The sequence below is a fragment of the Elgaria multicarinata genome, chromosome 7 (genome assembly GCF_023053635.1).
Source record: "Elgaria multicarinata webbii isolate HBS135686 ecotype San Diego chromosome 7, rElgMul1.1.pri, whole genome shotgun sequence".
Taxonomy (NCBI): domain Eukaryota; kingdom Metazoa; phylum Chordata; class Lepidosauria; order Squamata; family Anguidae; genus Elgaria; species Elgaria multicarinata.
This window is the reverse complement of record NC_086177.1, coordinates 13,339,575-13,607,151: the sequence shown is the minus strand read 5'-3', so window position 1 is coordinate 13,607,151 and position 267,577 is coordinate 13,339,575. Positions and strand designations below refer to the sequence as shown.

The following is a 267,577-nucleotide window of genomic DNA, read 5'->3' as shown; positions in this document are numbered from 1 at the left end:
CAAGTGGTGGACCACAGACGTGGATGGCCAGGGAGATACCTGGAGGCTATAACACAGGGCACAAAAGTTCCTGCTCACATATATTGATTTGACATAATTTTGGCTATCACTTGCAGGTATGAAATCCTCTGAAGTGTTCCAGAACTCACCTGTACACAAAGAATTTTTGCTTCAGTGAAGGGGGAAATTCCATGCAAAGAAAGGGATCATGTATACATATGTTTCTTCCATTGAACAAATGTGTAAACCCATTTCCACAGGAGCAACATTTTATGTCTCAAAATATACCAACAAGTTTTCAAAGTAATCTACAACCATGAGGACTAGAAACTTGCTTATACACACACATAGGGTTCTGTAACAGTTGCCAGACTGTGAATTATATTATACACATTCTAGTGGCACTGCTACAGTATATATTTTAAAGAAATTAAATTGTTCATTGATTAAAAGTTTTAAAAAGTAGTTCCCTAGTTCCTACAATATTTGCCCCCAAATACAAATAACTACCATTTTCCTTTAGCAGAACCATACATATATTGAGATTTCATCACAGAACTCAGTACTTTGTATAGAATTAAACATTCTGAAAATCTCAGAAGTACCCCCCCCCCATTTTAAAGCAAGTTTCTAGTCCTCAGGGCAGCAAGAAAAGTATGAAAACACATGGGCAATGAAGTATGAATAAACATTTATCAGAGTACACAATGCAGCTTTTCTTTGCAAATTTTGACTTCCCCCTTACACATAGAATGCACAGAGACCTGCCCATAGGTCACCATATTCATAGTAAGATAATTGGTAAAACAGTCATTTTGTTCTAAAGGGAACTGCATCATTAAACATTTCCAACATTTTAAAACAGCAGCAATAAGAAACCAAGTGCCAAGGCTTTTTCTTAACAAACTTTAATAATCTTCGAAGACCAGGTTGCCTGGGATTAAAACACAAAATTACAAGGTACTGCATTACTGCAAAATCCTACAAGAAGAAGCGCAGCATTGCTAGCAATATCCCAGTGGTAAGACTGCTTGGATCTTCTTTTTTTGTTATGTTAAACAAAGACTGTTGATAACAGTTTTTTGTGTGTGCAACTAAATGTATTTGCAGTATTTGGGGATAAAATATGTTCTTGCACATAAAAGTACACCATTATAAATATTGAAATGTATAATATTTGTCTGTCTAAAATAATTGGGCAAGAAAGGTTCAAAATTAAGATCTGGATACAGTGAATTAGAAGCAAGTCTTTTTGGCCATCTTCTAATTACTATGCATCTTTATTGGGAACTACTTCAAAAATAAATCTCAAGAGTATCAACACAGTCCAAAATTCCCCAAATGAGGTAATGCTGCAAAATACCAAAAGTGGCCCTCATGTTAGACAGCCCAGTCACATTTCTACTATATACTAGCACTGGGCATGAGTGTAGATTGTCCGAAATCTAGACTCTGGATTCCCTCCCACCCCTGCCCCAAGACATGGAACCAAAACAGTTCTCAACGTTTTCCTGCTTTTTCTTTCGAGCACAAAGACACATCCTGAAGACAGCAGACAAACTCCTTGGTATTCTATTCAATACACATAATTAACTACACATGATATTCAGGGGCACAGTCCTGAGTGGCCACACAACTGCATAGCATTAATAAACTTAAAATGATTTCTCACTGTTTTTGAATAGAATATTGCATGTCTTAAGCACACAAGTGAACTGTACTTAAAGCTTTAGTGTTGTTCCATTTGTGTATCTCAGAATTACTGACATTAAAATGCATTACTACCTGCAGGAAATAATTATACTTATAAAAACACCAGAAATTGGTAAACTTGATTTGGGGTTCTGGTTTGGTGTTGTCATTGCAAAGATTAACTGACTTTTAATTAGGTGGAGTTTTTTTGGTTTTCTTTTCCTGCTTTTAATACTATATAGGTTCTGTTTTCCACAATTCATTAAAAAAAGCTCTAGCATTACTGCCATGCAGAATTAATGCTGATCATTTCTAAAATTACAGGTGTTCATTTTAATGTGAAATGATATGTTGTCCATAGTACAATTTGCAACTTTGGTTGTACGAAACTTTCAGGCCATTCAGAAAAAAAGGTCTTTCATAGCATGTTCCATTCCTAATGTTCTCTTTGCTCTTGAATAAACATCAAATAACCATCTCCACTGTTCTCTAGAGTAAATAAATCCCTGTAAGCATTTCAACTGTATAGCTTCATAAATGTAAAAAAAGAGGAAATATTGGCTTATGCATTGGAAACACATTCTTCCACAAACCTCTCAATTAGCTGATTTAAGTATTCCTGCCACTTAGCTCTAATGAACTTTGATTTAAGTGCTTGGAAATTCATTAAAATTCTGTCTTCCAGTGCCAAGGAATTAATGCCTCACAGCCAAACAGGCAGTGCCAAAATCATCTGAAGGAGAAAAAAAATGTCTTGATCTACCAGTTACTGTACAATGTTACAAACTTAGACACATGGAAAAAATACTCAGGCAACGAAAAATGTACAGCTTTGATGTTATACAAAATAATACAAAAAAGCTAATGAAGCTTGCGTGTTCTTGTCACAGCCACTTCACTGCTGACTGTAACGGTCATTTCATTTTTAATATTCTTTATGAGCCCCCAGTTTTGCAACAACAACAAAAATAAATTTTGGAAATAGCCACAGCCATCATAAAAATGCAGTTGATTTTTTTTAAAAAAATACACGTCTTGCCTCTTGCAGTATTGCTTTGTGGCACATATGTCAACAGAACAGCAGTCCAAAATAAAGTGACAACTAGATTTAATAAATTAATATTCTTTAAGATGTACAATGAACATTCGTTTTAATCCAAGGTTTTAGGGTATGGGTATTGCTATTTACACATTTACAGATCTCAGCACTGATAACTTCAGAAAATGCAGATAAAAAGGTGCACAGCCTTGCCTGCTATCTGAATGCCATGAGAAGGAAGCCAAAATTAAGAGATAAAAACCCAGCTGAGAGGACTGTTGGGAAAGACACCCAAAGAATGAAGACCAGTCTATGAAAAAGGACACAAAGGCAAGGGAAGATCAAGTAATTCCATGTGACCATTTCTATTCTTGTGAAGACTGAGGTGGCGGAGGTGATGTCCCTTGTTTCCCAGCTTTTCGTTCATAATTCACAAGTCGTTGCCCAACAAGGTACCTAGGATTTTAAAGTTTTTAAAAAATATACGTTCAGTCCATCATTTCTATAGTTTATTACATTTCAGTCTTTTTATGAAATGAGTAGTTTGAATGAGGAAGGTTTCCACAAAGGCGTTTATTTTAAAGACTTCAACGGAGCTCCATTTACTTACAGCTATTAAGGTCCAAATAGATACTATATAGGAAAAAATTAAAAGCTCCCTCTATAAAATGAATGGTCATTCAAAGTATAGTCAGTAGTAGGCATTTATTTTTATAATGTCTTGTTGGTCCCCTTTCCAAATTCCAAATGTAGGGGACTCAAATTTGGCTATACCAGTGCAAGCAGACCTCTTCACAAAATGTCAGGGTGCTGTTGCACCATGTCCTGCCTTGTTGGTCCCTGGCCGATGGCTGGTTGGCCACTGTGTGAGAAGAGTGCTGGACTAGACGGACCCTTGGTCTGATCCAGCATCAGGGCTCTTCTTGTGTTCTTATCTGATTTCACTAACGTTTTAAAGAAAAGCTTCCATTGTTTTCAAGGACAGTATGAAGACAGACATTCCCATCCTTATACAGTGAGACCACAGTAAATCTAACTCTGTATTCTATTACCCATTGGTTAGTTCCAAATGCTTTGGGAAAAGCTTATGGTATCACTGAGCACTGACAACAGTGCTCTAAATAATATCTATCACTTCATAGGGTCTAAACTTTCTAAAAGTTTAAGACACGATTATAGCTATCCCAACAGAGATTAATCTTGATATGGTAGATACTCACTTGTCATTTTTTATGTGTTCATAAAGGCGCTTGAACTGACGAACCTGGAAGGATAAGATTCCCATCAAAACCACCACCATGAGTAGAAAAGGATAAATTCGACGCTGTACCAGGTTTTGCATTTCAGGAGTGACACCTGGGGGGGAAAGTAAAACTGTGAGCAAACAAAAAGTTTGGAACAAGTGTTTGCACTTCAAATACTGAACTGGCATAGTGTATTTTTTTTATTAAGCTACACTCTTCTCCATAATGAATTACCAACATGAAAATGCACTACTGAGCATAGTATAAAAGGAAAAACAATTTATCTACACTTGTAATAATTATACTAATAAATTCCTGTAAAAATGAAGATAATTTACTCGGTGTTTCTCCTTCTTTATGCAGTTTAAGTATTTCAGAAAGACAATGAAATTCTTGCAGGCAGGAAACAACTGGTAGATGAGTGTAACAGTATATTCACATCAAATCAAAACTACAAGAGAATTGGAGCAACCAACATGCCAAAACTAGCAACTTCATACTTTAATTTGTAGCTTTCTAGCTTTCTCTACCTCTCAGCCAGTGATGTTTACATTTCAGTGGTGGTCCCTTTGCTAAGTACCTTCATAGCTGCTGGTTGATCAGAACAGGAATTGTTTTTCCCCTGATACCCCATTTGGTTGCTGAGCTCCAGGGTTTTCTCCTTCCTCATGCCATATATGAGGTTTCACTAGTCCTGTCTGTATTGTACTGCAATGATGTTACTTCTCACTATCTAGCAGCAGGCAGGGACCATATTCAAATAGGGGGAAGGGTCAGCTTCCTGTATGGGGGGGGCACCCCGACTTGCAGGTCGGAATGCCAACTGCACCCCCACCAATGCAATTAATAGTAGTGGGCAGGGGAAGCAGTTCATGCTGTCCATTGATAACAGCCATTCATGGAAGCTGAAACCAATAAAGTTGTGGGCTAATCAAACTCAGTCCCATGTTGGGTCTAACTCTTTCACCCTTCCTATACTTGTCCCCTATGCAGGCTTGATCAAATCTTTCAAGGGAAGATCAGAACAAGGAAATATCTTTCTGTGCTCTAGATGAGCCCTTACTTCCAACAAGTTACTGCCATCTACAGACCAAAGTAAGTAACACAGTTGTTTTCTGGGAAAAACAGCTTTTCTATAAGAGGAAGCAATTCACTGCTGTAAGGGCTTCTACATGGCTTTCCTACTAATAAAGCTTTAGGTAACAAAGCATTAATTTCCAGTATGTCATGTCAGCCAATTATGCAGCTACACTGCAAATACCTGCCAAAGTCCCCAAACTAGTCACTATATTTTAGTTGCCCACAATCAACATTACTTCCGAATCATTCATATGAACAGAACTGAAATGGGTAACCTCAAATGTAAATCGTCTCCAGTCTGTCACGCAATCTCGAATGCTGCAGCCATGTTTGTGGACTCTTAGGTTTCTTAGCTACACACGTAAGATTGCAATCCTAAACATACTAGGAGGTAAGCTGCACTGAATACAACAGGACTTACTTCTGAGTAGGATTGCAATGTAAGGCATTACTAGACTTTGAAGGAGTAACTATTTTGCAATATTTTTTCATTGGGTTGGATCTAGATATGTGCTCGCAGAAGAGTTGGAACAGTGGTCAAATTCCACAAACCATTGCACAAGTGGTAGCAAAACATGCACAGATTGAAATCTGGCCTTGAAGTAAGGGGGCATGTATTATTGGATAAAGCATGTTGTGTGGTATGTTGCACAATGTTGTGCAAGAACCTAGTGTTCTCTGAATCCAGTATGCTGGATCAGGATCCAAGCATTCGCAGAATGACATTGAATAATAGGGGGAACGGTTTTGCATGTATGCAACATGCCTTTTGTTTGTAAAGGACGGAAACTGGATCCAATCACTGTATAAAATTGTAGGCTTTTAAAAAATAACTCCAAATCTTATTATGTGTTGCTTACATAGTTTCTCTTATGCAAATTTGCACATTTAATCAGTTGGTAATCTTTTATCCATGGCCTCCAAACCTAGCACATATTCCGAAGGCTAGAAATTTGAAAATAAAAGTTGTGAATCTAAATTTCACCTAAAGCTCATCACCTGCTCAAGAGAGCTTCAAGGTTTGCTTCTGGGTCACAGCCTATGTTGATTCTACAAGATATAATACGATGTTCCCACTCAACTAGTAAATGAAATACTTTTTTAACCTTTGGGAAAGATACAAAATTTGGTAAATAAAGTGGAACTCTATGCTTAGGCAGAGACCTGAAGATATGCTTGGCAGAACACTCAATTTGAATTGTGCCAAGGGAACATTTGGCATTCTAGCAAGAGATAGATGATCCGTATTTCCACTGTTCATTTTAATCAAGCCTGGGGCCCCAGGTGATATTTGCATGCCCATCTGTACTTACCTAGTAGAGGTACAACACCAGAAGCTATGATGTAAGGTACACAAAGAGAAAGCAACAAAACCGAGATAACAGGTGCTGCAAGCTTCCGTATTATAAAGTGTAAGTCAATGTTTCGAATTCCATTTGCATAAACCTGAAGGAACAAGACAAAAGTCAAGATGCATAAAGGAAGATTGTCCAGCACATGCTGTCAAACATTTATACAGCCCAAGAACATCTTCATGATTGGAAAGAAATATCAGCTTTATCCTGAAGTTACCATTAGATGAATCACTTAATATTTCACTGAGTGAAATAAGAAACCTTCTAAATAAGTGTTTCAGTATATAAATCAACCAATCTAAGGCTGTGGTAATCAGGATTCATGTTCATATGCTAATGAATCAGGACTCATGTTCATATTGCCTTTGCACAAATCTACGGTGCGACCACGCTTAGAATACTGTGTACAGTTCTACTCTCACTTAAACAAAGATATTGTAGAGCTGGAAAGTGCAGAAAAGGGCAACTAAAATGACCAAGGGACTGGAGCATCTCCCCTTTGAGAGAAGGTTACAACAGCTGGGATCGTTTAGCATGGAAAATAGGAGGGTAAGGGGAAACACGACAGAGGTGTATAAAATTATGCATAGTATAGAGAATGTGGATAGAGAGACATTTTTCTCCCTCTCTCATAGTACTAGAACCCAGGGTCATCCCATGAACCTGATTTGTGAGAGATTCAGGACAGATAAAAGGAAGGGCAACCAGGATGATCAGGGGTCTGGAAACAAAGCCCTAAGAAGAGAGACTGAAAAAACTGGGCATGTTTATCCTAGAGAAGAGAAGATTGAGGGGAGACATGATAGCACTCTTCAAATACTTAAAAGGTTGTCACACACAGGAGGGCCAGGATCTCTTCTCGATCCTCCCAGAGTGCAGGACACGGAATAATGGTCTCAAGTTACAGGGAGTCAGATTCCGGCTGGATATCAGGAAAAACGTCCTGACTGTTAGAGCAGTACGACAATGGAACCAGTTACCTAGGGAGGTTGTGGGCTCTCCCACACTAGAGGCCTTCAAGAGGCAGCTGGACAACCATCTGTCAGGGATGCTTTCAGGTGGATTCCTGCATTGAGCAGGGGGTTGGACTCAATGGCCTTATAGGCCCCTTCCAACTCTACTATTCTATGATTCATACAGCGCATAGTTAAACTATGGAAACCGCGACCACAAGATGTGGTGATGGCTACCAATTTGGATGGCTTTAAAAGAGGGTTAGATAAATGCCTGGAGAAGGCTATCAATGGCTATTAGTCCTGATGGCTATGTGCTACCACCAGTATCAGAGGCAATAAGCCTATGTACACCAGTTGCAGGGGAACAGGGGTGGGAGGGTGCTGTTGCACCCATGTCCTGCTTGTGCATCCTGGTTGACAGATAGTTGCCACTGTTGTTGTTGTTTTTTAAGGATGTTTTTAACAATGTATATTATGTTTTAATTCAGTTTTATGTATTTTATCGTTTACTGTTGTTCCTCGCCTCGATCAGAATGGAGAGGCGGTTAAGAATTATTATTATTATTATTATTATTAATAATAATAATAATAATAATAGAATGCTGGAGTAGATGGACTGTAGGTCTGATCCAGCATGGCTCTTATGTTCTTATGAGAACACAGATTTGCTGCATCTAGAGATGGAGTACTAAAAGTGCAAGATTTGTTGTATACGTTTAGACCCTGCCCCCATGGGTGCCATGCATGCGACTGCCATTTGCATTATTTCCCCCTATGCGAGAGGATTGGTGTATCATCCAAACCTGATACGTGGCAGGGGAGGGGGGACTGTACCCACCCCACAACCTACAATATGCAGTAGAGGTTGTAGGGTGGGTACAACACCCTCACCCTCCCCTCTGAGTTTGGACAACATGCCAGCCCATAATGTAGCACGGGGAATAGTGTAAATGGCAGTCGCCCTCACAAGCCTATTTGTTGCTAATAATTTCTGCCGACATTGTAACAATCCCCTGAAGGTGGCCTAAAAAATGCATTTTGGATGCTCACCCGCCTCGCACCCCCGTAAGTGTGGGGTTAGCAGCCACAATGGTTGCTTCCCTCACTGTGAAAGTCTGAATTCGCCCTTAAAGTTAATTTAGCTATTGATCTATGAAATCCTGGTTTCAAAAAGAGACAACTTAAGGTAGTAGGCCCATTTTAATTTGTCCTGCTTTGATATTTGATATGTTCTAATATATTATTATTCCAAAGTCGTTGTCTTTGTTCTAATATTTATACTATACTTGTTCTTAGCCAAAAGGTCGGAAAACCTACCTATATACCACTTAAAAGTGGTAGAAACATTTTGCACAGGTCAAAGTAAAAAAAAATAATCTGGACTCTTCTAAATTTAAGCTTATATCATTATGCACCAGTTGCTAGCAATGTCAACCTGAGTAAACAATGTGATAAATTTGGTATAGCACAATTTGGTATAGCAAAAATTTTTTTAAATTCTTGGAAATCCCTACTATTCCTATGAAGAGAAAGGTCGAGACACTGGGTTGGATCAAAACTAAGTTATTCACACTTACAGTGCAATCCTGTACGTGTCTACTCAGAAGCAAGTCTCATTGAATTCAATGAGACTTGCTCCCAGGTAAGTGGGTATAGGACTGCAGCTCTAAGCCTGACTGAAAATAATTGGATTTAAGTTTGTAATAACAAACTTTAGATATTAACTTCAGTGGGACCTAATTTAGTCTGGATCCAAGTTATTCTTTTCCCTGTTATCTATTTGCTCAATATGTAATAAGTATAACTTGCTTTCTCCCCACACTGGGGGTCCAGGCTAAGTAGTATGTTGCAAAAACAACATATGAGATCAAAATCAATGTTTCTGCAGCAGAGAAAAACACGTGGGGTGCCCCAGGCCACAGAGAGATAGACTGAAAGTTGCGTGTGATCTGTGGGTTGTCCACCTGTGGAATTTACAATTAAGTGGTATATTTTGTCTGTTTACCACACATCAAAGAAACCAAGCTAGCTAAGACTCACCTGTTCAATAACTGTTTTCAGCCACCACTGAGGACCCATTAGAGTTATGGCAGCAATTATTTTGGCATGCAGAACACCAAGAGCCCAATCCTAATTCAAAACAAAAACAATTATTATTTATATAGCACTTTGCAGAGAACAAGAAGACAACTCCCTACCTAGAAGGTTTGCAGACTAATTTGACACAGAGGAAGGGGAGCAAATTGGAGGCACAAGTAAACAAGAATGTGCATTATTTTAATTATTTCAATGCTTTTCTGATCCTTGAATGAAAGAAAGGCACTTCTCAAAATACCCAGATATATTAAAAATCATTTACAAAAATTGGAAACCATCTAACACTGAAGTTGCTAAAGTATGAAGTAAAATCAAATTGCTCTCAAATAAAGTGCTGGATTTTAAGGACAAGTCTCATTTGTTTCAACGTACAGCCTACACAAACACATTTTATTTATTACATTTTATCTTCCTCCAAGGATCTCAGGGCAGCATAGACCTCAGTACTCCCTGAGCCCATTTTATCCCAATAACCACTCTGTGAGGTAGGCTAGGCTGTACTGTGTACCGTTCTGGTCACCGCATCTCAGAAAGGATATTAAGTTGGAAAAGGTGCAGAAGAAGGTAACCAAAATTATCAAGGGGCTGAAGCAACTCCTCTACAAGGAAAGGTTACAACAGCTGAGACTGTTTAGCTTTGAAAAAATGGTAAGGGGAGACATGATAGAGGTCTGCAAAATTATGCATAGTGTGTAGAAAGTAGACAGGGAGACATTTTTCTCCCCCTCTCATAATACTAGAAGGGTCATCCCTTAAAGCCATCTGGTGAAAGATTCAGGGCAGAGAGCCAATGTAGTGTAGTGGCTAGAGTGTTGGACTGGGAGTTCTAGTCCCCATTCAGCCATGGAAGCTCACTGGGTGACTTTGGGCCAGTCATACACTCTCAGCCCAACCTACCTCACAGGGTTGTTGTTGTGAGGATAAAATGGAGAGAGGATTATGTATACGGCCTTGGATGATGATGATGATGATAGGGGATTAGACAAATTTATGGATGTTAGGGATATCAATGGATACTAGTCATGATGGCTATATGCTATTTCCGGTATCAGAGGCAGTATGTCTACGTACGCTAGTTGCAGGGGGAAACAAGCGGGTTGATGCTTCTACCTTTGTGTCCTACTTATGAACTTCCCACAGGCCGCTGCTTGGCCTCTTTCTTAAAAGAACGTTGGTCTAATCCAGCATGGCTCTGTTTTTGTTCTTATGAGAAATAATGACTGGCTCAAAGGTCACCCAGTGAGCTTTAACCTGGATATCTCTGACCCAAGTCCTACACATCAACATAGCATGTGCATCAGCAATTCTCAATATTCCTATTCCTGTAGCTGCAGTAGCTGCCTGCCTTTAAGTGGGCATCACAAACTATTTTATTTAAGTGAGACCTTTTCGAACCTTGATATTACAATATATACCACTGGGTTTTTTTGCTTGATTTTGATTTTTTAGGTTGAATGTTTCTCTTATTTTGCATAGCACTGATCTTATGTATGCTGTCTTGTGTGCTTTTTGTGAGAAAGCAAGGTGTAAATAGCCTTACATTATTATAGTTGTATTCAATTCCAGCAATGCCCATAACACTAGGACCACATTGATTAGATGAATACACTGCATAATACAGCCAGTACTGCAGGACATAGAAGCCCAAATGTAACAACCACATTTGCAAAAAAAGAGTGCACTGCTAACCTGCCATGGGTAGAATAATGGTGTCTGATCCAAGGGAACTCTCAAAGGAGCAACAATAACCAACTCAAACAAAAGTCCAAGCAAGAGTGGAACTACACCAGCCAGCAATATGGCAACTATTAATGTCTTCATTATCTAAAGGAAAAAGAAGAGCATTTATTGACAATGCTTTAATAAACTTTTTTAAAAAGTTTGTGTCTGTACTTAGCATTAAAATTAAGGGGAGCGCAAAGAGATATAAAAAAGATTATTGAAGTAATAATAAATAGAAGCAGACTTAGAAAGAACCCAATGGATTACCTACACCAATAATTTCCAAGGTGGAGCTTTTTGGCAGAATACAGTGGCCAGTTCAAAGGGAGCAAATGAGAGCAGAGCACTCAAGCAATGGAAGTGTCCTCCTTTCTTGGCACTTTTTGGTTCAGGCTAAATTTGAATCAGAGTTCAATAGAGTTTATACCTGGAATCTGTTTCGAATGCCTGAACTCCACTCCAGAATGTGCAAAAATATAAAAAGGATGGATGTGCTTCTTAATATTTGCTGAATGAGGTTCAACACTAAGGAATGTCTGCCGAGCTCAACATTTCTGGATTACACTTCAAGAAGCAGGGTTGAGACCTAAAATCTCTCGTTCTAGAAATTAAATGCCGGTCCTGGTCTTTCCTTTCTCTCCATTCTTTCATGCCCAATTCTTCCTTGCCAAAATATTTGAAGACTTCCAGGCTAAGGTTGCTCTTTTCATTACTGTACCAAATTTTATTTGTTGCTTTCTTCTTTCCAGAGGAAACATTTGTCACAGTTGAAGCCAGACAAGTGTTTTTTCGCCACCTATTAAGTGTTTCCCAAAAGTTGCTTAATTTCCCCAACAACTTACCATGAGGGACCATTCCTTAACTTTCTGAAAAATCACTTGGCGGCCTTGGGGCATCCATGCAACAAGAACCGTCACGGCCCGAATAGTAAGCCAGCAAACATAGAGCCCACAAGCAGCTGTGTAGAGTTCATGGATTTTGGCGGTCCCTGTCCAAAAGGACATCAGCCAACGGCCAGCAAATACTAAAAGCAGAAAGACTTATGAATATTTAATGAAACGCACACTGTCATACAATCATAAAACAACGCAGCCAGGATCCAAAGGACCGTGAAACACATTCCATAAGCAAAGCGGCTTCAGTCTGTCCCTCGCCTTCAAGAGCAGTTGCATATGGAACTTCTGAAACTGATGACAGTTTCAAAATCAATTTATAATATGACAGAGAAATCAGTTGTTCTAAGAAAGAAAGGCAAAAATCCCACTGCATTATTGCAAGCTCTTTGTGTGGACTTAGTGAGATCCCAAATAATAATTCAAACACATTTAATTTTTTTATATATCAATATTAACTACTTAAACTGCATTACAAAGACAACCGAGTCAACTGATATTTGCAAAGCATTTGCTTCACTTTGTACTAGCTTCTCAGATGCTACCAAATGTACTGCCTGGGTCAAAAGCACTGCGAGCTGTGAGATCACACAAAGACAGTAAGAAATATTTAAACTATTTTGCCCCAAACACATAGTGCTTGATTTGTTTTTCTTTGTATGCGGTAAAGATATATGAAACAATGGTTAGTTTTTGCTTAGGCCAGGGAGATCTGGGTTCAAATTCCTGCTTAGTCATAAAGCTTTCGGGCTAGTCACCGAGTCTCAGCCTAATCTGCTTCACAGGGTTGTTGTGAAAACAATGGGCGGAGGGTGGGGGAAAGCTATGTATGACACCATAAGCTCTTTGAAGGATAGGATAAAAATACAAGAGATCTAAAGTAGTTCAGCAATTTTCATTATCAAAGATCCAGGCAATGCTTATTCCTTCTGTGAGCTAAAACAGATTATTTTTCTTTACAATCTCCAGTGATGTTCATACAAACATGGTTGAAATGATGTTACGGTTAAATGAGTAATATTTCTTCCCTTCTGCCTGAATACTAAGAAACATGAGAGAGGTCACTAGTGTAATCTGATTACGAAAATTGCATGTTCCAGCTACTCAGAGCCAATATTATTAGTTAATATAAAATAAGCATGAAGATGAAGAATAGAGGCTTCATATTACTCTACTTTTGTCAGAGTTACAACACACCGTTTCAGAATTCTCTAATTTAGGGATAGAAAATGTCAATGGGCCAATTCGAAGTAAAACGATCATACTATTTTAGTTGCCAATCTAGAGGCACAGGACAGATGAAATAGTATGCTCAGAGATTGTTGTTCAAATGTATTCCAAGACTAAGGCTATATTCATGCAGCCCAATCCTATACATATTTACGTGGACGTCCCACTGAGCTAAATGGGGCCATTAGTCCCAAGAAAGTATACGTAGGACTGCAATTTTAAATAACTAGCTGATCCAATAATAATTCATATTTTGAGCCTGCATGGTGCAGAAAACACTTTTTAAAGAGTTGCTAAAAATACTGAGGCATCAACATGGTTTTTTAGTAAGCTGGATACCATAACTCACAAAGTTAATATGAATGTGTAAGATGCCCAAATAAATTGATCTAGACAATGATTTATGAAAAGAGACTAGCATGTTCAAAATCAATAGAATAGATGCTGATTTTTTTCATTGCATCTTCCTATATTATTTTTGCCATTCAAGCAATTTAAAATTAAAATAAATTAAGAGTGTTTTAATGAGAAGCAGCTTGCTATTGTGAAATACATACCTGGTAATGTAAGGCAGATAAGACTTGCAATCAGCAGTGTTATACACATGAAAATGATCAACAGAAATATCTGAAATACACAGAAATATATTTGATTAATATATTTACAAAGAACAAAACATTAAATTATGATATCTTGAAACAACCTAGGAAACCATTTTATTTCAATTATAGCTCAGTCCTATGGATGTCTAGTTGAAAGTAAATCCTACTGTGTACACTGGAACTTACTCCCAGGTACATGTGTATAGTAAGCGTAAGAAACTTGTGCCCTCCAGATGTTTTTCACTATAATTTCCATCAGCCCCAGCCAGCATGAACAACAACCAGAGGTTATGGAAGTTTTAATCCAAACAGGTTGCCTACTCCTGGTGCATAGAACTGCAGTCAGCAATCTTAAGTCACTGAAGTCACTAAAAACATTTTATGATAACACAATATGCTCTTGTGTCTGAAGAGGTATAGTCAATATTTCTAGTCTTAAATATTTTGGGGTTTTTTACTCGAAAACATGGCTACTGCAATCTGAGTACTCAGTTCTTAGAGTAAAAAAAAACTGTGTAGTTTTTAAAGAATCAAGTGAGCTTTCTATCAAGAGGAGACCAATTTGTAAGCCCCCTCATACATGTGCACACGCACACACACAATTATTATTATTATTATTATTATTTATTTATTTATTTATTTATTTATATAGCACCATCAATGTACATGGATCAGTACAGAATTTGGATATGACTCCCAGTTTCTACTGTATGAGGCTCCGGCTGGGGTGTTTATTCAATAAACTTGGTATGAGTCTTCCCTGTGTGGACATAACTTGACCAAATGGAGGGAGTTGGATGAGCACAGGGGAGGAAACACAGACTATCTATTCCCCACAATAACCAGCTGTAGTGCTTACTTCTGTGTTTGTGTGCATGTGCCAAGAGATGGGGTGACAGAAAGAGCTTCATCGAGCATAATGGGGATCCTTCTGTATCTGGGTGTAGCACCTACACAGTGAAGGATCACAACCAATACCTACATGTACATATTTTCTTCTTTAACTAAAGGAAAGCCTACTTCCATAATACATTTTCTGAGATACATTTTCTGACCATAAGCAGTCACAATCTTTTTTTAAAAAATACACCCTTTATATCATTGGCCATTTATATTATGCCAATATACTCCAGACTAGTGAGAAGGAATTCAAGATGAAGACAAAGAAAAATGGAAGGGGGTTATCGAACATTCATAAAAATACTGCGTTTGGAATTATTTCCTGCAGATACTGGAAATAAGCAGAGAATGAACAAACAAGATGCTAAAGAATTATGCTATGTAGGGAAGAACCTGCTCAGCAGCGGCAAAGAAATCAGCTGCATTATGGCATGTGATTAAAGGGACATTTAAGACTACCTACCCTGAGTGGAAATTTTAAAGGTCTGCGATAAGGCTGAAAACCAACAGGTCCTCCTTGTTGTAGTATGGCTTGGTGGGCTGCATGAAGTCCTTCTCCCACGACTGGAATAGCATTATTATTATTGCGAGCAGGCTGGTTATTAGGCTGTTGGTTTGCATTGTTTTCATTTTCTTCCTGGTCTCCAAGTAAGTAAGAATGCAAATCCCTGAAATAAGATTTAAGAAACTGTTTACCACTTCTGTTTCTGTGTATTAAAAATATATCTGTATTACAGTTTAATGAATATACAGTCATGATGATGACAAGGGCAATAATAAGTAATAAAATATGGAATAGTCAATGACACCCTTTCAATCTATTTGGCATTCACACCAGTTTCTAACATGATTATATGGTTTTGACAGCAAAGATCTCATATGTACTTACTGAAACATCCAAAACAAAAACAACAATCCTACTTCTGGAATGGAGGTGAAACCCACATGTGGCAAGGAATATGATTGAAGAAAGCAACCCAAGCACAGGCTACTGGGGAAGGCAGGATCATCATGATTCACACTAAAATCTCCCTAGTCAAGCTGAAATTTCCCAAGGTGATTTTTAAAAATCATGAGGAATTTTTCTTTCTTTTTTTAAAGAAACTGGTATGCAGAGCCTAAATATTTCTGCTGACGTGTCAATCTGCAGCTTCAGCATAACATGTTAATACACTAGTGGAGCTATTAGTACTTACAACAAATCTTAGAATCAGTCTCTTAAAGTTTTAAAGTGTGTGTGTGTGTGTGTGTGTGTGTGTGTGTGGTAGAAAGACTAACAACAGAATATTTAAATATATTTTTAAAGCTAAATGTTTTGGCTTGTGCCCTCGTCAGGAGCTGCACTGTTACATAAGTATCAGGAGTAGCAGTTTGGAATACCTGGAGATGACAGATCCTTAGGAGAAAAAAAACCAGAGTTATAATTGCTGTAACGCTTATGAATTGTCCTCCAGGTTAAGGCCATTTGGACTAAAAGTTCTCAGTCTATAGATCCTGATTTTTTTCTTTTTGTCAAGTATATCAGGGTCTTTTGTTTGTTCTATTGTTTGTTCTGAGAGATTATGCGCAGGACAGTTTAGATGTCTTGTATCAAGCTGCTCCAGTTTTTCGTAAGAATAGCAGATCTGTGGTTATGGAATCTTGTTCTTAGATCCACTGTAATTTTCCCTACATGTTTGCATATGACATCAATTATTTTACATTCAGTTAAATAAACCACATTTGTAGAAGTGCATGTTAATGATTGTCTAATGAAATATGTTTTGTTGGTAATTGTGCTCTTGAAAGAAATGGTTTCTTGAAAGTAACCACGAGTAATGCACCATGTTGATTTACAATGATATGATCCTGGGTTGCAAATTTCTTGTTTAAGTGCAGCTTTAACTAACAATTTACACAGATTGGGTGATTTTCTGAATGTGATCCATGGTGGAGAACTAATGGCTTCCGTTAAATGAGCATAACAGGGTATAATAGAGTAACTATCTAACTGGGTCCAGCCCCAGCTGAGAGCCCTCTCCCTCCTGCTACCAACTGTCTCTGCAGAGGCCACCAGTGAGGGAGGAAGCAGCAGCCAGGCACCTCTCCACCATGCCTGGGTCCAGCTCCAGCTCAGAGCCCCCTCCCTCCTGCTACCAACTGTAACTGCTGAACTTTGCAACTAAGATTATAGTGCCTGAATTTGCTTTCCTTTCCCCTCTCCTCCTCCTCCCTCCCAATCCCCTTTCCTTTTGTGTCATGTCTTTTAGATTGTAAGCCTGTGGGCAGGGACTGTCAAGAAATACTTTTGTAAGCCGCCGTGAGAGCCTTTTTTGGCTGAGTGGCGGCATAGAAATCCTTAAATAAATAAATAAATAAAATAAAATAAATTATCTTTGATTATTTTGTGGTAGTTAGGGGCAGCAGGATGGTAGTCCATAACAAATGGAATGTGGTTTTCTTTCAAAGGGTTAGCCTTTGCTTCATAAAGTAGGGTATCTCTAGATATTACTGATGCTTGGTTGATGTTGTAGTCAACAATATGAATATATGTATGTGTGTGTGTGTGTGTATAATGAAAACCATTTCAATAGTAATTGTAGAATAATAGCATCCTTATTTTCCATTAAATTGAAGAGAGGGCATCTTTATTTATGTGTTAATTACATTTACATCTTTCCATTTTGGTAGCCTTTAGTGGGCCAAACCCTTGTGTATAGGAATTGCTCATCATTTCTATCCTCAGGGACTGCACAAACTAGCTAAAAGCCTCAGTTGAATCCAAAGACTCAGAATTCTTCAAGTTTTTCTTTAATAAAACTTGTTAAGAAAAATGTGGATGTTGATACTGATGGGTTTCTGAAAAAAAGTGGATTATATTTGTTGCATTTCAGAATGCTAAATTTCTAGATGCTATACAGCTATTTATATTTTTCTATTTATTTATTTATTTTATTGTGAACTGCTGCATTTAATAAGCGACCAATGAATTCATATTTATAATTAACTTTTTTAAAAAAACAACACTTGCATATTGACTGCCTCCCCCAAAATGGGGGAGGGTGGGGAGGAGAGGTTACTGCCTCAAGGTGTAATGAAGTTCCTTGGAAGCAAGCTATAATTAGGAGCCATTAGTGGGGAGGCTCTGTTCTGAGTGCCCATCAAATGCACTTCCCATTGGACCATCGCAGTGAGTAGAAACCATTGTGGCTGCTGCACCCACACACACGACTGTCATTTGCGTTATTCCCTGGGTTGCAGTGTGGGTTGATGTGTTGTCTGAACTCAGCATGCGGAGAGGCTTCATACCCACTCTACAACCCATGACGTGCAGCACACGTCCAAATGCACCCAATGCATCCAGAGGATGGTCTGTTGCAAAAACCTCAACAGCCGGGTGAGATCATGGGAGGCAACTAAGATATGCTGAGCCCAAGCTGTTCAGGGCTTTAGTATAGAATATCACCTGACCATAACCAAATCAAAACTATTCATTTCTTTTAAATTAAAAAAAATATTTTTGCTCTTGCATAATCATAAAACAGATGAAGTTCTAGTACAGTTATAGTTACACTGTTATACTTCACACATACTGGTACTTTCAACATATGTCATTGTTAAATAGCTCTGAATATTGCTATAAATATTTAATTCTGTTTAACACTCTATTTAGATCTGGCCAATAAAACACACTTAAACAGACAAGTAATTTGAGGGGTACTGGTTCTTTCTACTTACAGTAAGTACCCAGCAGTAACAGTCCATGCTCGTACAAGACCCTTCAACCACTGCCTCGTGTGTCCTTGTTCAAGCAAAGCTGGCAATACCACCTGAAGCAAAAGTAGCTCCAAGGAAAGTTCACTCACAGGAGCATCACTGTGGGAATAAAAGCAAGGCCAGATATAGTAAACAACTACCCCAAATACACTGGTGTGGTGTAGAACCATCAGGACTTTTTGTATACTTTGCTAACTAGTGGCTACATAATTCTGTGGCTGCCAAATGAAATAGCTAATTGTTGGAGAAATTGGTGTTTCAAATTTGTAATTTTGCATTGCTGCTGTTTTTATCTGGTTGAGCTTTTATACTGTATTTTATATTATGGTTTTATATTGTTGTTTTATACTTTGAATGTTTTTAATTTTTGTGAACCGCCCAGAGAGCTCCGGCTATTGGGAAGTATAGAAATGAAATGAAATAAATAAATAAATAATAAAATTTGAAAAAATTAAGACTACCATTGCCATCAGAAGGACGCAAAATATAGGTAGACCTTTAAAATGTACAATAATCCCACAAATGATAAATTCAACTTTCACAAATGTAAAAACGCATTCGGTTTTTAAGCTTTTTATGAAAATGCAGTAATCTGATTCAGATGTAATGCTAAACTATGAGACGAGTTCTCTCCCCTTGCGTAGCTACGAGGACATCAGAAGTATTAATTCTGTTTTCAACTAACTGTGGTTTATCATTACCTCCAAGCCTATGGTTAATCTTACATATTATTTAGGGAAACAAACCAGAATTTTAAACCATAGTTTGAAGTTAGTTTAAACCATAGTTTGAAACATAGATAAACCTTAACTAAGACTACGTTTTTTGGTCTGGATAGAACTGTAAAACATGGTTTTAAATGCAGAAGCAAAAGTTTCTAATATCCTCCTTGGTAGGAGGAGGAGGAAGAGCTCATGAGCCCAAGGCTGATTAATGTAATTCCAAATTATAGCTTAGCACAAGATCAAAACAAGGCCACTGCAGTTCACAAATGTACAGCCAGCAGTTTATTTCAAGTAAGTCTACAAAATACATTTGTAGTAAAAAAAAATAGCAAGTTATGGAAGAAAAAGTATTTCAGAAAGTAATTCATCTTACCTGTAAAGCATGACATTATATGGAAGAAAATGAGGCAGCAGATATTTAATAATTCGTATAGGAAGCCAAAGCATGAGCAAGACAATTGACCCGAAGACAATCTGCAACAAGAAAGATACTCTGTAACAGCTTTCCTACATATAGTCTTAAGGTTTTTCTGCTTTTGTTTTTTTATGATCGTTACGATAGTTTGGAAGAGCATGAACACACCATGAGCTCTCTCCTTCCTTCTTGTGCATGGCTTCCATTCCAGTTGACCACTAATCAGAGTTTGACATGACATCCAAATCAGAAAATTCTTGGTTAGCACTTATACTCCAATCAGAATCCAAACGCTAATTCCAGCACTGATGTATGATTCTAGTCAGAAGGACAAGCACTAGCCAGAGCTTATGGATTCAAATGACATAGCAAACCATAGCTAGCGCTAGACAGGAATCAAAAGGAAGTGGGTGTGAGCAGTCCTGCAGCTCATTTCCAGTCCTCCCACGGCTTTGAGAATCATCTATTTATTTATTTATTTATAAATAAATAAATAAAATAAATAAATCTAAATGGAGACACTGTTCAATTAATTATTTTCTTTTTTCAGTTGGCACAAGTAGTCTCCTTGCGTATGTAACTCTTTGGGAGTCAGCAAAACAGAATTTAGCCATAAGAACTCTGATACTGAAGGCACATTTTGGTGCTTTCTTGATCAAAGCCAATGATGCAGCAGAACTCTGATTTTCTTGGTCACAGCGTAGGGCAGGAGAGGGCAATTTGTGGCTTTCTAGACTTTTTGGTCTACAGCTCTCATCAGTCATAGCCAGCATAGCCAATGCCAAAGGATCCTGCAAGTTGTAGGCCAAAACTTGCCTACAAGGGCCACAAGTCGTGGCCTTTGGTATAGGGAGAGTGCTAACAAAAAATGTAAAAGAGAGAAATAGGCAGCCAGATGTAATATATGAAATGTCACAGTTAAGTACCTGAAGATGTGGATTAACTAAGGGGAAATCTGATCTAAAATTATGAAAAATCTGAAAATGAAATAAAATGTTTATTATTTAAGACTGAATAATCACTTCAGCTTGGAATATACAAGCTCTAAAGTTGAGACAGATGACAAAATGAAAGCAGTTGCATTTTAAACCTTCATAGGTTTGAACCTATCTGCTAAACAAAATATTTGTTAGAAAAGGCTCATTTGGGGCAGTATGCTGCCAATTTGAAGGCACAATTTGGCTTCTTCTTTTTTTTCCCCCAAGAACCAAATTATCCTGGACTATATCTGCTTAGAAAACAATGTTTTGTTTTAATGAGAAGACTATTTATTCTGTATAATTGTATGTTCGTCAGTAATTCAAGTGACCATAGGCTAAGAACTTTTCCCCAGAAAAAATAACCTACACACTAAATAACATTTACATTATTATTTTCCTGCTCTATGGGCGACTTTTCCTCAGCCTTAAAGTCTTTCATGATAGCAGAATATGGATAACTAGGCTAGCTGTTGCTAAATCCTCACCATTCAGAATCTTATTGATATAACTGAGATGCAAAGGGTTGTTTGTCTGTGGAAAGCTGTGTTACACAGAAGAGATCTGTGCTCCCAACAAATTTCCACAGAATGCCAGAAAAATGGTTTTGCAATGTGGTTTAAGCTGCACATGGATGTGAAGGACCCAATATCTTTGCATGCAAGGCAACACGTTTAGATACTCTTATTCTATAGTACCTTGGGAGTAGTTACGGTTTGTTATTTCACAAGGTCAGTTTTTGCACAGACAAACATTTACATCAAGAGAAACTGAATATAAAATAGTTTGTTGCAATAAATATATCCACTTCTAAAATGGAAACTGAAATATGCTTTTACCACTGATAAAATAAACCTCCTGAGATGCCTATAAATAGGCAAGTGAATCATTTCTTGAACTGGATTGAAGTCTGGATCATTTAAATTCCTCAGAAACCAAAGGACGCCAGGTCTCAGGACCTGAAAAGGAAAATAAACTCTTAAAAGGAAAGTGTAAACAGGTTGAGATTTGAATGATAAACATTCTGAAATTAATTTTTCAAACCTTTTAGTAATTCAGAAACCTAAAGTTTTTCCCATTGATTTTCACTATGGCCTACAGGCAAGCTTGACCCAAGACATTTTGCTACCTGCTGCAAAGATGACACCCCCTCTCTCTATTTCATGCACAGGAGCCAACCAGACTGGCAGCTGAATCAAGTGAGCTCTTTTGTGTACTGACTAAAGTTAAATTGTCAGGGGGAGAATTACTTACCAGATGGAATTTAGACAATTTACTGAAAACCTGGGGCGTGGGGGGGGGGGGGGGAGAGAAGAAAAAAGGGGAGTGCAGAAGGAAGTGTTGAACTGTGTCCAGTAGGATTAAAACCTGACAGGGGCTGGATAAAGGGGACTGAAGCCATTATATTTGGGGAAGTGGGGAGCATCTGATTACAGGGTGTTACAACAGTGGAGCAGACATGTGAGTAAGGTATGTGTACCACTGATCACAGCCACTTAGGATCAGTGGGAAGATTGGGAATGTGCTGTAGGTTCATGTTCCCTCCTTTGCACCATTCCATGAATTCTCCCCTCTTCCATGGCTTGCTGAATATATTCCACTCCAGTCAGCCAATGGTACACAAACGGCAGGATGCAGAGGTTTTGTACATGCAGAAATACACGGAAGGCTCACATCCAGCTCCCAGGAGCAAGAAACATGCCCCACAGCCCACTGCACCATGGTACAGCAAGACATAGTTTCCTTCAGCTGCCCATCCGGCAGCCAGCTCTTTGTTGTCTGTCCTTGCATACAATTTAGACCATCTTGAAACACATACAGAATTCATCCGCTCTGCTGGGACACAAACTTCATTCGGCTCCTCTTCTCCCATTCCAACTAGTCATTATAAGAACTACTGTAACTTTTAAGAAACGGTCCCTAAGGTTCCTTGTTTTCCTCTTCCTTCTTCATCCCCTTTTCCTTCTCTGTCATGTCTTTTTAGACTAGAAGCCTGCTGGCAAGGACTTTTTATTTTCATCTTATGTAAGCTGTTCTGGGAACCTTTTTGTCTGAACAGCAGAATAAAAATACTTTAAATAGATAAATCTGCAAGTCAGCAGCCCATTGGTTCTGATTCCCTGATATGCTGCAGCATGATAAGCATATATTTTTAAAGCCAGCACAACCTACAATTCAGTATTTTATTCCACCCCTAACCATTATTCGCGGAAATTATGCAGCAAACACCTCAAAAGTAATTTTCAAATTAAAGTAATGTATTTCCAAAGGCTAATAGACATAGATTAATGCAAAAAATAAAAAATGAGAAAAACGTTAACTATTCAACACCCACAGTCTTTCTGTGTGTTTTCAGCAAACCCTACTCTAGTCAGTGCTTACCTCTCTCAGCAAGAGTATGAAGGATGCAAAGTAGAAGACATAGACCATTCCCACTAGCCAGTGAAGGAACATTGTAGTGCCAGGGGCAGACTGAAAGCTCAACTCTCTGTCCTTCAAAGTAGCATCAAACATTTCCTATGAAAAAGGTAACACGGGAAAAAGACACTTTTTTTTCCATTTTTGCATCTAGTACAATTGCATCAGCTTTTACATTTACAAATCAATGAAACTTAGTAATGATGGGAAAAACCCTGAGCTCCTTCCAAAGTTCTTATGTAATAAAGACACCCAGTGCTCTGTAAAATGATTTTCTAGGCAAGGTTTATATATTTTAAAATGAATTGCCTTTGTTATAAGGGCATTAAGAAAGAATCCTCCACCTTAACTGCTTAGAGATAATCAGGTTTCCAATCCTTTCTTAAAGGTTTTTATAGGCCTTAGGGTACAATCCTATGCATATTTAAGGTCTTAGGGTGAAATCCCATGCATGTTTACAAAAAGAAAAATCCTACAACTCCAGCAATCCCCAGCCAGCCATGGATTTTTTTCCTGCCTAAACATGCATAGGATTGTACCATTAGGCTGGATTCACACAACATGCTAACCCAACCCAGTGTGCATTGTAGTTGAACCATGGGTTATCATGTTGTCTGAACACAGCATGTTTTCCACAGGGTTGCTCGTTAACCATGCAGTGCAGCGTGTCTTGTTAACCACCCTGAACAACCCAACAAGAAGTCATGGCTTCTCAAGGTGGCTTGTTTGAGAAAAATAACGAGCCACCCTGTGGAAAACGTGCTGTGTTCAGACAACACGATAACCCACCCAGCAGAAAATGCACTGCATTCAGGCAACACATAAACCAACCTTGCAGAAAATGCACTGCATTCAGACAACATAATAAACCATAGAGGGTTGGCGCGCTGCAGGAACCGCAGCGTTAATATCATAATAGTCAGAACATACTTCTGCAGAGGGATGCATTATTGTTTCCATTTTAACGCTATAAACTGCATAAGCACCTATCCTCTTTGTTGTTCCTTTAGAACAGGGGTGGGCAATGCCGTGTGTGTGTGTGTGTGTGTGTGTGTGTGTGCGCCCAACCCCACTGACAAAATTGCTGCCAAATTTGCTGTGAGGATAAGAAACAAGGATTTTGCTTGGGTGTCCTGTTTCCTTGGGAAATCATTCATTTTTGCTGCTGCCACTGCAAATTCAGCAGCAGCGGGGGGCTATAAAAACGGTTGGGGAGGCGGTGCTGCATATGGTCCGAAAGCCATGTGTTGCCCACTCCTGCTTTAGAATGTAGTATAAAACAGCTATCTTCCAATAAAAACTAATCTTACCAGAGAACATATGTCTAGCCACCAGCCACAGATGAGAGGGAAAACACCTATTTCTACCACCACTAGCAACGACACCTGCAGAGGGGATAAGACAAAGGTGTTGTTTTAAATGTAGAGCAACTATTGAATACTGATTGATTTTCGTAAATGTACTTGCTTTTAAAGACTAGCATACCTTGACAACTATATAGCACACTCCAAGCAAGCGACGTGATCTCTGAAATTTTACGAGTGAAGCCAAGCCCTATATAATATAGTCAAGGAAATACAAATATGCCTTACTGAAATATTGTTTCGTGGCAATAGGATAGAAGTTCATAGGAAAGAATATTGGGCAAAAGGAAGTTCTTAAATAGGAAACCAGTAGAAAGGAAAGTATTTGTTTAACACTGTGTACTTTTGCCTGTGTGATGCTTCTTAAAGGGGATAGGACATTTGGGGGCATTTAAATACTCTGCATTTTCTGGTGAAGCTACATTTACTCAAGCTTTAAATCAAATCAACTTGTCAAATCAGGCATTTAGTTGCAAGCTAAATGAGAAACCCTCACAAATAGATTCTAGAAGGATAGGTAGAGAGAAAGGACTCTGTTTTTAAAGCACAGCAGGATATGGTCCAATCGCAGGCCTAGAAACTGATTTTGTTAAATAAATAGATTAGTGTATAAGTATAGACTCATAACCTTATCACATAAGTGTTTATTTGAAAGTCAACCCCATTGAGTTAAAATAAGTGCACACGGAATTGCAGCATTAGAACACTGTTTCTTCTCAGCAGGAAGCTAATTTTCACGTATCCAGTGATACAGATTAAAGCACATTTTAACAGATATTCCTTATAAAGGCATATGGCCAGTGCAAATATAACGCTGAGGATCCCTTCATTACCATTAAGAAATCAGAAATGGACCACAGGAATGCACATTTCCTTCACCCAGATGTTCCTCTCCCTGCAGCAAGTCTTCTCCCATCCTTAATTATTACATCGGCTCAGTTCAGACAACGCGTTTCTAAAGGGTGGTTTTAGAACTCCACAGTGGAGTTTTTACACCACCATTGAGAAATGTGTTGTCTGGTGGGAAAACTCCACACAACGGTGGAGTGTTTTCGGAAAGCACTCCATGCAGAAATATCCACACTGTGCAGAGGAGAGTTCCTGCGCAACCATTGTGTTGCGTGCTGCATGTTGGGCTCAGTGGAGTTTTCCGTTGTGTTGAGTTGACTTTTCCCACTGGCTACAGAGTTCTCTGGAAAGAGTGGCAAAAAGAGGGAGTGCCACTCTAGGAGATCTGCCGGGATAGGTTTTTTTTTTTACAGTAATGGCTGATGGAATACCATCAGGAGAACCAGGGTAGGAGAGAGGTCAGAGGAACTGTCCATCAAATGTCACAATGGATTTTACTCAACTCCACAGTAGCCCACAATCACTCAACAGTGGAGTTAGAACATGTTGTGTGGGGAGTATCCCCTATAAACTCAGCCGCTGAGTAGAACTTTCACACTGTGTTGCCTGAACTGAGCCATCAACACAAACATTACCCATGCTTAAAGCTAATAAGAGTTCCTTCTCAACTAATATTTGAAACTAGGATTTGAAGCTGGTGTAAAAGCTTCCTTAAGTGTGCATGCTTGTAACGGCGGTTAGCCCTCATGCCATTGTGACAATTGCAATTAAGGCAAACTGGGGAAGAACAGAATGAATTTGTGCTTCAATAAGAAGAAGCTGGATGGAGCAATCCTGCAGGCTCGTCCTAACATCTTAAGGGCATCTAAGAGATTCCCAATGATGTATCTCTACCATGTACACTCAAGTTTTCCTCAAAAGGGATAAAGGAAGAAAATTGCTGCTAACTCTTAGCAAATGAACTTGTAGTGACCATCCATAAATCAATCACAAAACACATGAGCAAATGGGCATTTATGAAAGGATACATGACAAACAATTAATGAGACTGCCAGCAGAACATAGCCAACTATTGTTGTGATTAGGCCTTCGAAGTGAGATGCTTGAACCTGTAAAAACAGAAAACATAGACTATATACTCCTTGGGGCACAATCTGTCTTTGTTGCTTATAAAGCTGTGCAAAGTACCATGTATATTGATGGTACTATATAAAACAATATTAGAATGTATTATTACATTTTTATTTCATTCCTAAATAGTCTGAGTACATTTTAAGACAACTTATGACTGCCAAATGTATTGCTATTTGCAAAATGTCTTCATTATTAGTCACAGACCATCCAAATAATTCATGAACTTGCTTAGCTAAATACTGCATGCATATTAAACTATCATGGATCAATCACAAATTTAAACAGATATCTATGAAGGATAAACACAGTCCATACATACACAGACAGTGCAATCCTAATCCCCGGAGGGAGCTTGCTGGTGGAGCTGCCCCTTCACTGGTAGAGAGGAACATCTTCAGCAAGGGTAAAGTCAGGCTGCTTACCTGTAACTGAAGTTCTTCGAGTAGTCATCTATGCATTCACACATATGGGCTCCGCGCCTGCGCAGAGCTCATATCAGGTACTTCCAAAGCTAAAGGAAACCTTTTTGGTGGGAACCCTTCCCCTCTGCTACTGCACAAGTGCCAACTGTTCCCGCCCAATCCTCAGTTCCAAAGGAGACCAACATTGTGGCCCCTTTAATCACTGGATAATTTCCCACTATGTAAACAATAAACTATACACCCTAGCGGGGATGGAGGGTGGGTTGTGTGAATGCATACATGACCACTGAACTTCAGTTACAGGTAAGCAACCTGACTTTCTTCATCGTGGTCTCTATGCATCACACAAAACCGCTGCCTCTAATGCTTTCCCCCACAAAACCGCTCATAGCTGATCTGCTCTATATTTGTGTGCTTGCTTAGTGAAGGACATGTAGTGATGGCAAGTTTAAATTTTGTGTCCTTCACTGAGACAAATAAGGCAGAGCGAATGTCTGTCTGTAGGAGGGAGTTTACCTCCACATTTAACACATTTTCTGGATGGTATCTCAACGTCCATACACCCTTAGGGCGAATAACTCGACGCGATCTTCACAACAATAAAACAAAAATAACAAAAAGGAATAAAGGCTTTCCTCAAAAACAGAATACACTAGTAGAAGTCCCTTCATACGATGCTGCCACAATAGCAGTCGAAGAAGAACTGAAGATTGGGCGGGAACTGTTGGCACTAGTGCAATAGCAAGGGGGAAGGGCTCCTGCCAAAAAGGTTTCTTTTAGCTTTGGAAGTACCTAATACAAGCTCTGCACAGGGCCAATATGTGTGATGCATAGAGACCACGATGAAGAACTCTATCTACCCTGGAGGTACCTTTGCACCCATAGATGGAAATCAACTTCCACTGACAGTAGCACGCATAAAATTTTGAAACATGGTGTTCAACCCATTGCATCTAAAACCCTGTTGATTCTCCAAAGGGGCCACAGAATCAGGCCTCTCAGCTGTGTCAGCCCAGAGCTGGTGCAGCAAAATTCCCCTCATTGCTTGCAATGGAGGGAGATGCTTAAAAACTTTGCTCCGCCTGGAAAAAACAGAAAGAAAACTCCACATCACTTAATGCCCCGGTCTTGTTTGAGGTGGCAGAGCAGAGGATGAGGCAGGACACCTGTCTCATCACTTGCGTGCCCACTTAGGTTTGCTCTGTAGGTCATCGTTACAAAAATCTAGAATAATGTTTGAGATAAAAAGGATAAAACCAGTAATTTCAAAAATCAATCATGGTTTAAAAGGTAAGATTCAAGCATGAAAGATTCAATAGTCCATGGCGGGGGTCCATACATTTTAGCTTGGCTCTTCCTTTCAAGGAGCGGTGGTTTCTCTCCCTTCCTGCTGAGCTTTTGTGGGAAGTAGCAGTGGCAGCAGCAGAAAAGCACTACTGGTGCTTTCTTCAAAAGCTCTGTTGTTGGAGAAACTGAGTGGTCAGTCTCTCCCTCACATGCTGGGCTTTTGCAGGAAGAGATGGGGACAGCAAAAATCATTCATCTTTTCCTTCCCCAAGTTCTCAGTGGAGTTTCTGCTGATAATTTATGTAAAAGCCCAATGCATATGAGAAAAAACACCCCTCCTTTACTCCACAGAGAAGTTGGGGAGGCGGTGAGAAAGGAGAGCGATTCCTCTTTCACAAGTAAGGCTTCTGATAGAAGCACAGGAGCACTTGCCAGATGGGGAAGGAGCCCTCACTACTGACAAGCAGGCAAGCGAATTTACAATATTACTAGAACAGTATTCAAATTTTCATTCTGAACCCACAAAATGCAAATACTTACGTATTCTTCAAAGCCCAGCCCAACAATAGAGAAGTGTCCAATATGATAGGGACAAAATGCTGGGGAAAAAGAGAAAAAGTAACAGAAATGGCTCATTTTTCAACAGCTTCGAAATGGGTAGAAATGTTTCTGTGTTTACCTAGTTCAGCCTGCTATACGAATACTGGCCACGTGCACAGGCCACACTTGTGCAATATTCAAGAACAGGAACGACCGACAGTTAGCCTCAGACTATGCTCTCCCACCCTCCCCTCCTTCTTCAACACAGCTGGGAAGATGGGATCAGATGTTTTTGCTTTCCCTTTATATATTTATTTATTACATTTATATACCGCCCCACAGCCGAAGCTCTCTGGGCGGTTCACAAAAGCTAAAAACAGTAAACATTAAAAGTATACAAAATTTAAAAACCATCAGAGACATAAAAACAACAGTATAAAAACAGCAGCATCCATTTAAAACAACAGTTCTGGGGTCCATTAAAAAACAATTGTTCAATGCTGTTAAATGCCTGGGAGAAGAGAAAAGTCTTGACCTAGCGCCTGAAAGCTAACAATGTTAGCGCCAAGCAAGCCTCATCGGGGAGATCATTCCACAGTCGGGGTCCACCACCGAAAAGGCCCTCTCCCTTGTTGACATCCTCCGAGCTTCCCTCGGAGTAGGCACTCAGAGGAGGACCTTAGATGTTGAGTGCAGTGTACAGGTAGGTTCATGTCGGGAGAGGCGTTCCATCAGGTATTGCGGTCCCAAGCCACGTAGGGCTTTATAGGATAAACCAGCACCTTGAATTGGGCTTGGAAACGTATAGGCAGCCAATGCAAGCAGGCCAGAATCGGTGTTAAATGCTCAGACCTCCCTGTTCCAGCTATCAATCTGGCCACCGCATTTTGCACAAGCTGCGAAATGTTTATCATTAAAAAACAAAAAACAAAGGTAGCCATGTTGATCATTAAAAAAAATCCAAAATCTATATTAATGTAATGCCTTTATTAAGCCAAACAAACAAAAACAAAGTTGTACAAGCTTTTGAGAGCTCCTTCTCTCTTTATCAGACAAGATATGACAAAAACAGGTGAGGGGGAGGAAGAATTGGGTGGAGAAGAAATAAGTTGATAGTGTAGTATCCCCATGTCCAGAGTACCAAGAAGAAGTGAGGTAGGAAGGATATGTAGATATTCAAATTAAGCTCTGCAAGTCATGTGACAGTATCATGCAGCTCTAGGTCCAACACTGGTGACTAAACTTCTAGTCTGATTTCTGGGACGTGCAAATGAACTGTGGCAACTACTTGACCAGCAAATCTTAAAACTCATCGAATTTGAACCCATATGTATAGTGATTATCCTGAAATAACTGAAAATATAGCTACTTACCAAAGACAAGTATGAATAGTGTGTTTAATGACACCACCCAGAATACATGTTCCTGAGGAGGAAAGGGAGAAAGAAATCAGAAATGGCAACATAACTGATAAGCAATCTGAATTCTTTTTATATTCTGTTCTCATCAATGCCCCTCTTATTTTTTGTCTAATGTGCCCTGAGATCTTAATGATATAGGGCGGGATACAAATGTTTTAAATAATATATAAATAAATAAATTAAACATGGGCAAACAAGGAAGCTGCACTTTCGCACCAGCATGCCTCATAACAGGGCAAAGGCTAGTTCAAGCTGTTACATAGTCTCAATATAAAGAGAAAATAAAAATAAAGAATGCCTAGCATACTGACATAGAAGTGTGCAATGTATGCAGCTGATGTAGGGGTTGTTCATATGTCACATTGGCATTCAATGGCAAATCTTAAGCTATAATTAATTAACCCAAGATTTGAGGGCACGTGCACGATGCACGAGCCACTTCCAATTTTCAGAAACGACTATGAATGGGGGCATTTGTAGGTTGTCAGCGTAATATCTGAACCCAAGCACTTTGGCTTGTTTGTGGGTTAAACAACCCAAAGTGTTCAGGCTCGGAAGTCATGCTAACAACCTACAAATGCCCCGCTCATCGGTTGTTTCTGGAAACTGGAAGTGGCTCACACACGGTGCTTGTCTCTGCAAACTGTGGGTTAAATAATTTGCCACCGAATAAAGAATGTGCCACAAATGCTGTACAAACCAGGTCATAGTAAGAAAATGTGTGGAAAATTTTCAGGTTTAACATATTTGGATACTACTTGCTAGATCAAAAAGACAAAGAGAATGTGCAAGACATACTTCAGTTACAAATAATTATTTTAATACAATACAAATCCACTTACTAAAAAAACTAAGGATCCATCAAGCCCAAGCATCTAGAAACAAGAGATAATTTTGATTACTGACTTAAAAATCATGTGCATCCACAGAAAGTTCAAGCAAAACAAGATGAGGACAACAGTTGCAGATAAAAACAACCAAGAAATGCTAAACAGCAGTTGTGTGCTCTTTAGCATTTGTCAGTTGTTTTTGCTGTTTTTCCAGAGTCTAAAAACTGCTGTTTCTCACCATTTTAACAATACACAGAGTAGGATCCAGAGAAGCACAAACTGAGGTCTCCAAGCACAACAGGTTTTCCTGCCTTCTCCCACTGCACCCTCGCTCCCACCCCCAAAACTGTTCTTGAGGGGCAGAGTACACACCAGAAGAGCACGAGATGGGGCATGGAGTTTGCAGTGGGTGGGAGAATTGCCATTCCACTCATGCAAGGCGCCTTTGAATCCAACCCAGTATCTTTCCTTCTACAGAATCACATATCACACTCAATTAATAATGCTTTTGAGATCTGAAAGAAACATGAGGACCACTGTCCAGAGGCAACTGCATACCGAGAAACATCTATACCAAATGCTCTAGATGCAGAAAATGCCACACCAATGCTACTACTGGTGGACCAGCAAAACTCCTTAATTAACATTCCTATACAGGGCACACGCAAAAAGAGAGGAAAAAATGGTAAAAACAGATACCAATTTATCAATATAAAGGCAGCTGAGATAATGACTGAATATAAATAAATGATCTTATGCTCACTTCTAATGGATTGTTTATCCATTTATAAATCTATAGTGTTTGCCTGACACATATGATTCCCAGTGTTGTGTGGGGTAAAACCATGTGAAAGCAGCTCTCATGACACAATGGTAATATGTGAAATGAGCCAAATACACAACCAACGTCACAAGATCTTCTATAGGGCTAAGTGAGGAAAACTATACAAAGCAGAAAACATGCACAACTCAAATAACAACTGCTTCAGTGTCTGCCATTGACTCTACCTATGAAAGAAAAAGCGCAGGTTCCCTGCCAATAAAACACAGAGGAAGGAGTGCCATCCCATAGCACTGCTGGAGGGTATAATGACTGGGATACAGCAATCATTGGCTTAGGTGGATCTTAATATTTGGAGGAGCCCATGAAGATATATCTAGGGGAACAGTCCTAATGGAGAGATCCGAACATGTTTATGTAATTCTCCCCTTATCCCTTACTTATTACCTGGCTATCTATGCTATTTATCCAAGATAGTAATATTTTATATTAAGGTTTTATGCTGTCGTTTTATACTTTGAATGGCTTTAAATTTTGTGAACCGCCCGGAGAGCTCCGGCTGTTGGGTGGTATAGAAACGTAATAAATAAATAAATAAATAAATAAATAAATATAAAATAAGTACTTCAAGGAGGTATAAGAAGCTTTACTGGAACTCTGGGAATAATCCAATGGTGCTCATCTCTTTCTCTTTGGCTCAGTTCGGACAACATTTTTCTCAACAGTGGTTTTAGAACCATTGTTGAGAAATGTGTTGTCTGCAGGGAAAACGCCATCCCAATGTGTGTGGTGTTTTGGATGTGTGTGGATATTCAGGGGGGATATTCAGGATATCCCCCCTGAATATCCACACTGTGCAGAGGAGAGTTCCTGCACAACCATTGTGTCCTGTGTTGTCTGGAAGGCTCGGTGGAATTTCTTGCTGCATTGAGTGGAGTTTCCCCACTGGCTACAGAGTTCCTTGGCTAGAGCAGCCAAAGGAGAAAGTGCTCTCTAGGACAGCACTTTCTAGGAGAGCTGCCAGGAGAGCTGCCAGGATCTCTGGGAGAGCTGCCAGGATTTTTTCATAGCAATGGCTGATGGGTTAGCATCGGGAGGCCTGGGGGAAGAGAGAGGGCGGCTGTGTTGAGTTTTACTCTACTTCACAGGAGCCCACATTCACTCAATGGTGGAGTTGGAACATGTTGTGTGGGGAGTACCTCCTAAAAACTCCACCATTGAGTGGAGTTTTCACACTGCATAGAGAAAAGTGTTGTGTAAACTGAGCCTCTGGCTTTTAAGACTCTAAGTGGGAATTCTGCAAGCAGCTGCCAGCAACTAGGAGGAGTTCCTATCTCTTCAGATCAGTCTTGCCCAACCTGGTACCCTCCAGTTGATGGGAGCTGGATTATAATTCCACCATCCCCAGCCAGCATGGTAACTGTCAGGCAGGCTTTGTTGCCAGGCAAGACCATGGAAGTGAAGGGACAAGATGAATAGATGAAGAATCAGTTGCATTAATACAAAATTAATCATTATCCTTTAAGATCCATCAGTGTGATGTATGTTGCTATGAGAATCTCCATACAGCTGCCAAACAATTAGCAGTTTATTAAGGCAGCCCCCAAATGTAGAACAAGTTTAAGGGAGAACCAGGTTCAAAAAAATTAACATATATAAGAACTATGTTATTTCTGTGTTTTCTGCAACACAATAGTAAATGCATGCTAAATGGTAGAAGCAGCAGATCACACATTCCTAAGTAAATGGACAAAGTGAAGGGGGCAGAGAGACTGAATCTGAATTAGTTGAAGGTCAAGAGCAGCTTTTATAGATGCCCAACGAAATATTTCACAACTCCAGGGTTAAAATGAAGTTGCCATTCACTGGAAAAAAGAAAATACTCTTTTCTACAATAATGCAAGCAACCTTGACAGTGATTTTGCCACATTCTTCAAAGACTTCTATGTGCTTTGAGGGAAATGTATTAACCAGCAATATAAGAACACAGTTGCCTAGTTACACAAGACAATTTTACTCTGGCAAATCAAATCATAACCCCTCTGAAAACCTCAACATTTCCCCATTTTGTAAGTTTCTACTTCTCATGGCTATGGGGAAGGGGACACTTTAAAATGGATACATAGTGTGCATCCAGATTCTCACTTTCCAAACACCAAATGTTACTCTGCTGAACATGGTTGCAATACTCAGGGTAACGAAGACTGCACATTCAATTAGCCATAGGGTCTCCTGATTTAGACATCATCTTCTCTGCAGTGTGAGGGGAACAAAGGAAGAAGCATGTAACGCCAAGGACTGCTTCCAGTCTCATCACGTGTAGAAGTCTGTAAATGTTCCAACATGCTCCTCATTAACATAAACTTTTCCAAGTTTCTGTTAACGAGAGCAGTGAACAGACTTGAAGCTCAAAACAGAGTTAAACTTAAGGGGGGAACCAATGCATTACATAAAACACAACAACCCTGTTCAGATGACACGCTAAGCCATGGTGGTTAAGTATCATGAGCTAAACATTATGGCTTAGCATGTCGTGTGAACCATGACTTGAGTGTGCCATGTGAACCATTCCTAACCATAGTGGCTACATAACATGGTTTAAGTATGCTCACTAACTGTTTGCTGCAAAAGGGTTAGCAGTCTAACCATGGCTTAGTGTGTTGTCTGAACAGGCCCAACTAGTGACAGACCAATGCCTTTTTAAGCAGCATCAGGAAGATGTAACTGGGATCAGAGAAACAGCAAGGGGGAGAAGGCACTTAACCTTGATCCAAATTGTCACTTTTTCCACACTGTGTGTTTGCCTTTACAATTATCCCCTTTTCACCAATCCCAATCTCCCACTCCTGAAAGTGCTTTTCCTGTTAAAATGGGGTTATTGGGCTAGCAGTATAGGTGTTTTGGATGTAACGTGTAGTTTAGCCAATGTGAAGAGAAGGATGCAACATGAAGTGGAGGATGAGGTCAAAGTATGGAAAACCAACTTCAATTGCCAGATCTGCAAGACTAAGAGCAAGCAGTCTTTAAAATATACAGGCCTTACTCACTCTCTCCCATGTAAGCTCTTCTGCTGCTCGATCCCATTCCAAAGCATTCCAGTTCATGTCATCTAAATAGATAATTATAATTTTAAGATTGCTAGAGGCAAAGCTCTACCTGGATATCAACACTGCATAACTAAACGCACATCTTATTGCCATTTTAAGATGTAAAGTGTCCTAGTAATAAAATAAAAACTCATGTTTTCAGTGTTCAGACAGAAGGATACCAGGATTATTTCTTGTAGTAGAATCAAATGTTAGGTTTAATCAACCACTCTGAAAACCTGAAGCATCTCTGTTCCTACATTTCCCTTATTACAATCCGTTGCTTTTTTTATCCGCTTGCATAAAAATATAAGGCCACCTAAAGCTTTCATTTTACTTATGTGTGACAGTCAGTATTTAATATTGCTTAGGAAACTGAATTCTGTTTCCATGAAGTAAGATCTGAAATCAAATAGACCAAAATAGAAAGCTAGTACTCTAGAATGTGGCATTAATATAGTTGCCAAAAAGTAACTAAAAGTATACCTTGTGCTCCATTGTTTGCATCTGCTGCATCTTCTACCACTACATCTTCTTCATCTTCATTTTCTTCCTCTTCTTCATCTGGTTGTTCTTCTTGGATTTCTGGATTTTCACCAACTACTGCATTCTCAGCAGGCTGGTCCACAGGCTGGTCAAGTGCGGCATTTTCAGCTCCACCATTTCCTACACCCTGAACCTGCACAGAGAAAAAAATCAACACAACTTCAATAGAATTAAAGAGTTCTGTTATATTTTGGTGAGTGCCTCTAATGTTAGAAATTATCAATAGCACCTTTCAGCTGGACACCCTTTGAAAATTAAAAAATCCTTTTGTTTTTATTACAGGTTACATAAAAACATACAAAGAAATAATTTAATGCATGCAAGAATGACAAATCTCTCAACAATCAATGTCATGTTCATGAAAATTATGTCACATATTTTGTAAAACTAACATAGTTTTGAGTGAGTTTTAGGGCTCCCCTGCCATGGAGGGGAAAATCCAACGGGGCACTTCTGGATCTGCTGATTCTCTCGTGTCCTGCTGTTTCTGTTGTGCAAACGGTGGGCCCCGCTAATTCGAGGGAGACCTACCACTTATGCAACAGAGGTTTAACCACTTCCCAGAAGAAGCCCTGAAACAAGCAGAAACACTTGTTTCTGGTTGCCCAGGAAGTGCTAAATCTTCCTTCTGCAAGCAATGGGTCCTGCTTGCGGATGGGAATTGGTGGGTTCCTGCTTGCTGGTGGGAATCGTTGGGAGACATAGCAATGTAGAGACCGAGAATTCGAGAAGAGAAGAGAGAGGATCATGCAAGATGCATTGTCCCAGAGGAAGATTCTTATTAAAACACACTATCACATATTCTTCCATTCAGGAATAAAACTTATTTGACACCATCTGCTCAATAACTCCATCTACAGCTTAGACTTTCTGACATACACAAGGTATCGAATACAGCCAATAAACTCCATTTATCAGGGCTTTCTTTCCAGGCAATCACCTGGTGACTTCCCTGGGGAACACAATAACACAACAACCAGAATAAACTCAATTTTCAAGTACTTAAGGATGCAAGATTACAGTCTCTTCAATCTGAAAGACTAAACAAATCAACCCTCAGACATAGAAATTATTCCATGTTTTCAAGTGCGGTGATGATCACTAAAATGGCAGCAAAACATATGTATGTTTGATTTAGATTAGTTTTCACATGCCACTATCCACAAGTCTCAAATCTTGAGGAACTAACAAGGAGACTGAAGGCATATTCTCTTTTGCTCTCATATCCCTATCATATAAACAACATTAGAGAAATGTAAAAGAACTTGTAACATTAAAGGTGCAATCCTATGCATGCTTTGACAAGAAAGTCTACAGCTCCCAGCATGCCTCAGCCTAACATGTTGGTAGCCCATGCTGGGCGTTGTAGAACTTTTCTCTGTCTAAACATACTAGTTCCTCTTGAAAGTATACTATTGAAGGTTTTGGTATCACAGCAGATGTGTCAATTTCTCAAGCACTAAGACATTACTCAACCGTGGTTTAGCATTACAAGAATGAATTACACCAAGCCCCGGCCTCATGCATCCCCGCTGCCCTGCAGCATGAGTTGTGCTAAGAAGCTTTTGCTTCCATTTTAGATAAACTGCTGCTTCTTATGACATCCAAACCCTAAACTATGTTTAATCCAAACAATGATTACTTGAAACAAGCCAACTTCATAAACCACGGTTTTATACTGTCTAGTTTTATCCATAAAGATTAGTCATGATTTGTCCAGGTTTGGATATCAGAATAATCTGTGGTTAATCTAAAATGGTAGCAAAATCTTCTGATGTCCTCCTCACAGCTGCACTGGAGGGTTGTTACATATGAATCCTGCATTATGGTTTAACAATGGGTTGTTAACCACAAACAGCCCAGACTTCACAACCCAACAACAAACTATGGGTTCTCTTCCTGCGTTATTAGGCTGAGAGTCAGTGGATGGGTTCGCACAGTCACAGAGGAAAAATAAGCCAGGATGGCATATGTGGGTTGAGAGCTACCTAATTAGCACAAGCCATGATTTTCAGGGTGGTTTGTAAACCATCCCAGGCACCCACCCTCACTGGGTTCGAACATCACAACAACCCATGCCTGGCGAGGTTAATTATACTAATTAGGCAGCTCGCAAACAGCTCGCGGGGGGGGGGGAATAGACCACCATGGCTTAATTTCCCTCTGTGATCATATAAACATAGTCAGTGACTGGCCCAAAGTCTCCCAGTAAGCTTCATGGCCATGTGGGGACTAGAACCTGGATCTCCCCAGTCCAACACTCTAAACACTACACTACAGTGCTCTCAGAACATAACCATTCTAAGACATTTGATAACGACAAAGAAAAAAAACATTCATGTTGAAAAGTAGCTGATATGCATAGCAATTCTCCGCATTACACCATACCATGTATGTGAAGTATTTGCAGGAAGAATGCCTTATGCAACAGCCTATATACATGAATCAAACATGTTTTACTGACTGTTCCAGATGTTTGGAGGGGGGGGGGAAGAGATAGAGAAAGCTAATTTGCAATAGCTAAGAATTCAAGTTGAGAATTACAACTGATAAACTGAAGGACGTATTACCTCATTTTGTTGCCCGACACCATTAATAGCTTGCTGCTGATTTTGTTCCAGCCACTGTGGTGCTCCTCCATGGACAATTTGTTCACGTAACCATACGAGGCTGATAAATGCACAGAGTGTGCATGTCACCACAAAACAACCTCGCAAACAGTCTGCCAGTAAATTCTCTCTATTAAAGAGATAATCAACACATTATTTACAACGGTTATCACTAATGCTACCAGCACATTGCAGCATTACTCTTGACTCACTGTGCAATCAGCCAGTCACTTCGGTAGAGCCCACAAGGAGACCTGTTTTTAAACAGAGGAAAAAGGCAAACATCTCCTTGTTCCTCTCCTTGTAAAATATCCAACAATGGAAGCCTTTAGCTATTTCAGTTTATACTAGATGGATTTTATACCTAAGAATTTTAAGATGTTGGGATTATTTTAATATTGTACTGGTTTTATATACTCTTTTAACCTGTTTTATGTATTATAGTGTATTTAATGTTGTTCCCCGCCTCAATCCAGAGGGAGAAGCGGGTAAGAAATAAATATATCATCATCATCATCATCTGTTCCATCTATTGTGCTTATTACAAGCTGCTCCCCAGGCACATCAAACTAATTATTGTCAAGTTTTTCTGCTGTGCATTCATTCATCCAATGCTATTAATTGATCCTTTACCATGTTGATGCAGCAGTTAAAATAAGGGAGTTAATCATTCAATTTTTAAAAAATATATTATTTATCTCTTGGAGTTTCTGAGTTTAAGGAGAAAGTGCACAAGTAAGATATTCAAGATCTGTGAGATATCAGAGGAATTAGCAACGGTAATCATTACAGACCCCAATACCTTCCCTGTATTGCTGTATGCCTGTACTGTAAAAAAACTTCCCTAATAACATTTCATATTTTTACATGAAGTTTTATACTACATCTTATTTTATTTTTAAATTATAACAACTGGAGTCTGAGTCCAATATAATATTTATATATAATTAAAAATTAATAGTCAACTTTTCTTCCATAGACTCTCGAAGTGGCTTAAAACAAAACATAAAAACCATAATTGAAATACAATTAAAATTTTATCATTGTCAGGTTAACAAAGCGTGCTTTTCAAGCATAAGGGTGTAAATAGATTCTTGTCAAGTAGGATGGAGCTGAACAACTTTGCTCTATTTGCCAGGAACTGACCATCTCTTCTGCAAGGCAAATTGGGCTTAAATTTTACATGCATACACTTCTCTTTTAACAATACAAGTGAGATACCACACAGATATTAAAAACACCTAGACTTCTGAGTAAACTTCACTTAAATCAATTAGATTTATTTTCAAGCAATGTGTTTAGCATAAGAATAACAATCTTATAAAGGACTGATACACAAATAATTTGTGTACACTGGAAACCAGAAAATGTTTCATTTGCAATTTTGCACTGTTTAAATTACCCAATAATATAGGCTGAAACACTATTCCCTAGTTATTTTGTTCAACCATTAAGAACTCTGTTCACTTATAAAACTGGACTATAAAGAAGAATAAGTCATTTTGGTCTATTAAATTGTTTGCCTAAAAAAGTGTGGCAGCAGTCAATGTAGGAGAAAGGCAGTAAGCTGCTTAGAAGCACAGTATGGAAAAAATTGTATTAGTTAGCCAATACTTACGTTGACAGCATATCTAATGGCAGCGTCAGTAATGAGCTCACAGAGCCAGTAAACAAGCACTTGTAGATACGGCCTAAAGAGTAAAGAATGACAATAAGGTCAACAACTTCTGCCAATTAATCAATCAATCTTTATTGTTTGTTAGCCAAGCAGGCCGATCGCAAACAAAAAAAATAGTAGCAAAATAACATATTAACATAATAACATAATAGCATGTCCATACACCATCTCACCGCAATCAGAATAATACAAGATAATAATATAAAACTGATAGTAGGCTCAATCGCAGTACCAGTACTGGCCCGCATGTAATCTCAGATTAGTAAAATTTGATCCTATATGGCAAACAAAAGCTTCCGTACCTCCAGCAGCCGCTGTACAAATTTGGCAGTCCTGAACGACAGTGACCAGAGCCTAACAATAATATCTGAGTTACATTTTTAGGTGACATGTGGTTGAACCCGGGAATCAGGGGCTCAAGGTATTGCTTCCTCAGCTCGACATACACTGGACACTCAGCTAGAAACTGTGTCACACTTCTGCCAATTAAAGCAGAGTTCTAGAAGGGAATGTATGTGCATTCCGATATTTATTTTAAGCAGGATTACCAATGTAACAACAAATCTGGGGAGATAGTAGAGTTCAAAGTGAAGTGTTCCTACAGTCCAATCCTCATCCCTAGAACCAGGATATTTATACCTGTGCCATGTTTCAACTGGTACTTTTAGACAGTTACAGGAAAATGCACCAGATGCTCCGAACTACATCCTCTCGTGCAAGCACTGAGTCATTACTGACTCTTGGAGGGACGCCAGCTTTCGCGGACGTTTTCTTGGCAGGCCTTATAGCGGGGTGGTTTGCCGTTGCCTTCCCCGACCGTTATTACCTTTCCCCCAACTAATTGGGTACTCATTTTACAGACCTCGGGAGGATGGAAGGCTGAGTCAACCCGAGCCGGCTGCCTGAAACCAGCTTCCGCTGGGATCGAACTCAGGCTGTGGGGAGAGTTTCAGCTGCAGAAACTGCTGCTTTACCGCTCTGCGCCACACGAGTCTCCCGAACTACATCATGAGGTTATTAATCACTGAATAAAATATCTTTGTGCAATTTCAGAGAGGTGGGATCACATTAAATCAAATTACCTAACCATTTTTATTATCATCCAACAGAGACAACAAAGTTGTCCCAGATGTTTCTTGTGCAGAACAGGCACATAGGCAAATAAAAGATGCAGGCAAGCAGTCTACAACAAAGGAAAATAATATAGGATAAAAGGCATGCATAAGCCAGGTAATAACCCTCACCAACATTTTACCAATTAAAACCTAATGTCAGACTGTAACCAATATTTAGCAAGTAGAGGAAATCCCGCTTTTGCCATTTTATAGAATCATAGAATAGCAGAGTTGGACGGGGCTATAAAGCCCCCCAGGGAGCTTCAGCTATTGGGCGGTATAAAATGCAATAAATAAATAAATACTCCTGCTCAAAGCAGGAATCCACCTTAAAGCATAAATGACAGGTGGCTGTCCAGCTGCATCTTGAATGCATCTAGTGTGGGAGAGCCCACGACGTTCCTAGGTAATGGGTTGCTCAAATAGGGTTGTCATCCTCTCACAGTGAGTATCATTCTTATCTCTCTGCCACTATCTACAACTCCATCATGATTAAAACAGGAGAAAATCAAACTTGCTATATACTCCTGCACTGCCTCAACAGCTAGCATAACAGGTTCAGGTGTGGCATTGTTCTTGTGCAAGTGCCAGCAATGCTTACCGTATCCCTAGACTCACTTTGGAAGAATTGTGCACTCAAGTTTGATAGCTGCTTTTTCTGCAATGAGTGTCTTATCTTTCTGATAACCCCTGCCTGAGAGCCCACCAACTTGTAGTGCCCCAGCCATACGTACAGAAGATGAGGTACTTACATGCCGTAAGAGGTACAACTCCCAACCATGCAAAGGCCACAAGCGTATAGTGAAACCAGTATCGTATTGCTGTGCCAATACTTGTAACCAGTCCAGCAAATATATCTTGGATTGGAAGCCGTGAAGGCATATCTGGGGAATAAACTAGGAAAAGGAAGAGCACATACAAGTAAAAGGAATAGAAATTGTATTAATATATAAGTATGTAAAAATAAATTGTAACAATTTATGTGGGAAATCACTAAGAGGGTTGCTTTTGTTTTGTGAAATTAATGCTAAATCTTAGACTGGCCCCCTTCATATGTATGGCAAAAAATCTTGTGTTAATTAACCTAAGATTTGCCACGGCATATGCCGCTGCCGTTTTAAATATGCAACCTCTGATCGAAGATTATTCCATTACATGCGAATGCACACACTATGGGTTAATCCACAGTTAATCTACAATTAGCCCACAGTGTCTGGGTTTGCATGTTATGGAATACAAGGTTTGCACATCATGGCCCAATCAGAGGTTGCATATTCAAAGCAAAGCAGCACACAACCTTGGTAAATTGTGGGTTAATTAACCAAAGATTTGCCGCCATTACATGCAAACTGGGTCACTCAGATCTCTGGTCCATCTAGATCAGTACTGTGTACATTGACTGGCAATAGCTCTCCAAGAGTCTTTCTCAGCCATACCTGGAGATGCAGGATTGAATCAGGGACCTTCTGCATACAAAACAGGTGATCTGCCACTAAGCTATCATTCTTCCCAATCATTCCCTGGCTAAAACTGGGAGAGAGTAGGATGGTTCCCTACCCAGACAGACAGTGTTACTGTTTTGCATGGGTGTCCTCAGAGTTTGGAGAGCGGGCCTGTTCGGAGAAAGCGACCACACAAAATGCGTACAGGGTCACTTTACACAAGCAACCACAAAGAGAACAGCCAACAGTCTCCAAGATCAGTATATGCACTTCACAATACCTGTTCTATTCACAGGCATCAGAAATGGCAGGGAACAAAGTAGGTAATTCCTGACACAGGACAAGGGCCTGTTCAGTTCTCTCCTACTGCAAAGCCCTACAGGTAGCATGGGAAATGACTGAAAAAGAACAGAACACAGAAATTCCTCCCAAATGGCATGACAGTTGGGGCAGGAACAATATTCAGCCCCTTCCTCTTGTCCACCTCACATTCCTACCCGTGTCAGCCTCTACTGTTGTTTTCACTGTATATGAACCGCTGCTCCTTGAGTTGTTACCAGAAAATTGAAAAATGAATGTCATAGCTGAGTGTTTACTTTTCAAATCTTTATAAACAAAACTTTTTAAATTTTATTTTTCTGCAAATCTGAGTGTATCCTTTATAATGCAGCCACAAGCACCTCTCCAGAACCTTGGTAAATCCTGTTATGTCAGTGCTGCATGGGTTCTGGGTGGAAGGGGAAGAGGCTATGCTAGTATACAGATGAATAATAGAAGAACGTTTACTGAAACATTTACCCACACCTGAAATTGGTATAGAAGTGTATTTCACTACCTTCATCAAAAGGTATTTTACATATATTAAACAGAACAATCTATACATAGGAAACATCCAAACGTTGTCATGTACAAGCATAACATCTACAACAGCAGATGGGCTTTCCATATAAAATTCAACTTGTTCTTTATATTCTTCCTGTCTTTTCAGTTGCTTTCAGTTTCTTTTCCTTCCAGTATTTTCCTTCCAGTATTTCTAATCACTTTTATGCGGAACATTCTAATATTTCTCCAAGGTTTTGTGCTCTGATGTATGTGAAGGTCAGACATCATAGTTTAAAACCCCCAAATTATGCAGTTTACCTGATTTCCAACAAGGCAGTATTCTTTTTACGGGGTTCCATTGAGTGGTTGAAAATGGGCATACAGCATGAGAAGCTACCTCATACAAATGGCTTAAACAGATTGCAGCACCTATCAAATTTTATTTTCTGGAGGCAAACATGGTCTTAGCGAGCCTACCAATCCAACTAAAGACTCTCTGTACACTTAAAAAACAAAAACTACTTCATGTAAACGTAATATAAATCCATACTATATACTTACTTGGTGTGAAAGCGAATCTGTGTTTACATAATTCACAGTATTCTTTTCTGCTGTGTTTGAGCCACTGAACTAAGCTGCAATAAAAATGTATGATAAATGTATAATGTCATAAATTAAGTAAATACAGCAAAATAATTAGTAAGTTGTACTTTTAAAAAGAAAAAACATTAGTAATTCAATTATTTAGGGAGAGAAAAAGGAGGTAATGATTTTACTGAAAGACTTTGGTTCTACTGACAGCATGTTTGAAGAACAAATGCTTATAGATCATGAACACTGTTCTCCAGAAACCCTGGGAAGCGCTGCTGAGCGATTGTTATAAAAAAGATTCTAAAATGTCAATTAGGGCAGAAAGGTGACACATGCATTCTTTAAAAAAACAGCTCTTCCCCGCTCTTCCCTGGAAACCTATCCTTGAAGGTCAAAGGACCATCTAGTGAAGCATTCCATAAAACGCAAGGGCCACAAAGAGAAAATTGTCATGCATACAAATCTCTTTGGATCATTGCCAAAATACAGTTATATTAATCATAATAAAAGCAGCAAACATTTAAAAAACAATATTAATGCACAAACATCAACTTTTAAAGAAAAAACCCCTGTAGGTAATTAATATTTAGCAATTATATAGGTCTAAGAATTTTTCAGCCATCTTGGATAATCCCATTGGCGATAATGGGATTAGACTAGTATAAGCAGTTTTTATTCCCCCCCCCCCCGTTACATCTGGTGACTTCCTTGATACTTATGCACATGCCTATGTGAAGCCTCATTAAAATATTCAAACTTTCAATCACTGTTTTTTTCTTGTTTTGTTTATGTACTAAAACCTGGAGCAAAGTTCAGTAAAAGCGGCTAATGAGCAAGAGTTATCTAGAAGATAATGAACCATTGTTTCTCTGCACATTTGCTAAAATGTTCATAAGAATGCCAAGTAACATGTACACTTTCAGAACAGGTATGGATATATTTGGAGAAAAAAAGCTTACCATTCTTGATGAATGAATTTAATACTGCCAGTGCATACGCATGGATGATAGAGAGGCTTCTCGGGAGTTCCTTCAGACCGACATACCCTGCATATGTCTGTTGAACAGAGTTAAAAGAATAAAAATAGAGTTAACAAAATAAAAGTAAATATAACATAAAGAATGGTCATGATGAGATGATTCTGAAGCCTCCTTGTGAATCAAAGTTTGCTAAGCTGTAGAAGCAAGATCGTCTTCAGTTTTTATCCCTTAAATCTGCCATTTGTGAGCTGTTCATTTCAAAATTATGGATTGCTGAAAGACTATTTTAAAGAAGCCCTAAAAATGTGTTTTGGCATATGTCCTTCAACAGTCAATTGCTAGCACATCCTTTCGATGCAGGATGTTATAATGTCATAAAACTGCCGATAGTAGCCAGGCTGTAGCGTCACCTATAATAAACCATGACATCCAACCTCAACTTTCTTCTGCAGCACATTTCCACCCCCAACTTTTATTGACCAACTCAATGGTAAAAGAAGATTCATTCCATATTTTTTTCTGTAATTTGAAAACTATTACAACAATTCATAATGCATGGGGCTTTGGATAAACCAAACACTTATACAGGAAGAATATTTAAATAATCCCAACCGGTAACCTCTTCAAGGCACAAAAGTTCCAATGTATATACACCAACTTCCCTCTTCATTTCAATGGATCGCTCCCTCCATTGGAATAAATGAGATGACTGCACATATTGAATGCCTGCATGTGTCTGGATCAAGTGGTTTTGTTTATTACAAAATAATAACATCCAAAGTGGAGAGTAAAGTACTTTTTCTGTGGTGAAATGTGCAGGCACAAAATGATAGAATGACTAGAGCAAATGTGAGTCTCTTGTATTTCCATTCCCCCTGCATTTTGTAGCATGCTATGCAAACCTTACTAAGGAGTAATTTACAACAGTAGTACCAATCTCTGCAGCATTTAAAAATAAAGCATATTGGAGGGGAAGGACTGCAAAAGAGGCTCAAACAAAACTGCCTATAATAGCCAGGCTGCAGCGTCACCTATAATAAACCATGACATCCAACCTCAACTTTCTTCTGCAGCACATCCCTCCCATTCATATGACATAATTATACCATCATGATATGCTGATAAGCAATAGTCAGGCCCCCATGGTGAATGTAATAGACCTTCCGAGACTACTTCCAGGAGAAATTGGCAGAAACCACATTTTTCAAGGTTTGAGATATGATTTATGAAAGACAATGCTTTAAAATGCTATTTCACAAAATCCATTTCTGTACATGAACCAACAGGCAAAGTCCCAGGGCTATGGTCTGAGGAATATCATGCTGAAGCTAAAGCTGGTCTAGGTTTGGTCAATGTCTGGATGGGAGACAACTTGGAGACCCCATCTACATCACCTTTTCCATGGTGTAAGAAAGATGGGATATAAATTTACTGAATAAATAAAAAGTTGTGTTTTCCTTTGTTTATAAGGGAGGCAGATGCCAGTTCAGCTTTCATTATGTAGCTTTCAGAGTGTATTCTAAGGTGCCTGTATTTACATGCACTAGTGGACAGAAAGAGTTTTACAAAATAAAAAGCTGCAATTTAGTACTTTTGCAGGTTAGTCAGGCTAAGACTACAATTTTATTTTGGAAACAAGTTTTACATGATATCAGGAAGCTTCAAGACTTAGGATAGGAAAGGAACCTCTCATGCAAGCACTTGAGTCATTACTGACTCCTAGAGAGACGCCTGCTTTCGCTGACGTTTTCTTGGCAGATTGTGTAGCGGGGTGGTTTTCCATTAACATAACCACTCTGTAATTAAAATTTTAAACACAAATTGGTAATCTTTTGGATTGCCCTTCATGGGTAACGGTCAGCACACAGCTAGTTCTACTTTCTGAATATACTACAGCTACATTTAGAGTAAGACTTCTAGCTCTGGTTTACATGTCTCTCTCTACCTGATTATATACCATTTTAATTCTCCATCCTAGGTCATATCAAATGTTCAGGGTTCCAGACTTAATCACATTCTAATTAAAACACAAACGAATTGGGAACCAGGTAAATAAAAGAAGCCACATGTGCTTACCCAGAGGTAAGTCAATCACACATACATGCCTAGCTGTACCACGAAGAGAAATGTCACTCATCCCTAGTTGAGAGGAACATCCAAGGATAATAAAAAGTAAGATAATAAATAAAAAACCCAGCCTCTTCACCCTAAAAAGTAAGGTAAGCCCCTGCCCTCTACTCTGAAGATTAACACCACAGGCTTTTGTGTTGTACCAGATATATATGGCATATGCACAGGTATTTGCAAGACAAGAAAGGTGGGGTGGGAATCTCATCACAGCAGGACTATAGATAGGTTGTGCCACAAAGGCCCCGGGGATACATGCTGGGAGCAGTGTAAGTTAGTGAGCAATTAAGCAAACACCATGGCTTGTTTTCAACCTGGTTTGTCATAATGTGCAAATACGCTCAGAGAAGCAAAAGAAGAGATGTTAACAGCATGCATCTTAAAGTATATAATTGACATTTTGCTATAACCAGTCTTTGATACGTTTTTTCATTGATGAATAATAAAAAAAGGTACTAGCATATTGTACCCTACAGAGCAAGCACTTGTATCAACAAGTTGTATGGTTCAGCTAAGTTCATAAAGCAACTCATAGTCTCCAAAACTCAGTAACAATTAGGTCTGGAAGCTAGCACCATAGATAATCAATATTTGACTAATTTTTTTTTAATATTATACAGAATTCTAAGTGCTCAAAGCAGGTCAGAATTTCTCAGTAATCTTAATTTATGTGCAAGGCATGCTAGGTCTAATCCAATGCTGTAAATGGGGACCAGAGACTGAGAGAAAATTGATTTGCCACCTGGTGAGTCATGGCGGAATGAACATTTGAACCGGAACATCTGGCTCACAGTTTGCCCTCTGAGATATCAAGGGCTTTTCTACATGAGGCATTTATCATGCACTCATCATTCTCTACTCATGGTTGTTTACTGGTTCTTTAAATAATGTTGTAAGCCTCCAGTTTCACTTCTGTGTCTAAAGAGCACTTTCTGCTAGTACTTTCAGAGCAGGGAAAGTGTGGTATTTAACTGCAAACCCAAAAGAAAACACTTTTTAAACTTGTGGTATTCGTGAAATTCCAGTATACCACAGTGCCACCTATTTATTACATTTCCATACTGCCCAATATCTGGAGCTCTCTGGACAGTTCACAACAATTAAAACCATAAAAGGTTTTGCAGTGGAAAAGCAGGAAAGGAACTCTCCCCATGTGGTGCTTGGATCTCAATTCTGTGACAAAAACAAAAGTAGATAAAGCAGATTAACAGCCTCATATAGAAAAGTTCCAACACTACATTAACTCCACAAAGTCAGGGTTCCTATATATGACAGTTCTTTTTTTAAAGCAAATAAAATTCTCCTTCTTGGAAAATCCTCAGGAAATGTCTGATGTTCTGTAGGCCTCTGCAGTGCACAAGAGCCAATAAATTAGGGTGTGTTTTGATGCCTTGTGTGGCGCAGAGTGGTAAAGCAGCAGTTTCTGCAGCTGAAACTCTCCCCACAGCTTAAGTTCGATCCCAATGGAAGCTGGTTTCAGGCAGCCGGCTTGGGTCGACTCAGCCTTCCATCCTCCCGAGGTCGGTAAAATGAGTACCCAGTTAGCTGGGGGAAAGGTAATAACGGCCGGGGAAGGCAACAGCAAACCACCCGCTATAAGGCCTGCCAAGAAAACATCAGCGAAAGTTGGCATCCCTCCAAGAGTCAGTAATGACTCAGTGCTTGCACGAGAGGTTCCTTTCCTTTCCTTTCGTTCACCTAAACTTCACACATTTAAAAAAAGAAGGAGGGGGGGGACACAACAATGATGGAAGGATTACGTGCTCTCTCTGGAGCTAAACTTTAACAGCTCTCCAAATGCTAAGGCCGCATCGAGCCTGTTTTCTGAAGATGCTTAAGCTTAGGAACGATACTGCAGAAAAACTACTGCCCTCTATTCATCTGCAGGTATAAAGGAGCAGCTGAAGTAAAGCGGAATTCTATCCTTATACAAAAATGGACAGCTCTAAGATTCTACTGACTAATACGAATGTCATTAGAAAAGCAGAAAACAAGGCTGTGGTTCTAGAAGGCCATATCTGTGGGATGCCAAATATCCTGTGATGAGCCCCCTCATATAAAGATGATGGAGTTGAAGGGATGAACCTAGTTTCCCAGAAAATAGGGTTTAATGAGTAGCAAACATTTCTTGAACACAACTCCAGTATCCATTTTCAGGGTTACAGTCACACAAAACACCATGCCATGATTTAGCATCACAAGCCACAGGGAACCTTGGACATGTGCACTCCCGCTCTCCTCCTCTTCAAGCATGGCCACAAGGGGATTAGAAACTGATAATAAAACAAATCTGATAGACTCGTATTAGTATGGGTGTCACTGGATAGACGTAAAAGTCCAAAAAGGAAAACTTGCAGAAGACTTTGAATTCGGGTCTCAGCTATCATCCTAGTAGACATAAGAGGTTTTCAAAAAGTGAACTCTCAATTATGACATGGATACTCTACAGGACTTTGTGTACTGCAATACAACTATAAAACAATGTTTTATTTGTACTACAGCTCTATGACAAACAGCAGTGACAAGAATGAAATTACCTTCAGGAAAAAGATAAAACCAGGGAATGGGGAGAGAAGAGCCCCACTGTCCTTGCCTTAGGTGGCAAAAAAATTGAGAAACTGGGTTTCCTGTCACTTAAAAATGTCTCAGAATATGTTGCAAAATATAAAATAGCTGTGCTATTAAGAGGGTTGGCCTATTTGCTGGAATCACATTTTCTGGATAACAAGGGGATTCCACTGCGCACGGTCACCCTCCATCACCCTCTCATGAAGCCCCCTGGTAATCTCCAGGCCAGGGTTGGGGCTTGAGGGTAACTGATGGTGCCCATGGGGAAGCCAAGCCTCCACAGGCCAGATAGACACCTTATGTCTGCTGGAGATTACCCTCCCCTCATTTAAACCAATGCAATTTATATCACTGAAAAGGGGCTAATTTTAAATCAGATTTAAATCAAGTTTCTTATATGTACTTCATGTATTTCCTAAACAATGGTGCATACCAGGTGGTTAATATAATCAATAAAGCATACTGATTTAAATTAGAGCATTTACACAATCCAGGAGGGTATACTTTATATAACATTTGTATAAAATAAACCAATTCTTGTGACTGGCAGCAGCCATAGCAGGTTTTTTTCACAGCAAAGTTTGAGAATAAATACATGAATCTACACACTGAACAAAATTGCTTTTCCTTCTTCTCTGTGTTGCTTTCTGTTTCACTCCTGCTACTTGTTATTGCACAGCGTCCTGGCCACACCACAATCCCAACACAGAAACACAATGCAACTAATGGTCCAAAGCTTTTCCTTCTTTGCAGCTCATGTTCCTTTGCATGTTTAGAGAAACCTAAAGATCCAGAATTTTCCAGAAGCAAGGGTTGATAGGTAGATATTGGGCAGAACAGTTAATTTTCATAAAATGAAATGTTCTTGTCTATAGCAGGGTTGAGCAACTTCATTTGGTTTAAGGGCCACATATGGTTTTGGCCTGGCAGCCAAGGCAGATGTATGGTGGGCTGGTGAGGGTTTGATTTTGATGGGAAACAGGCCATGCGAGGAGACTTGTCTATACATACCTGTTTCCCAGCAGAACCTGCTCACAGCAGCAGCTTCCAAAGTAAGGCAATGGCTACACTGGTCAGGGATTTGACAACACCACTGGGCAAACCATGGCAGGCTGCAGGTAAGGACTTACCTACATATGACCCACAGCCTCAATGTTGCCTACCCCAAGGTATATAGAAAGTACATATTCAAAACTAAAGGACCAAGCAAATTGCAGAACTCAGATACATAAAGAGCATAAATCACCCAGGTGAGCACAATGGATGATACCTTATACTATAGCATCTTCTGAAACCAGAGGCTGGATCACAATGCTTCTGATGACTTGCCAGCCCCTGGTCTCTCCAGTATCAAGCCCATCATTATATTGTTGTATTTTAAGATTTTGAATTTTGTAAACCATCCAGAGAGTTTGGCTACTCGGCAGTATAGAAATATAATTTTAAAATAGTATATATTATAGCATATTTATAATGACAAAAGTGCTATGTGACAGCACATAGTGAAACTACAGAGCTATCACAAGATGTGGTGGCAGCCACTAAATTAGCCATCTTTCAAGGGTGGTTAGAGAAATTGATGGAGGATAAGGCTATCAATGGCAGCTAGACAAGATAGCTATATGCTACTCCCAGAATTAGAAGCAGCATGCCTCTGAAAATCAGTTGCTGAGAAATAATGCTGGGACAGGGCTATTGCCCTCACACCCTGCTTATGGGCTTATTCAGAGGCATGATGTTGGCCGCTGTATGAAACAGGAAGCTGGATTACATAGGCCTCTGATCTAACCAAGCAAGGCTCTTCTTATGTTCTTAATTGCTTGACCTTATTTTTTCTCTCGAAGTTCTTTATTTGCATACAAAACAACCTTAATGTCCCAGTTCACACATAATCCTAAACCATGGTTTAGGATGACATCCATGAGTCTCTTGCTCCCTTCTCTCCTCTTCCAGAATGGCCAGGAAAATATGTGGGAAGCATCCATTTCTGCTTTCAACTAACCACAGTTGATTGTTATGACCAAACCAGAAACTGTGGTTAGTGGTAACTATGGTTTATTGAAACAAGCCATTATTTAAAGATGATGATTTGTTTCAACATCCCATAGTTTTTACACTCACCAGAGTTTATTCAGCTTCAAATATAACAAACCAGTTAATTGAAAACAAAAGCAAATGTTCACAATATTCTCCACAACACCCTAGTCTTTAGTCAGATGAAAGTCTGAGATGTGTGATTGGGAACAACACATCATTATGGCTTTTGAGAAAGTTTTAACCAGAATACATCTAAATATGAACAATTACATCTCTGTTAGTCTGATATTAAATGTGAACAATTGGGGAGGGAGTCCTAGACAATATATGGTAAGATTTGTGAAAAGATTATTGGGGAGCATTCAGTGCTGCCCATTCTCTAGATCAAAAACAGGCAACCTGATGCCCTCCAGATATTTTGCACTACAACTCCCATCAGTCTCAACCATCACGGCCAATGGTCAGGAATCATGAGCATTGTAGTCCAAAATATCTGGAGGGGGTCAGGCTGTGTATCCCTGTTGCAGCAACTGAAATGTTAGAGTGAGGGCATCAGGTTGTTTAATCCTAAACAACCTCGAGTGCTGGTTTGCACATCATGCCAACAACCCAGGAACAAGGCAACCCTGGATTGTTTAGCAAAGCAGAAGTGGGAGGGCAGGCAGAAGCCTGCATGCTCACTCACTCGCACTCACAAACCACCCAGTATTGTTTGATCATGCAAACTGTTTCACTGAGTTCAGTGGCTCTTGCAGCCTTAATGTATTTACTTAAAATATATTTATCCCAATTTTAAACACATGTCCAAAGTGACTTACAAAAAGAATAGTAAAACTCATCCCTTATTCCTTATGCACCATGCCTTAAATTTAATTATAAACCTGAAGGCAGGAACTGTCATGCTGATGATGAGGTGCAAAATAGAGTTCTACAAAATCCACACAGAGGTGCAATGGGACAGAGCAATGATCCCACTGCAATATCTTCTCGAAACAATCTATCAGGTATCTAACCTGGTATCTGAAATACCAGAGTGCAGACAATCTATCAAAAATTTTAGAACATGTCAAGTGGAAAATAGTTTCGTAGAAGTAAAGGGATATGAGAAAGTAATAATAAGACGAAAACCATTTATGGTAAGACCATCTCATATAGATATATATTCTGTTTCCTGCCAAGCTGGCTGAACTATCAATGATTTACACAGAAGGGCAAAAAAGAAGAAAGGCAAGCAGCACATGTTTCACCAGCTATGGCCACTATATCTTCTGCATCGTTGGGAGTGGGGGGACATATATTCTGACCTCTTATCTCCCATTATGAAGTCATAAGAAAATCTACCAATGGCCTACTGCTGCAGCACAAAGTAATTACCTTCAACCCTGTTCCTTACCATTCTGCTGTTTTGAGTTGATTCTCCAGAGGTCATAAAAAGGTATGGTTGTTTCTAATATTGTATGTGTATGGCGTACCCATGGGAGTCAATGTGGTAAAGTGGGAACTGGAAAGAGAGCTGGACTTGGCCAAATCCTATTCCATCAGCTGAGACCCCCCCACACACACTCCAGCTACCAACTACCATCACTGAGGCCATCAGAGGGAGAGGAAGCAGCAGCCTTCCATTGTGCTTAAATCCAGCTCTACAACTTGCTGAAATTTGCTACTAAGAATCTAGTACTTGAGTTTGCTTTTTTCCTCCTCCCTTCCAAACCCTTTCCCTTTTGTATTGTGTCTTTTAGATTGTAAGCCTGCAGGCAATGACTGTTTTGTTTCTGACCTTCATAAGCTGCTCTGGAAACGTCTTCAGCTGAAGAGTGGGATAAAAAGACTTTAAATAAATTAATAAACCTTAATTACAGATTCACTGGATGGTGAGTGTCAATATAACTTGTTCAGTCTTGGTTTCCAGCAGCTTTTAGTATCTCCACATGGCATCTTAAAAATCTTAAAAACTAATAGATTTATCGTGGCTCCTACCTATGAAAGCTCATGCCGCAATAGGTATGCTTAAACTTTGAAATATCCAGGACTTTGTGTTTCTGCTTCAAAAAGACACTCACAGACCCTACTCTTTTGGAAGCTATGCCAACAGCTTCTGTAGGGCAAGTTGTTACAAACCCTCCTCCATTCAGCAGATAGGGGCAAAAACCAGGACATCCTATCTCCTCTTCCAACTGCATCTGCCTTTTACTGTAGCCTCACCCCTCTGAAAGGTTACATAAGAGACACACCGACTGGGGGAGGGAGCATACATCTGGCTCGTTCACCCCACCCCAATCCCAAGGGCCAAGCCTAATGCAACCCTACAGGGCAGACCTTTTCCTACCTACCAAGGAGCAGTCTCTCTCTCCAACCAACGCCCCCCCTTCACACACACACACACACACACACACACACACTCTCACACACATACCCTTTCCCTGCAAAACGAGACAATCCCCATCCGTGTTCGGTTCTTAAACTCTGAACCGCGAACTCACTCACTCCTACCGGAGCTACAACACGATCCTAAATACGTTACCATGTTTTGAAACGAGAGAAGCCCCCCTCCCCATGTTTCGAGCCAGCAACCCCGGCAACCACAACATGCCACCATATGGATCCCAACACACACCTCCATGTTTGCTTTAACGTTTGAACCAGCCAACTTGAGCAGCCACAACAAACATGGATACACCCACAAAGCCCCCAAACCCTTTTTTTCCTCCCCACCTCACGAACATACAACAACGCCTAGTCTTCCTGGCACCCATTATAGTATAGAACGAAGCCCCCCCCCCAACATCTGGAGGCGCCCAGACAGGCCGAGGAGGAGGAAAGGCAGGTGCGCCGTGAGAGCTGCACAAACATGGCCTAGGAAGGTGAGTGCGTTTCACCTCCCGCCCCCTCCCCCCGTTCTCCCCCCTCCCCCCCCTTCCCGAGAGCGCGAGTGGGCTTCAGGCCGTTACCTTCCTCGGCGGTCTCCATCTTGTCCGGGTGACGCAGGCCAGCCGCGCAGGCGGGTGAGGTGTGATGCGACCGAGCGAGAGTGGGACGGCTTGGCGACGGAGAGCGCACGATAGAGAGGAGGCAGAAAGCTGCCGCACGGAGCGGACCCAACTGGCTTCGCTACCTTAGGCCCGTGGCGGCCTTGCCGCGGGCTCCCCCTGGAGGTTTTGGCGCGTCACTGCTTCAACCGCCGCCGCCTCGCTAGCAAATGTCATAGAGAGAATGCTGAGCTCAGGCTCCTGAGACGGTACAATTGAGTCAGGCGACAAGAAAGCAATAAGACACAAGTGGCACGCAGACACACATTACAGAGCAACAACTACATGCATCCTTATGTGTACATGCCATTACAATGTACACAAGATGCATCACGCCTAATACAATATGCCTCAGGCTTGATGCATAGGATGTATATTTTGCATGCAGCATACATAGTGGTGCACGTTTGTGGGGTGAAGTATACACAAGCATGGATGATTTTGTCACACTGCTGTATACACACATTAGTTTGCCATCGTTTGTAATTTCCACACACCATTCACATTTATTTTATTATATTTATATACCACCCCATAGCCGAAGCTCTCTGGGCAGCTTACAGAAGTTAAAAACTGAACATTAAAAATACAAGTATACAAAATTTAAAACCATCAAGAACATAAAAACAACAATGTCCTTTTAAAAACAACTATTCTGAGGTCAACAACTCAGCGTATGTTGTTAACTACCTGGGAAAAGAGAAAAAAACTGTTTATGTTTAACTGCTAAATAACTGTTTAACTGTTAATATTTAGAAAGTTTTGATCATACCATCTGGCAAGAGGGAAATAGTTGTGTGTCCATCCAAATATATTTCAGTTTCAAAAATATGTGTGTCTTTGGGAAAATGACTTCTCTAGGCAGCAAAAAGAAACAGCAGATATGCTTTCCAAAAATCATGTACTAAGGATGTTTTGTAGAAATATTTTCTGATTCTGTATTTTATCATTTACTTGTTTACTTGAAGGTTTTATGTCCTGCCTACTAACTGAAGTTATGCAGTGAGCTCACAATATATTTAACATGCAACAGAATAAAACAAGCGTTGCTAGGGAGTGGCAAAGAGGCATACAAGTTTTCCATATACAGATGTTCCAGCTGCCACTCTGCTTCAGAAACTCCAGAGGAAGTGGCTGCGTCAGTACTCAGATATTAGTCCCTTACATAGCTAAGTGTCCTCACCAGTGCCAACTCCTGCAGTTTTGACTCCTGGTGGCAACTGAAAAGGCATGGGCGGAAGCACAAAGTTGTTTACACACATACATCCTCATGTCCTCAGATGTCCCAACCGCCAGTCTGCTTCTGAATGTTTAAGATGCCACAAGATTTGCTGTGGTTGAGGTAATATGGCTACCCTCTGGGAATTATTATGCTTGGTGACAATAAGCCCCTTCATACCATAATTGCCTTGCTGCAGTGACAGTAAAAATAGTTGGGCTATTTGTAATTTGCTAAATTAAAGGGTGGCCAGTGATACAGCTAGGATTGGCACTCAGGGCCAAAGTAGAGGGCTCCCAAAAGACTACCTAGAACAAGGGTAGGTAACTTGGGTCCCTCCAAATGCTTTGGCCTATAACTCCCATCATCCCTAGCTAGCATAGGCAATGGTGAGGGATGATGGCAATTGTAGGCCAAAACATCTGGACTTAGAGAATGGCAGGTGATGGGGACAGTGACTAACAAGTCCAGTGTCCGCGCACGGGTCAGCATGAGTATGTCGGGGCCCAGTGGAGGCTAATGCTGGCCACTGCAACATCCTTTCTTCTTTTTAAATTTTTTAAAAAATATTCTTATTTTTAAAAACATTTCATACTCTAGAGCAGTGGTTCCCAAAATGGGCAGTATCACCCCTTGGGGTGAGTGGGATTGCATAGGGAGGCATCGTGGAGGAACCCGAAAGGGCAGGTTCCTTGGTTCGCTGAGTGGCGGTCAAAGACTCTCAAGACACAATTTCTCTCATCTTGGAAAAGTTTTATTATGAGCAGCCTGCAGTGCTGCAAGGTGGCAAACCCTAGAGGATCAGAAGGACTGCCCACTAGTTGCAGGCAAAGCTAAGATACTTATAGGGTAACATCTTCAGAAGCAACAACAGAACTTCCTCATATAATAAACCAATCATAATACAGTTTTGCAATACAGTAACCAATGATAGACAAGGCATTTATGCATGTGCAGAGTGCAGATAATTCTAAGACTAGAAAAACAATACATAGATGGGTATTGCAATCCTGGAACATCTGTTCCTTTGCGGTTACTACTCTTCCTGTCCTCGCTGGGAGGTTCACACTCTGACTAATGTGTCAACACTTCTTGTTGGTTGAGCCAGTGTTGCTCAATATATTTTCAGCTACAGTTTGGATCAAATTGCTATAGAACTTAATTTCTAATAGAAAGGGCTTACATCAAAACAGGGTGGGCACAGATAAAACAGCCCATTCACACATTTCCTCGACAGCATTATGAGGCAAGGGGGCGGCAGGGAGGCGCTCGAGGTGGTCTTTTCCGAGAAGTGCCTCTCCAGAAGGTCTTAAAACCCAGGGACATTTTTATGGGAAAAGGTAGTTTGGTCCCAAGCCATACAGGGGAAGAATCCACACATGTATTAATACCGTTTAAGAAGAGTCCTTTTAACGGTGAATTTAAATGTTTCAAAAGCACCAAAACACTAATGAAGAGACATACCCTGCTTGGTGTGCCCTGCCACACTGGCTGCAAAACAGAGGCATTTGCTCTCTTTTCTGTCCCTCCCTCAGCAAGCCTGTGGCGTGTGCTTCCCATTTAAAGGGGCCAACTGAGCTACAAAATGACATTGAGCTGAAGCCGAAGTTTAAGAAATCGAACCTGGAGTTTTGGTTACAGAAGGAAATTTCTGATTGCTATCCTGCACTATGGAGAGTGGTTCAGAAGCTCCTGGTTGCATTTCCAACATCATATTTGGTGGAATGTGGTTTTAGTGTGGTCTGCCTACTTCTCTCCAAGCAAAGAAATCGACTCCAGATTACTAAACGTGGTGATTTAAGACTCATGTTAAGTGACTTTAAACCAGACATTGGGAAACTGGTATCACTTCATCAAGCCCATCCATCACATTAAGAATTTACAGAATAGTGAGGTACTCTACTCTAGTTACTAAATGTGATATCTAATATTCTTGCTAAATGACTATCAGACGTTGAAAAGATGACATCACTGGATCAAGTTCATCAATTATGTTTAATTAAATAAACTAAAAAAATGAAATTGGATTTTGAAAAAATATTCAATTAATTGTTACTTTTTTGAATTTTATTGTTATCTTCCTTAGTGGGTCGTTGAAAACCACTATTCTGAATAATGATTTTTATAGTGTAGGGTAGAGGGCACTGGGCATGAGTTTATGGAACCAAGGGGGCGGTTACCTGAAAAAGTTTGGGAACCACTGCTCTAGAGGCAGCTACTTGGGCATGCACATGGTTACAGATGTGTGTGACATTCCTGTCCAGGTTCTACCCTTCTCCAGTTTCTACCTCAGAAACTGAAAAGCAAACGCTTCAGGAATGCCTGCTTTCACTTGGATCAGCTGTCCTCACTGTCACCCTTCCTCTGGGTTCGAGAGACATCCAATATGCCTTATTGATTTCTTCAACCCACTACAAAAGGAGTAACAAGGAAATAGATTTAATAATGGCGTAATAAGTCAGTCAACATGTGGAAGTTTGTATTTTTTTAAAAAAAACAAAGATTTATTTTAAATACAAAGATATATATATATATATATATATATATATAATTAATATTAATCAATGCTTGGTCCTAAATTCTCTACCTTCTAAAATCCTATACACAAACTCCAATAACTAAATGTTGCTTCTTCAATACCTAAACCCTAACCATCTGACTATAAGATCTCCCTTTATATAACCTTAGGGTGTCTCTAAAGGAGAGATTTATAGCACACTCATAACTGGCCATCCACAGAGGTTTGCAGGTTGATTTCATGACATTGTCCCACAGGTTCTCCCCCTTATTTATTTATTTATTTATTTATATAGCACCATCAATGTACATGGTGCTGTACAGAGTAAAACAATAAATAGCAAGACCCTGCCGCATAGGCTTACATTCTAATAAAAAGATAGTTGTGCTAGGTTTAAATCGATGTGATTCTTAAAAAAAACACCTTCTTTCTGTTGGTTTGTGGTAGTAGTTCCCCGTGTGTTACTAAGAAGTTAAGGCCCACACCCCCTCAATTCAAACTTGTCTGCCATTTAAAGGAGCCCCAGGAAACAGGATCTTCCACTTTGTCGCTCCTCTCCTCCCAAGTAATGCAGCCCATATTAATCATGCCAAAGAACAAGGGAGCACAACAGTCCCAGGTAAATAACGTGTGGCTCTTAGAATCCTCTCTCTCACACAAGTCCCTTCCGCCTTTCACTCACTCTTTAGCTAGGGTGACCATATGAAAAGGAGGACAGGGCTCCTGTATCTTTAACAGTTGCATAAAAAAGGGAATTTCAGCAGGTGTCATTTGTATATATGGAGAACCTGATGAAATTTCATCTTCATCACCACAGTTAAAGGTGCAGGTGCTATACTAGAGTGACCAGATTATTATTATTATTATTATTATTATTATTATTATTAATAATAATAATAATAATAATAATAATTTATTTATATAGCACCATCCGTGTACATGGTGCTGTACAGAGTAAAACAATAAAATAGCAAAACCCTGCCGCATAGGCTTACATTCTAATAAAACCATAATAAAACAATAAGAAGGGGAAGAGAATCCACGAAACAGGCACAGGGTAGAGTAAAACTAACAGTATAAAAGTCAGATCAAAATCAAGTTTTAAAAGCTTTAGAAAAAAGAAAAGTTTTTAGCTGAGCTTTAAAAACTGCAATTGAACTTGTAGTTCGCAAATGTTCTGGAAGAGCATTCCAGGCGTACGGGGCAGCGGAAGAAAATGGACAAAGCCGAGCAAGGGAAGTAGAGGCCCTTCGCAGGTAAGAAACATGACATCAGAGGAGCGAAGAGCACGAGTGGGGCAATAGTGTGAGATGAGAGAGGAAAGATAGGAAGGAGCTAGGCTGTGAAAAGCTTTGTACAGAGAAGTTTATATTGGATTCTGAGGTGAATTGGAAGCCAATGAAGAGATTTCAGAAGTGGAGTAACATGGTCAGAGCGGCAAGCCAAGAAGATGATCTTAGCAGCAGAGTGGTGAACAGAAACCAACGAACTGATGTGAGAAGAAGGAAGTCCAGTGAGAAGAAGGTTGCAGTAGTCCAACAGAAAAATAACCAATGCATGAACAAGAGTCTTGGCAGAAGAGACAGACAAAAATGATTGAATCCTGGCAATATTTTACAGGAAAAAATGACAGGATTTAAAAGAGGGCAGGGCACCAGCAGCTTTAACTATTGTGATGAAGAGGAAATTTCACCAGGTTCCCCATATATACAAATGGCACCTGCTGAAATTCCCTTTTCAATGCAACTGTTAAAGATACAGGAGTCCTGTCCTCCTTTTCATATGGTCACCCTAGCTTTATCACACCACCGTTATACTGTGCAATCACTGTGAATTGCGTGCAAAGGATTCCGAAGTTTTCCATCTTATAATCTGCTTTTATTGTGAAGTACTCTGAAGTTTCCCAGTTTATAATCTGTTTTGACTGTGAAGTACTCCCATGCATCCTGCTTTAATTGTGCTTCAAAGGCAAAAGACTCGACCTATTTTGGTACTACTACTTTTGGAGCGAATCATTTGTAGTTTTCCAAGCGGCCACTGGGGGCGCAGGAGCAGGATTTGATAGGTTTAAAGAAAAATTAAACAGATGCTTACATCTGCGTAAGTTTTAACGATAAAGACATCAAAATTGGCACAGTAATAGATATTAAGGAGAGCTTTAAGCATACCAAATTTGAATCAGATTGGGTCATCCGTTGATTTTTAATGATTTTTTACATTTCCCCCCTTAAATCCATTTCCTGGTATGCAAAGGATCTTAGGAGCGCTGCCGCCCAGGGTGTGATTTAGCTAACAACAACAACGACAGCTAAATGCTGTAGGGGATAATTCAAGGAAAACACATACGTTGGATGAAGCTATTTGTGTGTGTGTTTTAACCCCAGGCAGTCTGAGTAGACTGCATCTGAGTTAATGAAGGGTGGATGGGGTTAGACTGCTTAACTCTTCCCCCCTAATTATCTTTTCAGTTCAAAATTGCTCTTCCCAAATGCTTTTCACCCACTGGGGAAAAGGTACTGAGAAATCATTAGTAAAAAAGCCATTTGGGCAGGCTGATTTGATCTAAAAGAGATCCAGACTGGATTAAACAGCCTCTTTCCATGCTCCTTTTTTCACCCGCACCTGAAGACTTGCCAAAGGTGCTATGGGTTGAAATATTATTATAGAACCACATATTACAGAACACGTGGTTTGTAGTAATATCTGCACACTATACTAGTGGGATGGTGCTTTTGCTCATGTCCTATCCTTGGGTTTCCCTCAGGCTTCTGATTGTCCACAGTACGGACAGTAGCTGGTCTGGATACACCAGATTCAGCCTGGCTCTTTTTAGGTTGTTGTTATTTATTTATTTAAACATTTAGGGCAGTATCCAACAGGGCGCAACTGGTAACAAGTTATGTTGTGTTAGAATACACTACTCTTAGCACAATGTCAATAGTGTTAGCTGGTGTAGTGATTCCACCGGAATTGGGTTGTAATATGGTGTGTTGCTTCTTGAAGGCATTCTCAATTCCAAGCATTGTTGATTCTGCTACGAAATAAAAATCAGTAAATAAAACTACCATTTCCCCCACACTACTTAAATCATTACACTCAACATTGGTTATTTAAATGTTTATTTTTTCATTTCTATTTCTATTTATTTATTACATTGCATTTTTATCCCACCTTTTTTGCTCCAAGGAACCCAAGGTGGTGTACATAATCCTCCTCCTCTCCATCTTTATCCTCACGGTGAGGTACATTGGGCTGAGAGTCTGTGACTGGCCCAAAGTCACCCAGTGGGTTTTCATGGCTGAGTGGGGACTAGAACCCAGATCTCCCAACTCCCAGTCCAACACCTTAGCCACTACACCACACTGGCTCTCACAAGCACTTTTAGTCCATATTTACAGGCTAGTTTAACTAGAATTCTGCAGCCAAAGAACTGGCTGGCTAATTCAAATAAATCTATTACATTCAGTGTTTCATCTACTGCACTTTTTATCCCAGGAGTGTCTTGATGACATCATTTTGCTGCTCATTCAGGGACATCTCCACAGCAGGAGGGAGCGCAGGCTTTCTGGGCAGCACAGGCAGCCATTCACCTGATCAAGCCTGGCCCGCCCCCTGCCAGCCTCCCTATATATCCCCTTGATCTACCCTGGGTCTTGATCTGTTCCCTCAATGCTCCCAGGCTCAATCCGAAGCGAGGTCACCACTGACATAACAAAGAAGGTGGTGACCTTGGAGTAAAGGAAAAAGTCACGGTAAATCGGTGACTTTTTAAAAGCGCAGTTCCAAGGGGAAAACCCATGGTGGCTGTGAGTTGGTGACTGCATCGTATAAACAACACAGCACCATTGAGCAGCCACCATGGGGTATACAGGGCGTACAGACAAGCCCACCGTTTCGCTTGCCACGTCATAGTGTTATAATGACAGTAGAAGGTGTACATAGCAAAATTCTCCCTTCAATGCAATTCTTAAAGGCTCTTGATTTGGCAGTCATATGCCTCCTTTTTGCTTCCTAACCCTCAATCTTCAAGTCTTTTCCTCAATTCATGGTCTTTTCCCTTTTTCTTTCCCTCATATTCCTATATTCCTTTGTCCCTTTCCTTTACACAACTTGCCTCTGGACTTTTTGTCTCTTGAGTCTCCTACATTATAGAACCTTCTCCCATTCCACAGCTCTTTCTTCCACAAGGCCCATGTCAGGTTTTAATCATTGCCAAACTAACAACTACCCCTTGTCATGGAAGATGAACTGCGAACACGTTTTTTCTGACACTGCTTTGTTCCATAGATAATTGTATGGTTTGTGAATGTTGCATTACATCACACCTGTTCAGCCAATTTATATTTGGACACTTCACTTCCAAGTGTGCAATACAATATTGATTTTAAAACTTTGGAAGATCCCAAAAAGATACTGAGTAACTACCAGGCATCATTAAGTAGTAATTATAATTGCACTCTGTGCCTTTAATTAAAGTTACAATAGTTGACTACACTCATTCTCTAATATTCCCAAATGGACCTTCTTTCTGTAAAAAAGAGATGACTAAACACATCTTTGATCACAATTAATTAGGTTTTTAATATGCAAGTTAAGAAATGCATTAAAAAGAAATGTGTGAACCATATTTCACCCAGACAAAAGGACATTGTAACAAGATTTTATTATTTAAGTTTTATCTTTAATGCTGCAGAATTACACACAATTCTTTATATATTACTATCACTGGACATGATACTTTTCAGAGCTTTACATAGCAAAAGTCAAGTCTGTTCCTGGAGGAGCTTATAAGCTAAATGTAGACAATAGGAGAAAAACCTAGACAAAAAGATAGTCAACACTGTTCAGTATTGCCAAACCTTTAAACCAGGAAAAAAAGGCATTCCACTTAACACTTTTACTCTATTCTTTATTTAGCGTTGGCTATAGGATAGGCATCAATCAAGACAGAATGTAGATGGAAACGCCACTGGCAGAGCTGTTTTGTCAGTGAATATATGTCAACAGAATGTTTCACTACAGTGTGGATATACTCTTACAAATTATTAGTTGATTAACAAGCTGAGTGTTTGTCCTGGTTCGGAGCTAAAGCACGGCGTATCTGGAGCTTGGGCAAATTTCACTATAGCCTACCCAGCCTAGAGAAGTTGAGAGAGCAAACCACCTAAAAACAAGTAATATTCTTAGCTAGACCTACCTGTTAGCACACAACAGAGGAGGGAAGATCTCGCGATGTGTTTATCACAAGATCCCTCTTCTGTTTACATGTGACGCACAATGACCTCAGAAGGAGAGGCGTTGGGCCCGCCATTTTTTATTATTATTAAAGGGCCAGCAGCGCTCGTGCGCAAAAGGTAAGTAATTTTTTTAAAATTTAAATTATTTTCCCCACTCCCCCCCCCACCCTACCCCTGATGGGCACAGCGCTCCTGAGGAGCGCTGCGCCCCATATGTGGTTCCCAGCTCCTCGCAAGGAATCGTGAGGAGCCAGGTCAACCTGCGGCGCCCAGCCACATGTTCCGCTGTCTTGGGCTCAGCCCGAGACTGCAGAAAAACTGGGGCTAAAGGGGAGGTTGAGATCCCGGAACAAGGGAGGGATCATCCCTCTCTGATCCCGGGATCCTCTGTGCATCATGTGGATGCACAGGGACGATCCTGGGGATCACTCCAGTATTTCGCCCCATCTAGCTATTTATTTATTTATTTATTTATTTTATTACATTTATATACTGCCCCCCAGCCGAAGCTCTCTGGGCGGTTTAAGGCTATGGCCTTAAACACACCAGCTCAGCGTGCATTAAGTTTTATAGGTGTTTCTACATGAGGAAATGAATCCCTCTGTTGCATCAGACCAAAGGCACATTTAGGCCAGTATTCTGTTCCCATAGTGACCAACTAGATGCATTGGGAAGCTCAGAAGCAGGGTACAAGTTCAATAGCACCGTTTGCCTCATGTTCCCAAGAGGCTGTATTGATAGGCATAGTGCCTCTGATACAGGATGGAGGTAATGTACAGCCATCATGAATATTAGCCATCAATAGCTTTATCCTCCATGAATTTGTCTAATCCCCTTTTAAAACCATCCAATTTGGTAGTCATTACTACATCTTGTGGTAGTGAATTCTGAAGAAGTAGGTTTTTTTAATCTGTCCTGAATTTCCCACCATTCAGCTTCATTGGATAACCGTGGATTCTAGTATTATGAGAGTATTATCCACTTCCTCCACGCTATGCATAATTGTAGTCACTTCTTTCAGGTCCACTTTTACTTGCCTTTCTAAGCTAGAAACTCCAAATATTGTAACCATTCCTCATTAGGGAGTTGCTCCAGCTGTTTTCTACACTTCTCCCAGTTCTACAATATCCATTTGGAAGAGTGGTGATCAGAACTGTAAACAATATTTCAAGTGTGGCCACACTATAGATCTGTGTAAAGGCATTATGATATTGGCAGTTTTATTTTTGATTCCTTTTGTTATGATCTGTGGAATCTGACTTTTTCACAGCAGCTGCACACTGAATCAGCTTTTTATTGATCTATACACTATAATCCCAAGTTCCTTTTCCTAGTCAGTTACTGATAGCTCAGACACCATGCAGGGGAGGCAGGCACTATATTTAGAGCTTTATCACACCAGTGTTATACTGTGCAATCACTGCGAATTGCGTGCAAAGGACTCCGAAGTTTTCAAGCTTATAATCTGCTTTTATTGTGAAGTACTCCCATACAGCCTGCTTTAATTGTGCTATAAAGGGAAAAGAATTGAGGTATTTTGCTACTACCGTGTCTCCCCGAAAATAAGACAGTGTCTTATATTAATTTTTGCTCCCAAAGATGCGCTAGGTCTTATTTTCAGGGGATGTCTTATTTTTCCATGAAGAAGAATACGGTACACATTTATTGTTGAACAAAAAAAAAAAGGTCTTATTTTCGGGGGGGATGCCTTATATTACAGTGAGAGGCAAAACTGGAAGTAGGTCTTATTTTGGGGGGATGTCTTACTTTCGGGGAAACAGGGTACTACTTTTGGAGCGAATCATTTGTTGTTTTCCGAGCGGCCACTGGGGGCACAGGAGCAGGATTTGATACTCCTAAACTTCAAATTAAACAAATGCTTACATCTGCGTAAGTTTTAAAGATAAAGACATCAAAATTGGCACAGTAATAGATATTAGGGAGAGCTTTAAGCATACCAAATTTGAATCGGATTGGGTCATCCATTGATTTTTTTAATGTTTTTTTTTACATTTCCCCCCTTAAACCCTTTGCAAAGGATCTTAGGAGCGCTGCCGCCTGGGGTGTGATTTAGCAACAACGCCAGCTTAGCATTGTAGGGGATAATTTGAGGGAAACGGGTACGTGGGATGAAGCTATTAGCTGGACTAGCACGCTGGGAAACAAAAGTAAACCAGCCAGCACATAGGACCAGGCAGGGGGGCAGGGTTGGGAGGTGTAGAACGAGAGTGGGGTGGATCAAGAGGGGAGGCATTGTGCAGCACGCAAGCAAGCAGCTGCTTCTTGGTCCTACCAGCTGCTTGCATGGCTGGCCAGCTGGCCCACCATGCAGGTGGCCAGCAGGACCAAAAAGTGGTAGACCCTTTTGAGGGGGAGAGTGCTGCTGTTCCCATATGCCACCTGCTGCACCAGCTTCCTACTACTTCACGATAGGCTGCCCCTGCAGGGCAAGGAGCAGCAGCAAAGGTGATCTTTCTCTCCCTGTCCTCCCACCCCACATTTTTCTCAAGTCATGTAGCTGGGGTGTTTCAGAGGGGGCTTATTTGCCCATGTAGCTGGGGTGTTTCAGAGGGGAAGGCAAGGAGGCTGGCAGAGGCTTAGGATAGCTTGTATCCTGGCCTCTCCAGCCTCCTCTCCCTGCCCACCAAAACACCTCCCTTTTCTCTTCTCTGAGGTCAGGTTCCTGACCATGGAGGCTAGCCTAGGGTGACCATATGACCGGATTTGCCAGAATAACCCAGAATAACCAGTATAACCCAAGGGGACTTCACCCCTCCTCTTCTCTGGCTTTAAACTCCAATCATGCTTATTCAGTATATCCCTCTCTGTGTCCTTGATTTCTTATTCCTCACACTGCCCATCTCCTCCCCTTTACAGGGAAAGGCACTTTTATGGATCACAAAACACACAGCCTGACCTGACACACACAGTTCACTTATGTTTGGCTGTTCCGTGTTTTGCAGTTGCGAAACTCTAAAAGAACATACCATTTTTTGTTTAATTGCCTGCTTTATACTATAATTAACATAATTTTTGGTTTGCTGAAAGGCAATTTTAAGTGGTTTGCTGAAAGGCAATTTTATTAGCTTTATCAGCCTAAGCTAATAAAAAGTGCTCTTTGCCACTGAGTTCACCTGTGCCTCAAGTGATAGTTCTGGATCCAAGAGCACCCCTAGACTACGGACCCGATCTATGCCACATGCAGGACCCACTTCAGTTGTATCGTGTGTGTGTAGGTAGGTAGGTAGGCAGTGTGTGTCCCTTCTACAGATATCAACATATGATAATGAAGTTCACGTTCTCTTTAAGCTTTTAAAAAAATTCTTTTATTAGAAAAAAATAAACTTTAAAAAGTATCATTTTGCATTACAGAGAAAAAGAATACAAATACCAATACAAGGCCAGAACAAATTTCTATCAAGTATCTACAGTCAGGGGGAGACCAGATAAACGAGAATTGAATAGTCCTGCTGAACCATTAATAAAATTGATAAAAGGAGACCAAATATTTACAAAGGGGTTGTTATTGAGTTGGTAACAAGTTGGTGATCTATTCTGTACCATTTAAGAGCTTTGGCTATTGGGTGGTATAAAAATGCAATAAATAAATGTGGTTTTTTTTAGCATTCCCAGTTATTGTGTTTTCTCTAAGAAAGCTAATCTTAAAGGGCAGACATGCATTATGGAAACTTTATGTATATGCTACCTATTTTTGAGAATGAGGTTCAGTTGATTTTTAACAAGTATGTGGTACTCACTTTTGTAATGTGAAGTACATATCTAGCCACCCAGAAGGAGTCTTTGAATGGAATGGAGTGGGCTGAACAGGGTCTAAAGCCCAACTTTAAGAAAGGGCATCTCTGAGGCAAGTGAGTATTTTACTTGTGAAAAGAAAATGATGAATTTATTATTTTTTCTGCATCCATGAAAAAACTTGGTGCAAAACTGAGTAAAGGAAAAGTCAGAAAGGAAGCAAGCCAACACATCTTGTAGGTCAAATGCTTCTTGTGCTGATAACAGCTTGCCTATTAAATGGGGGGGGGGGTGTATATTCATATGAAAATTCATAAATGTTATTAAGTACTGTATTTCTTCAATTCTAAGACACACTTTTCCCCCCATATAAACATCTCTAAAAATGGGGTGCATCTTAGAATCATGGGTGTGGTTATTATTTCTTAGAATCAAAGCTTTTTTTCTGTTGTGGTACTGAAATTAGTGTGCTTCTTACAATCGATGGCATCTTAGAATCGAAGAAATACGGTAATTAGAAATTAGGTGTTGGCTTTCATAGTGGCTATAAGGAACAAACATGTAATAACTGCATCCATACAAATGGATGCTGAAAAGGTAGTTCTTGGCAATTGCTTTGATGCCAACAAAGATAAAATTTGGCATGAAAAGCAGCCAGTCTGATGGATGCTGAGAAGCTTGGCATGTCGGCCAAATAATGTGTGATAGGCCCTCTGGTATTCACTCACATCTGGCAAATACGGAGCCCATAAAAATCCTATAGAAGATCTGATCCTTTTCATATTTTGCTTTAAGATTTACTGGAAGAAAAACATAGACCATGATTTTGAAATGGGGCCACTTTATATAAATTGGTGTTTACAATAGTTAGTTATATAACATTTTTCTGCTATACAGGTCCCAAAGCAGTGTATAACAAAAATAAAATAAGCACAAGAACCAAAACAGTAAAAACTGTCATGATCGCAGGATCTGACTCCTCATTTTCCAGGGTTCTGGAGGAAAAATTTGAATGAGAGATGAAATTGCTCTTGGAGTGAGACCAAGGCCGTAGCTAGACCTAAGGTTTATCCCTGGATCGTCCAGGGGTCAAACCTGTTCATCTAGGTGACACACAGGGGATCCAGTGATCAGGCAGGGGCGAACCCTGGATGATCCCAGGATAAACCTTAGGTCTAGCTGTGGCCCAAGATATTTTTACTAACTTAGAAGCACCAGTGCAAGAGGACGTGATTGTACCAACACTTTTCCAAGCTGAGAAGGTCATTTTGCCGTCCTTTGACTCCAGAAGCCCATGCAGAACCACAGTCTCCCCCACCCCCCTGGTGGAATTGATGACTGTTAGCTGTTCCCCTTTAACTGATGAGGCTCCTCTTGCCAAAGGTGGAACTAGCTACTCAGATTGAGCTGCAGCTCCAATTGAGGCTCAGTTTGGAGTTACCTTGTGCTGAAGTAAAAATTATTTATTTATTCTATTTGTTGCATTTATATCCCACCTTTTTTCCTCCAAGGAACCCAAGGCGGCATACATAATCCTCCTCCTCTCAATTTTTATCCTCACAACAACAACCCTGTGAGGTAGGTTGGGCTGAGAGTGTGTGACTGGCCCAAAGTCACCCAGTGGGTTTCCATGGTCAAGTGGGGACTAGAACCCGGATCTCCCGACTCCCAGTCCATCACTGGCTCTCTGAACATTTGAGCTCTGCTCTTATGAAATTTGCCACTTGAGCACCACATGGAGCTGTCCAGCATCCTGTATGAATTCTAAATGCTCACCTTGCCAGTAGGCTTTGCCCTAGTTTGCCTTGCCTTGCCTTGCTCTTCTTTGCTTCATCCAACCGTTTGCCTGGAACCCCTGCTTCAGCCAAAACACTCATACTGCAGAGGCCATTGCTTGGAACCAGAAACAATGGCCTGGTTCAGACAACATGTTTAAACCATGCTGCTTAACCACAAAATGGTTAATGGAATACATAATGCATTCCCTTAACCATTTTGTGGTTAAGCAGCATGGTTTAACGTGTTGACTGGACCAGGCCATTAACAACCAAATGATAAATAAGTAAAATTAGCTGGAGATACTTAAAATACTCCTCTTCCAAAACAAATGAAAAATATAGATCCCTCAGAAGGGAGTTCTCTAGGAAGGAAGATTAAAATTGGCTGTGCTGTTAGGGGATGATATTGAAAGCTTAAACATGAGATCACCCGATTCTGGATGTATATCTGTTGCAGCACAGCATCATTTCAGGCTACTGTGAGGGAGAGAATCAAATGTTTTAATTCTCCCCCACTAAAAAACAACAACCCACCATATATAATAATAGTATATCAGAGAGAAGGCACTCATAAAGTGATACAATCCAGTAGCATGATATATCAGTAGTTGATTGTGCAGCTTGATTCTAAGACTGGAGCTACAATGCAGGGAAGCTGGAGCACAGAGGTGAAGGTCTCTTTCATGCTCCAGCCGCCCTGCATCGAATTCTCAGTCAGGTTTGGAGACTCGTGACTATCTTCATAGGATTGTGCCATTAACGAATGAGTAAATAAATAGAATACACAGAGCAGTGTTGATCTAGATCTGTATGCGTATTATCAAATATCTATGTATGCACATGCACACACATACCTTCCCAAACAGCAGCAGAATAACAACATAATGCCCAATTTATTAGGATAGGCTGCTCACATCATGGGGCTTATCTTCTTTGCTTAAACAAAAACAAATCAAAGCTGTCTGTGGTAAAAGTGAAAATTGCTCATTGTGTTCCTCTTTGCATCTAGTCTGGAAATTATTTCCCCTCTCTGTAAAAGGCAAAGCCAAAAAACAAAACTTGAGGAACAAGTGACACCTGCCTCTCTGAATCATGTCTCCTCCCCTTTCCTGTATTTCTAGATCAGGCATTTAATTTTAAGGCAGCTTCTTCCTCGTTACAACTTTATATCTCCCTGAACATCAAGAGCAGTGGAGCTGGAAACTGAGCAACAAACTATAAAGAGATCATTGCTGCTTTTAACATCAGTTGACATCTTGCAAGTTTCTGCCTTCACCAAAGGAGTCTTCCTTGGATTCAGGTAATCCAATCCAGGTATGTACAGGTAGGGCAGACATGCCTCCCAAACTTTCCCGAGGGAGAGAAGTGGTAGTGCTATTTGAAAGAAGGAGATCCAAGCACTGGCAGATGTTGCAGCTGAAGCTGCTGTAGTGTAGTGGTCTCAGCTTCAAATCCCAGTATTGCCACAAATTCATTAGGTGGCCTTAGGTGGCCTTCAGCCCCCATCTCATCTGCAATATCTAGATAATGGTGACCTATTTTACAGCGATTTACAAGGTGATATAGCATGTGAAGTCCTTTGAACTCTCAGAAGTGCTATATAAATGTTAAGTAAGATAAGAGTCTTGCAGCACCTTAAAAAACTAACTAACCTGTTATGGTAGAAGTTTTTGTGGACTGTGGTCCACTTCATCAGATGGAAGAAGTGTTATCCTGACATATAAGGATATAAACCGTGTGTGTGTGTGTGTGTGTGTGTGTGTGTGTGTGTGTGTGTGTGTTGAGTGAGGAATGGAAAACAGTGAGGTCAGAGGGAAATGAAATGCAGAAAGTACAGACAGTGATGATTAGCTTCAGCTTGTGTAACTGATGTCAGCATAAATGTTTTGTGAAGGATGGAGAATGTCATTTTACATTACCACCAGACCTGACTCCACATTTGAGTCATAGCAGATTTGCTGCAATGTAAGCAAGAAATCTGCAAAAATCAAAAGAAGAACAGAGACACTATGTAGTACTGGTATACATGAAAGAAACTGCCAATATAGTGTTGTGGCTAGAAAGGTTTGGTTGTAGGGTGACCATATGAAAAGGAGGACAGGGCTCCTGTATTACAAAGGGGAAATTCAGCAGGTGTCATTTGTATGCATGCAGCACCTGTGAAATTTAGCTGTGGGGATGAATTCTTCATCCCCACAGCTAAAGCTGCAGGAGCCCTGCCCTCTTTGTATCTGGTCACTCTAGCCTAAACTCTCGCTCTAGAGTTGTCTTAAGTCTTATTTCAAATAATAGTACTAACACAGTTAGTATTATTATTTATTTATTATTATTATTTATTGCATTTTTATACTGCCCAATAGCCGAAGTTCCCTGGGTGGTTCACAAAAACTAAAACCATATAAAACAAACAGTATAAAAACATGATATAAAATACACATTAAAAACTGATTAAAAACATACCATACATGATTAAAACATCTTTAAAACATCCTTAAAACATCCTAAAAGCATTCTAAAATTATTACTTATAATAATAATAATATTACTTATTATTACTTATTATTATGATTACTAATAATCCAACATGGTTGCTGCACTGATGCAATTGATATAGCACTAACATGAGTGCCTGTTAGAGCAATGCACTAGAGTTCGCTTATGCTAGCACTACGTCAATTGCATAAGCTCAACAGCCCTATTGGATACTGTCCCATGTTTTTAACGGCTGCGCTGTATTTCAGAATATCACAACATGAAGAATGTTACAAATATTACGGTATTGCAAAAGAACAACCTGCCCAGCAGAATGAACATCTAAATTCTATAACCTCCTTAATTTTAGAAGATTATGAATTCTATATTTCCTCCCCAGCGTCAGTCCAATATTTGGGTTTCTTTCTACAAACAGTTGATCTTTCAAATAAGTTATTTTTATTGTGTTGACTTATTGCTATGTAAATACCAGAGAATGTGAGGCATAAAGTAGGTGATTACTTTGAATGGACAAAAATCTAGTGGTGAATGAGGTTCCAACTTGAAGATGATATATGTAAAATTCAAATGTTTGCATCTTCTTTGTTCAACAAAAACTACTCTAACATAAAACATTGTACTTGTCCTGGGTCTAGTTCATCCCCCAAACAAAACCAGGATAGGTATAATCATTTTATATTAGAGAAAAAGAAAAGCTGCCGTATGAAATAAAAAAACAATGGATAGAGTTAAGAGGTAATCAGAAGCATGTTTTTGCAGTAGTTGGTAGTGGTGGATGCTTTCATTCTTATATGATGGCATGGTCTGCATGCTTACCAGCTTTATGTATGACATAAAATGAGGGATTCTCCAAGCTGTTTTGGACTACAACTCCCAGGATTCCTGACCATTAGTCATGCTGGCTATAGCTGAAGGGAGTTGGAAACCGCATTCCCCCAAAACCCCACACTTTCATGCCTACGGGGTTGCACCAGATAATCCCCACGCCAAGGAGCAAGCGCGGGGTATAATTTATGGCTGCACAAAAACCAAGGTGCTAACCTTAACTAAAAAAAGAAAATTAAAAGAAAAGAAGTTAAGGATATGATTATGAATTAAAATTCAATACAAATGAAGTTAAATTATTAATACTTCCAAAGAGCGCTCTAATACATTTACAGATAAAGTAATAAACTAAAACTGGTGCTCATTTGACTCTGGCCGTATGCATTTCGACTTCTGTCTTCGTCAGTGGCCCAATCACTAAAAGTATACAGAAAGACATTTGTAAGGGCCTTAGATAGAGGCAAAGGGATTTCATCTTGTTTTCTTTTCTTGTTTAAATAACATAAAGGTTTTTTTGGACCTACCTAAGCTGTAGAGTACTCAGAACTATTTTTTTCAAAAAGGGGCTGACTTAGGTGTTTCCAAAATTAGGGATTTTTAATTTATTTATTTATATTTATTTATTTATTTATTACATTTTTATACCGACCAATAGCAAGGAGTGCTGACATCTGCCCACTTCCCGTCTCTCCCTGAGACTAGGGTGAGAAGGAGGAGGCAGCGGCACAAGTTGTGAGGGAGACAATGTTTTTTAAAAGAAGGTGGCAGCAGAGGCAGGTCGGGGGGGGGGGAAATAATTCAGGAGGAGGAGGCAGTGGCAGCTGGTGGTGGGGAGAGAAAATAATTTAGAAGGAGGAGGCAACTTGGGGAAAGAAAATACTCTTCTCCTAGGCAAGGCAGTGCGGGGCATAGCCATTCTACTCACCAGCCCAGCCCAGCCCTCCGGAGCAGCTCCTGAGTGAGGACAGACTGACAAAAGAGCCGGGCTGCCCTGGCTCTGGCTGGAAAAGTCGGGGTGAGCCTCGATTTTTCAGCTGCACATTTTGGGCCCTTTGCTTTGAATTTGTGTCTGCATCATCTAACTGAAACCACACAGATTTGAAGCCACCCTAGAAAGGCTAAAATAAATAAACTGGAAATCTAGGGATGACAAGCTCTACCAGACTGATTTTGCTCATTGTTTAAAAAACTGAAGCCTGTGCAGCGCAGATGTGCAGAAAATTTTGAAAGTTCTAAAAAATTCAAAGCTTGAACTTTAATAGCAATTAATTTCCTCTGCGCCAAACAAGGGAGGGCAGCCCAACTGCTAGCTTTAATAGCCAAACAGTATGTTTACACGACTTGGCCAGGAGCCTGTAGCAGTCGAGGAACTACAGCTCTCATGTTGCTCTGCAGGGAGAAAAACACAAAGGTGGGGACAGAGGGAGAGCCTTGGGCTTTGTGAACAGAGCCCATTCTCAAAGCGGCCATATTGTTTGCAGAGAGGCTGGTGGAGGCAAACGCTCTGTGGAGGTGTAGGAAGAGGAAAAGATGCAGACCTAGGAAAAGTTGGGTTTTAAAATGTAGGGGAAGAAGGAAGAAGATGGGCTTGAGGCCTGAGGAGAAGAAGCGAATGTTGTTCAGTAGTGTTGAAGGAAATTAGGCTCAACGCAGCTTCTGGAGGACTGACAGAGGGCCTTGCTAGACGACGGGTTAGCCCAGTGCAAGCTCCGGGCCCACCCCTGTGCGTCCAGATGACGCACAGAAGATCCCGGGCTCAGGCAGGGGTAACCCTCTCTTGGCCCGGGATAACCAGCACCGCTTGTGGCCCGGTATTTCCTGTGGTCTCGGGCTGAGCCTGATACCGTGGGCATGTAGATGGGTCTGCCAATTCTCCCAGCTACCGCAATTACTCACGAGTAGCCAGGAAAAGCGGCGGATGGGGCGCAGCACTCCACAGGAGCACTGGGCCCATCGGGGCAGGGGGAGAGATTGCGGGGAGGGAAGTGGGGATGAGAATTTCGGCCATGGGGGGGAAATCGGGGGCGGGGGAGTGGGGAACCCTTTTAAAAAAAACACTTACTGTTGCTGCCCAGCCCTTTAAGTCTACAACAAAATGGTGGATGCGACAGGGCTTTCCTGTAGCCTGCCACATCTCATGTGTGGATAGGAGTGACAGCCCGCGCTACCCCTCCACATGCCCAGATTTTCAGGTAGGTCTAGCAAGGCCTAGAGTCAAAGAACAGTATGATTATACTAGTAAGGCAAGAACAATGTTAATTCAAAGGAGAGCTACAAAGATAAACAATGGTTCTAAAATATGGAGCTGACGGAGAATGATGACGGAGAAAGGTATGCTTAGCCTAAGGAATAGAAAATTCACAAAGAACAGATTAAGGCTACAATCCTGTATACACTTACCTGGGAGTAAGTCTAAACAAAATGAGACATGCTTAAATTTGTACTGTAAAAGGATATAGGAAGGAAGATGGTGAATTATTGTTTTCTGGGTCCACTGAGGAGAGAAACAAGAAATTAGGTCAAACAGAGAATTTCTTAATGCTTGAGTGCTATATTGGCCCCTTTCAGACAACACACTAAACCATGCTGCTTAACCACAAAATGGTTAATGGAACACATTAACTTTAATGACCATTTTGTGGTTAAGCAGCATGGTTTAGCGTGTTGTCTGAACAGGCCATAGAAATGTTAAGTTTCACTGCTGACCTTTTCTTAAAGGTTTTTTTTTAAAAAAAAAATCCTGGTTTTCTTCTACCGGGAACTTAAAACAGCTAGCTGCCGAGAGATACAGAGGAAAGATGCAGCATAGGGTTTAACCAGTGGAACAACCCATGTGATGAGTTATGGAGGGGCCTGAGAGAAGACAGAGTGCAGTGGAATTGGGCTTACAGGAGCTGTGCTTTGAGTTGGGAGTTAGACTGGCCACAATTTTTATTATTCTGAAATACCGTATATGGGTTGGATTCAGGACCTGCCTTTTGTCAAGAGAAGGACCCCACTCATAGAAAGTGCATACACCCCATTTTGGAGGGGGGATCTCCTCTCCATCACTGCAGGACCCACTGACCCATTTTCAGGGGCCTTAAGGAGCTGTTATGCGGGAAAGCAGGTAGAGAAGTCTGCTTCCACCAGCCCAGTTGCATGTGTATAAATATGGGTCCAACCCATGGTCTGTAACACATGGTACTGGAGAAGGCCTTTTCTGGTTACTTTCTACATTCACCCTGCTTTAACCACCCCTGACCCCAATTTCTGCACGTTCATATGACCTCCTGACTTGCACACATACAGAAGATCAGATGAACATCCAGAAGTGCGCTTACATGCGAGTAAATCCTGTTGAACCCAATTGGGCTTCTGAGTAGACATGTATATGGGATTGCCTTGCTCGTGCTGCCCCTCCCTCCCTCTCTCTCTCTCTCTCTCTCTCTCTCTCTCTCTCTCTCTCTCTCTCTCACACACACACACACTGTTCGACCAGCCGCTGCCTCCCCTCCCACTCCCTGGTCTCTCCATGGTAACAGCAGAGCAGCAGCGTTGCGGGTGAATGCGAGGAGTTTCCCGGACGAGCAAGACAATCCTATATACAGGATGGTCGAACAGCGTGTGTGTGTGTGTGTGTGTGTGTGTGTGTGTGTGTGTGTGTGTGTGTGTGAGAGAGAGAGAGAGAGAGAGAGAGAGAGAGAGAGAGAGAGAGAGAGAGAGCATAAGCAAGGCAATCCTATATACATGTCTACTCAGAAGCCCAATTGGGTTCAACAGGATTTACTCGCGTGTAAGCGCGCTCAGTATTTGAATCCCGAGCTGATCAACAGCAGCTGGGAATCTCCCCGTTGAGAACTGAGGAGAATAGAAAAGGCGTCTTTTCCTGCCTCTCAAAGCCAGGGTCTACATGTGGAGCTTCAGGGCGCTTGTCTGCGTCTGGAGTGCGCCTTCGAATCCACGTGTAGATTTCCTCTATTTCTATAAAAGCCTCTCCAGACAGTTTAAAGCAAAATAAATGGTCGCTTGTTATCCATTTGCCTTGAACAGCCTGTACATCTTCTTTAGGGATTGTAATTCTGTTGTGGAAATAACACTGCGTAACTTTCAACAACAATATTGTAATTTCACTGTGGAATGTTATTGTGTGACATGACACCAATTGGATGTGACACATGATGTGGATGACGATGAGGGACTCCTCCCCAATGCCCCACAACAGCATCTCGCCGTTGTGTTACTTTAGTGTGTAGTTTTCTTACAGGATTAGCCTTCCCCAACCTGGTGCCTTCCAGATGTTTTGAACATCAACTCCCATCAGCCCCAACCAACTTGGCTAATCATCAGGAATGCTGGGAGTTTTAGTCCAAATCTTATGGAGGGCACCAGTTTGGGGAAGACTGCATGTGACAGCACATCAGATGCATAGAACCAGCAGAAGCAGGTGGGATGTGACCCTACAGCTCCTCTGTATATTATATTTACTCAATTTTTGCCAATTCATTTACTTACTTAAAACATTTATACCCACCACACTTCTCTACAATGTGTGAAGCAGCTTACAATGAAAACTAGTACAAAACAATGCAGCAACTAACCATAAACAGTGCATGAAAAGGCTTTCTTGCAGTCCTTGCCTCTCTTCAGTGCAAACACGTGCTTTGTTGCCTCATACTACGGATCGGAATTTTTGTATCACCTCCAAGATAGTCCCCGCCCCAATATATTCTTGGTACACCAACATTTCCACTAAGATCCCTTTCATCAAGCGTGCTGCCTGGAGGCAGTTGAATGATATCAGTGCACCAGACAATTATGATGGTTTAATCTTTAGGTTAGTAGCACTCCTCTGATTTTGAAACCGATCCACATTTCTGTGTCAAACTGCAAGGCTTTTTTAGTCATTACCACTTTGATGCACCCCGCCCTTTGGCCATCCACTCCAGATACGATAACAACAGCATTCTGCTTTGAATGTTGATTATTAATTACAGCTTGTTTCTGGTATTCATTTTGTCTGTTTCTGGTTTGCATATTTCTGCTTCAAGGATGCTGAACAGACTTTTCTCCATTTTCATAATCATTACCATTACTATTATAACTGTCACTACAACTACTACTAACCCCTGTTTAAATCAACACAGTACCATCAATGTGATATCATACATTTTATGTTGTAAATAGACAGTCTGTTTCCAGTAACCTCTCCCATTCTCACTTTGGAATTTTTGCAAAACAATTATTACATGGTTACATTTAGACATTTCATTATGTAATTTGAAAGGAACAGGTTCCTCTCAATTGTCGTTTCTTCCTGATGCCTTTCAAAATTGGCAGACCCACTGTTTAGCTTTGTATAGTCTTGCTCCTGGCTCAGTATTCCAGAGGTTCTTTACAGATGTCTTTGGGCCTTGCTAGACCTACCTGATAATCCGGTGGGGAGTAGGGGCGACGCCGCGCTACAGCTAGTGCAGGCCATTGCCCTTTTCCACATGTAACATGCAACGGGGTAAGGGAAAGCCCCGTCGCATCCTCCATTTTGTTTTTGCTTTAAAGGGCCATGTGCGCAGGAGTGCACCGACGGAACGGTAAGTCTGTTTTTTTAAAAAACTAAAGGGTTCCACGCTGCCCCTGCCCCTGATTTCCCCCCACAATGTCTGATGCCCCCCTGCCCGCTCACTCGCCCATCCTCCCCCCGCTCGCCATGTCCGCCCCCCGCTCGCTCGCCCATCCCTGCTCACCATGCCCACCCCCTGCCTGCTCGCCAATCCCCGCTCGCCATGCCCTGGCCCCGCTCGCCATGTCCACCCCCTGCCCGCTCGCCCGTCCCCGCTCGCCATGCCCTGGCCCCATTCTTCTTCCCCCCCGTCCACCATGCCCGTCCCCCGTCTGCCATGCCCTGGCCCCGTTCTTCTATCCCCCGTCTGCCATGCCCTTCCCCGGTCCGCCATGCCCTGGCCCCATTCTTCTTCCCCCCGTCTGCCATGTCTGATGCCCCCCCTGCCCACTCGCCATGCCTACCCGATCACCTGCCTGCCATGTCCGATGCTCCCTCCGTGCCCCCCCATCCGTGATCTCCCCACTCTGGCTCCGCTCTTCCCCCCATCTCTCCTGCTGGGTCCGCTCTTTCCCCCGGCCCCCATCTCCTCACCCGTGATTTCCACCCCTCAGCCCGATGAGCATAGCGCTCCTATGGAGTGCTGTGCCCAGTGCGTGGCGTCTCCCGGCTACTCGCATGTAAGTGAGCAGCCGGGAAAAGCCACGGAAGTAGCTACACCTTCCGCAGCCCCGGCCTCAGCCCGGGGCTGCAGAAAAGCCGGGCCATAAGCAGATCCAGTCAAGGAAGGACTTAGCCCAGCCTGACCCCGGGATCCCCTGTGCGTCATCTGGATGCACAGCAGGGAGTCCGGGCCTCACACCGGGCTAACTCCTCGTCTAGCAACGGCCTTTGTCTCTCTGGTTTGAACCTCTTTCTGTTTTCTGAGCAGTCTTCTCTTTCCCTGTCTTGTCTTATAAGATAGTACTCTGGAACACTAAACCACAAAAGTGTCAGGAGACAGACAATAGTTTATTAGAGCAATTAAAGAGTCAGAGAGGTTCTATTGCCAATAGTGTAGTGCCACTATTGTCTCTGGAAAACAGGTCTAGCAGGTTTTTGTAGTGTTTCAAAAAGCCACTCAACCTGAGCCAAGGGTGGAATACAAAGGGATGCCGCCATCAATTTTCTTTAAAAACCAAACCACACTTGTTTCTTTCCAGCCACTGCTGCTTCCTGGTTAGTCTAGGACAGATACTGGGTTTGGGGAGAATTGTAACAGAATGATTTGAAAGTGTTTCCCACTCAGAAATGATAGCTGAATCGCATATCCAAAATCTGACAAAAGTGTAGCATGGGAACACCCTCAAATTTGCATTTCAAAATGGCAGCCATGTGCTCATTTGCAGTTATGTATCATAAGCAAGGCACAGCTGATACCCAATGGAGTTCACTGTTTAGAGTAAGTTATGGAAAGCTATAGACTTTTTATTCTTGAAAAATCATGAGGTAGCACTGAAGGTGTGCAGAAAAAGTATAGTTGCATGTTTCATCATACAGTTACTATTGAATGCTATAAATGTTGGTTATTTTATGCCATTATATTTTAATATTGTTGAATCTCTCATATAAGTGTTCATATTTTTGAGTCATCCTATATCTTCTATAATAATAAAAGAGGATGTCTGTCTGTCCATCCATCAGCACTATAGTGTCATAACTGTGAAACCTAGACACCTAAAACTGGGCATATATATTGAGGACACCCTCTAAGGGTGTACATCTCAGAATTATTTTGTTTATAAAAAATGTAATTGGTTTAAATATGCCCATGTGATTGAAGCCTGCAGTAACATCTTGAGCCACTAAGGGCAGACTTCCCTAACCAGCACACACAGCATTGCAATCCATACAGTACAGTTTGAAGCCAGGGAAGATTGATTAGTAGTCAGAGAGACTCCATCACACCTACTTTTTTATCCAGTTTTCATCCGCCATTTCCCCCTCAATTTCCTTAGCGAGTTGAGTGCTGGGCACTTTCACATCTGTGAGTTGTTGTGCTCGTTCAGCTCATGTATCTTTTCACCTGGAGCGCTACTATTGGAGTGCTGGTGAAATCTCCTGTCCCACCCTTTGGGAAAGGTTTACAAGGGGGAAGGAGTGAAAGTTTGTTTTCCTCATTTCAAAGGTTGGGCAGTTTCTTTTGTAAAGGTGGTCAGGTCCCCTCCTTTGCTCCATGGTAACCAAAATGGTTACATTTGCATAAGTTTTAAAGATAAAGAGATCAAACTTGGCATGGTGATAGCTCTTAAGGAGGGCTTTAGCCAGTCCAATTTTGAATCAAATTGGTTCATCCCTTGATTTTTTTAGGAGTTTCTTAATTTCCCCCCTTAAACCCTTTTCCTGAATAATTCATCAGTGTGAAGGATTGATTTTCCTTTCCTATGAGCTGTGCATCTCCAAGTTTATGAAACAGAGATCGGCTGGTTCCCTCACTCAAGAGTAAATCCCATTGATTTCAACTGCATTTACATCCAAGTCATACTAAAATCCCATGCATGCTTACCTTTGAGTAAAGGTGAACCCCATTTTAGTAAGTCTCTCACTGTTCAATGGGGTTTACTCAAAGGTAAGTACGCATCTGTTGCTTGGTGTGGTATTTTTTACAATAGCTTGTGTGGTGTGTTTTTTAAAAAATATTATTAATTGCATTTTGTTTCCATTTCAGTTTTTTAAAATGACTAGTAAAGATTTGCCTTTTCAATATGACGTCGGAACCAGAAGCAATTATGTGTGCAAGGGCCAGGACGTTCAAGTCAAGAACATCAATGCTTACATTTGCCAACCCCCTTACAACACAAACAAAGCTGTGATTGTGGTTCATGACATATACGGATGGCAGTTCCCAGATACCAGATATGTTGCTGATATAATTGCATCTAATGGATATATGTAAGCTATTATTATTATTATTATTATTATTATTATTATTATTATTATTCCAAGTATTTACTGTATTTCTTCGGTTCTAAGACACCATCGATTGTAAGACGCACACTAATTTCAGTACCACCAACAGAAAAAAAGCTTTGATTCTAAGAAATAATAAACGCACCTCGATTCTAAGATGCACCCCCTTTTTAGAGATGTTTATATGGGGGGGAAGTGTGTCTTTGAATCAAAGAAATACGGTATATCCCTCTTTTGGGGGCCAAGTCCTTATAAAGCAAAATGAATGAAACAATAATATATTAGCCAGTTCATGTAAGTGTGTACTAGATGCAACAAACCAATGTATGAGGAAACTGCAGTAGATCACACAGGGCTTGTCTAGACGAGGCTGTTAATCTGCTGGTTTTGGTGCAGAATTGAGATCCGAGCACTAAATAAAGTGTTTCCTTTCCTGCATTTCTGCTGCATAACCTCTAGGTGGCACTGTGGTATAGCAGAATAGAACAAACAACATTTTCTTTCTGCCATCAGAAATAATACCCCATTTTCCCTGCTCTACCCCCGCCCCCAAATGTACTGTTTACAAACTGAAGTGAAACTGAAGGTCACAATATTGTCTAAAAGACTCATAAACAACTGTGAGAAAGGAATGATGAGCGCATAGTAGGTGTCTCATGTAGAAAAGCTCACAGCCACCAATTCTTTTAAGGAAATGCAGCAGTAAAAAGAAAAAAAATTAAAGGCCTTCTTAATGCCTACACTGAAGGAACTAAGCTAACGTTAACCCGTTCTTTTTACTCTCTTCAGGTTCTCTACTCAATACGTTTGATCTGGCATGTGTCGGTTTTCATACAGAAAGAATATATGTGAACTTTTTGTCTGAATGCCTTATTCAAGGCCACTGAACTGTATATCAAAATGTATATTGGGGAAGATAATATATCTGAAATCCTGAGGTGTATAGTGTTGTTTTTCTAAAGTCTTTAGCAGGTCTGAAAATGAAATTGCTTCACAAATAAAGAATCTGATGGCATCAACAGGACTTTCCATAAGCAATGCTGCACAGCCCTGTCCCTTGCCCATCAAAGCGTAGAGCAACACTGGTCATTTGCTGGGACCTTGACTAGCAAAAGTCCCATTTCCTCAGCCACAACAAAGGGCATGCAAGAAATTCATAGACACTGTGACAGAATGCTCAGTGTGTAAGCTCCATCTCTTCTGGGTGAAAGAACGGAGGGTGCTTTTGCCTAGTGACCACAAAATTCTGCAACCTACACTATTCCCCATCAGGGAACTAATCTGAGGCCTTAGCTAGACCTAAGGTTTATCCTGGGATCGTCCCGGGGTCGTCCCTGCCTGCTCCCGGGATCCCCTGTGTGTCATTTACATGAACAGGGATGACCCCGGGACGATCCCGGGATAAACCTTAGGTCTAGCTAAGGCCTGTGATGGACAGACCTTGTAAGTAACATCTTACTGTTGTTCTGTACAGAACCATCTGCCCAGACTTTTTTCTGGGAAAAGAACCTTGGAAACCTACTGATAAATGGAAGGATTTTAGAGACTGGTTAAACCACCGAGATCCCATGAAAGTGGACAGGTAAAGCTAATATTTATTTCAAAAGTATTAATAACTGATAAGTATTAAATGAGGAAAGCATGCTGTTAATTAAGTAATACTACAAGGAAATACTTAATGGAGTTTGGGTGGTAGTGATTCATGTTATTTATGTATTTATTTACAATACTTATATACTGTTCCCCATCCAAAAGATTTTGGAGTGGTGAACAACAAACGGAATAAAAGAATAAAAACATCGTATTAAAATTGCATTTTTAAAAGAACCATTACGCTTTTTAAAAAAATTACATTACAGTTCATGCAGTACAGAGGTGTATAATGTCAGGCCTAGGGCCAAATCCAGCCCTGGGGAATGCTGGGAGTTGTAGGATCTTTAATTGTCTAAACATGCCTAAGACAGTGCCCCAAAAGTGCTTCACATGAAGAAGTATAGAATCTCATCTGCAATTCCGCATGTATTTTATAGCAGAAGACCAATGAGTGAGTGTCACTAAAAGCCCTCTCAGGATCTCTTTTTGGCCTTCCGGGAGTCCCTAGAAGGCCATGCCCCCTTCCACTGCCCCCCTTCCCCCCCCAGATCGTTTGCTGCTTTTACACTGTTTTTTCCCATTCTGAAAGGCTGAAATGCTTCTCCTAAGCAGGGCCGGCACTACCATTAGGCTAACTAGGCAGCCGCCTAGGGTGCAGACCTCAGAGGTGCGCACTACTACCCTTTAAGGGTCACAGTTTTATACAAATTAGCTGTTTTAAGAAGAAACATAATAAAAGGAAAATATAATAGTTCAGAAACTCTTCTTGAACAACTGAATTGAAGTTGGGAATTTTGGCAGGGGGGTGGGTGGTGCAAGTAGCCCACCTTGCCTAGGGTGCAAAATAATCTGGCACTGGCCCTGCTCCTAAGGCTTAGTTCCTCACAGTAAGGGCTGTGGTCCTGCACCCCTGCCTTTGGCCCAAACCCCTTTTTTTTCCAGTCCCATGCATCACTGGAACGCAGTGCCTGAGAACTTCTCCAAACCAGAATTTGGCCCTCAGGCTGTAAGAGGTTCTGCACCCCTGATGTAATCCTCAGTATATTTAATCGGAGATCAATCCCACTGAGATCAATGGAATTTACAGCCTAATAAGTCTGCATAGGATTTCAGCCATATGTGAGCTGATGAGAATATACCCCTCTTCTCAGCATTGCAGATAAAGGACCAAGGTTTTCATGGCCTTGGGGATTTTTTATTTATTTTTTTGTCTATAGGGGATTCAGCAAAGCATCATTCATGTTCTAAAAGAGGCCTGCACAACTGGTGACCCATTAAGCCAAACACAGCCCAACAGCCATCTATGTTAGTTCATCAGGGGCTTGATAGAGCTCCTGGCTTTGTTGCCGGCCTGAGATTGCATAAACAGCAGGTTGTAAAGTACTTGGCAGGCTACAATACATGGTGACTGAGTGGATGTTCTGTCCATTCTAGTGGGGTTAAAATAGTCAGATGGGTGGAGGAGACAGAATGCATCTGAGCCCACTATCTTAACGGTGTATTTGCTTTAATCAAATGTTAAGTTTGTGCTAAAACACATTTTTATTTAAACCCTATGTGTATCTTTTCTTGTGAGAGCAGTGCTTATTGGGTCCGGTTGGTGAAGGGATGAGAACGAATTAGACACACAGGCGTGACTGGATAATAAATTGGCCACAACTTTATTGACTCACTTGAATAGGCTTGGCGGCAGCATAGGGCGTGGAGCCTGTAATCGGCCAGCCCGCCTGCTGACCAATTCCCCTTCCTGGCCCACATGCCAGGGGCACTGGTGGTAGATTGTAGGGCCAGGGACACACCACGGCATGGACTGCTAGTGTGAAAACCTTTCTACCACCCCGGGGCACATCACAGCGTGGACCGCTAATGTGAACCCCTTTCCACCTCTCCAGACGTGGCCAGCTTGCAGCCCCCATGTTGGTCTGGTCTTGGTGCCATGTCCCCGAGATCCCTCATGGGAATCTTCACTGTGGGGGAGCAGGGAAGCCAATCCCACTCCCCCTCACCAATAGATCGATAATCAAATGTTAAGTTTGTGCTAAAACACATTTTTATTTAAACCCTATGTATTCACAGGTTCCCCATATATATACAAATGACACCTGCTGAAATTCCCTTTCCAATACAACTGTTAAAGATACAGGAGCCCTGTCCTCCTTTTCATATAGTCACCCTATTGTAGATGCCTTGTAAAAAGTGAATAGCAATTTAAGAGTAAATCTAGGGTGACCATATGAAAAGGAGGGCAGGGCTCCTGTATCTTTAACAGTTGCATAGAAAAGGAAATTTCAGCAAGTGTCATTTGTATATATGGGGAACCTGATGAAATTTCCTCTTCATCACCACAGTTAAAGCTGCAGGAGCCCTGCCCTCTTTTAAATCTGGTTACTCTAGTATAGCTCCTGCACCTTTAACTGTTGTGATGAAGAGGGAATTTCACCAGGTTCTCCATATGTACAAATGACACCTGCTGAAATTTCCTTTCCTATGCAACTGTTAAAGATACAAGAGCCCTGTCCTCCTTTTCATATGGTTACCCTAGTAAACCAAGATCACAAGTTACAGGCTTCGTCTAAAATATTAAAATAACCATGATGACTTAACAGGTTTCAGCTCTCATTACAACATGATCAATTCCTATAATTCTTCCATGCTCATTTGTTCCTATATGTGTGCAGAATGGAGGATTTTATTTATTTATTTATTTTTATTTATTACATTTTTATACCGCCCAATAGCCGAAGCTCTATGGGTAGTTCACAAAAATTAAAACCATAATAAAACAACCAACAGGTTAAAAACACAAATACAAAATACCATATAAAAAGCACAACCAGGATAAAACCACGCAGCAAAACTGATATAAGATTAAAATACAGAGTTAGAACTGTAAAATTTAAATTTAAGTTAAAATTAAGTGTTAAAATACTGAGAAAATAAAAAGGTCTTCAGCTAGCGACGAAAAGAGTACAGTGTAGGCGCCAGGCGGACGTCTCTGGGGAGCTCATTCCACAGCCGGGGTGCCAAAGCGGAGAAGCCTCACTTCCTTTGGCAGGGACTCACGGAGAGCTCCGTTACTCTTCTGTGTTTCTATAAACTCAGAAATGGGGTTCCAATACTTTGTTGATTGCCACTCTTTTTGTTTATTTATGAGGAACCCCTGACATTTACAAGAGCATGTGCATACATTTAAAACCAGTTTTTGAGGACATGAGTTTAAACAGTCTGAAATGGTCCTCTGATAAACCACATTTAATAAATGCAGCCCCTGAGTGCGACAATGTTTTATAAGAACATGCTTTTTTTTTTTAATCAGAAGGGGAATGTACAGGAGCAAGTTTTTATGACATTGCAATATTTGCATAGATGTCTGAGTATCCTTTTGTTTATGTCTTAGGACAGCTGATATTTTTGTGACGTATCTAAAGGAGCAGTTCAATGCAAGGAAGATTGGTATCGTTGGGTTTTCCTGGGGTGGAATGGCTGTACATCACTTGATGCTGACAAATCCTGAATTAAAGGCTGGGGTATCCTTCTACGGTAGTGAAGAATGCTTGTTAATTGGCACAGGCTCATATGCTTTTGGATATCTAAGCACTTTCTAGTTTAACTCCACATAAGGATGAATTGCAAATTTCAATGTGATTATCCAGTTCTACTTCTACACTGCTATTGCTGGGAATACATACAACCTTGTGTGCAACATGCTTTAGGGCACAGTCCTATGAATGTTTAGACAGAAAAAAAATCCCACAACTCCCAGAATTCCCCAACCAGCTGTACTGGTGACTTTTCTTCTGTCTCAACAAGCCTAGGATTGTACCCATAGGGATTTTTTGGCACAAGGTTGTGTTTGGTGAAGTTAATTTTAAACAGAGAATATAGTATTTCCCTGACATCACATCTCACGTCTGCTGATGTTGCATAAATCACTACTTGTAGCACAGCAAGTTGAGCTGTTCCATAGTACTGAATCATTCAAGTCTCAAATGTTTTTTTTGTTTTCATTTGTATGTTGTTAAAACCGAAATACTTTTATATCGAACATACAACATAACAGAAGAGACATGCTGCTGAAGTAAATAGAAGACATTGTTCTCTGAGTTTGCAGTTCACCTTGAATAACATATCACTTGATGTAAGGTCTTTGTTCAAATATGTTTCAGGAATCATCAGGGACTCTAATCGTAGGTATGATTTGCTGAATCCGACCTTTTTTATTTTTGGTGGAAATGATCACACAATTTCTCTTGATCAGGTAAGCAATTGTGTTCAGATTCTAACTTCCTTGATGACTGATATGCCTGCAATACATATATGGGAGAGAGAATACAGTACAAGGATCACACCGAATCCCTACTTTCATGTAGTACCTCCATTCAAACTTTTCCACTCCATGCAGCAAAGTTGGGTAATGAATGGGCAGGGCCTAGCATGGACAGTGATGTTCAAAGTGGGGCTTGCATACGCAGACCTATCCCACTTCTCCAGAATGTGTAAATAGGGCAATAGTAAGCTAGTCTATACCATCCTAACAAGTGATTAGAGGAATTTTAACAAGCATCAGGTACAGATATAGAGACTATGTAATAAGATAGTATCCATTGGAGTATCCATGGGTATGGAACTACCACCCATAAGTTGTACACTTAAAATATTTGTTAAAATATTCAGACTGTGTTCTCAGAATACTGTTTCGAGAGATGTGTTTTTAAACTTGGTTTGTTTTTTTTGTTTTTAAAAAAGAGATAGAGTCAGAGCCCCATGGGAGCCATGGAATGGCATTGTCCTTCAAACCTCCTCTCTTAATTCTATATCTTTAAGTAAAGGCTGCAACTGGTGAGGGATAGATAGATAGATAGAAAAGAGGTACTTTTCTTATTTTCTTATTTATTTATTTTTATATTTATAAATAAATTTATATTATATTATATTATAAATTTATATAAAATATATATAAAATAAATTTATATAAAATAAATTATAAATAAATTATAAATAAATAAATAAATAAATTTCTTATTTAATATTATCACCACAGATGAGAAAAGAGGATGGCTGCATTTGTGTGGTTAAAGCAGTAGGGCAGAGGCTACCATGCCAACAGTGGGGACATCTACACGGGCGCTTTACCCCAGGGTAGCTTCGGAGTGGTGGCACAGCAGGTGATGTACTTGAGGCAGCCACCACTCCGAAGCGATCCAGGGGCAAAGCCCCAAAGCTCTGCGCTAAAAAAGTCGGGGACTTACCCTGACTTTTTAACTCGGACCCAGGCTCCGCGCCTCTGTGGAGGCTTTTAAAGAATAAATAAATAAAGGGGGAAGGGGGCAGATGAAGGGGAGAGGAATGGGGCAGCCAGAGTGAGCTCAGAGGTAGGAGAGCCGGCTGCTCTGTTCCTCCTACCTCTGAGCTCGCTCTGGTTGCCCCGTTCCTCCCCCCCCCGTCCCTGTCCCCATTTTTAAAAAATTTTAATCTTTAGATGCGAAGGATCACATCTCCTCTCCTTTCCCCCCAGTTAGCTGTAAATGCGATCCTTCACATTTACAGCTAAACAAACAAACAAACAAAAACTTTTCCCATTAAAAAAACCCCACTTACCAGAGAGGAGGGGGCGCAGATGCTCTGAGGTGCCTTGGGTGGGTGGGAACGCAGGCGGCTGTAAACCCACAACTGTGCTCTTTCCCATATAGACACTGGGAAGGAGTGTCAATGCAGCTGCACCCTGGCTCGCTCCGCCGGGCGCAGCAATACCGCTGTCGTATAGACGAGGGCAGTGTTACAAGAGGATTCCTTTTTAATTTACACTCTGACATGAAGGAATCTGTTGTTGTTTGCAATGAACCTAGCCCTGGATTTCAACAAATCCAGGTTGCTCGTGACTAAATAATTAGGAAGTTAAATTTTAACTTCCTGTAAATAACCTATGAATTTGTTTTATATTAAAGGTTGCTTTACTGGAAGAAAAACTGAGGGAATACTGTAAAGTACCCTATAAAGTTAAAGTCTATCCCAAACAAGTTCATGGTTTTGCTCAGTATAAGCCTGAGGACATGAAGCCTGAAGATGCGCCCTACATTGAAGAAGCACGAATGGATATGATTGACTGGCTGAACAGATACATTATGTTTTGAAGCAACTTAATAGCACTTTATCCACCGCCTCCCAAATGCACCATTCTCTCCCCCCCCCCTAAAATAGTTATGGATAGCAGTGTTATCAGACAGACTTTGAAGAAGAGAAATTACATTTGAGAGAACTTGCAATAATAAATACTAAGATATTTGTATATAGTAGTCCTCAAATAAAAATGTAATTATCTTTGAATGTCAAGTATTCACTATTGAAAATATTTTCTGACACAGTGTATCTTATAACAAAGTTGATCTTTTAAGGGTTGCTGTTCTCCCCATTTTATGTGCCACATTATCTTTCCCTGAATATGTTAAAATATTCAGAATCTTAACAGTCATTATATACCATCAGAATTTAGGATCTTAGTTACGTTAGCTAATTTTGTCTTTAAACATTTCCAGGGCTCTAGCATGCCCCGAAGACATACTCTTTGGCCCGGAAACACTGTCCCCTTAATTCCAGATAAGGTGAATTGCTGTGGCTACTCCTTGGGAGTGGAGAAAATTAATTTTTTTAGCATTGAAGCTAAATAATAATACAGCGATTCAAAGGTGGATCCTGGCTCAAATTAAATCCTCTTCAGTTCTCAAGCAATAAAAAGATCAGTATTGAAGATTAAGAAGACACACGCAGAGAGAGAGAGATCAAATGGCACCCATATGTCAAATTTGTTAATAATGCTATTATCAAGATATAGTGCAGACTGTAATTTTAGCATACATCTGCTACAACTTTTTCAGGATGATACAGACAACCTTCCCCCCCAGCGAGAGAACTGCTCTGCATAGAGAGATTTCTCAGATAAGCCTTCATCCCACCTACCTGTTTCCCTCGAATTATCCTCTACAGCGAAACGCTGTTGTTGTTGTTGCTAGCTAATCACACCCTGGGCGGCAGCGCTCCTAAGATCCTTTGCATACCAGGAAAAGGGTTTAAGGGGGGGAATGTAAAAAAAAATCATTAAAAAACCAACGAATGACCCAATCCGATTCAAATTTGGTATGCTTAAAGCTCTCCTTAATATCTATTACTGTGCCAATTTTGATGTCTTTATCTTTAAAACGTACACAGATGTAAGCATTAGTTTAATTTGAAGCTTAAGAGTATCAAATCCTGCTCCTGCGCCCCGAGTGGCCGCTCGGAAAACAACAAATGATTCGCTCCAAAACTAGTAGCAAAATAGGGCGGGTCTTTTGGCTTTATAGCACAATTAAAGCAGGATGTATGGGAGTACTTCACAGTCAAAACAGATTATAAACTGGAAAACTTCAGAGTACTTCACAATAAAAGCAGATTATAAACTGGAAAACTTCGGAGTCCTTTGCACGCAATTCGCAGTGATTGCACAGTATAACACTGGTGTGATAAAGCTCATAGTTGAACTGGCTTGCCATCTTCCATCTCCATGAGAGCAATAACCTACCTACCTCTGTTGATAGTGTTCATGATAAGAAATTTTAAAATTGCACAGACCTATATAGAAGAGATGGAGGAGATTGCCTTGCCTTGAGGTAGGATTGTCTACTTGAAAAAAAGAATCTAATGAAATAAGGTTGGTGAACACACTAACAATTATGAACTTTCCAGAAAACAAAAGATAATTTCAGGTTTCCAAAGAGGTGGAGAAAGAGGTTAAACTTTTGAGAGGTCCATTTGTAACCATGGAAGAGAATGAGACTGGCTCCATCATAACAAAAGAAAGCTTTAGGCCATAGCTAGACCTAAGGTTTATCCCTGGATTGTCCAGGGGTCAAACCTGTTCATCTAAGTGTCACACAGGGCATCCAGCGCTCAGGCAGGGATGAACCCGGGATGATCCTGGGATAAACCTTAGGTCTAGCTACGGCCCTAGAAAGCTTCTCCTATGTATAACATTTCCTATTGAAGTGGCACCTCCCTGTATACTGTCTCCTTTCGGGATTTGAATGGGGAAAACAGCAAAACATCTTCACTTTTTATGTGTATTCCCAGACATTTTGATTGGTGAGCCTGCCATGGTTCCACACTTACCCCTTTTCAGGCAGGTGTACAAGTTTCCAAAACTCAGGAGAAAACATTCTTCCCATTTCCAGCAGAAACTAGATGTACAGACTGGAGATTCGTTGGTCTTTGCAGCAATCATAAAAGGACACTTTATACACAGAGCAGTATTTTACATTTTTAATAAATTGATTGGTATGAGTCAGTGCAGACAATGAACCACACATACCATTAATTACTTAATGACATTGTATGACATCCATTAATAACACAATACTCTCTGGAAAGCTTATATTAAATGTATAAAAACAATTTAAATACAAAATAAAATCATAATATCAAAAACATCATAAATATAAGCATCAGAGCCTCCGTTGTTACTGAAGCTCTTGTTGGGTCTGGTCAGGCAAATCGACCTATGATCTTTGTCTATAAATACTTATTATTGGTGAGTAAATATGATATAGAGCAGCCTTCCTCAACCTGGGGCACTCCAGATGTGTTGGACTACAACTCCCAGAATGCCCCAGTCAGTGCTGGCTGGGGCATTCTGGAAGATGCAGTCCAACACATCTGGAGCGCCCCAGGTTGAGGAAGGCGAGGGTCATAAGCAGGAATGGAATAGGGAACTGGATTGTCCCATTTTTCCTAATCAATGGATTGCTGTACTGCTATCTGTATCTGAAGCATTTATGGAGTTTAGGTTGCATCTTATATAGCAAAGCTTTTTGTTTCATATCTATTTGATGCTGCAACATCTCTTTAATAAAGATTTGTCTGTCAGCTAAATAATGGAGCTGTAACGTGGGAGAAGTCTACTAGGGCCCTGCCTTGATGGTGCCATGTTGCTGTGGCTTCCCCGTTAAACCCCGCAGTTGATGGGTAATCCCAAAGGCTAGAGGTAGCTCAGGCTTTCCAGTAGCCGTTTGACTCACCCTGCCCTCCGCCTGGCTTCTTCTGACCAATCAGGGGTCACCATCTGCCTTAGAATGCCCCTGCCTCGACGCCAGAGCAAGATCACACAGCGGAAGGGCTGTGGTGACCTCACTTCAGTAAGTGCCTGACTTTTGAAATATGTAGCTTCCCAGGAAAACCCCACAGTGGATGCTAATCAGCGGCTGCATCATATAATCGATGCAGCACCGATTTGCATCCACCGCGGTGCTTAGAAGATGTATAAACAGCCCCCAGATCTGATGACTATATACTACTGCCAGTATCAGAGTACTGTTGCATTCATGTCCTACTTGCAGTTTTTTTGTGGGCATCTGGTTGGCTACTGTGTAAACAGAATGCTGGACTAGATGGACTCTTGGTCTGATCCAGCATGGCTCTTCTTATGTTCTAATGCTTCTTTTAAGCATATGATTTGGCAATGCCCACTGGTTCTCCCTTTTGGGGAGGAGGTCATTATATGAAAAAATTGTGTATCAGAACACTCCTTAATATTTACTGATGTACAAGCTCTTTTAAAATCATCTACCTGCTTCTGGGAAGTTAACACATGGTTAATGGATTTTGACATTATACTACAAGTTTGATACGACTGTTAGATCAATGTTCTTTTCACCCAAGGACGAGATCCAAACAGCCCTTAAGCACGACTCCACCATTCCAACGACAGAGGGTTCAAAAGCGCTTTATTGATTAATAATCAAGGCCTGGTCTCTTCAAAGGGAGCAATCAGACAAAAGACATAGGGAATATGGTACAGTATTAAAGCTTTCAAGGGGCAGGGCCCATTAGCAGCATTAACCAATCAGAACATAACACTGAGGATAGCTAATTATGCTAAACAGTCCTGTAAACAATACCTTTGGCCTGACAGTAAGTTACAGAGAGTTAACTTCGACACAGACAGCTGGAGCCAGAGCTCTTGTTTATATTAGAAATCAAGGATGCAAGGATGCACACAAGGAGACATTCTCATACAGGGCATTATGACATTTTGCTTGGTGTGCAATGGAGATTTTACAGTTTCCTGTTAAAAATGGAGGTGGTTCTGCTAACACGACAACGTTGGAAGAATAAACACTAGTCTCCTATAACACAATGGATTGAAAACCTTTCAACACTTTCAACATTTGAATGGATGATGTATAGATGCTACCTGTGAATAAAAGCTTATTGGAAATATTTGGTCAGCTTTTGTTGAAGTTTGTAGAAACACACACACACGCACATTTCAAATGTATGCATTGGAGTTGATATATTCAAATTTGTCTAGCTACATTTCTTTCATTTCTTTTGAAAATCTATATAAATAAAAATGTAAATGTTCGTTCGAAACAGACGTTATATCTCCGAAAGTTCTTCACCGATTGCTTTGAAATTTTGACACAACATTGCATTCGAATACGCGAGCGTTGTTATGTAACTATGTTCTATATGGGGACAAAAGTTTGTCTTAAAATCGAAGAATAGGCCTCCTCAAAACCAGTCCTGCTGATCATTGTGACATCGCCAACCAGTAGGCCAATCCACTGCTTCTGCCTCCTCTCCAATTTGCATGTTCTCTCCTATTTGCTCTTATAGGTCATTGCGACATCGCCAACCAGTAGGAATGTGTTGCGCTGCTGGGAAAATTGAACTGCCTCAACTTGGAGAACCACCAGAGCCATTACAAACTTTGCTTGCCGGATATACCGCAGAATCAAAGCATTTCCTATCTAACATCAGGAAATACAACTCATGCTTCCAAATGACGTCGTTTGGCGCAGAAATCATCACAGCTCCATTTATGCCAACTTTCAAAGTCAAAGGACAAATTTATCATAAAGCCAGCTCCTTCCTTCAAAATCGGCGTGCCAATTATCATGTTGCGAAATATCAACCAGCCAAAACTTTGCAACGGCACGCAGCTTGCAGTAAAAAAATTACTGAGCAACGTCATAGACGCAACAATCTTGACAGGACCTTTCAAAGGTGAAGATGTCCTCATTCCTTGCATTCCTATGATTCCAACAGATATGCCATTTCAATTTAAGAGATTGCAATTCCCAATTCGATTGGGGTTTGCAATCACCATCAACAAAGCTCAGGGCCAATCTTTAGAATTGTGCGGTTTAGATCTAGACACAGATTGCTTCTCACATGGACAATTATATGTTGCGTGTTCTAGAGTCGGCAAACCAGACAATCTCTATATCTACACAGACAATGGAACAACTAAAAATATTGTATATCCACAAGCATTGTGAAATTAAACATATTAGAAACATCCGCTTTGTCTTTTCTTTCTTTTCAATTTAACCAGACTGAGCCACAGCAACGCATGGCAGGGTACAGCTAGTGTATAATAAAAATATAATTAAAAATTTATTTATTTATTTATTTATTTATTACATTTTTATACTGCCTAATAGCCGGAGCTCTCTGGGTGGTTCACAAAATAAATATAACATCCAAAAAAAAAATAACTGACAGTGGCCGCAGAGTTAAAATACAGATTTAAAACTGAGAGGCCCAAACCTCATAAGTTATTTAAAGGCCTGAGTGAACAAAAGACTTAACCTGGCTCCAACAAGATCACAAGGATTGCACCAGGTGAACCACTCTAGGAAAGCTGTTAGATGCCACTACCAAAAAGACCCTCTCCCTAGTGGTCCTAGAGAATTAAAATCAATATGCCTTCCCCTCCAATTTTGAATAGCACACTAAAATCAATAAATTATATATTATATAACATCTCTACAGTTCTCCAAATAATCTCAGCAAACCTCTTCCTCAATTTTTGAGTAGCCACTATCTCGATGGCTGTTCTGTCTGTAACCCATTTATCTTGGCTATACAATAAAAATACAGACCAAAATACAAAACAAAACTCATCCTTAGTTCAGAATATAAATAGACTTAAAATAAGCAGGGAAACAATTTTCTACAGAGGAGTCACAAATGCAAAAAGTTCTAGTAGACTTTGATGGTAGCAACCCTCCAAACCTTGGGAGGCCATTAGTTGTTGATTTAGTATTGCCACTCTTAATATTTCAATACGTGAATGTAAAATGAAAATTGCCTTTCAGCGAACCAAAAATTATGTTAATTATAGTATAAAGCAGGCAATTAAACAAAAAAAGGTATGTTCTTTTAGAGTTTCGCAACTGCAAAACACGGAACAGCCAAACATAAGTGAACTGTGTGTGTCAGGTCAGGCTGTGTGTTTTGTGATCCATAAAGGTGCCTCTCCCTGTAAAGGGGAGGAGATGGGCAGTGTGAGGAATAAGAAATCAAGGACACAGAGAGGGATATACTGAATAAGCATGATTGGAGTTTAAAGCCAGAGAAGACGAGGGGTGGAGTCCCCTTGGGTTATACTGGTTATTCTTTAGCGATATTTCATAATAAGCTAACGCTTCCCACCCGCAGCTCCACTCCGCCCCACCCCATTTCTCAAGAGAGCTGCAGCCAGTGCAGTGAGCATTGCCAAGGCAGCTGTTTGAAAGAAGGGGAAGAAGCCCTCCTTGGCAGCCAAGCGAATTCCCCTCTTTTTAATATCCTTTGGAGTAGTGCAAAGGCAGTTTCATCTTTCTGACCACCCGTAGGAAAGGAAGACTCTTCATTCCAGGTATGTAGAAAGATAGTGTGAAATGCCGAACTATTCTCCACAGGAAGATGAGTGGAAGATAAGAGATGCAAGGAAAGTCTGTGGTAGAACAATAGCTGGCTGGCTGATCCCCAAGCTGCAGCGAAATATATTTTTTGCTAAAGGAACAACCAGTGTTTTGCTGCCACAACCTGTGACCAGGAGATTCGACTTTAGGAGTGCAGTGGTGCAAAGATATGTATGTCAGGTATATGCTGAACACTGCATTGCTGTGGTCAACGCTGATTGTGCAGCTGGGACATTGTGTCACAATATTTAAAATCCAGTGGCTTTGAACTTATGATGAGGCAATAATTTTTCCCTTGGTGACAGTAAGAGCTTACTCAGAAGTTCTCCTCCATGTTTAGTGTAGTGTAATGGTGAGAGTGTTGGACCTGGACTCAGGAGATCTGGGTTCCAGTCCTCACTCAACCATGAAGCTTGCTAGGTAACTTTGGGGCAGTCACTGGCAGGATCTACACTACTGCTTTAAAATGGTTTATAACAGTAGTGACAACTGTTGGGGGCCCAGGGCATACTCCATATACAGTTTTCAAACTGTTTTCAAAGTGTCATATCCTACTTGGTGTAGATCTAGCCACTGACTCTGAGGGCATGTCTACAGAAAGGGTTTGCCCTCGGGGTGGCTTTGCAGTAGTGGCACGTCATCTACATTGCAAAGCCATCCGAGGGCAAACCCTGGAAACTCCACTCCAAAAAAGATGGGCACTTACCCCAACTTTTTTGGCAGAGAAGGCTTGTCACAGCCGATGGTGCCTCCTGATTAGTCACCATGGGCAGGATAGGGAAGGGGGTGACCCCACACCTCTGTAAAAGTAAAAAATAAATAAAACTAATATGGGGAGAGGAACGGGGCCATTCCTACCCCCTTTTTAGTATCTGTATCTGTGTGGGGGAAATGCCATGTATTTTTATTTATTTGTTACATGTTGTATGCCAAGGAATGAAAATTATATTGCTTTATCATCAGCAATCTCAAGGACATTATGTAACAGGCCTTTTGTTACTAATTAATTAAAGCTTCCCATAGTTGTGCTAACAAATAGCAAATGTAAATATGGGGGGAGGAACGGGCAGTCAGAGGGAGGAGAGGTGGTTCGCCCAGAGTCCTTCCCCTTGCATCCTCCTCTGGCTGCCTCATTTCCCCCCCCCCCATTTTTTAAAAAAGTGTATCTGCACAGCTGTGCAGATACAAACAATAAAATAAAAAGGGGGAGGAACCGCCCCGTTCTTCTCCTCCCCCCCCCCTGGTTTTTTTTGTGTTTTTTCCCCCTTTACAGACGAGCAAGTTTTCACTTGCATTCCTTCCTGTGCAGATGCTGGGAAGGAACACAAGCATAGGAGTTTGGCGCCTCGTGGCACCAAAGCGCCGCCATCAAGACAAGGGCTCAGACTAAGGGCTTTGCTAGACCTGCCGGCTTACGCCGGCAGGGAGGCGGGGCCGAGGCGCGCTAACGTTAGCGCGCCTCCCCCAGGCTTCCACATGTCGGATGCGCAGGGACGTCACATCCCTGCGGCGTCCGCCATTTTTTTTGTTTGTTTAAAGGGGCCGGGTGCGGCCCGAAGACTCCGGAGACGGTAAGTGGTGTTTTTACTGTTTTTTAAAAAAATGGGGGGGGGGGGCGAAGGATGGCAGGGTGGGTGGCAAGGGGGGAGGGGGGTGAGAATGCCAGGCATTGCCCGGGCAAGCGCCGCTCGCCTGCTTGCTCGGGCGGTGGCGGCGCGATCTCACCCCCCTCACCCTTTGCCACCCCCCCTGCCATCCTTCGCCCTCCCCTCTCTTCCCCCCCCCCGGGGCGATGGGCACAGCGCTCTTATGAGTGCTGTGCCAGGCAGGTCCACGGCTTATGAGTGCTGTGCCACGGCAGGTCCTGAGGCCGGAGCTGGGGGAAAGGCGCGCCATAAGCGAATTCGCTTATGGCGCATTGGAGGAGGCCTCAGCGCGGCCTGCCTCCGGATTCCCCTGTGCGTCATCTGGACGCACAGCAGGGAAACCAGGTCAGAGTCTAGGAAGGCCCTAAGTCTCAGACTGGGTGCTGGAGCTGTCCCCTCTTGCCGTGCCTTATGGCCACATGTTGGATATAATATTAACTGGGGCTTTTTGGCATAGCATCCAGCATATGCAATCTTTCCCTTCACAGAATCTCACTTCCTCGCTGTGTGTAAACGCTACCCAATTTTAAGATAGATGTAGATAGGGGTTCAGCTAAGATATCTAAACATTTAGACACGAATATAATGCTCAATGGCTCCTCCTCATTGAAAGTCTATAGCTGTAACTTTTGAAGCTAAAGAGAGTTGTGAACATTACAGGGAAACCCCAAACATGTTGTTTTATTACTGTTAACTGTGTGGGAAAACGCCATGTATGCCAAGGAATGGAAATTATATTGCTTTATCATCAACAATCTCAAGGACATTATGTAACAGGCCTTTTGTTACTAATTAACTAAAACCTCCCATAGTTGTGCTAACCAATGGCAAATGTAAATATTAGATTACTAATAGACACAGTTGATTCTGCGCTGTGCCTGTCTTATTTTAATATGACAGGCTGCAATGCTATGTGTGAGAAATAAAGAGATATGTTACTTTTTCAATAAAGTTAATGCCAATATATATTCAATAAAGCTAATGCCAATATATATTCAATAAAGCTAATGCCAAAATGTATATTATGATTTTGTTAGAGTGTGGGCCAATGGGGCAGGGTCTTGCTACTGAGAATATATGGTTGAAAATAGCTTCAGCCTGGAAACACTGATCTTCGCTGAGGCATAATTAATGGACAGGGAAGGGCCCAAACAGGTGCAAAGCGCCGTTAGACTATTCAGTTGAAGTAAAAGAGAATAATACGGAACTTGTGGTTAGACTAGTGGTCAGAAGAAGTGACAAAACTGAAACATACATCTGTTGTTTTTGAACTTATGACTTTTGTGGTTACCTGATGGGTGGAGGGATGATCAAGAGCAATAAAGTGGGTAGGCCCAGATAAATCAAACCTATATTTGGGCATAAGTAAATAGAGATGGGTGGAATATTAAATGAAATGAAAAAGCAAGTAATCAAAGGCGGGACAAAGCTGCGTGCCGGGATAGGCTGTAACCCCACAAGTCTCTGACCAATCACGAGACGGGGAGGGACCTCTTCGGCCGGGTGTAGGGTATAAGATGTCTTGACATGTGCTTAGAGGGTGTGCCTACTTTGCTGGACACCCAGACTTGCAATTCTGTATCAATAAAGGTAACAGAGTGCTTTCACCATTGTCCTTGAATCTTTATTTCAAATCGCATTTCTAACACTATGCACATTTACTTGGGAGTAAGCCACCATTATAATCAGGCATTTCTGAATCAACATGCTTAAGATTGCACTGTCTTTTTATTTTACACACAGTCCGTTGGAACAATCCTAAATTGCTCCTCCATTCATATTTCTCCAACTCTCCCGCCATCCATAGGCCCTAGTACCATATTCCACACCATTTCCAAGGGTCCCCCAACCTGCAGGAGCAAATTTTCAGGGATGTGTATGCAGGGGAAAGAGAGATGCAAGAAAGTTGTGTTCCATTCACATGCCACTGTGATTTCTTTAAGAAGAGGGTTTTGTCGTAACAGTTAAAATCATAGGGTTGGTTGCAGACTGACTCTTACTTAGAATAGATCCAATGAAATTATACTTCATGCAGTCATGACTAACTTAAGTCCCATTGATGCGCCTCTGAACTTGACAAAAATCTGGGCCCAACCCATAGTGCTGAAAATATTATCCTGTCATTTCTGGTAGCCTTACCATGGTTTTTTTTTTTTTTTTTTTTGGCATCTACGAGTGAACTCTTGAGGTTCTACCTCTGAATCTACAGGCCACAGAGCAAACATGCACACACCGAGAGACGTACAGCATGATCCAAGGGCAGCTGCAGCTATTACCCTGGATCCAGATTACTTCCAGCAAGCTTTATCTGTATTAACCTTTGTGTATCTTATTTTAAATGTTACAGATGGCTGATGCAGTGAATCCATGCCCATGCGACATTGGAGACAAGTTTGAATATGAAGGGCTTGGGCATGAGATTTCTGTGGAGCACATCAAAGCCTACATAAGCATGCCCTCCTTCAGCAGTGACAAAGCGGTGATAGTGATTCATGACATACATGGATGGCAGATACCAAATATCAGATTCATAACTGATCTGCTTGCATCCAATGGATACATGTAAGGAATTGTCCTTAGTATTCTCAGTCTTACCTTGTCGAACTGGCCTCTCCTATATTGTGTTAACCTAATCTATTTGTTTAAGAATACGTTGTATGGCTAAGGTCATACACATAACTCAAAACACTAAGCGCTCCACAAAGAACTGCAAGAGCAATAAATGACTTGGAAATATCCCCATAGCATAACTCTACAAGACCGCTAAGTTTGGGGGCTCCTTGCTCACTTGCCCCTGAACCTGCAGACAAAACTAGACAAAATGGTACATGCTCCCTTACAATTAATGGAAATTAGCGCTAAGCTTTCGCCGTTGTTGTTGTTTTTGCTACCGGGAGACAGCGATCCTTTGCATACCAGGAAGTGAGTTTAAGGTGGGAAATGTAAAAAAAAATCATAAAAAATCAACGGATGACCCAATTTAATTCAAATTTGGTATGCTTAAAGCTCTCCCTAATATCTATTACTGTGCCAGTTTTGGTGTCTTTATCTTTAAAACTTATGCAGATGTAAGCATTTCTTTAAAATCCTGCTCCTGAGCCCCAGCGGCGGCTTGGAAGATACGCACAAAAAGTAGGGGCTAAATACAGCGAATCTTTTTGCTTTATTGCACAATTAGGGCAGGATGCATGGGAGTACTTCACAATCAAAGCAGATTATAAGGTGGAAAACTTCTGAGTCCTTTGCATGCAATTCTCAGTGATTGCACAGTATAACACTGGTGTGATAAAGCTCTCAGTCCAGTCTTGGCTCCAACTGGAATCACCACCACCCCACTACTCAGAGGGGAAAGGGGCTTTGGGGAGAGGCCTCAGCAAAGCCCTCTCAGCCCGAATGGGGAGGCCTGGTGGGCTGAATCCAGTCCATGAACTGGAGTTTCCCCATCACTGTCCTAGAGTCACCCAACAAGGAACATTTGAACTGCATGGAACTGGCCCCACTTTGTGGGGATGTGCGGAAAGATAAACTAGCAGTAAAATTAACGAGAAGACTTTATGTGCAACACTGCAAAGGGTTTAAAAAATTAAATCCCACCCCCAGTTCATCCTTGCCAAGTATTCTTCTGCCCATCATCTTGCTCCAATTCTTGGATTTGCTTCAGCAGAATATTTTTAGTGTTTCTCTAAATCCTCGAGGGCTAGATGGTAGGAAAAGAAATTGAAGTCCAGGGCTTAAGCATTTACTGCCAGGAGGAAAGTGGGGAAATCTGCCAGACCTTATCCCCTGTCTCAGACAGCCTGGTAATTGAGGGAATCATCCCCTTCCCGCACTCACACGCACTTTAGACTATACGCTGGTTACTTCCTTTCAGTTTAATCAGTAACGGGCGGAGTTAAGGCTTGTTCAGAGCTCCAGCCAGCCTGCAAATGGAACTTGGCAATGCAGTTTGCAGTTTGGAGTTTGGGGTGGGGGTTTAGGAGGAAGGAAATAATATTTATTTATTTATTTATTTATTTATTTATAATATTTAATAATATATTAAAATCTTTAAGTGGTTTACATATAAGTATTTAAAAAATCACATTTAAAATACACTACCGGTATTAAAAACAATTTCAACTACAATAACATGAAAGCAATACAAGGAACAGTGAGTTAGAATAGCATATGATTAATTAGAATTAATTAATTGTAAGCCAGAGAAAACCTGGGTAAACAAGTGAATTTTCAAGGGGCGTTTAAAACACACAGTTTCCGCCTCCCAAATTGCACGAGGGAAGGTGTTTCAGCAGGTGGACACCTCTTTACCGTTTGGTTTCCTCTCTCCTGCAGAATGATAGTCTTTTAAGCTCATGGCACAGAATCAGCAAGCCTAATTCCCACGTCCAGGATACAAAATAAGCCCGAGGGTGACTCCACTATTGCCATTTTCTTCACTTTTCTAGTAGATACCCTTAACATTTGCTAAGTCAGCCTTCCCCAACCTGGTACCCTCCAAATGTTTTGGACTGCAACTCCCAGCATTTCTGACCATTGACCATGGTGGTTGGGGCTGAAGGGAGTTTAAGTCCAAAACGTCTGGAGGGCACCAGGTTGGAAAAGCCGCCATACGTTTTGGCATTTCACAGATATTTATCAGGTCATTTGGGGGATTTAAATTGTTTCCTTTCATTTTCAGATGAATGTTGGAAGCGATGACCTTAATCTTGGGTGGCCACACTTCACTTCCAAAGTGATAGGCAAAAAATCACCCAAGTTTGGTACTGAAGATGGCAATGATTTACATTTTTCATGTCACTTTTCTTCTGCTAATTTTTAGCCATGATAAAGTAAAATGTATTAAGTAACCAGTAACCAGCTGTTATTGATTTTCAAATATATATTCCATAAGCCAATAGGCTTGATTCAGAGATATATGCAAAAGGCCATTGAGTGGAACTGAGTGCATGCTAGTTTATTGAGGATGTGGATTCACATCCAGAGATGGGTAGCTGTTCATAGCTGACACAATCTGCCACCTGATCTATACTGAATCATTGGAACATCTTGCACTGTTTTACACAACAAGAAATTGTCCCCTGTTATGCTCATGCCGTGATGTCCAGCATGCAAATGGAACAGCTGCACTCCAAATGCCTAAGCATTTATGAAAATCAATAACTGGACAAAGGCAAATGTTTTAAACTAGTGCCAGGTAATGTTGCTACTGATTTTAGCATATTGAAAATGGCTCTTTCTCCCCAATATGTACTAAAAGAAATGTTCTTGATATTTGTCCAATTTAAAAACTAATCATTTAAAGCAAATGTTTCCTGTTTCTCTTAAAGAATTTTGATGAAAATGTGGTGCCGGTGAGTGGGTGGGCAAGGGGAGGGGGGAAACTTCTGTAGTAGGCTAATATTAAGTGATTTCAAAGAAGCTATTTTAATAAGTGAACTTACATGTATTTTTTATACAGAGCAATTTGCCCAGACTTTTTTAAATCGCAAGAGCCTTGGAAACCATCTAACTCCGAGTCTATGTTCAAGGATTGGCTAAAATCACGAGATCCCAATAATATCAACAAGTAAGAGTTTACTCTTCCTACTGTGGATATTCGAGGCTGATGGGAAGACTATTCAGTTGAATCTGAACTTTTATTTATTTATTTATTTATTTATTTATTTATTTATTTATTGCATTTCTATACTGCCCAATAGCTGAAGCTCTCTGGGCAGTTCACAAAAATTAGCTTCCAGAGAGGTTTGCAAATGTAGGTCTTGATCAACTCTGGACATTTCCCTGTCGGGAAGGTACAGATAGATTATAGCTTTCTCATTTGTTGTATGGGCAGCCTAATGGCACTTGCCATCATAATTATTGCACAGCAAGCCAAGTCTTACACTGACTGCAACCATTCAGGCAGCATCCAGTAGAAGAAAAATGGAACAGAACTAAGGAGCTGAGCTTTACCTGATTTAGAATAGCATGTAACATTCCCTCACTAAAGCTTTTTGAGAAAGGGACAGTCTCTGTGGCCTTGAAAGAAGCTGTGGTGAGAAAGCCCCTGAAAAAACATCCTGTTTAGATCCCACTAATTTAAATACCTTTCAGTAGGACTCCCCCATTACTTTTTTGAGCAAGTGCATGAGTTTGAGTTGGGCCCAGTTCTAAGCTTTCCTGGATGACACCAAGTATCTAAATCTTCATCAAGGATTCTGACCTATTTTGGGGGATGAGACAGCCTTGGTCATCCTGATGGATAAACCACTCTGGAAGGTGGGTGGGAGGAGTACAACACTGTTCTTTCTCCTGGACCTCTCAATATCAATATTGTTCAATATTACTCAGCATGATATCCTCCTGGACCATCCCCTCTTAAGGCTCATTGTTGCTGTGTTTTTGGATTCAGTAGTAGTCGTAAATGTTCAGGTGAAAGCAGTAGCCGGGGTACCTTTTACCAGTTTAGGCTGATATGCACACCATACCCTCTCCTAAGAGATAAAAATGGGATTAGGCCACCATCACTCATACCTCGGAAACATCCAGATTGGTACAAAACAGGGCAGCAAGATTGTTAACGGGGACTGGCCAATAAGACCACATTATGCCAGTACTTTTCCAGTTCCACTGGTTGCCTGTCCAGGTCCAGGCCAGATTCAGAGTGCTAGTATTAACATGCAAAGCCCTAAATGGCTTGGAGCCAGGTTATCTGAAGGAACACCTCCTCCCATATGTACCTGCCTGGACCCTAAGATCATCTTTAGGGGTTCTTCTCCGTGAGCCCCTGCCAAAGGAAGTGTGGCGGGTAGCTACCAGGAGGAGGGCCTTTTCTGCTGTGGCACCCCGCTGTGGAATGAGCTCCCTAGAGGTTTGCTTGGCACCTTTCTTTGACACCACATGAAGACCTTTTTATTTTCCCACTATTTTATCACTTTACCATCTTAGTCTTTTAACTTTGCTTTTTTAAATCTGTATTTCAAATCTCTGCATTGCTGCTCGGTTTTATTCTGGTTGTATTTTTATATTGTGTTTTTTTTAAAAAATTATGTTTTAAGTTTTATATTGTACTTTATGGTTTTAAATTTCATGAACCACCCAGAGAGCTTTGGCTGTTGGGTGGTATAGAAAATAAATAAATAAATACTTGTCAGCAGCCCAGAGCAGTGGCAGCAAGAGTGTTAATTGATGCACAGAGTATGTTTGTCTAATTTTACTTGTGTGTTACTTGATTTCTCAGCCTAATTCAAGTTGCTGCTTCTGGCAAATGTCCTTGTGCCAAGATATCTTAGGAACTCCCTTCTCCCATTTGAACCTAGCTGTTCACTTGGCAATTTTGGGAGATTCTGCCCTGTCTTCCCCTGCCATCTGATATGTGGTGAGCATTTTCAGTGGGTACTGAATTATAGAATAGGGTGACCATATGAAAAGGGGGACAAGGCTCCTGTATCTTTAACTGTTGTGATGAAGAGGGAATTTCACCAGGTTCCCCATATATATAAATGACACCTGCTGAAATTCCCTTTTCAATACAACTGTTAAAGATACAGGAGCCCTGTCCTCCTTTTCATATGGTCACCCTATTATAGAATCCACCCTCCCGAGGAATACATAAGCCACAGCTAGACCTAAGGTTTATCCTGGGATTATCCAGGGTTTGCCCCTGCCTGAGCACTGGATCTCTTGTGTTTCACCTAGATGAAGAGGTTTGACCCCTGGACAATCCAGGGATAAACCTTAGGTCTAGCTATGGCCATACTTGCCTGGCTTCCTAATGGCAAGTCAAGATCTTGCTAATATGTGTATCAATATATGTGGAACTATGTAGAAGAATTGAGGTAGCGGGCAGAAACAATAACTGAATGACACAGATCAGTGAGAAGAAGGCTAGAGCGAACAGCTACCCAGAAGTGACTGGTAATACTAAATACTAAAGCCAAGCAGAAGGGACACGGAGAGTGAGGAGTTAGAAGCATGCTTGTTAAATAAAGAAGGGTGTTGTAGTTTTTAACATAACTCCTGCCTGATTCTTAAGTGGGTTGCAATGACCACTTGAAACATAATTGCAGCAATTTAGAAGTAGAACCCAGCTAAAGCAGCTCAGAAGAAAAAAACGGCACAGAGAACTTTTCACATCATGGAGCAACTCCCAGCATCGTTAGATTTCACTGCAACTAGCCTGGCCCAGACCTGGAAGCATTGGAGAGAAGATCTTGAACAGTTTCTAGATCTTGCTTTGGAGGGAGAGGAAGAAAAAGGTTAAAGCTGTTATGCTGCCTTATAGGAGAGAAGGGGCGAGAAGTACTATGCAAGTCTCTTGGTCTGGGTACTAGGCACTCCTGGAGGAGTTATTGAAGGTGCTAGATGGATACTGTATACCCAAACAAAATGAAACAGTGGAATTCGGAAGCAGGGTGCTGAAGAGGAATTGGCTGCTTGTGTTGCAGTATTAAAGACTCTAGCAGTAACCTGCAAGTTTAGGGTGATTTTTGTTGTTGTTTATTTGTTCAGTCGCTTCCGACTCTTCGTGACTTCATGGACCAGCCCACGCCAGAGCTTTCTGTCGGCTGTCGCCACCCCTAGCTCCCCCAAGGTCAAGTCTGTCACCTCCAGAATATCATCCATCCATCTTGCCCTTGGTCGGCCCCTCTTCCTTTTGCCTTTCACTTTCCCTAGCATCAGCCTCTTCTCCAGGGTATCCTGTCTTCTCATTATGTGGCCAAAGTACTTCAGTTTTGCCTTTAATGCCATTCCCTCAAGTGAGCAGTCTGGCTTTATTTCTTGGAGTATGGACTGGTTTGATCTTCTTGCAGTCCAAGGCACTCTCAGAATTTTCCTCCAACACCACAGTTCAAAAGCATCTATCTTCCTTCGCTCAGCTTTCCTTATGGTCCAGCTCTCGCAGCCATAGGTTACTACGGGAAATACCATTGCTTTAACTATGAGGACTTTTGTTGTCAGTGTGGTATCTCTGCTCTTAACTATTTTATCAAGATTTGTCATTGCTCTCCTCCCAAGAAGTAAACGTCTTCTGATTTCCTGGCTGCAGTCAGCGTCTGCAGTAATCTTTGCGCCCAGGAATACAAAGTCTGTCACTGCCTCCACGTTTTCTCCCTCTATTTGCCAGTTATCAATCAAGCTGGTTGCCATAATCTTGGTTTTTTTGAGGTTTAACTGCAACCCAGCTTTTGCACTTTCTTCTTTCACCTTTGTCATAAGGCTCCTCAGCTCCTCCTCGCTTTCAGCCATCAAAGTGGTGTCATCTGCATATCTGAGATTGTTAATGTTTCTTCCTGCAATTTTAACTCCAGCCTTGGATTCGTCAAGCCCAGCACGTCGCATGATGTGTTCTGCATACAAGTTGAATAGGTAGGGTGAGAGTATACAACCCTGCCATACTCCTTTCCCAATCTTAAACCAGTCCATTGTTCCGTGGTCTGTTCTTACCGTTGCTACTTGTTCGTTATACAGATTCCTCAGGAGGCAGACAAGATGACTTGGTATCCCCATACCACCAAGAACTTGCCACAGTTTGTTATGATCCACACAGTCAAAGGCTTTAGAATAGTCAATAAAACAGAAATAGATGTTTTTCTGGAACTCCCTGGCTTTCTCCATTATCCAGCGGATATTGGCAATTTGGTCTCTAGTTCCTCTGCCTTTTCTAAACCCAGCTTGTACATCTGGCAATTCTCGCTCCATGAATTGCTGGAGTCTACCTTGCAGGATTTTGAGCATTACCTTGCTGGCATGTGAAATAAGTGCCACTGTACGATAGTTTGAACATTCTTTAGTGTTTCCCTTTTTTGGTATGGGGATATAAGTTGATTTTTTCCAGTCTGATGGCCATTCTTGTGTTTTCCAAATTTGCTGGCATATTGCATGCATCACCTTGACAGCATCATCTTGCAGTATTTTAAACAGTTCAGCTGGGATACCGTCATCTCCTGCTGCCTTGTTATTAGCAATGCTTCTTAAGGCCCATTCAACCTCACTCTTCAGGATGTCTGGCTCTAACTCACTGACCACACCATCTGAGCTAGCCCCGATATTATGATCCTTCCTATACAGATCTTCCGTATATTCTTGCCACCTTTTCTTGATCTCTTCTGTTTCTGTTAGGTCCTTGCCATCTTTGTTTTTGATCATACCCATTTTTGCCTGGAATTTACCTCCGATGTTTCTAATTTTCTGGAAGAGGTCTCTTGTCCTTCCTATTCTATTGTCTTCTTCCACTTCCGCACATTGCTTGTTTAAAAATAATTCCTTATCTCTTCTGGCTAACCTCTGGAATTTTGCATTTAATTGGGCATATCTCCCCCTATCACTGTTGCCTTTTGCTTTCCTTCTTTCTTGGGCTACTTCCAGTGTCTCAGCAGACAGCCATCTTGCCTTCTTGATTTTCTTTTTCTTTGGGATGTTTTTTGTTGCCACCTCTTGGACAATGTTGCGAACTTCTGTCCATAGTTCTTCCGGGACCCTAACTACTAAATCTAGACCCTTAAATCTATTCTTCACTTCCACTGCATATTCATTAGGAATATTAGTGAGCTCATATCTAACTGATCTGTGGGTCTTCCCTATTCTCTTTAGTTTGATTCTAAATTTTGCAATAAGAAGTTCGTGATCTGAACTACAGTCAGCTCCAGGTCTTGTTTTTACTGTCTATATAGATGTCTGCCACCTTTGGCTGCAAAGGATGTAGTCAATCTGATTTCGGTGTCGGCCATCTGGTGAAGTCCAAGTATAAAGCCGTCTTTTTGGTTGTTGGAAGAGAGTGTTTGTTATGCACAGTGAGTTGTCCTGGCAGAATTCTATCAGCCTATGTCCTGCTTCATTTTGTTCACCTAGACCATGCTTACCTGTAATTCCAGATGTCATTTGACTGCCCACCTTAGCGTTCCAGTCTCCTGTAACGAAAATAGCATCTCTTTTTGGTGTATTATCCAGTAGGTGCTGCAGATCTTCATAGAACTGATCTACTTCTGCTTCTTCAGCATCTGTGGTTGGGGCATATATTTGGATCACTGTGATGTTAAATGGCTTACTCTGAATTCGAATTGAGATCATTCTATCATTTTTTGGATTGTATCCAAGCACTGCTTTAGCCACTTTATTATTAATTATGAAGGCTACTCCATTTCTTCTGTGATCCTCTTGTCCACAGTAGTTGATCTGGTGGTGATCTGATGTGAAGTGGCCCATTCCAGTCCATTTCAGTTCACTGATACCCAATATATCTATATTTAATCTTGACATCTCACCAATAACCACACCCAATTTGCCCTGGCTCATAGATCTTACATTCCAGGTTCCTATGGTGTGTTGACCTTTAGAACATCGGATTCGTCGTTCACCACCAGCACCGTCGGCCGCTAGCCGTCCTTTTGGCTTTGAGCTAGCTGCGTCATCACATCTGGGGCTAGTTGAACTTATCCTCTGTTCCTCCCCAGTAGCATTTTGACCATCTTCCAACCTGGGGGTCCCATCTTCCGATGGTATACCGACATATCTCTGGTTGTACTGATCCATTTAGTTTTCATGGCAAGAATACTGGGGTGGGTTGCCATTACCTTCCCCAGGGATCATATTTAGTTTGACCTCTCTACCATGACCTTCCCATCTTGGGTGTCCCTTCACGGTTTAGCTCATGGCATCCTTGAGGTGCTCAAGCTCCAGCACTACAACAAGGTAACGATCTCCTTTGCTGGATGATTACAGACTCTGTAATAATTGCATGTGGGACAAGAGATCAGCATCTTCAGGAGTGACACTGTCAAGAAGCAGATTTAACATCCAACTACTGCCTAGAAATTGGCAGAGCAGCAGAATTTTCTAAAGAGAGGATCAGAATATTAGCAGGCACATGCTGTCTGACAGTCAGGGCACCACTGTATGCCGATTGTGCAGTTTAGTGAAGAGGCATCCAGAATGCAATGACTATATTGTTGGAAACATGAAAAGAGGAAGACAAAATGCCCAGCCTATGAACATTGTCTTTGCATCCTTTTTCAGCGCAGTTGTTTTATTGGTGCTGTTGTGTTTGTATTGTTTTATTACACTTTTATATGGCTTGTTTTTATATTAATTTTCCTTGCAGGTCCTTTCTGGATGGAAATGCAGAATAAATAAATGCAAAAAAGATGTGCCAGCATGATGTAGTGGTTAAAATGTTGGACTAGGACCAGGGAGACTCGGGTTCAAATCCCCATTCAGGAGTTACATAACCACCTCTCACCTCCTAAAGTTGTCTCCAACTATATCCTATCCATTGTGGGCTATTTACCTGTACTTTCTTTAATGAAGAAAGTGATGCCTTGACTGTCAGACAGCATGTGCCTGCTAATATTAGAAAATTCTGCTGCTCTGTCAATTTCTAGACAGTAGTTGGATGTTAAATCTGCTTCCTGCTCACAAAGATGCTGATGTGCCTGGCAAGTTTGCCACTAACTATTAAGGAATTTCCAGTACTCACTCTGGGTCATTCTTCTGCCTATACACCCAATCTTATAGCATTATACTCATTTATGGGTTCCTCTTCTCTGGATTAGAAGTTTTCTTGATAATTTCTTCACTCACATTTTTGTGTCTTAGGGAAACTGATGTTGTCTTGACATATCTGAAGCAACAATGTAATGCAACGAAGATAAGTGCCATTGGATTTTGTTGGGGTGGAGCTGCTGTACATCATCTGATGTTGACATATCCTGAATTTAAGGCAGGCGTGTCCCTCTGTGGTATGTATCAGATACAATGGGATCTATGCAAATTTTTTTCCTCTGTGTGCATTACAGAGAAGAATTATGGACGGAAGGTGATACTTCTAGCCCAGGACATGTTTTTGTGTATATCAGAATGCAGCCATTGAGGTTTAGACACCCCCGTGGACCAGCTGTCACCCTTCAGGTGTAGAGGATGATAAAAGCAATGAGGGGGTGGAGCTAATGCACTCCCCTTCTGCACGGGTTTATTGTCATTGGGTTTTTGAATACCTGAATAGAGTTTCCCTTTCCTGAATGGAAAGGCCTTTTCCTCTGACAACCAACAATGGAGGTTGTGATGGGAAAGAAGAGAGGGGAAGCAAACAGTGCATAGCTGCAACACTTCTTGGGAGAGGTGGGTCATCGCCCCCTTCTCTCATAATGTCAGACTGTCTCTGCAGTGTATACAAGAGAGTACGGATTAGATTTTGGGCTTGACATGAAGTAATAAAGTATCAGTGTAAGCTGCTTTTTTGCAACTCATATGATGTGCCCCCATGACCCATCTCTTGATTAAGACCCACAGGTTGAAGATGTTTGGTCTAGATGACTTTTGTTGGTCTGATACACAGGGCTCTTTTTATACCCTTACAGTCATATTTGGAAAACCCTCCCTCATGTAGTTTGGGAGGCAGAAAATGTGGCCTCATTCAAACGCCTCCCAAAGGCACACTTGTTCACCCAGACTTTTCCTGGGCCTTTAAATTAATTAACATGTTCATTCCATTTTACTGCTCTTTTATTGTTGTTGGAAGTGTCTTAATGCTATATTTTAATACCGTGTCTTAATATTGTATTTTAATGTTGTGAACCGCTGAGAGATTCTATTAAATTCAGCGGTATATAAATGTTATATATAAATAAATAATAAAATAAATGAATATTTAGTGGGATATTTGAAAGCCTTTTCCCTTTTGAATAGCAGACTTCCATGCCAGATCACAGATTGCTTTTGAAAGTCCCCCAGTGTCAAAAAAAAGTTAGTCATCAAGCATAGAGGGCTATGATTTGAAAGGAAAAGATCTAAAAGCTCATGTGAGTTTGCAGAGGTGGTTTCATGGTTATTTAGATTCTAGACTCCATCTCTAAAGTTAGTGAAGTACTGTGTAGTCGAATGCTAGGAGATGGTTACACAATCAGATTGACTGCTTCTGGTATATCTCATGAGGGATCGCCTGGGTATTGGGTGGTACAACATATATAAATCAGTGGTTAATGTCTGACTTTGCTTAAGCCCCAATAATGGATGACTGAGTTGATAACCAGGTCAAAATATTTTATCCTGATGTGGGATTTTCTTGTGAGCCAAACTGGCCAGCATCAAGATGTCTTTCAAAGTTTTTTACTGTTCAAGTCCTTTTTGTCTCTATGGGATTTACTTGAAGCAGAAAATTGGCACACTTCTGTATAACATCCCTGCTTTTGAACCTTTGGCACAATAAAAAGGTGTAATCAGATTTTTGGGTTGCCCATATATATATATAATGTTACTCACTCAGTAGAAGTGATTCTAATGTCCATTTTTTGTCAAATGTATTCTAGGAGTTATCATCCTTATGGAGGACAATTACAACCTGATGAACCCCACATTTTTCATTTTTGGAGAAAATGATATAATCATTCCTCTTTGCCAAGTAAGGTGTTGCTGTTGTTGTTGTTTAAAAACTCAGAAGTTACGGGTTGTCTAAATTTCTTATCAAGGATTCCCCTTCCCCCCAGTTGGGTAAATTTAGCCTGGCAGATTCCCTACATTATGGAGATTAGCTGAGTGGTGACTGACCTCAGAGATGGCCATACATTAGGGATGGGCAACCATTTTGGGCCTGAGCACCGAATTCAAGTTTTGGAAGGATCCTGGGGAGTCATATTCCAAAATTAGGTAGGGCTAAAAGCAAAGGAGTGGGAGCTATTCAGTGGGAAAGACAAAGGGTGGAGTCATTAGAAAAGAATTACAATCTACTTTTTTTACAGTACCAGTAGAATTCTGCTGAGTGTAACCTGAACCTCCAATTCCCCTTCCAATCTACCATTGTTGAAATATAGCCTAATGTGATGGTGGTGGTCTCTTCTCCTTTACAAGCATTGGAATATAGTGTTGGATTGGTGAGACTGCCACTCATAACTTTCTCTCCAAGTTGTCATCTGTTCATCTGGAACAAAGTTGGCTCTTGGCAAGGGTTAAATTGGAGGAGAGCTGCTTAACTACTGTTCTGAAGGGTCTTGCCTATCTTCTCACGCCCTCCCTAAGAAATGTGCTAACTGAGTCTGCGGTACATACATAGAAAGCAGATGTGTGTAGTAGGAAGTGAGTCTATGTTAGAAATGGAGCTAAAAAAGGAAACGAAGAGCTGACGTTCTCTGCAGAAAATAGTATGACACGATGGGCTTCCCTAAACATTTGGTGGTGATCCTGAATATCTTGGGAGGGTTTGTGCTGTGAACCCTCATCTTTTGCTCAGCTTTAATACATGTGCAATCCAATGTCACAGAAACACCATATGTCTGCAGTGACCCCCTTGTAAGGAAATTAAATTCTGTGTAAGCACTGGAACCCCTGAAATGTCTCACCATTCAGAAATGGGGTGCATGTGTGTAACAGAATTAGTGAATCACATCCCATGTAATGCAAAAGCAGTGTTTTGGACATGGAAAATTGGTTATACACGTGGGAATTGGCTCACAATTCTCTCCTCTTTTGGATGCAGCTGATGATCCTATCATAAATTCAAAGGTTGTAAGGTTTGCCTATGTTCAGACCATTTTTCAGATTATTTTTAACTACGTCCTTTTCCTCAGTAGTGGAACTGGAATTAGACCTCATTTCATACCTGGTTTTGTCTGTCTTCGGTTTGGGTAATTAACCCTACAAGCATCAGCTTAATGAGACTGAAGCGCTGGTGTGTAACTGTAAGAAAAGCAGGTAGCATTTGTGACCAATGTTTGTTGAGGCAAGATAAACCAAGCCTGACAATCCTATTGCAAGTCTTCAAAATAGATAATGAATCACAACATATTTTTTGCTAGTTTCAGTTTTAAGCAATACAAAAATAATAAAAACAGAAATAGTGGCTTGTTGTGCTTATGGGCTAAGCAGACTTGGGCTGCAGCCTCTTCTTGACAGGGATAGTTTGGGCACAGTGGTATAGGTGTTAGTAACCTCAAGACTGGATTACTGCAATATGCTCTATGTGGGGCTGCCCTTGAGGTTAGTCTAGAAGCTGAAGCTAATGTAGAAAGCAGCAGCTCAACTGTTGTCGGGAAGGTGGCCTTTTTCACCATGTAACATCTCTTCTGAGGGAATTACACTGGCTGCCTGTTTGTTACCAGGCCAGGTTTAAGGTTTTTTTATTGGCGTATAAAGCCCTAAACAACTTAGGACCAGGATATTTGAGAGAGTACCTTCTGCCTTACCAACCTGTCTGTAAGATAATTGGATGGGGCACTCCTCGTCGTCCCATGTAGGGATTCTAACCATGGTTTGCTATGGTGCGTGTTCGGCACATGCCACCACCATTTTGAATACGTAACTTCTGATCAGCCCAGTTGGAGGTTGCTCCATGATATATAAACTCAGACACTATGGGGCTTTATAAAGTTGTTTATAATTGTTTTTAGATATCTGTTTCTGTGTATGTTGTATGTTTATGGGTTTTAAATTTTGTGTGTTGGTTTTAATTGTTTTAATCTTATGCAAACCGCCCAGAGAGCTTCGGCTATGGGGCAGTATAGAAATGTAATAAATAATAATAATAAAGACAGCCCTTTGGTTTGTTGGGAACGTGCAGGTGAGCTGTAGTGTGCTCATCTCTTCTGCTTTGGCTCATAACCCACAATCAGCTCCTTCGTGGGTTGTGCAACGTGACATGCAAACCCAGACTGCTGGGTGTTGTTTTTGCATGGAGGGGGCAAACAACCTAGCAGTTTACCCATGGTTTGTTGTTGGATTAACTGCTAGGTTGTTTAGCAGTTGTTTAGCGGGCAGGGTTCAGATGTCATGCTGCACAACTGCCAAAGGAGTGGATTGTAGTTGCACAAAAAGCGGGAGGAGAAAGGTGTGCTGCAGGCAGTATACCTGGTCATGCACTACAAGTGATCAGTTTTTAAACTGATGGGTTGTCATTATATGCAAACCAGATCTGTGGGTTAAACAACACAACCTTAACCTAATTACAGGTTAACTTTGGTGGTTTATTATGGTGTCCAGGTTCACACATCATGAAGCAACCTCCAGTCAGTCCAATCAGAGGTTGTACATTCAGAATAAGCCCAGCAGGTTAGGGATTAATTCATCATGGGTTCACCTAGCATCCTAGGTTTCTAGCCCTCATAGCTGATGCAAAACTGGCATGTGACTCTTGTCAAAGAAATCATGGAAAAGATGCTCCCTTCCTCAGTTCTAGATATTATAAAGCATCAATCATGTGAAAAACTGTAGTGATGTTTGATTATTGTGGACAAGTAGAAATAGGAAAAATGGAATTATGATGTAGGAAGGATTGATTCTCCATACTGCAGTGCAATAAAGATAAGCCTTGAAGCATTTGAGCTGGAAATAGTATAGGAAACCTACAGACTGATGGACATAAGATTTCATGGCCTCTGGTAACAGAATCTGTGTATGACTGACAAAAACTCTAGCAGCCACAAAATATTAAATTCAGTCTAGTAACGAGAAGGTGTTTGGTCTTACAGGTTACTGAGCTGGAACAGAAGCTGAAACAGCAATGCAAAGCTGATTTTGAAGTAAAAATTTATCCTGGACAAACCCATGGTTTTGTGCATCGCAAAAGAGAAGATACTAACCCTAAAGACAAACCTTACATTGAAGAAGCAAGAAAGGATATGCTGAATTGGCTGAGTCGATATATGTAACCATCTATATAATCTATCAAAATGCCAGTACACCATGGAGACATTAACACTAAGGAGAGCCAGTGTGATGTAGTGGCTAAAGTGTTGGACTGGGAGTCGAGAGATCCAGATTCTAGGCTCCACTCGGCCAGTCACAGACTCTCAGCCCAACCTACCTCATAGGGTTGTTGTTGTGAGGATAAAATGAAGAGGAGGAAGATTACTTACTCTGCCTTGGGTTCCTTGGATGAAAAAGGTGGGATATAAATGCAATAAATAAATAAAACTTTTCAAATTGTAACGCTGAGCATATTTCACACCACACTGATATAAGCCATTTTCCCATTCCACGTGCCTAGACACATACAACACACCCTCTCACAGAAATCACTTAGCCATAGAGATCTAGTAGCTATGGATAACAACCTCCTCCACTGGACTACAAGATAGGCTAAAGAGGTTTGTATTAATACCTTAGAATCTCAGAATAGTAGAGTTGGAAGGGGCCTATAAGGCCATCCAGTCCAGCCCCCTGCTCAATGCAGGAATCCACCCTACAGCATCCCTGACAGATGGTTGTCAGGGCTCAATGAGCTTCATCACACCAGCCTTATAGTCTATGTCACAGCGAATTGCATGGAGAGGACTCCGATGACACCGACCATGTCCTGCTATGATTGCGGTTGTTCCCCCCTCCCTCTTAGCGACGTATTTTGGCGCGCGGAAAGTCTGGTTTTTCTGATAATGCGAAAGTACCCTGCTCAAACTTCAGCATGTATTTTCATCCATTCGAAGTTCTGTGGGTGTGTTTTAAAGGGGCAGTATGGCTGAGTAAAGTGTATTCAACAGGCGGTATGGCTGACAAAAGAGAGGGGTGTGCCTTTTCTCCAGTGGGTGTTTTGAAATCCCAGTTCAAATCCTTTCTTCCCGATGCTTCCTCTGGGTGGGCATTTTCACCTTAAAAGAAATGTGGAAAATGCACCCTCGCCAGCAGCACCCTCATTTTTAAAGATAAGATATCAAAATTTGCACACTGATAGGTCTTAAGGGGGGCTTTCAGCATGCCAAATTTGAATCCAATTGGATCATCTGTTGATTTTTAATGGTTTTTTAAATGGAAATTAAATGCTTACATCTGCATGAGTTTTAAAGATAAAGAGATCCAAATTGGCACAGTGGTAGCTCTTAAGGAGGGCTTCAAGCATACCAAATTTGAATCCAATTGGGTCATCCGTTGATTTTTTATTTGGAACTTATAGTTCACTAGTGCGAAGGAATGTGGGTGCACTCTTCCATTCCTTTGATAGTAACAGGTTCTCTTCCATCTCTTTGCTCTGCATTTTCTCACCCTATAACTTGGCTACACTGGAGCATGACCAAAATTGCCTGGCTTCATACTAATTTATACGAGATAGAATAGTCTGGCAGTTAAAGAACTGACTAACCTGGTGTGTGGGTGGTTGCCAGATTGTGAGATCTGGAACTCATCTTTGTAGTGGTGAAGAATCACGCACCCCCAGATGAAAAATGATGGGATGGGAAAAGAAAGTTCAAAGCTGCCAGCAGATGCACACACATGCCAATCCGCCGGGAAGCTTTCACAGTTTTCACGCCAAAGAAGAAACCCACTTTTCTAGTGATTGGAACCAGATGCTCCTCCTTTATGGGGGGGGGGTTATTGCAAAAGAGCATTTTCTCCTGCACGCTGCAACAGCTGGAATCCACATCTGCCTTCCTTTGGCAACAGCCAGCAGCCTAGGTAAGCAGAAGAGGCTGGGTGCACCGATTGGAGCGCGACAGGCTAGATCCCCTGCTTGGTTTCTGAGAAATTGCAACGAGCCAGCCGGGATCGGGAAGGCTTTGGGCAAACAGAGGCATTTAGCCAGAAGCGCTGCTTCTTCTCTGAGCTTTATCATTGGTAGTGATCAATGCCCATACACATGCAGTTCATGGAAGGGAGAGGGAGGTTTTCCGAAAGGATGAATGAAGGGGGAGTTGTCCAACTTCCAACAACCGATAAACTGTAGTGGGAGGTACAAAGGAGATCAATGGGTGGAGGCGACAGCGTGTGAGAGTGAACCTCAGCGGGAGAACAGCAACTCGCTACAGGACAGGCGTAAAGAAGCTTGGGACTTACAAGCATACAAGTGTAAGTTTGCAAGCTTTCATACGCTATGGAAACGAAGTGGGATAATTCGAGGGGAAACCAGGACAAATGTGTAGGTGTGATGAAGCTTTTAGTATACCATCATTACTGAACATGGGGCGCATCTATTAAAGCATCAGCCTAAGCTTCTAATTTCATGAGATAGCCTTAACGTTGGACTTAAACAGGTAGGTTTTTTTAATTCTTAAGTGTGTGCACACGTGCACGTATGTGTGTTCCACATATAGCTTATGGAAAAACAGTAGTTCAATATTCTTTCACATTCTTCGTCATGAACAACATCACGAGAAATGACATAAGTGTCTCCATAGCAATTTTCATATCTTCAGTTTAGAGAGAGCTCGATGCACACAGAGCAATGAGTAATCTGAGCAGGTTTGAATGTATGTAGCTATTATTAAGCCTCAGTCCTGAAATGCCATCTGTTTGCATATATGCAAACAATGAACAATTGTCTTGTTCATAAGTGCAGAAGAGGACAGTTTGCAAAAACTGTTCTAAGACCTAAAGGGACTTCTTCATTAGGCTACCAAAAAAGAAATGAAAATTAAAAACTCAATCAGAAGTGAAGAATAAAGGAGAATGGTATTATTTTTTACCAAACAACTGAGAGTTCAGCTCCTTATAAAAGCAAAGTCAATAAAGGGAAATACCACTTTGACCTGTTTTGATGTTCCAGGGGTCTCCTACAACAAGGCCCTAGAAATCACTAGATAAGATACACAGCCTGTTCACTGAGTTCAAACTTCCTCTAATATCCCCCCAAATAACCTCCTGCCACCACCTGCTAATTTATAGACAGTAGGATTTTTCTTTTGATAAATTTGGCGGTGTACTTCAAGCCAGCAAGGGGGGATGAATAATAATAATAATAATAATAATAATAATAATAATAATAATAATAATAATTTTATTTGTTACCTGCCTCTCCCTCTGGATCGAGTCGGGGTACAACACAAATGCAAACATCATATAGCTAATTAAAACATTCAAAACTAATACATTATTAAAAGTAGCACATTATTAAAAGGCAATTTTAAAATTCAACTGGGTAGGCCTGCCGGAAGAGATGCAGAATCCACCTAGACCAGAATGCCTTTAAATCAGTAAACATATATTTATTTATAAAAAATAGCCTCCAGAACAAGTAGTTATTTGATCACGAGAATAGTTCTATCTGATAACCTAATCCAACCATCGTTGACTCCCCTTTGCAACAGCTATCTTAACTACCAGCCTTTTACCTATGCCTTCTGTTTGTATGTATCTGATCCCAATAATTCCTCTGCCTTCCAGTTCCTGTCTTTTAAATTGCATGAGTCAGACACCATGCTGGTTATTTTCCAGCCAGTTGGCAACCGTAGCAATAGATGATAAAGAGTCCAGAACACACATCTTGTGAAATAGGCTAAAGAAAATGTGTAACTTAGAGAATATTAAAGGACACCAGGAAAGGGATGCTGATGGTTGAAAGATCAGGGACAAATGTCCTAATTCAGACCTGGATCACAGGTATTAATTAAATTAAAAGTTCTGCTTGTTTCTCAGATCAGCAAAGAAGATGCAGAGCTCCATCATACCAGCAATTTCTCACACACTCGCCATGCCTGGTATGCGGTTTTGCAGCATGACGTTGTTCCTTTTCTGCACTCATTTCACCTCTTCCCCTCCATTTTTCATTTCTTTTTGGAGCAGGAAAGTCTGGGTTTTTTCCTCCATGTGAAATAAATGTGCTCCTCCCTCCTGTGTATTGCTGTCCTTGTGTTCTATCAGACCATCCCGTTCTTTGTTGGGTGTGTGTATGTCTAAGGGTGGTCTCGCTAACAAAAGAGGAGGGTGGGGCATTTCTCTGCTCAACCATGAAGGGGGAGGGACATTTTCACCTTAAAAGAAATGCAGAAAATGCACCCCTGCGCCTCCTTAGAACTGCGAAGCTTCGCAGTTAAAGGCTTGGTTTTTTTTTTTAGAAATGGAACAAGCACCAGTGCCCCTGGTACCCAAGCTGCAGTGCATGTTTGCTCCTACTCCCCTGTAACTCTTTGCCAAGCCACGCAGCAACAACAGTCTCAGCCCATGCACTCCCTCCTGCTTCCTACAAACAGCCTCCCTTCCTTCTCTCCCCAGAGTTTGTTTAATATAATCTTAGGGGAAAGTATAGTGTGTTGTTTTACTGTAATTGCCAGGCTTCAGGCTGCTGTACTATTGTATTTGCGCAGAAATAAAAAATTATTTTTAAAAAAATAAAAAAAAATAACTGCAGAGGAAAGGAGAACGTAGGGGGCAAAGCGGGAGATTTCACTGGCATAGTAGCGCTCCAGCTGGGAAGATTCATGAGCTGAAAGAGCGCAACAATGCACACACGTGAAAGTGCCCAGCGCTGAACTCGCTAAGGAAACGGAAGGGGAAACCACGGATGAAAACCGGATAAAAGAAGTAGGTGTGATGGAGCTCTAATATCACCTAATGTGCTGTGGCTTCTCAGTGCAAGGACAACTCTTTGACCCAGTTTGCATGTAATGGCAAATTAATTGATCTAACCCACAATTTTCCTAACCTGATCAAAGGTTATATCGTGATGTGCAGACTCAGACACTAGGGGTTAACCCTACGATTCGTTCTCATATCAAGAACTTTTTAACTGTAAGAACAATTTAGCAATAGGACGAGCCACTCACAGTGGTGTAATGGAAATTTGTGAAGTGCAAGTGTTCATCACGACAGTCCCCATAGCCATGCCCTCAAGGCAAGTCCAAAACCCAGTATCAATAAACTTGGTCTAGCAGTTTTCACTTCCACTAGGAGCTAGAGATAGGCAAACTTGCACAGGCCATCCTCGCACCCCACTCACTGATCCCTTGCCAACCACCTGCCTGTTTGCCTTGCAGTGTGAGTCACTGTGAGGCCAGCACCTGGCCACCCATCCCCTCAATGAGCTGCCATTCTTCCACAAAATGGTGGCTCAAGCTTTTCCGTAAATGAAATGTTGTATAAATGGCATCTGTAAAGGGACCATCTATGCAACTTTATATTTAATTAATTAATAATTTTACCACTTCTATTCTGCCCTTTAGCCAAAAAAGACTCTCAAAGTGGCTTACAAAAATATTTCTTAAGATAGTCCTTGCCCACAGGCTTACAATTTTTTTAAAAAAACATGACACAAAAGGAAAGGGGATTGGGAGGGAGGAGGGGGGGGGAAGCCAGCAAATTCAGGCACTAGATTCTTAGTTGCGAAGTTCAGCAGCTGCTCCCTCTCCCTCTAATAACCTCATACAGATCCAAGCATGATGGAGAGGTGCCTGGCTGCTGCTTCCTTTCCCTCTGATGGCCTCATCAGCAACAGTTGGTAGTGGGAGGGGAGAACCATTTTTGGTGGTAATGTTGTGTGGATGGCCCCTTTACGGCTGCCATTTATGCAACATTAAATTTATGGAGCTGTCATTTCTACGCTTAGTGGTGGCTTGGTGAGGAAATGGGCAGCCACTGAGCACTTGCAGACCATGCCACACTCAACTAGCAAGGGACCAGTAAGTGTAGTGGCTCATCAAGAGGGGTTTGGGAGGCCAAGTGCAGGGGTGGGTGGGTGGAATCCACCAACTTGTGCCCCTTCTCAGGCTCTCAAGACATCCCTACCAGGAGCAAATCTTTTGTCAAGCTAATGAGTCTTAATTGCCCGTTCAAGAACAAGGTACCCAAAATACTTTGCATTACACATGGAAAAATATATTATTGCTTGGAAAATGTGTTTTTCTCCAGCTACATTGAGGGATGCAGCTAAACTCTGGTGGAGCAAAGAATTCTGAGGGGGGTGGCAGAAGATGTCAACATCTCTGCTAATCAAAACGTACCAGAGCTGCATAGAATCATAGAATAACAGAGTTGGAAGGGGCCTACAAGGCCATCAAGTCCAAACCCCTGCTCAATGCAGGAATCCACCCTAAAGCATCCCTGACAGATGGTTGTCCAGCTGCCTCTTGAATGACTCTAGTGTGGGAGAGCCCACAACCTCCCTAGGTAACTGATTCCATTGTCGTACTGCTCTAACAGTACTCATCCCTGTGGGTGCTGGCTCCTCTACACTGTTGGCCACCCAAGAAGATTAGAGTGTCTTCTTCTGTAAGCTAGGACTCCTAATACATGGCACTGGCCATCACCGATGGTTTATATAACCCACCCTTCTCCAATCCGGGGCACTCCAGATGTGTTGGACTACAACTTCCACCATCCCCAGCTGGCATGGTTGATGGCCAGTAATGCTGAGAGCTGTAGTCTAACATGTCAAGAGGGCACCAGGATAGGGAAGGTGGATATAAGCTTTTAACAAGCCCTGTTAAAAGTAAGTAGACTTTGGCAGAATTCACTCATAATCTTAGGGGAAAAAATGCCAATTCTGCTTTACCTCTTCCTAATCTCACTCATTCCTCGTTTCCCTTTAGCACCTGCTTACATGAGTGAAAAACTAGCCTCTACTCTCTCAATACCCTTTGCCACCTGGCTACCTACTTACTCCCTTGTAGCAGGGGCTCTTACCTCATAATATGTAGTTTGATCATAATGGAAGACAGGGATATAAACAATGCCTTGAAGCCAAGGAGCCTCATTGTTAGCTGAGCGGCTGTGAGAGGCAGAGGCTGCCACTGAGTATCTTGCTGTCAATTGCTTGAACAATATTTTCTTGGACTTTAGGGTCAGAAAATCTCTTGGATTTTGAGAGGAATTTTCACCTATCACCATTACGGAGCAGGGAGCAGTGTCTGTGGCTGTCACAGAAATTCAGTATCAGGTAAGCAGCAATAGTGTGGAATTCTGGGATGAGTGTGGCTAGATACATTTGACATGAGGGAAGAAAATATTAGGGAAGCTCGTGGAGACTTGAGGAACGTGCGTCCAAAGGCAGTTGGGTAGAAAGAGTTTCACTGGCTGCCAGTTTTCAGGTTCACTTGAAAGTTCTAGTTCTAACCTCTAAAATTCTGGGGTTTCAGATCAGGGCATCTCATGTAAAACATAGCATGAGATGGTTGCACTAACAGATAAACATGACCGCTAAGAAGGGGAGGAGAAAATCCAAAATATCCCAAAGCAAAAGACTTCAAAAGGATCCAAATGTGTTTTCACAAAAAGCTTTTTTGTCACAGAAATTATTTAAACAACTATATCACAAACTATTTCACCTGATGTACATTTCACTGCTTCCTAAAGTTATATTTATAAAAGCTATTGCTCCCCCTTTTTCCTATTAAAGAAAGTTGTACCCTTTCAACAGTTTCTATTACAGCTGAAGTACCTCTGTAGTACTAGAATATGAGGTTTTTAAAAAAGATTTTCACCAATTATATATATTTTAACACAATGATTTGTAATATATTTTTCCTTTATAAGCCTTTAAGTTGTTCCCTCTGAAGCAGGGAAAGCATTAGGACCCTTTAATTAAAATTTCATTAAAACATGGGGGTTTTGGCTAAATTTTGAATGTCTTCACTCGTCTTTCTTGTTAGGTTGTGAGTAGTAGCAAAGTTCTATCTCCCCAGGACCTAGCTCATTCACTCAGAAGCTTGGGGAGTTTGTTTCAGAAAGCTTATGAAGATATATGAGGAAAATATGTAGGACTGAATGTTATTTTCTGGAATTGTATTGTTCAGTAAATACAACTGAACAATACAATTCCAGAAAATAACAGGGCCAGCTAAATTGAGGAAAGGTGGGATAAAAATTAAAGTAAATATATAGAAGAGGTGGGATAGAAAGATGCTGAATAAATTCACATATAAAAGATAGGTGTTGGCATCATATCCATAGAAACAAATGCATCAACAAAGGAAATGACCAACCCAGCTCAAAAGCGTTGGTCATTCAATTGTTATGACCTCATCAAGAGGAATCAGGGGCTGATATCCTGCAAATCAGTATGAACTTACTACACATGGTTTCCCTAGTAGTGGTCCCACATTTGGAACTGCATGAACAGAAGCAGCTATAGGAAAAGCCAGGTTTTAAAATGTGGGGGAACAGGGAAGGAGGTAGGCTTGAGGCCTGAGGGAAAGTAAACAACGTTCACTTCTTCCCCTCCGTCCTCAAGCCAACCTCCTTCCCTGTTCCCCCACATTTTGAAACCCACCTTTTCCTACAGCGGCTTCTGTTCCTCTGCTGCCAGTTCTGAATAACTGATCTTCCTCTCCACACAGGGCATCATTTACCAAGCATTTATTTCTGGGCTGCAAATCATGCTCTTCCAGATTGTAAAACATTTCAGCAACTTGACAGGTGTTGACTTCCTCATAACTGTCACAGAAATAGAAAGAAGATTACAAAAGAAATCCATACTGGTAAGAAATTAGATTTTAAAGTCTGGGGATGACTAGTAAAGAAAGCTACCGAGTTCTATTATTTATCACTAGTGTAAAGCCCATGTTGCCATGGGTGCAAGTAGTCTGAAAGCTCCATCACACCTACACATTTTCCTTTGAATAATCCCACTTTGTTCCATAGTGTATGAAAGCTTGCAAACTTACACCTTTGCGCTTGTACATCCAAACATCTTTATACCTCTCCTGTAGTGCTTGCTGTTATCCTGCTGAAGTTCACTCTCACACCTTGTTTTCGCCATCGCCTACCCATTGATCTCCTTTGTACCTCCCCCTACAGTTTATTGGTTGTTGGAAGTTGGACAACTCCCCCTCCATTCATCCTTGTCCTGTCCTCTCCTCTCCTTTCTTTCCCCCCACTCCCGAGTTGGGTATCGTTCTGCCCCATTACAAGGATTTTCATCTCCTCTCCCTGTTTCTGTATCATTGTGCCTCAGATGAATGACTTTCCTCCCCTGCTTCCCCCACATTTGTATATTGCCTCTCCTGCCATCTCCCACGCCCCAGTTTCTGAACAATCTTCATGAACTTAAAGTTTCACAGCTTTGCATGATCAAAGGAATGGAAGAGTGCTCCTGTGTTCCTACACTCCTACGATCCTTCACACTGGGGGACTATAAGCTCCAAAGTGTTTGAGGGAGGAAATTTTAAAAGCTCATAAAAAATCAATGAATGACCCAATTTGATTTAAATTTGGCATGCTGAATGCCCTCCTTAAGAGCTATCACTGTGCCAGTTTTGATTTCTTTATCTTTAAAACATATGCAGATGTAAGCATTTGTTTAATTTCCATTTTAAAAATCCCTTAAAATCAAGAGATGATCCAATCTCATTCAAATTTGGCATGCTGAAAGCCCTCTTTAAGAGCTATCACTGTGCCAATTTTGAACTCTTTATCTTTAAAAATGAAGGCACTACTGGCAAGGAGGGTTCATTTTCCACATTTCTTTTAAGGTGAAAATGCCTACTTAGGAGTAAGAACATAGAATTCAATGGGACCTCTTCTTGCTCCAGAGGGACTGCTTATAACCACATGCAAATTTAATCCATAGATTAATTCATCATCACTTTATTACGATCCATAGATCCATCAAGGACAAAACTCAGACATAAAACATAAAACAAATTAAAACTATTATCAGCTTTCATCTAATACACAAAGAGCTCTGATCTTGGCTGCCTCTATAAGAAATTTAGCAACAGCCAAAGTCACTTTTGGGGACTTGTTTTCCAGCAGGAACTTAATATAGAATTTATCTGAACTTCTGGGCAGTTTACACAGCAATGGGGTAATTATAGAACAACGAGCCTGATTATAGAAGCTACAAGGCAGAAAAATATGCTCCATCGTCTCCACTTCCATATTACATAGATGAATTGATTAATCAACTAAAATTCCTATCAGCTGCCACTGGAGGTTGCATAGTGTTCCCCTTGTCATGCACTTCCAATCGCATGAAAGACCACAGGTGCATGGGCATGCTTATTCACAGTTGCATCCTGCTCATTTCAATGGGCGAACTCGCCTCTGCCTTTGGATACTGAGCTGAGGGAAGGCAGGAAGGAAGGGATGGCTTGCTTCGTGGGAGGGGGAGCCCAGCTATGATCCTGTGTGTGCTTACTTGGGAGTAAGCCACATCAGAGCCTTGGATTGAGGGCAACTTGCACCCCCCCTTTTATTGAAAAGGAGAGAGGGAAGGGGGAGGGGAGAGAAGTTACACAGCCAGCCCAGGCCAGCTGAACCCCTTGGTGGGAAAACCAGCCCAGAGAGCAAGTCATGAAGCAAAGGTCAACAGGAAGAAAGGATTTGAATTGGAATTAAAAACACCCGCTGGAGAAAAGGCACACCCCTCTCTTTCGTCATCAATACCACCCCTTGAAAACATGCCCACAGAACATTGGATTGAAAACGATGGATGAAAATACATGTCGAGGGTAGCGCGTTGTCCTTTTAATTTACCGGAAGAACTAGACTTTCCCCGCACCAAGCAACAGCGCTAACCGGGGGAAGGGGGGAAGTGAGGGCAGGGCAGGGCAGGACAGGACAGGACAGGACATGGATGATGTCATCTGAGTCCTTTGCACACAACCCACATTGACAGTGGGCTATATCACTGGTGTGATGGAGCTCTCAGCAGGGTTATCTTACAGAAGGATACCATGGTCAGTGGGTATCAGAAGCCACAAAGAGATTGATGAAGAGGAGCAAAGTTGAACTCCTGTCCCTCTCTTGATAACAGCCATCCAACAGAGCGACTAGGACTGATTCAGTCCTCAAACTAGCTTGAACTCAGACTGGAACAAGTCTAGATAATTGGTTTCATCCAAAAATGCTTGCAGTTGCCCTACCACAACCCTCTCAATCACCTTCCCTAAAAATGGGGGTATTCATGACTCCTTGGGTCCAGCTTGGGTTTCTTCAGGAGCACACTAGTATCTCCCTCAAGATACCACTCCTTCACATAAGAATACATTAACCACACTCTTAACCCATCTGTCCACGTTGTCAGGTATTAGTATATTAGCGGGTTCATATGGGGAAAGGCAGTCTATAGACATACAAATCCAACTTCAGTGCAATAGACCAGACCAGATGGCCTTCATGTTCCATTTCAGCCCTATAATTTGTTCTATCCTTCACACACATGGGGAGTAGACACAGTGTAGTGGCTAAGAATATGAGCTGTGAAACCTTAGGTTCAAATCATACCTCACCCATGTGTAAGTATAGAATAGCTGCCCACTCTCAGTCTCCTCCACTCCCATATCTGCAATATGGGGACAATACTACTGATCTCTCTTCCATGGCTTTTGTCAGGATTATTGGAATGCAGTATTTGTAGGTTTCAATGCACAAAAATATTTTAAATTATTTTGCAACAGCACAAGTTTAAACCAGTCTGGTCTCTGTGATATGCTCCACACTACAAATGAAAGCAAGTTCTCAATTAGTCCTTTATCCATTATTGGAATTATTTTGCTAACTGACCTATTAAAACAATAGATTCTGAAATGTCAAGAGGTACCTACTGTGATATTCTTCTATCTGCTTCCTCTCTTGGAATTGCCAAGACAGCCTCAAAAGATCTGAGCAGTTTGCTCCTTTTGGTTGCTCAACCACGGTTGTACATAGTGTGATCCATATTGTTTTTTTTTAATTATTGATGCAACATCTAAATGCAGCCTTTTTGCTTGGATATAACTTTTTTCTTCTTCTTGAAACAGGGAGCCTTGGTTTTTGCTATTTCATTGATCCTGCAGCTGCTCTTCAGATGCTTTGGGGCAAAATATCTCACAGCAAGAGCTACCCATGTAAAAGTAAAAATGCTAAGGCAACAAAAAAGGAAGTCCATTCTGGTAAGAGGCTTGCTGATCAAGCGCAACTTCAATAAAATCAATACAATAAGCTGTTATTTGCCAGATTCATAAGAGCCACATAGAACCTCCAAAAATGTTAATCAATTAATATTATTAATTGGGTATCACCCATTGTGGCGTTACCCACATTTCTATTCCCTTAGGTATGTCTGCATGAGTATGTCTAGAGAGTACGGAATGTTGGACTGAGTGGGTGTGGCTGGTGATGCTGTGGAAAGGGGGGAGAAGTGTATATATATGGGGGAGCTGAGTGGTCTGAGGTGTTCGGTTGGTGATTGGGTTTGGAGGGTAGATGTGTTTAGCTGTGTGATTTCTTGTCAGGAGTTGTGTGAGGAGTGAGTGAAAATAAGATCATAAGGACTAAGGATTGTTATGATTAGATTTGTTACTACCAGTATTCTTAAGAATAGGCAGGATTTGAACAAAATTTGAAGGAACTAAGAACTGTAAACAACAATAAACATTTTCTTTATTTTGCTACCATAAAACCACGCGTCAGTTTAGCTGTGTCTCCTGCTCTTTTGTTTCTTAAATAAACACTTTACATTAAACCTTCAGCCTGCTATATTCACAGAAAAGCCTTTTCCAAATCTCCTTACCTTTTCCCTCTGCTATAAGGGAAAGATTATACTTTTCTTTTTACCCCTTCCTCAGGTATTTAAGTGGTGGTGCTTCGCCTGAGGGAGGTGTGCGCGTCAAAGCCTTGTGTGTGAAGTAGTGGTGTTGCATCCATGATCATTATTTCATATCACCCTTAATTCCAAAACATACACAGAGCTCTTCCATCATCAGAAAGACATAGAATCATAGAAGAGTAGAGTTGGAAGAGCCAATAAAGCCATGGAGTTTTAATATTATGGTCAATTACTTGTAGAATAATTGCCTTCCTAAAAGAGGGCAGAAAGAGCATTGCATGTATGGGACTTTGAAGATTATATCATACCTATGGGGAACAATCCATTAATTTAAATGGACTAAATAAGTTTAAATTAATTATTTCTAAGTTGCCTTGTGGCTCATGATGGTGTATAAGATGGAGAACTTTGTTTCTTAAAACTGCTATCAATTCCAATAGTGTATGCTAACAGAGAATAGCTTCTGAAACACATTTGTCCAATGTGTTTCTCCATTTTATCCCATCACTGTTGTCTCAAATCAATAAAAAATAGTATTGAGATTCTCAATGATATTTTTAAAATTGATTTCAACAACTGTTTCTGTAAGGTTTTACGTTCATCCAAACATCTGATGACTTTCTCTCTGTCATTTATTTCACCCAGCAGGAAGCCTTTCAAAAAATCATCAGATTCACAACTTATGTGGTTGTTTCCTGGGTTACCTGCTTGCTTAAGGAAGCTTGTTTAATCAGAGGATTCATATGGCGTGTTGAAGAGAGAAAAGAATGGAACCCGAGATCTTTCTGGGTAAGATTCCTGTAATAACTGTGTTGAAGGAGAATTCAGAGCCAGTAAGCAAAATGAGGGGGAATGAGGAGTAGCCAACATTATACTACTGATTACCTCAGAATTGCCATATGAAACTGCTGATTAATTTGTTGACCCCAATTCAATTGTGTCCATGTGCATGAGCTAATGCTGCATGCATATAGTCCTTAGCTCTAAGAAAGTGCATGAATAATTTTTAAAATTATATTTCCTAAAGCTTTTTTTACCAAGTTTGGTTTTAGACGGCATGGATCCAATCAATATTTTTTTAGATTTCCTGAGTTCAGGTTTTCTTGTTTTGTGATTTTATTACAGTGTGTTATATGCTTTGTATCCATTATTGGAGAATATAAATATTTTGAGCAAGCAAGTATTTAAAAAAATGCCAAGGGATTAGCATAACTCAGGAAATACTACCAATATGTACTCTAAATAAGTTTGAAATTGTGTTTATTGTAAGAAGTGGCACAAAGTGATATAACTTATATTTTCAGTACTTTGGAGGTGAAGGTCAAATTATACTTTTCAGGTACAATAACTGTGTTTTCTGTATTAAATAGAGAACCCTCCTCTCCCTGTATTTAATCTTCATGCGCCCTATTTTCTCGATTCTGGATCTTTGGAACATGATAGTAGGCAGGAAAAACGAACCCAGAAAAGAAGCAATGGAACAGCAGGAGAAGAACATGCCAAATGGTAAACTTTCAGTGCTTAATTGGGCTAAAAAAATCAAAATGGAAACCCATTTGGGAGTCAGGAGAGACACTTAGGTTGGGTCAGGTCTGACTGCAGCTCAAACCAAAAGGAACTGGAGGGTGTGGTCACCTTTGCTTGGCAGAGTAGTGGAAGTTTAAGAACTATTGGAGGGGAAGAGTTGCAAGGCTTGTAGGCAGTGTCACATCAGGTAAAAATGGCAGGAGAAATAGCATAAGGGCATAAGAGCCATGCTGGAACAGACCAAGGGTCCATCTAGTCCAGCACTCTGTTCACACAGTGGCCAATTAGTTGTCGACCAGGAACCCACAAGCAGTGCACAGGTGCAACAGCACCTTCCCACCCGTGTTCTCCAGCAATTGGTGTGCGTAGGCTTACTGCCTCTGATACTGGAAGAGAATCTGGGAAACTTCCTGGTGAGAATAATTTGGCTACTGAGGATAGCCTTGGGCTAAAGCTTTCTCTCATTAAGAGATAGTGCTGGGTGAGAGTACTGTAAATATATGCTTTCATGTATGAAGTCTGACCAATCTGGCCCTGCATTACTGGGGGTAGAAAGGCAGACTGGGCTGGAACTGATATCCTGTGCAGTTTGATTTGTGCCTTCTTGATACATTACACCTCTACATGCTTTTGGATCCGGATACCTTCCAAACACCACCTCTTGTACATACACCAGTAGGCTTCACATTCTTCTGGTATGTCTCATCTTCGCACCAAAATAAAAATTTAAGAACTTTTGTTAACTGTGGACTAAAAATATATCAGGACTGCAAAGGTTTACTCCACTGCCTCCATTGCATCTTCACATAGGCTCCAGTAGGGCTTTTCCGGGTGGTATAGGGACTATTAACATCTACCCCAATAAATGTGATGCTACACCCCTCAGAGCCCTGCTGTGACAATTATACAAGGCATTTTGAGGACAAAATTGCTCATCTTCTTAATGCTGCTGTTGTGACATGTCCAATCGAGGTGTTCAGTGCATCATCTTATCAAGTTTTGTGGGATCAGTTTCAGCCTCTGCGGTCAGGAGATGTGGACAAGATCTTGTAGCAGCTCATCCCACCACATGTCTTCTCAATCCTTGACCATCATGGCTTCTTTGAGCTAGCCGAGGGGGTTTGACTGGGTGGGTCCAGTGAATGGCAAATACTGCCTTAAGGAGGCAGTGGTATGGCTCTCTTACCATCTCACAGTAGATTTTGATACCATTAATTATGGTATCCTCCTGGATTGCCCCTGTGGACTGGGGGTTGGGGGCAGTTTTGTGGTGGGTTCCACTCCTAAGGGCAAGCTCCAGAAAACTGTTGGGAGATTGTATGGCAGTCTTGCTGTGCGGTGCCTCAAGGTACCACCTTCATCCCCAATGCTATTTAATATCTATATGAAGTTGCTGGATGTGACCATTAGACTTAGAGGATTTGGGGCAAGGTGCCACTTACAAAGTCCTTTACAACTCAGGACCAGGTTTCCTCAATGAATGTCACTCCGAATACCAGCCTCCCAGGTCATTATGATATTCAGGAGTGGCTGTTTTTGTCCATACCTCACCCTCCAGATTTCTACTTGACAGCAGCAGAGACTGGTATCATTTGAAATGAAAGCTTCAAGTCCATATTATTCTTTACAAAAATGTACCTTAGAATATTATTTTTCCTATACTCTGCTGTTCTACCCATTAGATATTCATGTCTATCTACCTGGGGATTATTTCTAAAAAATTATGTGTCAGAATAACTACCATGAGATATTTACTCTACTTAGTACTCCTAATTAGCACTGAGATTTGTCCAACTATTACCTGAATTTTCTTCTCATTAACTACCTAGAACAAAGTCTAAATTGGTATTGCTTATTTTTAAATGACATATCATTCTTATCCAATTCTTCTGCAGATGACAAACCGTATCCCTGTAATTGCATTGTGAATGTTCTGAGAATGTACGTGTCTGAAAAACCACTGAGTGTAAGTCTCATGTAGCGCATCACTTCAATGCAGTCTAGTTTGTTTCCCCCCTCATGCTTTCTTTTTATTTTATTGAAGGCACCAGCTGGCAACACTGACTTTGAGAGACTGTCAGACTCGAGTAAGAGCTGGAACATCTTGGGGATTCTTCATGTGCAAGGAAAAAGAATCATTATACAACCAGTTGCCTTCCTAGTAAGAGAAATGTTAATGTAACTTTCCTGATGGATGAGACACCTCATCTGGGAGAACTAACTCAGGGTTTAGCAGACTTCATACTTGCAGGAATTACTTTGGGGTTTTTTCGTTAGAACCCCATGATCTACTAACCAGGGCCTGGTGCAAAGACATACACTTTGGATTAAACAATTGAGTATCAGAACTGAACAGAATTCAATCTCTCCACACAAAATTCCACTCCTAGTTCTCCCATCCTCTCAGCTTTTTTGTCATTTCAGCAGCAAAATTTAGGGTCAAGAAGGGGAGTCCTTTTGTTGCTATTGTAAAATATTTTCTAATCAGAAATCCTTGTCAATGTACTGCAAATAACTGTAAAATCTACCAGTACATCTAGAGCAGTGGTTCCCAAAGTGGGCGGTACTGCCCTCTTGGGGGCGGTGGGATTGCATAGGGGGGCGTTAAGAGGCAAGGGGGTGGCAGGGGGGCGCTCGAGGTGGTCTTTTCCGTACCAGGAGTTTTGGTTACAGAAGGAAATTTCTGATTGCTATCCTGCACTATGGAGAGTGGTTCAGAAGCTCCTGGTTGCATTTCCAATATCATATTTGGTGGAATGTGGTTTTAGTGTGGTCTGCCTACTTCTCTCCAAGCAAAGGAATTGACTCCAGATTACTAAACGTGGTGATTTAAGACTCATGTTAAGTGACTTTAAACCAGACATTGGGAAACTGGTATCACTTCATCAAGCCCATCCATCACATTAAGAATTTACAGAATAGTGAGGTACTCTATCTACCCTAGTTACTAAATGTGATATCTAATATTCTTGCTAAATGACTATCAGACTTTGAAAAGATGATATAACTGGATCAAGTTCATCAATTATGTTTAATTGAATAAACTAAAAAAATGTAATTGGATTTTGAATAAATATTCAATTAATTGTCACTGTTTTGAATTTTATTATTATCTTCCTTAGTGGGTCATTGAAAACTGCTATTCTGAATAATGATTTTTATAATGTAGGGTAGGGGGCACTGGGCATAAGTTTGTGGAACCAAGGGGGCGGTTACCTGAAAAAGTTTGGGAACCACTAATCTAGAGCTACCTATAGCCCAGCCCTGATCTGGCATACAGCAACCTAATTTACAAACTTGATGTTCTGTTCCACCAATTGATGGGGAAGCTAGTAATTTCTCTTCATGCTGGTTTACAGAAAGCCTGAAAATTAGCATTGGAAGCTGACAAAGGGAAGTATTGGCTGATTCAAATTTCAGAGGGAATCTTCACTATTTGAGCTTAGTGATAGACAAGTGTTTGTTTAAATTTAGTTTTTTAAGATTGCACTCTTAACAACAATGATCATGACAGTAGTCATCACCACTATACCTTACTCCTGCCATGCATGAGTGATGTGTGAAGTACCATTCGTATTTGCTCTTTTGTGACTGCAACCTTTATTAAATGAAGTGTGGTTGTTGTTCAACGTACAGCTGACAGCATATAGATCAACAATCCATATCTGCCTTTACAATCTGCAACTCCATCTGAGGTAGGAACAATTCTGACAGTAAAGTGAATTACTGCCCAATGTAATAGGTGAGGTGTCTTTAGGCCGCTTTGCTGCATGGTTCTCACAAAACCCCACAGCTGTGGGGTGGGAACAATAAATCATGATGGCAGGAGGGAGCATGCGCTATCCAGCAGGAAAAGCCACAGGGCAGGGGGCAATTCAGCTCATTGAGCCTGTCCCCTGCCCTGTCTCTCCACACTTACCCACCCCCAGAAATGCCCACTGGTTCAAGCCGAAGCGAGCCCGCCACCACCACCAGACGAGGAAAGAATGTGGTGACTTTGAGCAACTTTAAAAAATCACGATATACCGACACCAAGAATAAATGGAGTTTAGGGGGGGCTACAAGTTGGCAGCTGCGTCATATAAACAATGCAGCACCACTGTGCAGCCAGAATGAGCTAAAGGGCGCCTAGACAAGCCCACTGTCACTTTAGACTTCACTAGATGTGCTCATGTAGAAATGAGCAAATACGTTTTTCATAAAGCGGTGAGTGTGGGTCTACTTTTTTATATAAAAACTAACACTTGGGGTAGGGGAACAACCCCCCTGCTTTTAAGCAGTGTCTTCCCACTCCCACACCCTCAGTTCATGTTTGTGGAAGAACTGCTTAAAGGACTAGAGCAGCCTTCCTCAACCTGGGGCGCTCCAGATGTGTTGGACGGTATCTCCCAGAATGCCCCAGCCAGCAGCTGGCTGGGGCATTCTGGGAGATGCAGTCCAACACATCTGGAGCGCCCCAGGTTGAGGAAGGCTGGACTAGAGCATAGCAAAGAAAGGCAGGGAAAGGAGGCGGATTTCCCGCCTTCCGCATGCACCCATTTTGACATAGTACACAAGAGTTATAGCAAAACGTTTTATATTTATAGTGCTAATATGGAATAGATTTCTTACAGTGAAAAAGATAGCACTAATGGTATCTTCTCTTGAGTACAGTTCTGCCTTCAGAAACATTCCATTAGGCATAATAGTCTGAAACTGCTGTTTCTTATTGTACATATTTTGATCACATCACACTTCTTTGCTGTTCCTTATATTGGTTTTCACTTTGATTTCATATTAATTGACCTGTTTTGTTTTCATCATTCTCTTGCTCCACTCGTTTTCTCTCATCTTTCCCTTGTTCCTTTTCTTATGACTTCCATTTTTTTCCACATAATTGCACCAGATTAGTAGAATTCTCACATTCCTGGGGGTCTCTTTAAACCCTTCACTGCTTCATTTAAGAATTTATTAAAATGCCCATCTCAGTTAATTTTTGCCTTTCGTCCTTTGGTACTCTAACTGTACATTGACTCGCTGCAGGGTGGCTTTGTCTTGCTTTTATAGCTACTTAAAAACAAGTAGGATTAGTAATTCATACAACATCAACACTCTGCAATCCTCTTCTTGATACTGAAGCAGATGTTCCTCATCAGTGACCTCTTTGACTCACCAGAATTATGTATTTTTCTCATGATGCTGTCTTCTTCTAAGACCTCTTCCCTTATATATCCTTTGATTATTGCATTTTGTGGGGGGAAATGAAAGCTTCCAAGGCAAACACAACACAATGACAAAGACTGAAACATTAACCTAGCCCAAAGTCTTCCTACAATCCGCATGGGATTTCAAAAGTATTTCCCCCATTCATAATTAACTGCCATGTATCTTGTGTATTGCCACATAAAAGCTAGCTGATGGGACATAATGCAACTTTTAAATCTAGCATGAAAACCAATTTCCTATGATGAAACTATATGTAGCCTTCACTACATCAGTTTTCCCTCTTTCTTCTCTTGGTTTTTCTCCCATAGGAAGCTAAAGTAGAACAGTCAGCCCACCAGAAGAACAAGGCCTGCCTCAGAACCTCTTCAAGACCTTTTAATTCTACCATCCTTAAATTCCTGGATCCTGGAATGGAAATGGAGAGGCAGATAACGCCACTACGTCTCCAGAGACTACGAAGATTGTCTCAATGTGTTTTCCAAGGAGAAGCTTTGAGAACAAGGTCTTCATGATTTTAATCATGATTTTAAGACACTCCAGACATGCCATAAGGGATTGCTTTTCAATGATGGAGGTATTTCTAGTGCTGACCCACAAATCCCATACATAGAATTTTTATGTTATACACTGGAGGTATTTTTTCTGAGTAAACACTTGTGTTTGCTTTTTCCTTAAATGCTTTTGCTTGAGGGGGTTTGATTGGATGGTGGCAGAGAAAGTAAATGGACAATCTTGATACTCCATGAACTATAGAGATGCGATAGAAACTTGACACCATTGAGGATAATCTAGGTTTTAATGCTCTTTGAACTCATTTAGAAATGTTACCATTGTTAACACTCTTATCTTTTTCAGTTTACCTGGACGCTACCAGGATAGAAGACTTGAAATCACCACTAGAATGCTACCCTAAGAATTGGCTCCAGGAATGAGTTAAGATCAACTGCAATACTTTCATGATAATGGTCTTGCCTGTCAGCACTTGCCATTTTTTGCCATCATTTTCTCTGCTACAATGTCCATCGTATCCTTCCTGTAGATTTTTCCACTATTATCTTAGGGTCCCTTCCCCCATATTTTTCCTCTTTTAATTTCTTCTGAATTTCAATAAAGCAGTGAGTTTCTGGCAGCCCTAATTCTTTTCTGCATCATCTGTGCTTCCCTGGGCACTTCTAAGGGATTTCCTTTATTTCAAATAGCAAAGGATGGACTTTGTACAGTATGCATGTGGAGAACGCTTTAGGTTGATCTGGAAGCAGAAAGGATACAACCACTGCACCATTTTGGTGTGCTTGAGTCTGCTGCTGAAACTGATTCACATTTTCAGCCCTTTTCAAGGCTGAGCTTGGTTTTCCTTCAGCTTGTTATATGCCTTCAGTCAACCTTCTTAGATGAAATACAACCTGGGTAGGAGAAAAGAGAGTGAACACTTTTCCTTTCTTCTAGTTTGACAGTAGACAACATCATGCCCAGGAGCAAAAAAGTGCCCCTGGGCACCCTATCCCTCCCTCTTCAAAATAAATTTTAAAAATTGTCACCAGCCACAGGGATCATTTCAAAGCAGTGATGGCCTCCTACCACTGCCATCTTCATTTCCCATGAATCCCTCTGGGCTGCATGTGTTCAGAGACAATCTTAGGAAATAAAGATGGCGAGCAGCGTCTTCTTCTGCCGTGCACCCTGTCATAAGGAAAATGGGGGAAAGAAAAGGGGACACTTGTCACTTCTGTCTGGTAAGCTGGAGGGGCTAGGAAGGACCGTTGTAAACCAGCAAGGGGGACAAGGAAGTCAGCAGTGAGCAGGGGAGAGAGCAGTGAGAAGCCAATGGGGCTGCGAGAGGCAATAACCTGAAGAGTTATGTACTTGCATCTTTGAATAGATGGGGGCTGCATGGGTGTATGAGGAGAGGGAGAAAGAATTTATGGGTGATCCAAAGGTTTTTTTTTTAAGGGAACCTGTGAGTGGGTGTGAGCTTTTCATGTGCTTGCAGTGAGAAGGGAGGGATGTGTGTGAGACAGTGAGTGTGTTTATGTGCATGGGTGAGAGAGAGATGAAGATGAATAGACCGGCCGAGAGAGGGAGAATTAAAAAGTTTGTTTTCTGCTGGCAGAGAAAACTGTGGATTTAAAGTAGTTTTTTGTGTTGGGGCTCATACCCTATTTCTGCTTTGTACTCAAGTCTCTTGAGCAAATTACTTTGTGGCTAGCCATGCCTCCATGGCAACTATTTTGTGATGATGCCCTGGACAGTTTCTCAAATTGCCAAGTATGCCCAAAGTCGACCCAAAAAGTTTGGAGACCAAACGAAAGGCTGTGTGATGTTCAGCTGCCTTAAATGTAAATATTTGTAAAGTGATTGTTTATATTATGCATAAAGTTCCAAGAAGTAAGTAGGCCTCAATGCACTTACGATTTGTATTTACAGGTCGAGTAAGTATAGAAGGGGAGTGAATGACTGAGTGCTGATTGGCTGGTGGGGGGGAGTGCTTGGATTGGCAGGCAATGTGAGAGTGGGAGGAGCTAGAGAAATATGTTCTGTGTATATATGTCGGTGCTGACAAGAGTTGAGGAGAAAAGGGATATATGAGGGAGTATGAGAAGGGAGAAAGAGTGTTGGATTGTAGAAAGTGAAGAGATTGAGAAGCAGATACTGGATAGGAAAGATTAGTGTGAGATATTGTGTTGAGAATAAAGATATTTGAGAATATAGTTAGAATTCTGTAGTGAAACCTGTTGAGAGAACTTACTGAAACCAATACACATTTAAACCTTGTAACCATTTACACTGCAACTGAGGAAACCATTAAGCTTGTTTACACACAATTATGTATGTTAATACAACTGGTGTGGTCTATGCAGGAGTGCCTGAGGAGAATACAGTTAATGGTGGCAGTGGAATAGGAAACTGAGGGCTGAGTTGCTGGGCTGTGGAGCTATAGGGCCTAAAAGAGTAAAGGTGAGATAAGAGCAGCAGCAGTAACCCTACACCCTTACAAGCGTCATCAGCACAGGGGGGATTGAGTGAAGTCCTGAGTGCGAGTGGTGTAGATAGTCCTGTCAAGTAGCCTGTGGGTGCGCAGGTGAAGGCAAGATGTCACAGGCTGCCATTCAGTTCTATGGGGGAAAATAAAGTACTGCACTGGGGGTGGGAAGACACTGTTATTTTAGAGGCAAAACCTGCCCACCATATGGCCTAACCTCCAGTAGCAAGAATCCGATGGGGCTATATCTGCCTGTACAGATCAGTGATATGGAGTTAAAAGTTTCCTACTACTGAATGATTAGGAGAATTGTCTACACATTGTTTTCTCCAAATAATATAATGAACATAACACAACCCAAGTTGGGCAACGGAAGTTAAATTTCAAGTAAAAAATCAATAAAGCTTTGAATTTATTTGACTACTTAAATCACACTAAGCACACTTCATTGAATCCCCCTTCCAACTATTTTAGTTCAACTATCTTGGGAAAAACTATTCAGATTAATTTAGGGTAAATTATTGAGATTTTTTGGAAAATCCGTATCACTAGCACAGAGTACAGAGATACAATATATAAATCTTCCCTCCACCTGAACTATACCCATCAGGATGTGCATTTTGTTTTGTATTAAAAACAAGCAGCATTTAATGCCACTTCTGGCAATAATTTTTTAAAGATAGTGGAAAGTAATCTCTTTAATTCATATAATTGGAGGTTGTTTTAAAACACTTACTCTTGAGCAAGTAATGACAGCCAGCATTTCACTATCAAGATTAGAATCATAGAATCGTAGAATACCAGAGTTGGAAGGGGCCTACAAGGCCATCGAGTCCAACCCCCTGCTCAATGCAGGAATCCACCCTAAAGCATCCCTGACAGATGTTTGTCCAGCTGCCTCTTGAAGGCCTCTAGTGTGGGAGAGCCCACAACCTCCCTAGGTAACTGATAAGAATGTCTCCATTTATCTCATGATTGACTTTCTGCAGCCTTTCAGCAGCCTCCCCTTTTGCTATGATCACACAAAGTAAATCTAAAGAACATCCATTTAAACTTTTGAACTTTATTACAGATTTATATTACAGGTTTATAAAGTAAGTTATTTATTACACCATTGAACTTGAAAGCAAGCAGGTCACGCGTGTGTATTTGAACATTCAACAAATAAGTTATTAAAAACCAATCATAAATCAATATTCTTTAACTTTCATCATGAAGTACATCATGAAAAATGGCATTAAGAATGGTTTCCATGGTGATTTTCACAATTTTATATTACACACAAATTGATGCACATAGAGCACTGAGTAATCCAAGCAGTTTGAGATATATGTAATTATTACTAAGTCTCTGTCCTGAAATTCCACCTCCACCTATACCAAATTGCCTTGTTCATAATTGCAAATTGTTCTCTTCTGCAAGATTTATTGCAAACAGCCATCTTTCTCTCAATTGTTACCAAAAATGCAAAAAACAAATTGTAAGTGAATGAAAATTGAAATTTCAAACAGCTGACAGTTCATCTCCATAAAAGACATATCAAGATTGTGCAAAACCAGCAAAGAGAAATACCAGTTTAATTCCTTAATGTTTACATGGCACTTTTCATCAAGCAACAGCAGAACCAATCACTTTAAAACTACAAACCACATAAATGAAAACCACTAAAGCATTAAAAATGAATAAATGTTTCTCCATTCATGAGACCTGAACAAGAGAGTTCACACACAAAAAGGTGTTCTTCCTAATTAGCACCACTTGCAGTAGAACCCATCAACTTATAAGGACATGAAAACCTTATCTAGAAAAGATGGATAGAAATGTGCATCTATTATTTGGTTGGATGAGCATAGATCCCACATCTACATGGGATCTGATGGATTCACTCTATACTGGCATGTATTTGTTGTCTTACCCGAACATACAGCTTCCTCCTTTGTGCATATGCCTGTAAGCCACTCAGGAAATATTTGTTGATAGGCAGCCATATAATCTAATAAAAATTGATGTCTATGTAAAGGGGGCATGAGAACTGTTTTGTGTGAGCAAAAGACATTACCACGCAGAAAACCAACTCTTGGGTTGCAGTAACAGTGGCACAGATTCACTTACATGTATAGAAAAGGGAATGGCTTCCCTCTTGGGTATATTTGGAAAAGGCACAAACGTGCGCAATGTTTAGACATTTTGATCATAAATCCAAGTATTTGTCTGTGGTCTATGAAATAAAATTCCCTATTCCCTCTGATACTAGGCTACATTGTCATGGGCTAGTTACAATAATGTGTACATGGACAGCAGGTAAACCACTCTTCAAAGTGTAGAATATTAGGTGTAAATCTATTACAGACCACTGTCATCCCACACCTCTGTGTACAGCACCTTTAAAATTCTTTTAGGATTGTAGATTTTTAACATAAAAAATCCCATTCGAGTCACTCCCAATTCAAGTCACCAAGAATTTACATTTGTGTGTATTCACAAGCCAGATATGGTACCCCAGTGTAAACACTGGCATTAATAGAATTGTGAATTTTAACATTAGAGGTTTCCCAAAAGAAGGTGAAACAGAGGATGGTATGTATATGCCTGCTTCATACAGCACGAAGGGTTCGAAGGAACAGGACAATGTTGGCAAAAAAAGGCCTTTATATTTCATTTCAAGGGCAACAGCCATATTCAGTGGCTCCCTGACCACAATTTCTTCTTGTACTATAAGAAGAACTGATGTTAAGTGCAGTTTATTTTTGACCGCTGCAAGCTAAGCATAATTCTATACACTATCCTAAGTAAAGGAGAAACTAACTTCCATAAAAAAAGGATCTATAGATTGACAAGCTGAAAATTCTCCTGAACATATGCATTCACCACGTGGAAATATCTGGGATTAGTTTAGAAACAAACTGTGAGTACGAACTCACTGCTGCTTCAGTTCTTATCGTTGACAAACTGTAACAGATTGAAACTGTTAAGGAATTATGTCTTGTAACACTTTATGATTTAAACATTGATTTTGATCATTTCATCTAGATCCATCATATAATCTGAACTCATTTACATTTCCCTAATAATAAATCAATTACATGTTTCTTTCAACTGAAAGTAATAACACCAGCACCTTTGAGGTATTCTTCCCTCATGTGATTGTGTGGAAAGATAGATGGCCCTGCCCCTGTGTCCTCACCGGGGTGGTGGTGGGTGGGGAGAAAGGTCTGAAGTGGAGAGCCTGCTCTACATATAAAATCAGGGTGCTAAATTATGAGGGGGCTGTGTGTGTAATGTACGCACCCTACGTCAATCGTAAGTGGCGAGTGCCTGAGAAGGGCCGTTGTTTCATCAAAAAGTGTATAATCCAGGTAAGAATGTGTTAGACCTCCCACATGTAAAAATTGTTTGCAGTTTTGAATTATATCAGAAGCTGGCTATGGACGCACGCATACAATTCTCACCACCTTCTATTCGCAAATATGCTCATCCACCCAAAATCATTTATACAGACTGGGTTTACACGATCACGGAAGGAAAATAAGATGTAGTGGCTAATTTTCCCTTCCCACACTGGGTGGTTTGCAAGCTGCCTAATTAGCACAATTACCCTCGCCAGATGCGGGTTGTCATGACGTGATAATGCAAACCCGCCCAGTTTTATCTCAACACATAGAATGTTGTTGTGTCATGAACAATTTATTTTCATCTGCAGTTTCCATGATGAACTTTCAGTACACCAATAGAATGTAATTTGGACACACCAGTAACTTCCACTTTCAAACAGCATAATTCCACATTCATCTCTTCAATCCTGTACATCAAAGTAGTCAATCACAGGCTCTTCTTTGAATCCTCTCTCAGAGTGGCTATTCCCATGCCTGAAAGTAACACAACAAAATGTTTAAAAGCGACTTATGAAGAAATAAAAGTGCAAAGGTTTTGGGTAAAAAGGGACATTTGGTCTTATCTAGGAATTCCTGTTCTTGGCAATGCAGGAGAAATCTTGACTTGTGCAATAGCACCTTCTCTTAGTCAACAGGCAGGATTACCTTGCAAATGACACTTAAGGAAGAGTTTCCTCTAAATTCCCAGACTGCAAATGACACTTAAGGGAGGGCTTCCTCTCAGTTTCCAGACTATGTCTGGAACTTAGAAAAGCCCCTGAATTTGAAGAACAATATCAAGATCTGTTACAACAGCTAAGAGAAGGAAAGCTATCAAAAGGATGTGTCAATTCCACAGAATTTGCTTTTCCTCTCCTCGTACTGCCACTGTGAACATGCATGTGTGCATTTTATGCATGGATGGGGTTGCTGGACCCCACCATCACTGAAAACATATTCTCTACTGAGACCAAAATTCTCTTACTGTACTGATGCTGGATACAGAGGGATTAACACCAAATTTCACTGAGACTACCTTCTGGAACCCTCTTCTTTCAAATGCTGCATCACCAAAAGAAAACAAGTCAATATTGTGTGTTTAATAGCTGTCTTACAAGCGGTAAGGGCTGGAAATCTGCTTCTACTTCATAAGAACATAAGAAGAGCTGTGCTGGAACAGACCAAAGTCTATCTAGTCCAGCACTCTCTTCACATAGTGGCCAACCAGCTGTTCACCAGGAACCCACAAGCAAGTCACAGGTGCAACAGGATTGGACAACTACTTATTTGAACAACTATGTATATTGGTTGCAGGTGTGGTCAAAACTCAAATTTGTACAGAATCTAACCAAGAATAAGGTAAGAATGCTGCAATAGGAGGAATTTACATCAATCATTTTAAATTTCTTTGAGGAGATCTACTTCCACTGGAAGTAAGCTGCCTACCCACCAATATTCATATAGCATACTGTCTGCCACAGAATCTCCTAGGACTTACAATTAAAGCCTCAAATTCCATCTTGAAGGCAACTTGAATATGTTTTGTCACATGAATTCCTGGGAATGACATCACTGCAAACCAAAATTATGGAAGTAGAACTCAGGGCACCCATTAGGGTACCAACGAAGTGAGTATTTAGCATTTATTTATTAAAACGTTTGTATTCCGCCCTATATCACTGGGATCTTACGGCGACGTACAGATAAAATCAGATCGATGTAAATCAATAAATATACGCAGCTCCATAACTCTGGGAGGCAGCATCTAGAATCTGGATGTCAATTTATGAACTGTTTAGCCACTTGCACCCTGGAATACCCATTCTGACTTAAGCCATTAAAAACGCAGTGAACAGGGCTGTTAGAGATAATTATCTCCTTGGGGAACAGCTACATCACAGCATTTGACCTACTATCCACCCACCACTCCCAATTCCTCAGCGAATTCTAAAATCTGATGACTTTGAGCAGGAGCTTTGGGGAAAGAGAAGCTTCTGACTCGTTCTTTCCACTGGGTCCTCTTCTGACAAGGCCCTATGTCAGAATGCATGCCAACTGTTAGGGATTGATCCATAAGTAAGGCAACATGATCTTTTATTTAGGCAAAATAATGAAATTGCAGCGCCTCAGCGTGGAGTGTTTGGATGGGATCTCAGGATCAATGATCTGAGAAGCTAAAGTGATCCAGCTGAGCAGTTAGAAAAGCAGTTGCAAGTGGATCTGTTCCTTTCTTTATGACCCTTGCTCTTAAGATGTGGAGCCTCCCCATTCTCTCAGTTCATTGAGAGAACTCTGAGGCTATGGATATTTTATCTTTTTAAGATACAAGATGCATTGCCCAGTTAAGAAGGACACAACTGTGTCCTCAGATAACACTGCTGTCATGGGGATGCTGCTAGTATCAGCTATACTTTCTACCTGGATTCTTCTCTAAGAGGTGAGAGGAGGCCCCTCTCCTTGTTGTCATTTGCATGTGACCCTGCTGGCAGGCCAAGAGGAAGTGCTATTGCATCAGTCAAGATTGTCCAACACTGGCAAACACCTACCTTAAGCTTGTTAATAAGTAGCTTACAGACATGCTTATTTATTTATCTAAGTTCTTCCACTGAAAAGTAAGAGTACCCTGTAGTTCAAAGGTACATATTGAACTTAGTACAATCCCATGCATCAGTTGTGCCCTCTTGATTATGTACTAAAATCTCTCCAAGCATATAAAGGAATAAATAGCTTTTTATCATGCATCTGGTAACTAGAGAAAAGCAAGCATAATTCAAAGCTAGCAAAACTGCAAATGAAGTTAAGTGAGTTCTACCTATTTAGCTCTCTATCAAACAGCAGAAGAGCTTCAAGCTACTATATTGCATTATGAAGGTAGCTACTAAAGGGTTTTGAGGCATAACCTTATGTACCAAAAAACGTGTTAAAGCATATAAAGTACAGTATATTATACTATGGTTGAGTAAGTTGGGAGAAACTAGCAAGATTTGCGGATAAACTTAAGCCAGAACTTTACAGGCTTCTGTTAAAACTTGTATAAGCATTAACCTCTACTGACAGACAAGCAGAAGACAATGTAAGTATTTCCTCCTGCTTTGAGAATCCACACTGCAACTTCCAGCAGTCCGGGGACCAATTCTGCCCCTGTCCCAGAACCCACTGGGGGCTACACCCCTGCCCCCCCCCCCCCGCCAAAGTTCACTGATGCGGCAGCATGGGCAGGAAAGAATGGGCAGTTTGATGCCGAAATCTCATGGTGTAGTGGCAAGAGAGCCTATTTAGTTTGTTTTTAAGCTAAATAGGCCCTCTTTGCAGCTGCTGTTGTGCCACCAAATGTTGGCTGCAAACCAGCATTATTTATTTTTTGTGGCAGATGCAGCAAATTCAGCAAAGGCAGAGACAGTGGGGGCTGCACAGAAGGGGAGTGGGTTCACATGTGGCCCTTTCCTGTCCTAAACACACATTTCAATAGTGTTTCCTGCATGCCTGAGAGTGCTTCCTTTATGCTCCTCCATATAGACTAGAGTCACAATACTACTGGGACCACGTAAGGATGGCGCTCCCCAGTGCCACACTCCCTTTCAAACGATTAGACTCTGGGCAATGCAAGGTATTTCTCGGTCAAGCAGAGGCACCCATTTGCCAAGCATGTTGTTTTTGAGCGATCTGGAAATAACATGGGTTACATCGTGACCGTTCTCTTGAGTAAGGGAATGCACTAGGGAGAAACATGTTTGCACAAGCAATATGATGGGCTGTGCTGTACTGCCAGCTATACAACTTGCACATGAGCGCATCCAGAATCAATCCAAGGGAAGCCTCTGGTGAAAATACACTAGATCAACACAAGTATCTGAAAATAGTACTTACTTATCTGTTTGTTTGTGGTGAGGAATAGGCGGTGGAGGCCTAGTCTGCCTCTCCTTGGTAAGTAACGATGTCAGAGTAACTGTTGGGCAAACTGACTTCCCTCTAGAAAAAGCAAGCCATAACATCAATGAGCTTGGTCTTAAGAAACCTATATGACTGCAACTAGACTGCACTTATCATTCCCTCACAGTCAGTCCTACCTATAAGAATAAAAAAAGGATGTGTAATTGCACCATCACACTAAAACTGTGAAATCCAAATACCAGAAACTTGGCATGCAAAGTAAAGGGACCTACGGTTGTGTATCTCAGGGTTATTTATTTTTAAAAACACATTAATTTCCATTAATTTAAATGTTTTTTTGTGTTGGAAGCCTGCAGTTCCAACTTCAGTCCCAAAAAAAGCTTTGCAGTCAATACAGCTTGAAACTGGGGGAGTAATCAGAGGGATGGAGTTACATGGCTGCCCCCTCTCCCCTGTTGTGGGGCAGCCCCCCACTCAGGGAAATGAGTGGACAGACTTCTCCCTCAAATGCTATAGGGTTGCACCATGTCAGGGGTGTGCCGAGTGTGCTAGCAAGTGTGACTTCACTCAGATGGGCCAGCCACAACATGTCCACCTCTGACAGCTGTTTAACTTTCCTTGAAGCCTTCACTGTATTGAATGAAGGACTATTCCGAATCATGTGAAGCTGGGTCCACTTGCTAGTTTTGAAATGTAGGTAAGGGGGAAAGCATTTTGTTAATATAGATCTCGTCACACAAGAAATTCACAGGTTAGGATATTTTTTTCATTTAATATCATCCATCATTTGGAAATACTAGTAAGCACTTCTGTCACACAGAGACATTCTTTGATGAACACGATAAAGTGCAATATTGAGACACAGAAACAAAGGTGCTATCAAGACAACAGACAAGCCTACAGAGTCCATAAACATTTGGGTTGGGGGAGGCTATGTAATGAACTCATAGTTCCTAGGGTGACTTACTTTATATGAAAATGTAGGTTGATGCCTACTATTACACTGTTCAAATATGTAAGAAACTATACGGACCGAATAACATTTCCAGCAACAGAAGTGTTCATAGGAATACATTCCTTTCAACACAAATTGTTACATTAAAATATCTGACACATAAACAATGTGTAAGATGTTCACACAGTGAAAATGTAAAAATTAAATGGGTTTAAATTATAGCAAATACAAACACTATTACATTTTAAGATGATTATTTTGCCACTTATAACAAGAAAATGGAACAACATACTTCACCGCACTGATAACAACATTGCGCTTTGGTTCGTTATCATAGCTCACACTCTCAATGCCATAAGCCTGAGCAAGCTCATGGATGATTCGGCGATGTTCTCTGTTCATGGGTGGGAAACAATGACTCTTCTTTGTATGCTTGCTCTGGATTAGGGAGAGATGTTACTTTTATGAAGGTTAAAGAAGACTGAAAACATAGCCCTTAGATTCCTTTGTGTATGAATCTACCTGGCAATGTAGGTAGGACTAGACAATTATCATCTGTGAATACGTGTCACTTCTTTGGATCACAACTCTTAACAATAAAAAATATTTGATACTGAAGTTCATGTAAGATTTATATACTTTTGTTAAGCCTCTTCCCCTTAGTTAAAATCTTACAGAAACCAATTTAATTTCTGAACATCTGAAAGGCATGCACTTCTCTCAAAATTAGTATCTTGGAGTAAATAGATTTCCCCCATTACTAACCTTATTGACTGCTTCTATGAGAGCTTTCATTTCTTTCTCAATTTCACTGACAAACTTTAAATCTTTTCTGCAATAACGAAGAATTACATAATTAACTACAAAAACAAGAGACAAGATCAATTGTTTACAGCATTTGAAACATACTAATAAGGATTTCCCCAGCATAATTCGAACAGGGTATCTTTCACTGTTAGGTACCATTTCATCATGGCTTATTCCAGAGCCATGATATTACCACAGTTTTTCCAGTCTGATTTTAAACATGTTTTTTTCGCTGTGGAAGTAATTATTATGCTAGAATGCAATATTCACTGTAGTTTCAGATTTCAATACAATATGTTTCATGCAATTTCTCTTTGAAGATGGAAAGCATTATGAAAGCCTAAGAGAGCATGCAAGTACACACAAAAAATAAAATAATTCCTTTCTGTGTTTTATGGCTGTTAATATTAGGATCAGCACAGTTCAGCATTTGAGGAAGCAGCATAATCTTTGTGCTGAAGATTCCTTCTGTCTTAACTCTGCGGGTGTGTGCATGTCAGAGCATGTATGTGTTTGGGATGGCTGGTACTGTAAATATAGTGACATAGAGTCTTGGTGACACCTTAAAAGCTAACAAATTTATTCTGGCAAAACCTTTCATGTACATTGCCCACTTCACAAAAGCTTAATGCCAGAATACATTTGTTTGGCTTTGTTTGTGCCACAAGACTTTGCTAGTTTTGCTGCAACAGACTAACGGCTATCCTTCTGGAAATTATGGGGAAGCATTCAAAAGCCTCATCAGTTCCCTTTGTTTTAGCAAGTTATGTCACTGATGAGGATGATGACAGGAACAAGCAGCAAGTACATTTCCCCATGACTAAGGGCAAAGCTACCTGTGATAGAAGCAGATCTGTGTCTTCAAGTATGTGTCTGTATCAATCACAAATAAAGCATTGGGTACAACTAAAGGCACAAAAGGAGCATGTGAGCAGGAGGTTCTGAACCTTCACTCCTCGTGCTCAGTCTATCTCACCAAGGTCCTTCTTCCACCAAGCCAGATTCAGATACTGGAAGTGAGCTGGTTGGGAGAAAAGCAGCTACAGAAGAGAAACCGCAGATAGTGTCCCACTGATGCTTAAAATCAAGCCCCTGTGTGCACTTTCCATGAGATAGGACACACCTGCTTTTCACAATGCTGGTCTGCTGCCATCACATGTAATTTGACCCTACTAAATCTCAATGATACATACCTTCCATCTTCTTTCAAGATATCACTGTACTTGGGTGCAGAGGCACGAGCATTAAAAGGATCAGAATTGTCGTCGATATGAAGAGCCTCAGCAAACCGCCTAATTATTGAATATTAATATATATATATATATATTATCCAAAAACTTGACTATCATCATATCCCATGGCAACATTCAAATAATTCCCAGAATTTTATATGCTGTAAAAGACTACCCCACCCCCAGCATCTCTGTGATCTTTCCACACACTCTTCCTTGTATAGCAATTACACTACTGAATCTAGTTCTGGGCTGTTTTGCATGATCTGGGATACCTGACATGATTTCAGTAATTATTGATTCAAGCTTATGCCAAATACATGCCCCTCATTTACACAAGCAGCGGATTCCTCTGCTGCTGTCAGATCACTTCCTGTTGCTGTTTAGACTGACAGAGCACTCCCCTGTGCAGCCTACCCCCAGAGGTTGAGGCAATCTGATGGCCCTTGGTAAGCTTTCTGTTGGCATGCGTGTTGCTCCTGCTCGTCTGTAGAATGACTCAAGTGGTTGACATAATTGCTCCTAAGCACCCTCTCCTGCCAGGCAGAGCCTGATCAAGTCCTTGGTTTTCTAGAGTGCTAAAAGCTAGGAAGCAGGGAAGAGATTTGAATGCAAGAGATAGAAACCTCACTAAGAGTTTGACTGAACACAGGTAAGAGCTCTTTATTGTGCCTACACTGTTGCAAAGATGATGGGGGGAAAGAATTACTTTTCTGCCACCACTGCATCCCAATGGAGCTTTTCTGAGTGGTTTAGGGCCTTCTCACACATGGCCCAGCAAAGAGCCCTGGAGGTACACAGTGTTATATTTGCAAAACACTATTGAAGATAAATTGTTCATGTTTGCCATGATTCTAATGCCTCTATTGTGACAGATCAATCTGTGGATGTATCCAATTATCTGTCTATTACTGTTTTACTGGATACATTTCAGTAGCTGGAGTCTGAGTATGTAGAAAAGGTATGACCTGCTATCTATGCGCTCAAACCTTGCTCCCCTTGGATTATAATACTGATGCAGAAGGTGGCAAATGCCTCTCAGTGAGAGAGAGAGCGAGCAGTGCCACTTCAGGACAGAGCTAGTCTGGCAACACTTTTTCATGTGGTGGTAACCCTCCAGGATAAGTTATAATAACGCTTTGTACACATGACCACCCAGAAACTGCAGATAGTTCAAAATGCAGCTGCAAAGCTGGTAAATGGGACTTCTTTCCATTTCCAGGCACAATTCAAAGTGCTGGTGCTTATTTATTTTTTTATTACATTTTTATACCACCCAATAGCCGAAGCTCCCTGGGCGGTTCACAAAAATGCAAAGACCTGCACCACTTGGGACAAGAATACCTGATAGCTAACCCACCTTATCAACCTGCCTACAGAAATTATATCATGTTTGGAGGTCTTCTTCTTGTTGCCTCTGCCAACTGAAGTAGGGGAACTGGCAACTAGGGAGATGGCCTTCTTAGTGGTGGGGCCCTGGCTACTGAATGCTCTCAGGATAATAATCTACTTTATTATCTGTCAAGAAATACTTTTGTAAGCCGCCGTGAGAGCCTTTTTTGGCTGAATGGCGGCATAAAAATCCATAAATAAATAAATAAAATAAATAAATAAAAAATGTATCTTTTTGGTGCCTGGTAAAGATCTATCCCACAGGCTTTTAAACATTTTAATTCCTGGTGACTGGTTTTATGGTGCTTTTATCTTTGTTCTTATTTGTTCTTAGATTTCTGTTACACACTTCATTTTTTTGTTTAGTTGTAAAACGTTTGTAAATGACCCTGCAAAAAATTATTTAAGGGTCAGATAAAAGACTGTTTAATTTAATATAAATTAATTCCAGCATGTTCTGGTCACCTACGCTTACTTCAGCATTGTATTTAAACACTCGCCTGGTAACCGAGGGCCAAAAGGAATTGCACACAAGCAAATGCATGGAATTCCAGGCAGATGAGTGAATGGACTAGTGGAGGCAGGACGGAGTTGTCTATCCCTTCCTCTGCACTCAGCACAGAAACCAAGAGGGCTGCAAGAGGAAGGAAGCTCCCGGCTCTCCCAGTATAGAAACGCAGTGAACTATTGCAGGAAGGACTGAGCTCTCTCACCCCACTGAAGGCTAGTAACTTCTTCTTTTTTTCTTTCTTTTTTGTAGGCTAGTAACTATTGTGAGCATATTTACAAGGCTGTCTTACTACTCTTACATAATCTATTTCTGTATATTTTTATACAATCTAGAACAGAGCTGATTTATTAGTCCTATTAAAATAAATGATACAATTGCCTACCTGTTTCTTTCAAGAGCCAAACATTCTTCATCGCACTGCAGCCTAGATGAACAAGACACAGTACTAAAGTGATATTTACTTGAAAACATGATGACACCCATATACCAGTAATTACTTTTTCAACAGAATAGGACTTATGTTTGCCACGGCTTATCATCAACTTGGCATGTCACAGAGAAACTGTAAGTGATAGTATTTTGTATTATTTGGACACGTTTAATTGGAACAATTTTATGTAGAGCTTCCGAGGAACATAGGAAGCTGCTACCGAGTCAGGAATGAACAAATGCTAAAACAGCACACCTGCACAAAAACTGATTACAGCCAAGACAGTGGGGTAAAAGGACTTACTATAATGTGTGAGCACGAAAGAAATTATAACAGGATATAATTTCTTTCATGCTTACAAATTATATTAAGTCCTTTTATTTGTTTATTTATTTATTTATTACATTTATATACCACCCCACAGCCGAAGCTCTCTGGGCGGTTTACAACAATTAAAAATGGTAAACATTAAAAATACAAAATTTAAAAACCATCAAAACCATCAAAAACAGTATAAAAACAGTATCCATTTAAAAACAACAATTCTGGGGTCCATTAAAAACAAACTTAACGTTGTTAAATGCTGTTAAAATGCCTGGGAGAAGAGAAACGTCTTGACCTGGCGCCGAAAAGATAACAATGTTGGCGCCAGGCGAGCCTCATCAGGGAGATCATTCCACAGTCGGGGGGCAACCACCGAAAAGGCCCTCTCCCTTGTTGCCATCCACCGAGCTTCCCTCGGAGTAGGCACTCGGAGGAGGACCTTAGATGTTGAGCGCAGTGTACGGGTAGGTTCATGTCGGGAGAGGCGTTCCATCAGGTATTGCGGTCCCAAGCCATGTAGGGCTTTATAGGTTAAGACCAGCACCTTGAATTGGGCTCGGAAACATATAGGCAGCCAATGCAAGTGGGCCAGAATCGGTGTTATATGCTCAAACCTCCCTGTTCCAGCTATCAATCTGGCCGCCGCATTTTGCACAAGCTGCAGCTTCCGGACTGTCTTCAAAGGCTGCCCCATGTCTTGGCTTTTGCCCCACTGTCTTGGCTATAATCAGTTTTTGTGCAGTTGTGTGCTGTTTAGCATTTGTTCTTGCTTGCTTATTGCAACTGCTGCCTCTTTCTTGTGCTTATACTGAGTCAGACCACTGGCCCATCTAACCCAGTATTGCTGACACTGACTTTGCTCTCCAGGGTGTCAGGCAGGAATTTTTCTAGCTCTACCTGGAGATGCTGAGGATTGAACCTGAGACCTTTTGCATGCAAAACATGTGCTCTACCACTGAGCCATGGCCCCTTCCTTTCTCTCTTACTATCCATAGGAAATTATGGAAAGTTCATGAGCATTCAGCCACTGGTATGATCAAGCGGTGGCAATAGATTAGAGAACAACTCCTGTATCACAAAATAAGTTCTAGTGGCAAGCCCACAAGCCAAAATAACTACCAATGGGCAAGCCTAGGTTTATTATTATTTTTTATTAAATTCATACCCAGTCTTTCCGCAACAAATACCAGTCAAGGTGGCTAACGCTAAAATATAAGATAAAATATAAGACTAAACTCCATCAAACAGCTAAAAAATCAAAAGCCTGCCTAAAGAAAAGCAATTTGGCTGCTGGCGGATGGATGATAAAAGGCTTTAAAAAGTCACGATCAGTACTAAATAGATTATATTTAAGCATTACTTTCAAGGTGTAATTACCTGGTTTGCTTCATTTCCTTTTTGGTAATCAATCTGCTGATCTCTACTGAATCTCCAAGCTGTGGATCTGTTAACTTAGAAGCTATAGAAATAGCAGCTATTCTGGAAGAGAATAATACCTTATGATATGTGTTAAGATGTTTAAATGGTGTTACAAAAAAAAATACTGGGTGTTTCAGGGAAACTAATGAGGAGGGCAGTTGCTGAATACACAAGCTTAACAAAAGGGTCATTAGCCTCAGAAATCTTTGCAATTCTGGAATAAGATACTCTCTTCTATCAATGAGACTTGATAAATAAATGACACCTCACCATAGGAGATTCCACCCATAATTGCCCCAAATCCTGTATTTCAGCCCTTGACATTAATTCTGCCATCTGAAAGTCTTAAAGTAGCATTCATTAAGACAATTTCTTATGATTAACAGGGCTTCTACTAAAATGCCAACTGATTTCCTAACAAGATTTATTAAAAGTGATTTTATTTTAAGCATACTAAAAGTTTTAAGAATCTTTCACTCAGAATCTAGTTGGGAAGAAATTTTATTATAACCACTTTTATTTTTAGCAAATCATTCATGCACTTGCTGCTACGCTAATACACAATCTGTAAAGGTGTGAATGAGAAATATTGTGGAGGTGGGCTTCAGCTAAATCAAACTTAGAAATATTATGTAATTGTGATTAATATAACAAGTCTAAAACATTAACAAGTACAGAGCCAAAACAATTATTTCCATAGGAAACTTCCAGGTTGCTATAGTAAGGAGGAGTAGGAGTAGGAATACTAACACGTGCAAACAGCAAGGAAACACAATTCAATGCCAGTATGAAAGAGCAAGGGAACAAAATTAGTTGAGGCGGAATAGTATTTTCCAGGACAGCTGGAACAAATTGCTACCATGTTAATAAATTTTAGAGGCAGAAATCATAGCCTAAACATACCTATGATAAGTGCTTGATGCTTCTGAACAAATCATAGTCTCCTTTCTTCTTCCACATTCACACTGAAGTTCAACCTGTTTATGTCACAAAAACAATAATTAAGAAGTTCCCCTTAACATGGCAGCAATGTAGCATTTTAATTTTTTTACCGTCTTAAAGCAACAACAGTTAAGAACTCTTTTATTCCCTCAAATGAAATTGATTCCTTTGACATTTTTAAGAAAGTTATCAAGTTGAAAGTCAAACTACTATAAGCCAATCAAATGACCTGCCAAACTTTTTGCTATGCTGACTGAAAGAGCATTAAAGTCTTATCTACTGTGATGCACTATGTATTTTATTAATTATGCCTTGAGAAAAACTGGATGTGGTGCATGTCTATGGGAGAAATGGCCAAGGTGCTGTGGTTCTCCACTCTCACCTACCCGCCAAAAAAGTACACTTTAAAGCCTACGATCAATCTTCTACAACGCAATATACTCAACTGAATTGATTAAAAAAGCAGGAGAGGGGAGGAGAATTAAACAAGATTTGGACTAATCTTTCAGTGGCTTTTTGAGAAAATAAGGCAATGGACAGTGAAGCTTTGATTCTTGGATTTAAGTATGTGGAACCTGTATAAACACATGTGGCAAAATCAGCTTAAACCAAAGATTGTAGCTTTTACATTCTGTAGACTGGAGCCACAAGAGAAGCTTAAAGTTTGAGCAAAACTTTCTATGCAATCAGGCAAAATGACATGAAATTTAAACTAAGGCTTAAAAGAGATACATGATTATTGGCTGAAACCTGCAGGAGATTTTTGACGCCACCTACCTTTGAATTGCAAGATGTTGTAGGACAGGGTAAAGATGGATGGCATGGAGACGTACATGGATGATTACAGTGAAGTCTAAGAATAGTACATGGCTGCCTGCACTCTTCATCTATGAGGCATTCCCCCTTGTGGCAGATCCTTTTACATTTGTGCATTCCACATTTTAACATTCGATCACAGGGAAGACCACAGGAGATATCAGTGAGGTAACAGGGAATATTGTTCCGCAACTAAGCCAGGAAAGAAAAAACAGAGATGGATATTGGATAAACTTGTAAGGAATTACTTAAAATGCCTATTACTGATTGGATATTTAAAATCGGATATACCATCTCCACAGGATCAATTCAAGAGGTCCATCTCACATTGTGGAGTGACATTTTGGTAGTTAAAAAACAAGGCACCTGTGTTGCAATGAGATATGTGACAAACCCATTCACAAAGCATAGATCCGCACAGATCTTCACTGAGGTTGCTGTTAGAAGTTAACTCAGGGTGAAAACTGTAGAATTACTTGCACTATCTATTAGTTCCATTTTAGACAGACAAATCCAATTTAGAGCTCCTTGAACCATATACTTTCGCTAAAGAATGATTTTATAAGTGAATCTCTGGGTAAGGGCAATTTCATTCATCACTAATTGTGACTGTGACTGATTCTCCAGAAGCAAGAGATTTTAAGAAATATAAACAGACTTTGTGGTGCATTCATTTGTTTGCCTATTCCGCTTTTTTGTCTTAACTGAGCTGAAAGCCTTCCAGTTCTGGTCACAAATTTGCCATATACACAGCTAAAATATAAAATATGATACAAATATTTGAAAGAATAAAAAGCAATCTGATACAAAATAAACAGCACGGGAATCAATAAAACAGCTCTAAAACCCTAAAACTAGGTCTCTAAAACGCCTGGGAGAAAGGAAAGTTTTTTTCCTGGCATCAGAAACATAACAACATAAGCCCCAGGCAAACCTCTTCAGGGAGGTAGTCCATAAGTAGGGTACCACAATTGAAAAGGCCCTTTCTCCTGTAGTCCCCTGCTTAGCTTTCTTTGGCAAGGGCACCCAGAGGAGGCTTCCAAAGATGACTGAGGGGTCCGCACAGGTCGTTCCTTTTGTCCAAGCATTTAGGGCTTTAAAGATTAACACCAACACTTTGAAATGGGCTCAGAAATGGCCTGGAAGCCAACGCAGCTAATGAAGCACTGGCATCTCATGTTCATGTCAGGCAGTCCTAGTTAGTAAACAAGCAGCTCTGTTTTGAACTAAGTGAAGTTTCTGAACCATCTTCAAAGGTAGTCCCGGGTAATTACTAGAATGTGGATAACTGTTGCCAAGCTATCTCTGTCCAGAAAGGGATGCAGCTGTATATCAACCTAATCTGGCAAAAGGGGCTCCTGGTCACTGAGGCCACCTGGGCCTCAAGTGACAAGGATTGATCCAGGAGCACCCATAAGCTGCATGCCTCATCTTTCAAGGGGAGTGCAATCCTTTCCAGGACAGGTTGGACACCATTCAACTGGGCAGACAAACCAGCTGCTAACAGTACCTCCATCTTGTCTGGATTGAGCCTCAGTTTGTTGCCCCTCATCCAGTCCATTACCCAGCTCAGGCACCGATTCAGGACATTCACTGCCTCACCTGGGTTAGATGAAAAGGAGAGGTAGAGCTGGATGTCATCGGCATATTGATGGCACTTCAGTCCACATCCCCCGATAATCTCCCCCAGTGGTTTCATGTAGATGTTAAATAGCATGGGGAATAAAACTGAGTCCTGTGGAAGCTCTTGACATAATTGCCACGGAACAGAGCAGTAGTACCCCAGCACAAAGTTCTGGAAGGAACCATCCAAGTAGGAATAGAACCACTGTAAACAGTGTCTCCAGCTCCCAACCCAGTACCATGGTTGATGGTACTGAAAGCTGCTGAGAGATCCAAGAGAACTAGCAGGATCACACTCATCCTGTCTCTCTCGGCAAAGGTCATCCCATAGGGCAACCAAGGCAGTTTTTGTCCCAAACTCGGCCTAAAGCTGGACTGAAAACGATCTAGAAAAATAAGCTTCATCCAAAAATGCCTGGAGTTGATCAGCAATGACATGCTGAAGCATCTTGCCCAAGAAGGGGATGTCCACTTCTGGGTCCAGTTCAGGTTAACTTCTCTGAAGGAGGAATTTACAACCTCCTAGACCCAACCCGCCATCCCTTCCTTATTAGATGTAGCAAGCAAAGATGGGCAACGGTCAAACACACAAGTGATTGGTCACACTCTTCTAAGCACTTTGTCTGCATCCTCATGTCTCAACAACCAAAATTTATTCAATACAACTAGACTGCACAGTGCTCTGGATATTTCTGTTAATGGAACTACACCAATGAAGGAGTCCAGGTCATGCCAGATATGAATAACTTCATCTTCAAAGTGTTGTGTGAATTTATCAGAATTGAGGGTGTGACGGATTCCATATGACTAATGTTGGTGGAATGCTTAGGATCCTTATAGAAATCCTGAATAACAGCCAGGTATTAAAGCATTCCTTCCACTATATGAAATGAAAGAAATGAAACACCATTCTCTGTGTTTGCTGAAAGTGAAATAAAAATTAATCAGTGTTAACTTTTGCTTTCACTTGCAATCTGAGATGGGGGGAAATTAGCTTTGGTTTTGATTTGGCTTGCACAGACCATTACATGAATTCATAACCTGATCTTTGGTTTGGATTATCATTATGTGCATCTGTGGTTTTATTTTGTCCTGTTTACAAATCAATAAAACTTATAAAACATTTTGCACAATCTCTAGGTATATTCACCTAAAAAACAATAATTACAACTTTGAAACTGCCAGAATTGCCTAATATTGTATCAGTATCCATTCATTGTTACTAAACAATTTTAAGAAACAATTAATTTCTAGAAATTGACCATTTTTAGCCCTGGCTCTAATTTATCTCACAAGATCAAAATGTGAACACACTTACTTCATGCCTTCCCATACACCATTTCTGAACGAGGTATGTACATGGTGGACACTTCTCCTCACTATGACAGGAATGATATACTGCGACCACAGAATAAGGAGAAGAGGTTTAAATAATGGAGGAAAATGAAAACAGTAACTTGTCATACTGGATTCTCAGTCTTGAAAGCTTAGGAGAAGAGCTCTAGATTAGCTCTTATATTAGATACTGAACCTCTACACCAAACATTGCAAACTGTCACACTTTTGGGGGGGGCAGTGTGTGTTCTCTCTACATGGTACATCACACCATGAGAAGACAGCAGATCAGATGAACTCAATCTGTACTATAAATCATCTCCCCAAAACTACATCATTTCATGCTAATTGGAAAAAAATAATGACAATTCGCAAGCCTATGGCTCTTAGACAGCATGGGGAGGGTGACCATTGGATAGTTCAGATTCCAAGTCCTCTAACCTTGGACCAAGGAGTCTGAACTCTCTTCCCCCTCACATCTGGCATGGAATGAACAAAACTGCTTGACTCTCTGAGGTCACAAAAGCAAACTTGGAGGGGAGGGGACTGGGGAGGCCAGCTTACGAAGTATCCTCCGGCTTCTCCAGACTCTTTCCCTCCTGCTGGGCAGAGCCCCAGCTAGACAGGCAAAAATGCCTGTCTAGCAAAAATACGGCATGGGAGAAGCAAGAGGCAAAGAACACCTCTTAGCTCTCCCACTCCGCATAGAATATCCTACGAGTTTGGAGGCTAATGGGCATTCTAATAGGAATGTGCCCTTATTCTACTAACAAATTAGATATTTTATTCAACTCTTTTATCTCAAATTACATAAAAATGCCTAATTGAATGCCTAATTTTTAATATTTCATGTTATAACATAATGTCTCACAAAATATTATTAACGGTAAAGATGCTTTGAATGCCCCGATGCCTTACTTTATTACAACAAAAGTGTCATAGAATTTATAAATTAATGGATTCCAAGAATCAAATTCAAAAGTTGTATCTGCTTTTGCTTATTCCTTACACCATACATTTGAAAATGTTCCTCATTTGTTTCAAAATTCTGCTTTAAAATGTACTATTTTAAAACAAATATAGTTTAGATGTAGGTCTTACCTGGATGATCACATTCATGAGGTCTGGTACATGAATTTTTACATTCTGGTGGCCGAGTACCACAGGGGATTGGGGGATAAATCACTGATTCACCACAGTAACAAGTTAATTCCTCAAAACCTGAATAAACCAAAACCAAAATAAGTTAGTCCTTTAATCATTCTTAACAATTAACAGCTTTCTAAGACATGCTGCTAAGTTAAAGGTCAAAGTAAAATGTAGGAAGAAAAGTAAAGATAGCAATATAAAGGCCAGACATTTTTTAAGAAACAAAAATAAGGCAGACAGATGATAAATGAAGCAGAAGCTTCAGAAAGAGAATAGGAAAAAGGAAGATGCATTATGTAAAGAGAATACGTAAAACCGTGGTAGAAAATTTGTTAAGGATACCACTGAACATCCAGGACTTAAGGCATTGCACAAATAAAACGAGGAAGGCATTGAGGGTCTTGTTCAATTGTTATACAAAGCTATAACTACAGAAAAATAAAGAATCAAAAAACTGAGAACAATGGAGGTCTCTTGGGTAATAGTTTGCCACTGGCTTTAATAAAAAATGCCACGTGTGCAAAAGGAGAACAGAATTAAAATACCATTCCCTCCTTCTGCACAAATGTGGTAAGTAGCCTCAAATCATGAAAATAAAGTATGAAATAAAGTAGAGAATTATTATTATTATTATTATTAATTACATTTTTATACCACTCAATAGCCAAAGCTCTCTGGGCGGTTCACAATAATTAAAACCATGAAGAGCATAAAAACAACCAACTATTTAAAAACACAAATACAAAATTCAATATAAAAAGCACAACCAGGCTAAAACCACACAGCAAAAATTGATATAGGTCAAAATATGGAATTAAAACAGCAAAGTTTAGAATAGAATATGGATCTTTTCAGGGTCATACACACCTGTTCTCCTTCTTTTATAAATCATCCAACACCCAGCATGCCAAATTCAGGACTGAAAACAAGTTGAAATGGACACAGATACCTCTGTATAATCCAAAAGTGCCTGGAGTTGCACAGCAACCACCCATTTGAGTATCATGCCCCCAAAAGGTACACTTGCACCCAGCCAATTGCTGTTACAGTCTCTTGGGTCCAGGGAGAGCTCCTTCAAAAATGGCTTTACGTACTTACATACACATAACTCTGTGCACAACTGTAGTCTTAACAGAGTATTTGGGGAGACAGGGCAAATTTAGGTGAATCAATCTTATATTGTCCAAAAAGACTGACATCCAATTAGAAAACTAACCAAATAGAACATATGTCTGCAGATAATGGGCACTTATCTAGAAACAAATAGCTGCAACTTAAGCCAAATGCTATGGGACTGAGTCACAACTAACCTTTGCTGGATTGTGCCCAAACTATTTAAATATCAAAGGGATGGAATTTTAAACAAAGTAATGATTATGAATTTGAAAACTAAAGAGCAAACAATTGTAATGTACACTCACTGGTCTGCCAACACTTCTGACAGTTGCCACGGTGACAAGGTTCTTCGCATCTATGAATATCACAATTGAGTTTGCGTCCGCAAATCAAAGAGCACCTGTGTTCCTTATCCTAGAGCGGGGGAAGGAAATACCAAGTAACAAAAAAAATTGCTATCCATAGATACGCTAAAACACTCTTGAATCAAAACTAGTTTCCCCAATACCAAATGATATGATAGTGAAAGGATGTCTTACTGGAAACATTTCATTTATTTTATTAAGAGATTTCTGTTCAAATCAAATTTTCCAGGACATATAAATGAAATAAAATCAAATAAGAACTCAACAATGTAAAAACTGACAATAAACAATTTCATTAAGAATTATCAATTATTTCATTTTTAAAGGCCTAGCACCTTTTAAGAAGTCCTTGTATCACGTATTCATGAACTTACCACGCAACAGATTTCATTACACTTGTGTCTTCCACATGACAGTTTCTTGTTACATCGCTTTTCACACAAGAATGCAACGTCTACTACAAAGCAAACATATATATATAAATATATTTAAATTATTGTTACACATAGACAATTAACACACCTATTCTAGGCTGTATCTAATTGTATCCAATTCTTTTAGTCATTGCAAGACCTATATAAGGGATGTATTCAAAATATGCAGAAAAAAAACTACACTGACAGCTTAATGTAATGTAATATAATATACCAGATGCCTTTGCATTTAAGATAAAATAGTTATATATTCAACATTTATTTCTCATTTGAAATGTAAGATGTATAACTTTCACTTATTTAATGTATCACAAATTTAAGAATTCCACATGAAAGAAACAGTAAAACGGGTTATCAGTTGTGAGCAATCCTTGGGGAATATCTGTGTACTTCATACATATGCAATAATACTGTTTATCAACTTCCATGAAAATTTCTGAAAGTGTAACCTTAATGTTCACAGCATTGGCTATGATCAGCACAACTCTGAAAGTAAAGGTGACTCCTTCTCTGCCAATAGTTTTAGTAACTGAAAGTTTCAGCTGAGTGCACAGAACTGACATTGTGAATTGCAACCACAATGTTTAAATGTGAAGGGAGGAAGGGGGCGGCTAAACTCCCAGCAGTGGTAGGCAGGGTCAAAAGCTTGCTAGGACTGAAAATCAACTCAGCAAGGCAGGCTGCTACCAACCCTTACATCCAACTTGCCAAACGTTTGTTGCCTTTATCAACTGATTACTGCTGCTGTCTGAATTGGGCATCACAAATCCTCAGGGCACATCCTTTGCTCTGGCCAGCAGCACTCTAGTAGCTCCCAAATCCATAGGCCAGTCAGCAACATCTCCTGGAGCATGAGCAAGCTCACCCCCTCTCCCAGCTCCTGAAGAAGCAGCTCAATAGTGGTTAATTCAGTAGCTGTTGCTACACTGGCATGGGCTGTGTAGATAAAATCAACCCCAAGCATTTAGTCTTGAGCCAAATTCGACCTAGCCTGAGTTTTTCATGGCTAGCAAAATAACAAACCCTTATAGCTCAGTTTCCAAAGCCTTTCACACTACTGTTACAAGAGAGGACCTTAACCAAAATATTTGCAATTTCAGATCAGCCTTAGGGCTCATCTACACCAAGCAGGATATTCCACCATAAATGTGGTATATAAAAAGCAGGAGCCACACTACTGCTTCCTAGCACTATTGAAGTGCAGGAGCTACACTACTGCTTTATAGTGGTACTGAAGTGCTCTGACAACTGTTGGGGCCCATGACACATCTACACCAAGCAGGATATTGCACTATCAATGCCATACCGCTTTCATAGTGGAATATCCTGCTTGGTGTAGATGAGCCCTTAGTATCTTAGCCCACCACTGCCACCATGTGAAGGGAGAAAGGAAGGAACCCTAAATCCAGCAGTGATAGACAGGGCAAAAAGGTTGCTGGGCTTGAACACCATCCCAGCAAGGTAGACTGCTATCACCTCTTACATCCAACTCCGCTTGAGCCACAGGGCTCTCAGACCTTATAAAACACCCTAAGGCTTATGAAACAAGGGCCTGCCTGAGCCAGCACCCTTGTTTTCAAAGCCCTAAGCCTGAAACCTTAAACAGCAGCAATAACCAAGAGGAAAGCTTTGAGTCTTAGTACCAAAGCTTAATTGGAATGAAGCACACACATTCAATTATGATAGGCAGTAAGTTTATTTACAATAAGGGGGAAAGGAAACAGATGAACAAGTATTGCCGGGAAACAATACTTACAGGGGAAGACTGGACCTGTCTAAACATACCAATGGCATGGGTCTTCAATAGAACAGGATCTAAGGAAGCCAGCAATCCAAAGCAGACAAACACAAGGCCAAAATAAAACCAGACAAACAATAAGGTGTCTCTCTTTATACTGAAAAGCCTTGAGCCAATCTCACATGATCCCTATTAGTCAATGATGAGCTTGCTGGAAACTATCTGCCCAGGCTTTCTAGGGGGGCAGAAAGTTCTCACTAACCCTCAGCTTAACTTGTTCACCCCATTTAGTGAAAGTTTTACTGTAGCCATGAAACCAGGGATGGTCTGAAATAATCCCCACAAGTACCCAATGAAGACACGCAGGCCCAGATTTATGGAATGGAACTATACAGGCTGCTAAAACACAGAAGGAAGAATGCATTTCTTCACATTAAATATTGCACATGCTTCTGATCTCACATTCATTATATGCTAGTACTTTTATGGTAAGATTATTTACCTTGATTTTTGAGAGAAGCACAGGGAACTTCCTAAAGAAAAGAAAATTACTGGTTATGTATACTGTTTGACTTGCATTCAAAGAGGATAAAGCAGGCTATAATAGCCAATTTTAATTACTGCAAACACCCAGTACTACAGCCTGATTATGGATGAAGAGATCCAGTAGGCTGGCAGGAAGCTGACTGATCTCAGAAGAGGCAGCGTGTCACACCAAACACTAGCAGGTGGGGAGAGGAATACAAGACACTAGAAGGTTTTTCATAATCAATAAGCAGCCTGGAAGGAATAACCCTGGAACTTCCAATAGAGAGAAGACCCTATTAAAGTACCTACAGACATGAACCAGGTACTTGACTAAACATATCAGCAACAGGCTGCACTCTGTGTTTCATAGCCCCATGGATCAATTTATAAAAAAGGAAATAAATGTGCCCTGTATAGAAGAATTAGCAATTGCAAACTTCCTCTTCCTTTACAAATAGCATTGCAGAGTGCTACAGGATTCTCCAACAGGAGATGGTATGTTTTCCATTAAGCCAATTTGAAAAGGAGTTTATGCCCAGAAACCCATGTACTGAGAACACATAGAACCAGTCATGGATTGGATGAGAAATACCCATCAGATATCAAGATATTAAAGTATAGGAAAACCAGCAATATTTGGAAGTTCACACTGAAATATCACATAATTTCAGAAAAGCTCCATGACTACAGTTTTCAGATTTATAAGTCACTGGTTCAAGCGCAATTCACAACTTGATAAAAGCAACCTTCATAGATTTACCAGTCACTTCTGAAAGTGACATGTAGGGAGTGACGGAAGAAGGAAAATGCTAAATGATCTATGGCTAAGTGTTATACAGATACACATTTCAAAATATATCACTCTGATGAAAATATTATGTAGGACTGCAATAACGGAAGTCAATAAAAGTAGCAAATATATTTATAACGAAGCACGCACACTACAAGGGACAGAGGGCGAAAACACAGCTTTGCAAGGTGAAATTAAAAGATAACCACACCTATATAAAAAACACACAGATAATGTTTTAGTCTTTCATGTGCCAAAGGATGCTAATGTTTTATTTTCAGTATTATGTTCCTTACTCTTTTCACAAATTACCTTTGTTTTTAAAGCACATCTACAGGAAACCTTTGATGTGCGAGAACACAGCCCACATTCTCCTTCGTGGCAGAGATTTTCACATGTATGAACAGCATCTATGCATAATTAAGAAAGTGTATTTTAACTGAAGCTTTAATAAACTGAAACAATACATTTCCTGAGAAAAATCAGAGTTCATGCTTCAGAGCAAAAATTAATACTAAACAGAATACTACATTCAAAACCATTTTGAATCATTTTAACATTTATAATGTATACATATGGGTAATACATTATTCACAGGGTCCTGTGAGGTAGGTTAGGCTGAGATAGTGATTGATCCAAGATCACTCAATGAATTTCATGGTTGAGCAAAGATTTGAGAGTAGGCCTCCCTGGTCCAAATCTGATACTTTAATTGCAGCTTTCTCCAGCCTAGTATCTTTTAGAGGTTTTGGACTTCAACTCCTATCAGCCTCAACCAGCATGGCCAATGATCAGGAGTGCTGGGAATTGTGGTCCAAAATACCTGGAGGGTACCATGTTGGGGAAGGCTGCTCTATCCATTACCTAACGCTGGACAATGGTCTATTTATTAGCTTTTGCTTAGAATTCATCAACTTGAGGGGGAAAGGTCTTTATTACAATGCCTACAGTCTTTATCCTGGCAGCCTTAGAGGCAAGAGGTTGTGCAGAAATATAAGCATCTGTTGACGGAGAGCTTATTACTGCTTTTCCGTCCTCCTCTTTGTATACAAGTTTCTTCTATGTAAATTCTGTTTGAATTGCCACCATGGAAAGTAAACATTTTTATTCAAAATCATTGTTTAATCTTTCATTTTGGAAATGAGCAAGTCCCAAGGAGGCGTAGGCAAGCAGTTTTCTAATTACCATAGCTGCTACAAGGTAGAGGTTTGCCACATGTTCTTCCACACGATGGGATGGGATCTGTGCAGAGTTTACGTTCTGTACAACCCAGCTCTAATAATTTACTAAGAGGTGTCTGTCCACAAGGGCAACAATGCACTATTTCTGGAAGCCGTGGGCAGGGTTGGCATAGCTGGGGATGGCATACTTGCGCACAGCTGTGCATTCCACAGGATAATTTCCTGAAATTAAAAAAGATAATTTGTGCTTTGTAAGGCTCACAAGTGTTCACCCAAAATTAGGCTCATATTCTAAGTTCAACTATTGCCTTACTTGCCACAAGTTCTTAGACAGGAAAAATGCTCCTCGCTTGATCCACACAACACTTCCCGAGACGTGCTCCCACAGTAACACTCTACACATAAAATAGCATGGGAGTGAAGAGAAAGACTTTAAAGGATTGCACAGTGATAAAAAAAATAGCTTGTTTCTTCTCACATTAGACATATTATGGTATTCAGATCTTAAGTTCAACCACTAGGAGTGTGTATAAGTCATGAAAGAAGAAAAGAACTGTTACAGCAACTGGACATTCACAATAAGAAACATCATAAAATGTCTAGATCATTTTAGTGACCAGTTGACATTTTAGTCTTTGTGGTTAACTTTAGTGGTCAGATTTTGCCTCTGCCCCAACTGCACTAGCACAGGGACAGAAATTGAAAAGCACTATTCCAGTGACAATGCTGTCCAATGTTATATTTTTTCCTCATGCAGGAATGTTATCTCCTCCAGCCCTGTTCAGTGACAGCTTGAACCCACTGGAGCTAGTTGAGGGGGGGAGGTCAGAGCAGCGAGCTACAGATAAAGCCAAAGGTCACAATAGGCAAAGTAACGCCAGGAGGCAAGTAACAACAAATTCATGAGTACAAAACAGAGGGTTGGGAAGGGGTTCTTATCCACAGAACACTAAAGAATTCCTTTGAACTCTCATTTTCCTCCTCTAGCTGCAACCCATTGCAAAGAAAATGGCAAAATGAGGCAAGAAATGTCAAGATAGCGATTACAAAGCAGACTGAAAAACAGAAAAAATAAAAAATGGGAAAAGCACAATTGTGAAGGATGAGGGGCCATGGGACACTCCCAAAATGCAATTGTTCCATCCTCAGGATATTGTTTTAAGTAACAGGAGAAATAGAAAGGAAAAACTGAAAACAAAGCAAAAGTTTGGAACCCCCAGGAAAACCCAATCATTCCCATGTCCTCATGCCTTCAGTTTAAGAATTTCTCTTTAAAAACAGTAAATTCAAGTTTTTTATTAGGAGCTCCTAGGTCCCCTCCCCTCCCCTTCCCCACCCCATTCAAGTTCATAAAGGTAGCACTGATTTTAAAGGCTGCTGTTGCTTCCCTCTGGTCCCTCTCAAGAGCTCATCAACCATGGCAAGTATTTTTTTAAAAAAAACAACCACCACCCAATACACCATTTGACTGTGAGTATTCTGAATGGACACGCTCTTCAAAAACAAATACCTGGATTCTGATTGGCCCTGGGGGAACCAATCAAGACCAAATTGCTGCCTTAAAAATTAATGTGAATTTAGAGAGTGTACCTTAGCCACAGAAGGAAGGTAACAGAGAGCAGGTAGGCATGCTTACAAGCACCAGACAACCAACCCCACCTCAGTCAATACCACTGATTGGCTCAGTTCAGACATGTTAGTCAATGCAGTGTGAAAATGCCACTCAATGGTTGAGTTTTTAGGAGATATTCCCCACACAACATGTTTTAACTCCACGGCTGTGGGTCTGTGGGCTACCATGGAGTAAAAGTCAATGCGACATTTAATTGGCAGTTCCTCCACCCTTTCTCCTCCCCCAGTCCTCCCGATGGTATCCCATCAGCCAGTGCTGCAAAAAAAACCACAATCCCGGCAGCTTTTCTAGAGCGGCACTCCCTCCCTTTCTGCTCTTGCCTGGGAACTATGTAGCCAATGGGAAAAGTCAACGCAACGCAACAGAAAACTCCACGGAGCCTGCCACACAAAACACAACAGGAGGGTTGTGCAGGAACTCTCCTCTGCACAGCATAGATATTTCTGCATGGAGTGTTTTCCAAAAAAACTCCACCACTGTGTGTAGTTTCCCCTCCAAACAACACATTTCTCAATGGTGGTGTAAAAACTCCACTGTGGAGTTCTAAAACCACCATTGAGGAACTTGTTGTCTGAACTGAGCCAGTAAGTGACTTGCTCTCTCTAGAGGAGGAGAGACTGAGCTTTGGTGGCAGTGCATCACCCCTCCATCCTTAATAAGAAATCACCCCTGGCCCTGTTGCTGCTATATTTTTTATTCCCTTCACTATATCGGAACACCAATCAGGGAAAGGGTACAGGAGAGGCTGAAACCAAAATTCTTGCTTGCTGGGCTCAAAAGCTTCTGTTTAAGAACATAATTCAGAAAAACATCCATCCTACATTATCAGTGAATCCCTATAAATTTTAGATTTTAAAAAAATAAACAGAAAAGCTTTCATGCCATTTCTTACTCACCTTGTTTTACAGTCAATTCACATGGCTCGCATTTTCCAGAATGACATATTTGGGCACAGTTATGTTTACCACAATTCAAAACATTCCCACATATATTAGTACACTGTATTGCAGTAGAATGTCCACAGCGAACTGAATGGCTGTAGAAGAAAATCAAATTAATTATCAGCTACGGTTGAACAGAGTAGAATTTTGTATTTATATTTTTGCCCATCACCCACATTCCCTCAGTGGTATCGCATATATTTAGAAAAGGGGCTAGTAATATTAAGAGTCAAGAAACTCCCTTAAGGTTTTGATATACACTCTGTTGAGGGTTTTGCTAAAGAGACCACGAAGAAGAACCATTATTTACAATCACATAGTTGTAGCAGCACACAGCAGGTTATACCAAAATGTAACTTTAAAGCAGCAAATATTTTGCTTGGAAGAATACCCATTGACCCCTTCTCAGATACAGATTTGTTACAATATGTCTGAGTTTAGTATATCTGTAAATAAGCATTCACTGCTACCATAGCAAGACATACGTTATCCAAAATAAAATGCTTGGAATAAAACCCAGTTCTATTTGGTTCCATTTCTCATCTGTGAAGTAATCCAAAAGGCATTTAAGCAAACAAGGACTTAATGTAGCATTTTTGGTTAATACATCTTCAAGGGATTAGGCACAATCTCAGAAGGCAGTTTGTAAAACAGACATGATATAATTGGATAGTCAATGTGATGTTTCCTGGTGGACAGGAACGCTGCAGGAAACATGAATTCTTCCCTGGCCCTTTCTGGTATCACCAAATCTATATGCTAAATTAAATCTAAACAATTTAAAGTGACACATATTAACTGATTAATCCAAAGTTACCAGATATGTTTTGTCACTGGGGTGGGCGGTAGAACTCCAGATGTTTGGGACTTCAACTCCCAGGAGTCCCTGCCAGAATAGCCAATGGTCAGGAGATCTACTTTCTGCCTACCCCTAACTATACCGCAGCCATAAAGGGGGACAGACCCTCAATCCAATTTTCTATTTTTATTATAAAAAGTAATCCAGTAGCCCCCCTTCCATGTTCAGATTAGAGGGAAAACTAACAAACTTATTCCTTTTGACCACTGAGTGAAAAGGCAATGGAATAACCAAAAAGCACTAGACTTAATGTCGTAACATTACATTTTATTTATGTTTGATATAATAAAATAATTGTACATATATAAGGCTATGCGTATGTATTTTCTGGAGTTTGGCACTGATTCTCTCCCCCCCCCCCATTAGCACAAGATTTCTGGCTATGTGACAATTGTGTATGAACTGTTCGTTCTATAAAGAGGATGTAGTTTCTCTCCCACAAGTCATAGAAATAGAGGAGATTAACAGATTGGATTCTAGCTTGCTAGAGGGTGTGAGACAAACATGTCTGTTGTTCTCTTAATAAAAGTATCAATTGACCTAATTAAAAATATTACGCTATGTAGATTTTGGAACTTTTCTTATGGCTAACTCAGCTGTCTTTGTTTTTTGTATGACTTGTACAATCCCAAATTTAGCCGTTCTGCAGCAGGACCACACAGTGGAGGAAGTGGATTTAATATCACCTTAAGCTAGAACTCTGAGGGTTTATTGCCCTTAAACAACTAGGCAAAATTACACAATTTGGCTTCTACTGACTCTTCTTACTTAGCACAGCATCTAAATTTATCTCTAGCTTTGTTAATATAAAGACTGCCTAGCTGTCTCTGCTTGTATTTTCCACCAACCAAGGAACATGTCTGGTTCACCCAGGATGGAGAAAGTTTTGAGTTAATTACTTTTATCCCTAGGGGTCCTAGGGCAGTATGCAGAACCTCTTTCAGCCTGAGGGCCAAATTCCATTAAGGAGAAGCTCTTAAGGTTCCAGTGGGGCTGAACACAAAAGGAGTCAGGGCCAAAGACAAAAGGGGTGGGGTCAAAAATACTAGGGTATTTTAGCTTTAAGGTCTTACTACCAGTAACAAAACCCCATTTCAACATTTTAGAATGGGGGCAAAACTGCACAAAAGACAGGAAATCACCCAACAATTGCTGCTTGTGGGAACGGGGGTGGGGGGAAGTGACATTTGTCAATTCCCCCCGCTTGCCGCAGCTGCTTGCATTCACTGAAAATCATCTCCAGAGGGTGGGGATATATATATATATATATATATATATATATATGCAAAAGTTGCCTCTCCCTTCTGCTAGCAAAATCCCTCCACTGGACAGCCATCTGTCAGGGATGCTTTAAGGTGGATTCCTGCATTGAGCAAAGGGTTGGACTCGATGGCCTTCCAACTCTACTATTCTAATGCCTTCCATGGATAAGAGCCCTTCTGCTTACAGAATACGAAATCTGTATCCAATTCATTATTCTTTAGGATAAATTGGCCCTAGTGTTAAGAAAGTGATATTTGGACTTAACCTCAGTTGTTCTTTTAGCCCTCCCATCCTAACTTAATCCTTGACATGAAACATGTTTTCTCCTAAACCAAGAACTGAGCTGCAGTGTGAGAGGTTTTATTGCCTCAACACAGCCCCATTCTGTGACACTCATGCGGTTATATTCTTTATGATTTAACAACTCATATTAAAAATACTGCATGTCATTTTTCACACACAAAAATAACAATATGCTTTAGATAATATTGTAAAGTTTCAGGGTAACTTTACATATATATTCTATAATGAACAAAGGCTATATCATTAACAGTGGTCTGCTATAAATTAAGGCAATTAAGGCAGGGTATAACGCAATTTCAAAAGCACAGTTAATCAAATCTAAAACTCTGCACTGTAATCATATAGAAAACGATTACACATCATATTATCATATACAAAAAGCAACATAAATCTGAAAACCTGAGCCTAGTGGCCTTACAATATTTACCTTTCATTACTTTTTTTAGTTTTAATGAAAGCACAAACTTTCATTCCAATGAAAGACCTGAGAAAACACACCCTAAGAACTGGCAAAAAGAACTAATAAAAAAAGCCAAATTATGGCACCTTCATTTTCCACATTGTCAGCAGCTGTGAAAAAAGAAATCTTGAGGGGTCATCCTAGAAATTATGGTGTATTTTCTCAGCTGTATCAAAACTATTCCTAAATTGTGAATTGTCTGACTGAAGCTGAATTCTAACTTGATGGGAATCTCACACAGCAGGGGCAAAATTAGTCATAACTGGAAGAGTTATTTGTGGTGTTCATCATAAAGGCAGGATGCAATTGCTAGGCAATTACAACAGAGAGGGTGGCATCTATTTCTGATGTGGGTTTAGCTGTAGACCCTTTGCCAGTTTTATTCACCTGTGCATACATAAAACACTTACATTGGCTTACAATTACAATATCTCAATGATAGTTCATAAAATATTAATATATTAATACATTTTCCATGCATATTTTCCAAGTAACATTGTTTTTAATCCACAACAACATACTTTTAGGGTTTCCAATTTTGGTAACAAATGGGCAATCATTAAAACTACTGGCTGCAATCCATATGAGGGCACTACACAAAGCAAGTCAACTGCACAGGCATATCTGCATGTAGGGGGCATGATATTAAGAGCATTAGAAAGATCTAGCCAATTTCCCAAGATTGACCACATTATATTTTAAAATATTATTTTAATTTGTTTATTATTCAATGCTAGGAAAACCACTTCTAAATAATTACTTACTAAAAAATAATAATACAAAATCTAAAAATGACCTCACCTTGTGCGTCCACATTCACATTTTTTGGTCATAAAGGCAGGACATGATGGGCAAGGTCCTGGATGACAGAGACTAAAAAATAAAAAGTACTTAATTAACTTTAATGTTTGTAGCATTTTCCTTTCAATCTTATTCATAAAAGCTAGCAAATATTCTCGCATGTGCTAGGGCACAATCCTATGCATACTTAGATAGAAAAAAGTCCTACAACTCCCAGCATTCCCCAGCCAGCCACGCTGGGAGTTGTAGTTTTTTTCCTGTCTAAACCTGCATAGGATTGCTCCCCTAATGTATTTAATGCAAACAGGATTTAGTAACTACCATGGCTAAAATGTTGCTGATATGAAACTTTATATCTAACAATATGTGTGAACCTTGCACAGGTAAAATCTCAATTCTGCACATACATTCATGAAAAATCATTGGGCAAACATGCATGTACATTTACTTTGTAAAATTGATTTTGCTGCCAAGATTCAGGTGTTCAAAGAACTATGAGTTTTCTTGGCATAACTGCAGTGGTAGGAAGTTCATGAAAAGGGTAGTAGACAGTAGCAGCAGAATGACAGAAGTCACAATGGAGGAGAAACAAGAAAATGAACAGGGCATTGAAACTGGGTCTGGGTCATTGGATACCATGCCTGAGGTTTGTCCACACAATATGTGTATCTGCATTGCCTCATAGTTGCAGAGTCCCTTCCATCCAAATGAAAATTGAGATTCTCAAGATGCCGTATCCTATGTGTGATGCATTTTGCATCTCTCCTATTCACCCTGCCATACCTAACACACAGACATCTGGTGCCTGGTACAGACAGAGTGATATACATGAGGAGGAACACACACACATCCTTATGGTTAAAAGCTTGGAAACAGGTGAAAGCATTGCCTCCTTCTTCACTTCAGAGCGAAAGTCGCCTGTGATCCTCTAGTCAGTCTAAAATGCAGTGTTGATATAATACTTACCCATGGTAAAAGCGACAAGGAAAAAGGCAAAGGAAATTCACATTGCTGAAGGGAGGGGCTGGGGGGGGGGAAGAAGTATATGATCTTGCAGCTACTTGTCTCTAACATGCCGTTAAATATTCCCTACCATTAACATCTTCACCAACCTTAGGGAGTCCTGCTTTTGGTCTCTTATTAAAAACTTAAAAACCTGTCTAGGGATAAATAGACAAATGATTGTAGAACCCTATACCTGCTATTTATTTATTTATTTTGAAGAATTCAGGCAGGTCATCAAGTTCATACCACATTAAAAACACACACACACACACACATATATATATATATATATACTTACATGTTACATAAATGAGGACAGTTTTGAGCTGATCTTCGTTTTCTACATAGCTCTCCACAACTATGTGGAATTTCATTTCTGTTCCACTCAGGATTTTTTACCCTACCTGAAGAAGTAATCCAATACAGAAAACGTTTATATATTTTCCACACAAAAAAGAGAAAAGAAGAGCTATAATTAAAATTCAGAGAATCCATTTTTTTTTATTCTTCTTAATGGGGAAATCTTTTCACATTTTACAAACTTACATGAGGATGGTAAAATGCATGATTTGCAACACTCAATTAAAATCACCCTTTTTCTTTTCTCTTTCCTCAGTACGTTTACTTTATATAGCATCAATTAATGCATTGATACACAGAACTTCACCGTGTCCCCACAAATACTATTCAGTTTCCATGGTTCTTACAAGCTTAGCCTAAAACACACACACACACACACACACACACACACACACACTCCTCCCCTTCATAGTCTAATTCAACACACTTCTCAGCTATTAAAAACTCAAGCTACATTCATAATGGTTAGTATTCAATTACAACTCTTAAAAATATTTATTATTTATTTTATTTATTTATTACATTTCCGTATCACCCAATAGCTGAAGCTTTCTGTCATATATGTCATTCCATCAGAGTATGCTTTAGCAGCTGAATCTGAATGTTTCCATAGTGACAACGAACTGCACAGTAGTAAGCAAGATGGCAGTAGCTATGTCAAATGGTGCAAGTATATTACATTAAAATAATTTTATTCTTTTATTACAGAGAAAATTCCTAGCAGCTAAAGGAAAACGTTGCATCTCACATTGATTCATAAATACAAATGCCAACAAAGAAGAGTTATAAACATAATCAAACACAAAGTAGAATTGTTGGACACGGATTATCTACATCCATTTCATTCTGGATTTCGACCTGGTTATGGGACTGAACCAGCCTTGGTCACCCTGATGGGTGACTTTTATCGAGGCAGGGATAGCGGGAGTGCAACCCTGTTAATTCTGCACAATCTCTCATTGATTAGCCCTTAGTATCCTCCTGGATTGAGTCCATGGGCTGGGCATTGGAGGCACTGTGCTACAGTGGCTTTAGTCCTACCTGCAGGTTCAATTTCAGAGGGTAACACTGTGTGACCATTCCTCACCCCCTTAGCAATCAAGCTATGGGGTACAGCAGGGCACTATCTTGTACCCAATGTTGTTTAACATCTACGTAAGCTGTGAGAGTGGTCTTTAGGGGATTTGGAGTAAACTGATGGCACAAAGCTCTATCTCCCTGTAACATCTGAATCAGGAGAGGCTATACAAGTCCTGGATCAGTGCCTATACTCAGTAATGGGCTGGATGGAGGACAATAAACTGAGGCTGAATCCTGGCAAGATGGAAGACCTGTGAGTGAGTGGTTCCCAAGTCAAGGTGACAGGTTCATTCCCTTTTCTGGATGGGGTTGCACTACCTCTGAAAGATCAGCTTCGTAGTTTTGGGGGGACCGGACTCCTAGATCCATCACTGTTGCTGGAGGCCCAAGTGGCCATGGCAGCTCTGAGTGCCTTTTTCCAGTTTCAGCTGGCGTGCTGCCTATGGTTTATTCTGGACAGGGATAGCTTGGCCACACTGCTACAGATGTTACTAACCTCAAGACTGGATTACTGCAATGCACTGGCTGCCTACTGGCTACCGGGCCAGGTTTAAGGTTTTGGTTCTAGTGTACAAAGCTCTAAACAACTTGGGACCAGAATACCAGAGTCCCTTCTCCCTTACCAACCTGCCCAGTCACTGAGGTCATTAGAAGGCATGCTCCTGGTGGTTCCACATGGACCTAGAGCCAGAATGGAGTCCACTAGGAAAAGAGCATTTAGTGTGGCAACCCTGTTCTTTGGAACTCCCTGCCCTTGGAGGTAAGGCAGGTGCCAACACTGTGCTGCTTCCAGTGCCTTCTGAAAGCAGCTCTTTTCAAGGAAGCATTCCTCAACTGACCAGCCACTACTGGTATTCTGTTTTAAATTGAACAATTTTAATACGCTGTTTTAATCTTTTTACTGTTTTATTCTTATGTTCAATGCTCTAAAATCTATTTCAGATATGGAGCAGTATATAAATATTGTAAATAAATGAATAAATGTAAATAGCACATACATATATATTATCTTGTTAGATTTGTATGCTGCCCTTCAGTATTGCTATATACAGCCAATATATTGGGCAAATCCCTCTGCAAATTCCACTCGTTCTATTTCCTTTTAAAAAATTTTTTTGTTAAAAACAATAAAAAAGCGGCTTAGTAATAGATTTATTTGGGAATATAGCTTGATTCCTAAATTAAATTAACCGAAGGAAGTTTATAGAAGGAAAGTCACAGGACCTTCCTGAACAATGTGGGAGGTTGATGAGGAAAAATCACCCCAAATCACATCCATCCAGTTTGGAGCAATTGTGCTCTCCCCAGGCAGTCCCTCACAGACCCATCTCACATTGTTCAGGAGGTGCCCCTTGGTCCTCCAGAAAGTTCAGGGAATGCAGGTAGCTGCAGAAGGCAGGAAAATTGCCTTCAGTGAATTCCTGCTTCTTCTGTCTTCTAGGATGATTCAGAAATTGGTCAGACAAACTAGGAACCGAAAATATGTTATGCATAACTTGATTCGCTCATAAAAATAATCACGTTTGGTATATTAAAATTTAAAAGTATGTTTTATTCTGACAAAAATTACAAATTTACTGAGTTCATTCTTTTAAAGTTTTCAGATAATTTCATGACCAAACCAAGTTATACCCAATATAACTTTAGGAATGTGAAGGCTGCATCACATTCCTAAAACAGCCTTCCACAACCTGGTGTCCTACAGAAGTTTTGGATTAGAATGGCCAGCATTCCCGACCATTGGCCAGGCTGCCTGAGACTGATGAGAGGTGAAGTCCAAAATATCTGGAAGACACCCGGTTGGGGAACGATGTCCAAAGCCACAAAGTGACATTAGATCGGTAAGGAGTGCTAAAAATTTGTTTGCTTATTTTTCAGTTTTCCCCAAAATTTTCATTTTCAAAACAACAAACAAAAACAAGTCCCCCCCACCTTCCACGGCCTCATTTTCTGGAAATTTTACAACTTTAGAAGAGATTAGTAATATTCACATTCAAATTGCAAATGCACTGAAAGATTCATAATACTAAGGTGGAAAATTCAATTTTCCAAACGAGAGAACACTTTCCAAATTGCTGAGACTTTCAAAACATGTCAAATCTTCATCAAATAATAATGGCAAGGTATTCTAAATATGAAAGACACTCACCACAGAAACAGGTATAAATATTAGGAACTTGGGGGGACACATTTTGGCAAGCAGGGCATCGCCAACCACAGTTGCCATCTGCAAAAAAAAAGTTTGGCTTTTTTTAAGATCCTCAACTTATATTAGAATACATTTGAACACATTAAGTAATGCAATGCTAGAAATGTTGCCTTGAAAAAGTCTCTGACAAATAAATTTGTTGAGCATAAAATTATTTGAGGCATTTATACAAGACATCTTAAGACTATCTGGAAGAAGATAAAAAAAGTAGTTCTAACATTGTAATTTTCTAAATACATTAAGCATGGAGGAGGAATTACTAACCTTCAGTCTGTGCTGCTGGAGATCTTGCCCACTTCTTAATACAGCTCAAGTGAAATACATGGTAGCAGTTTTGACAGCTCCACACTGGGGCCACCACGCGGATCACCTCACAACATACCATACATTCATATTTTTCTGAGGTAAGCTGCTCTATCAGAGACCCTAAGAGAGAGATTTCAGTACATATACACAAATATTATTCCAAGAGCAAAGGACAGAAAAGTAGCTATGTTAGATTGTTTCAACAAGCACAAGTCTTGTGGCATATTAAAGACCTAAAATTTATTGTGGCACAACAAAGCTGTTGACTGTAGTTACCAATTCATGTATGACATGAATATGTTCGTTTAATCTCATCTTGCATAAGCATGTCCCCACAACTCCAGGTCTGTATCTTTATTCAACATCAAATATTTTCACCAGTCATTCTACCCATCTGATGGGACAGGATCCTTTGTTGATGTTATTCTAAATTTTATTTATTTATTTAAAACATTTATATCCTGCCCTATATCATTATGATCCCAGAGTGGTGTACAGATAAAAACATACAGTATAAAACAATAAATATACAGTTAAAAACAAATTAAACCATGATCCAAGTTAAAACAATATATAATTTAAAAGCAATAAAAGCAGATGCTGAAGGGATTCAAAGGCCACTGAAATCAATGGGCTGATATCTGCTAACCCTGAGAAGGGATCAGACCATTATACATGTATTACAAGAACACATATGTATAGAATATAAGAGTATGGAAGTAATAAAACTCTCTTTTTCTGTTCCAAAAACTTCTGTAGAGTTGATTTCAGTTTTAATGAGATGGGATTTTATTGTAAGCAAATATTTCAAAGTGTTTGAAACTCAGGTCAAGGATAAAGCACTAGTGTTCCACACACACCCCATCAATTTTTTAAATGCACTTCTTACTTATGATGGCCAATGTGAATGCAGTGATGTGGGGTTGACATCTTTCTAAACTGGATTTTTCCCCCCAGTGCTTTATTTTTCCACAGAAAATTTTTCATTTCATAAGTTCATAAATAAAAATGAATGCATGCCAATTGCAAATACAAAGCTGTAATTAATGTTTTTCAGGTGATTATCCTAGGCAAGTATGTGAGACATACACGTATGTCTCTGTGTGAAATGGAACTAATAAATAGTGACAGCATAACTGAAGATGCACCAACAAGCTTAGTGGAAGAGAACTGAACCCCAGATGAAACAGATGAGTGGTTTCAGTAGATCATGCATAGTTCTTTGGGTTGCTAAAAATAGTGTGTCAACTATTTTCAGTACTTCTTTCTTCTTAAATTTAAATAATGTAAGGGAAATACATGCTATTTATCGTCTTTACATTTTTATAAGTATTCCAATAAAAAATTCTATATAATCTAACATTTAAATCAAATTAAGTGTGCTTTTTTTCTTTAAATATTTCAGATCAAATACTTATGGTGTTTTAGAACAAAATTTAACATAGGGTACTTTTTTAAAGCTTTGTTTACTAAATTCAAGTAAAATAAACACACTAAATTAGATCTCTCAAGGACAGGGATGGGCAACTTTGGCCTACGACTCACATCAACTCCAGTCAGCATAGCCAATGGTGATGGACAACGGGAGTTTGTTTATTTATTTATTACATTTTTATACCGCCCAATAGCCAAAGCTCTCTGGGCAGTTCACAAAAGAGTTGTACACCAAAACTTCTGGAGTTAGTCACTCTTGCTCTAGGGCATCAGAACATTTGCAGATGCGAACTGCACATTTCCCTATGTGAATAACAGAAATCACACTAATTTGCACTGAAAAAAATTCCGATAGACATTTTTCCTATGCAAATAACTTTATGCAATTCCCACTCACCCCAAAAAGTTTCCAATTCAAAATTTTCCAGAAAACTCTGCGCACATGCAGTGTTAACATTATCAGCAATTGACAACCTGTGGAATACTTATGTAGGCAGGCACTTTATCCACAGTCTGCTTCACATCTACTTCAACGCCATATAGCAAGGGTGAGCAACCGCAGAGGGTTGAGGGAGGCTGTATTGAACCCACTGGAACCCTCTGAGGACACCATCACTCGCCTGCCACAGTTGCTGCCACAAGTGGAAGTGGCTGAGCCTCAACTAAAAATGGCTGTGCCAAACAGAATTTCACTCCCCACAGCCTGCCCAACAGCTATGTGACAGGCTGTGGGGAGTGCAGGTCTGCAGAGAAACAGAGTACTCAATCCCTGCACACCTTATTTCCCAGAAGAATCACTGGGAATCCACTGACACAGCAGAGGGGAGGGGACCTAGTGGGGGACTGCTAAATTCCCCCTGGGAATTGTTGCCCACCCCTCCTAAGCAAGGTTAAAGATTACTAAGTGTCTTCTCTCCCTACGGTTGAATTAGTATTTATTTATTTTATTTATTACACTTATATACCGCCCCATAGCCGAAGCTCTCTGGATGGTTTACAACAAGGCTTAGTGTTTCCCAAAATGTGTGAATAAAATTCCATTTGCGACTTCAATTGATAAGGGGCATAAAGGAAAGGAAAGGAACCTCTCGTGCAAGCACTTGAGTCATTGCTGACTCCTAGAGGGACGCCTGCTTTCGCTGACGTTTTCTTGGCAGACTTTGTAGTGGGGTGGTTTGCCATTGCCTTCCCCAGTTGCAGTTCCCTTTCCCCCAGCTAGCTGGGTACTCATCCTGGGAAGGATGGAAGGCTGAGTCGACCTGAGCTGGCTGCCTGAGAACCAGCTTCCGCTGGGATCGAACTCAGGCCGTGGAGAGAGTTTCGGCTGCAGTAACTGCCGTTTACCACTCTGCACCACACGAGGTGTAATTCATTGCAAAGGGCCTATACTCCATATTGTTGAGAGGGACACACAAAAGAGAAGCAACCTCCCTCCTGTTGCAGATAAAACATTAGACTGCTACCACTTGAGTAAATTTACTCAGGAGGAAGTGCAAAAAATTGACAACATTCTATTTTAATCCCAAGGGGAATAATTCACCACACACTTTTAAGTTTAATAAATCCCTTTAGTATTCAAAGACACCATCATTCCTTCTCAAGGGTATTCAAGAGCATCCTTAAGATAAGATGAGTAAATGACAGCTCCAGAACTCCTGAGATTACATGCCCCCATTTGCTCAACCCCATACACAGGAGGGGGGAGTTTGGATGAACAACACTGGTGAGAATAATACTTGGCAGCTGATTATGGAGGTGAGGTATAACCTTTGTCCCACCCACCCCTCCTTTTAATCAATGCAGCCCTTGGGCCCTAAGAATTTCATTAACTATGCAGAAAACAATGAACAACAGAGAGAACTAACCCTTCATGGTGTTAAGAGTTAAACAAGTATCAACTCAGATAGTAGATTTTGCCTAGTTAAAACCCAAATCCTTCTGATGTTTGATCCTCTGAAATCCTAGTCATCCATCCAGATGCATACCATGAAGCAAAAAGTACTGTGCTACTCACAAGTAATGACATATTTCAAGTATTGGAAAAAGGGCACCTTTTATCTCAATATCCACACTTTTTCATCATTGCAGCAGGTGTCCCGATTTTCTGCAAGTACTCTTTCAGATATGCAGAGTGGTTGTAATTGCCATCAAACAGCAGGCAGTGCCAAAACACCAGTCTGCACAGCAGTAAACAAAGCTGAGGGACTACGCACAGCAGTGCTGCTGACATTACAATATTAGTGTAGCACCTTTACAAGTAATATTGCATTACATTTCAGGAATTTATTTTCTTACTACCAAGCGAGCATGGTCTCATTCGTATACTATGTTAGTTTTAAAGTATTCTATCATTATGGAACCCTTTACATTACACACAGACTCAACTACTATGGAATCCTGCATGCCCACCACAGAACCCTGGATGCAGCAGAGAATTTGAGACCCGTTCCAAAGCACTATGGAAAAGTCAGGACCACTGGGTCTCACCACTGCCCCACATGAACTGAGCATGCACCCAAAGTTTCCTGGCAGCTTGACATTGCACAGGGAACAACTGTAATGGTGGGCAAGTTGTCTTTCAGAGAAGCTTCTTACCATTACCTTTGATAAGCTTCCAAGGAGCCACAGAGTTCCCCAGAACACATTTTAAAAAACACTAATATACTATTTGGAAAGCAAACAGGGCCACTGTTTAACTACCATATCCGATTCAAAAGTAAGCAAGTTAAAAGCTTAATCACATAATAGCTCATAATGTTGTTGCTCCTTCATCCAGAGGGCTTATTCTAACATCACAATCCTAAGTCATGGCTCTTTTCCACACATCCTTTCAAAGTAATTATCAATACAACTAGTTTTGGACGTTTTGTATAACACAAAATACCTAGAGAAAACCAACTTTACAGAAGCAACAGCAGAATCCACAATTGGGATTTCAGTCCTTCAAAATAGATTAAATACATCGATGGTGCTATATAAATAAATAATAATAATAATAATAAGATTAAGAACTGGGCAGTTTTACCTGTATGAGTTTCTTTGCTCTTTGGTGCATCATTTTGCTTTTTCCAGCGCCTGCTTTTACATCCCTCTTGAAGGAGGGGTTTTCTCCCATCACGTTTAGCTGCTTCGGACAATGTCTGTGTCTGTGTCACACTCACAAAGTTTGGACCTCTTTCATGCAGCACAGATTCTTTCCTCTTCTCACTATTGCGTTCTTTCGGAGGATGTGGAAGGGATGCATTCTTAACATGTTTTGTATTTTTACTCCTGGACGTATCTTGCCTTTTGCCAGTCTCTTTATTCCACACAGGCTCTCTAAAGTATCTATTCGCAAAAGGGTACTTTTTCCTTGCAATGCTATTGTCAGAAAAGCCATCAGATGCTGCTTTTCCAAAAGATGTTTCAGAAGAGTCTGACTGAGTCAGATCTACTGCTGGTATGTTTTCAAAGGCCTTGTCCTTCCATTTAGAGGGAATTCTTTTATCCCTTTCAGGTGGATGTTTCTCCTTTTCTTTCAATCCTCTTCCACGTGAATGCATCAAATATGTCTTCTTCGGCTTTGCTCCTCTGTTATCTGCAGTAGCAGCTTCTTTTTCACTGTCTGAAGAGAAATCACTGTATTCTCTAGGATTCATCCTCCGTCCTGGAACCAATCTGGTATCTAAACATGCAAGATTTTCTGAACAACCTGCAGTCGTTTGCTTTACCTGGTTTTTGCTATGTGTTCTATCATTCCTTGATCTCTGCCATCGTTGGCTATGTAAGTTGCGGCCCTTAGTTTTACCCATACTGTTGAACAGTGACGGATCTGGCGGATATCTACGCTGGTTCTCTGGACTGTAAAAAATACGCTGATCTGCAGAAGATCCTTCATATTTACTGTGCCTAGATTGAACAGGAGGTGGTATAACATTTCTGCTTGAATCCCGATCCAATTCTAATCTGGATTGACTGTTCCAGTTTAGATTGAAGTTTTTCCTCTCTCTTGGAATGAAGTCAGTTGCATCTGGATTTAACATACCTAGGAAAAAGGAAAACATATATATTGAAATAGTCATTTTCCTACTCAGGAAAAACAAAGGAAGACTATATGGGGCAAATGATGCCAAAAAAGTATAGCTCACTGGGATGATTCCTGGCTTTAGAGGAAAGACTGCTGGGAGACAATGCAGAACATGCTAACATGATTTTTAGTTCTAAAGACAATAATGTTGAATGGTCCCCTTGGTAAAAAGATTAAGCATTACTAATATTACCACAGCCAACTGATAATAGTAAGATGCAGCATTATTCCCAATAACCAGAAAATATTGCTTATGCAAAGGGAATTGCCCTAGCTCCCAGACGTATAGGCAAGGACAAAATGTTGCTTGGATTGAACACCAACCCAGCAAGGTAGACTGCAACCTCCTCTTACATCTACCTAATGTGAGCTAGGGATTCCCAGACCTTACAGAACACCCCCTAAGGCTTAGGAAATGGGGGACGGGGGCGCAAAATTATCACCCTCTATTTTTAAGGCTTCGGTCTGAAACCTTAAAACAGTAGTATTATCCAAGAGAAAGGTGCTGGATTTTAGTATTAAAGCAATTTAGAACGATCTACACAGACAACCAATTACAAGAGGTAGCAGGTTTATTGAGAAAGGGAAATAAAGAGGTACATAAAAACCAACGTATGTTTGGGTACAATACTTCAACGGAAAAATAACAAAGTTGTGTATGGGGATGTGGATGAGTCTTCAAATAGGGAAGCACCTAGTTAGAAATAATTGGGAGTTTAAAACAAAAGCAAATCAAAAACAAAGAGGAAGTGAAGGCACAACTGTAACACACACACCTGCCCAGTTTATATGCTCAAGCCCCTGCCAACTCTAAGGTGATCCTGGTTAGATAATCATGGGCTGGCTGTAACAACTTTCACAGGCCTAAGGTAGGGGTAGTGAGCGTTCCCACAAGAACGCAGCTGAGATCACTCAGTCCAGTTAACTGGACTTTGGGTCTAGAAATGTCCCGATATAACACACATGCAGATGGTCTACCACCACTTGCACATTCACCCTTGCAAAATTAACTTACAAATTGCTAGGACACAAAAAGAAAATGGAGTTCTTGACCATTTCTATGTACAATACATTTTAAAATATACAATTTATTTAAATAACACAGTTTACAAATTGCACTTCTAGAATATGGAGCTTCAATATCATAATGCTTCATTATCGGGGGGGGGGGGAAGAGGAAAGGAATTATATTTTAATGACTCTCAAAACAGCCCTTGTATAGAAATTAGGATCTGCAGACTCCATCTACCCAAATTACAATCTCCGGAGCAAACAGACAATATGAAGCAATCTCATCAATACTGCATTGGAACGACTAACTAATTGATTTAGCGTATTCCAGGTTGACCTGCAATTTGATATTTTAACGGTGTGGAAATCTTTCCCGTCTTGGCGTTTTCTGTCCCGCTTGCATCGAAGCGTGGGCTGCAGCTAGCTCTGGATGTTCAAGATGCCCCTTTTCCCGATTGCATGAGCGTCACATCTGTTGATGCAAGATGCACTGCAGCAGCGGAGCAGGCGGTAAAATGAAGATTCCCCCCCCCCCCCACCCCGCGGAATGTTTTCCCCGGCAAGATTCTCAGCGTCTCTCGCTAAGGCAACATTGACCGCCTTGGTAACAAGCTAAGAGGCGGTATACAAGTAGTAAGATCGTGTGAGCGCGCGCGTAAACAAACAAGCAAATAGTGTGTGTGTGTGTGTATATATATAAAAATAAAAATACACCAGTTTGCGATGGTACTGCCTGTCTTTCCCCACCGCCCTTTGGAGGCGACAGAGCAAGGCAAAAATTCGCCCCATGATGTTTGACCAACGTCCGTCCCCTTTCCTGAAGGCCTCGGCGGTATCACCTTTGTCCGGGAGGGCGCTTGAAGAGACAAAAAGGAGGGAAACGGAGGAAAACGGAGTTTCCTCGCCACGATCGAGGCACGGCACGGGGCGCCGGCCTTCTACTGGCCCGGTCCACCCTGGTCCAGCCACACGAGGCTCCCCCCAACCGCGGGCTCGGCTTGCTTTCGGCAGGCCCGGCGGTGGAGACGGCCTCCCCGCACCCACAGAGTTCCTACCTGAGCTTGGCAGCGCCGCCTCCGCCATGCTCGGCGCCAGACCAGGCAAACAGCCCACCAGCCGCCTCAACTAAGGAAGCGCCCGCTCTTCTTCCGCGAGGCAGCTCCGAGGAGCTTCTGCCTGCCCCGCCGAGACGCGCAGGCGCCGCTGTCTGCCCGCCCATCTTCCCCTCACGCCACCCGCCAGGGCAGAGCGCCCCCTTCCCGCGCGGCTGGGGCCCTGCCTCCACCGCCGCGACGAGAGGCTGCCTGAGGAGAAGAGACGTGGCGTCGGTTTCAGCGCCTAATGTCGAGGAAGCACCCGAGCGTCTAGCTAACCGTGCCTTGCCCGCCCAAAATGAGGCAGCTGGCCTCAACTTCCCTCTGGAAGGGAAAGCTAAACACGCACACACGCGTACTGTAGCAGCAACCACCGAAAACAGAAAAAGGGCATCTCAGTGTGATTATTGCTCTTCGGGGGTGCATCTAGTCTCTGCCGATTCTTTGAGGTGAAACATTCAATAAGTGCACTAAAAACACAGGGATTTTTCTTTTCTTTTCTTTTTGCAATTCCTTCTCGCAAATATATGGAATATGTTCAACTTTGCCTGAATAATAATAGTTCTTACCTGTCTCTCCCTCTGGATCGAGGAACAACATTAGATACAAATACCATAAAATACATAAAACTGATTGAAAACATAAAACTGATACAATATTAAAATAAGAGTCAAATATCTTAAAATTTATCTCGGTAGCCCTGCCGGAAGAGATCAGTCTTTATAGCCTTCTTGAATTTGGAAAGACTATTAAGTTGATGAATCTCTCCAGGCAGGACATTCCACAGTCTGGGAGCAGCAGAAGAGAAGGTCCTCTGGGTAACAGTTGTCAGCCTAGTTTTGCCTGAGTGTAGTAAATTCTTCCCAGAGGACCTGAGCATGCAGGATGGCTTGTATGGGAGAAGGCGCCAAACCATGTAGGGCTTAAAAGGTCATAACCAACACTTTATACTTCCCCTGGAAACTAATTGGCAGCCAGTGAAGTGTGTGAATGCAACTGTCAGCCATGGCAACACAAATTCATCACACTGGCCCTACCATTAGGCTGCAGATGTGTGAGGGGTGGAGGCAGAGAGCCATGGCAAGATGCCATTGCCCTCCTTAAATTAGCCTGCTGCCCTGGAGGGTGCTGTGGTCGCTAGTGTTGAACTAAGATTCAACTATCAGTCTGGTTGGCTTTGTGCGGGGTATGGGAGAGAAGGTGCCCTCTTGTCCTTTGTCTCAGGCAGCAAAATGTCTGGGACAGTCCTCTCTTATGGCATCTGTCCTAAGCACTAAGGGTTTAAAATGAGCCAAGCCTAAGTGAAGCTGGATCCCATTTCTAATGTCAGAATTCTGTAGAACTGATACTATTTTCTGGCAGGCATAAATTTAGCCATTAGAGCTTTTCCTGCCATGAGGAAATGCTGTGGTAGTGAATGCTTCACCTGTTGAATATTTAACTTTCATGCAACTGTTTGCAGTACACAAGAGAGTTGCAAGAATTAATGGCGGCAACTCTAGGGACTCAGCACCCGTGCATATGTGAAGTAATTACGAAGAGTACATGTGAAGAATAATTGTGCAGTATATCTCTGTTTGGAATGTACTATTTGAGCCTAAAGATGATCTAAATACTTCACACAGCACATCATTAAGCTATGGATTCGATATCACTAATCTGAATGGCTTTCAAGTGGGATTAGCAAATTCATAGAGGATAAGGCTATCAGTGGCTACGTCATAATGGCAGGCTACATACTATCTCCAGCATCAATGGTATATACCGTATTTCTTCGATTGTAAGACACCATCGATTGTAAGACGCACACTAATTTCAGTACCACCAACAGAAAAAAAAACAACTTTAAGACACACCTGTGATTCTAAGATGCACCCCATTTTTAGAGATGTTTATATGGAGGGGAAAAGTGTGTCTTAGAATCGAAGAAATAGGGTATGTTTCTGTATAGCCGTTATGGCTGAATGCTGAATAGACCTTTAGTCTGATCCAGTATGGTTATGTGCTTAAATGTTCAAATATCTCTGAAGGTAAAAAGTTAGCATTTTAGCAGGGGAACAAATATTTTGGTTATCTCCCTGATGTTTTCAAGGTTAAGGGGCATGCTAGCATACAATTTCTCATCACAGTCTCAAGGATAACCATCCTGTATATCCTGGTTATTCAGAATATGTAGGATTATATAGTCCAAATCTCAATGCTTGCAGAACTAGAATTAGGGGTTAGGGCTTAAACTCCACCTGCTCTGTTGTTGCTTTTAGCAAATGAACATTTTAATGCAAATACAAAAGCAATAAGAAAAAACAATCCTGCTACCCACCAGAACATTAGGGACCACCTTGAATATGTGAATTAAGTAGGAAGATAATATAGTGTCTCTCAGTTTGTATATAACTATGCTCATGCCCCTAATGCCAATCCAATCTGACCATTTCATTGTTGTAAAGACCCAGTGGGAACAAAACCTGCCAATTCAAAAATAATATCAACAGAAATTAATCAATCGCCCCTCATTAAAACTGGGTTCCCTTAAACTGTGCTGACAAAATATGATGCCCCAATTCCCATATCATGCTAACAAAAAACCCTGCATTCCTAAAATAAAACTGGTTCCTAAGAGTTATAGTGTCAGAGTATCTAACATACTACATTTACCCACATAAAATCATTTGTTTTGAGTGAAAAATCTCTGGCCTCCCAAATAGTAAGATCTGTGTTTTAATAACAGCATATCAGGACAGGAGATGGGGATGCATCCAACCAAGACAACTTCCGTATTCTGTCTACAGAATTAGGAGCAGATTGCAGCAAAGATGGCACTAACAGTTTTCCTGACAGATTTCCTTCTTTATTAATTGTATCAGGATGTCAATATATTTTCACCACAAAAAAATGACAAAAGGAACCATGAGTATGAACAGTCTCTAACTAAATACAGAGAAGATGGAGTTTCTGATGGTGAAAATGTCCAGATGGTTTCAGCAGTTGGGTATATCCATTCTTTACAAGGTTATATGCACTGTGACTTGATTTGCATGACAGTGCACTCATCACTGGGTTATTTAATTCATAACAAGCTGTGGCACCATGGACATCACTTTGCATATCCAACCCTCACTTGGGGGTTGTGTAGTATGAATCCAGTGAATGTGGGTTAATACTTTGCATTACAAAAGGAAACAAGATATTGTGCTGGGAAAATCCATTTACCCTTAGCTACTATGAGGATTGTAAATAAGAACTGAGGGAAGAGGGACATCTAAGGGAGTGTGGTGGCAGATGAAGTCAGCATCCCTGGCCCCAAAATTTCCCAATCAGGGAAGCTATAAAGGGCAGAAAACCTTTTGTTGTCCAGAGCTGAGCTTTGCAACTTAATCATGTGTGAAGAACAGCTATGGCCAGACACCATTCCATGAAGAAAAGCCACATTAAGTTTTATTAGGCTGAATCACTAACAGAAAATTGTTGAATCACTATCAAAAAGGGACTGTTTTGTTTTGTTTTTAGAAAGGGATCTGCCAAACATGGATAAGTTAACACAGCAAATTCCAAACCAAGGAATGATTCCTCCAATTGAGGAAAGATTGAAAGTAGTCCACTTCATTGAAGTCTGGTAGCCAATGATTATGTACCTGCAATCTAACTGTGCCAACTGGAATTAGCTGAATAAATATAAAAGTACATGTTTCTATTATGAGTCATAAATGAACTTATCATATGTACTAACCTGAATGTTTAAGCCTTTAAAGGGTGAGCAAGTTGTGGGATGAGAGGAAAGTCATAATGAGACAAGCTAGTCATTACTAGCTAAGTTCCATAGATTTCAATGGATCTATTCTAAGCATGACTAAGTCTAGGTTCAACCCCCAAAGTACTAAGAAATAGGATTGCAAATAATAACAATTTCTTCAACTCCTTGATTTTTGGTTTTTATCCACCACAACCCCAAAATATCTTTCCTGGCTAGTCTCTGCCAGGTCAGACCCCATCAGTTTTTATGTGAAGTTAGGATTTATTTATTTTAAATCCATGTGTACCACTATCACTGACAAGGCTAAGTAATGAGTTTTATTTATTTTTTAATGGGGATAAGGAGTTCACTGAGACACTGCCACTGAGAAAGCCCTACTCTGTTTCCATCTCACTTCAGAAGATGAGGTACTCTGAGCAAGTCCTCTAAAAAGGATGGTCACACAGTTTCACATCGGAACAGGTGATTCCATCAAGTACCCTGGGCTCAGGCCGCTGAAGGCTTTAAAGATCAAGACCAGTACTTTGAGTTGTTTTTTCAAACAAATTGGTAGCCCAGAAAGCTTTTTAAGAATTGTAGAGATATGCTCTTTATTATCTATATTAGTTGAATCAGCTCAAGGTTCTGGACTGTCTTCAATGACAGTTCTGTGTAGAACACATTGAGGTAATGAAGTATGGATGACATGAGAGCATGTATAACTGTGGCCAGATCCTGTTTTTCCAATAATGATTGCAGCTGGAGTATTAGTCAAAGCTGGTTAAATATCCTATGAGCTATAAAGTCCCCCTAAACATTCTTCCATTGAGCTAGATCTAATAACACATCCAAACCAAGAAGCAGATCTTTCTCAGGGAGTGCAATCCTATTCAAGACCAGATCTAAATTTCTTGGTCAATTATGACCCTAACTAAATGTACCTTGGTCTTACCTGGACTGAGCATCAGTTTATTGGTCCTTATCTAGAACAATATTGTCTCAAGGCACCCACAACCACCCCTGAAAAAGATGGACAGAGCTTTGTGTCATCAGCATATTGATGCGTGTGTGTTTACCCCAAATCTACAGATTATCTCTCCCATTGTATTCATGTAGACATCAAAACAGCATGGAAGACAAGATAAAACCTTGTAGAATCCCACAGCACAAATGTCATGGAGCAGAGCAGCAATGTTCCAGAAACACTTTCTGAAGCTGATCAATCCAAAAGAAATGGAACCACTGAAGTATAGTGTCCCTGTTCCTGTAGTAGTCAGTCCAAAAGGATACCATGGATGTTGATAATATCAAAGTAAGTTGTGCCATCAGAATAGGACTTTGGGGCAGAGTCTAGAGCCCCACTCAACAGAATGAGCTGAAGGGCCCCCAAATGCAACAGAAATGGCTTACGATATTTTGAAGTAAGGGAAGTAATACAGATTACCCTTACTGGGTTCACATGATCAGGGAGGGAAAACAAACCACAGTGGCTTACTTTTCCGACCCCATGTGTGCTGGTCGAGCTTCACCTAGTTACCATAAATACTCTCACTGGATGGCTTGTCATGACACCCAAACAGGGCAAATGCGGGTGGTGGGAGTGGTTTACATGACTTGTTCTAGGGTTGCAGGTGATTTGTGAGGAGTGATGTCCAGTGAGGGTAATTATGGTAATTAGGTGGCACATGCAGGGGTGGTAGTGGTGGAATAAGCCATGGTGCGAACCCGCCCAATGTTTGTGTTAGACTTCAAGACCAGAGTCTAACTGCACCACTGATTGAATGCTAGAGAGGTCCGGGACAACCAACAGAGATGTGCTCCCTTGTCACTCTCAGGGCAACCAAGGCCATTCCCACCCCATTACTAGGCCAAATGCTAGGTTGAAATGGGTTCAGATAGTCGGTCTTATCTAGGAAATAGTATATAGCTACATGCTCATTCTACCATTTTTCAAGGCAGAAAAAGGGGGCATCTCTCTCAAGAAGGCATGAACAGTTTCTAGGAACTAGTCTATTCCTCTTTCCCAGCATAATGTAATTAACCTGGATGGGCAACAATCAAGCAGACAAGTACTTTGGGTGCCATCCCTTATGGAAGTAAACCCTGTAACATTGGATCAGGCTTTCTTTCATTGTAGTGCTACAGTTGTGGAACATTTTCTTTATAGAATCCTATAGAAGGCTCCCTTTTTACACAGTTTTATGTGGCAGGTAAAAACATCTTAATTCCATAAGAAATATTATGAATTCCTATTGGTCTTAAGATTGTTTGGGCTTTTCTTACTGAAGCTTTATTATACTTTGTTTTTCCCACTAGTTTTTTAACTGTTGTCTACTGTTTATTTTATATTATGGCATATAGTCTGCATACTGCATTTGAGAACACTATAAATAAATAAATACATTAACAATCTGTAAAAACACACACCAAATAAATACTCTTGTGGAATATTAATTCCATCAATGAAGGAAGTTCATCAATCAAGAAATTACTCATGAATTCAATGGGGCTTATACTCAGTACAGGATTACTCCTTAGGAAGTATGTTTAGGATTGCAACTTTAGTTCGCAATCCTAATTTTAGCTAGATTGTGACCAGGCTATTTAAAAGTGCCTTCTTATTTCACCAGCCATGTGAGAACACATTTTTTGCAGCTAGTGTCTCTCAAAACTTTTTTTTTTTTGGTTCCTCTCCTTTATTACATTCATGTTCATTCCACACATCAGTGGTTGCAGCAGCACTCCACAAACATATACTCCCCACTCACCCCAAAAATCTACCTTTCCCCTTCAGTTAGAGAAGAAGAAATATTGCAAAACCTTTTTTTAATCCTGCTTTTCTTATGGAAAGCCTTCTCTGTGGCAGTAGCTCCACAAAGTGGCCATCATGTGTAAGAACTGCTCACCATGCATAGAGACAATCTATGTGGTTAGCAGCTCTGGTATTTTATAGCAGCCACCACGGAGACACATTTCTAGTGGCAGCTATCATATCAGAATTGACCTTTCGGAATAGTTACATGAAAATTGTCACTAGTAGTAAACGGAAAGGTGGAAAAGAATATTAAAAATATATATAAATAAAACACTTTAAGGAATAGTTGAACAAAATAATTTTTCCCTTAATGTATCGTGTATTTTAATATACTTATGCCACTATCGGCCATTTAAAGATTGGGAACAAAATATATTTGTTTTGGAGAAATATACTTCTTTCCACAAATCCTATTTCAAACATGGAAAGCGAATAATAGCTGCCATCCATGATGTTGAATGTGTTCTGAAAACATAAGGTAGCATCAGCAATTATGGGATATCCCTAAATCAAGATTCATTTGTTCCTCCTACCACTGATATCACCCTGCCCAAGTCCTTTAGCTTCCAGGCTATTTGCAACTGATTCATCCACCCATGTCAATGCTTTAACCTGTCTTTGGCTGTGGTTGTTTGTTTATTTGTTAAAAATTATATTCTGCTGCTACATGGAATTCCCATTCAAGGAATTGGTTAGATTCACACCTGTTAGGTTCAGCAACGCTGAAGCCTTAGATGCTCCCAGTCTGTTCACTGGTCCACAGTCCTTTTTACACGGATGTAACTCTGACTCAAGGTCTCAGTTCAGATAACATGTTTCTCAAGGGTAGTTTTAGAATGGTGGAGTTTTTATACCACCATTGAGAAATGTGTTGTCTAGCAGGAAAAATCCACGCAATGGTGGAATTTTTTTGGAAAGCGCTCCATGCAGAATATCCATGCTGTGTAGAGGAAAGTTCCTGCATAACGGGTGTGTTGTGTGGCAGACTCCGTGGAGTTTTCCATTGCGCTGAGTTGACTTTTCTCACTGGCTACAGAGTTCCCCGGCAAGAGCAACAAAAGATGGGAGTGCTGCTCTAGGAAAGCTGCCAAGATTGTTTTTTCGCAGCAATGGCTGATGGGATACCATCAGGACGACCAGGGGAAGGGAGAGGAAAGAGGAACTGCCAATCAAATGTTGTGATGGATTTTATTCAACTCCATGGCAGCCCAGTCACACAATGGTGGAGTTAGAATATGTTGTGTGGGGAGTACCCCCTAAAAACTGAACCATTGAGTGGAGTTTCCATACTTTGTTGACTAATATGGTGTCTAAACTGAGCCAAGGAGATTGGGATGTTACTATCCTGTTATTCAATGAAATCCCAAAGTCTATAGTGTGGTCCTTCATAGGTATGCTAGCTCTACAAACTGTTCTTCTTGTTTAATTGATTAGTGGCAGAACTATTTTTTTAAAAAATGTGGCTTTTAACTCTTTTTGGGCTTCAACAGGCCTCTTATTGGCAGAGTAAATTCTGGTATCCAGACCTATATTGAAAAAGAAAGGAATCTCTCATGCAAGCACTTGAGTCATTGCTGACTCTGAGAGGGACGCCTGCTTTCACTGACGTTTTCTTGGCAGACTTTGTAGCGGGGTAGTTTGCCATTGCCTTCCCCAGTTGCAGTTATCTTTCCGCCAGCTAGCTGGGCACTCATTTTACCCACCTTGGAAGGATGGAAGGCTGAGTCGACCTGACCTGGCTGCCTGAGAACCAGCTTCTGCTGGGATCGAACTCAGGCCGTGGGGAGAGTTTCAGCTGCAGTAACTGCCGCTTACCACTCTGCGCCACACGAGACCTATATTACAGGCCTTAATATTACATTATTGTAATTATTAAACCCTCCAAGGAGCTTAGAGCAGCATTTTAGCCTCAAGCATGGGTCCCTGTATTTTGCTTCCAATACTTGTGGTATGAACAATGTATATCAAGCTCTGTACCCTCAAACACTAATTTCTAGGCATGAACACAACAGACTAGTTACAAATTACAAGTGTTCCTCAGTTAGAAAAAAAATTATTTAAATGTTCATCAATACAAATTGTACTTGCTACTTAATGAACAACATGCTTTAGGCACAATTCAGTAGCATGGCAATAGGCCTCAGTGCACTTGATTTCTTCTCACAGAACCAATGCAGTTTCTTTTAAATTTAGATTCTTCCATTTGCTGCATTACCATATTATGTATAATCACTTCACAGACTCCAATAAGTTGTAGACACTTCGGTGACTCATTCCTCAGTGCTCTTTTTCTTGGCTGTGCCTACACAGATTCCATATGATTGTCATTCCTGCACTTCTATAAAATGATCCATACATCTTCTTGCATTACTTTTCATTCTTGACAGTCTTCCACAGCCTTCAAACTATCAAACAACCTAAATGTGAAATTGATTTCAGCTCTGTGAACAGCTTCATTAAAGCCAAGTCTACTTTGCAAAATGAAGGATATAACATTAATAGCAGAGCTCCTTCCCATCATATTCTGTAATGAGATGTTGTTGTAAAGGTCTGTTTGATACTTTTTCTTCAAGGACACCTGCAGTCAGTCATCTCTGCTCCAGATTTCATAGCAGTAGGTTCATCTTGGTTCAAAGACTACCTCTTAGTAGGTGAAAGTTCCTGTGGTCTTACCCAGCATCCAGGTGCTACAAACAGAACACATTTTGTCATTATTTATGTTGTTAAACTACACATAAAGTACTAGAGCACTTTGCTGATCTTTACTTTGCTAATAAATGTGCCCAGTAAGAAACCAGCCTAATCACACAAAGTTAATAAAAAGGGAAACAGAGAATCGGGATTCACTACCCTTTGCATAAACAAGGATGCCAGAGATTTCCTTCATGCCTTTAGTTTTATTGTTGAATGAGAAGATGCAGCAGCCATGGCTTCTCCTGGCAATCCCTCTCCTTTAGTTTCCCCCACTTCCATTATTACCTATCTGTTGTATGGAATATTTGGAGATCTCACTCCAGAAGGCTGAGGAGATGAAGAACGAAGAGACAAAGGAAGGAATAGCTGTGAGACGCCATGCCTTTCTAATTTCCCTGTTCAGTAGTAAATTTGAAGGCAGAGAGAAAGCCTGGGTTTGCAAGCCACGATGATTTATTTCTGAATTAACTGCAGTGGTTTATTGTGTTGTCTGTGTGCGATTTCCCACAACCATGGTGGCTTATTTAGCCAAAATAAGCCACTCTGATAAGCCACAGTCTGCAGTAAGGTTTATTTTAACCACCATGGCTTACCGCGTTGTCTGGAGCTCCAGCCTGGCTTAAGCTCATTGCCTACAGAGTCACCTGGCAAGAGTGGCAGAAACGATCGTGCCCAAGCCACTGCCCGTGCCCCCCTTCCGAGCTTTGATTGCAACCGGGTCCCCTTTTTAATGTTTACTGTCCCATTTTTGCACAAAACCAGAACTGGGAACCTTCCCTTGAATTTTTCACATCTGCGCAACTGGGTCTTTCCATTTGTGCATATGAGAGAAATGGTATTTTCTCCATCCCTGCAAATGGAGTTTCCCATATGTGCACATGGAAAACAATGGACACCAGCCCCCACCCCACCCACTTCCACCCTCGCATGTTGCCCAAACAGTCAGGGAAAGCTGAGATCCATTCCCCGTTGCAATCAATGTCTCCAGGCTGTCAAAAAGGACAGCTCTGCAGAGAGGGAGAGAGATCCCTATGGGTTGCTGGGAAAGTGCCCTGTTCCTTCTGTGGAAGTAAGGGGTGGAAGGGGACATACCAATTTTTATGTCTTTGTCCCATTCTCATACAAGAATGGAAAAAGGACATTAAAAATGGAAAGGTGGAGCAAAGTGAATGCCCCAGTGGGGAGGATTCCTTGGGGGTGTCCACCCATCACAGCGGGAAGCATGTGTTTCAGAGCGGGATGGTGAAGAGCCCCTCTGTTTTCCACTACTCTGCTCTGAAACACTGGCTTCCAGTGGAAACCACCTTCGTGCTGGGATGGGGGCGGGGACACCACAAGCCTCTACTCCACTGGGGCATCCACTTCTGCCCTGATCCCAGTCCTCTCCCACACCAAAAAGACCCTTTCCCTCCAGTAAAGGAGATGGATTCTTGGCAAGGCTTCCATTTAAAAAGTCAGGCCTTGCTAAGCCATTTGCAATTTTTTTGCAACGCAACAACTTTGTTGAACATTTAGATATTGAGCAATATCCTATACAGCAGTAGTGCTAACATAAATTACGTTCCACAAACATAAGTTACATCTAGCACAAAATTGATGGTGTTTGTTTGCATTATGCCTCTTGTGCTAGCAAACACTATTGGGGTTGCACTAGAGGTAGCTTACACTAGTGCTATGTAATTTATGTTAGGATAGGATACTGTCCATTGGAATGAAATTTGGTACAGATGTTCAGGCCACAAATCTACCCTTCAGTTCAGAATGCCAACTTGACCTCCACATCCATTTTCCAGGGTGACAGGAAGGATATAAATCATAATGCAATGCAATATCTCCTTTGAAGACTGAGAAATCAAAATGAGAGCAACTTTCTGCATTTCAAGGACAAATCCCAGCTTGATAGCTATTTTTAAAGAGCCTCACAAATATGTAAAATGAACACAATGTAGTATCTCGTTTGAAGACTTGAGACATCAGAATGAAAGATTATCTGCTTATTCTGGAGACTATATATTTCATATTGAAACCCACCTCTAGCTCTGGACTCAGTTTCAAGAGAGCCAGAAACCACTGCTGTTTTGGTAATAAATCATAGAATCATAGAATAGCAGAGTTGGAAGGGACCTACAAGGCCATCGAGTCCAACCCCCTGATCAATGCAGGAATCCATCCTAATGTCTTGTACTTACACTGAGGTTTTCCAGGGCCTGTGTTGCTAACGCTGCTTTCAAAGGAAGAATGAAAGTTATGTATGGTCTCCTGTAAAATTTTTCTCTCTCGTCCCTGTTGAAAATCATAGTTAAAACAAGAAGCAAAATGCATAATCAATATGTAAATATATTAATACAATCATAGGTCAGAAACACACTTTAGCTTGGAACATTTGGAATGTACCCTGTTGCCCCATGATGCCAAGGAAGGAAGATCACTGTGACAGATATTAGTATCAATGGAATCAGGTTCTTTACTCCAGTCTGTTTGTGGCACTCTGAATCTGGGCTGCACAACTTTGCAACTCACTAAGCTATACACAGGCCATTGGCAATGTATTGTGGCCTGCCAGATATGAATTGCCTGTTTTGCAGTCCCAGAACCAACAGTGTTAGCAGGGCAGTATAACAAGTTTTTGAGCTGATGAGAACTACACTTGCTGTACAGTTTATGCCCCACTGGAACTAAGAGTGATAATGACAGGTTGGCAAAGACCTGCCCTGTTAGCCCTACCCACATGGTGATGAACCTGGAAACATTACAGCAGCGCTGTGGGACGAACACATGGAAAAAGGGCTTCCATGCTGCAACTGAGTCCCAGTATTGGGCAAAAGGCGGGATACATATAATAATAATAATAATAATAATAATAATAATAATAACAACAACAACAACAACAACAACAACAACAACAACAGCAGCAGTAACTAAAGACACCAGGAGCTCCAAATCCCACTGCAACCTAGAAATATCTGACAAATGTAGGCTTCATCCCTGGGGACAGGGTAGTGTGAACTCCATGAGCCAGTCCAAAAGGGCAAGGTTCCTCATTATCAGAACATAAGAGCTGCACCATCCCTAAGCCATCATGATATTACCAGAGTGCATGTGTGCATGTATGCATTCTGTCTCTCTCTCTCTCTCGTACACATACACACACACACACACACACAGAGAAAAGAAAATACCCTTTTCTTCATTTTTTAAAAGGAATAGCTGCTTCTTAAGTATAGGATATTCTGAAATACCTTTCCAGCATTCAACTCAGAAATAGCTGCCAGGATTTGTTGTCTAGAACCATCAGTTTTAATTCCCAATTCCTTCAAATCACCATCCGTAAGTGTGAGAAAAGCTTCCATATCCACCTATGAAATAGAAATCCGTAAATATATTGTTCCTCTTCTAATTTATGAAGCCAGTAGAATGAGAGAATGAAAACATTTAAACTTTCCCATCTGCCCACCCCCTTTTTTTGGCTTAAACGAGCCTGAAGCCCCCATAAAGTTGTATTTTTCATTCCCTTTCAGAGTCTGAGGATCTGTTACTAATTGCTACTGCTACACACAGGAGAGCCAGTGTGGTGTAGTGGCTAAAGTATTGGACTGGGAGTCAGGAGATCTGGGTTCTAGTCCCCACTCAGCCATGGAAACCCACTGGGTGACTCTGGGCCAGCCACAGACTTTCAGCCCAGCCTACCTCACAGGATTGTTGTTGTGAGGATAAAATAGAGAAGGAGGATTATGTACATCGCCTTGGGTTCCTTGGAGGAAAAAAGGTGGGATATAAATGCAATAATAAATAACATAAATAATTTCTCAATTGTCTGAAGTACTAAAGTCCTAGTATAGCAGTTAAGGATAACACTCATTCTAAACTTTATCTGCTATGAATTCATTTGGTGGTCTCATGCTAGTAATTCTTAGCCTCCCCCTCTCCCTGACGCCAAACTATAGAGATAACTGTTTCCTTATAGGGTTATTCTAAGGATCACTGCATTCGTTTGTAGGATTTGCATTTAAAGAGATCATAGCTGTAGCATACTTAGCTAACAAAATAACAAAGCACCACAATTTTTCTAAGGGATTTAAAAAGGTTTATGTTACAGTGCATTTAAAAGGTTTAGGCTACAGTTCATTGAACACCAAATTGTTATTCTATCTGAACTGAAAGTCACAAAGCAACATATGCCCAAAGCGTTTGTACTTATATTCTGGGGGCACTGACCTGGAAAAAAACTGTGCATATTCCTCCCTTATCTCCTGAAATACTGCTTACATGCAATTAAACTAACTGAAGCACATGAGTGTAATTCTCTTTGTAGGTTTTGAAAAGACACTGTTCTTGGAAAAGCCAACATTGAGAAAAAGGGAGATCACCAAGTGTGAGGAGGAACCCCAGTAAGGAAGCGTCTCAGCTCCAGTGACAATGCATCAAGAGAAAAAGAAGCCAAACACACTCGCAGGTTAGGCACCCGTCCAAGTTTAGCAACAGGGTGAGGTGGGCAGGGCAATCAACCCTTCCAAACCTTCTGATAGTAAATAAGTTTTCAGATATACAAACCAATAATTACAATTAAAAACAGCTACGAAGGTAGAAAACTAGCATCATCATGGGGTGATCATCATCATCCAGTTTATTACACCAAGTGTCACATGTACAACTATCTGCCTGCTGGGCAAAAGTTCTCATTGTGAGCTCGGCGCACAAAAAGGATTTTGAGAAACTTATTGCTAATAACATTCAGTCTAACAATTTTTAAAAATCTTTCAATACATCCGAAACAGAAAATCAGCTAAAAGGCAGTTGAACCATTGGATGAATATTAAAGCAGGATAAGTAGGTGGCAGAGAAGTTTGATGAAGTCTTAGCGTCTGACTCCACTATAGAGGATGTAGGACAGGTACAAAATGAAAGAAAAGCTTTATAGAAAACTCTACCTCCTGCTCTTCAAAAATAGGCTGATACTTCTCAAGCGAAAGTTTTTTAAGGATGCCTGTGAGTTCATCTTTAAATAAAAAAGAAAATATGTTAAATGTTTTGATATATGAATGGTTGAGGATCTTACATAAGTTTATTGACAAGAACATTTTGAACTAATCCCTCAAAGAGAAAAGAACATAGCAAGTCTCCTTCTTTAACTGTCACACTTACCCTGGAAATGTTCAGCCATGCAGAGTATGTGCAATGCAGAGTAAAATGGATCTTGTGCTTGTCTTTTATCTTACATGCACATGAACATCGGTATTTATAGATGAAAAGCTATTCTGACAGGAGTTTTTAGGGTATCCCCATGGATTATTGGAGCCTCCAGTACAACTCCTCTCAGCTCCTCAAAGTACACACACATTTGGGGGAAGGAGCAGGGTGCCATTGCTGAGGGTCAATGAAAGACGTGGTTTCCTCCAAGCCCATAGCAGCATTGTCTCAATTGCTTCAGAGCCACTAAAAGCCTTTCTAAGAGTACACGGATGGAAGAGGAGGAAACAATCAACCAGCAGTTGCTACACGGTTGTTGTCGTGACCCCTAAACCTCTCTCTTGCACCTTTCTGAGGAAGATACAGATGAAAAGGAAATACAGGCTGCCTCACTCAGATACCTCAGCACCTACTACTGGGTTGTCACGGCTTGAGGACATGGCCCTTCCATCTTCTTCAAGTTCAGAAGATGAGCATCCAATAATACCCCCATCCCCTCCACATTTTAGAAGCCAGCACTTGCAGAATTGGACAAGTTCCCTTTGACCTGTCTGGGAGAACCTCTGTTTAGTACCTTCTGTTTCCCCCGGAACCACAAGCCCCAGCGGAACAGTCTTCTCCTCAGTCTTCTTTTTGCTGGATCGAAAGTCCTACCTAGCTGGTTCAGGGCTTTGGTATCTGCCTAAGTTAACCACCAGCAGCGTAGAGTACTGAGATGCAAAAAGCATGATCTCTGGTTGCTCCTTCTGACAATCAAAGGATATGGGATACTCTAATAGTCAGGGTGTTAGAATGTCTTGGGTTACGTAAAGAATTTTGGCATGTTACTGTAACTAAACTATAAGATTGGTAGAATCATGTTTTGTAGTGCTGCTGAATTGTACCACTTCAGACTGTATATAGTGGTATTTCATGTTTGAATGGAACCCACGTCAAAAGGATGAGGGAAAAAACACTACGTGAAACCAAAAAAAGGAAGAGATAGTCTCTAGTGTTAAAAAGTAGAAAAGTTTGCTGCAGATACAACAGGCAAAAAGAACGCAATGAAGTCTTTTGACTGCTTCATTTGGACTTTTTGGTAGTTCATGTTATTCTGTTATATCAGCTCCTGAAGAAGGATCAGCAGATCCAAAACGTTGAGCTTTATTCAAAAGGTCTTGTAACAACAATACATTTTTAAACGTTTGAGACATCTGTACAAAGAGATTAAAACTTTTCTACTTTTTAACACTAGAGACTATCTCTTCCTTTTTTGAATGGAACCCGAACATTTTTTAAAAAATCTTCTGTATATTGAAATCTAGCATGCCAATGAGAAGCATTCTATCCTAGCATGCTAGTTTCTATGTGCAGAATTTTCTATAGGGGAGAACATCCAGACACACAATCCACATTCTGACGTGGTGCATGACAGCAAGAGCTGCATCACGTGAACCTGCTGACTTGTGTAGCCAAGACTACTTACCTTCATCAGTAAGAGTTCCACTGCTGGAACCACCACTACTTCTCCCTTGTCTGTGAGAGGAGGAGAGAGAGGACTCTGCACTTTGGACCTTGGGGCACAGGGATGGCGATGGTGATGGTGTGAGAGTCGGGGATGTGCTCTTAGAAGTAGAAGAATTCTCAGATGGAGGCTTTTTGTTCACATCCAATTTCTGTTTTAGTTAACAACAAATACAGAAGTGTTCCTGTTATTAAAGCCATATGATCATACCATATGATTGGTCTTTTTTTTGTAATTAAATGCTTAAATGAAGTAGAGAACTTGAGCACACATCTTTATCTTGGATATTTTTATCTCCTTATATAAGTTGTCTTGATGGTAATTAAAATGTTCCTACTGATGAAAATATATTTGGAAACTGGCTTTACTGAAAGAATATTGTGGTGATTCACATAGCTAGAATATGAAGATATCTGTTTACAATCTTTCAAAGAACAGCTACGTGTGCTCCAGAACAGAGGTTGTGTTCCACAACAAACACATTTGCTAAAGGACTGAAATCTGGCCCATTCCTTCAGCTAGCACCCAAGCTTCCTTTATGGATCAATGCCAGAAATAGCCATAACAATTATTCTTAAGAGCTCAAGAAGTTTGCTGACTGAGTTCAGCAAATCCAAAGTATTTACAAATGGGAAACACAGCATTTCTAAAATTGAGAGTTATAGACCTGTGCCAGACTTTACCAGCAGATCTGCTCCTCAATCAAAGCATACCTCTGTTAGCTGGAGATGTGAAACTTGAGTGAACTGTGCAACTATTTCCCAGCATTGTGTTATTAGAAAGTTCATTACGATACAGTGTAGATCAGAGGTGGGCAACCTGTGGCCCTCCAGATGTTTGGGTCTACAATTCCCATGATTCCTCTCCATTGGCTATGCTGTTTAGGGCTGATGGGAGTTGTAGACAAAAGTATCTGTTAGGGCCACAAGTTAAACATCCTTGGTTTGATGATGCATTTATTTTACTTATACTGTATATTCCAAAATGTATTCCCTGCATTTCCCCTTTAGACAAAGCTGCCCAAAGCTGCTAACAAACAGAAAATGATGTGCATTATTTTACATTCTAAGGAACTGTGAACATTTCTGATGGGGTGTCTGTGTGGGGGAATTGGGATATGCCACTGAAATGAGGACCACTATCACTTCATGTGCAATACTTCTGGCAACCACTATTTCATAGTGTTTCTCTAGTTACTGAAAGGTCTCTATTCATCTTCAAAAGATTGAAGGGTATGTTTGACTTCTTCCAAGAATAAATGATGTGTTATTTTATTTTCTACTATGACCCAATAGAAGTAGAATTACTTAGGAGCAGAATAACTTTTTCAATTATTTGAAAATATGATTTTTCCCTGTAGTTAGTAATTTACAAATTAATTAAGTCAGCTTCCGAAAAGGAGGAGCTGTAGAACACTTAAGCCTGTGCGTGAGTAACACTATGGAAGCTGACCAAAACACCCTACAGCAGACACAATAAGCCCACTGTTGGTCAGAGCCAGACAGAGCCCTGACTGAATAAGCAACATATAAGGATGTTACACTTGGGGCAAAATCCAATGCTGCCCTTGCACGCAAGTCCAGCCCTGTCTATAGTTGCAGTCCAACCACACCAGAAAGCAACATGTTCCCCACTCTTACCCTAGTGAGGACATGTACCTTTCCCCGTGCTCGTCAAGAAGTAGTCAAAGGGGTGATTTAGATAAGTAACCCCCCGCCCCACTGCCCTGCCCTTTCTCTTCTTCGGATCTAGCTTGCAGCTTCTGGTACCTACTCTGGCTTTAAAAAAAAAAAGTTCGGAAACATTGACACAATTGAGCATCGCACACAATTTGATAGTAACTAGATAACTGTCTGCCCCAACAAAGATATTAATTGGGTTTATGAAGCTATGTTTTGATCTAGCTTATCGTTTAATAAGTCAAGATCCCACAGTTTTTAATGGGCACTTTGTGTGCTGGACTGCGTCCTTGTTTGGTATCCTGATGTTACTGCTGGCATGATCAGTTTGCATAGAATGCTAAACCTCAAACATTCTACTTTGCTATAGACTTTTGAGGAAGTTCTTAAAAGCAGACATTAGTTTTATAGCTACAGGTCACCTGGTTCAGCAAAGGGATTAATAATATACTTCTATACTGTCTACAAATGAAGCATGCTTCACTACTTTCTCCATCAGGTTCTAGCTTTTAAGAATAATAAACTCAAAAACCTTTAGAATGTGCCCATTGCCAATGATTTGTACATTTTCCATATCAGGAGGAGAGGGTGAAGGAGCCGAGACTACTGGCATTTGCTGTGGGCTTAGTTTCTGTTCAGGTATACCAGCAGCTTTTTTCCTTTGAGCTGCAATTTGAGACAAAACGCTATCGGCACTGCCACCTAAAAACAATCATACATAAAGATACAAAATTCAAACATGTAACATTTTTATTCTTCTAAATTAAAAAATTACCGAACCACATTTCAACTTTTCAGGTAACATTAAAACGAGGTATGAATGCATAGACATGCAGGCTCAGCCCCAACCTATAAACCTGTTAAAACAACTTGTAAGTAAAAGGAATACTAGCCCAGATAAGGGAAAGCAAGTATGTCATCTGTATTTGCAGAATGTTTTAAAGCCAATTTACTAATTGAATCTTTAATGTAATATAACATTTGCTTGAATAGCTGATCAGTTCTATATAAGCACCTGATTTATTATGCATTTCTCCACCATGTCTGTTAACTCCTATGCTGTTGGATCCACCAGAAGAGTGGGGAGAATGGTTGAAGTTGATTGAGTTGGAGGGGGTAGGAGGTCTTCTTGCAAAGGCTGACAGTTTAATGGGCCTAGTACCTCTGTTTAAGGATGCCTGGAAAAAGAAATAGAAATACAGGTTTAACTAAACCCTTTAACTAAGATTTGCAAAATGGGACCATCAGATCTAATTCACTTCAATATACATTCAGACTGGAAGGTGTTTTTGAAACAAGAGGAGTGAAGTGCACAAAACCAAGAGTCAAATCAATTCATGTAACCTTTAAATGCCTGACCTCATTTTAGGGAACACTCAAGAGGCAGAGGGAACTCAAGAGGGAACACTCAAGAGGTCAGATCTTGTGTATGGCCAGGAGGCTTGCAAAGGCTTCTGGGTGAGTGGCTGCTTCTGCTTCTAGGCATCCGGCGTTCCTCTCCTTGTCCTCCTGGCTGCCCCTGGCTGCCTCATTCCTGCCCCCGCATTCCTTTCCCCCTCAGCGCTGCAAGGAAAGTTCGCACTTGTGCTGGGAAGGAACGCAAGTGCGGGATCCAGGCGCCTCATGGCGCCAAAGCGCCACTGTCAAGACAGGGGATTAGTTAGCTCATTTGTTGTTCAGGAGGCAGATTCTTTTCTGAATGACTGGTGATTTGTTCCCAACAACCACTCATATTTACATGATATAATATCCCCTACCCATGAAGTATATGTAAAGAGACCACACTAGCCTAAAATAGGCATGTAAGCTCACAATACTCTCACTTTGTGAGCAGAAAACTATTTTCAGGTGTTCTGAAATATATTCACATATTACAAGTTAAGCATATTTGCATGGATATTATTCAACTGACATAATCACAAGTAGCCTTGGGCAAGTAACTCTCAGCCTGTGGCTTGTGAGGTTAAATTCGGATAATCCTGTGTTTGTTGGTCTGATCTCCCTAGAAGGAGGATTCAAACGTGATAAATAAACCACATCTTTCTTGATGGCTGTGCAAAAACTTCAATTTCTCTTACTACATTTTCTCCTCAGCAAATAAACTGAATAAATGCTATCATTTTACTTCCTTTGTATCTCTTGTTTTCTGAGGTCAACAAAAGACAATTACTGTACAATCCTCAGAGATAAGCTTCACTGGGACTTACTCCCAGATAAGTGAGCATAGGATTGCAGCCTAAATCACTACACTACATTTAATTACTAAGAAGTATAACATTTTGTTTTAAAAGATCTCATGTGTCCTGCAAAACTTCAAAAGGTCCTTTGATTTAAAGGAGAATGAATGGGCACCCAAAGCATTGGATCCAACCCAATGTGCCTAAACACCACAGACCTGTTATTAAAGGTTAAATGAAACTATATGGTACTATTTTACTTCTCAGTATCTTACTTTGTCGGAACTTCCATTGCCGTTACTATCGTAACTGGTAGCTCTGTGTGGATGGCCAAGCCTTGTTTGCTCTCTGCTGCCATCTTTGTTGGGTATCCTGTCAGAATTCCACAGCTCAAAACTCGAAGGAGGCAAAAAAGGTGGAATGACAGCTTTCAGTTTGTCATTAGGCAGCCTTGTAAATGGAGCCCCACTTCTTAACTGACCAGGGAGGGCAAAGAAAAGGTGAGAGTTTTAACACTGATAACAAGGGAAACAAGGCAAGTAATTACAGAAAACTATTATGTATGTTGAAGCTTATAACAGAAGAATCAGATAAAGATGTTAAGCCAAGCAAAAAAAAGCCCAAACATTTAATCAAGTATTTACAATCAATAAGTTAGAATGTAGCTATCTCTCTCTCAGAGACAGAAATATTATTCTGTAACTTCTACCAGCTCACCTAGACTTCCTACCCAGCTCCATAAACACAACTCCACAAAACGTATCTACAACAACCCATCAGTTCAACCAATCCCAAGATCCTCATGCTAACTCTTCCACTTCCATTCATTCTGTTCTACAGAGGAACCAAATTGATCATTTAGATGGTACTGTTTAAGCCAGTGTTGATCAATTTCTTCAGTAGGGGGAACTGGATTCTTTAAAGGGACTGGAACTTCTGCCCCCCATCATGATGTCATTATCACCTCCCCACCCCACCATCCAGCCTCCCACGGTAAAAAACCTTGTCAGCATCCCTCCCATCAGAAGGCCTCTAACACAACTTCTTATTTCCTAATAGGAAGGGTACCAACGAGTTTGAAAGTGGCATCTGATTCTCTGCCAAGTTGCTTTTGGTTTCGTCTGTGCTGATCCAAGGAACAAGAACCTTATTTTCCCCAGTTTTTTCAGCTTCAAGCCAGATTTATGGGTGGACAGATGCCCCCTTAAGTTGTACCCTTCCTGAAGAGGGGGCTTTACTCTAGCCGGCTGTGCCACTAGTTTCCATTCCAAACTCTCTGGACTATGCAGCTTCTTCTACTACTCTTTACACGAAAAATACTACATCATATATGACTATTCAAAAATACTGCAGCTGCTTTTTCGTTTTGGGTCAAACATGATACAATATATCTGATAATAATCTATAATTAATGCCTATAAGGAAAACTCCATTTCCTTTTGGATCAATTATTCCTTGGGCAAACACTGATGGACAATCCGCCAAACATTTGTTATAGTAACAGTACTCTGACTTACCACTGTTGTCAATAATTCATCATCCTTTCCTGCCTTACTGCTGCCAATCCCTGAAGGAAAGCAACAATACACATTAGTAGAACTATTTTAAACATACCAAATAATCCAGGCAAAATTTAGCCTATATTATATACTGCCGCCATTTCTTCCAGAAATATGATGGCTCAGATTTGTCTACAGGGTAAGTCTCTTGCTTTTTGAAAAATAGTATGTTCCATTATTCCTCTTTATATTTGTAGATCCTTGATATTTAACAGTTTTAAAAATATATCTCCATTAACAAAAACATTTATTTATTTATTTATTTATTTATTACATTTCTATACCATCCAATAGCCGGAGCTCTCTGGGCGGTTCACAAACATTCCTACACATAAGACAAACACTCTGTAACCACTAGGGATGTGCTCCGCTTCTAATCGGACCGGCGAATTAGAAGCGGAGCAGGGGGCTTCGCCTGCCCTTAAGGCGGAGGCGAAGAGGATTGGGGGGCCGGCGGAGCGTGGTGAAGAGGATCGAGGTGAAGGCGGATCCTTCGCCTCGATCCGAAGCTCCGCCGGAAAGGTAAGTGGGGTTTACTGGGCCCTGCCGCTGTTGCTGTCACCCATGCGGCGACAGCGGCAGGGCCTGGTAACCCCCCCCGCCCTCCTCTCCCTTACCTGCCTCCGTCCGCGGTCCGTCGGCATCTTCAATTGAGTCCGCGGTTCAACCAGGAAGTCTGGGCCGCTTGCCAGACCTGCGGCCCAGACTTCCTGGTTGAACCGCGGGCTCAATTGAAGACGCCGACGGACTGTGGATGGAGGCAGGTAAGGCCCCCCTCTCCCTTGGTCCCTTACCGGGCTCTGCCACCGTCGCCGCACGGGCGGCAATGGCGGCAGAGCCCGGTAAACCTCCCGCCCTCCTCTCCCGGCCTTACCTGGCGCCACTCCCCTCCACTGCAGAGCTCCGATTCGGAGCCGGAGCTCCGCGGCGAAGAGGAGCGGAGTATGGGCGGAGCGGCGTGGAGCGGGCTGACCCGAAATTTTCGGATCGGCCTGCGGGGCGGAGCGGTGGGTCCGTGCACACCCCTAGTAACCACACTAAAAAGCATCTTCCTTCACTCTCTATTGCTTTTTAAAAATGCATTTTTATTAAAATTGTACCCTGCTCTTACTTGGGATTTGCAACAGTCTTCCATCCAAGGGACTAATCAGATCCACACTTGCTACAGTATACCTCCAGTCCATTCATGGATTGTTCAGTCTCCTGTGTTTAATTTAAAACATTCACGCAAATTGGACATTTTTTTCTGAGCCTAATTGCCACTAGGCAGATGACAATTTTTAGGGCGTGGCAGCCCAAGGGGAGGGGAGAGTTACCACCCCACCCCCATCTACAGCAATTAAGCTTAGTCCAAAAATGTCCCATAGAGCAGCGGATGGCTGCAGGCTGGGTCCAAAGGTTCTGTAAAGCAGCAGTTCCCTATCTTTGACATAGTGGGAAACCATGGATTCACATTTTGACTGAGCTGGGGAAATGAGTTTATTACTCAATATACACATTCAATTCTCATCTTTTAAATAAAGGTAATCAACATATGATACCACTTTAAAAAGATTCCAAGACCTTCCCATAGTTTTAGACAGCTTCACATCTGTTTGAATATATGTGTGGGTATATAGATAAACAGACATAAGTATATTAATAGGTTTGGCTTTTTTTACCATTGGACTTGCTCTTTGTTGCCCACGCTGTAGTGCCATCATGAGTTACAGAGTTATCACTTTGTAATGTGGCCTTCATTGTACATTCAAATGGTGACGTTGACTCTTCTGGAAAAGGCACGGATGGATTTATGGAAAATCCATGATTGAAAGTTTGGGTCAACTTCAGCTTGCGAAATCTATTGGACATCCTGCTCCACCATGACTAGAAAAGAAAATATAACCATTTTCCTTAGGCAGATAATTTTGCACAACAATAAATAATTAGCAAACTAACCCCAAATTAAGTAATGTTAATTTAAAAATCACACCCAATCCTCTCTAAAGCTCTGAACACATTCACATTCTTTTGTCCTGTTTTGTAAATCTAACACCAGATCTAATTGTTCAGTTCCTTCTTTGGGACACTGCTCATGTGGGGAGGAGACACTTTACCTGGGAGCCAGGTATGGTGAACCACCACAATGGTATGACAACATTGTTTGTGGAAAAGCTGCCAACAGTCATCAGTCCAAGAGCTCCATCTATGCTTGAACAACACGTTGCTCCTACTGAGAAGCTTTACCAGAGTCTGCAGCTTTATAGGATGAATAGAACTATATTGGTCCATTGTGCTACCTGACGTTTGCTGAGCTGCAATACTACTCTCATGCCACCCACACTGGACAGAAATAATGACATGCTGCTAGATTCCACTGTTCAAGCCAATGCCTTATTGAGATAACACATATGAAATTTGTATACCTTCAATCCTCCCTTGTCATCAGGCAACACTGGGATATCTACAGATTGCTTATTTCTGGTAGAGGGCACCGTTGCTTTGCTGCTCTGCTTACTCTTTTCCTTGTCTACTTGCATGCAGGCTGATGCTAGCAAACGCACAAGTTCTGCATCTGAAAAATTCACAGAGAATGTGCTTGGAAAGAGTTTTCTACCTCAAACGTATCACTGAAGATAAAACTCTCATCTTATAAGAAACACTACACACAAAAGAGAGACACAGAAATACCTGGGTCACTCAGCAGCATTATCAGGTCAAAGGCCGTATATCCATTTTTAGCACGCAGGTTGACATCAGCTCCTTGATTTAATAAATACTTAACAACGTCTTTATTTCTTTAAAGAAAACACAATGTAAATCACATAGGTTTATTAAAGACATTAGATTAGAAGAGGATACTAGAAAGACTAACTTTGCTTACGCCTGCCCTCTAATTCCTCCTAAGCTTTTGCTTATTTATGTTCTATTAACAACAACTATTTCTTGTACAAAAGCTGTTTGCCATGGCCTAAATGATTGATCTGTTTACTAATTTATCTAATCCTGCTTAGCCAGTTTAAAATTATCATTAACATTCTTAGGGCTTGTTTAACACAATCAATATCCAGATATTGCTGTTTCAGGGTCAAGGTTCTTAGTCTAAGGTCCTTTCTACACCTAAGGATTATCCCAGGAAAATGGAGGGATCGTCCCTGCCTGCTCCCGGAATCCCCTGTGTGTCATTTGGATGCACAAGGATGATCCCGAGACGATCCCTGGAAAAAAAGCAGGTGTAGAAACAGCCTAAGTTTGTTTTCTTGAGATAGAGCAACCATAATCTATATTAACTGTTGCAAACCGCCCAGAGAGCTTTGGCTGTGGGGTGGTATATAATAATTATTATTATTATTATTATTAAATTCAATTTATGAACTGCTCTATAGCTAAAGCTCTCAGGTTAACATACACAATAAAAATAAACAATCAAACCAATAATGAAAACAACAACAGAAATAATGTAAAGGATTGTATAAAGGGCAGCAACAATAACACTCTACAGATATAGAAAACACAGAGTTCTCCATCCATAGCTGTTGCTATTTATCCTATATTATTTTATTTATTTTTATTCATTACATTTATATACTTCCCAATAGCTGAGGCTCTCTGGACAGTGTACAATTAAAACCATAAAATATAACAAGTATCCAAATAAATTTAAAATGTTAAAAATTAAAACATGCAATATAAAATCAGATAAGTTACAGTCCAGCGAAAGCCTGTGTGAAAGGGTATGTTTTCAGGAGGCATTTAAAGGATGTTACATTTTCTGCCTCCTAAACCGCACGAGGGAGGGTTTTCCAGAGGGTGGGTGCCGCTAAAGAGAAAACCTGCCATCGATGTTCTTCACTTTCAGTTCGGAATGGCCAGCAAAACCTCCTCTGAAGATCATAACTGTCATCTGGGTGTATATAAGGGAAGGCGGTCTGCTAGGTATGCTGGCCCCAACCTGTTTCAGGCTTTATTGGAAAATAACAAAACCTTGTACATGGCTCGGTAGCTAACAGCCAGCCAGTGCAGTTCTTTTAGCACAGATTTTATATTAGCATAGCTAGGCGTCCTTGTGAGCACCCTGGCTGCTGCATTCTGCACTAGCTGAAGCTTCCGAACCACACACAAGGGTAGCCCCACATAGAACGCATTACAATAGACTTGTAATGTGTGAGGTTAACAGTGCATGAATGATCATTGCTAGGCTATCCCTATCCAGGAACAGGCACAGTTGGCATTCCAACTGAAGTTGATAATGGGTGCTCCAGGCCACTGAGGTCACCTGGGCCTCCAGTGACAATGGCCATGGCTAGACCAGGCCTATATCCTGGGATTGTCCCGGGATCATCCCTGTACATCCAAATGGCACACAGGGGATCCCGGGAGCAGGCAGGGACGACCCCTCCATTTGCCTGGGATAATCCTTAGGTCTAGCTAAGGCCAAAGATGGATCCTGGAGCACCTCCAAACTACGGACCCACTCCTTCAGAGGAAGTGCAACCCCATCCAGAACAGGCAAACACCCCATTTCCTGGGCCTGGTAACCACCAACCCACAGGGTCTCTGTCTTATCAGGATTCAGCTTCAGTTTATTGGCCCTCATCCAGGTGTATCCAGGCACCAGTTCAGAATGTGCACAGCCTCTCCCGATTCAGATACCACAGAGAAAAAGAGTTGGGTGTCATCAGCATACTGGTGACACCTTGCCCCAAATCACCTGATGACTACTCTCAACAGCTTTGTATAGATATTAAATAACACTGGGGACAAGATGGTGCCCTGTGGTACTCCACAGTTCAGCTGCCATGAAGCTGAAGTGCAGTCACCCAATGCTATTTTCTGGAACCGACCCTGCAGATAGGAGTCAAACTACTGTAAAACAGTGCCTCCAACTCCCAAATACAGAGGCAGTCCAGGAGGGTACCATAGTATCAAAAGTTGCTGAGAGATCAACCCCCTGTCTCTCTCATCAATAGCTTATTATGAATTCTACCCAAAAGAGATAACAGCCTTGCTGTTTACATGATCATTTATTCCAGGATATGAGAGAGAGAGAGAAAGAGAAAGAGAGAGAGAGAGAGAAAGAGAGAGAACACTCCTCATAATCTCGACAGAGGTTGCCAACACTCTATAATCTCTCTGATTCATCCCCTTGATATGTAAAAAAAAAAGAAGCAAAAGTTGTAGTGAGTTCAGGGGCTATGATTACAAAATAACTGATCCAATAAAGAGGGCTTTATTTTATTTAAACAGGGTAATGACCTTTTGGTTTTAGACAATACATCTTTAACTTGGCCAAAACAGAACTTGGCCTCTTAACATTTTCAACAACTAAATCTAGTCTAATTACAACAATACAACAACTTCCCCTTATTTTGGTCTGTTTTGGACAAACTCTTAAGAGCAATACAACCTTCTGAAACAGGGAACCTTTGCTACCTTATGGTTTCCCTACCTTCATGCTGGACATCGATGAACTGAATGTAACATTTATATGTGTGCTGTAAATTCCAACATGATAGACTTGGACTTGTCATTCATTTCGTATATTTTAGGTGGGTTGATGACCTTACAATTTTAGACTACATGCTTTAGAATTTAACAATCCAGGTCGTGTGCAAATAGTATGTCCAATACATGACCACCACAGCAGTCTGGTGGTAAGTTGGTTCACCCTTACCAATTATTTGACCAGTCTTGTTCACATCCAGGGGTTTTAACATCGACAACAATTATATACCCGAACATCTCCAAGTACAGGGGCCAAAAAGAAAAAAAAGATTGTAAAAGTGTTTGTATCTCCTTGCCAGAGTATATGCACGTGGGAAAATATGAGGGTGAGGAACTCTGTAATTTCATCCCAGGAGATTTTTGTTGAGGTGATCATGGAGTTAGTAGTAGTGGTAAGAAAGATGAAAAACTTTCTTACCTCAAACCAGGAAAATAAAGATATTTACCCATGATACGTGGCCTGCATTAGTGCTGTCCAACCGTGGACATTATCTTGTTTGTCAATATCCACATTTCTTGAAACAAGTAGCTGTACAAGGGACAATTGTCCAGTTACAGCTGCAATCATCAGTGGGGTAGCACCATCATCATTAATAACATTGGCTTGTGCTGGGTCTTCGTCAGTAATCTCTTTAACCAGCTGGAAGTTCCCTGTGGAGACAATAACACTAAGTAACAAATGAAGAGTCCGGGCAGTAAAAAGAAAGAGTATTTCTCGTTCTAGTTTTAAATTGTTTATAAGAATTATTTGAACAATAAAATAGTGTGCAAGTCAAATATACATAATAAGACAGAGGGTTTAGTTTTGCAAGCTTTCATCAAGAGTACTTAGTTCTTTAATTGTTTTAGCCAAACATTTTAAAGTTGATTTTCTGTTATTTTTAATCTATACTATGAGGGGGCGGGGAGAGGACCCCACAGTTTGAGAACTTACTGTTTACAAAGAAAAGGGACTGCGAAAGAGTCAATGCTTTATTTTGGTAAGGACTATGACTGCAAGGTCCTCTTGCAGTCATTGGCTAACCTGTTTAGATCTTTCAGGCAAGAAGAATATCCTAAGAAAGATTATTGGAAGTTAAAGGACTCTAAAAATATAGGAGGCAAGATTCAAAGAAAGTTGGAGTATGGGGGATGGATTACATGACGATCTGGGAAAGGCTACATAAATGAGCAAAAGAGAGGGCGCCAGAAGGAGATGCCTGAGACCAGAAGGAAAGCTGTGAGGCAGAAGGGCAGAGAGAAGAGCTGTACATAACAAGGTGTTGTGGAAACAAGGGTGACTGAAGTTCACACGACGGTTTAAAATAGTCAGCCAGTCCAAATAATACACCTCTAGAAGCCTGCAGTAACCACGTCCCAGAACGTGCCAGTGAATATTTTGAGGACTTACCCATTTTCAAAGCATGGAAGATATCAGGTTGTCTCTTTTGTTTATCTAGGAGCGGGAGGGAAGAAAAACACATAGTTTATAGCACAGCTGTAACATGTGCTACAACAATATACAATATTTTAATGCAGATATATTAACTAAACCATTTTACTTCAAAGTTTGCATTTGGATTTCTAAGTTACTAAAGACAAAAACAATGAAAAGGCTTGGATAGTGTCCTCTGATGGTGGTCTACTGAAGTACCATTGCCTCCCATCCCATCCCATCCCATCCCATCCCATCCCATCCCATCCCTCTCTTGGCTTCCTAGGACTGGGATCGTTGCTTCTGTGAAAGGGCTGTGGCATTTTTTTCTTTTACAAGAAGGAGCACTGGGGTACCATTTCCCAGAACGCAAGATGAAAAGGAGTAAGACTCAATAGAAAAATGAGATCAGTAATGCACTGCTATCAAATTTTTCAATGTATCTCTGCAGCCATGCACAGTACGACACTGCTCAGCCCTCACATGCCAGGACCAGATACAGGTGTGAACATGCAATACCATAGCCCAGGCTAGACCTTGCAGTGCATCCCAAATGTAAAGCCAACCCTTATAAGCATAAGCCAGGCCATAGCTAGACCTAAGGTTTATCCTGGGATCATCCAGGGTTCGCCCCTGCCTGAGCACTGGATCCCTGTGTGTCACCTAGATGAACAGGTTTGACCCCTGGACGATCCAGAGATAAACCTTAAGTCTAGCTATGGCCCCAGTCTCAGGTGTCTTGGAGAGAAGAGCCAGCTAGGTTGGCATGCCCTGAAAACCTCAGATCCAGCTATTGTAGGACCCAGGATGCCTGAGAATCCTGCTTCAGTCTGTTCTGGCCTCCTAGAATCCCAGTCCCAACCCCAGGAAGCACAGGAATCTTGGCAGGGGTTGTAGGGGCCATTCTATGTCCACCTCCCACTAGTGCAGCCTTGCCTAAGGATAGACTCCATGTGCAGTCACACCAGGAGCGGAATGTTGGCTAAATAGAACTCACAGGTCTGCTGAAAGATGCAGGGAGACACTGTGCATTTATTGGGGATGTGGATTTCTCAACTAATAGCAAACCTTACCAGAAACCAGCAGCCCCTGTAGAAATTTAGTCCTACATTCCTGAGAGCCATCTTTTTGTACTAATGTACTAATGAAGCCAACGCAGGAGAAAAGGAGAGGAAGTACCGATATGGAAGGAGGCAGAAATTCGGATTGTAGATATGAAAATAATAAGAGAGTTAGCTGAAAAAGAAAAAGAAATAAAAGGTTTAAAAATCAGCCATCAGTACCCTTGCCAAGGGAAAACGACTGAAGGCACTGCCTAGATGCCAGGATTTGATGACCTACATCATGGGTAGGCAACCTGGTGCATTTCAGATACTTTGAACTACAGCTCCAGCAGATCTTTACCACTGGTCATGCTTGGCTGGGACTGATATGAGTTGTGGTTAGAAACATCAGAATGCCTATCTGTGTTCTGCCATTTCCCCCCACTCTGACAATGTATGATCCAGATTCTGCTGTCAAAACAGATTCTGCTGCCTTATACCAAGGTTGACTATTGGGTCTATCTAACTCAGTATTGTCTATCTGTACTGACTTCACAATGGTTCTTCAGGGTTTTAGATAGGGGTATTTTCCAGCTCTACCCAGAAATGCCAGGGATTGAACTTGGGACTTTCTGCATGCAAAGGATGTGCTCCACCACTAAGGCACAGCCTTTCCCTTAGAACAGGGTTTTGACCTAATTATACTTGGCCTACTGCTTACGTGGGGCCTTGCTAGACCTACCAGATAATCCGTGTGGGAGGAGGGGCCAGGCCGCGTTAGAAGTAAGACGCACGTAAGATGCGACGGGGCCGAGGGAAGCCCCGTAGCGTCCTCCATTTTCTTTCCCCCTTAAAGGGCCATGTGCGCAGGAGCGCACCAATGAAAAAGTAAGTACTTTTTTAAACAAAAATAAAGGGTTCCCCGCTCCCCTTGCCCCTAATGTCCCCCCACAATGCCTGAGCCCCCCTGCCCACTCGCTTGCCCGTCCTCCTCCTGTCCGCCATGCCTTGTCCCCCTTCTTCTCCCCTGTCCCCGCTTGCCATGCCTTGTCCCCTGTCCCCGTTCTTCTCCCCACCCCCTCCACCATGCCTTGTCCTCCGTCCCCGTTTTTCTCCCCACCCCCTCCGCCATGCCTTGTTCCCTGTCCTTCTCCCCACCCCCTCCGCCATGCCTTGTCCCCCGTCCCCTTTCTTCTCCCCACCCCCCTCCGCCATGCCTTGTCCCCGTTCTTCTCCCCCGTCCCCGCTTGCCATGCCTGTCCCCTGCCCACTCGCCATGCCCGTCCCCTGCCCGCTCGCCTGTGCCCGCTCGCCATGCCCTGGCTCCGCTCTCCCCCCCCCATCTCTCCTGCTGAGTCCGCTCTTTCCCCCGGCCCCCATCTCCCCCCCTGTGATCCCCCCGGCCCGATGGGCACAGCGCTCCTATGGAATGCTGTGCCCAGTCCGTGGCTTCTCCCAGCTACTCGCGAGTAAGCGAGCAGCCAAGAAAAGCCACGGACCCTGCTAGACCTTCCACAGCCCCGGCCTCAGGCCGGGGCTGGGGAAAAGCCGGGCCATAAGCGAATCCACTTATCCCGGGTTAAGGGAGGACTTAGCCTGGCCTGACCCCGGGATCCCCTGTGCGTCATCTGGATGCACAGGAGGGAGACCGGGCCTCACACCAGGCTAACTCCTCGTCTGGCAACGGCTGTACATTCCAGCACTTCTACTGCCCTGACTTAGCTCTAATATGTCCTCCTTTCCTCAATCTCTATTACAAGCCTTAGCTAGACCAGGCAAATGGAGGGGTCGTCCCTGCCTGCTCCCGGGATCCCCTATGTGTCATTTGGATGCACAGGGATGATCCCGGGACAATCCCGGGATATAGGCCTGGTCTAGCCATGGCCACAGTTTCTTCAAGAAATCCCCAAATATCATTCCCATGGAAATAACTTGGTAAGAGAGAGTTCAAGGACTTTAAAAAGATAAAAAAAATACAGAAAAAGAACAAAAGGGAAATGGAATAAAAACAAAAACTTGAGGCTGAAAGTAACTGATTTAAATCCAGCAATTATGGTAGCTGCTATAAGAGACTTGAAGCCCAAGTGTACTAATCCAGCAATTCTTTGCAATTGTGGGAGCTCTGAAGCTGACATGGTGCTCCCTTGTCTTGCAAAGCATCTTCACAGAAGGATAAGATGTCTCTCCCCGCTGCCATTCCACATGCAGAAGCCTACCGGACAGGGAGTAGAATATTATTTTAAGACTGATGATGGGACAATGTCCTCTACTGCACCTGAGAGAGCACCAGGCTAGCTTAGGAGGTGCAGGGCACCTCCACAGGCCTGCCACACACATTTATGTCCTCCAAAATCAGCTGCCTACAGCATTTGCCTCATTCTGCCTAATGTTGGTGCTGGCCTGGGTCTGTTTTCTTTACCAGTCTTTTACATATATTCATAGAACCATGTAGACTTAATACCTAACTACAATATTATGATTTAACTTGATATATTATGCCTCTTCTCTTTCCCCCTCCTTTTAATTTACTAGCATAATTGTATTTTTGTTGATTTCAAATGTTTCTATCACATTTGCAGTAATATCTGCATTTTCCTTGGAAAAAATGAACAAAACTAAAAATCACAGGGCGGGGGGAATAATAGCTTATCTAAATGTGCCTGTTTACTGGCTGAGATAAGCAAAACTTTGTTCCTGATCTATACATACATTTTCTAGTGTTGTAGTTATTTTTTGGGATGGTACAACAACGCATGGCTGATTGGCATGGAAATACCTCAGCAAGATTTTGTGTTTTTTAATTTCTATAGCAATATATCACTACCATTACTTTGCATGGCCTAATTAGCTTAAGGCTACAATCCTGTGTACACTTAGGTGGGAATATGCCCTACTGAACAAACTTATTTTTGAATAAATATGTGTAGGGTTGGGACTGCAATAGTACAAAAAGTTTCCCACAAAATTGTTTTGAACAGAAAGGGTGGGAGGGGACAGAACCTTAGACACCATCCTGAGCTCTTTGGAAGACTTATTGTTTTATTTAAGAAGAGTGAGATAAAAGTATAGTAATAAAATAATTTAAATTAACGTAGCATTTTATAGTGCAGTATACGGTGACAATAGTGAAGTCATGGCTAGGATTTCCCCACATTTCTCTGAACCATTACCTCTCTCAAGTTCTGGATGAACCATTCAGATCCCCAAATGAGGCAGGGCAGGATGACAGGCCTAGGAAAGGGGGTAAGAAGAAGCATGAGCCCAGGAGGCAGGAGAGTAGTGTAGGAAATGGGTGTTAGGACTTGAGAGAGGCAGTGGTTCAGAGGAATGTGGGAAAGTCAAAAAAGGCAGAGGGAGAAGTCTGATAAGAAAAGGAAAACTAGGAGGGAGAATGGGCAGAGAGGAGCTGTACACATGGTCAGGAGCTGCAGAGCTTGGGAATTGCTTATTGATTTGAAATAACCAGCCAAATCTTTGGCCACAGACCTCTAGTTCACTACAGTTTTGTTAAATTAATTATAATTTTCTATTAATCAGCATTTATTGTGATTAACACAGTTACTTACTCTCCTGATGCAACAAACCTATTTTATTTACTTATTTAGGGTATGCTAACTAATGAGTATACTAACAGACTCATATATGTTATTTGGAAACATTTTGTTGGCAACCAGAAGCTTGTTTATTTTCTTTCGGGAATAACGTATTCTGCATTGCATCATTTTGAGGTGAACTAGAAAGTCCTGCCAAGGTAGGCCCAAGGTGTCCTTAACCCTAGGGCAAAGCACCCATGGTAACCCTCCAATATTACCCTTCCAATTGCCTGCCTGCACCTTGCCTTACAATGAGTCCTTCTCTGTATAACTCAGCAAGCTCTCTTTCTCCAGAGATGAACATTCCTCTCTCCTGCCACTTTGAGTGGGCTTGGACCTATCAGTCTTGCCACCGGTCCCGCAAAGAAACTCATGCTTCTTTTTCTTTCCTTCATAAACAAGAATTTCCAAAGTCAAGAAAATAACTATTTGGATATCCATAACTCAAGGCATAAAAGGGAAAGTACCACATACCTGCCTGGGGTCGAACTGTTGTTAAAGGCGCCAGATAATCCTTCATATCTTCATATTTGAAGTCAACAGCTAATTCGTATGGTGTTTTATGCAGCACATTCAAATGATCAGGACTGGCTCCTTTGTTCATAAGCTGTTGGGCCAAACTCACTCGTCCACTAACAGCCGCCAACATCAGGGGAGTCCAGCCTATAGTCTTCACGGTGTAATTACTATCAGCTCCCCAGTCCAACAGAAGATGGACCACTGCCTCATGCCCATGCTGGACAGCTGCCATGAGGGGGGTGATAGCTGGCAATTCCTCTTTATTGTTGTCCAAGCAAGTACTTAAGTGGTCATAATTGTCTACATAAGCTCCAGATTCCAGCAACAATTTAACCACACTGATATGGCCTCCCCGAGCGGCCACAGTAAGTACACTGGCTCCCAATTTATTCTGTGCATTAAGGTCAGCACTGTTTTCCAGCAAGATGCGAGCCACAGTTAGATGTCCAAACCTTTGATTGGGAAAAATTGGAGAGAGAGAGAAAATTATGACACTCAATAAGATGAAAGTGCATATTTTAGATTTAAGAAGCTCAGTCTTTCCACAGCAATGTAGAAAACTAGTCTAGCACTGTGGTTAGAGAATGTGTTGCCAGCAATTCAAATCTCAGCCTGACTATGAAAACTGGGACATCTGTGGGTGGGTATGTCAGGTTGCTAAAAGAACATAAGAAATGCCATGCTGGATCAGACCAAGGGTCCATCTAGTCCAGCACTCTGTTCACCCGGTGGCCAACAAGCCGTCAACCAGGGACTAACAAAGCACAAAAGTAAACCTGTAGTAAAGGGGGCAACACTGCTTGTGGCTACTTTGGTTCTGATGTGTGCAACTGCAATAAGGAATGAAAGAAATATTAAAGATCGCCTTTCTTTCTAACAAAGACTTGTAGCTCTAATTTACTACATTTCAAGTAATCTTATACACTTTTCAGTATCCTGGGACCATGCCCGATATTCTGTGGCAGCGACAACAGATTTGGAACTGAGGGCACATTCAACAGGGAATTATAGCTGGTCATGGCTGTTAGAGACAAATTAGACATTTTAGCATCATGGCCTATGTGCACTTATATATTTCTTTAAAATGTTTGATACCCAGCCTTTTAGTATACAAAACTTTCCTTAAGAGTAGCATTTAAAGCACAGCATAGACGGAAGGGTGGGGGGAATACTGAATTGTTCTCCCACTTGTGCTTCTTTCCCAAAATTGCTTCTCACCCACTGGTTTTATCCCTGGTGGTGCTCCCAGACAGATTGCAACACCACTGAGACAAAAATGGCTGGGATTAAGTGGTATCACGGGGTAGAGTGCAGGCTGGGAAAGGTTTCAGAATCCCTCTGCTGCCCACCCATGGTGAGGTTTAAATGTCCTCACCCTCCTGCTTAAGAAATGGACGGAAGCCACATAATCACACATGGATCATGCTGCTATAAGATCTACTTTGGCCCACTAATATATGTTTTGATCTGAACATATATTTGTCTCATTCGCAATTGCCTTTTTAGCTAAAAATGAAAATTTTAGGTGTACTCCTGAGAAAAGCAGTGATCTATTGTATCCTAAAAGGCAGCTATACTGAGGCGTTCAATAATAGATGCAAGCTTGTTTTCACATAAATCATAAGAACATAAGAAGAGCCATGCTCGATCAGGCCCAGGGTCCATCTAGTTCAGCATGCTATTCATACAGTCATCAAATAGCTGACAGTGGGAAACGCACAAGTAGGATATGGGTGCAATAGCACCCTCCTGCTCATGTCTCCTGGGCATGCATAGGCATACCGCCTCTGACACTGGAAGTAGCAAGTAGCCATCATGACTAGTAGCCACTTACAGCCCTAACCGCCATGAATTTGCCTATTTCCCTTTTACAGCCATCCAAATAGGTGGCCATCACTAGATCTTGCGCTAGCGAATTCCACAGCTTAACTATTCGCAGTGTGAAAAAGCACTTCCTTTTATCTGTCCTGAATCTCCCACCAATCAGCTTAAAACGGTTAAAAGGTAGATGATTAACCGAGAAGGAAACATTCTTTATTCTGCTGGGGGAGCTGTTAGGTAACTCAAGCATTCAAGCAGTCCAGGCAGGGGCCTTCCCTCTCGGCCGTCAAGCGGGAGGAGGGAAGCGAGCGATCTTTGCCCATCAGCTGCCCCGCTCGCCAGCTTATCCCGACCCTGGGCTGTAGGCGGCGCGCCCGCGACACACACATCCAGCAGCCCCTGGGTGCGCTTTTCAGCCTGCTCTCGCCCTGCTGGGCTGGAGACGCCTAGCCCGCCCTCCGCGCCGCTCACCTGGCCGCTTGCATAAGGGGGCTCCAGCCGCAGTGGTTCCGACTCTGCACCGAGGCCCCCCTCCGCAGCAGAAAGCCCACCAGCTCCTCATGGCCGCCAGCCGCCGCGAACTGCAGCCCCGTGTTGCCCGCCTCGTCAGTGCCGTCCACGGGCACCGAGCCGGGAGGCACGTCCGCCGCAGCCCCGGCCCCGCCAGACGCGCAGCTGCCGGGTTCCGCCGCGGTCGCCGCCTCTTCAGCGGCCGCCGGGGGTCCCAGCAGTAGCTGCCGGGCGCATTCACAATCGCCCTGATCGCAGGCGCGGAGCAGCAACTGGACACCGGCGGGCACCCCGCACTCCCCCATTGTCGACCCTGACGCTCCGCCGGCCTCCTCTGTTGTCTGCCTCCGCTCCGCCCGTAGGAGAGAAGAAAGGAAGGAGGGAGGGACCCGGCCGGAGAGCTAGTTTCTCCACACTCAGGAGGGGAGGGCTGCATTGCTGAGGCCTCCGAGCAGGCGCGGGCGGGAAGTGGTGTGTGTGTGTACGACGAAGGATGGTTCCAATCAATATGGGAAAGGGAATCCGCCCTGGAAGCTCTTTCCGCTTGTGGCGGAGCTCCCCTCCCCGCTAATTCACACGCGTAGAGCCAACTACAATAACAGCCATTCCACGCATTCTGACCCCTATAGGGCTCCACACACCCTAGATTCTTACAGTGCAATCACACGAAGTGAGATTGGGCCTGCCAAGACATATTGCTGCCTGAGACACAGCAGAAATAGCCCCCCTCTCCGGCAAATCAAGGTGCCTAACACCCAAGGCCAGCCAAATGGTTTTGGCACCTAAATCACAAAATCCCACAAACAACTCTCCTGCTCTGTGCCAGTAAAAATAAAATAATCCATTCCATCACAATGGGCTACTTTCTTAAGGCATCCAGAATCTGCTGCCCGAGGCAAGTGACTCAAATGTGCCTAAAGATGACAGGGCTAGCCTTGTGTGTAAATGTGTTTAATGGGATTTGCTCCTCTCCCACGAAAGGGTGCATAGGATTATAAATGCAATTGCCAGGAAGTAAATCCTACTGAACACAAGATTTATTACTAAGTAAACATGTATATCACTAAGCACACTCTTATACATGACACGGATCTGAGCCCTTATGTTGTTTTCACATAATTGGCTCTTTTACTCAATCAAGCTATTGCCACAGTAGGTTTCCTGCAACTAATTTAAAAGCCTCCTAATACATAGGTTTCTATATTTTGAGGGAATCTGACATGCTCATACATATTTTAGTAGAAGTTGGCAAGTAAGTCTTTTTTCCTAAACAGTTTAGGGATGCTGAAACACTTTTTGGGGCTTGCCAAGTGCATTTATTTATCCATTAAATAGAAAACCAGCAATATGTTTTTTAGAAAAGCAAGACAAATGCTATGTGGTGATGCATAGGTATCCTGTGCGTTAGTTGCCACTAGCCTTGTTTATTTCCTATTTCTGAGCCAGAACAACTGCAGAATAATGGGATACTTGATAGTATGGAAGGTAATGCTAAGTCCCAACAGATCCAACCTGTTATTCTTGTTTTCTTCTCTTAATAGAATTAGAGTGTAGCTGAGCAATTAGGCAAGTGAGTGGGATTGCACATGACACCTCAAGAAGTCCAATTCAAGTAGTTATATTAAGGAGTTAAGACAAAAATTGAGAAATGAAAAATTGCAATTTAAAATACTTTCAAACTGAACCAAGACAGGTACATACTAATCTTTAAGCTATTTTCACACTTACAAGTACAGAAGTGTTGTTAGCTTGGCTGATGCAGACAGACAGCATGGGACTTGTCTTGGAGGGGATGTAGCTGATGTTTGCCCAGGTCAGTGAAAACAGAGCCAAGACATCTTTAGAAAAGTAGCTATTTTTACATAGGTTTCTAGGAACGTGGAAAGAGAAGGTGCAATCAGATAGGATTATAGCTGAGGCAGATTCTGCAAGTATAGACAAATGGCAATACTTAACCATTGTTGAAATCATGGAAGTGGTCTTGAGAGGTATAAAGTTAAGGAGATTTCCCCCACCTTCAGATGTTTGTGTGGAATGATGCCTACACTGTGCCTACATTGAAGATTACAGGTGGAGGATGCCTTTGGGAAGAAAAGGGGAAGTCTAAAGAGAACCAGGAAGTTTTGGCCTTCAGTTTGTTGCAACTACATCTCAGGTTTTTGCTAGAAAATATTGGACAATAGCTATTGTGACACTACTGCTAATGTACATTATGTTGCAGTAGCATTAACAACCTCTGGCATAACGCCAATAGTGCTTGCTGGAGAAATAGGTTTTCTAGTGAAACCTGTACCGTCAGCAAGTGCTGTTGGCATTGCACTACAGGTTGTTTACTTTAGTGCAACATGATTTACATTAGTGGTAATGTCGCATTGGATAATGCCCATTATTTCCTCAAATAACAAAGTAATGGTGACCTGGATAACCAAAATGGAAAGGATGCAGAACTCTGCCTGGACTAGGCACATAATGCTCAGAGTCCTGCTTGCTCCACACAGGCTTTCCCTGGCTAGTGGAGTGAAGCTGGTTCTCAGACCAAGGCACTGGCTACAGGAGTGCTGGAGGTTCCCCATCCCTGGTTTATATAATTAAACAAACTATGTGCTAATAGTGAATTCATTATATATGTCTATTCATAGTTAGCCAAAACAGCACCATCTACGCACAAGAGGGAGGTATCAACAGGTTTAAGGGAACTCTGGTTGGTAGAAGTACAAAACATCTTTAGGGAAAAACAGCCTGATAAGGACTGAGCGTGTTTAGTGGGAATGGAATACTGACTGTGAGGAAGAAGAGTAATGGAGTAGAATATCCTGGAAAAGGGCATGGATGACTGGCTGGAACCCTGAACAGGAACATATTGCAACATTTTGTTACTAGTTATACTTGATGATGATGATGATGTTGATGTTGATGATAATAATAATAATGCCAAAAAGAATAAACCAAACCTAAAACAAATCATGGATTTTCCATGCCATCAATGAAGCAAAATGAGTAAGACATCAATGGAAGTTTTGATCATGATATAATCATGGATATCTAGTTATATCTTTTAGAGGGAGAGGAGGGCCATTCTACCAGCCCTGCTGAAATGACAGCCTCATGACTCATCCTGCTTCAACTGTCACCACCGACAACCAGTTGGTTACCAATTCCTAATTCCTTATTTGCATGAAAGTTTGAACTCAACCAGGAAACTAAATAAGGACTTAAAGTGTATATGCCCCTAGAATGCAGCCCAAAATGAAAGACCTAGGGGACAGGAGCAGGCCGAGGAAACATCGGGGCCTGCTCCAGTTGGACTCTTCCCCCACCCCCACAGGGCAAACTGCCATCTTGGCCCTGTGGGGTAGAAGAAGGACTGAGGGGACAGGAGCAGGCCGAGGAAACATTGGGGCCTGCTCCTGTTGGACTCTTCCCTCACCCCCACATGGCAAACTGCCATCTTGGCCCTGTGGGGAAGAAGAAAGACCGAGGGGACAGGAGCAGGCCAAGGAAACATTGGGGCCTGCTCCAGTTGGACTCCCCTCCTTCGGGAGCAGGACAATCCCATCAGCCCTTTTCCCAGTCCACTTAATTTCTCTCTCTCTTTACCTCTTCCCTCCTGAACTCCTTTTCCTTGTGTGTCATGTCTTTATTAGACTGTAAGCCTGAGGGCAGGGACTGTCTTTTTTCCTAAGTGTAAGCTGCTCCGAGAGCCTTTTTTGGCTGAGGAGCCGGGTATAAATATGATAAATAAATAAATAAATAATAAATAAATAAAATATGCTTTGGATTATTGCATATCATATATTGCAATCATATATCATGATTGGGGAACTCTCCCATTCAAGTCAAACAATATTTCAATCAAATCAAAACCACTTTTTGCACAGCGCACATTAATGTGTGATTACCTCCAATTGACAATTACAAACATGGAACTGGAGGTACGAAGCCCACAATAACCTCACCACCCCACCCATGATACACTTACACATCCAGGAGAGTGTCTTCTATGTGATGGGATGAAATTGTATCAATTTCAATTGTGGTTCATGGGCATATAAACGTTAGGTGTTTATTTAGTTTATTGACTCAGCCCTATTTTGCACAAATAATCTGGGAACTAGTTACCAATTTCAGCATCGTATATCAATACAGTTCATACTGATTAATTCAGCCTGTCAAAGTGGTGAATGTATCTCTGTCAACATCATTTAACTGTTTGAAATTCATTATTACCCACTGGGATTCCCTTTCTGAAGAGTAAGAACTCATGACCATTACAACAGTTACATATTTAACCGAAGCTGTTTTTTGTAAACTGCCCAGAGAGCTTTGACTATGGGGTGGTATATAAATGTAATAAATAAATAAATAAATACCAGGGACAGTGTAAAAGCTGGAATGGAACGGGCCAGAACGACCCCTTTATATTTAAAAAAACAAAACAAAAACATGCCAAAAACAGTGGCAAGTGTTAGAAAAACTTGAGCACAATATTTTAGTGCTAAAAACCTTGCACTATTATATTACTATTAACCCCATAACTCCCAGAAGAACATCCAGAACAGAATAGATGGCCCGGAACGGCCACTTCCGAATGACTGAAATCAACCAAACTCACCACTCACACATTACTAGGTAGGACAGATATAATAAGCCACAAAACTTCCACAGAAACCATGTTCCGATACCCATTCCTGACCATAATCGATATAGCACAAAACAGGTTGGAACGACAGCTTCTAACTGAACCAACTCAACCAAACTCAACAGTCACACACTGATTCAAGGGACTGATGCAATAAGCCACAAAACAGCCACAGAAACCACATTCCGAGACCCGTTCCGGCCCATAGTCCATATTGCGCAAAACATGCCGGAACGGCAACTCCCAAGTGAGCCAACTCAACCAAACTCACCAGTCACACACTAATTCAAGGGACTGATGCAGTAAGCACCAAAACTTCCATTGAAACTGTGTTCCATTACCCATTCTGGGCCATAGTCCATATTCCGCAAAACGAGCTGGAACGGCAGCTTCCAAGTGAGGTAAGTCAACCAAACTCACCAGTCACACATTACTAGATGGGAAAGATATAATAACCTCTGAAACTTCTATGAAAGCCAGGTTTCAATACCTGTTCCGGGTCATAGTTCATGTTCCCAAAATAAGCTGGGAAAGCAAATTATGGGTGAGCAAAATGAGGCACAATCTATTGTTGGGAAATTGCCCAGAATGGCAACTTCTCTGTGCTTGAAGGCAATCAAATAAACCACTTTCATTGTACTATATGAAACAGTTAATAAACTTCCACAGAATCCAGAGTGAAGATCTGCAAAGGCAGTTTCCTACAAAAGCCCATAGTTGTTGTGTCGTGTGGTGTAGCGCTTAAAATATCAGACTGAGTGTCCTCAGTCCATTTATTATACAGTCTCCGGAATTAAATGGGAATACAACTAGTATACATAACTTTGGAATAAATTCAGATGTTATGGCAAAGGACATCTGGCTCATTCCCACCAATATACACAGTTCTCATTGGATATTAATGATTGATTTCTTCAAGTGGAGAATTATTTTGTATCTTGATTCCATACATAATATTGCCACAAAGTACAATGACGTGCTGTAAACATGCAGTCCGCTTCACTTGTCAATTAGTCAGAATGCGTCATTCATGCACCACTTGATATACCAGTTCAGAATGACTCTTACAACTGTGGTGTTTTTGTGTGTCCTTAGCTAGACCTAAGGTTTATCCCGGGATCATCCCGGGGTCATCCCTGTTCATGTAAATGACACACAGGATATCCCAGGAGCAGGCAAGGATGATCCCGGGATAAACCTTAGGTCTAGCTAAGGCCTATGTCTCTTTTCACCTGTTTTATGCAGAGGCTCACCTGTCCCTTTCCCATCAGACATGGTCCCTGAACTTCTCAAGCACAAATCACTTCTTCCACAGCCAGGTTTAATTCAAAGACAACAGCAGAGAATAAAGAAGCAAATAAATCAGAGAGTAATTAAGCAATTCAATAGTCCTGTTTCTAGAAATTCACCAAAAGGAATATTCTCTATAATCCGGTATTACACTTCATCTTGGTCTTTGTGCTTAATGGGTGATAAGTGCTAGAAACCCAAGAAGGACACCACAGCTCTGTGCCAGGGAGCTTGTCAGGACTGGTACCATCTGTCTTGCTTTGAGATAAATCAAGCTCCTTGTGGTATAGTCAAATGTCCAGAGCATTGTGAGAAATGAATAATCTATGCTGCAGGCAAAATTTTTATGTTAACTGCTGAGCATACACACATACACACACACGTGTGAGTTCGTGTGTGTGTGTAGTTTTAAAACACAAATATTATACACATTGTTTCTGTTCTTACTATTTGTGGTTATTCTTATTGTATTCATAGTTTCATAAAGAATATAACTAAATAAAGCTTCAGAACATCGGAGCCAATGACAATGGGTTATACTGAGTCAAATAATTGGTCCACCTAGCTCCCTTACCACACAGGGCTGAACTAGAAAAGACAACAAACATTCAATTAGCAATTGCATGATTGGCTTTTAAAAATAAATTCCATGTTTAGGCTAGGGGTGGGTGGATGGGGGTAGTTATCAAGATTGTGGAATGGGGGCATTAACGCTTTGTCTCTTGGTGTGATCCCAATATGGATCGGGCCCCTGAAACTGCAATTAGCATTGAAAAAAGGTGCTATTCATTCCAAAGAAATCATTTCTCATTATGCAAATAGCAGTTGTGGGGATTAAAGCTGTACTAGCCCTCATGATAGAGTTGCAATATGAATTACCCCAATTGTGCTAGTATAGGAATAATTATATCCATTGCATCCAAACAAAGAATGCTGAAGAAGGACCTGAGGGCTGAAATGCGTTGGAGTTCTTTCATTACATTAAAGATCCTTTTTCTACCCCTTTGACTGGGGCTTTTTTGGCAGAACACTTATATCCCACCTACTGCCCAAAAACTCATGGTTAACTATAATGGTCTTCTCCCAATTTGTCATTGCAACTACCCTTTGGGATAGGTTAGGCTGAGAGACGTGAATGGGAATATATCACTGCAAACTTCATAATGGAATGGGTCCCCCCTCTCCATCCTTGCCTGATTTTTTAAGCACTGTACCACAGTACACATTATGGGCTTCTGTAAGAAGCTGTCTTTGCATATCTCCACTCTGGAGTCTGTGAAAGTTTATTAACTGTTCCACTTAGTACAATCAAAATGGTTTAGTCGATTGCCTTCATTCACAGAAGTTGCCATTCTGGACTATCTCCCTACAATTTTACATAATTTTGCTCACCCATAATTTGCTTTTCCAGCTTATTTTGGGAATATGAACTATGACCCAGAAGGGGTATTCAAATATCTTTCCCATCTAGTAATGTGTGACTGGTGAGTTTGGTTGACTTACCTCATTTGGAAGCTGCTGTTCTGGCCTATTTTGTGCAATATGGACTATGGCCCAGAACGGGTATCGGAACGTGGTTTCTGAGGATATTTTGTGCTTACTGCATCAGTCCCTTGAATTAATGTGTGACTCTTGAGTTTGGTTGAGTTGGGTCACTTGGAAGTTGCTGTTCCAGCCTGTTCTGCAAAATATGGATTAAGGCCCAGAATAGGTATTGGAACATGGTTTTCTTGGATGTTTCGTGGCTTATTGGATCAGTCCCTTGAATTAGTGTGTGAATGTTGAGTTGTCTCACTTGGAAGTTGCCATTCTGGCCTGTTTTGAGCAATATGGACTATGGCCTGGAATGGGTATCAGAACATAGTTTTGTGGAAGTTTTGGTGCTTATTGCATCAGTCCCTTGAATTAGTGTGTGACTATTGAGTTTGGTTGAGTTGGCTCAGTTGGAAGCTGCTGTTCCGCCCCATTCTGCAAAATATGGATTATGGCCTGGAATGGGTATTTTTTGTTGATGTTTTGTGGCTTATTATATCTTTGTCACCTAGTCTGGTGTGAGTGGCAAGTTTGGTTGAGTTGGCTCACTTGGAAGTTGCTGTTCCGGCCTGTTTTGCCGAACTATGGTCCAGAATGGGTATTGGAACATGGTTTCTGTGGATGTTTTGTGGCTTATTATATCAGCCCTACCTAGTAATGTGTGAGTGGTGAATTTGGTTGATTTCAGTCATTCGGAAGTGGCCGTTCTGGGCCATCTATTTTGCTCCGGATGTTGTTCTGGGAGTTATGCGGTTAATAGTGATATAATATTGCAAGAGTTTTAGTCCTAAAATATGGTTCTCAAGTGTTTCTAACACATGCCACTGTTTTTGGCCTTTTTTTTTGTTTTTTAATATATTTTTTCTGTTCCCACTTTTACACCGTTCCACAAAAATACGGGACGGTAAATTTAATACTTTTGCAGAGAGCGCCTGCATGTGTTATAAAAGAAGAAGAAAAAGATCATGAACGGGTGCAAGCACACTTTTGTGTCGCCCTGTGAAGGGATGCGAGAGAGGGGAGGGGGATCTCCCTACTCACTGCCACTTTCCCCCCCTTTTGGGGGACTCTCCTCGCGCCGGGGTGGGAGAGATGATCTCACGAGGCACGGCGGCGGGGGCGCCTGAGGCAATGTTTTGCCTTTTGCTATTCGCGCCCGCCCTGCCCTGCCACGGCCTAATCGAAGTTCTGAAGCGGGCAGGCAAGAGAGCCGTTTCCAAGGCGGCTCGGGCGGGCCAGTCCTCCCCTGCCAGCCCGGATTCCTTTATAGCTGCTTCAGTCCCGCCCCTCCCCTGCCCGCCCCGCCTGGTCTGGTCTTGCGGGCATTGCCGAAGGGGCCTGGGCTAGAGCGTTTCTGCTGCCCCGGTTGGGATGCGGCGGGGCTGGCGAGTGAGGCTCCCCCGAGGAGGAGGGGCAGCGGCCCTCTTGGTGGGGCTCGGGGCGCTGGGCTTGCTGTTGCTGTGGCAACGCGGCCCGCCGGACTCCGAGCCCGGCCAAGGAGTGGGAGCGGAGCTGCCTTCGCTGCCCCCCGAACTAGCCCAGCGGCAGCTCCGCAGACCCGTCTATGACAAGCCGCCCTTGGGCAGGGAGACGGAGCTGGGCGAACTGGGCCGGCCCGCGCGGCTGGAGTTGAGCAAGGCCGAGCAACGCCGCCAAGAGGAGAGCATCCGGCTGCACCAGATCAACATCTACCTGAGCGACCGCATCTCTCTCCACCGCCGGCTGCCCGAGCGTCGCCACCCGCAGTGAGTGAAGAGAGGGGGAGGAAGTGGTGCCTGGGATTGCACGGCGGGCGAGGGACGTTTCCCTCAGCCCAGGGCACTTCGTGAGGAAGAGGGGAAGCTCTTGGGAAAGGTCGGGGGAGGGAAGCATTTCTGAGGAGGAACAGCCGCCGCCTATATATGCCCCCACCCCCCGTTTAACTGCATTGTCTGTTACTTCGCCGAAATAGTGCAGAGAGTAGCTCCGCCAGCCTTTTGCAGAAAACCTACTTGTGCGGAAAGTTAAAATAAGATTGTAGTGCCTGAGTTTGCTTTCCTTTCCCCCCTCCTCCTCCTCCCTCCCAATCCCCTTTCCTTTTGTGTCATGTCTTTTAGATTGTAAGCCTGTGGGCAGGGACTGTCAAGAAATACTTTTGTAAGCCGCCGTGAGAGCCTTTTTTGGCTGAATGGCGGCATAAAAATCCTTAAATAAATAAAACAAATAAATAAATAAAAGACAACAAACTTATTCTGGCATACGTTTTCGTGGGGGGATCTACACTACTGCTTTAAAGCGCTTTATAACAGTTTTGACAACTGTTGGGGCCCAGGACACACTGCATATACAGGTTTCGAAACGTTTTTAAAGTGCTTTAAAAGCAGACAGTGAGACGTTTCCAAATGAACATGCATAGGGTTGCACTTGGCAGGATCTACACTACTGCTTTAAAGCACTTTATAATAGTTATAAAGCGTTTTAACTGCTTTAAAGTGCTATAAAACTGTTATAAAGCGCTTTAAAGCAGTAGTGTAGATTCAGCCCTGGACTCTCTTCCTCAAGTGTATGATGTGGTCATCTTAGTACATTTGTGTGAGTGTGTAGGTATTAATGGGGAAGCGAGATCCAGGCAAAAGAGTAAATCCAATTTGTGTGGGTGTAATTTACTCCTAGCAGGTGGTGAGTTGGCAAAGCAGGATGTGTTGTGTACATAACTGCCTAAAGAGGGACAATTAAGTTTCTGTATTGTATTCATAAGGGCTCCAAATATATTTTTGTTGACGAATAGCCTCCAATCATACCAATGGTCATTTAACCCAGCCAGATCCACCTGTTGTCTTCCTCTAAAATTGTTAGAAATTTCTTATCTCCCCCACCCCCACCCGTCCATCTTTACATATCTGCATTGTCTGGGCACTGCTCAACACAAATTGAGAGACATTTCTGCTGGAAGGGTGAGCAGTATTTACATTTAGTGCTGTTGACCTACTGCAAGGGTTGCACTCTGTTCATAAGTTTGGGAATACATTTTGTTTCCAAAAGTGAAATTCCTACGCATATGGAAGAAAATTGAATGACGAAAACCTACAAATAATTGCTAAAGAAATGCAAGAAGTAGTTACATGGAGGGGCTTTTCTTTAATCTTCAGTGTGAATATAAAATCTGCTTAGTGGGAACATACATTTGATTCCCCCCCCCCACACACAAACAAACACATTGGCTTGGTTCAGACAACACACTAAACCATGCTGCTTAACCACGAAATCCCTTAACCATTTTGCGGTTAAGCAGAATGGTTTAGCGTGTTGTCTGAACCACCAGGCCATTGTTACACGGTTGCTCTTTTCATTAGCAGCCCCACTTTTCCGCATTTCTGCTCTTAAAGGGTCTTGTAATGATGTGCATTTACCAGAGAATGTTGAATTGGGAAGTTTTCTGCTGCCCTAAATCAGATGGAAACTGAGGCCAAAACTATATGTGATGCTGGAGGATGTTCAACCTGTTCTGGATGGGGTTGCACTCCCCCTGAAGGAGCAGGTTTGTAGCTTGGGGGTTCTCCTAGAACCATCTCTGTCACTTGAGGCTCAGGTGGCCTTGGTGGCATGGAGTGCCTTCTACCAGCTTCGGTTGGTGTCCCAGCTACACCCCTATATGAACAGGGATAACCTGGCTTCAGTTTTCTATGCCCTGGTAACCTCCAAGTTAGATTACTGCAATGCACTCTACGTGGGGCTGCCTTTGAAGACGGTTCAGAAGCTGCAGCTTGTGCAAAATACAACAGCCAGAGTGATAACAGGGACCAGAAGGTTCAAACATATAAGACCCACTCTGGCCCGTGTGCATTGGCTGCTTGTATGTTTCCGAGCCTGATCGAAGGTGCTGGTTTTAACCTATAAAGCCTTACACGGCTTAGGACCACAAAACCTGATGGAACGCCTCTCCCGACATGAACCTACCCATACACTGCGCTCAACATCCAAGGTCCTCCTCCGGGTGCCTACTCCAACGGAAGCTTGGAGGACGGCAACAAGAGAGAGGGCCTTTTCTGTGGTGGCCCTCCAATTGTGGAACAATCTCCCTGATGAGGCCCGCCTGGTGCCAGGTCAAGACTTTTCTTCCAGGCATTTCGCAATATGTAATTAGCCTGGGTTTGTTTTTGTATGTTTTTTGTGGTTTTAATTTTTTGTATATTGCTTTTAAGTGTTTTTATCCTATGTAAACTGCCCAGAGAGCCTCGGCTATGGAGTGGTATACAAATGTAATAAATAATAATAATAATAATAAACATGTAGTATAGTGGTGCATTTTAAATACTTTAAATTGCAGCTTTGGGGTGCAGTGATGAGGAATATGGCACTTGTGGGGAACCCCCTTGTCCTTCCTGCACCATAGTCCCTGTGAAAATTCCCTCCCCTGAAGCTTCTATTAGCCCTGGAAGGGAAGTTTCCATTGGCACAAGGAAAAGCTGATATATACAGAGTTGTGTGCATAGTGTTGACTTCTGTAGAACTGTTATTGCATGTGGTGCCTGTGGCTGGAAGTCAGAGGTGATACGGGTTTTCTGGAAAATTTTCAGTTTGCACTGGAAAAAAATCTGATACCCTAGTTTAATCTAACTTCGCACCTTTATTTTATTTGTATTTAGTAAACGACACAGATTTTTGTTAATTTTTTGTCCCAATACACCACAAATATTTGATCTGAAATATTTGATGAGGGAGACTAAAGCACACAAGGTACAATCCTATGCATGTTTAGACAAAAAAAATCCTAACACTCCCAGCATTCCCAAGCCATCATGGTCAGTGAATGTTGGGAGTTGTAGGACTTTCTTCTGTCTAATCAAGCATAGGATTGTGCCTTTAACTGTTATAATATATAGATTCTTTATTGCAATACTTGTAAACATGTAAAGACAATAGCAGAGTTTCTGTGTCTACACTTCACAGAACAGTTTTTTAAAACTCAAAATCGGAGATGGCCCTGACAAACTAGGCCATTGTTTAAATATAAGGGGTGGGGGGAGGAAAACAAATGTACTGAAAACTGTTGACACACTAATACATTTTAACAACCCTATATATCTACAACTTTGAAATGCAAAACTTGCCTAATATTGTATTTGCAATTGGCATCCATTCTTTGTTACTAATGAAATTATGGGATTTTTTTTCCCCCTGCAGAAAAATAAATTATTGGAAAAATTTCCATCCCATCTTACTGGAAGTCAGTCTATGCAGCAGACACATGCCAGAAATGGTTATGAGAATGGGTCCCACATCATCTCAGTTTTCACATGAGACATCTGTTTGAAATCACTTACATGTGAAAACTGGAAGCATATATGTTGATAAAAAAGTTTGTAGTATTTGTTGTGGTCATCACAGTATCAGTGAAGGGGGCTTTCCTTAGATGCTTTTCCCATTCAGTGATGAGAAATAAGAGGAGACCCTATTGTGTTCCTAATTAACACAATCAAAGATAGTTTTCTGAGAAAGGTTCTGAGATTTTTCTTTTCTTACCTACCTTACATCTCTTGTTCTGCAGTCGCATGTTCCAGGTAAACCTCTGGCCAGTCTTAACCTGAAGCGATTGTTGACCAGGGACAAATCACTGAACTCAGAGCAAGGTACCAGACCTTACAATAAAGCTAAATGCCAACTGCTCATTAATAAACATGATTGATAATGTTAGTGGACTGAGTGGGGCTATCTACCTCATCCAGGACAAGTATACCTGTTCATCATCAAATGTAGTGTAGTTGATCTCCTGTACCAAGTGCCCAAAAGTGACTTATGGCTCATCTACACCAAGCAGGATATTCCACTATGAAAGTGGTATATAAAAGGCAGGTGCCACACTACTGCTTTATAGCAGTATTGAAGTGCACTGCAGGATCTACACTACTGCTTGATAGTGGTAATGAAGTGCACTGACAACTGTTGGGGCCCATGACACATCTACACCAAGCAGGATATAGCACTATGAAAGTGATATGAAAGTGGTATGTGTCATGGGCCCCAACAGTTGTCAGTGCACTTCAATACCGCTATAAAGCAGCAGTGTGGCTCCTGCCTTTTATATACCGCTTTCATACCTCTTTCATAGTGAGATATCCTGCTTGGTGCAGATGAGTCCTTATATTGGCCAAACTGGTTTATCTTTAAAACAAATATTAAATGGGCATAAATCAAGCATAATAACATTGATAAGCCTGTCAGTGAACACTTGAACCTCCCTGGGCATACTGTCAAGGACCTCAGGGTAAAAGCGCTAACCCAAATGAAATCAGAGGCTTGCTTGGAACATGAGGTGGTAGAACAAGAGGGGTGGAGGGAATTTGATTGTTTTAATCAGGAACTTAAGGGATTATTGTTTCTATGCACATCATAAAGGCTTTTAATGTACTTTGTGGCCTTGTAACTGTTGATTTAAGAGAATAGAATGCTTGTTGCAGGTCTACCCGCTTAGCTGTCTTTTCAGACTCAAAGCATCCAGTTCCACTTATAGCATCTGATGAAGTGAGTTGTAACCCATGAAAGTTCAGATATCAAAATAGCTGAATAGCTGAAACAGTTAGTCTATATGTGTTCTACACGTAACCCTTAAATTTCAAAAGCTAAGGTCTGATATTTCAGCTAAGAAGCAGAGCTGAACATGACAAAGAGACTGCTGGCAATGCCCACGTGGATTATGCAGGGTACTTTCTTGAACAGGTTGGGTCAGCAAGACAGAAAGGGTAATGGACAGCTAGCATGAAGTGTGGAAACAACTGTGTCCACTGTCATGCCATTAAGGATACCATGCTTGGAAAATTTCCAGCTAGAAAATTCAGGCTCAACCCAATCCTGTAAAGATGGTTATCTCAGTTTGCCACTGAGGCTACAGTCCAATGCTTACTTAATAGGGGAGTGAATCTTCTTTTTGTTAGTGGAACTTACTTCTGAGTAAAGGTTCTTAGGATCACTCTGTTAATTGCTTTCTTCTTATGTCTGCCTGCCCTGGACGAGCCACAGCAGTAGCACTTGACAACATTTTCTAGCTTGAAATTTTCCAAGTATGCTTCCCTTAATGGCTTAAAAGTAGATAGTTGTTCCCATAATTTATGCTAGCTGTTAATTACTCTTTTTGTCTTCCCATCCCAACCTGTTCAAGAAAGTACCCTGCATGATAAACATAAGCATTGCCAGCAGTCTTTGTCATGTTCATTGCTTCTTAGTTCCATATCAGACTTCTGTTTCCAAAACTTTCTAAGATTGCTCTCGGAGAAGAAATTACCTGCGTCACTTTACCTCTTTAGACTAGAGTGTGTGTGTGTGTGTGTGTGTGTGTGTGTAAGCATTGTTGCGCTAGTGCAGCGTAGCTGAGTGGTGTGTACTTTTCCATTGCATGGGTGGAGCTCAGCTTTTGTCTCTCTGTCTGGCTATAAATAGCTATTAGCAAATTTTCAGGAATCGGATGTGGTACTTTGGCATTTTACTATGTTGGGGGGCACTTTCACAAGACTACTTCCACACCTGAAAATTGAGGGGGGAAATTCTCTTCTTGGTAAAATTTCCACTTCAAAAATTATCAAGTGATTTGGCTTGAAAGGAAGCAATAGGATAATAAGTGAGTGAAATGGAAAATGTTTGGGTGAGAGAGAGAGAGGTAGTAATTAATGAATGATATGATAAAATGTATCTGCTAGAAAACAGAGAATTGAGGAGGTTAATTTTATATATACTGACCTTGAAAATCCTGGGTCTGGAGAGGAAGGGAAATATTCAGAAGCTTTGATGTGTAACATACCACAGAGCCAGAACCAGATTGCTTCTTTATAGCGGAAAGGAGGCAGAAAGATCATAGCTTGATATGGCAGCAACATAATGACTTCCACATTAATGCCTTTGGGTGCCCAGGGAAGTCCCTATCCTTGGCAATCTGCTGGCTGGATAAAGAGAGGTGGGGGATAGAGAGAGGGCTAGGTAGGTGGCTAGTCTATCTGTAATTGGCTGTAAAGTTTTAACCTATTAATTGGTTAATAATTAGTTAATTAAACAATCACAGATTTTTAAAAAGCAACTCTGAAGGGGAGTAAGCGGTTTAAGAGAGGTTGCCCCAAAACTGCAAACTCCCCACAGTGTGGGCAGCAGGCAAACAAATTACCTGGTACACTGCCACTATCCCTTGAGATCCAAATTCAGCTTGATTCAGGGAATCCTTAGACCTTTCAGGATACACTTGGGGCACAGAAATAAGGATCAAGCTGGCACTCTCTATTTCATGCCCCAAGCCCCAAATTCTAAATAGTAGAAAAAACAAAGCAGAAGGCTCCGAATTCAGTACTGAGACTTAAGTGGAATAAATCATACACAAACTTTGAAATAGACATGAAGTTTATTAACAATAAGGAAGGGAGAAAGGGGTAGAAAAAGTGTACAAATAGAGGAAATCAGAGGAAATCCAAAGCAAGCAGAGACACCCTTTAAAAAGATAGAGGAACCTTTTGGAACATTAGAAAATCCCTTTGAAGCAATGCTGCAGGCAAAAACAATAAAGTACTACCTGTCCTATCCTATACTTTACCAAAGTAAGAGTCTTCCTATAGAGCAGGATTCAAAAGCTCATTGGTCTAAAAGCCAGCTAGCAGACAAAGACTAAAGATCAAAACAAAGGCCAGAATGAAGACCAAATGCAGAACAGATGGAAGACCAGTGGCAAGAGTAGTCCCCCTACCTTTATTCCCCCCCTTCAGATGTATGAGGTGAGCTTCCATAGCCAATCTATATTGAACAGGTAACTACCTCAGCTTCCAGGAAAGCGGGGAGTAGGAAAAAGCTCTCATTGCAACACAGCTGAAATCAGTCCATCTTATTTTGGCAGAAATGCAGCTTCAACCTTGAAGGCCTGGAGACTTACGATAGTGCATGCAGGTGGTTTTAAAAAGCATGTGCCAGCCCCTCCTCATGAAATGGAGCTTGTTAGCAGCAGCTAAACCTCAAAAAAAGAAGAAGATAATTAGTTGCCATCAAAAAACAATCAGAAAAATCAGACAGATATTTGAAAAGTGAAGTGATCTACTAATACCTTGTTTGAATAAAATAGCACAAAACTTAAATGAAGAATAATGTCAATCTCAGTCACAAGAGTATTCCGTGAAAAAATGTTCTACCTATTATTGTAAACAAACTATATATTCATACTCTGTAAATACCAACAATAGCTCTCCTAATATAACTCTAGTTGCGTAGGGCAACCATATTTTGGAAACCAAAAAGGGGGACAACATGGTCAGCCCCCAAGGGAGCGTGCCCCCCAGCATATCCGGCCCCAGGGGTTGTGTCCAGCACCAAGGGGGTGAGCCCACTTGAACATAGCCTTGGCCACATATCTAATTTTACAGCACACAACTAGGACAAATCTGTTCTACATAACATCTTAATGTTAAAATCACTGAAATAAAGAACAAGTGAGACATTCAGTGTACCTGAAATTAACTTCACTTACTCCTCCTTTTGTAGCTTTTGCTGTACTTTGAAGCTTTTGTTATACTCTGTGTGATACATTCTCCCCTTCCCTCAAATATCTTTTCTGACCGTATCCTCACTCCCCTGCAAGCTGCTGCTGCTGTTAATGGTACTTGCTGCCGGCTGGCTGGCTTTTTTATTTTTAAATTTCAATTTTTAAAAAAACTTGTGTATCATTTTCACAAATTTCTATACTCTAACATTAAGGTGGGTGTCATGGGCGGTGGACACTACTTCGCCCATTCACACTTCTCACTTATATACATTAGCTTCTCGAGGCTTGTGCATTGGCACCACTTTGCACATCCAGACTTTGAACTCTTATCTACTCCCTGCACAAACATGCGACTCCAAGATCTGCTTTCTAATGGCCTGTGTTGCATGCCAGCACTGTGGGGCTAAGTTACAACAGGTGTCTCTGGGTTGTCTGTGCAGCCTCTGTTGTCTCTCACTCTAAGTTATTGCAGACAAACCAAAGCCTCCAGCCTCAAACAATTTTCCTTTCTTTCTCTCTGCCAAAGTTTCTGGATGGTCCATCTGGGCTGTGCACTTGTGGCCAGGGGTATTGCTTATTGCAGCTTATTGCTTGGTCATGTGTGGTGGCTCTTACTTTAAAAACCTCCACTGCCAGCTGCCTTTACCTCCTCTCCTCCTGCACAACCGCTCAACTCTGATGCACTCCTAAAACACTCTGGGGGGCAAGCCAGCCTCTCCAGGCCAAGCTACAGGTGCATCTGGGTTGCCTTCAGTCTCTCTCTGCCTTATGCCAGCCAGCCAATGCCTCCAGTCTCAAACAGTCTTCCCCCACCCTCTCTCTGCCAATGTCTCCCAACGGTCCAGCCAGGCTGTGCACTTGTACTCTGTGGCTAGGGGTAGGGTGCCAGCTTGGTCGCATCCAGAGACTCTTGTTTTAAAAAAAACTCCACTGCCAGCTGCCTCTGCCTGCACCAACAATGGACTCTGAGACATTCTTAAAAGGCTCTGTTGGCATGCCAGTCTCTCAGGGCTAAGCTACAGCTGTCTCTGAGTTGTGTCTTCAGTCTAACTCTGTCTCTAAGAGATATACCAGCAAGCCAAAGCCACAAAGCTATCTATTTTTCTCTGACACACACTCCAAACGTTCTGCATTGCATGCCAGCAGTGCAGACAGAGCCTAGCTCACAAGTGAAAAAGTGAAGTGGAAGGGAAGGGAAAGCAAAGCAACGAAATGACATGCCAGGTTCCAACATCTGCAGCAACAGGACATCCATAAAGATGAGAGCCTCTCTCTCGACTGGCATCTCACCGTCGATCGTGAGAGTTTTTCTCTAAGGTTGACCCTTTATCACCCATGATGTGGAACTCTGAGAAAAAGTCCTCTGGCCTGTTCTGATTTGCCCTGTGGGCTGCTTTGACTGACCTCTCCTTTTCCGCATTTTGAACTGTGGACGCCTCGCTTCTGCTGAGCTCCAGGTGCCCAACTGCCCACCAAATCTGCAACAGGAAAGGTGCCCTGCTCTCTCAGCACTTCTTAGCTAAAAACTGGAGATCCCCTTGATGCCAAAGGCTGAAACTGCTCAAGGTACAAGACCCCAAAGAGGAGGTTTGACAACCTGAGTTTGAAGGATATGGCTCCAGCAGTTTAAAAAAAAATTAATTTTAAAACCTTGAACTTTAAAACATTCCTAAAAATCAATGGATGAATGGATCTGAGTCAAACATGGCATGACTAAAGCCCTCCTTAAGAGCTATCATGGTGCCAAGTTTCATATCTTTAGCTTTAAAAATAACGGACCTGTAAGCATTTTTGTTAATTACCATTAAAGTAGAGCTGCCCTTTGGGTGGGGAGGATGGGAAAAATCTGGATTGTTCTTCAAATTTCACAATTCCTCTCCTCCCAGATTTGTTATCAATAATCCGAACAAATCTGTTTTTTTTCCTGTCATATGGTTACCCTATAAGTTGTTTTTAAAAATGGTATTTACATGCGACTAATGGTACCAGAGCAGGGCTGGCATTCTCAGGTAGTACAGGATAACCGTTGGTACTTGGATCTATATTCTGATGAGTGTTTTGATACTGGCTTGAATTTCTTAATATATTTTATGCATTACTAAGTGTATCACAAACTGGAAGATATTCCTTATGGAGCCTGGTGCTTAATTTATGAATATGTATGATGAAATTCTAGGAGAAAATTCTTCCTTACAGCAGGATCTGCTATTTACAATCATATCTTGGTTTGCTTGTTCACCTCAGTTCTGTATAAATTGTTGAGAGATGCTTAATTTCACAACAATTAATGTGTGCTTTTCTTATAGATGTAGAGAGAAGAAATATGATTATTACAACTTGCCAAAGACTTCGGTTGTAATAGCTTTTTATAATGAGGCATGGTCAACGCTTCTGAGAACAGTTCATAGCGTTCTTGAAACATCTCCTGACATTCTTTTAGAAGAAGTCATCCTCGTTGATGATTACAGTGATAAAGGTAAGCTGCTTTGGAGTGTTTTGACAAAGCACTCTGTTGGCATAGGACTTCCGGTGAACTAATAGCACTTGTAATAGCTACAATACTTAGAGGCAAACACAGACCAAGAGCTTGTCTTCACAGTGCTGAGTTGGTGCCACTCCACTGCCAAACCCTGCAGTATCACTGGGTGTGGGAATGGCAGCAAGTTATTCCACGAAGGGAGGCAACATGGGCTTTCTGGCGGCCGTTAGACTTGCTGGGCCCTCCCCCTCTCCTTCCCCTAGCTTCCTGCAACCAGTGAGAGGTCACCATTCATCTGGCAACGCCACCCGGCACAGTGTCTGAGAGGACAGATGGGGAAAAGCCGCAATGACCTCGCTTGGGCAGGAAAATTGAGTAAGTTTCTTCTGCGGGTCTTCAGCCCTTTGCTCCAGGGTGGCTCCAGATTGGCAGCTGCATCATATAACTGATGCACTGTGGATCTGGAGCTTCCCGGGGGCTTCCAGAGAGTATAGACAGCTGCCAATTTAGAAATATTGTCTACATCTTTGTATCAGAGTAGGGAGTAGGGAGTATATTGTTAAAGGAGTAGAGAGTATATTGTTAAATTAACAAAAACTGAATTTTTCTTGCATTGTGATGCCTTGAAAGTTGTAGCCTTTGCTTAATACTCCTACAAATTACTTTTTAGTGACCCTTGTGTGATATCCCATCCAGATGCCATGATGGTGTTCCATCTCCCCCCACCCCCCAATCCCCTTTAAAAAGTCATGCTGGACTTTCACTGGTGAGCAATGAAAATGCTCTCTAACATGGAATTGGTCTGAATGCTATTTCTGAGACTACCTGTGGGAGCAGAAACAGCATTTAGGCACTCTCTATTTTGCCTGGATACCAACTACACCAGGTGAGAGTCTTCCAGCTGCCAAGTACCATTGCTAATACCACCAGAGGGAAAGGAAGCAGCAGCCCCTTCATTGTACTCAGATCCATCACCTGCAGAATTACTGTTGTCATGCAGATGTGAAGGGCTTTGGAGAATAGAAAGGCAGGATAGGCAGTCTGAAGTCCTCCTTAAGTTTTGGGCTTTAACTTTCATAAGATCCAGCCAGCATGGCCATTGATCAGGGATTATGGGAGTTGTCAGATCTTGACTTCCTAGAACTGAAGCGCAAGTCACAATAAACTCTTTTATTGCAACGGTTCTAGTAATTAGCTATCAGCTTTTACAGTCCACAGATAACAGTTCTGAACAGAAACTGTCCTTCATCATCACAAGGAAACGGCCAACCAGCCCTGTGTACACCACACAAAATCAAACCACACAGATCCAGAGTTCCAGTGAAAGTGGGAAACTGGGAAATCTAATTCTGGTTGCTCTAATAGAGGGGAGTAGCTACTAAAGACCAGTATTGGACATTTTATCTTGGAAGGAAATTTGGTTTTTAGATGGTTGCTATGTCTCATTGGGCATCTCTGCTCCACTCCCTTTAATTGCCAGACTAAGGAAGACACCCCTGAAACTCCTTCTACTGCAGAGATGTCCTCCTTCTGCCCTGTTCCTATGAAAGATGTCTCCAGTTGAGATGCAAGGGTCACCATAAAGCTCATGTCTCCTGGTTGTGGGAGATAGGCTGAATCAGTGTCCTTTATCTCCCACCTCCTAGTTCATAAGCAAGTGGGAGACATGGAGGAATGGGGTCTCAGCCACCTGGCTTCCCATGGCTGGGCCTGACTCTACAGCATCTCCTTCTGACTTAGAATCAATGTCAGAGGTCTCACAGGACTTGTAATGCAAAAAAACTGAAGGGTACTCGGTTGCCCACCCCTGGGCTAAACCATATCTGAAAAGGAATGTTGTTCAAATTCCAAAACCATTGCATCATTGGAGAAAAGTGCCAGAGATGGAAGTATTGGACAGTCCAACAAGGGAGATGGAGCCAGGGTGAGGAAAGGCATCAGGAGGGCCCCAAACCTGGGACCCTTCTGTGACTACACTGGAGTTGCAGTCCAACACACCTGGAGTTTGCTAGGTTGGTGAAGGCTGTCATGAGGGCTGGGAACAACTTTGGTGGATAAACATGGCAGAATCTATCAGAGGTTGATGGATAAATAAAAATCACTGGGGGCTGGACTGCCGGCATTACAAGTGGATTGTACTCAAAATCTTTTGGAAGCATAATAGGTCATCCGAGGGCCTGCTCCTGGTGGTTCCACCTAGATCCATCCTCCGATTGGAGCCCACCAGGGGAAGAGCCTTCAGCGTGGTGGCTCCCCTCCTATGGAATTCCCTGCCTCTGGAGGTCAGGCAGGCTCCAACCTTGTACTCCTTTCAGCGCCTCCTGAAAACATCTTTATTCCAGGAAGCCTTTCCTTAATATGCAGCCTTGAGTCTCTGTATTTGCTTCTTTTAAAATTTGTTTTAAGTGTTTTATTCTGGTTTTTAATTTTCATTTTATCTTGTACACCGCTCTGAAATTTTTCAATGGGGAGTGGTAAATAAATAAATAAATAAATAAAATCTGTGCTGTGTACGTGAAACTAAATTATTCCACTATGTATAGAAAGCTAATTATCTTTTGAAAATCTCCTTGGGATAGCTTTGCCCTGAAAGACGGCATAAAAGTTCTTTGAAAAAATAAATAATAAATTAAAAATCAGAATAAATGGGTGGAAATGTTCTGATGAAAAGCTGTTTTGCTGTCAATTATTTGCATAACTACCATTTGTTATATCTTCGTAACAGAACACTTAAAGGAGGCTTTGGAAAACCATGTGGCTAACTTGCGCAAGGTACGACTCATCAGAGCAAATAAGAGAGAAGGCCTGGTCCGAGCAAGACTGCTGGGAGCTTCTATTGCAAAAGGAGATGTTCTTACATTTCTTGATTGCCACTGTGAGTGTCATGAAGAATGGCTTGAACCATTATTGGAAAGGTAATGTTCAGACAAACACTCCTTGTTTGCATTCAAACATAAAGGCATCTGGTAACACTTAATTCCACACACACACACCGTGTTAGCCAGAATGTTTGCCTTGCATTCTATAAGTTCTGCCTTATGCTTTTTAATGCTTTTTAATGCTCAATACAACCTGGTGAAGAGCAAGAATCATGATGCTTCATTTCACTAGGCTTTCTTAAAATGTGTGGTACCAGTTTTTAAATGATTTAAGCTGCTTTCATATTTTAAAAAATAACACCAACACACGTGTGTGTTAAAAAACAACAACACATAAATAATGAGGGGTCGCCAGGATTGTGAGTGGTAGAACAGGAAGGTAGAGAAAAGAGAAGTAGAGGAAATGGGCAAAGAAAGGAAATGGCAGGTGGAGAGGGGGCGATTTTTTTCTCCTTCGAAAGATGCTTTGCTTATATTATATTGGGACGATACTACTAGGGCTGTAACTGCTGACGTTGTGAATTGGGTTCAGATTCTTGTATGACAGAGATGTTGTTGTTGGAGTTGTAGGAGAGTGAGGGGAAAGGAATGTATGCATGATCTGAAAATGCTTAATGGTAGATAGTGTTTATGCAGTGTTTCTGACAACACAAAAGACATAGAAATTCATTGTCACCACACCTCCAAATATTAAGCATAGAGTTGGGGAATGAGGTCATGACCGATTTAAAAAAAATGAAAATCCAGTGTTGAACAGTTCCTGCCTTCAGCAGCCATCATAGTAGTGGTACCTCTGCATTGTGCATGCAACAGTAAAAATTGAGACCTTATAAAAATAATTAAGGGAAAGTGGAACTTTAGGCAGAATATCTAAACATTCAAAAGCAATATGATGATGTGGGAGATCACAGGTGAATAATGCTTAAAGCGTAATATTTTGTGGGAGCCATTTTGAAAAGAAAAATTAATCTTTGATTTTATTTAATTGTTTGGACTCTAATTTTAGAGCCCAGTGAATTGGCTCCAGCAAAGAGGGTTGCATGGCCCTCTTTGCATGCCCTATTTGGAGGTGTGGTGACAATGAATTTCTATGTCTTTTGTGTTGTCAGATGGCAGGGCTCGGTCCAAGCTACTTGCCCAGACACATATGTGCACATGCATGTACACGCACTCCATGAGCAGCAAACTGTCCATGGGAGGCTTTTCTGCATGGGCAGCTTCCTTCCAAAGCAGAGAGCTTTGTCGGTCTGTACACAGAAAGGCAGCAATTGTGAACTGTTCATGGAGGTTAAGAGCAATCTCTCCTTCCATGGGCAGTTTGCTACCTTTCAATGCTGCATAGTGACAAAATTAGTTCCTTTGTCACCCCACAGTAGGGAAAGGCTGTTATCTACAATCGGGAGCTGATTAGAGATAACAGATTTTTAGTGCTGCATGCTGCTATGGGCTGAAAGGTAGCAAACTGCCCATGGAGAAAGAGAGTGATCTCTTCTTCCTCCATTGGCAGGACACTATCTTTCTATGCTGCATGGTGACCCCAGTGATTGGGAAAACGTATCTCCAATCAGCAGCTGATTGGAGATAACAGCTTTTCAGTGCTGTGTGGTGACAAAGGAAACTCCTTACTTATTCAAGATAAGTAGAGTATTGCATGCAGGGTGACATGCAGCATAGAAAAGCAATGGGAAAAGGGGACAAGGGGAAAAAGTGGGGACGACGACTCGGGAATAGTCTAGTGAGCCAGATGTGGAAGTTGTATCTGGCCCGTGGGGTGATCTTTCCCACAACTGGCTTATGGAACTGGCTATAGAGGTCTGTTTTATCACATTCAGTTATTTGCCAAGCTACTCTTGAATTCTTTTTTGACGGTGTAGATAATCCACAAGATGGCAGCGTAGTGCAAGATTTAGGCTGAAAGTAAATGATTATCCTGGTATTTAACAGTCTTCTGTGGTACAAACTTTGCATTCATTCACACATTCCCTGGTCTGTCTCTCCCCCCCCCCCCCCCCCACACACACTTTCAAGGGTTATGTACTTGTGTGAGCTGGTAGCTCATAGATCTGTCACAGGAGCATCTATTATCTACTAGCAGTGATGCAAACAAACTGTTGTAGGATATTGTTACATGCTGGAATGCACTGTACCAATGTACCATTATATGCCTAGCAATATTTTTTGCTGTCCAGTCGTCAAGCTATTGCTGTATCGCTGCAGATCTGATTGGAATAAACTGAGTGCCCTGATTCAAGAGTTAAAGAACTGTAGCTTTCTTTCGCAAGGTCCTTTGTAAAAAAAAATAGCTGGTCAGACACAGCTTGAAGTTTGAAATTAGAAATAAAATGATGAAGCTGTCTGGTGACATTGATACTGTATAAGCTGAAATGATTGGGCCCACTTATTTCCCAATGTATGGTATTGCTGTGAACATTAGGGATCATTGTGGTTGCTGCATTCAGCTGACCAGTACAGTGGTGAAGAAGGGAGAGAAAATGCTCTCATTCACACTAGTAAACAGTGCACTGTGGATTATTTAAGCCATGGTAAGGGATGTAAAATTTCTGGAACTTTTGAGGCTATGGAAGAAAACTGTTTTCCCCGTTTTTTGGATTTGGATGATATGACCACCCCCATTTGGGGATTGTATATGCAAAATGCCAACTGGCACATGTCACGATTCACTGTGGCTTAAATGGTGGGCTGTTCGATCATGTGAACCAGATCAGTGACCCAGTTCACACAATCAAAACAAGCCACTGTGGTTTAAAGAAGCCACGGTGAATTGCAAGTCATAGTGTATCCCAGCACATGCTGGGTGCAATTTGCATAATCACTACTCATCCACAGCTTATCATGTTGTCCAGACCTGGGCAGCATGGCTTGCCGGATGGTTAGACAACTCTCAAATAGCTCATAGACTGTTGTAGTATTATTTGAGGGATGTTTAACCCTCCAAAAAGTCATGTTGGCTGTGGCCAGGCAGGGATTATGCACATTGTGCCCGGCACACATCGTGGCTCACAACAAGCCACTGCAGCTTGTTCTGATTATGCAAACTGGCCCAATGTTTGTCTGAGTAGGGGTTGCTGCAGGTTCTGGCCTTTAGGCTGCTTCGCTTTAATGTCTGTGGCTGAGTTTGGACGACACTTTACGCAACAGAGGGGGGAATAATCAACCGACTATTCGTTATTGCGCTAGTACTCCCCACACAACATGTTGCACTGCCGCTGTTACGCAGCTAAGGCTGCCCGCCGTGGTTGACTGACATTCCAGCCCTCTGTTGCTCCTCCCTCCCTCTTCTCTCAGTCCTCCCAGCCCTATCCCATCAGCCATTGCAAGTTCTGCTGGCTGTAGAGGAGCAGCCGGGGCTCCCGAAATAGTGCACTCAACGCATTGAATTTGACAACAGAGCCCGCCACATGACATGTTAAGCAATGGGTCTCTGGATAAGCAACAGAGCAGACCATTGTTTTTTTCCCCTGTTGGTTAAAACAGTGTTAAAACAGTGACAAAATAGTGTACCATGAGTTGTGTGTCTTGTGTGTTGCCCACCAGATGACCCTCATCATTTTGACGATAAGCAACACAACAGATTATTGTCTAATTAATCAACCCTTGCTTATCATGTCGTCTGAACCCACCTTGTGAGCCCCCATACTATTCTAGTTCTCTTGCTCTCCTTTCCTCAATTTCTCTGACTTCATCTTCTCTTTTCCCCTCTTCTTCCTTCCTCTTCCCCTTTGGCTGCTTGGCAACCAGTCTACAGCTTGCCTGTCTGCTTAGATTGTGGTCATCTCACTGACAGACCCAGTCAGGAAGCTTTGGCCAGTGAGTTCTTGAAGTAACTTGGACTGAAGAGTGAGTAAAATGAGTCTCCTTGTGCTTTGGAATGTTAGGAGTGGTGGATGTTTTGCTGTCTCTCAGCTTTGTATTTGTGTCAGCATCTCTTTTGTCCTAAATTTCCATCACTTTCTTTGAAGATGATTACTGAAAGAATTAGTCAAAAGTACAGCTAGACAGCAGCAATATAAGTTTTTTTTCCTGTTTCGTCTTTGCACCTTTCACTTACTATATGATACAAGTAAAAAAAAAATCTCTTTAACCCAGCTTAATATTGTGTTGGGAGGGAGGAGTGGGGCGCGGTGAGGGGGAGGTCAGTGTGCCATAATGCTCCCTGTTATTATTTGGGTCTAAAATATACATGGATTGTTGCCTTGCTTCACACTGGCTGTTACAAATGGTAATCAAAAATACAAAAGAGGTTACTCTCCAGGTTTCTTGTGGTAGCTAAACTCTAAAACAGCGGAAAATTTCCAGCAGTTAAGAGTGTTTGTGCTTAACTTCCATTTTACGAAGTGCAATTATTAAACTCAATGCTTGTGCCTCTCCTGCAGTTCACTGATTGTGTGCTTTGTCTAAGTGGTATTCATTGATTATCCAAACTTTCTGCTGTTTGATTAGGCTTTTGGTACTAATGTCTCCAAGCAGTTGCATTTTGTTAGGTTACAGCAGCCTTCCCCAATCTGGTTCCCTCCAGATGTTTTGGACCCATCAGCCCAAGCTAGCATGGCCAAATGGTCAGGAATGCTGGGAGTTGAAGTCCAAAACATCTATAGGACAATAAGATGGGAAAAGCTGGGTTAGAACCAGGTACTCAAATTGTGGGATGAGATTCCCTGGGTTGGGTTGGGGAAATAAGGATTGGAAGTTAGTAGTAACCTGCTGTTGTCACAAGATAAATGACAGATGGAACACATTCCCTCCTGGTTGAAATCTCTCTCTTGAGATGCCATGTGGGAACTCTACAGACAGTAGCTGAGGGGGAATGAGGTAGTTATTTTCACTTTGGATGTTGTGCTTGAAGCAGCTGGGCAAGAGAGTAGAGTTAACAGATAAGGGTAAACACCGCTGCTAAAACAAATGTTAACAACCCCTCACTCCCACCCCAAAATGCTCATCCCATCAGACATTTGGGAAATGTCTGTATGTTCACTCAACAAACAGAGCTTAACACAGGATAGAGATGTAAACATTTCTAGGGATTTTGAAGCCATAGCAAAATGTTTTTCCCCATTTGGTGGTGGTGGTAAACAGATTTTTTTGGGGGGTGGGAATTGAAATATATGTAATAATAGCTTTCATTCTTTAATGTTGTAAATTGTCTTACATAAAACCATGCTAGACATTTTGAGTGAGGAAAACCTTGTCTGAAAAAGGATTTCACACATTCTAAAAGAGAAAATATATCATAGAAGGTTTTTTTCCATTGGAAATATTGAAAAGAAAAGAAAATCCTATTTTTTCTGATCCCCCCCACTCAGGCCTTCACATTTCTAGTGTAAGGTTTGGGCAGGGAGCAGAACAAGCAGAAGGTACAATATGTTTAGAAGGGGGAGTGATTCCAAATGTTTGAGCGAAATTTAAGCTAGAAGCAAAGGTATGATTTTATATTTACTTTAAAAAAAGAATAGAAAAAAAGGTTATCAAAATTTCCTGTAGTAGACTATAAAACAATAAGCTACATAATCTATAAAAAGGATGTGTGTGCTAGTTTTCCTCCATACTGGTATTTGACATTTATCTTTTCTGCTACCAACAAGCAAATAATATATCTTTATAAACTTACTTAGAATTAAAGAAGAACCATCAGCTGTTGTCTGTCCTGTTATCGATGTGATTGACTGGAACACTTTTGAATATATGGGAAATGCTGGAGAACCACAGATTGGCGGTTTTGACTGGAGACTGGTCTTCACTTGGCACTTGGTGCCAGAGAGGGAGCAACAACGGAGGAGATCCAAGACTGATGTCATCAGGTCAGGTTGATTTCTGCCAGTCTTTAAAACCTGTTAAGCCTATTGGGATGAATAATAATTGGAAATTACTCAACACTAAACCTGAATGTTATATCTGTAATGCATACATTTCTGGATTGTCATACGGCAATAGAAATTCTGCTTTAAAAATAAGGTGTGTAATCCTTCCCCTTTCCTTTTATAAATCTAGTCCCACCCCTAGGAAAAATAGCACTCTGTGTGAGGAGTGCCTTCAGCCCTTCCCATTGGTGTAGAGTTTTCTTTTATTACTCAAGCTTGAGAACTTTTTAAAAAAAGGTTAACAAGTGTTAATGGTTAACAAGTGTTAATGTTTTTCTTTGGCCTTGCTCACTGCAAGGGCAAAGTAAAGTACACTCAACAAACACCAAGTCACCAAGCTCAGCTTGGTGCCGCCTTCAGCTGGCACCCAGGACAAGCACTCAGCTCATTCATCCTTAAAGCCATCCCTGTGTAAATGTATTTTTGCATTGTGCACTTCTCAGCACACAAAGATATAAACCTGGATCTGTGGAGTGAGAGGCAAATTCAAATATTAATAGGGGACAAAGGAAGAGCACTAGTGTTCAATTCATAAGACCAAGGCAAATGAAATATTGGTTACAAATGAATTACGGTGTATCTGGAATGGGTTTTACACAGTTATCTTCACTGAATACCAAAATCTTCTCTCTAAATTTCCCTTTAATAGGGCTGAACAAACTCATTCAGAAATAACAGTGCAGAAAGGAAAGGAAGGAAAGGGTCATTACTGACTCTTGGAGGGACGACAGCTTTTGCTGACGTTTTCTTGGCAGGCCTTATAGCGAGGTGGTTTGCCGTTGCCTTCCCCGGCCGTTATTACCTTTCCCCCAGCTAACTGGGTACTCATTTTACCGACCTCGGGAGGATGGAAGGCTGAGTCGACCGGAGCCAGCTTTTCAGCTGCCTGAAACCAGCTTCCGCTGGGATCGAACTCCGGCCGTGGAGAGAGCCAGCAGACTTTAAATTTCCCCTTTTTCCCAGCCTTCCCAACCTGGTGCCCTCCAGATGTATTAAAATACAACTCCCATCATTCATGACCATTGCCGGTGCTGGCTGCGGGTAGTTGGAGCTGATGTCCAAAGCATTTGGAGTGCCCCAGTTGGAAAATGCTGCCTTATGGGTTCAAAAGAAAACTCTTCCAGGCCCCAACAAACAAAATGATAAGTGTCTCAGTTTTAGAAGATAGCTTCAATGCTGCTATGAAAAACAGGGGTAGAAATTTGAGCTGCTGCTAGGAATTGCAGCTGCATTTTATGAGGACAAGTGGGAGCCCATCAGTGGTTGATGCAATTAAAATTAGAGCACCCGCAAAGAGGGCAGCCATCCTAGCCATGCAAGGCTCTGATAACCACAGTAATATATTTCTTATTTTATATTAATGCCTCTGATGTTGTTCTATTTAGAGAAGCTGAGCTTTTTCAAAAGATGATAGCAGGTCCCCTTTATATAAAGCATTTTCTGTTGGGAGGGCAAAAGGCAGAATATTCCTATTTATTGTCCCTTGCAAATTCATGTAACTTAAGTTTCTGTATTGCCCTTTCTCTTTGAAGACATGCAATATTGCTAGATGTTCTGAATTCCATATTCTGCCCTTGTTAAATTGTATTCGTTCTCTCCTTAAAAGTTGTTTGTACATTACTGGCCTGTTTCTACATCCTGATCGTTGTTTGCCTCATTCAGCTTAGCTGAGCCCTTGCTATATCACTTCTGTTTGGTTTGTATAATCAGCACAAAAAAAAAAATTGTCTCCTTTTTTCTATTACTAATTGGCATTAGATTCTGGGACCTTGGCAGAGAGAAAGGGGACGTCTGTTACATCTGATCCTTCCTCATTGTCATTTTGCAGATGGAGTGTGCCTTTATTGTGTGAATGATGTACATATAATTGGGGAAACTGGTTCAGTTAAAGTGCTGTTAAAGTAACACTCTTGACTTTTTATTGGATCAGTCTCTTTTAAAACCATTTGAATTCATCACCATAGTGTATATGGGATTTTGGATAGCTTAGGCTGCTGCTTAATAGGGCATACATATATATAATCAGTTTTATAACATTAACTGTCACGGTTTCCCTGTAAAGGATCACGGGGATTGTAGTTTAGTGAAGGATGCTTTGACTGTCTAATGACATACCCTATCTGTAAATCAAGTGAATCCCCAAGAGAGCTTACATTAAATAACAAAATAAAACCCAATACATTTAAAATGATCCAAAGCTCCAATTAAAATATGAAATTAAAACTTAAAACTATCTGCCAAAAACCAGTGACACAATGAATAGCCAAATTAGGGACCTCAGGAAATAATGGAACTTACTCGCAAGTAATTGGATTGCAGCTTTACATCCCATCTATTTTAATGGGAATCCTTAGGTGCACGTACATTTTTCAAAATACTTCCATTGTCTCAAGAAGTAGAAGGCTATGGGCTGAAGATAATAGAACGCACTGTGTCTTCCAGTTCCTTTCACTCTAAAACAAAACAAAACACCAATTACTCACCTCCAAATTGTAGCCTTTAACCCCAATATTTTTAAGACCAATGTTTTAGTTTTGTTTTTCATTTTGAACCTCTTCTAAAATAAGGAAAAGCTATATTTTTCCTCATGGGATTCATTTTTGACAATGTAAACTGAATGCAGGTATTTCTGTTGATGTTTTCCCAAAGAACTGAATATTGTAGTATTGCAATGAAGACAGCTCAAACTGTTATCCTTTTAAAGTATGAAATAATGTGGATTTATTAGTTCAGTAATAATCACAGAGCTAAAAAGTTTTAATCGTCGGTAACAGGCTGCAGTTCTATGGTCTCTTAGAGAGCATCCTGGGACCATAGGATTCTGTCCTCCGAGGAGACCTGAGCTTTGATGCGCCCTCCTAGTCCTGCAGAAACAGCCCTTACCTCCCCAATGTTGGAGCTCCAACATCAGTAGAGGCAAAAAGAAAGTGGATTGGGGAGCATTCCTTGGGCTCCATCCAGAACAGCAGACTAACTATACCAGCCCTGGAGCTGGCGTAGTTCCTTTCCCTCCCATAGACATCTTTGGGAGGGCAACAACATGAGGGAGGGGAAAATACCATTCCTCTTTAGATTTTTTTGGAGGCTCCTTTGGAGCTCCCTGTTCTAACAGTAGGATTGGTCTGTTAGTCAACTGCATGCATGGAGGCAGAGTATGATAACCATTTTTGACCAAAGCTTGCCTTTCGTATATCAATATCCTCCTTGTTTTTAGATAAGCTATGATTAATTATTGAGATGTTCTTTTCTGGTCCATAGAGGTTAAAAAAAAAGATGTAGACTCATAGAATAGTAGAGTTGGAAGGGGCCTATAAGGCCATTGAGTCCAACCCCCTGCTCAATGCAGGAATCCTGCATATACCCTTAATATTATGTCAATAAGATGTGGAGCCACAGGATGATGCTTAATTGGTAGAGAGAAATGGTGTGATACCTAATGCTGGAATTACTGTAAGAACATAAGAACAGCTCTGCTTGATCAAACAAAGAGCTCCATCACACCAGCGATTTATTGCACTCTCACCATCCCTGGTATGTTTTTGAAGTGTGGTACTCACATGATGTCGTCTTTGTCCTGCGCTCATCTCACCTTTTCCCCTCTGGTTTTCATCTTATTTTGGAGTGGGGAAAGTCCATGTCCCCCGCCTCCATGCACAATAAAGTTGTTCCTCCGTCCCATGTATTGTTGTCCTTGCACTATATATGTGTGTGTTTGTTTGTGTGTGTGTGTGTGTTGGGTACCTGCTTTTGTTTCCTAGTTGGCCATGTCTATACACACACACACATGGGTAGCTAGGAAGGAAATGGTGGTACCCACCATCTGTGAGAAATACATCAGTGCAGATCTACGCCTATCTTGTAAGATTGCCTTTCTGGGAGGGAAGGTGAAGGTGGGAGTTGTGGGGAGGAATGCCTGACGAGGGCTGTAATCTTTGCAAACAAACTGGCAATTTCCTAAGACCTCCCGCCTTCTTGGGAGACAATAATGAGGTCTGCTAAGTAATCCACAAAGCTTTATTCAAGCAATAAACATTTATTTATTTATTTATTGCATTTCTATACCGCCCAATAGCTGAAGCTCTCTGGGCGGTTTACAAAATTAAGACAATTCATAGTATAAAACAACAGTATAAAACCATAATATAAAATACAATATAAAAGCACAACCAAGATAAAAACAGCAGCAATGCAAAAATACAAATTTAAAATACAAATTTAAAACAGCAAAGTTAAAATTAATTTATAGACTGTTAAAATACTAGGAGAATAGACCTGGCATCTAAAAGAATATAATGTAGGTGCCAAGTGAACCTCCTTAGGGAGCTTATTCCACAGCCGGGGTGCCACAGCAGAGAAGGCCCTCCTCCTGGTAGCCACCTGCCTCACTTCCTTTGGCAGGGGCTCGCGGAGAAGAACCTCTGAGATGACCTTAGGGTCTGGGCAGGTACACCTGAAGAGAGTCTAATCTCTAGATACTTTCCTCTAGGCAAAACTATGCAAACTAAGTGAGACAATTGTACTTTTAAGAAGAATGGAAAACCCTTTCCCCAAACGCGTTAACTTCAGAGAGACTGGTTGTGATGCAGCTTCTGATGAGACGCCAGCCGGGCCGACTTCCTTTCACCTTCCTTTAGCTCCGCCCATTTTAGTCTGTGGCGTACTCTAGAATTGGCTTACCTCCACTTGCCCTCCCCCTCGGAAGAATACTGGCTTCCCACTGACTGTGTGTTGTTTACCCTTGAGGAGATAAGCTCTGGAGATGATTCATTCCCAGCTGGTGAAGAGCCAGTGAGAGCGGCCTCCCCCGCTAGTATAATCTGGCATGTTTCTGGCGAAGACTCCTCTACTTCAGAGTCCAATTCTGATTCATCAGCTGAAACACCTTTCCCCAACCCAAGGGGAGCAGAACATGACAATATCACGCAAAATAAGCTGTAGCTTCAAGTTAGGATTCTGCTCTTTGGGGGTTTAAACTACAGAGTGGGGAGGAGAAGACACGGGTAACTGTCCTCCATTTTCTTCAGTGGACAGATGCAAAGCATTCATTTCTTTTTGTCCTATTTTAGTACTCCTTTGACACCCAACAGTCCATGTCCCCCTAGCCAGTTTCCTGGTTCTGATGTATGTGAATAATATTTTATTTGCAGTCTTGATGTTATTAGCAATATGCTCCTCAAAATTCTTTTTGAATCCCTTGTCTGCTTGTATTTCCTTTGTGCAAGTTTGTGTTTCTTTTAGTTCTTCTCATTTGGACAAGACTTCTAGTTTCTGAGGGAAGCCTTCTTTTCTCTAATAACTTCACCCCTCTTTTCCTCTGATAGGTCTCCAACTATGGCTGGTGGACTCTTTGCTGTCAGCAAGAATTACTTTAGCTATCTTGGTTCTTATGATACGGGAATGGAAGTCTGGGGAGGGGAAAACCTTGAATTTTCATTTCGGGTAAGTAATTATTGGAAGTATTACCTAAAAACAATCCCCCTCCACCCCTGCCTCATTTGGTTTAGTATGGAGGAAATGTCTTGCAAAGTAAATATGTAAGATATATTGTAATCTAAGGTGTGAATAAAACAGTTTCTTGCAAAGATGATGATGAGTACAAAGTTTCAATCATTTCAGCTTCCTCTTCTATCCAGATCATAGCAGTCATAACACCACATTTTAATAGTCTACTATATGGACTGGTGATCTGCAAGCCTGGCTCTTGATGATTCTACTGAATTTTAATTGGTGTAAAAATATTCCCCACAGTTCGCCTGATAAAGAAAATGCAAACTTTTACTGGACTGGGGTCTTTGGGGTTTGTGTGCAATGTAATACCCCCCTTAAGTACATGTGATACATTCTGTACTTCTCTGTAGTGCCACATTTTATTATAAAGCTTGGCTATATGCAAAGGGTTTAGGTTGAATGGCAAAAACAATTTTATCCCCCAGACTACTGTTGGGAGAACAGAGTGGCCCCTGAGAATACAAATGTATTTCCTGATTAAGCAAGATTCCCGATTGCACAAAGGCTTCTAATCACGTTGAACTGAATGCAGGTAGAAACCCCTTGTAGACCTCCCTGCTTAACATGGTCTTTCAAGGAACCCACATGCCTGGGGACATTGGGCACTGTTTTAGTGTGCAGGTGAATGCTAGTTTAGTCCTTTGGTCTTATGGAACTTGCAATATGGAGTGCTTTAGAAGATGAATTTACATCTCTAGTTATTTCAAAGAAAAGTAGAATGTACTGTAATTGTCTAATTTAATATCACAACTTTAATTTCATACTCTTTGATCTTTATATAGTATCTAATTGGAGGCATCTAATGCACAAATGAGCTAATAATTATTTAATGGTGTGAAATGCCCTGGCAGCTTCCTCGATCCTCATATCTGAAGTGTCCTCCACAGCCACCTGCTAACTTGTATACAAAATACATGCCTCTAAAGTGACTGATTGCATTCTTTGTAAAAGTGGAAATGATTCTGGCTGTTTGCGCTGTCCTTTCCTTTAGTTGAAGCATAGTTCATACTGGTCTGGAAAGAGGTAAAAACTGCGGAATAGCTGTGGAAACTTAGTATTAAGAGGAGTACACTTAAAAGTTGACATGTTCAAAATTCATAAAGAAGAGATCAAAGAGTAGGAATTATCAGTGTAATATACTACTAATAATAATCATGCTAAACCATACTTCCCCAACATCATGGTCTCCAGATGTTTTGGACTACAATTCTGAGCATTCCTGAGCATTGGCCAAGTTGCCTGTGGCTGATGGGAGTTGAAGCCCCCCCCCCAAAAAAATCTGTAGATGCTTCAACAAAGCAACGCCAGCCAAAATGGATAACTGGGAAATGGGAAGAGATTTTGTGGGGGAAGTTGGGCAGGGCAAGGGGTGTGTGCTCAACTTTCCAAATTTCAGAGCTCTTAATAGTTTCTTGAACCACAGGAGCTTAAGTGAATTCAGAGGACACAGTATAAGTTTGTGTATAATAGATACTATTTATTTGTGTGTGTTGTTTTATTTAGATTTGGCAGTGTGGAGGAAGTCTTGAGATCCATCCTTGTTCTCATGTAGGACACATATTCCCGAAGCAAGCTCCCTACTCAAGAGCAAAGGCTTTGGCTAACTCTGTCCGTGCTGCAGAAGTGTGGATGGATTCATACAAAGAGCTGTATTACCACAGAAATCCACATGCACGCATGGTAAGCTTTCTATTAAGTGTGCAAGCATAAAAGACAGATCCCTGCCCTGGGATGCTTACAGACTACATTTTTACTGCAGGGGAAGACAAGGGTCGGTAAGGCTATCAAGGGACAACAGGACAACATTATAGGCAGGACTGTGTATATGCTGCAGGTTTGCAGGGCTGTAGAAAACCTGCTTCCTAATAACCTTAGATTTCATTTTCAAAAGGACAGCAATTTTCTATCCCTTAAGGTTATAAAGGTTTGCTTGAATGTATGAGAGCAAAATCTGCTGAAAATCTGGAAGCCAGAGGGATGGCTGAATAAGCTTTTCAGGGTTGAAGCTTCAGTGCCTCTTGCCACTCACCATGATTAGCAAAATCAGAATGAATTATATAGAATGGCACACATTGGTAGAATAAATAAGAGGGAATATGCAGTTTTCCTTACTTTCTGTGTAAGAATATGTCTATATAACACATTACTCAAAGATCTACCAGACTGATTTTGCTCTTTTTTAAAAAAAACAAACACCAAAAAACCTGAAGCTTCAGCAATGTAGACGAGTAGGCTTTCAGAAGGTTTCTATTGGTGCCAGTGGAGACATTTTTCAAGCCTAACTGCAGTGCAGCAGAGCTGAAAGCAGGAGAAATCTGTTACCTTCTATCTCTGCAGAGTGATTTTGGTCTGGGGCTGGGCAGAAGGGTCCAGAGAAGAGGTGATGGAGGCGGAGGACAAACTGACCAGGTGGATGGGGACTCCTCATTGTTCCCATCAGGCCTGTGGGCTGGACAGTCCCCATGCTTGCTATATATAAATGAAAGGAAATAATTTGATGCAGAATTACAGTTATTGCCAACCAATATGGTTTCGTGGGGGCGGATATAATACACACACAAAATACTTAAGCAAATGAATTCCCATCAGATAGCCTCCAAACTTGGGGAATCTCCTTAAATACATGGCTGGTGGGCTGTTTCCAGCTTGGTAGGGCACAAATCATACAAACCTGATATACTCAAAGCAAATTTCATATTATTAGGGTCCCATTTTTCTCTCTGGAAAGTTTATGTTGCAGCTTTTCTTCTGTTCAAATTTTTATTTTTATTTAAATAAAAAATGGGTTTTATTTTAGGAGCCTTATGGAGATGTGACAGAAAGAAGGCTGCTTCGAGAGAAACTGAAATGCAAGGATTTCAAATGGTACTTGGAGAATATTTACCCAGAACTCCATGTCCCAGAGGATAGGCCTGGTTTCTTTGGGATGGTAAGCAAAATGCTTCTTCAGAAGGTGGTTTCAACAAGTCCCAAGCTTTCTCTCTCTTTTTCAGGAGTGGTAGGCAAAGCAGAAATCAGCTCTAAATTAATATAACAAACAGAACTAAATGGTGCAGTTGGGTAGGTGAGGGAATAAAAATGTTGTCATTTATCTCAAGTAGAGTAAACTTGTGGTTGGCCAGGTTTGTGACCCAGAGAGGGATAAGGACACCCGTCATCATGGAGTTTGGCCTCCCATAGATACTAAACTGTTTAACCTTTTGATTTTTCCACAGATGGTTCAAACATTTAGGCAGATTGGATAGTTGCCTAGATGGCACAACTGAATGGTTGTCCACCATGTGAGAAGCAACATGCAAAGCTTGTTGCTCTACCATGGGAGACCACCATGGGTCACTGCCCCATCTACTGCTATCCTGGTCAATAGAAAGGCTGGCCTGGGTCAGCTGAAAACAGCAGCATCCAAGAATGATATCACTGCTAAGCACTGTGTTTGCCAGCCTGCAGGGGAAGAGGGGGTAGCACAGTCAAGGCTGAGGAGGCTCTTGAAAGAGCCGCGTGATCCTCAAGAAGAGGGGTGGAAAGAAGAGGAGAAATGGGGACATAAGCAATGAGAGGAGGAAAGAGGAAGAGGTGAGAGTGAAAGGCAGGCCAGAGTGAGGAATACTTGAAAGATAGAAGGACAAAGTCATTGTTGTGTCTTAACATAGGAATTGTGACAAGGTTAGTCTAGCACCCACTATCAAGGATTTTGTGGTGATGCATCAAAGGTTGGACACCACTCTGCAGTCCACAGAACACTGAGATAGGCACTCAGGCCCACATGGATAGGAGGAATTTAACCACTAACCTGAGGAGGAACAGACATGTGATAGTGGCTGGAGAGCCTCTACTGAGAGGGACGGACGCAGCTGTGTGCAAAATGGACATGTCATCTTGGCAGGTGTTTTGCCTTCCTGGAGCATGGTTTTAAGACTTGATGGAAAGGCTATCAAGACTTATCAAACCAACTGACTATTATCTTCTCCTGCTGATCCTTATGGAAACAAATGATACAACCATAAGGAATATCAAAACACTATGACGATTCTGGGTAGAAAGTAAAGGATTTAGTGGCACAAGTGCTGTTTTCATCAGTCATTCCTGTTTAAAGTCAGGGCATTGGTAGGGAAAGAAGGATACTGAAAGTGAACAGATGGCTACACAAATGGTGTCATCAGAAAAGGTTTGGTTTCATGGACCATAGCCTATGAAGGACCCCTTGAGTATGATGGTGTGCACCTCACAGATACTGAAAAGAATGTTTTTGGCAGAAACCCCAGAAATCTAATCAAGTGGGGGTGGGTTAAATTCACTCTGAGAAGTGGGGGGTGGCAAAACTCCAGAGCTAACTACTGAGGCAAGTATTACAGACACAAACACAAAGGAGGAGACAAGACAGTAGAGGTAGATCCCAATAATTGGCAGGTAAATACAGCAGGAAAACCAGGGAGGTGGAACACCCTGGATTCCATTGTCTATATACTAACACATGGGAGCATGGGAAACAAAGAGGACGAACTTGAAACCCCAATACAATCTGATAGTTATCACTGAGGCTAAATTAGATGACTGACAACAAAGGTCCGCATAGGTAAAGCAATGGTATTCCCCGTAGTAACCTATGGCTGCGAGAGCTGGACCATAAGGAAAGCTGAGCGAAGGAAGTTAAATGCTTTTGAACTGTGGTGTTGGAGGAAAATTCTGAGAGTGCCTTGGACTGCAAGAAGATCAAACCAGTCCATACTCCAGGAAATAAAGCCAGACTGCTCACTTGAGGGAATGGTATTAAAGGCAAAACTGAAGTACTTTGGCCACATAATGAGAAGACAGGATACTCTGGAGAAGAGGCTGATGCTAGGGAAAGTGGAAGGCAAAAGGAAGAGGGGCCGACCAAGGGCAAGATGGATGGATGATATTCTGGAGGTGACAGACTTGACCTTGGGGGAGCTAGGGGTGGCGACAGCCGACAGAAAGCTCTGGTGTGGGCTGGTCCATGAAGTCACAAAGAGTCAGAAGCGACTGAACGAATAAACAACAACAACAACCTTATTTAAAAGGAATAAACCCAATAGAAAGGGATGCCAAATGGAAGTCTGTAGGCCATGGCACAGACAATTCTCATGAAGATCGTAATAGTCTGGGAGGTTGATATAGTGGAAAATGTTCCTTGGGGTATCTTGGTCCTGAGTTCCATAGGAGTTCTGTGGACATAGTATGTTTTGATTTCAGCAAAACATTAAACAAGGTTTCCTATGATGTCCTTATTCACAAGATGGTAAAATGTGAGTTAGACAATCCTACAGTTAAGTGGATCTACAGCTGGTTGAGCAACCATACTCAATGAGTGTTAACTAATGGCTTCTCGTGGAGGGAAGTATCAAGTGGGGTGCTGCAGTGCTCTGTCTAAGGCTATGTGCTGCTCAATATTTTTATAAATGATTTGGATGAGGGCATAGAGAGGTTTCTTATCAAACTTGTAGCTGACACAAAGCTAGGAGACCAAACCAACACCATAGAAGACAGAATCAAAAAGGATCTAGACTGGAACACTGGGCCAAGTCAAACAAGATGAGATCCAGCAGAGTTCAATGTAAAGTATTGCATTTAGGTACAAAAAAACAAAGACACAAATAGAGGATGGGGGAGACCTGGCTTGGCAGCAGTACATGTGAAAAGAACCTAGGTGTCTTAGTGGATCACAAGCTGAATATGAGCCAGCAGTGTGATGTGGCAGCTAAGAAAGCTAATGCAATCTTATGCTGCATTAAGAGAAACATGTTTTCCAGACCATAGGAACTAATAGTTCTGTTCTATTTTGCGTTAGTCAGGCTGTATTTGGAGTATTGTGTCCAGTTTTGGGCACCCAATTTAAGAAAGACATTGGCCAGATCTACACCAAGCAGGATATTCCACCCCGGTTGTGGAATGAGCTCCCCAGAGAGGTCCACCTGGCGCCTACACTGTACTCCTTTCGTCACCAGCTAAAGACCTTTTTATTCTCTCAGTATTTTAACACTTAATTTTAACTTAAATTTAAATCTTACTGTTTTAACTCTGTATTTTAATCATATCAATTTTGCTGCGTGGTTTTATCCTGGTTGTGCTTTTTATATTGTATTTTGTATTTGTGCTTTTAACCTGTTGGTTGTTTTATTATGGTTTTAATTTTTGTGAACCACCCAGATCGCTTTGGCTATTGGGCGGTATAAAAATGTAATAAATTAATAAATAAATAAATATGGGCATGTCTAGACGAGGGGGGTGGTGGGATATGATCTCGCAATTTTATGATAGTGAGATTGTCCCCCTCATCTACACGCACGCGTGATGGCCCAGGAGGAAGAGGACCTCGCGCCCCCCATTTTGTGGTGGTTTTTTAAATAAAAAATGGGCGCAGGAGCACTCCTACGCAAAAAGTAAGCTTATTTTTTAAAAAACAACAACCCTCCTGCTCCCCCCACCCCACCGCCGATGGGCACAGAGCTCCTGAGGAGCCCCGTGCCTGGGTCCTGGCTCCTCGCGGTTACTTTCAAGGAGTCAGAACAAAAATGGGATGGGTGCCCACACATCCCGTGGTCTTGGGACGAGCCCGAGACCGCAGGAAAAACGAATTAAACTGTAGGGCCATATCCCAGGGCATGGGGGGGAACATCCCTCCCTGCCCCTGGGATCCCCTGTGCGTCATGTGGACACACAGGGATGATCAAGGGACGATCCCCAGGATATCACCCCATCCAGACATGCCCTATGAAAGTGGTATGAAAGTGATATATATGAGGCAGGAGCCACACCAAGCAGGATATGGTACTATGAAAGTGGTATAGGGTATGTGTCAATGGGCCCCAACAGTTGTCAATGCATTTCAATACCGCTATAAAGCAGTAGTGTGGCTCCTGCCTCTTGTATACCGCTTTCATACAGCTTGCATAGTGCTATATCCTGCTTGATGTAAATCTGGCCATCAACAAACGAGCGTACACAGAGAAGAACAACGAGAATTGTGAAGGGTCTGGAAACCAAGTCCTATGAAGAACGCTTGAAAGATCTGGATATGTTTACCCTGGGAGAAGAGAAAATTAAGGAGAGACATGATAGCCATCTTCAAATATCTGAAAAGCTGTCATGCAGAAAATGGAACAGACTTGTTCTCTGTTGCTCTGGAGGGCAGGAATACAACCAACGGGTGAAAATTTCAAGGAAGCAGATTTCGGCTAAACTTTAGGAAAAAACTTCCTAATAATGAAAACTGTTCAGTAGTGGAAGAGATTGCCTCGGGAGGTGATGGGTTGCTAGAGGTATTTAAGCAGTGGCTGGATGGCCACCTGCCAGGGATGCTGTAGTTGAGCTATAGAGAGCATCGGCTATGGGGCAGTATATAAATGCAATAAATAAATATAAATAAATAAATAGTTGCAAACTGCAGAGCAGAGCCTGCATTTGGCAGGGGGTTAGACTTGATGATTTATGAGTTCCCTTCCAACTCTGTTTTTATGGAGGAAAGAGGGCAGAAAAATAGAAAGACAGTAAGGAGATGGATGGCAGGAGAAGGGAGAATGTGCAGAAGGAGGGAAGGGAACATGACAGAGTGAGGTTGGGAAATGGGAGAATCAAGAGACATGGTAGCAGACCTTGGTAGGAGAAATTTGAGGATCGGGAAATCCTAAACTTGCTATTTTGTTAGAGAGTGGTTTTAATGCCACATCATGGTGCTAATACTGCCTTGCTGGAGACCAAAGAGACAAGGAAAGTCTGGCTAGAACTCCAGTGATCAGTTCGCTCAGCTAAGCCTGCCAAAGCCAGCCTGGTGACTTCTACCGAATTTAAAACCGTGCCTGAGAGTGAATAGCCAAGGGAGTTCAAAGAAACATGAGCATGAGATAGTTGAGATGGAACTTCAAACAATCTCCCCCAGCTTACCTTTTGGTTGGCCAACTATGCTTTCCACTTACCTTTATCCCCAGATTGGGCAGAGAAGGTCAAACCCCCAAATGTCTGTACCGACATGAGAAGCTGTGAGGCTATTGGCTATTCTCAATAGAAGTTGTCTTAGAGCTCCTCTGAACAAGCTGTTTATAGCAGGTTCATGACTGGCCACTCAGGAAAGTTTCCTGGTCAGTTTCTAGTGCCTGTGTCCTAATTTCTGTGAAAACGGAAAAAGTAGTAACAAACAGATCCCCTTTCCCTTTCAGCGTGTAAAGAAGAAGTATGTCATAAGAAGCATAAGAATGAGGCAGACCAGCGCCAATCTTGTGGCTGTATAAATGAAACGCATAGAACTCCTGTTTAAAGGGGGGAAAGGTGAAGTGGGAGGAAAGTGTGTGTAAAGGGAGAATGCTGTGATTGTTTGTTTTTAAAAAAAACAGTGTCTGATGGAGTTGTATGTAACTATTACATGCTGAACATAAGAAGGGCTGTCCTGGGTCTGACCAGGGGCCTATGTACTCCAGCATCCTAACAGTGACCAGCCGGATGCTTCCCACAAGCATTGTTATCTCTGAGGCAGCTGTACTTTGCTGTACACTGAAGCCCATTGTTCTGCCTAGGCAAGGTAATCTCCTCTCCATGAACATAGGCCACAGCTAGACCTAAGGTTTCTCCTGGGATCATCCAGGCTTCGCCCCTGCCTGAGCACTGGATCCCCTGTGTGTCACCTAGATGAACAGGTTTGACCCCTGGACGATCCAGGGATAAACCTTAGGTCTAGCTATGGCCTAAGTCTCACTTACAAAGGGCCATTTCCCATTTTTTGGTTCATGCATATGGATTATTTGCCACAGGAAAGGAGCCATGCTTTTTCCTGGGAATTACCCCTTCACATGTGTGCCTATATGTGTGATGCATGCATAGGGGGACGGGGGAAAGCATAGACCACAACGTGTGAACAGTACCTGCAAATTCCCCCGAAATACTGCACAAATCTAATTTAGGAGTACACCAAATAACTGCCTAACAAATGTTTTTCTCTTTCCCCCCCTGTTGCTGTTTGCCAAGAGGATCCCTATCCAGTTTTGTTAGGGCTGCCTTCCCTCTAGCGGAAAGCATCTTGCCCTGCCATGCTTGCTTTACATTATCTTTTCTCTTTTCTGCTGGTTTTATCAGTTCTTGGCAGATCCTTGCTTTGTGAAATTCTGTGCTCGTAATGCTGCTGTGAATTTCCTTGAGGGGAAAATTATTCTTGCTTTTATGTCGCTCTGGGGCCTGACATTTTGAGTTCAATACAAATAAAAGGATCAGATCATATTACAATAGTTTTCACTGGGAACTAGTGTTTGCAACACATATTGCTTCCCAGCAAAGTAGTACATAAGTCCTGGATGTCCTGCCAATTAACATGACATAACAGGATATTATCATACTATATCCTTGTCCAAGGAAACTTGGAACTAGCATCAATAGTAAAGCATACCATAAAAATACATAATAAAGTTAATTATACCATAATAATAATTTACTGCTTCAAAAAGCAGTAAAATTGCAACAACAATTTTCTTAAGCTATTTAAATCTTCTTAAAGTGCCTAATACAAAATTATTATATCGTAAAAGTAGTCCATACATCAGCTGAAGGTATTTTGACCATTGGTCTTCTACAGCAAATGGAAGTACAATTATAGGGCACACTTAGGAATCCTTCCTGGCGTAAATAATAATCAGCCTGTTTTAAAAAGCTCCACTGTAGATCCTTCACTCTTGAAGAGAGCTTCATCTAATTTCCATAGTGTGCATGTATGGCCACATAATAATCTGTTGCCAACTCAGTCTGATTAAAAAACAAACAACAACAACGAAATAAAACTGGAGAGAAATATAACAGTATTCTGTATGTTCAGTTCTGCTCAGCCAAAGTGATAGTGCCTTGTTTAAGTGTTCCTAGTGCTGCATCTGTTGAGATACTGAATTATAAGTTACTAAATTTATATATATTTTTAAAGTGCAGTGACTGATGGGCTGTTTGGACTGTGGGCTGTTATCTTTCAATGGCCTTCTGTTGTCTTTTAGGTGAAGAACAGAGGGATGGCAGATTATTGCTTTGATTACAATCCTCTCAGTGAGCATGAAATAACAGGACACACAGTCATATTATATCCATGTCACGGCATGGGACAAAATCAGGTAAGATCTCATTTTCATCCAGGGTAAAAACACTTAAGAAACTGTTGGCATTTTTCATGTTCCTCACTTTTTGTCTTTTCCCATGCTTTCCACTGCTAGTTACTCTGTGAGCTGAATCCATTCACTTTCTAACCCTCCTGACTTAACTCCCACTCCATTCTCCCTCCTGCCTCTAAATTATGGAGCATCATCTCCAGAGATGTTTGGCACTTATCTTCCTATCTTAGATGCCATGTAAAAATTGTTTTATTTTCTTGAGCATTTGGTGAGTAAAAGTATTATTGTTTTGTCATTTGTTTCCTGTTTTGAACATAATAGGATTTACTTGTGAGTAAACGTGCATTGGATTGCTATGCAAGCCTTCCAGTTACACTAACCACTTGCACCTGACTGGCCCCTTGATTAGTCCACTTTCCACCCAGTTACCTGTCGTTTTCTTTTCCCTGTAAATGAGTTATTTTATGTATGTTTGCTTCTTTCCACTTGTTATCTTGTTGGCATCATTATCTGTGTTGGCATCATTTAGTGCCTGGTAAATGAATTACCTCAAATAAGCCATAACAGAGCAACCATCCAGTAAGTTCTGATGAAATGTTAACTCTTCACAGAATTTATCTTCACAGTTAGTGCTGCTGATTATCTATCAATTTAATTCCTGGTCTGAAGGACTAAAAACTTGTTTTTTACATTTATGCTTTATACCAGTGGTTCCCAAAGTGGGCGGTACTGCCCCCTTGGGGGTGGTGGGATTGCATAGGGGGGCGTTAAGAGGCAAGGGGGCAGCAGAGGGGCGCTCGAGGTGGTCTTTTCCGAGAAGCGCCTCTCCAGAAGATCTTAAAACCCAGGGACATATTTATGGGAGAAGGTAGCTTGGTCCCAAGCCTTATGGGGGAAGAATCCACACATGTATTAATACCGTTTAAGAAGAGTCCTTTTAACGGTAAATTGAAATGTTTCAAAAGCACCAAAACGCTAATGAAGAGACATACCCTGCTTGGTGTGCCCTGCCATGTTGGCTGCAAAATAGAGGCATTCGCTCTCTTTTCCCTCCTTCCCTCGGCAAGCCTGCGACGGGTGCTTCGGATTTTGAATAAATATTCAATTAATTGTTACTCTTTTGAATTTTATTGTTATTATCTTCCTTAGTGGGTTGTTGAAAACGGTTATTCTGAATAATGATTTTTATAGTGTTGGGTAGGGGACACTGGGCATGAGTTTGTGGAACCAAGGGGGCGGTTACCTGAAAAAGTTTGGAACCACTGATTTATACTCTAATATGCTCTTGGACTGAATGTTGCACATGCATAGTTGAAGTTTAGAAGAGAAACGTGTTTTTTTGGTTTACAGTTCTTTGAATATACCTCCCACAATGAAATACGTTACAATGCACGGCATCCTGAAATTTGTGCAGCCGTTGATCCAGGAACTGATTATGTGACAATGTACTTTTGTCGAGACAATATCCAGGACATACCAGAAAATCAGAAATTTATTCTTAGAGAGGTAAGGATGCTAACAGTTGCTATACAATGCAAACAAAAAGACTGAATTGCAATGTGGATGGGATAGCAGCTCAGCCCCTGAGAAGAGCTTCAAATTAAATTGCTTTATTTATTTATTTATTTATTTATTTATTGAATTTCTGTACTGTCCAATAGCTGAAGCTCTCTGGGCGGTTCACAAAATAATGTCAGGATGGCAGTTCCATTTGAGCTCACTGCTTCTCAGAGCACATTATTCAGTGGCAAGCACCTTCGAATCTCCTTTTTCCACCTTATTCTCGCTCCACTCATTGATATTGCTGCAAAAGTGTCTCTGTTTAATAAGAAGGTTGGTTTTAGTATGGCATCAGAGCTAGAGCCCCCAAAACTATAGGTAGGATCTAATTGTAACCCGATGCTAGCACTAATGATATTGTGCTGGTGTACACCAATGCTTGCCTAATGTGACTACCACTTGCTAGGGCAATGGGGAAAGGTGCCAGTTTTTCAGTTTTTGAATGCACCTAGCAGACGCTAGTTACATTGCACAAGTGCTGGTTTACGCAAATGCAACATAATTAGCACCAGCACACACATTCTCATCTGTACACTGTTTATGTGGATACAGCCCATTGTCAGCAGTTTACATTTCCTCATGAAAACCCATCTGACATAACCAATTAACATTGTAATAAGCAGAGGAAGAACAGGACACACTCTCAAATTTTAAATTTAATCTCAAATTAAAAGAATTTTAAGATTTCTCATAGTTCCGTAGCTATATGGTTAATTGTTGCTTCCTTACCAAGTAGACTGACTCCGTTATGTTGTGATAATCTTTATTAATTTTTATCAGAACTTTGATAGGGTTTATATCTGAATTCTAAGTTCAGTGATGAATATGGATGAAATAGTTTTGCTAGAACTCTGTTCCAGTTCATTCCTACCCATTTTTGCCACTGACCAGAAAAAGGCAAATTTTAGAGTTTGGTGGGTTTTAACAACAGCAGCTCCAGTTAATAATGCCTTTATTGATGTTCACTTGGTAGAGGCTGAGAAATTTACTTAAGCCTGATTGCAATTGCCAAATCTTCAGATTCTAAATTTGAACAAATAAATTATTCAGATGGAATTCTGCTTCTCCGTTCCTTTCCCATGTCTCTTAGAATTTAAAATGAAGGATTTTTTAGTATATATTTAATATACATACAACTGGACTCTCAAATTGAACTCTGTCTCTGCTATAAATGATTATTTTGTTTTTGCCACAATGATAATGTATTCTGTATCATCTTTGTAGGATGAAACTTTAGTTCATCTGCAGACACAGAAGTGCCTACAAGCTGAATCTAATGCCTACAATGGCAATCCAGCACCTTTATTACGACCATGTTCCAATTCAGAATACCAGAAATGGTTTATCAAAGAAAGGAGTTGATAGAAATCCCATTTTGTAGCTGATCAAGATAGTCTTTGGAACTGAAGCAAGAAAATCTCCAACAATTTTTTTATATGCAAAAGATCTATATTTCTTCTCCACCTTTTTCTTCTTTTTTGGAATACCAGGAAGCATTGATGTCTATATTTAATGGTTACAGACTTCTCTGCAGAGGAAATATGTACCCTATGGCAGCTATATGACTATTCCAGAAATTTATTCTCATTTTTTCCCCAGAAGGCCATGTATTTTTATAATCCTGTTAGGCATGGTAATGCAATACGAGTGGTTGCACTAATACTGACAATTTAAATATTTATTTTTTTACTAAAACTTTCTGATTTGGTGCCTTTCTAAGAGGTATTAAAATAAAAATACAAGAGAGGCCAACATTTGCTGTGAAATGTGTGACTACAATACAGAATCCATGTTGATTTCTTTTTGGTATGTATAGAGAACAGTACATTTGCACAAACACTAAGGAAGCATATAAATAGTACACACTGGAAATTGGTATGGATATAGGTTGTCATACTACCATAAAATAGCAAATAACCATGCTGTATCAAGTTATATTAGAATAAAGTATATAATCATTTAAGGTTTTTTAATTAGACTTTAAAATAAAGCAATAATTGTAATCTTTATTTTAGTAGGAATGTTGAACTAGATGTATTGGGGACCTACTAGTTTTGGCATGCAGAGACATGATTGCTGGAAAAAAGAATTTGCACAAGCAGCCTTACTAAGGAGGAAAGTACATGTTAAACAGCATCCAAGTGTAACAAAACCCAGAGAGCCTGTATACATTCAGGGGGGCGGGGGAGTAAATTGTATCAGGAAAGTACTTCATCCTTTTCCTGCTACTCGTGTTCCTGCAAAAATTCCCCTCCTAAAATGCTTTTACCTCCCACCCCCCAGACAGTTTTCTGGGTTTATGTCGACCTCAAAAACATGAGTCTGGAATGCTCTGGGTACAAAAGTAGCTGTCAGGTGGGGTGGAGTGTTTCAGGTGAAAAACAGCTGGCAGCAGAAGGGTGGAGCACTTTCCTGCCCTCCTGTCAATTCTCCATTGCAAATCACCCTCTCCTGAAGATCCTCTGCAATGGAGAAGGGACATGGGGGCTTCGTTCTATATGGCTGTGGTGTTATGGGTAATTTATCTCCAATAGTTAAGAGAATAAAAGATTTCTTTCAGTTTTCAAGCAATTACTTTAAAATAATTAAAACTATAGGATATTGGTTTTAAAAGAACCGTTCAAACTTAACTACCTCTAACACAAACCGGGGATCAAACTCAACATATTCTTAATACAACATGCCTTTTTAATATGAGAATTTTCAGGAAGAAAAACAAGATGGGTATTGTCCCTAGTGTCAGCATGTAATTGTTGACTTTAATGAGGCAAAAATAACATGCATGTATGCCAGCATACTAACATGAGGATTAGTATAAAGGAGCAGGCAGCTGATAGTGTATTGACAAAATTATGTGGCCAGTTTTCATCCTTGGTTCTCTAGTATGGGAAACACTTAGATCTGGTTCACACATAACACTAACCCATGGTTTATTTCACCCATGGTTTGTTGCCCCACCCAGGTTTTGTCTGGCAGACAACTGAACAACCTTTACTTTGTTTTTTCAATCGCTGTGTTGTTTGTTTACTTTCTAGTTTACCTGTTCCCTCCCTCTATCCCAAATGCTTTTGTGGAACTAGCATGTAAAGCACTTCTTTTTTTTAACCACTCTTGCCTGCTACCTCTGAAGTCTGGCAAAAGAACCTATGAACAATCCCCGGTTGGGGTTCACACTTAATAACAGCTCATGGTTTAAACAACCCAGAGTTCACAAAACAACAACAAACCATGGGTTCTCTTTTTGGGTTGTTTGTCGTTAACAAACCATGGTTTATTCGTATGGGTGGGCTTGCACATAACGGCAACCCAGAATTCAACAACCCAAGTTTTAAATAAACCATAGGTTAACATGTGTGAATCAGGTCACTAACTTTTCAGTGCTTGGCACTTTCACACAAATGGATTTTTCCATGATTTGGGCCATTCATTTACTGCAGAGGTGGGTGGAAGTTAGATTGGGATCTACTGGTAGATCTCTGGGTGATTTGCCTTAGATCAGAAAAGATTTCTGACTTCCAATTGTTTGACAATAGCGGAACCAAAATGACTCCGCCTCCCCCTCAATTATACTACTAAGATTAAGAAAAATTGGGGTAACCAGGAGTGGATTATTGTGTGAAAGGACTGAGCTCCACTCAGCAAAGGCTCAGAATTCTTTGATTTTATGTGTACATCTTTTATCCTAGGCTCCAAGTGGTGGATTTTGGGGTTCTAGTAAAAAGACTGCCTTAGCTAGACCAGCCTTTATCCTGGGGCAAACCCCGGGATCGTCTCTGTGCATCCAGATGACGCACAGGGATCCCGGGATCAGGGAGGGATCATCCCTCCCTGGCCCCGGGATAAAGCCCTACACTTTGGGCCCGCTTTTTCTGCCCGGTACCATGGAAAGTGTGGCCCATTGTTGCAGCTTGAGCCAGCTCTGCGCGATTACTGCACGGGGCATAGCACTCCATCGGGGGTAGGATGGGGGGAGCGGGGAAATCGTTTTTTAAAAAAAACAACCAGTCGCTCAAGCGCTCCTGAGCTCCTGTCTCTTTAAATATAAAATAAAAAATGGCGGGTGCAACGCCTCTCTTCCGGAGGTTGCCATGTCTGACGTGTAAATGAGGGCGAGATCTCGCGTTAATCGCAACGCGAGATCACCCCTCCTCCATCCAGGATTATCCAGTAGGTCTAGCTAAGGCCTAAGATCCTGCAAGCCTGAACTTTGCCCACAACTGATGTACTGCATTTGTGTTTTTGACCCTTTCACTAAGGGTATAAACACAACCACTGACTTGATAACCCCACTCATCTGCATGAAAGAAAAGTGTGATTTGGTGTAAAGAATACTGCACAACATTGCACTTTCCCCCTTCCTCCCTAGTACCATTTCCTACACTTTTGGTTATGTGTTTAAGCACAACTGTCATGAAGCTTCCTTATGTGGAAGTAGTTTTCACTTCAGTGGAACTTGCATTTAAATGGCATGTGTGTAGGATTGTAGCTTAAAGTTAATTGGAAACCATTGTAAAATATTTAATCAGCCTTATATCATCTCTAAAGCAGCATAAATGTCTGCCTTCTCCGTTTGCACAGATCAAGCACTGTCATTTCACACCTTTTTGTACTGTAGTTGGGGCTGGACAACTTAGTGTCACAGGGTAGCCTGGAGCAATGTTAGTATGTTGTTTGTTACCAGATTGTTCCTGGCTGAACAGAAGCATAATGTTTCTCTTGCAAATTTTGGTGTAGATATAGGGCTAGAAATATAACATGGTGTTTGCCATGAAACATGGTTGGCAAATCAGAAATACCCTCAGAAATGCACACCCTTTCCCCCACCCCCCACAGCCTCTACCTTCCTGGAGCTAATTTCTCCC

General features: G+C 41.2%; 6 protein-coding genes across 10 annotated transcripts; 3 read left to right on the top strand and 3 right to left on the bottom strand.

Moving 5' to 3' along the window:
* Positions 1 to 2,716: 2,716 nt before the first annotated feature.
* Positions 2,717 to 54,362, bottom strand: MARCHF6 (membrane associated ring-CH-type finger 6). The gene is made up of 26 exons (XM_063130225.1): positions 54,279 to 54,362; positions 44,578 to 44,674; positions 43,589 to 43,662; positions 41,516 to 41,659; positions 39,589 to 39,661; positions 37,932 to 38,100; positions 35,302 to 35,494; positions 34,777 to 34,838; positions 30,961 to 30,993; positions 30,071 to 30,122; positions 28,698 to 28,756; positions 26,343 to 26,423; positions 24,587 to 24,655; positions 24,412 to 24,486; positions 23,066 to 23,200; positions 21,523 to 21,642; positions 19,665 to 19,765; positions 18,528 to 18,665; positions 15,274 to 15,478; positions 13,866 to 13,935; positions 12,028 to 12,209; positions 11,153 to 11,287; positions 9,407 to 9,496; positions 6,369 to 6,501; positions 3,952 to 4,087; positions 2,717 to 3,187 (listed from the first exon to the last, which is right to left on the bottom strand). Exons 1-26 carry the CDS (start codon positions 54,295 to 54,297, stop codon positions 3,097 to 3,099), a joined length of 2,736 nt encoding a protein of 911 aa, XP_062986295.1. The 5' UTR covers positions 54,298 to 54,362; the 3' UTR covers positions 2,717 to 3,096.
* A 15,651-nt stretch (positions 54,363 to 70,013) lies between these two features.
* On the top strand, positions 70,014 to 88,444 carry LOC134401039 (carboxymethylenebutenolidase homolog). 2 transcript variants are annotated; one of them, XM_063129738.1, is made up of 6 exons: positions 70,014 to 70,161; positions 80,426 to 80,649; positions 82,142 to 82,249; positions 85,658 to 85,800; positions 86,427 to 86,518; positions 88,206 to 88,444. In XM_063129738.1, exons 2-6 carry the CDS (start codon positions 80,435 to 80,437, stop codon positions 88,389 to 88,391), a joined length of 744 nt encoding a protein of 247 aa, XP_062985808.1. In that variant the 5' UTR covers positions 70,014 to 70,161; positions 80,426 to 80,434; the 3' UTR covers positions 88,392 to 88,444. The 2 variants fall into 2 exon arrangements, with proteins under 2 accessions (XP_062985808.1, XP_062985807.1); XM_063129737.1 differs by having other exon boundaries at positions 70,014 to 70,175.
* A 6,290-nt stretch (positions 88,445 to 94,734) lies between these two features.
* LOC134401360 (carboxymethylenebutenolidase homolog) lies at positions 94,735 to 114,514 on the top strand. Of its 2 annotated transcripts, XM_063130224.1 has the most exons (6): positions 94,735 to 94,936; positions 98,976 to 99,190; positions 102,087 to 102,194; positions 109,202 to 109,344; positions 110,911 to 111,002; positions 114,061 to 114,514. In XM_063130224.1, the coding sequence occupies exons 2-6, from the start codon at positions 98,976 to 98,978 to the stop codon at positions 114,238 to 114,240; spliced, it is 738 nt and encodes a 245-aa protein (XP_062986294.1). In that variant the 5' UTR covers positions 94,735 to 94,936; the 3' UTR covers positions 114,241 to 114,514. The 2 variants fall into 2 exon arrangements, with proteins under 2 accessions (XP_062986294.1, XP_062986293.1); XM_063130223.1 differs by lacking the exon at positions 94,735 to 94,936 and having other exon boundaries at positions 98,967 to 99,190.
* Positions 114,515 to 137,520: 23,006 nt separating this feature from the next.
* NFX1 (nuclear transcription factor, X-box binding 1) lies at positions 137,521 to 181,694 on the bottom strand. 2 transcript variants are annotated; one of them, XM_063130222.1, is made up of 24 exons: positions 181,609 to 181,694; positions 178,502 to 179,500; positions 174,001 to 174,162; positions 173,677 to 173,754; positions 170,386 to 170,491; positions 169,083 to 169,154; positions 165,352 to 165,491; positions 163,136 to 163,217; positions 162,827 to 163,044; positions 161,954 to 162,051; positions 160,826 to 160,856; positions 158,526 to 158,608; positions 158,092 to 158,200; positions 156,623 to 156,742; positions 155,505 to 155,584; positions 152,525 to 152,755; positions 151,709 to 151,782; positions 150,764 to 150,865; positions 149,015 to 149,056; positions 146,691 to 146,789; positions 145,456 to 145,522; positions 144,983 to 145,128; positions 143,712 to 143,813; positions 137,521 to 140,339 (listed from the first exon to the last, which is right to left on the bottom strand). In XM_063130222.1, exons 1-24 carry the CDS (start codon positions 181,634 to 181,636, stop codon positions 140,267 to 140,269), a joined length of 3,342 nt encoding a protein of 1,113 aa, XP_062986292.1. In that variant the 5' UTR covers positions 181,637 to 181,694; the 3' UTR covers positions 137,521 to 140,266. The 2 variants fall into 2 exon arrangements, 1 of the variants encoding a protein (XP_062986292.1); XR_010025648.1 differs by lacking the exons at positions 137,521 to 140,339; positions 143,712 to 143,813; positions 144,983 to 145,128; positions 145,456 to 145,522; positions 146,691 to 146,789 and having other exon boundaries at positions 150,764 to 150,860.
* An 8,539-nt stretch (positions 181,695 to 190,233) lies between these two features.
* ANKS6 (ankyrin repeat and sterile alpha motif domain containing 6) lies at positions 190,234 to 226,569 on the bottom strand. 2 transcript variants are annotated; one of them, XM_063130217.1, is made up of 16 exons: positions 226,531 to 226,569; positions 215,001 to 215,497; positions 209,867 to 209,911; positions 208,923 to 209,127; positions 205,663 to 205,769; positions 205,398 to 205,546; positions 204,654 to 204,858; positions 202,951 to 203,000; positions 201,709 to 201,909; positions 200,272 to 200,434; positions 199,789 to 199,958; positions 197,539 to 197,728; positions 195,815 to 195,882; positions 194,126 to 194,242; positions 193,076 to 193,169; positions 190,234 to 190,879 (listed from the first exon to the last, which is right to left on the bottom strand). In XM_063130217.1, exons 1-16 carry the CDS (start codon positions 226,542 to 226,544, stop codon positions 190,830 to 190,832), a joined length of 2,325 nt encoding a protein of 774 aa, XP_062986287.1. In that variant the 5' UTR covers positions 226,545 to 226,569; the 3' UTR covers positions 190,234 to 190,829. The 2 variants fall into 2 exon arrangements, with proteins under 2 accessions (XP_062986287.1, XP_062986286.1); XM_063130216.1 differs by lacking the exon at positions 226,531 to 226,569 and adding an exon at positions 217,338 to 217,718.
* On the top strand, positions 226,210 to 264,184 carry GALNT12 (polypeptide N-acetylgalactosaminyltransferase 12). Its single transcript, XM_063130218.1, has 10 exons — positions 226,210 to 226,583; positions 236,629 to 236,798; positions 239,527 to 239,716; positions 245,311 to 245,496; positions 250,878 to 250,995; positions 252,568 to 252,744; positions 253,862 to 253,993; positions 261,045 to 261,158; positions 262,506 to 262,661; positions 263,940 to 264,184. Exons 1-10 carry the CDS (start codon positions 226,210 to 226,212, stop codon positions 264,075 to 264,077), a joined length of 1,755 nt encoding a protein of 584 aa, XP_062986288.1. The 3' UTR covers positions 264,078 to 264,184.
* The last annotated feature ends 3,393 nt before the right edge of the window (positions 264,185 to 267,577 follow it).

What these genes read in the sequence shown, in the direction of transcription:
- MARCHF6 (XM_063130225.1), bottom strand. An exon ending in TGCAAACAATGGAGCACAAG is followed by an intron (nt 34,839 to 35,301) that starts GTATACTTTTAG and finishes TTATCTATTTAG; the next exon opens with ATGACATGAACTGGAATGCT. An exon ending in TCATACTCTTGCTGAGAGAG is followed by an intron (nt 21,643 to 23,065) that starts GTAAGCACTGAC and finishes TTTCCTTTTCAG; the next exon opens with GTCCTGAGACCTGGCGTCCT.
- LOC134401039 (XM_063129738.1), top strand. Translation starts at nt 80,435, where the DNA reads ATGACTAGTAAAGATTTGCCTTTTCAATATGACGTCGGAACCAGAAGC. An exon ending in GGCTGGGGTATCCTTCTACG is followed by an intron (nt 85,801 to 86,426) that starts GTAGTGAAGAAT and finishes AATATGTTTCAG; the next exon opens with GAATCATCAGGGACTCTAAT. An exon ending in ACACAATTTCTCTTGATCAG is followed by an intron (nt 86,519 to 88,205) that starts GTAAGCAATTGT and finishes TTTATATTAAAG; the next exon opens with GTTGCTTTACTGGAAGAAAA.
- LOC134401360 (XM_063130223.1), top strand. Translation starts at nt 98,967, where the DNA reads ATGTTACAGATGGCTGATGCAGTGAATCCATGCCCATGCGACATTGGA. An exon ending in CTTGCATCCAATGGATACAT is followed by an intron (nt 99,191 to 102,086) that starts GTAAGGAATTGT and finishes TTTTTTATACAG; the next exon opens with AGCAATTTGCCCAGACTTTT. An exon ending in GGCAGGCGTGTCCCTCTGTG is followed by an intron (nt 109,345 to 110,910) that starts GTATGTATCAGA and finishes AATGTATTCTAG; the next exon opens with GAGTTATCATCCTTATGGAG.
- NFX1 (XM_063130222.1), bottom strand. Translation starts at nt 181,636, where the DNA reads ATGGCGGAGGCGGCGCTGCCAAGCTCAG. An exon ending in GCATCAAGCACTTATCATAG is followed by an intron (nt 150,866 to 151,708) that starts GTATGTTTAGGC and finishes ATTCTCTTCCAG; the next exon opens with AATAGCTGCTATTTCTATAG. An exon ending in ATCTTGAAAGAAGATGGAAG is followed by an intron (nt 145,523 to 146,690) that starts GTATGTATCATT and finishes TCGTTATTGCAG; the next exon opens with AAAAGATTTAAAGTTTGTCA.
- ANKS6 (XM_063130216.1), bottom strand. Translation starts at nt 217,681, where the DNA reads ATGGGGGAGTGCGGGGTGCCCGCCGGTGTCCAGTTGCTGCTCCGCGCC. An exon ending in ATGACAAGGGAGGATTGAAG is followed by an intron (nt 204,859 to 205,397) that starts GTATACAAATTT and finishes TTTCTTTTCTAG; the next exon opens with TCATGGTGGAGCAGGATGTC. An exon ending in TGGAACTCTTACTGATGAAG is followed by an intron (nt 195,883 to 197,538) that starts GTAAGTAGTCTT and finishes TTTTATTTAAAG; the next exon opens with ATGAACTCACAGGCATCCTT.
- GALNT12 (XM_063130218.1), top strand. Translation starts at nt 226,210, where the DNA reads ATGCGGCGGGGCTGGCGAGTGAGGCTCCCCCGAGGAGGAGGGGCAGCG. An exon ending in CTTGAACCATTATTGGAAAG is followed by an intron (nt 239,717 to 245,310) that starts GTAATGTTCAGA and finishes AAACTTACTTAG; the next exon opens with AATTAAAGAAGAACCATCAG. An exon ending in GAAATCCACATGCACGCATG is followed by an intron (nt 252,745 to 253,861) that starts GTAAGCTTTCTA and finishes GTTTTATTTTAG; the next exon opens with GAGCCTTATGGAGATGTGAC.